General features: G+C 36.7%; 1 protein-coding gene across 2 annotated transcripts; it reads left to right on the forward strand.

Annotated features, from left to right (window-relative positions):
* Positions 1 to 4,727: 4,727 nt before the first annotated feature.
* On the forward strand, positions 4,728 to 236,746 carry AKAP6 (A-kinase anchoring protein 6; the record flags this gene model as incomplete). Of its 2 annotated transcripts, XM_080617230.1 has the most annotated exons (13): positions 4,752 to 5,075; positions 50,421 to 50,672; positions 56,645 to 58,429; positions 78,803 to 78,925; positions 94,703 to 94,799; positions 96,025 to 96,188; positions 150,614 to 150,762; positions 156,568 to 156,688; positions 189,461 to 189,607; positions 193,038 to 193,262; positions 209,566 to 209,781; positions 232,813 to 235,876; positions 235,991 to 236,746. In XM_080617230.1, 13 exons carry the CDS (start codon positions 4,752 to 4,754, stop codon positions 236,242 to 236,244), a joined length of 6,921 nt encoding a protein of 2,306 aa, XP_080473356.1. In that variant the 3' UTR covers positions 236,245 to 236,746. The 2 variants fall into 2 exon arrangements, with proteins under 2 accessions (XP_080473357.1, XP_080473356.1); XM_080617231.1 differs by having other exon boundaries at positions 4,728 to 5,075; positions 232,813 to 236,746.
* Between the last annotated feature and the right edge of the window lie 51,612 nt (positions 236,747 to 288,358).

The following is a 288,358-nucleotide window of genomic DNA, read 5'->3' on the forward strand; positions in this document are numbered from 1 at the left end:
CAGTAAGAAAAATTAGAACTCATTAACATTCACTCGGCCCAGTGTCTGCACCACTGATCAATGGTTGGACTACTGTATGGCTTAAAATGCTTAATGAAGCTTTGTTTGACAGGAACCAACTGCTGCTGAAGGAAAACGTGGATGATCCGATAGCTGGCAGAGTATATATGGCCCGCGCTTAATAGACAAGGCAAATGTGAATAATTGGGGAGCAGAATGATGGAGAGGAGTCTTGTGGTGATTGATGAACTATATTATGGTTGACACAGACATTCTGTGTTTTGCATAAAAGCGTTAGCATCTGATTGAGTGGAAAACTGGGGGAAAGTGAGATTGCTATGTGATTAGTGGAAGGTAATCAGCCATCTGTTAGGCATAATATACTTACTAAAGATGAAGATAGAGAGCATATGTGTGCATGTGCTTACACAGCAACTATCACCTTTTATAAAAGTATATATGAAAATATAGAACTGTATATAAAGACCTAGCATAAGGCAAATAAATACTATCAGTTCATCTATTTTTCTTCTCCCACCAAAAAGAGTAGAAAAAGTAAAGAAAGCTTGTAGCTATGTTTGTAATTCATAAACGTGTTGTCTTTCCAGCAGACTGAAACAGTAGCTTCAGAAGTAACAGAAGCAAATAATTTGAGGTGTATTTTTAAAAATAATGGCATCATAACTCTAACTTTGATTATGATGATGAAAATAAGGCCATGCCTGCAAAGTATTGAGAGATGAACTTTTTATTAATCAGGACATATGTATTTTCAGCTGTTCACCAGGAAATTTAATATAATCTGATTTATACAGCTATTTGAGGTACAAAAAGGATTTGGTTTAGAAGAAAGCTAGAGTCTGATATAATATTGCTTGCTTGCCGACCTAAAACTGTCAATGATGCTACCAGGATTTTGTGATGTAGACAGCAAGACTGAGCTTGGTTTTTCCTGTTTACAAAGACCTTTAGTGGTAGTAGAGGTCCTGCTTACAAGGAAATTAACCACTTCTTTACCTCTTTTCAAAAGTAATTTTTGCATAGCAGTGTATAAACAGCAACTCTAAAAAATGTATTGTTTTAATATGTGTTCTAACACTTATGATAGTGGTTTAAAATCCATTATCTGTACATCGCACAAAATCTGGAAAAACAAAATACTCCAGAAATATAACAAATTCTAAGGCCAGCATTTAAAATCAGTCACTTAAAATATCAAACACCACAATATATAACCCTAAAGTACTGTTGAACTTCAATTTAACATCTATTTGCATATTTTTTTAGCAACTGTTTTAATCCACTAGATGACAACTTGGAATACAGAATATTATTCTTCAACACACTTTTTCAAATTTCAAACTAAAATTGGTTTTGCTGAAATTTATCACATGCCACTGATGGTATATGATGCAAATACTGGAACTGCTGAAGAAGGACTTCTGTGTCCCATCTTGCTATTTCCACCTCCCCTCTTTCAGTATGAAAGTAATATTCTGAACATTGGAGGGGAAAGTGTATAACTATAGACAATAGATGCAAGTATCTGTCTGAGAATGGGGTGGAGAGCAGCTAATTTAGTCATCTCAGTAGCTGGTGTCTTAACACAACTTTATGAATGCAGTTCTCACAAGGCTGCTGACCTAGTTAGATATATAGAAGTCTGACTTGCACATGGTCAGTAAGCCACAAAGCAGAACATACTTCTGATCAAAAGTATTTTGGCAAGTTTTATAACTCCTAAATTGCTTAAAGTAGATATGTCTGTGAGTTTGCTGTTTCTGCTGGGCTTTGTTGTTTGCTATTTAGTGGTTCAACATTAGAATTTTCTGTAAAAACACCTCTGTGCCAGGGACTTTCCTCTTTTCCTTTCCTATCCAATGCATGGGAGTGACCGTATCCTGCACTCGGAATGCCTTGCCAGTGCAACTCATGGGTCTGTGCAGGCGTGAAAGGGGAATGATGTTGCCTTTGCCGCAGTTGTGGATGAGCTGGGGGAGGGATCGCAGGGTGGAGCTTACTGTTTCTCCAGTGATTTGTAGGAGCACCCCTGTGAATGCACGGCTCCAGTGTCAGCTTTCTCGGAGAACGCAGGAGGACCTTTCGGTTTTCCTTTCTCACAGCGTAGTTGGTGGTTGGTGCCTTTTTATTCTGCCAGGAAAGGATTTGATGAATCTCTGCCCTAGTGTTCAGATTCGGTCATTTCTAGCTGCGACAAGTAGCTCCTTTCAAGCATTTGTGAGCTTTTTTAAAGCTTTCCCAGAACTTGTTAATTTGTATCCACAGTGTGTTTTATTACCTTTGTAGTTTTTTTTTTTTTTTTTTTTTTTTTTTTTTTAAGAATGTGAAGAGAATGATGTATTTTAAAGTTTCCCCACATACTTGAAGTGTGGCAACTTGTGATCTGGCAGAAAGAAAAGGACTCAAAGGACTTGACTTTTAAGAGCAACTAGGATTAAGGAGGCATTAGCTGTAATGCGGGGGAGCCAGTTTATAGAGTCAAGCACATCGTAACAAAAAACAGGTCAGCAGGTTTCTAATGGTTGCTAATTGCAAACTCGGTGTATCAAAGCTAGAGCTAAGCTCTGCATGCAGCATGGACTAGCTTTTGTTTGCTTCTGCAGCAGCATGTTTTAATTTTTGTTCAGTAATTGCTTTAGTGTCCTTACTTGAGCTGAGTCATGTTGAAAAACTCTGCTAGAGTGCCAGGGTGGTTTTTTTTCAGTGGAAAACCTACTAAACAAGTGCTGCACTTCCAATGTTTCTGTATCATTTAGTGATTCAGGCATGTTTAATTTGCTAACAGTAGACATGTAGAAATAAGGACCACATGTGCTTCAGCAAAATTTTATTTTCAGGACTTAATAATGTGAAGAATATGCTTAAAGTAATATGATAGTTTTGGCTGTTAGAAGTTGATTTATACACTTTAAAGCTGGGGCTGTGATCAGCAGTGTCTAACAAAAATATTTTCAAAGTGAGTGATTTGTCTAACACTGTGTTTTGAATATGTGTGGCAACAGAATTTAAGTTGAAAAATGGGCAGTGAAAAGAGATGGACTTGAAAAATATACTCATCATCCTGAAATGCTAATTTCAGCCTTGCTGCAGAGCTTTTTATTTGTTAGCATTTAATTCTGAAGTCTTCAAAAATCAAACTAAGGGTTGGAAATTGTACAGCAAGTGCTGAGATCAACTGGAATCTTTTTTCATTCTCTTTCCTTGATTGCACAAATAGAAAATTTTGTTCTGAAGTGCCAAATTAATATTTACTAGCTTAGTATCTAGTTATAAATATTCTTTTGTGGGGGCAATGTGGAAACAGTATTTTACTACAGGACAGGAAATAAAATCAAAAATCAAATTAATATTAAATATAATCTTTTGTCCTTGCTGGCTATGATAAGTAGACTGGTGTTTGGCTACTTCCTTGGTACTCTCACTGCTTGCAGTAGTCATCTCTGGATGCTGAGACTCCACTTGAAATATTTAGCGATATAACTCAGTTGTCACAGTGTAGTTGATTTAATAGTGAAAGGCACTGGTTTCTCTTCTGCAATCTTACAGCTATTATGCTAAAAGCTAAAATGCAGTCTTTATAGAAAAGAGAGTAAACATGTAAAAATATGGAATACTCAAATTAGTAGTTGTATAACTGAGTTAATGGCAGTCTTTCTACTATGGAAAAGGAATGCAAGAAGAAGTTGTTAAAAATGTAATTGAAGTATTTCCAATATGCACTGGTTAAAGCAGTGAAAAGGACCCAATCTTCCTAATTCTCCTAATGTAGACTTACTGAATATAGCTTAGGTTTGCAAAGCATTGAAGATACTAAAGTTGTATGTCAAAGGCAGGCATGTGGCAAATTTGATTATCTCCAAAATTAGGTAAAACCCAGATCTCCTACTGAATTAAAGTTTACGTAATGTTTTAGATACTACTTAGCTCCAAACCAGGTGCATGCTGTTCTCTTCTGCATAGAAGCCTTCTATAAGTGTATACTGATGACACAGCTTTTGGGCTTTAGTAAAGCCACTCCTTCAGTAAATATTTTGACATTTGGAGTTCTTATTTCCAAATTTTGACAGAGATGTTGCTTATTGCAACAGTTTTTATCTAACAAAACTACAAGAATTTAAATGTCAAACTAAAAGCTGCCTACAATAAATCAACCAAGTGTTGTCCATATTTGCTTTAAATTTGTGTTCAAAACTTTTGTTGAACATGATCAGTAGTCAAGCGGACAGTTAGGAAGTCTGAATAAAACTAATGATAATTTGTCTTTCGTAAATTTCAGGCCATAGAATATGTTCTAATGCATGCTACTTTAAAATACTAGTCCTATATTAACTTGTGGAGTTGAGTAAATTTCTGCTAGCTTTATCAATGCTTAGTTTCTATTGCAGTTGTAGAAAATCAGCGTGTATTTTTCATCAGTGAAAACTGTCATTTCGAAAGTGATTTTCTACAATGAGAGAAATGCAGTATTTGTTGGTTTTCGCAAAAATAAACCCAACAAAACAAACTTGTTTGTTCAAATCAACACAGTTTGAAATATCTATTGATTCTTGATCTTCTGGTGTAGAAAAGCTAGCCTAGATAGAATAATTTGTATAAGATTACCATACCTCACAGACATTTCCATTTACTCTGTCTTGTGGGCATTTTTGTTGCAAAAATTTGTAACAGGCAGTCTCTTTTCCTTTTCTCTTTGCAGCTATTTTGGAATGAATTATGGTTTAGGCTTTCCCATGTTAGCAATGGATGTAGCGCTTTCTCCCATGACAACACAAGAACTGGATCCCATGCCATCTGACGCATCTCCTATGCTTATAAACATGACTCCAACAGTAGAACAAGATGGGGAACAGGATGTCATGAAGGAGCTTGATTCTGGTCAGCAGTATGAAAAGCCTCCTCCTCTGCACACTGGGGCCGATTGGAAGATTGTTCTCCACCTGCCAGAAATTGAGACCTGGCTTCGGATGACATCTGAAAGAGTCAGGGATCTGACATATTCTGTCCAGCAGGATTCGGATAGCAAGCATGTGGATGTGCACCTGGTACAGCTGAAGGTAGGATGAATTTCATATTGCAGACTTTTCAGTGAAGGTGATTCACTCAGATCTTCTACTTGCAAATTAAACAAAAGGGCTTTTCATAACTGCTGCAATATGACAGCCTATGTTAAGTGAATAAGTCCTTTTCAGGGAGATAATAGAAACTGTCATTCTCAGATCTTTTTGCAACATTCCTTACTCATCACTTAATTCAACAGTCACAAGCACATTAACAAACATGTCCACACTCCAAGAGCAGCTAATACAACCTGACCAGACAGATCAGAAATGCTCAGAAATGGTCGTATTTATTTTAACAGGATTTAGTACCTAAACCTCCCAAATTTGTGTCCCAATATGCATGGCTACTCATCTGAAGACTAAGCAAATTTCAGCGGCAGTAGGGTGGAAAGGTGATCTAATGTTTGGCCTTTTAGTCACATAAAGGCTATGCTCAAGATTGAACTCAGGTGGGACTACATACAAAATTGTATGTAAACATGTAGAATATTTTTTCAGGTCTGAGTCATGGTAAGAAATGTGAAGTGAAAGGAATTGAATAGTAACAAACAGTAAATCAACCTTCACCTCACACCAGCAAGAAAATGTACTAGCAAAACTGGACTTTGTCCCCCCAAATCTGTATCTTATGTAAGCTGAAAGAGCAACAATCTCCCCACATCCTGACAACTGAAGACAAGTACCTTTAAACAATTTTCTCTGTCTTGGTCCCAGATTTAAATTTTGATGATGAATCTTTAAAGATATTAAAGAAATTCCAGGTGAAATTCGAACAAATAGTGTTTAGGACTGTATTTTTATGTTTGTCTGCATTGCTTGGTTTGCTGCAGCAGATGAAGCATGCTTTTGAAGATGGCAATCTCCAAAAATAGCAGGCAAATATTATCTCTTCAGACTAAGCTGTCTTCAGCATTGCATTCTGAGGCCTGTTTATGTGAACATAGTCTTCCTTCATACTCAGCGCAATGGTATTTTATCTGTGTTTATTTTAGGACTGGAGCTGTAGTCTGTCTTAAAGTACAACTCTGTGTACTAGCGCTAACCACAGAGCAGTTGTACTGTAATCAGTTCTAACCAAGGAGAAAGCCAGTCCTGAGGTTTTTTTATGGTTCCGCTACTTTTCTGGAAAATTTGGGGTAGATATTGCTAGCCTTTGATGAGAGAAAGGACCATGTCCACAGCATGCAGTAGGGTTTAGCAAATATGCCTGAAACGTATTTCATAACAAAACTTGCTGGACTCATTGCCAGTTCTGATCTGGAATTGCTTGTGGCCATCTTAGTGCACTGCTGAGCTGAAACGAAAGGACTGAGGGGCTTGTGGACGGTATTTGCACACAGCTTTGTCCTGCCTTAGAGCACAGACAACTGATTTGTGTCAACTTACAGAATAAGAATATTCTGTACACATAACTCATCCTCATACATCCACTAAAATGTTTTATGTCCAAATGGAGGTCAGTGAATGAATAACATTCTCCTTTTTAGTATTTATTTGTGAAGCTGCAACTGTCAATGGTAGCTCATAAAATACTTTCCTAATGTTTTCTTCTATGTGAGTGGTTGCTGTAGCACCTAGGGATTGTTTGGATCTAAGAAGAAATCTTTTTGATGTAACTGTAAAAAAGGACAAAAGAATAACATGAATAAATCTCAATTATCTGGTCTGCCAGCCTGGGGGGGCTGTCATTGACGCTGTCAAATATTCTATGTACAGACTGGACTCACAGGGAATTGTTCTTTTCCTGTGTGTTTATACACATGTGTATCTGTGTGTGTGCACGATTATGAATTGTATTTGAAGATATTTTTAAAATATTTGATATATTTTTAATTTTTTCACAAGTAACATAAAAAAGCTTTCAGCAAGATCTGCAATAGTAAAAAATGCAGCAAAGTCTTAATAAATGCATTAGAGATGTGTACAGAATTTCTGCAACCTTTAAATCTGTATAAAGACAAAAACAAGACTGTAAAAGCAAGTGTTGTGGAAATGCTTTTGTTCAGACTTCAGCTATATTTTAAATTGTTTATCTTTGTATCCTTCTGCATTATATATCTTGATGAAAATCAGCTAAGCAAAAAACAACAAACAAAACCTCAGAGCCTCTTTTTATATTCCTTCTGTGCTCTGATAATTCCCCTGGAGAGGTTCCTCCAACTGATCTGGGTCCTTCTGGAATTGTTGTGCCCATGCTGGACACAATGCTCAATGTGAAGCTTCACCATTGCTGAGTAGGCTGGAGAAAGTATTTTATGTGTTTACCAAATAACACATGCCATCTTAGTGTATCTTTTATATTATTTGTTTTTCCCACAGCAGCAGGAGATGTTTGATTCATTTTCAGCTCGTGATTCACTCTAATGCCCAAACTTCTTTGCTGCACTATGGATTTTCATTTCTCTTATCCATTATATATGTGAAATATTACGTGTAAGATTTTGCCTTTGTCTGTTACTGAGTTTATTTTATCAGTTTGTTAGTGGTTTGTTTTTTTTTTTTCTTTTTTCGGTGTTCCGTTTCTCAAGCGCGTCCATGATTTTTTTCAGTTTCTTCTGGTGTGTTTGAAGTATCTCCCCCAAAGCACACACTGCTTATTTAAGAGGCCTTTTTTCCACTATTTTGTCAAAATCATAAAGATAAAAATGAATGTTACAGACTGAGGGACTCAGGAAGAAAATCTATAACGTAATAGTTTCTGAGTATAATTATTAGCCTGCAAATGCAATAGTAAGGCAAACAAGTTTTTATTTTGTCATAGTTTGTTTTCCTCAGCCAGGAGAGGTCCAGTTCCCTTTTTATGCAGCTTTCTATTCATTTTGGATGTTTAAAGTTTATTTTCTTCCTCTGGCTGTCAGTTGGCTCATGGTGATAGGGCTGATGTGAGGATGTAGGCCATAGCAGACCTTTCATATTATTCCTTGGAAAATTGCTCAAGAAACAGATCATCTCTTTCTCTGGTGAATATTTAGTCTGTATCTCAGTTGCAGATTGGTCTATGCTTCTGCTCTTTCTGTAATGAAGAACGTTGTTTCTGTGTTGTGGCTTGTTCCCTGAGGATTTTGGTGTTTGCTGCCAATCTCTTTTTGTGCTACATAACTTAGGGTTTTACTAGCCATCACTGATCCTTTGAAAAATACTTGTTTCTCTCACTTTTGCAATGCCCTTTCTTAGAACTAGCCATGCAGCATGAGTGGGAGGCTTGTCTTATGTTGTCCCTTGGGAAATTTCCTGGAAAGCTCAGCTTCACATGAGTGCTTCAGTAAGCTAGATGCATGAACCATAACTCTCAGGGTTTTGGAGTGCGCTATATTAGTCATTTATCTGGTCATCACTCTTAACGCAAGCTGTGCTAAGATACATTTACATCTCTAACACATCCAGTATAGCTGTTACCAATTGCAAATATTTGTAAAAGAGATGGAAAAAAATGCTTTTACTACAAGCAAATTTAGAGTGCTCTCTCTGTCCTTGTGTTGTGTGAACGTGCTGAGATGCTTTCATGATCCATTTAGCTTATTTTATGCTGAATAAAATATGCTTGCTTTCACAGTGAGTTCTTTCTTGGAATCCTCCTGATGTCCAACTTGGATTCAATTCCAACTCTTCTGCTTTACTTTATATCCCTTAACACTCTCAGGGAAGGATTTTGCAATTCAACTCATTGTTTGCTTCTTTCTATCTTTCTGGGGAAAAAAAGCCCATCAAACCTCAAACAAAAAAAAAAAACCAACCCCCCTGTCAATTTGGATGATCTAGCATAATCTTTTGTATTTAAGATGTCTGTTAACTTCTAACTTATTGTGGAGAGAATCACTACACCACCAATGCAAAAGGGTACTGTAAGACTGTAGGTGTCTTTCTCATCCTCTCCTCTTGAATTCAGTAGGCTTTTAATAATTAGCTAATATTAAATATTGCTGGGTTAATGAATAAATACTGAAGGCCGGGCCAAATAATTTTTCTGAGTACTTTTCAACTTTTTTTTTTTTTTTTTTTTTATTTCCCTGTATCAATTCCTTTTCAAGAGCAAAAATCAGTATTTCCTTCAGATGTTAAAATAACTCAAGGCTGAGTCTGGAAGATAAGTTCATAAGTTCAATTTCTTATAGTTTGAAACTCAGAACTGTCTTTATCATAACCTGTAAGTGGACTTACTCAATGCTAGCAGCACTGCTGGAGTACCTCATCTACTACATGTCTTTTTGTCACACTAGAAACAGGGCTTTTCTTTCTTCTCACTTTTGATTTGATGACTCTCAATGGTTCTATTATGTTAAGGCTTGTGACAACATACTTTGCTTCTGCAGTTGTACAGCTTTTCATCTGTGCTACCTAAACTACCTTTAAGTGCACAGGTAAAGTTTTCTCAGAGTCTGAATCTGTAAACTGTATTGACAACACTGTATCATAAGAGAAGTTGGAGAGCATTGAACTGTATTCTATATAGAGTGCAATCCTGGAGACATTGCACATGCTGTTTGCTCACCTACCAGGTCAGTGCCTTAAAGGATAAAACTAATGACCAAGTAAGTGTCAATTTTCCAGGTACTAATTACATTTGGAAATTCTATGCAAAGTTGCTCAGACTTGCCAGGACTGGTGGTAGTCTAAGTTCAGAAATGCAAAATTTTAGGCAGCTGGATACTTGTAATGGAATGAGCAACAGAGGTGTACCTGTGGTATTTAGATATTCACAAACTCAATGAGCAACATGATTCAAAAAAGGAGCCAGGAGACCAGCATGGTTAAACAAGGAACTGCTGGGCAAACTCATGTGGAAAAAGAGAATCTATGGATTATGGAAGGAGGGGCTGGCCACTTGGGAGGAATATAGGACAGTTGTTAGAGGATGTAGGGAGACAATTAGGACAGCTAAGGCCTCCTTGGAACTTAATCTTGCAAGTCGGGTTAAGGACAATAGAAAGGGCTTCTTCAAATACATAGTGGATAAAACTAACACAAGAGGCAATATAGGCCCACTGCTGAACGAGGTGGGTGCCCTGGAGACAGAGAATATAAAGAAGGCAGAGGTGCTGAATGCCTTCTTTGCCTCTGTCTTTACTCCTGCAGACTCTCCCCGGGGCCCCCAGATTCCTATAGCCCCAGAAGGAGTCAGGATAAAGGAGGAGTTTGCTTTGGTAGATGAGGATTGGGTTAGGGATCAGTTAAGCAATCTGGACATCTATAAATCGATGGGTCCGGATGGAATACACCCACGGGTGCTGAGGGAGCTGGCGGAGGTCATTGCTAGGCCACTCTCCATCATCTTTGGTAAGTCGTGGGAAACAGGAGAGGTGCCTGAGGATTGGAGGATGGCAAATGTCACACCAGTCTATAAGAAGGGCAAAAAGGAGGACCTGGGTAATTATAGACGGGTCAGCCTTACCTCCATCCCTGGAAAGGTGATGGAACAACTTATTCTTGACACCATCTCTAGACATATCAAGGATGAGGGGGTCATTAAGAGTAGCCAACATGATTTTACCAAGGGGAAGTCATGTTTGACCAACCTTATAGCCCTCTATGAGAAAGTAACTAGGTGGATGGATGATGGTAGAGCGGTAGATGTGGTTTGTCTTGATTTCAGTAAGGCATTTGATACTGTCTCCCACAGCATCCTCACAGATAAGCTAAGGAAGTGTGGGCTTGATGATCAGGTAGTGAGGTGGATCAAGAAGTGGTTGAAAGGAAGAAGGCAGAGAGTTGTGGTCAATGGGGCAGAATCTAGCTGGAGGTCTGTGACTAGTGGAGTCCCTCAGGGGTCGGTGCTGGGACCAGTGCTGTTTAATATTTTCATCAACGACTTGGATGAGGGAACTGAACGTACCCTCAGCAAGTTCACTGATGACACTAAACTGGGAGGAGTGGCTGACACACCAGAAGGCTGTGCTGCCATTCAGCAAGACCTGGACAGGTTGGAGAGTTGGGTGGGGAGAAACTTGATGAAATTCAACATGGGCAAGTGTAGAGTCTTGCATCTGGGGAGGAACAACCCCATGTACCAGTACAGGTTGGGGGTTGACCTGCTGGAAGGTAGTGAAGGGGAAAGGGACCTTGGGGTCCTGGTGGATAGGAGGATGACCATGAGCCAGTGATGTGCCCTTGTGGCCAAGAAGGCCAATGGCATCCTAGGGTGCATTAGAAAGGGTGTGGTCAGTACGTCAAGAGAGGTTCTCCTCCCCCTCTACTCTGCCTTGGTGAGGCCGCATCTGGAATATTGTGTCCAGTTCTGGGCCCCTCAGTTCAAGAAGGACAGGGACCTGCTGGAGAGAGTCCAGAGCAGAGCCACAAAGATGATTAAGGGAGTGGAACATCTCCCTTATGAGGAGAGGCTGAGGGAGCTGGGTCTCTTTAGCTTGGAGAAGAGGAGACTGAGGGGTGACCTCATCAATGTTTACAAATATGTAAAGGGTGAATGTCAGGATGATGGAGCTAGGCTTTTCTCAGTGATGTCCAGTGATAGGACAAGGGGTAATGGGTGTAAAGTGGAGCATAAGAGGTTCCATGTGAACATCAGGAAAAACTTCTTTACTGTGAGAGTGACAGAGCACTGGAACAGGTTGCCCAGGGGGGTTGTGGAGTCTCCTACGTTGGAGATACTCAAGGCCTGGCTGGACAAGTTCCTGTGTGATGTACTCTAGGTTACCCTGCTCTTGCAGGGGGGTTGGACTAGATGATCTTTTGAGGTCCCTTCCAACCCTTGGGATTCTGTGGTTCTGTGATTCAGGACTGCATTGCCGCCTACGTTCTGTCCTAATGTTTATTCTGCTCTGGTCATTAAAGTCTGTTAAGAATGCATTCCTGAAGGCCCAGTCTTAAGTTCCTAATGAAAAAAAAAAAATAAGTTGCTCTATTTGCTTATAACATTTTTCAACAAATGCATGAATTTATTGGGTTACTGCTAGTTATGAATTACTGTTAATGCTGAAACCATTTTTGGTGTTACAAATATTTTATACTAAGTAAGTACATGTTAAGCCTATGTAGGCTTTTAACATGGTTTTAAAACTTCAAATATCTGACTAGTGCAAGTGACAATATTGGTTTATTAATAATCAGACTGTTTTTCAACAGTAAGTTTAAAAAAAAATGTTTGTAAGCTAATTTTAAGTTATGCTCTAGTGTAGTTGTAGATAATGCTGACACTTCAAAATTAAATTTTATGCTTTTAATGTTTAGCTAATGCACATTAATAACTATTTTTTAAGCAAATAATGGCAGGTTAACACAATAATTTTTTAAAAATAGGTGGATTTAAACTGTGCCATGTAACCTAATAGGAAAACAGCTTCCGCCTTCTTCTGTCAGTATTGTTCAGTCTGCGCAGATACAGTGAAGTTAAACTGATTTTCATTCTCCTCTTAGAATTTAATAACTAAGTCTATTAATATAAACCATATTTGTGCAAACTCATTGCCCTCTGATCATCTGCTGGGGTGCTATAGGAGAAAGTATGAACACAGAAAGAGCTTACATACTTTACTGGAGATTCAGTTGCCTTTTAAAGAAAGCTGGTTTTGCTGGAAAAATGAGAACTACTTAGTTAGTCTGCTGTTATCTAAGTATCAAGGGAACGAAAGTAGCTAAGAGCAGGAAAGGGCTTAACTGGTAACCCCAGTGATAATGGAGGATCTGGTTTGCATAATTTATCAGGATAAATGAATAAATAATATATGTTGCAGGCAGTGTTCTGGACCCTTTTTAAGCTTGGACTTTCTATCTAGAAGAGCAGAGAAAGGATACCAGTAAGAAATTACTGGAATTACTGCTTTTGTGATGAAGTGACTTGATTATTCCTAGGAGTGGTAGAAGACATCAGCATTGGATATCCCTAGAGCAAAAAGATTTTTAGAAAAGGAAAAAAAAAAGGAATAAATCAATCAATCAATCAATAAAGGCATGGGTTACCTAATTGACTCAGTTGGGGTCTGTATGCATGGCCTTTGGAAACTAATAATGAAAAATTTGTGGAGCATTTAAGCTTCCACTTAATGCAAGGGTGCAATCTGAACATCTCCTTAAAACAACATGAGTTATTTCAAAACCAACCCAGTAAGGATACACCGAGCAAAATTACTGTAACCTGTGGAATTCCCTACAAGGGAGTGCTGTTCTTGCAAGGGTAGAGATGCATTCGTTAATTTGAGCACTACATTTGGTCATAGAAGAGTGATGTGTAGTTCAGGGAGTTGCAAATATAAGAGCAGAATAGCATCTGCAATGCTATGAAGGTCTTAAGGTTGTCCTAAAATAGACATTGGGATTATTCAGCAGTCAAGAGACTTTGGAGAAAAAAGTTGAACATTTGTTTGTGAAAAGGGAATTGGAGCTCTAAGATGAGGAGAAAAGTGGGTGTTGCACCACTCAATTTCTTCATCTAGTTCTAAAAATAAAAACTGTGAAATCGCTCTCATTTGGATATCTAAGCTTTAGAAATACGTACAGTTATACAATATATACGTGAATGCATGTAAGTGCACTTTGACAACATATATTGATTATTTCTCCCTCTTCTTACTTCACATTGCTCCTACATTAAAATATGCCAATAAAGGCTTTACAAAATGAGCTAATGTACTCTACCAATGGTCTCTGGAGAAATATAAAGGCAAATATCAAATTCCATCACAGATGGTACCTATTACCATCTTCTTTAGTCTGTATCCTAATCTGACTGGAACACAAACATTTACTAGATATAATGATGTAATGATATGAATCCTTTTCATAATTATGAGAAAATGTTAAGTCATTGTGCAAATTAATTACTCAAAATATGTGAACATAATAACACCTACTGATGTCCATATTTACTGGAAAAAACTAAATACTATTTCAATAGTGTAAGTAAAACTTAGTAATGTCAGCTTTTTAAATTAAAGGTCATTGATGCTACATAATTATTTATATTTGAAAGTAAGGATACCAGTGGGAATTTTTTGTTATGGTATCTGTGACTTGGTTGAAATAATTAATTGTATAAAAATATATGTATATTTGTAATTATCTATATGTGTATCTAAACAAAAGCATGTGCACAAAAAGAAGTGCCACATAAAATCTTCCTGGTACTTTTTTTCTTGAGGACTTGTTAAAGTCTATATGTGTTTTAGAAGGTAGGATATAATGATGTTTTATAACAGTCATCTATGAACGGTCATCTTCGTGAACTATTAAGTTTACAGATGCCTTCTTGCTTTGCCTATTTCAGTAGGCTTTGTGGATCTATTTCTTATTAGGCATTACACTGGTAGGGTTTGTTGCTTTTCCAATTTATAATTACGTGTCACTTATAATATATAAAAACTGTAATATGACATAAGGGAGTAGTCAAAGAACAAGCACAGAAAATTGCACAAAATGTAAGGAATTCTTTAGTTTGCTTCCTTATTGCCTGATGGGCTTTTATTATGAGAGAGTTGACAGAAGAAATTTCAGGTTATAGGATGATTGCTCTCTGAATACCAGAGATGCAGCATGAATATTTCAGTACCATCACATACTTGCATTTTAGTAAGAACAAGTTCCACAATTTCTGATTTTTTTTAAATAGCTTTTGTAATTTGCCTCTCAAATTATATGAATTCTTCCTCAGAATCAAATCCTTTTCTGTATAGTTAACCATTAAAAAGCCTTCTGTGAATTGCAATTGAAATCTCAGAACTAACAAGCAAGTAAGCAAGCAGAACAGTTTTGTGTATTTTCCTGTGGAGAATGTAATGACATGTCTGTATAGCTATGTTTATACTTTTGAGATGTTGCCCTATGCATAGTACCCATCCTGTGAGTGGGCTGTATGAGATGTGTTCTGAGGGACTGAGATGATGTTCATGTGGCCTTGCCACAGCTTGAGCTGTCACCGTAGGGTGGTCTGGGAATTGTACTGGACCTTTAGCTTTTCTCAAAGATTGCTCTGGAGCTTGACTTCATTGTTTGCAGCTAATAAATATAGCTGGGTGGCAAGCCTGGGCAAGAGCCTAGGTGCAGGCAAATGTCTCACTGACATTGTAGTTGTAGCAATGTCATCTTCAGAAAAGGTTATAAACACAGACTATGTATTTTTTCATGGATTGTCTTATGCTTCCATGAGTTGTGTAAAGAACTATTAGCAGTATTACATCCATCCATTCATCCAAAAGATTTGATCTGAAGATTTTAATGTGTTCCATGTATCCATCTCTAGTGATGTGCAGAATCAGAAATAGATGAACAAGCATCCTCTCTGAACAGGAGCTGAACCATTTACAGTGGACTGTGCAGAAACAGGGAGGAAAAGGAGAATTAATGCCTCCCAGTTCCATCTGTTAAAGCCTTATGAACGCTGTCTCCTCTTTCTCCCTGTTGTAAACGATTCCCTGGGGGAAGATAATAGCTTTTGTGGAGCCAGCTATAATTCTATGCCTGGCTTTTCAAAAGATGGTGCACTTTTTTTTTTTTTTTTTTTTTTTTAAATGTTTCCATTTTTTTTTGGAAAAAAACCCACATGTAATTTAGAAGGCAGAAAGCAGCACTGTGTTAGAAAATACAGCATTCTCAAATTCTGGCATTTCATAAGTTTTCACAAAAATATAAAATCTGCTGAATGTAATAATACATTGCAATTTCCCTTACCCATCTAGCAGCATGCTTTCTTTTCATAATCTATAGTAGCTGAGAAAATGCATCTCATAGATTTCAGTGAACTGTATTGCTTTTATTCTCCTCAGTTTGCCATGCAACCATCCCTGTCCTTAGCTGTGGTTACATGCTTCAAAAGGGACTTGAAACAAGTTACAATATACAGTCTTATCTTTTGATGTGGACATTCATCTCCTTGTGTTCTGATGGGTACATTTGCTTCTGATCACAAATTATGCAGGCATTCAAAAGGTGAAAAAGCAAGTAACATTTCTGCAGAATAGGTTCATAATTTATCTGGTAATGTTTAGGGAATAAATGATTTTATATGTGCATTTCCAATGTGATTGTGATCTGACATTCTGAAATATGCTCTTTTTAATTACTGAGATATGTATACGGGTATATATGCGTGTAAATATGTGTGTGTGTTTATATCATGTTTGCAATACCCTGAATGAAATTCGGTGCCGCTCCTATCTTGGTATTTGTATATCCAGTTATTCCTCATGCCTTTTGTTTGTTCGGTTGTTTTTTTTTTTTTCTTTTTTTATTTCACAATGCTTCCAAATTATCTGCCCTAAAATATTTGAGCTACTACACTACATTTCACTTCAGTACATCACTTCATTTGTGCATGTGTGTAAGATCTCGGAGTTTGCAGTTCACCTTGCTCTTCGTAGGAACCAAAGTAGCAATCATACTGAAAGATGGATGTTCTATTGTAAATGGTGCAAAGTATCCGTGCTTTTAGATACAATATACAAACAACCCCCAAATAATAGAATTGAATTTTAAAAGCTATTAGGTTATCTGGGATGAGCAAATGGCCTATAAACTGTTCAGCTAGCTTGTATGACAGGTATGGATGGAATTTGTTACTACATCCCAGCACTCTCCAGCAGCTAGAAGACAAAATCATCAAATGGAAGTCTGCAAAACCATTAGCCAACTATGCTCTAAAAATCATAGAGCTGAAATACTGAACTGAATACTCTCACTTGCTCTTCAGCAGTTATTTTTAAGGATGTTATTTTTAAGATGTAAGCAAGGCTAGAAACCTTTTAGTTAAATCCAGTATTTTGAGGTAATAAATAAATTTCACAATGTGTACACTTAGAATATTATCAGGTATCATGAGATTCATAATAAAATACAGGGAACAGGGATATTTCCAAGGGCAGTACAGTAGGATTTGTATCATCATGGTCCCTTTTAAGCTATTCTATGTTTTCTATGCTGAGGTAATCTGGACTTCTTTCATATGGCATTTTTACTTGAAATGGATGATTTTGATACATTGGATTCAAATAGCAAATGCTATGTGATGTATTACCTGTAAATGTGTGTAACTTCATATGGATTCTTGCATATGATGCACACAAATATAGTCTTCTGTTCAAAGCGTGGTTTAAGTGTCCACATTACTTACGAATATGGAGCATGTAAGCAAGTCCAGAGAAGAGCCATGAAGATGATCAGGAGGCTGGAGCACCTCTCCTATGAAGGCAGGCTGAGAGAGCTGGGCTTGTTTAACTTGGAGAAGAGAAGGTTCTGGGAAGATCTTACAGCAGCCTTACAGTACCTAAATGGGCCTAAAAGAAATCCGGAGAGGGACCTTTTACAAGCACAGGTAGTGAGAGAACAAGGGGGAATGGCTTTAAACTGAAAGAGGGTACATTGATATTAGACAGAAATCCTTTACTGTGAGGGTGGCGAGGTGCTGGTGCAGATTGCCCAGAGAAGTTGTGGCTGCCCCATCCTTTGCAGTGTTCAAGGCCAGTTTGGATGGGGCTTTGAGCAGCCTGGTCTAGTGGAAGTGGACCTTGCCCATGGCAGGGGGACTGGAACTAGATGATCTCAAAGTCCCTTCCAACTCAAATTATTCTATGGTTGTTTGAATCTAGGACAGCAGTTCAGTGTGAGGGATTAAGGCAGAAGTACATAGGAAAAGTATACATGGGAAAGGAGCCAGTCTCTTTTTTTCCGTAGGAATATTGTATCTCTAGTTACAAACAGCATTGTTTTCTTTCAAAGAAAAACAAAATACTGACAATGCTGCATTTGTTTTCCAAACTTAAGGTTTAATAAGTAAGGAATGCTGAAAACATGCTTTTTTACCACGTTACAATTTAAATTATATGCTTTTCATCTTCAGCTGAGCTCTGCAAGAATAGCTTCCTTGACTCAAATCTGTTCCAGATTCTTTCTTGATCTTAATTATGAATGAAATACGTATAATATCTGTCAGCATCTACCCCTGTTTTCCTTCTCTCTCTTTTTAACCCTAAGGAATAAATAAATACAACATCAAGCTAAGTGTTTGAGTGGCAAAGACTTTATGGTGATCTCCACTGCAATTTAAATCACTGTTCTCAGTTTTATAGTTACAGTATTTGGGATCAATTTGTGAAATTTGCATCTGTTCTTAACTGTTAGCTGGATTTTCTTTGCTACAGTGTTGTCTTACGTAGAGGATCTGTCAAAGATAGCAAGTCAGAATGACAGGGCCACACCTGTAAATTATTATAGAGGATGCTTGAGAAATTACCAAGGAAAAACCCACTTTGTATAGGTATCTCACTGCTGAAAAAGACAATTTCCCTATTCAAAAGAATGCAAGTATTGGTGTGGAGCTGCTCTGGAGTTTTATTTTGTTAGGCTGCAAACTGGTTTCTAGCTATCAGTTCCTAGTTTTATTGTCCAGCCTCTCTTCCCTATTTTATTTCCCTCTCTGCAATTCCCAGGTTCTCTCAAAATTTTTGTCAAAACTCCTGTCTTCCTGTTTGTCCTTCACCAAAGCACATTGCTGAGTCATCTGCTACCATGCTGAATTGCTACTTCAAAATGCAGTTCATTCTTTCTTAACCTGAACCAATGCCATGCTCTGTGGAGAGGGCAGGAGCCTGCCAAAGCACATTTTAAGGAGTACTTACTGCATAGAAATGGAGAGAAGTAGAAGACAGTGCTGGACATGGACCTTATTTCATTCTAGTGCCTTTTAAGTCTGGCTTTGTGTAATTTCTATAACCATAGAAGACTAAAGAAAAAGTTCAGTTCAAAATCTTTAATACCTTTTCTCATATATTCAAAACAATGAATACATAGGCTCTTACGGTGCAGGATTTGCTTCTGTTTCAAAGAGTTTCTAGTATGGTCATGGTAGGTTCATGCAGAAATTAACTATTCAACACCTGGCTCTGTTTGTTGACACTTGCATCCTGCATTACTGTACTCTGATCTCCCTGATGTTAAAAGAAGGTTTTATACTTAGTCTTGCATCTTCCATTATTAAAGACCAAACTTCAGTTGCTATGATTGAATTGATACAGGTTTTGTTGCCTTGCTGTTTGAATAATCCGGCCATGAATAAGACATACAGCTATTAGCATTTCTGGAAAGGAGGCAACTTAATTTTGGTAGTGAAAAATCATAATTGGGAAGAAACTGCAAATTAGACATCTACAAGAATTTCTAAGAATTATCCATTAAACTACAATTATTAAATGCTTCAAGTCTACTTTGAAAGCCTCACTTCATCAAGTAAACTTGGGGGTGTTGGTCGATGAGAAAATGAACATGAGCCAGCTTCAGTGTGCGCTCACAGCTCAGAAAGACAACCGTATCCTGGGCTGCATCAAAAGGAGCGTGACCAGCAGGTCCAAGGAGGTGATCCTGCCCCTCTACTCTGCTTTCGTGAGACCTCACTTGCAGTATTTTGTGCAGTTTCGGTGTCCTCAACATAAGAAGGACATGGAGCTGTTGGAACAAGTCCAGAGGAGGGCCACGAGGATGATCAGGGGACTGGAGCACCTCCTGTGTGAAGACAGGCTGAGAAAGGTGGGGCTGTTCAGCCTGGAGAAGAGCAGGCTGCGTGGAGACCTCATAGCAGCCTTCCAGTTTCTGAAGGGGGTCTACAAGGATGCTGGGGTGGACTCTTCATCAGGGACTGTAGTGACAGGACAAGGGGTAACAGGTTCAAACTTAAACAGGGGAAGTTTAGATTGGATATAACGAAGAAATTCTTTACTGAGAGGGTGGTGAGGCACTGGAATGGGTTACCCAGGGAGGTTGTGAATGCTCCATCCTTGGCGGTGTTCAAGGCCAGGTTGGATGAGGCCTTGGGTGGCATGGTTTAGTGTGGGGTGTCCCTGCCCATGGCAGGGGGGTTGGAACTAGATGATCTTGAGGTCCTTTCGAACCCTAACTATTCTATGATTCTATGATTCTATGGTTCTATAATCAAACTGTTCCAGGAAAGCAGACTTTGCTTTCTTGCAGAACCAGCTGCAACTGGGAAATTACTGCGTGCAGGGAAGTATACTTAACCAGGGCCAAAATCAACAAAAATTAAAAATGCTAACCAAAGTCAAAATCTCTGCATTCAGTAATATATAGAAAGCAGGGTAACTAATGTACATTTGTCGTGGTTTAAGCCCAAGCTGTAAATCAGAACCACGCAGTCTACTGCCCCCCCCACCTTTCTTCCCTCCGCTTCTGGAGGGACGGGGAGGAGAATCAAAAGAATGCAGCTCCCACGGGTTGAGATAAGAACAGTTTAATAACTAAGGTATAACACAAATCACCACTGCCGCCACCAACAATAACAACGACAAGAGAAATAACAAGGGAAGAGAATACGATACCGCTCCGCCGGAAAAGACAGCCCGACCCACCAGGGGACGTGCCCTTCTGGGTAGCTCCCAGTTCCATCCCCTGGCATGACGTGCTGTGGTATGGAACACCTCCTTGGCCAGTCTGGGTCAGGTGTCCTGTCCCCGCTTCCTCCCGGCCCCTCCTCCTCCCTGGCAGAGCATGAGACTCACAAAGTCCTTGGTCAGTCTAAACATCGGTGTTATCAGTTTTTTGTTCCCAAGCCAAAAGTCAAAAACACAGTGCTGCAACAGCTACTAAGAAGGAAAAAAAACCAAAACTGACTGCCACTGCTGAACCCAGGACAGTATCCACCCCTTGTTCCATACCATTCACGTCATGCTCAGATCCCACATTTTCCATATACCCTCACTCTCATCTTGGTGCACTGTTATCTTAGTGCACGGACCAATTCCTATAAAGCTACTGAGTCCATTCGGTTCATGATGTTGGGCTCCATCTCTTGGAACAGTCTTTCAGGGCAGAAGAAGCTGTATGCAGTGTTGGATCGTTGCCTGCTGATGCTGATCATTCCTTTACTGTAGAACTCGTCCGGTTCTATCAAAGTTCATTCTCTGTTGGGATGATGGTCGGAGGGAAGTCAGAGCCAGTCGCTGGTGCCCTGCAGACTTCTAGTTGATGGACTATAGCAGGCAACAGCGTACAATTGAGTTCATTGTCTGTTTTCCCCTAAAATCAAATCCCCTTGAGGTACGCATCGGACTTCCCCATCTTCCCGCATTACCCACCAAGTATATCCAGGTCCCTGAGCAAAAGCAATCCCACGAGTGGGTTTGCCTTTACCTGAAGCAGGAATAACCCAGACTGTCTTCCCCAGCAAATTCTTCATGTGCACCACAGGAACTTTGTCCCCCTCTACAATATGTAAAAGTTCTGACTGGGCTGGGCCAGCCCTGTTGGCAGATCCTCTGGTGTTGACCAACCAGGTGGCCTTTGGTAAGTGTGTATCCCAATGCTTGAAAGTTCCCCCACCCATTGCTCTCAGTGTAGTTTTTAACAGCCCATTGTACCGTTCGATTTTCCCAGAGGCTGGTGCATGGTAGGGGATGTGATATACCCACTCAATGCCATGCTCTTTGGCCCAAGTGTCTATAAGGTTATTCCGGAAATGAGTCCCATTGTCTGATTCAATTCTTTCTGGGGTGCCATGTCGCCACAAAATCTGGTTCTCAAGGCCCAGGATAGTGTTCCTGGCAGTGGCATGGGGCACAGCGTATGTTTCCAGCCATCCGGTGGTTGCTTCCACCATGGTAAGCACATGGCGCTTGCCTTGGCGGGTTGGTGGGAGTGTGATATAATCAATTTGCCAGGCCTCCCCATATTTATACTTCAGCCATCGTCCTCCATACCAAAGAGGCTTTAACCGTTTGGCTTGTTTAATTGCAGCACATGTTTCACACTCGTGAATAACCCGGGCAATAGTGTCCATTGTTAAGTCCACCCCTCGATCACAGGCCCATCTGTATGTTGCATCTCTGCCCTGATGGCCTGAAGTGTCATGGGCCCACCGGGCCAAAAATAATTCACCTTTATGTTGCCAATCTAAGTCCATCTGAGCCACTTCAATCTTAGCAGCTTTGTCCACTTGTTGGTTGTTCTGGTGTTTCTCAGTGGCCCGACTCTTGGGTACATGGGCGTCTACATGGCGTACCTTCACCACCAGGTTCTGCACCCGGGCAGCGATATCTTGCCACAGTGCAGCAGCCCAGATGGGTTTACCTCTGCGTTGCCAGTTGCTCTGCTTCCATTGCTGCAACCACCCCCACAGGGCATTTGCCACCATCCATGAGTCAGTATAGAGATAAAGTACTGGCCACTTTTCTCGTTCAGCAATGTCCAGGGCCAGCTGGATGGCTTTCACCTCGGCAAACTGACTCGATTCACCCTCTCCTTCAGCAGTTTCTGCAACTTGTCGTTGAGGACTCCATATTTCCCACAATACGGCAGGACCCATCAGTAAACAAGGCATACTGCTTTTCACTTTCTGACAGTTTATTATATGGTGGGGCCTCTTCAGCACGCATCACCTCCTCCTCTGGTGACATTCCAAAATCTTTGCCCTCTGGCCAGTCCATGATGACTTCTAGAATGCCTGGACGACTGGGATTTCCTATTCGAGCTCGTTGTGTAATTAGTGCAGCCCATTTACTCCATGTCGCATCGGTTGCATGATGTGTAGAGGAGACCCTGCCTTTGAACATCCAGCCCAGAACGGGCAACCGGGGTGCCAGGAGGAGCTGTGCTTCAGTGCCAATCACCTCCGAAGCAGCTCGAACCCCTTCATAGGCTGCCAGTATCTCTTTCTCAGTTGGGGTATAGCTGGCCTCAGATCCTTTGTATCCCCGACTCCAAAAGCCGAGGGGTCGACCTCGAGTCTCCCCTGGAGCTTTCTGCCAGAGGCTCCAGGTAGGACCATTCTCCCCAGCTGCGGTGTACAGTACATTTTTTACATCTGGCCCATTCCGGACTGGTCCAAGGGCTACTGCATGAACTATCTCACGTTTAATTTGCTCAAAGGCTTGTTGTTGCTCAGGGCCCCATTTAAAATCGTTCTTCTTCCGGGTTACATGATAGAGAGGGCTTACAATCGAACTGTAATTCGGGATGTGCATTCTCCAGAACCCCACAGCACCCAAGAAAGCTTGTGTTTCTTTCTTATTAGTTGGTGGAGACATTGCTATTATTTTGTTGATCACATCTGTAGGGATCTGGCGACGTCCATCTTGCCATTTTATTCCCAAAAATTGAATCTCCTGTGCAGGTCCCTTGACCTTACTCCGTTTTATGGCAAAACCAGCTTTCAGCAGGATTTGGATTATTTTCCTCCCTTTCTCAAAGACTTCTTCCGCTGTATCACCCCACACAATAATGTCATCAATGTACTGCAGGTGTTCTGGAGCTTGCCCCTGTTCCAGTGCATTCTGGATCAGTCCATGGCAGATGGTAGGGCTGTGTTTCCACCCCTGGGGCAGTCGGTTCCAAGTGTACTGGACGCCCCTCCAAGTAAAAGCAAACTGTGGCCTGCACTCTGCTGCCAAAGGAATTGAGAAGAATGCATTGGCAATATCAATCGTGGCATACCACTTGGCTGCCTTTGACTCCAGTTCATACTGAAGTTCTAGCATGTCCGGTACGGCAGCACTCAATGGTGGTGTGACTTCATTCAGGCCACGATAGTCTACTGTTAGTCTCCACTCTCCATTAGACTTTCGCACTGGCCATATGGGGCTATTAAAGGGTGAACGGGTCCTGCTGATCACTCCCTGACTGTCCAGACTACGGATCAGTTTATGGATGGGAATCAGGGAGTCTCGGTTGGTGCGATACTGCCGCCGATGCACTGTTGTGGTTGCGATTGGCACTTGTTGTTCTTCGACCTTCAGCAACCCCACAACAGAGGGATCCTCTGAGAGACCAGGCAAGGTGGACAGCTGTTCATTTTCCTCAGTCTCCAAAGCAGCAATACCAAAAGCCCATCGGTACCCTTTTGGGTCTTTGAAGTACCCTCTCCCGAGGTAATCTATGCCGAGGATGCATGGAGCCTCTGGACCAGTCACAATGGGGTGCTTTTGCCATTTCCTTCCAGTCAGGCTGATCTCAGCCTCCAGTACAGTCAACTCTTGGGATCCTCCTGTCACTCCAGAGATATAGATGGGTTCCACTCCTTGACAGCTTGACGGCATCAGGGTACACTGTGCACCGGTATCTACGAGAGCTTTATACTTCTGTGGGACTGATGTGCCAGGCCATCTGACCCACACAGTCCAGTAAATCCGATTGTCCCCTACCGCCACCTGGCTGGAGGCAGGGTCCCTCTAACAGTCATCACAACGTTGGACACCTAAGTCGTGTTGAAAGGGATTATTCTTCGTTATCACAGGAGCTGGAGTAAAATCAGCTCTTCCGCTCCATCTGGGAACCTGCTCACCAGAGACTGAAGCCGCAGCTCTCATGGGATGATTAGTCTTGACCCTTGTTCCTATTTTCAATTCATGCACCCGTTCCTCCAAAGCTGAAGTAGGTTTTCCATCCCACTTCGTCATGTCTTCTCCATGATCCCGCAGGTAAAACCATAGGGTGGCCCGTGGTGTTTGCCTTCTATATCTTCTGTCTTGAACAATAGGACGTCTTTTGTTAACAGCTGAGACGTATGTTGGTACACGTGAGGAGCTGGATAAATCAGATAGATCGTCCCTCAATTGTTTGACATCCTGGGACAGTTTTTCCACAGCTGAGATGATGGAAGGGGTGAGATTGTCTTCGAACTCTCAGAGTTTATGAATCATTTCATCCACTGTTGGTGTTACTATGTCACCCCAGGTTACCGTTGCCAATGAATGGGCATATGATGACGGTGCATTCCGTGTAAGTTTTCGCCACATGGGTCGTGTACATTCGACTTCATCTGGGTCTATGGGTATATCTCCGTTATTCGGTTTGGTGTGATAGATCATCTCTACGATGGCTGATTCCCTCAGAGACTGGATGCCCTTGTCTAAAGTAGTCCACTTGGCCGAACGACTCATAACATCATCCTTGTATGGAAACCTTTCTTTCACAGCTGCCAAGAGCCGCCTCCAAAGACTGAGGGACTTTTTCTGTCTTGCAATTGCTTTGTCAATTCCCCCTTCTCTAGCAAGTGATCCCAGCTGCTTGGCTTCTGTACCTCCTAGTTTGTGACCATCGGCCCCATTGTCCCAGCATCGTAGCAACCAGGTGATGATGTGCTCCCCTGGTTGACGGGTAAAATCTTTTCGCATATTCCGTAGCTCGGTTGAGGTCCGAGGTCGAGAAGTCACCTCTTCTTCTTCTTCTTCATCATGGGATGATGACTCCTGATCAGGTGGTGGCCCGGGTGGTGAATACATTGTTTCTTCATCTTGCTTCACCCTTCTTGCCTCTTTTTTGCTTTTTCTCTTGCATATGGGGGCAATCGATATTGGTACGAATTGGTCCTCTGGTTTAGCTGCAGTCATTATCACTGTGCTTTGAGTAGCAACTGTACTTGTCGCTGGGGGTGGTGTAGCTGCTGTGGTTGGGGCTGGGGTAGCTTCGCTATCTGTTGCAGTTGAAGTTTGAGTAGTGGCTGTACTTGTCGCTGGGAGTGGTGTAGCTGCTGTGGTTGGAGCTGGGGTAGCTTCGCTGTCTGTTGCAGTTGAAGTTTGAGTAGTGGCTGTACTTGTCGCTAGGGGTGGTGTAGCTGCTGTGCTCGGAGCTGGAGTAGCTGCGCTGTCTGTTGCTTCGCCCTCAGATCCAGGGACATTTCTTTCCTTTTGAAGGTGCTGGATAGCGTTGAACAAGGCCCGGTAAGCATAGGCCAAGCCCCAGCACGTTGACATGATTTGTCCCTCTCTGGTATGACCAGGATGACAACACACCTCATTTAAGTGTTTTACTAATTCTTCTGGATTTTGCACTTGTTCGGTGGTGAAGTTCCAAAACACTGGAGGGGCCCACTGACCTAGATACTTGCCCATACTATCCCACACACCCTGCCACTCATGGCTGTCCAGCCTCGGGGAAAATCTCTCGGTCCCCCTATTTTGTCGTCTAACCCCAGACAAGGCCCAAACCCGACTCTGCTTAACTCTTGAGATCAGACGTAATGGTTGTGGACAAAACACACTCTGTATGCGTGCCAACATGGTGACCCCCATCACAATCAGCAAACAGGTCTCAACAATATTAAAAGGCCACTCAAAAACTTCAAAACTCTCAAACGATGCTGTAAACGGTCTGGAAGGGGCACTGGGAGGGTAAAAGAATGTCTCCTTCATAGGTTGACCACCCAGGAAGGAGAAAAAAGATGTATAGTTGCTAAGCATTTGTATTATATACCTCCCAAAGTATAAAGGTGGTGACCACACTGGGAACATAAGCCAGATCAGTTTCATGATCAATTTTTCTATTGTATTACAAGTCATTACCATAAAATATAATGAGACAATAACCTTAGCCCAAGCCCCACACTTGAAAAACACTAACACAGCAAATACCGGCTCTAAGTAACCTACGGCATATTGAGACTGTGAGATCAAAACCAACAACTTTGAGAGCCAATAAATCAGCATTGTGACAAGTGACTATCAATCCAAAACACTGAATGCTTATCACAAATACGATTAGACACACTCCGGTCAGATCTGTCGTTATCTCAACCCTTCGAGCCCCACGTTGAGCGCCAAAATAGAACTGTCGTGGTTTAAGCCCAAGCTGTAAATCAGAACCACGCAGTCTACTGCCCCCCCCACCTTTCTTCCCTCCGCTTCTGGAGGGACGGGGAGGAGAATCAAAAGAATGCAGCTCCCACGGGTTGAGATAAGAACAGTTTAATAACTAAGGTATAACACAAATCACCACTGCCGCCACCAACAATAACAACGACAAGAGAAATAACAAGGGAAGAGAATACGATACCGCCCGCCGGAAAAGACAGCCCGACCCACCAGGGGACGTGCCCTTCCGGGTAGCTCCCAGTTCCATCCCCTGGCATGACGTGCTGTGGTATGGAACACCTCCTTGGCCAGTCTGGGTCAGGTGTCCTGTCCCCGCTTCCTCCCGGCCCCTCCTCCTCCCTGGCAGAGCATGAGACTCACAAAGTTCTTGGTCAGTCTAAACATCAGTGTTATCAGTTTTTTGTTCCCAAGCCAAAAGTCAAAAACACAGCGCTGCAACAGCTACTAAGAAGAAAAAAAAAAAAAAAACTGACTGCCACTGCTGAACCCAGGACAACATTTAAGACATAGTTTTGCAAGCCTGCACAATGGCAACTTTATGCTCCTGGGAAGTCCTTGAACTGTACAGAACCACTCGAATGTGGAGTTTAATAACACATCCGAGTTCTCTTTTAGCATGAAAATAACATGTTTACAATGTTGTACTTTGTTGAGTTATTTTTGGAAAGGATTAAGGTATCTTTATTGTGCTGTACCCCTGTTAGAGAAATTACTTCTACAAGGCACAGGATTTGTATCATGTAGTATTGTAGGAAAATCTTTGCAATTTATCTTCTTGGTTCATTGTATGAGAAGATAAAGATGATGAATTGTAAGTTTCAAAAATATTGGCTTTGCGTGTAATTAATTGCACTTACTATGTACATTAATTTCCTTTTTGCTATTTCTATTGATAAAGCATTTGTGAGAGGAACATGTAGTGTCCCAGAAAGCTAGATTATATTTTTAAAAAAAGGTGGGGGAGGACAGGGACGGGGACAGACAAAGGCGCCCATCATGAAAAACCAGAGACTGTGCAATTGTCTTCAATAATAATATTTAGCAACTTCAATATTGAAAAAGCAATGAGCATTTTGATGCAGTTTACAGCTGGCGGGTTTTGGTTGCACCTGTGCTGCAGCACCATCTAGTGATCCAGGGAGCTGGAGGAGTTTCCTTGCAGCTGCCGTAGCTGCTGGGGGATAAAAAAAAAGGAGAAAAATAATAATAAAAAGGATTATCATCACCTGCAAAGAGCTTTGGAGCATTGATAGTAATTTGCAAGGGTTTTTCATGTTTATCTGAAAAGAAGGTGCTACTAATGTGTCAAATTTAGCATAATAAAATTTACAAAATAAAACGCTTGATCTTGCAATGGTAAAGCTGATTTAAAACCCTTAGGGAAGCGTGTGTATGTTTATGTATATACTTCTATTTATAAATATTTATATTGGTGCTCTCTTAAAACATTCAATTTCTACAGTGCTTTATATGAGAGAAAAATATCAGCTTGCAGTCTTGCTAATGGGAGACAGTGTTTAACTAGAGGGTGTCACTGAAGAAAGAGACGCCTGTAACCCCAGAAATTTATCCTTGGGTTCAAAATTACAGCATCTCCAGGTCTGCATGGGTCACTGGATAAACTAATATTTTAGTCGATTTTACCCAAACAGTGTGATCGCGTAGCATGATCGCATCCCCTGCATATGCAGACCAGACAGACACAATGTGACTTGTGATGAAGTCCAAAATAAACTGGTAGCAAAATCAGGAGTAAGAACAAGTTATTTCAGTTTCACCAATCTATGAGACCGCTGCTGTTATTATTCCCACGCCTTCTCAGGCACTTCCTAAGGCAAGCAATCTTTCCGTAACAGCACGGTTCTTTTACTGTTTTGTTTTCACTTCACAATTTATTTTAATCAAAATGAGCTTTTATATTCTACAGTAAGCATTAATACAAAATAAGTTTTCTGGAAGAGGAACAGACATCAATGAAACAACATCCTAGAAATGTAATGTATCCAGCATGTTAAAATTTTACATGAGAAATTGCCTTATGCAATAAGTAGACTAATGGATTTTGTTTAACTTCCTCTGACAAATTAATAACCATCTAAATATCTAACATCTAGTTATGCTTCTAATTAGAAACATGATAGACTCCTTTTATCCAAATGTACTTATGCTTTCTTTTACTGAAAAAACCAACAAAAAACCAACCAAAAACCAAAACAAAACCAGTGAGATAGTCTGAACTTGAAACTCAGGAAGAGGCTGATTGTATTAGCTGGATGTGTCCTCAAAAGTATCTGTGCTCTGTCTTAAAAATCTCTCTGTGTTCTCTCCTTTTTTTTTCCTTCTATGAAGCCCTGTAAGGATTATTCACACATAACACATACAGCTGTGCACATCAAAGCAATAAGACAGCTGTAAGAAGCAGTGTGAAATATGCAACAAAATGCTGGACTGATTTTGTGTGTGGGATGAATAAGGGGCTGACAGTCCACTGAAGCAGTGATAAGAGCAAGATTTTTGTATGCTGCGTTTCCCCTAAACTCTGTTTTTTTCCTGTTGCCTTGGAACAATGTGTGTGTTCATGTAACTACGGAATAAAACTGGTCTTGCACAGTTTCATTTTGCTGCAACTCATATGGACTGAAAGAACAGCTGAATAACTTGATATGGAAAGCTTAAAGGTCATGAATATTGGATATAACAGCTGTTTCCATTAAAAAAAAAAATAATCGAGTGATGTAATCCCATTGCCTAGAAATGTCTGGAATGTGACAATCAGTCACTTGGAATAGGAGAAGGAAAACCAGTTTTAACCAGCCTTTCATTTCCTAGGAAAAACCATGTTTAGAGTTTTGCATGACTAAATCCTCCAGGGTAAAAACTACAACTCATTTGTCTAGCTATTTGTTCTCTATGAAATATTAGAAAAGCAATTTAGAAAAAGAATCCTTCTGCAATAACCTTACTCAGCTTTTGTTTTTTTCAGAAGTAGGATGAAATATTATAACACAGAAGTGTGGTTCCACTTAGAGTCTTTCAATTACAATATATATCTCTGAATATGTCAACTCATACGTTGCAATGATAATGCATTGAGAATTTTTTTTAATAGTATTCTAATTTTGAACAGTGTGAGTGAATTTTGCAGCTTCATCTGTTTTCAGTGCATTTGTTTGCTAGAATAAATAGAAAGCCAAAACTTCAAGCAGCCTTGTTTAATTCCTTATTTTCTGAAAGAAAGAATTTTAAAATGTAGGGAGGAACAGATTAACCCTTCAGTCTCTGCTGTGTGCAAATGGAAGATATGCTGTGACAAAGGCATACATAATAGGTATGCAGTGGAAAAAAAAGATTCTCAATGATTCTCAGTTTAAATGCCAGTAATGAAAACACCAAAGGCACTATTTACTGATGTTTTCCTTATCAGAAGGAGAGGTTAATGTCAATACTACTTCTCTGTGCCTCATAGGTGTGTTTCCTCAGACAGTTTTTCTGAAGACATTTAACAAATGCAAATATATGCAATGGGACCAGCACTTGGGACAGATTTCTTGTTAAAATTCCTATTTTAATTAAATTATGGTGATACCTAGACTGCAAAAACTGTCATGTCAAAATTCATCTGTTTTGTTCTCTATTGTTGTTTCTTAATGGATATGTTTTCATTTTCTTATTAGGATGACTTAGTGGGGTGCATAGGGAAAACTTTAGGGGAAATTATGAAAATGTTAGTTACTTGAAACTTCTTGAATTTTGATTATTCTCACTCTTGTATTTAGACTTGGTTATATTACTTGTAAGAGCATGAAACCATCCTATTCTGATACCTTCAAGCCCCCAAACTGAATTTTATCCCAAAGGTTGTAGAAAAACATATCACGCATCCGATACTTGTCTTGATACCCTTCTCGAATTATTGGGTGCAAGTCTTTGATGCACTCCATGTATAGCTGCACTTTTGTGAATTAGTAAATACCACATAGAAAAGGGATCTGAATTTTGGTCTCTTGCATTCCACTTGAGAACCTTAGAAACATATAATAGACTGTGAAACAGTTTTTTCACTCATGCACATTCAGTCACTTAAACCAACCGGTATCATGGAGAGAAAGCCTATTCTGCATTTGAGAAACTTTTCCAGTCAAATTGTGCACAAATTTTTTTGCAAAATTTTGACTTATGTTAATAGATATATTTTCCACTAATGGTTTATTTAACTGGAAAACTTGAAAATAGCTTAACACGTTATCCATCTCTGTTTGCCAAAAGCATAAGGTTGATTGTAGGTAAGAGCTGCATTCTTGGTCTGTTATGTGAAAAATTTAAGTTTGTAATATAAATTATGTAGGTTGTCTGGTTGGTAATGATAGCACAAGAGAAAAATCATACGAATTAAATGTAACAAAACGTTACAAACAGAAGTGTAATTGAAAAGAGTTACAGTGATATTGCAAGTTTGAAATAAGAAGCCTTTCATATCTTATTTCTGTTTTTCTTTTTTTTTTTTGTAAAAAACCCCCAAACAAACCAACCCAAAACCTCATTGACAAATAAAAAAAAAAACAAACAAAAAACCACAAAATGATTCTATTTTGAGTGCTTAAGTCAACCCACAAATGATGAAACTGGTCATGGGTATCACTTCATTAAATGTTTGCATTTTACCTAACCCTTCTAAAAGTATTTGTATTTCACGGAAAATGTGACTCACTCATTAAATCTACCCCTGATCTGTTTTCCTTACTGCCTTCATTCTTTCACATCTCTAGAATAATTTGCTGAAAGTGTGCCCCATTGCGCAGAGCTACTAGCAATAAACATCTTTGAAAATGTTTATGATCCAGCTCTGCTGAGTTATCCTCTGTGTAGTGTTTGATTATTAAAAAGTCAGCTCATGTACATTATTCTGCTTATATTTCTTTCATCATAGATTTATTCATGATTTTTGTAGTTTTTCTGATTAAGATGATGGTCCATTCCCAACTCATGTGTAGACTACACTCCTTTCTCACCCAACTTGACTCTCCTATAGCTCCTTCCTGGAACACGGAGTGCAGTAGAGCAAGTAAAATCCTAGCTAGTAATGCAAATGACATGCTGAGATGTGTTTCTTGGAGTTACCCAGCATTCAACAGGAAATGGATTTCCTGCTATTAGGCAGGCATGAATCAAGTTTCAAAGAGGGAACTGAGCCACAGATCCTCAGTTATACTTTCTCGGCATATTATAAGTTAAACTGCAAAACTGAGGAAGCCACTGCAGATTCATAGCATCTCCAGGCATTATGCCACTGTTGCATATAGATGAAATTCAGGTTTTAATTTACCTTGGAAAATCTATTTCATTCTAAAAAAGGGATATAAACCCAGTGCAGACTATGCTCTACCTGTTTAAGTACAAGCACTTGATGAAAACTGATATTTTTTCTATGAAAGATGTAATATTTCTGAACCATAATCATTTGAAACTGGAACTTAAATAATTTGCAACTGAAATAAATTGAAATAATTCTGATCTATGATTTTTAAAAAATTTGACCAGAGAACTTCATATGACATTGTTCTAAATGACTTGAGTAAAACCAGATAATGCAGTGTAGGGTATAGTCTTTAAGAGCAAAGCAAGCAACTGTGGCCAAACCTGGAAATGATTCTTCAGTCTAATTTTAATCTCCTCTACTCTGAAGTCAGTAGTCCTAATCTGCTGTTTTACTAAGCACTGAAACAAAACATTTGCCTTGCTGGTGTTTTTCCTGCATTTTTTGAATCAAATACTGTTACTTTTTTTAGTTGGTTTTTTTTGATTTATTTTTTTTTTTTTACTATTTTGTTTTTAATTACTGCTTATTCCTACAGAAGTCAACCTATTTGCATGCTCAGGAATTCATTTAAAATGGAAACCACATCTATTTAAACACAGATGTTGTGATTCCCAGGTTTTAAAAAAGAGGATGTCTGAGAGAGGAAAAATATTTTTTTATTAGCTTTCTGAAGAGTTTTTGATGGCTGAGGCTGTCCTGCATTAGGGAGCCAATGCTTTCATGATATCTTCAAATAGTTAGGTTATGATATTTTGTAAGAAATCTTCTCTTAAAGGTATTCTTCTGAAAATAAAAAAATAAAAAATGTAATGGTGTATCCATGACAGTAACATTTCTGTCATTACGCTTAGAGTTCAGAAGTGTGCGTGCATACAGATACTGTACTATTTGTGGTAACTGTAGTATCCTTTTGAGTGTTGACCATCTAAAGGTATATGAAGGATCAGTTCACTCAAAAACTCCATCTCTCCATCTTGTATTTGACGACTCTGCCTGGTGCAGATATTGCATTTTAAATTTTGCTATTTGGGATACCTCTAATTGTTGCTAATTGTTTTGAATGCCATCTCAAGTTTGAATGTGACTCAGGAAATACTTGACACTTTAAAATGGGGACAAAGTGAATTTACGTTGTTTTCACCATTGTTTTCTCGATGTTCTCAGTTCTGGGGAGTACATTTTGCCTCAGGTGAATTTTGCTGCAAGACTAAGGGAGCAGTTTCATTTCATTAGTGATGTGTAGAAGTTACTAAATAACTTAAAAAAACAACTTTTCTTGGTATGATTTCCCTCCCCCATCATTTACTGTCTCCTTTAAAACAAATGTCTTTTTATTTTTATTTATTTTTTTTTTTTTTATTAGTGTTTCTGATTGTGGTGCTTTCAGAAAAGCTTGTCTTGTGTGTGTACACACAGATGAGCTGACGGGCCATTATAGCTCTAATCTGGGGTCGTCAGAGGAGCTGCTACTATTGGAAGTATGAGGATGGGTGGGAACAAGAAAGCTGATCCACTAACAAAAAAGAAGAAAGGAGGGGGGAGGAATGAGAATGACCAACGAGTGAGGGTGTGGAGGTATGACTGAGCCTTTTGACATGTCTTTGGAATAGTTAGGCAGCCAGAGAATGCAGAAGGAATGCAGGACAAAAGAGGGTTACCAAAGGCCTGTACGGAAGAGGGAGCCCTATTCAAGATAACCAAGGAGAAATGAAAAAGCATTGTTACAGAGTCCAACTGTAATAAGTTCGACCTCACAAGTTATTTTCTCCTCCCATTCTGAATGAAAAAGGTAATTATTATAAATGTGAACATTACAAAAGTAACAGTCTCTGTTTTGTAAGTGATGAATCACTCCATTTTGGGGAAGTCATAACTTCCTATTAATAAACACATTTTCCAGGCATATGATCTACAGGTCCCAAAATAAAATCTAAGCTTCCTAATATTAACCCAGTAAATATTTCCATTTCATTCAAACTTAAAAAAAAAAAAAAAATCAAAGTGAATTGAAGATCAGATATTCACTTCTATGCTGTGAATTAGAGGGTCTTTCTGAGATCAGATTTATAGGGCTACCAAGTGACCAATATTATCCTAGATTCCTTCCTGTCATAATGCCAGAAGCATTCTGCTGGAACGTAGGTCAGCACTTAAAATAACCTTGCTAATTGCAAGCCTACAAGTGTTGGCTGAAATTTCAGTTAGCTGCCACACAGCAGATCTGGATGCTGAGAAATCTCTACTGTAGCTCAGAACGTGCAAGGGAAGAGCAGACAGGCCTGAACTTGATCTACACAGTAGCACAGGTAGCAGCAGCAGACTATTTGCTATATTCTGTGCAAAACAAAAGAAGTTGACTCTGCACTGAAGATGGATTGGGTTACAGATCGTCTGTGGCTTACTTGTCTGTCTTTTAAACAGACACTTATTTTCTGAATTGCTGGTTGCATGTAATTCCTTTAGCTGAGGAAAGGAAATGGGACAGTCTTTCTTTTTGAAAAGCTGATACCTGAAAACTCTTCTTCCAGTATAAATGAGGTAAGACACCATTAAAGTGAAATATCTTACAAAGTGCTAAAAATGTCTAAAGCAAGAAACTATCAGTGCTTGCAATTTTTTTTTTTAATCAATAAAAGCAAAATATTTTTATACAACTGGTTTTCAACTTTAGAAATATTGCATGACCTAAATGTGTTTGGTTTGAAATAATACATTACATTTCCTGTGCACTATAAATCTAACTTGCAAAATCGCCAGATCTTTTTTTGCTGTGGATGTAGGTTTCTGAATATTGAGAAAAGCTTGTTCAGTCTCTTTCACTAATATAAAATTTCTTCAGTCAGTATCTTAGGCTTTAGCAATTTAAATCTTTCACTTATGAAGGTAAAAAAGATGTTTATCATGTGTCAAGCTCTTAGTCCAGTGTTTTGATGGGGACATTATAGCTTTTTTATGTGAATCAGGGTGAAATTTAATGCTCAGTCTTCTCTAGTCCCTGAGACATTACTCAGATAGCTTTTTATAGGTCACAGTATAATTAGAAATAGACACTGTAAGTTTATAATAAATACATTATTTTGGCTAAAACTTTGACCTGTGTTGTGAAGGGATGTGTTTAGTAAAGACTCAGGAAACCAAGAGACTGAAAATAATGTTAGTAATAGAAAACATGGAACTTCATCATTATACCTAGATTTTACTATCTTTATTAGAAACTTAAATTCTGTAGGTCTTCATAGGGAGACTGAATGTGACAAGAGCATTCTGATGCTTATCACAGTTGCATTAGTTTAGGAGACCATTTAAAAATACTAAGACCTGTACCCTTTCCAAAGGTCCCTTGTTTTATTTTTGTTCTCAGCTCATAAAGTTGTGTGTGTTGTGCCATGTCCTGAGGAATATGCTCAGACTGCTCAAAAGCATCTGTTCTCTCTGCAAAATAATCCATTCTTTTGAAATTATACCTACAGGAAAAGTTCAGGAATTTTTGGTTATCCAAGAAAGTTTTCTTCAAAGATTTCATTGGATTAAGATGAAAAAGCCTTTTGACTTCCCTGAAACAGAAGTTGGATAGAAAATTGTTGACTGATGTATAGTTTGTACAAGGTGCCAAAAGAATGGGAAATCAACCACAGATTATGGCAGCAGTTACATCTGCTATTTGGGTAGGAATTTCTCACTGACTTTTAAAAGTTCTTTACCTTTGCTCTTCAGCTGTTCAAGCATCAGTGGCCAATTGCTCTCGTCTAGACTCTAATGGCTAAACCAGTTAGGAATGTAATCTCTGTAGTGGCAGTCATTGCAGTACTCAGGGAAGTTTCATTTAAAGCTTAGAAGCATCAAGAAGTGGAAAATTTTGCTAAAGCTATATGTGCTTAGCACTAGATTTAAGTGTAGTAATGCTTATTACATAAATATTATCGCTCTGTTTCATATCCTTTTCTGAATGCTGTTTCAGGTACTGAAATGTATCAGTAAAGTATGAGTCTGAATTCTTTGTCCTCCATGTAAGAACTAAAAAGATTTTGTTGCTCTTTCATGGATTTGTCTATATTACCATTTTAGTTTGGGTTGAGAGTGTGATTTTGAAATGATTCTGCTGTTTATCCCTGTTCAGCACTCTTGGGTTCATGCTGGAGAGCAGTTTATCTGTGTGCAAACTGCTTGCTATTATTCAGTCTCTTTGCCAACTAGGGGTTTCTTCTCTTTTTTTTTTTTTTTTAATTTTTTTTAATTTTTTTTTCTCAGCCTCTTTGCCCCTTTGTCTCTATTTATGTTTCATTTGTTGTCACATCTGTCGTCATATTTTCTTTTGCATTTCATCTAAGTTGATAATTTCGTGTGCAAGTAGGTTTTGCATGTAATGTACGCATGATTGCCTTGAATGAGTTAAGAAATAAACTATGAGCTGGTATAGTATTTGCCTTTCTCATATCTATTGCCTGTATTAAGTGAAGAAACTTTCTCAGAAATTACTTTTTTTGCTGGTTTATTTTGTTTTGCAGTATACTAACATCAGAGACAAAATCGGTATGTGTAGAGTCAAGCTCAGATGTGATTTAACCTAAGCTTTCTTTTAAGGCTGCGAAACAGTTTTCATACTGTATATTCTATAAATTCAAGTTGAAAATATCATCAAGATAGATTTTTTAATTATTTTGATGCTCCTAATTCCATTTGAAATTGTAAAAGCCAATGAAGTATAAGCATTAATGGTAGATTTTAGAAACTTCACACTGTGAGTTTCAAAAGAAGGTACTGTGAATGTTTTGGGAAAGGATCATTACAATGAGCAATGTTATCATCCTTTGTGCTCATCTCAAAGTGAGAGACTGCTCTATTCATCATGAACTGTGGCCTCTATTAAGAGTGTTAAACACTCTGTGTGGGTTTTAGGATGTCTTCTTGATGGAAGCTAATTTACAGTAATGGGTAAGAGTAGTCATAATGTTCTATTTAACATATTAATGTTTGGTTAATGTATTTTTGGAAGGCATGAGTGAGAGAGTTTTGGGGAGAATGGATGTAGAGGGGATGTATATATTGGGTTTGACAAACATGCTGTTATCAATACTGTTTCAAGAATTTCTCAGCTGACCAGGTTTCTTATTGGCTCAGTGTGACTCGGTTTATCAGAAAACTCTCCATGAACTGCTGACAAGGTCTCTGTGGAAAGACCCCATTATTCAAGAGTGTAATAGAAATAAAAAGATAATTTAAAAATACCAATAATCCTTCCATTTTCTTCAAGCTTGCCAGTTATTCCCAGGATCAGCTCATATCCTACTGTGGCTTGTAAAGAAAGAGAAAACAGATGCAGTTTTTCTTTTTTTCTACAGCTTAGTGGTTCTCCTGTTTTGGTAGAAGATGATGTGCATAGAAATATATTGTATAATTAAAATGTGTTGAAAATAAAGCTGCAGAATCCCCTAAGACTGTAGGCTTTTGGGGTGTATGGGTGGGAGGGGTTATTTCTTGTTACTAGTTCCAGACTAGAAATCACAGTTTTGTAGACAGGGTTGCTGCAAGTGATTTCTTTCCAAGGATGTCATACAGTAACGCTGTTTTTAGCCTACCCGAGTTAGTCCCTCATTGTCCGCTGACACTTCGTATCACCTATGCAAGAAGTGGAGACAATCCAGCTATGTCTGCTAGGCAGAGTGAGTCAGGCTTTGGCAGGGAAATTAGTTCAAGTGTGACACCATGAGAGTACAGTTACTGTATTTCCAGGGTCACATCCCGTACAGCCACTTTTATCACAGAGGAAAGCTTGTGAGCAAAGCTAGGTCTCTGCAGACCATAGCTCCGTTGTTCCAAGAAGAATATGGAAATATGAACACTTGCAATTTGATGTGCTGCTTACCTTTCCTTCTTCCCTGTCTATACTTTAGAATGCCACAATCCAGGGATCCTATGCCATTTCTTTAGTCTTGTTATCTGAGGAAGATAAAAGATTTGACTTTGTGTCAATTCAGGATTCAATTGGAGGCTAAATTGATGATTGTTTTTGCAGGAAATAAAAATATTTGCAAGTGAATAAAATACCCAAATATGCATTTGAAGCTTGAAGCTACTTCCACACAGACAAGTTCAGCTATTGGATTTCAAAGAGCTACTTTACAAGCCCAGGCATGGCAGCAACCTTTCTTTTTCTCATTGTGCCTGCAGAGTGGTAAGAGTTACACTCATCACTGAGAGCTACAGTCTAGACAAGGATAATTTGTAAGTTATCTCCATATAGCTAGAAAATAAAATGGCATATAAAGAAATGCAAGGCTGTTCATAGAGAAAACTGATCTTTATTCTGTCAGCATAAGAAACAATTTATGTCAACTGAAACCAAAGGTCATGCTGTCTTGCTTTCTTAAAGTGCTGAGAGACACTGACTAAGAAGTGCTTTATAAATCAAGGATCTTATTCCAGTTAGCAACATGCAATAAGTATATTTACCTGTATATACGTATGTGTACATATAAATAAATAAATATTTAAATAAACACTGCTCAGTTCCTGCTTTTTTCAAGGCACTTCAGTCTTACTGTATAGTGCATGAATGCTTTCTTAAGCAGTATCAACATCTTAACAGCCATTTAGTCTGTCAGTGCTTTACACTAGAAAAGTTCTCTTGTAAAGCCAACCTAGTGCTGTTAGGAGAATTATTCTGCCAGAGCACAAGCTGGCTTCTCAGAACCGTTGCATTGGAATATGCTATACATGAATATGCTGTTGCAATATTCTCTACAGTCCTATAACATGTTTCTAGGTTACAATTACAGTGCATTTGAGTAGTTCTAGCTATAATATTATCTCTAATTTTAAAATTAAATATTTAGTTTTAAATGCAGTATTAAAATACTAATGTCTGGCACTCGTAATCTTGTAAGCAGGCAGAACAAGCATCTGTTATTAATGACACTGAATTTTAGGTTCCTTAGGGCCAATTTAATTAGGAAGAAGTGCTTCATTGTGTCTATGGGATATGAGAATGTTGACTAGGTTCTTAGATTTAGTTGTGATTAAAGCACTGCAGAAATGGCATAAAATCTGAGTTTTGATAATTTTCTATTTATACAGTATCCTCTTTGCATCTAAATCAGAAAATCAATGATATGGGTATGATTTTGTTTGAAAAGAAGATACCGTATGCAAACCTTTAAATATACATTTGTATTAACTGAGAGGCACCTGTGGGATGACAGTGAGAGTTGGAAATAATCAGATAGTACAAGCTACTACATAATATATGTTAATTGTTTTTATGCATGAAGTCTCATTAAGCATTTTGATACGTGCCAAAAGCCAATTAAAGTACTTTGAATGATTCAATTAGATTTGGATGTCATGCCAGTCCGATAATTCCAGGTTTCCAATTTAGTCTCCATTCTATTCCTTCTCAAAAACGTCTGCAAAAACCCTATCATTTTCTTCCTTCTGTGGGTGTAAATTGAAGTTTTTTAAAATTTTGTGTTTATTACATTTGTGGTAAAAAGCCCACAGGAAGATTCTGTGACCTACGTTGTACCTATTACAAACTAATTAGGAATGATTTCTAACATATTGGGTATTAGGAATCATAATAAGGGGTTTGATTTACCTGCTAGAAGAGCTCTTCCCGTAAATAAAAAAATTCCATGTGCACTTTCGGTAGTGAAACTAGAATAAAAATCTTGTAAATTTTAGATGTCTTTAAGATTCAATATTCTAACTTTTCAAAATTTATTCTTCTTTTATTTCTTTCATTCACTTAAGACTTTTAAGTGTGTAAAATAGCTTCCTACCAATCTTTCAAATTCTGTTCTTCCTGGGTATAACAAAACTAGATGCGCGTGTGTGTGTTTGTTGCTGGGTATGGTTTGGTTTGGTTTGTTTCTTCACTAGCAGTGATATATATTCTAACCCTGACTGTTATAGACAGTGAGTGATATCCAGTGTGGAACAGGCCTCCTGGTACACAGGGTGGGTGATAGCTGTTTCAGACTACTGGAAGTGCCTCCACATGCTTGGAGTGCTTTGTAATTGTTACTAGCACATTGGAGGATCTACAAGAGCTTTCCAGCTGACTTGAACACTTGTTGTTGTGGAGAAAGGGCAGGAAGGTCATGAACAGTAAGAAGCATGCAAGATAGACTAAAAGGCTTCTGTTCCATGTTTCTGAACGAAACAAAGAAAATAAAATCTCAGTGATTCCCATGAGGGTTTGTGTATTAAATATTAGCTTTTGGTCTTTTTCAACATAAACAATTCTATGTTTCTATGATTCATTGAACAATAGAAAAGGGAACAACACTGCTAATAATGCAAAGCCTGGTAATAAAGAACAAGGGAGTTTGTGTCCTTTTAGCTGCCCTCAAATATGACTAATGGAAAGTATCTTCAACAGCATGTCGCCAAAGCTCTTGGAGGCTTAGCTGCACTGATGTAAAACGGCCATTTATCTTGAAAACTTCCTATAGTGCTAGCAATTTTCATTATCGAAAATTGGCACAGATGATAGTTCTTCCCTTCTGACCTGTTTCAGGAAGGAAAGGAGAGCACAGTCACCATATTGAGCATTGACATGAGAGTAAAGAGTCTCATCATCCTTCATCAAATTCTGCTATAGCCACTACACTGTAGTCAAATAGAGTGAATGAGCTTAGCATTCTTTGGCTTGAGGAAGCCATAATGTTTTGATTAAAATTTTTCTCTTCTGTTCTGCAGGTCTGTGCAGGACTAAATTTTATTCCTGTGTGAACTTGCATTTCTTTTATTTATTTATTTTGACATCTTACTTTTCAGTATTTTGTGTTTATGTGGGGTTACACTTTATTTGTTATTAAAAGATTCATTATTTCAAGAATAAGACTATTTTTTTCTCCAAAAAACTTTTCTTTTATCTAAACCCTTTAGGAGCAGCTGATCTCCACCAAAGACTCTAATTAAGTCTTTGAAGTTTAATAAGAATAAGAATCTTTCTGAAGAATTCCATAAACTGAAAATCTTTTCAAAGAAATGCACCAATTTCTTGTATACTCGGTAGAAAGAGATTGGCTCAGAAAATAGAGCTCAGATGAAGATCCTATGGCCCTGCAGCAGACTTAATGAATTCTTGAAATTTCCTTGTTCCATTGTCAAGAGTAATTCCAAATCTTTTTCAGACTAAAAATGAAGGTAGCACAAGAGTGGGACATATTCAAGCTCAGCTGTCAGTAATAGTTTGGCTGCATAAAACTTTGAAAACTCACTGCTTTCAAAAGGATAACCATTTTGCTGGAAAATTACTGAACTATTACTGTATTAGCATTGAATTCTGCTATTTATATTGTAGACCAAATAATGAAAGTTCTTATCAAATAATAGGAGTGGTCTTCTTTCTGCTTCTTCATGTAGCTGACATTTTTTTACTGCATTCAATTTTTGTATGTCTTGTATGAAATGATAGTAGGGGTTTCCTCATGGTCAGTTAACTCCTCTCTACATTGAGGTAAAAAACTGCCTAATCCTAGCCAGGCTACAAAATTGGTTGTGTTAGCTACAGCAGAGTGGGTATGTTCACCATGAGTAAAACATCCTTCCATTTGCATCCTCAGTTTTCATTTGCATGTGGTAATTTGAACTTGTTAGAAATGCCTTTAAATTCCATCCAGTATACATGCCTTCAGAATACAAGAAAGCGCTGAGTAAAGAGAGAAAATAAATAAATAATAATTAAAAAAGCGGCAAAAGTAGTTATCTAGACAGCTGCAAAGTATGTCCTACATACTTCCATTATTGCAGAAAAAGTATAGGTTTGTGAAGAAATTTGTATTTCAAGGATGTTTTAAGAAGTCTTCACTCTTCCATTTGAGTAGATGAATATATAATACATGACGAGCATGCTTAGTATAAAACTACCTCACCATTTTTTCTAATCTTTGTGATCTTAAATGATCCGTGCAAGATAAATATATATATATATTATGGTAATTGTCCAATTATCAGGCATTTGAGATTGTTTTATTGTTTTTCAAAACTTACCTCTACTACCAGTTGCTTGGTTTTCAGATGGGTTTGGGGTTTGGTATTTCTCTTTTTTTTTTTTCCCTTTAAGAAGTAGCTGGAATCAAAACTTGCTACACTGTTGTACAGTTCAGTACCGTCTTTCTTCTTGAATGATAAACTGCTCTAGAGTACCCGTGCGACACTGTCTTCCAGGCTGCAGTACCAAACCAGTTTTCAGTGAGCACAAATACTGCTTTTTCTATCAAGTTTTATTTGTTTTTGCATCTTTTTAAAAATTTAGAAAGTTAGGCCTTAATAAAAATCAGTATGCTTCAACATGCTTAAAGCAAGGTAAATGAAGAGTTGTATGATTACTCATTGAAGAAATGTTGTACAGTGGTAACTTTAAAGGGCAAAGTCTCTGAATGTTGTGGGCGTGGCTGATTATAGGGTGTACAAGAACATATTTCTTATTCTGAAGGTTTCAAAGGGTTTTCAGGTTGTAACTTTCGGGAGTGTTACCAGTGGAAGTTCAGGAATACGAAAGCAAAGCTGAACTGCAGATATCACATTAGTTCCCAAATTCAATTCATATATGGATTGTCTTACACAAATGAAATTCATGCATCAATTTTACTAATGTCAAGAATATCCCAGAAATGGCTAGCCCAGATTTGTTTACACAATACTTTTTCAGTAGTGTTCTGAGGTGCCTAACTTTACTGCCATAGCTTCTGCTGTCATTCTCCAGTTCCACCCCATCCCAGGCCTTATGGTTGAGTGTTTTTGTGCATGAGCTGTCTGAAGCTGATGCACACTGACTAAATACATCCTTGCATTTAAGATTCTGGCCTGTAGTGAGTGCTGTGAGTAGAAAGTCTTTTTACATTAAAATACTGATTTAAATTAATAGTGGAAATAAATGTTTGACTTTTCTGCAGCCATCCCCTCCTGCAGAAAAGGTACAGCCTGGCCTAGGTTTATAAAGCACTGCAGCTGGTCTGGGAAGTGAGCTGGAATAGCTTCCAACAGCAACTGCCCTGATTCTGGACAAAAGGATCTTTTTGCTTCTTCCCAGTGTATGTTTGAACCTTTGGCCACAGCAATGGCCCATATGTCAAAACAAATGCGAGTTGCCGGGATTCTGAAACAGGAGCTTCACAATTAACATTTTAAGCATTGTAACTTAGCCTGAAGTGCTTAGCAAGTCATATATCTTACTTGCTTCTTCCTTACTTCTTGCTCGTTTTTAACTTGCGGATCAATAGTCAACCAATGTACTTGCACAAGAAACATCCTAATAAAACATCATATAAAATACTAATAAATTATTACAGAGCAGCTCTGTGTCTGGTACAATCTCAGAAAAACCATTACTGTTTTAGAAGCTTTGTCAAAGAACTGGTGATTTAGCATCTATTTCACATTATTTTGAAGTACAGGGATATAAGAATGTAACTCATTGATTCCTGAGATAACAGAATACAGTAGAAACGTGCCTAGTTAGGGTTCACCAGGCTGGATATTAATTGTCAAAACTTTCCTGGGCATTTTGTAATAGCAACATTTGCTTTATAGAAAGTGGATCATCTTTTCATCTTTTCTTGTGATTGTACCAGGACAGCTAGGCCCCTGTGACACCTGAAATTTTCCAGTGAAGAAATCTGTTTGAAAACAGAGCTCTCCAAAAGGAGGAAAAAAAAAAAAGGGCAAAATATTTTTTTCTATAAGGAAAATGCTCTGTCACGTTAACAACTTTCCCGTGTTAAAACAAGTTTTTGAGTATTTTAGCAAAATGTAAAATCAAGATTACTTACTGGAATTTCGCAGTGATGAAAATGTTGCTCATTTATAATAATGAGAGCAAATTAATCAAAATAAAAGTCAAGCTGGGAAAGAGAATAATGTGCAGAAAAGGATGGTGCCCCAGAAAAGTTACTATCAGTATTATGTGGATTACCATGAGGGAAGAGCAAAGCAGCTTGCTCTGAGCACCAATGTTTTCCAAGCTGTTGGTGTCAGCAGAAGGCGACAGGGTCAGTGACCTTAGAGCCCTTCTGGTCACTGTTATCCTGCTGCACTTTGCATTCTTGACCTGATTAAATGTATTCATTTCCCCAAGCCACTGACTGCCACAGCCATACCAGCTACAGTACTTCAGGACTCCAACTCACTTTCTGACAAACTTGTGACTTAAAAGTAAGTGTAGAGCTTTCCCTGGCACTTGATTTTTTTTTAGCCAAACTGGATTTTTCATGTATGTTTTTTTAATTTGACTTGTTTACATAAAAGCAGCTACAAAAAAAGAAGTGAACAGCGTTTGCTCTTAAGGTTTCACCAATAATCCAAAATAGAAGAGAACACTGCTTGGATATACTAGAAGAGGGTATTTTAAAGGAAAAAAATATCTTTTTAAAGCCTGAAAATCTTTATTTTTTCAGCAATAAAACCGTTATGCTGTTATGAGCATAAAAGGGCAGTGCAGAGTGAGTTTAGTTCATAATTTTCAAGTACATTATAAAAAATGAATCCTAAAATTCTTTGGCAGGTATTCTGATTTTTTCTGAAGAGAAGAATTTGTACATTCTGATTGGAATATTTGTCTTTTGTGGAATTAAAATGCACTTAAAAGGAAAAACCAAAGAGAGACATTTTCCTAAATCACAGATTTTGTTTTGCATGTACTGTAGTTGTAAGACTCTATGACAGTCTGTTTTCCCTACTGAGGTTTTACAGTGAAATCAAAGAACAGAAATCTGCAGTATAGCTTCTGTCACTGATATTAACTATAGAGCAACATGCTGCAACCTTTCATCTTCCAGTAGCTTCATGTACATCTTAAGAGAATTTCTTGAAGAGCAAAAAAACCCGTATTTTTTAAGGCCAAGATCAAAGCTGTGTTTTCATTGACTCTTGAGGCTTTGTTTATGCATTTTTATTTGTCTACTGTAGTGTTTGCAGTTCAGGATATTTTAGTTGACATGGAGGGCTAGGAGCAGGCTGATGGATTTGGCAGCTGCAAATTACAGGATCAGCTGTCTGGAAGACTGAGTGAAGTGGACAGTTGGCAGCCAAATGGTTACAACCCCTGTAAACCTAAGAAATTCCACAATCAGTGCTACAGGATAGCCCACGAGAGGATGACAAAATCTTTATCTTTACATCACTACAAAGCTGTGTAAAAATAAAAATGCCTAGTGGATATGTGAGATTAATGTTGATTTAGACATGGTGATTGCTAAAAACAAGGCTATAATAACTTGTGAAATGACACTATATACTGATATAGTGAGGAAGGATTTCCATGCTTACATCATGTGTGACATGTGCGTCTTTATCTACCTGCCACTTCTGGAAAGAGCAATTAGTGCTCCTGACAGCACTTAGGTACTATCTTGTGATACTGCTGTTCTTTATTTATAAATACAAAATGTAAAAAAGGCACATGACAGTGTTCTGCTGGGTTTTCTCTATCTAATGCTAAATCACCTACAAGGACTTAGGAAGAATGAGGACAATGAGGCCATGTTGTACCAGGTCTTGATATTTAGCCTCAATAAAATCAGGAACTTACCTAATGTGACATTTTTGTGCTGTATTTGAACTACATCAATTATTACAGGAAATTATCAAATCCACAGCTGTACTAGATAAAATTATTTAATTTTGTGGAATTATATGTAAATCTAGATATCAGGTACAGGAGTAAGAAAATGTTGTACTGTGTGACGCAGTTGACACACTGAGAGAGGGGATGCCAGAGGGACCTTGACAGCCTTGAGAGATGGGCCAGTATGAATCCCATGAAGTTCAACAAGGCCAAGTGCAAGGTCCTGCACCTGGGTTGGGGAAATCACAACTACAGGCTGGATGGAGACTGGATTGAGAGCAGCCCTGCAGAGAAGGACTTGGGGGTGTTGGTTGATAAGAAACTGAACATGAGCTGACAGTGTGTGCTCACAATCCAGAAAGCCAACCATGTCCTGGACTGCATCAAAGGAAACGTGACCAGCAGGTTGACGGAGGTGATTCTGCTCCTCTACTCTGCTCTCGGAGTATTGTGTGCAGTTCTGGTGTCTTCAACATAAAAAGGACATGGAGCTGTTGGAGCAAGTCCACAGGACTTATCATGAGAATGATAAGGGGGCTCGAGTACCTCCTGTATGAAGACAGGCTGAGAGACTTGGTCTTGTTCAGCCTGGAGAAGATAAAGCTCCAGTGAGACCTTCTAGCAGCCTTCCAATATCTAAAGGGGGCCTACGAAAAAGGTGGAGAGGGACATTTTACAAGCATGTGCAGTGACAGGACAAAGGGGAATGGCTTTAAGCTGAAAGAGGGTAGCTTTGAATTAGATATCAGAAAAAAATTCTTTACTGTGAGGGCGTTGAGGCACTGGAACAGGTTGCCCAGAGAAGTTGTGGGTGTCCCATTCCTGGAAGTGCTCAAGGCAAGGCTGGACAGGGCTATGAGCAACCTGGTCTAATGGAAGGTGTTCCTGCCCTTGGCAGGCAGGGGTGTTGCAACTAGATGATCTTTAAGGTCCCTTCCGACCCAAACCATTTTGTGATTCCATGATAATGCCAACTGGATGTGACATTGTATTGTTTCCCCTCAAACAATTGTTGTGTGCCAGGCAAGTGTAAAGAAAAGATGCAAATAAATAGGCTGCAGCTTTATTAATGCTCTTTGGCTGAAGACTATTTGGCATTAACTTCTATGGCAAAAGTGATCATTTATTTGCAGTTATGTTCTCTTGTAACCTTTACACAGCTATCCTCCTATCCTTTGTGCAGCCTTCACCTTCCTATTGTCACATGACAGTTAAAAACCAAGGAAAAGGGATATCAATAGGGGTCTAAATTCTTTTTCCACACTTTATACAAGATGGGTTTCCTGAAAACCCAGATCTAATCCATTTTATCCAGGAACTTGGCCTATGGTGAAATGAAATCCTGTTTATTTGACAATGGCTACAGACTCATTCAAAGTGGAAGTCACCCATCAAAACAATGTCATGTGATGCAGGAATGTCACCTTATGGCTCCTAAGATTTGTTTCAAGATATACCCAGTAGACTGATATATGACTGTGTGCCATGCATGCAGAGCCTGACATATTTGGAACTGCTGATTAACTACTAGCTTTCACACAAGGGGTTAGTGTGTGTTCAGTAAGATTGTTGTATTGACACTACCACTCTTTAAGCACACAGTTAATCCAGCCTGCTCTTGTCTGTCTTCAGACTTATAGCACACGTGCAGGTGGACTGCTCAGCATATATGTAATACTGAACTGGACATATTGAACTTTTGCATGCACTGTAGACATGTGTCCAGGACTTCTGGACATTGAATAGCTGGAGTTATTAATAGGGGAGTTAAATAATTTTATATCTATGCTTGGCACTGTTGCAAATTAAATCATACATCCTGAATGATTCAACCAGATTTTCATCTAATAGGAAAGGAAGAAAAAACCAAAAAATTAACAAACCACTGGCCAAAAAGATCATGTCATGTCAAAATACTTATCAGCAAAGGAAAAAAATCTTTTCTTCCATGAAAGTAAAGACAAGACAACAGTGACAGTTCAATGCTATACTAATTCCAGGCCAGAAGGGAGATGAAGCTGATGATGAAGTCAGGAAACAAGAGCTTAGAGTTTATATATTATGAGAAGGTATGTAAGGACTTGATTTCCTTCCTGGCTCATTCAGCCACTCATCGAGTATCTTTGCATTCTGGACACCTACTCTTTCTAAAATTGAAATCCTTTAAGAGCTGGCACTTTGTCTCTGACTAAGACGGTAGTCTTATATGTTAAGATCAGAGTATGTGACCTTTACTTGGATATGGACAAGGTTGGCCTTAGGTTCTCTCCATGTTATAGAAACTGTCAAGAGTGGTTAATGATCCTGTTAGTACATAAAGCATTTGGCTGCTGCTACATTCACAGCAGTCTGGAAGTACTTCAGACTTTATTTTTGATGAAAATGAGCAACTTATAACAAGCCATGTAAAAAGTAACAGCATTTGTCCTTGATTATGTGCTTCTTTCAGTTCTTTGCATTTTGGCACAAAATTCTCCATGTTGTGAAAGTTTGTCTATTTCAGAAATTTTAGATGCTTTGCTAGCTAGTGTAGCAGTAGGTCAAGAGAAAACATGTTTGAAGTGTGGGTTTGAACTCTTGATTAAGAGTATTTTCTTGATTCGTTAGCCAGTATTTTCAGAGCATTATCTAATAATCATCAGGAGACTCTTGCTCATTGTTAATACTTTCTTCTTATGCCTTTGTGTTTTTAACCTCCCTGAGAATTCTTATGGCAGTTGAATTCAGCATGTAAATGTGTGTGTCAAGATGGAAAATATTGAAAATTTGTTTTATAAGTTGGCACAAATTTAAGCTCATTAACATAAGTAGTCTAACTGAAGATATATGAAATATTTTTCTATAGATTGAGTCTAATTTGCAAAGTTATAGTTACTGGGCAATAATCTGTCTTTTAATCTCTAAAATTAAAATTAAACTGCTTTATGGCCAAGAAGAATAAGACAGTGGAATAAGACTTCTCCACAACAGTGGAGAAGTGAATGCAAATTCAATCAAAGTAAGTAACTAAAAGCGTTCTTTAAAACATTTGAAACAACATAGAAATACAGCTGTGCTTTTCGGTCAAGTTTCAGTTGTAGTTGGATAAATGGATAGTAATAACCTTTTTCAAAGCTTGGAAAAGATTTGGCTCAGTTTTAGCTTTGTGTGTCTGTGGAATTAGATTAGCACACTAATCTGGTAACTAGAATGTCCATTTTCTCACCTGGAAGTGTGTGGATATTTGAAGCCCTGAGCATTTGCAGGCCGATGTGTTGCCAGGCAAGTCTGTGTGTTTTGTAATTGCAAATATAGAAGCTGGTTGTCACAACAAGAGGACTGAGGATAGAGGGGAAGAAATACTGCCTCTCCCTTAAGGCAGCCCCAAAACTCCGCTCACTGAAACTCCAGTGTTCTGTGCATTTCTGAGAGTTACTGCTGCAGGGGACCTGATTTAGCAGTCAGTGTTATATTAAAATGAGTAACTACTAATAGTACTCAACCAAAATAGTTTCTCAAGGGCTACCTGATGTACTAAAATGATTTAATATTATCGAGGGATTTGATTTTTGCTTAATTTGTCACTTACATACAGTTATATATTCAATAATTTGACTTTACTTTCAGACTGAATATGTCAAATCTGAACTGATAAAAATCACTGTACTGTATTATTAATTTAGAAAGAATCAGCTTTACTAATTTTCGTTATTCTACTGCTGTACAAAACCACAAGAGTATCATTAGAGACATATGCTTTCATTGTAATTGTCTGATAGAAATGTTTCAATGGCAAATCTGACATGAATCTATTTTTTTTTTCTGATTTTTGTTATACATGTACTACCCTTTACGTAAAAAGGATATTTCTGAAGGTTTAATTAAAATATGTTATGTTTTTTGAAAAGAAATAAGCCTTTGATTTAAAATATGCTATTAAGTCACCTTTAAATATATATGTCAGAGATAGTAGAGAGGAAAAACTTTCTAGGATCCAGTGATAACTTTTTTTTCAGTATTTTAATCACATTTCCTTACTTGTTTATAATATGCTTTGTACACATAGATTTCAGACAGAGTTGTTATAAAGCAGTGTTTTTCACTCAATAGTATACGTCTTTTGTCTTGTGATTTATTCCTTCACAAAGAAAATTAAGGCTAGATTGTAAAGATTTTACAATCTGTTTGCAGCACAGTTTAGAAATCTGTAACATTAATTGCTAAATTTGGAGGATACCATACCATCAAAACCTTAGGTTTTTAACCTGGTAATGTATATTTTCTTTTCTCCTTTCTCAACATAAATGTTCACAGCTTCTCTGCTTTCCCACTTTCTCCTCCACCCATCTTCTGTTCAATTCTGAATCCTGAACAAGGCTCGGCAAAAGTTAGTGCTCTCTTATCACTGCAGTCAGCAATGGAGCTCATAAATAACTCATCCGCATTGAGTCTATCCCAGACTTTTGCCCTATTTGGCTATAGAGGCTAGATTAAAAGATAAATTCTATCTGTTAGAATTTTGTTGATGATGGCACAGATCAGATTCTTTGCATTTTAACTGGGATGAGGGGGGAAGAGGAAGAGGAAGGGGGAGAAGCAGAGCAGAGAGGGCGACTGCTTGTGCCAATCTTATCACTTTCATTCCTATTGCTGTCTTCTAGGATGTCACTATACAGGGCTAGTTTCCTACTGATTCATGTGATCTTGTTGTGCCATCCTTCTTCATTGTATGATGTCTCTGCCAAACAGGACAGCTGCTGCTTCAGTTGCTGTAGCATTGCCATGAGAAAAAAAAAAAAAGCCTGGCTGTGTTAAATAGATTCTTTTTCCTCTCTGAAATAATCTATTCTGCAATTAATAAACACTACATGAATAGTGGAGCTGATCCATGAAAGGTCCATTTACATATAGATGTAAATATCTACATTATTTTTCCATTACAGGATATTTGTGAAGACATATCTGATCACGTTGAACAAATTCATGCTCTACTGGAGACGGAGTTTTCCCTGAAGCTCCTGTCTTACTCTGTCAGTGTGATAGTTGATATCCACACAGTCCAACTACTCTGGCACCAGCTACGTGTTTCTGTTCTGGTTCTGAGAGAGCGTATTCTCCAGGGACTACAAGACGCCAATGGAAACTACACGAGGCAGACTGATATTCTGCAAGCATTTTCTGAGGAGAATAAGGAGGTATAGTAACTAAATTCAATATTGAGAATTTCATCTGTATTTGAAGCACATTTAAAATTACTAGGAGGACAATTTTAGGGGTATCTTACATGTCTTCTAAATGTTTTGCTAGTTTTGTGTTTTAAATGTCTTTAGCTGATATCTGTTCTTATTAAACCAAACTAAAACAAATTAAGGTCAACTTTCAGAAGGGTCTTGCTACTTAGAGGTATATCTGGTCCAAAGTCCTTGGTCTGGTCACTCATGAATTTAAAGTTCCTATCCAATTCAAAACTAATTTTTTATGTGCGATTAATTTTTTAATGAAAAGCTTAGACATTTCCCTTCTTGTATACACAAACCTGAAGTTCTGCAATATGCCTCTTAAAAGTCACGTTTTGCCTGAGAAACAATAATGCATGAATCATTCATTTTGTACTCCAAAGGGGTGTCAAATTCACACACAAATGTTTTGGAAATCTGGATTCATTTAACTAAAATGCATTTTCCATTGAATTCTTAATTAGTAAATTAGCTTAGTTAGGAAACTACTGGCCTAACTTTTAAAACTAAAAGAATATGAACATTTTCAGTAGGGTTAACTCATGGTTAATAGAAGATACCTTGGCATGTAAAGGATTCTTCATTTGCTGAAAGTTCTAAGATTAGGACAAAATGCTTTTGTTAGGATTAGATATATTTGCAGAGGGAGACCTTTAGATCAATGCAGTGAGATTCTGCAACCTGTGTTACAGAGGAAGTCAGAAGTCCCTTAAACATATCCTGTATTTCAGATCACTCATGTTTAAAAAGAATGTGCGTATTTCTCTGCTGTAGTTTTATATTTGTATTTAGCACAACAGAGTGGGTGGTCCTGAAATCAATGCTCAGATATGGCCAGGCCCACCTTCCACACCCCCTCTTCCTGATGTATACGTACCTGATATTCAGATTCAGTTTCTGTTTTGCCATTGCTTGTAAACCTTCTCTGGCAAGTCTGATGGAAATCCACACCTGTCTGAATATCCAGAGTAGTGAATTAGAGTGAAGACATTATTTTATGATGTGAGCTTGGTGATTTCAAGACATAAGGAAGGAGCAGATTCAGATACTAAGAAACAGGAAATGTCCCATCTGGATCTGATTACAACTGCTATAAAAAACATCCTTCCAATACAAGGGAGGACTGACTGGGGAAGGATAGATTATTTTTCAGCAGGGAAAAAGCATGTTGCCAGATACGCTTACATGGTAATATAAAATATCCTGACGCAATTCTTTTGCTTTCCTCCACTCCAACTAAAGCATAAATAATACTTGATAAAATTAATGGCTAGCAATAGCAGGGATACAATATTAATATTAAGTTTCTGCTGTAATGCTTTGAATAGATTCCCAGAAATTGCTCTGCAGTTTTTAACCTTCAGATATTTGTTCAAGATTTTCACTGGGTATAGTGGTAGTGGCTTTATTTGATGAAAATAAAAAATTAAAACATAATGTAGAGACAATTGTATCTACTTACATCTACCTTTTATTTTTTTGTGTGTGTTTTCTCCATATCCTTTCCCAGACAGGAGCTACACTGTAGGACTAGTAAGTGCCTCATGATACAAGTATCATGGTAGAGATTTTCATGCATATGTGAATAGTGAACCTAGAAACCTTTGCCCATACATTTAACCCTTCCTTGGAAAATCATTTTCCTAATTTTCAGTACTCCTTGGGGAATATGAACTGGGAATGACAATATATTTTTTTATCCTAAGATTGAGAAGTCATCTGGTTTGAAATGAATTGAAGGAAACTTTCATAGACAACAAAGAATTCTATTTTGGAATTCACTGCTGTAGGACACTTAGAAGTGGAAAGAAGTTCAAATAATAAAGTGAAAACTAAGCGAAGTTCAGAGGAATTATAACCTCCTGATGAGGAAGTCCCTAGGCTGCTCACTGGTAGAAGCTGGGAGTGTGGGTAGAAATGTTGTGTGTGGAAGGGACATGTATGTGTACCCATGTCTTACAGCTCAGGTAGCAGAAAATGGTTAGAACTGATGTAGAAACAGGATACTGGGCTAGATGGAAATTTGATCTGAACTGGTAGAGCAAATACTATTCTGTAGTCCATAAACCTATGATTTCACAAAATGTTTGGCTTCCTCTTTAAGTCAGCTGTCTTCTGTGTAGTTCTGAAGAGCAGCTTTGGCTGCCAGTGTTAACTGAGGAGCTCTATGGAAGAAGTGATCTGCTAAGGTTTCTTTCGTGTTCAGTGAGATAGTCTGATCTTGTTAGTATTCACTACTCTCTCAGTTCATAGACTGCACAGTCAGTCACAGCTCAACAGTCCCACCTGGGCTATATTACACGCCAGAAGGCTGTGCTGCCATCCAGTGAGACCTGGACAGGCTGGAGAGTTGGGCAGGAAGAAACTTGATGAAATATAACAAGGGAAAGTGTAGAGTCCTGCATCTGGGCAGGAACAACCCCAGGTTCCAATATAGGTTGGGGAACAACCTGTTAGAGAGTAGTGTAGGGGAGAGGGACCTGGGGGTCCTAGTGGACGGCAGGATGACCATGAGCCAACACTGTGCCCTTGTGGCCAAGAAGGCCAATGGCATCCTGGGGTGTATTAGAAGGGGGGTGGTCAGTAGGTCGAGAGAGCTCCTCCTTCCCCTCTACTCTGCCCTGGTGAGACCGCATCTGGAATATTGTGTCCAGTTCTGGGCCCCTCAGTTCAAGAAGGACAGGGACCTGCTGGAGAGAGTCCAGCGCAGGGCAACTAAGATGATTAAGGGAGTGGAGCATCTCCCTTATGAGGAAAGGCTGAGGGAGCTGGGTCTCTGTAGTTTGGAGAAGAGGAGACTGCGGGGGGACCTTATTAGTGTATATAAATATATAAAGGGGGAGTGTCATGAGGATGGAGCCAGGCTCTTCTCAGTGGCAAACAATGATAGGACAAGGGGTAATGGGTATAAACTGGAACACAAGAGGTTCCACTTAAACTTGAGAAGAAACTTCTTCTCAGTGAGGGTGACAGAACACTGGAACAGGCTGCCCAGGGAGGTTGTGGAGTCTCCTTCTCTGGAGACATTCAAAACCCGCCTGGACACATTCCTGTGTAACCTTATCTAGATGTTCCTGCTCCGGCAGGGGGATTGGACTAGATGATCTTTTGAGGTCCCTTCCAATCTCTAACATACTGTGATACTGTGATACTGTGATATTTAGACTGTAGCCATAACACACAGCCATGTGTACAAGCTAGCTGCACCACAATCAAAGATCAAGATTATCACTAGTAAGGTAGCTACCAAAACTGGAAAGTGTACAGCTCAGGCTGTAGTGACTTGGTTAGAGACGCAGCCCATTAACTGATCAGGCAGTAGCTGTGCTTTTGGCTATCTCAGCAGTGCCATAGTGAATAAGATGCCAGCAGGAAAGGCCACAAAAAATTTTACAGCTTGGAGGAAATAGAGAAACCAGTAAGGCAAGCTGCCTGCCATAAAGGAGATGTTGAATTAAGAAAATACTTTTTAAAATACAAAACTTAGTAGAGTTAAGAACTTCAAGAACCATTTCTACTTCAGGAATTACCCAGAGACAGATAAGAGGGAAGGAAAAAAATAATTCTATGTAGCTAGAGTTCTGTGCAGCTGAACCTAACCTGTGAAATTTATTTCACAATTGATAGAGCCAGGAAATAGGGAAAGGATCAGTACAAGACTATGTTAAAGTACAGTGAATCATGATCTCAGACAGTTGGTAAAGTCAAAAAAGAAATATCTTATAAATTAGCTCATTTGAAGGAGTAAAAAATGCACAATCATGCAAGTTTAAATATAAATAAAAGAAGATATTAAAAAAAATAACCTACAGAGCTTTACAGGAAACATTACTGTGTGAAAAGGGACAAATTTTTTGAACTAAGGTATTCATATTGGAAGCCATGCAAATAACTAAATGTAGTATTTTTCTGAAATAAAAATAATAATAAAACTATGGTAATACTAGCATTAAATAATGCTTCTCCTAAGCACACATTTAAAAGGCTGTTTGGAAAATCACCAAGTAAGATGGTTTAATGCATGTGGTTGTAAAGTTTGTTAATGTTAATAAACTCTTTTTTAAGAGACAAAGGAATGGAGATTATTACTCAGGAGAAATTAAGGCCCTTAGGGCCTTGGAAAGGGTTTTGATTTATATACAGTTTTACTGTTTCTAATATTTTCCTGAGATTAGAGGGGAAATACAGCTGTACTACTGAACATTGTTTAGTCAGTATTTTCCTTAATAAATGCAGACCCAAAATATAAATTTGACAGATTTATAGAAACTTCCCCTCCTAATTCTAGAATATTGACAATGTATGATTTCTGGCATAGGTTCTACATCTGGATAGATTGGTGCTAAACAAAAGATATTTTCAATATCCAAGATTATGCTTGATAAATATTATTCTAATCAGTCTTTTCTATAAATAATATTTTTAGATGGAGGTTTTTTGTATTTTTACTTTGAGTAATGCAAGTAGCTTGGACATAGTACAGGGCTCAAACATTATGTGGTTACAGAAGATGTGAAACAATAGCCATCTTTATTGAAACTATTGTTCAGATCAAAATCCAGTTGGTTTCATGTGAGATGAAGAGATTATGAGGTTATTGACCTTTCTTCAGGCATGATGCTTAGGGTCCTCAAACTATAGATTTAGGCAGTGTAGTGATACATGTCGTTCCAGAGAATAATTCAGGCTAGAACCTATTGTGGATACTTCAGAGTTTGCTTTAAAAAACTCCTTTATGAAAATCAAACCTGGCAAGAAAGACCAGTATAGTGATTTAAGCATCTAAAGTTAGAATCGTGAAACATGAGTTTCTGTCCTTTATGATGTTTTTTATGTAGTTTTTGTAAGCATTTGGGCTAATGTTGACTTTTTTATTTTAAATTACGCCTTTCAGATTCTTTTGTCTGGTTGGCACACTATGCCAATTTTTCTTGTTCTAGATAGCTTCATGAAGTTACTTAAGATGAACAGTAGTGTAAATAAGAACAGAAATTGTTTCAGAATTATTTGATCCTATATTCAAGCTTCTAATTATGTGCCAGGATCATGAAATAGGTGTTAGAACATTAAATCAGCTACTAAAAATATGCTTATAAACTGTTGCCCGAACATAATATTGCTGTGATTGTTATATATCAGGCTGCTTTTGGATCTTAATGTAGTCAGATTTTTTTAGTGTCCTTCAAATAAGTCACCAAAATATTTATAAACAAATTCAGCTTTGATCTTAAAATCTCAACTGCCACCTGAGATGGTCTTCTCTGGCTATGTCTGTGTCTCTGAGACTGGAGGACTTCCATTGAGAAGGGTGCTGACAAGGAGACATGGCAGGAGAGGTTTAGGATTACCAGCTATAGTTTCTTTTCCTTGAGCTGTTCTCCATTTGTGCTCCAAATATCCAGCAGATAAATCCTTAGTTGATAATACCTGGAAAAAATACACTGGCAATCAACTGAAAGTTTGTAGAGAAGCACAGATTTCTGAGAACACAAGATTAACAAGGTGGTTGATTAACAAGGTGGACTCAGCAGTCCCCAAGATGTCCTCCCTCCTGTTTGAGAAAGTTAACACAGGAAATACTACGAGTCTTCTGTATGGAATTTCTAAGTCTCTCCTTCAGAGGGAGGGTAAGTAGAGCTGAGAGCAGAATTTGAGGAGGAGAATGTCAGTACAAAAGTAAGTTGCTATTTTTATGTAACTTGCTGTACAAAACTGAAACTAAACTTTTTTCAGTTTCCTGACGATTTTAATTCCCAAATACTTCAGAATTGTTTGCTCATCCACAAGGTACTGCAAAACCAGACAGGTCAGTGATGAATGCTTTTCTAGGTGTTAGGCAGTGAAACATAAAGCTGATAGTTCATTACTTTGTGTGTGCTGTATATGAAAATTAATCTTCTAAAAAAGCACCATTTTTTTGTGTGTTTCAGGACCGTCTTGACTCTTTAACTGAAGTTGATGATTCTGGACAGTTGACCATCAAATGTTCTCAAAATTATTTGTCACTGGATTGTGGTATTACTGCATTTGAACTATCTGACTACAGTCCTAGTGAGGATTTGCTTGGTGCTCTGGATGATATGACCTCCAGCCAAGGGAAAGCAAAATCATTTGAATCCTGGAACTACAGTGAGATGGATAAGGACTTTCCAGGACTTATCAGAAGTGTGGGTTTACTTGCAGTAGCAACTGATTCCATTGCTGCCCGGTGCAGTGAAGCATTAAATGAGAAAGAAACCCATGTACCTCTTTCAGCAGAAGATGGAGAAGAAAATAAAGACAGGAAAGCATCACATGAGCTTTCACTAGTATCGTCTTCTGTGAACTCCTCTCTTTCTGAACGACCTTGCTCTGAAGATGGTGTTTTACCTGCTGACAGCAAATCAGTTTCCACATTAAAGAAACCAGAATGTAATTTTCCACAACACACCAATGAAAAAGTCAAACATTCTCACTGTGAAAACTCAACTCCTAAGAGGTCCATAAGAGACTGCTTTAATTATAACGAAGACTCCCCTACACAGCCTACATTGCCAAAAAGAGGTCTATTTCTGAAGGATGATGTCTTTAAAGATTATATGGAAGCCAATGATTTAAAAAGGCAAATCTCTCAGATAGTTAAAAATGAAATGAGTAGAAGTACACCCTCATTGTTAGATCCACCAGACAGGTCCAAGCTTTGCCTAGCTTTACAGTCACCCTATACTAACAGTTCATCTGCAGTTAGTCAGTCATATGACTGCTTAAATACAATAGGTGTTAGAAACTTTGAGTACACAATAAATAATCACTTTAAGGACAGTCCCATAAGTCTAGGAAAGTCTGCTTTCTACAGCTGTAAAGAAAAATCAAAGCACAAGAAGTCTCATGATGCTCCAGATAAAGTGAAAACTGGTGGAGCACCTGGAGGTACATGTAAAACTGCTCCATCAATCGAAGTCAAAAAAAGAGGATGTTCTTCTCTACAGAATGGAATTACTTCTCATAACTCGCAGTCTCTGGAGGTGACAGAAACAGATTCTTCTTCGTCATCAGATTCTTGTAACCAGAGAGCCCCAAATGGACAATTACAAGGTAAAACTGAGCCTTTTAGTTCACCAACATGTAGCCAAAAGAGTTCTTCCTCAGCTGGTTCTGAGCTTGCCAATTCGCCACCTCTACTGAGAAAAAAGAATAATAAAAACTTCTCCTCAACACACATCTATACTCAAAAAAGCAGTAAAGATGGTGAGGTCTGGTATGGATCTGATGAATATTTAGCACTTCCTTCACATCTCAAACAGACTGAAGTATTAGCTTTAAAACTAGAAAATCTGACAAAGTTGCTTCCCCAAAAACCTAGAAGAGAAACCATTCAAAACATTGATGACTGGGAGCTGTCAGAAATGAATTCAGATTCAGAAATATATCCAACATACCAAACAAAAAAGCACAAAAAAGTGGGTAGAATTTCACCAAGCTCATCAAGTGATATAGTATCCTCCTTAGGTGACAGCATTGAATCTGGGCCTCTCAGTGATATTCTCTCTGATGAAGATCTTTGTATGCCTGTATCTTGCATTAAAAAATACATTGAAGAAAAGTCAGAAAGGACTGCTGTCACTGAGCCCACTGAGAATGAGACTTCTGCCTCAAATAAATCAGCTTTAATTCATCAACTGATGCAAGATATACAACATCAAGAGAATTATGAAAGCATATGGGAAAAAATAGAGGTAAGCCAATACTCCTGTGTTCTGATATGCTATTGATAAGCCTATATATGGAAATGGAGCTGAGGGCAAGGGTGTAGTTGCTTTCTTGTTTTCTTTTAATGATGAAAAAAGCTTCATCTAGTGGGTGCTAGAAGTGGAGAACAGCAGTGATCTCTGCAATTATAACAGACTGAAGTTATCTTTAACTATACAGAATTTGCCTACATTATTTTACTTACACCAATACCTTTAAACTTCACAAAACATTATTTTATCAGGAGAGCTTCTCTTTGCCAAGATCAGGTCCATGGTAAGTTATTTTTTGGATGAAGTGAAAAAAACGAAAAAGAAAGAAAATTAGGGATCTCTGTTGTATGATTGTGGAATAAGAACTAGCTGCAACAGCTGGCTGCAGCTGTGAACACCCACTTCCTCTCCATATCCATCCTCTTCTCGTCTCTTCTGAAGAGTGGATTAAGCTTGTGACAGCAATTAAAGGTAGTTAGCTGCTCTTTGGCCAGAGTAAACCCTTCTAGCTAGTGATTACAGCTGCTGCTCTTGGCCTGCAATTTCTCAGTGTTCCTCATTGTGAAGAATGTTTATGGAAACACTGATCATAGAGTTTGAAAATAATCTTATGAAGTATGTTGTGCAAGGGACTCAGAGTAAAGATGAGCTTTAAACAGAAAGAAGACCAGATGCAAAGCACACTGCTAGGAAGAGAGATAGGTCAGTGATCCATGCCCTTAAAAGAAGCACACAAGAAAGTTTCAGATTTATTTCATGCAAAAGATGCATGCTAGCTACATTTAATGGCTTGAAAATGTGCTTCTTGAATGGTGAATAAAAATAATCAAGAGAAATTTTTTGAAACGTTTTGCAAAGCAGTTATAATATTTTAAGGAAATATAAGGTTTTCCCAAACTGCTTGTTTACCAGAGTTTTTCCATTGCCACTAGTAGTTATATCTTCTGCTTGTAAGATTAGTAAAGAACCAATTTTTCAATACAAGAGTTCTTACTGAGGTAAATCCTGCCTCAGTAATGTTGTGGTGTCTTGCTGAGGTATTTTATTTGGACATATGTAATAGAAAAATAGAAAGTTCCCCCTTTATGTGGTGTTATGAATACTGTAAATGAAATCTAACTAAAAATGCCATCCCTGTGTCACAATTAAGTTCTTTCTTTTGCTAGATCTCCTGTTTCCAGTGGAGTATCAGAAGTGTATCATTACTTTAATTAGTGCCGTTTTGCATTTACATTAATTCTGGTTTTAGTAAGAATTCTCCAACTCAAAGAGGGCTTTCCTAATTGCAATAATACATGTGTTAGCAATGATTCAGTACTACTTTTGTTTAGTCGTAGCTTTGTTTTAAAGAAGTCAGTTTGAAATAAGAACTTAGTTAAGGACACAAAAGGCGTACTTATGCCTATTTGAAATCCTGCTGAAAATGTCTACCCTAACATATTTTATTTATTCAGATTGTAAAAAAACCCTAAAACAGCTCAAACTTTTATTTTGGGATAACAGCAGCCTAGAAAAAGCTGATTTTGAACAGCCTCAAAATCGTGGAGAGGCATGTTTTAGCTAGGTAGTACGGATTCAATATTTTGTTATGATGGGAATAATTTTGAATTAGTGTGCATCTGGTAATATATTGATAGTAAGAGTTTTTTTAATATATGCTAAAGCATTTCTTGGCAGCTTTATTCATTTCTCACTTATATAAAATGTACTTTTTCAGACTTAAAAAGTATGTGGATGTCTTTGCATGGGTATTATCATGTTGTCAATCTATCTGTCTACATACCAACACAATTCTGTTCGACTGGACCATTTGCTATTGGATAGGATCAGTTTTTTGCTTTGCAATAAATATTGCATATTCTTGCATGTTTTGCCTTGCACTGCAGCTAATTCTTTGGTACATGCTGCTTCTGCCTTTGATACTGGGCATCTCCATTCCAGGGTGCATAACAGTTTCTGTGGGAGTTCCTTGTATTTTTCAGAAGTTGCTTTTTGGAGTTAAATCTGAGAACAAGTGATACCAAAGTATGAATGTTCCACTTACTCTTAAAGTATAGTTCAGCTTTTAGTAGCTACCCAAAATGAATTTTTAGAATGCAGATTAAACTCTGTAGCTTCTATTATACTGACTGAAAGGGAAAAAGATGTAACAAAATCATTCTCACTGGTAAAGTCAATAGAGTTTTCTGCTGTAAAATGGCCTATTGCCACTTCTTGTATGTAACACTAGGACTCCATCAGTCTCAGAATGCTTTAAGGTTTATTTTCTGTAACAAAATTAAGTTTTCCTTAAACTCATACTAAAGATGGATCTCTCCCCCTCCCCCCCCCCCTTTTTATATGCAAACTGAGAAATTAGAATTAAAAACTGATCATGGGCTGATCTAATGAAAATGCATTTTCAATCATCTTAAGTGAATAAGTAATAATAATGAAACTTCATAATAATAATAATAAACCTTCTTCATGCAGTTTTATCTCCTTCTCTAGAAAGCAATACTAGATTGGCTATACTGGCCTCCTTGTGTTGTAATCTGTGGTCACTGATAATCCTGTCTACTTGATTTTTGAGGGCACTTTTACAAATGGTAGAAATGTGACCATTCACCAGACACGCCATTTAAATGAAGATGTGTTTGCTTGGCAGGTCTTACTTGTATGGAGAAAATTGCTGGGTTTTTTTCTGGTTATGCAGACTTACAGCTTGTTTTACAGCATGCTTCATTTCTATAAGAGGCAGCTGAATTTGTTTTGCAAGAAATAATTTGGTATCTACCGATCCCATCTTTCTAGCTCCTCACATTTCATGAATTTGCCCTCAACTCCAATGGCTTTGTATTTTGAGGAGCTCAGTCAGCCTTGGCACTGGATAGCCACCTTCTTGACATGTTAAGGAAATAAAATAATGCTGCTCGGCATGTTTTTATGCTGTGGGTTAGAGCATGCCCCAGGGATCCTACAGCAAAGAGCTGGGTAAAATATTTTGCTGCCTTCCAGGACCCAGTCAGGGACACTCTCACACTTGTGCAACCATTTATCCGCTCTGAACCCAAGATTCCTCAGTGGAGAAGAGGTTAAAGACAGCTTTTCCAAATTACTGGGGTAACGGAAACAATTTTCCTGTCAAGGAGGAACTGTAGATTGAAGCAGTCTACAAAGCAGAGTGAAGTATTAGAGCTAAACTTGTTAGTGTGATGAATAACTTGTGTGTTTGGGTGGTAAAGATTTGCATTTAGAGGGTATTCACAAAAGTTGACTAAAGGTGAGTAAACAGTAGGTTTCTGCAAATGGTTGATGGGCATGTTTGAGAAAGTTTATATTGGAGATGTCACTGGGAGTTCATTGGGCAGTGGAGAGCCAATTGGTTAGAAAATGTTTTCAGAACTGACACAAAGGGGAAAGAATTTGTGTTGTTTAGGTTGAAAGGAGAAACTGTTGCTCCTAGGCAGAGAATGGACTGATAACACACCAGTGCAGTTAAGGTAGAATCTGAATTGCTTTAGGGGAAGCAAAGTTTATTCGTGTTTGGAGGTCATTTTCATCACTGAGGGGAAAAGCATGCATAGAGGACAAATGAAGTTTGAGCTATGGAGCTAAGGTACTGAAAAATTAATATGAACTGATAATGCTGATGGGGCTTGCTAACAAATTAAAAACACAGAACTGAAATCGGTAATGATAGAACAGGTTGACAAAGCAAAGATGATTGACAGGGAACAGGACTAGTTTATTTTGGATTACCAGATTAAGGATTTTTAAAGTGGTGTAGTACTCCCCTCAGCCCTTTTATTTTCAGTAACTCAGTAACAGTGCTTGTAACTGACCCTTCTAAGATAAATGGATTGCATATTTTTCCTGGTAGAGTGCTTGCCAAAATTTGTTCATCTCTGAAGCTTACTTATATTACTTCATACAATTTAGATTGAAATACTGCTCTTGGTAGATGACCAGTTTGTAAAAAAAATAATCGAAAGAGGTATCAGATCCAGAAATTCCTTGGCAACTACAGTTTTCTCAGCAGTCTTGCTGCTTTGTAGAGCATAATTGAAATGCCACTTCACATTTTGTACTGAGAGTTGAGTTTGTGCTCTGTTGCTCTGAGTCTGATGATACTCCCCTGCTTTGAAAGGCCACCTCTCAGTGTTCAGGTTGGTTAAACTTAATAGCAGTAATGTATACATACGAACTCTCACTTTCACTCAGAAAAATACTTCTTTACTAGAAGATGATGTTGCAATACAGTGAACCCTCTATTCCTTCAAAACACTCAGTTCCTAACAGTTTGCTTTGAATTTTAAACAGCTCCTCCAAGTACAATCACTTTTCTTTGGCATTTGCTTTACCACAAGTTGTCTGAGCAAGTTTGTCACCAGCAGTCTTTGCAAAACCAGCAGCTTCTATGTAAGCTGTGCAAATTCTGAATTTGTAACTTTACATCTAAAACTCATTGCCTGAATTATGTTTCCTTAATGAAACACAACTATTCTGGAGCATACGCTTGTTCAGAATGGTTTGAATTTCCAGTGTTGAAGACCTCAGAATGATTTGGCAGTGAGCAGTTTTAGATCAGGGATTTTTTGAATTCAGTATTTGACAAGTCATTCCAAATAACTCGGGGGGGGGGGGGGGGGGGCGGGGGGAGAGGAGGGCGGGGAAGAGAGAGAGAAAGCAAAAATCTGCTCACAAACAATTTTAGTAGCATTGATTTGAGGGTATGCCTTTACTAGTATTTAGAACTGATTGCAAAGGATATGTCTATGTCCAATGTTTGACTCACATCTGATGTGATATCTCTGGCTGCAAAAAGCCTCACAATTTGTTCTTGGGTACATAGTTGGATGCCACATCTCCGCTCAGGGATAGCTAGTAACATCTTAGATGAACCAAGGAGCAGCTGCTTTTGCATACATGATTCTGTGAGCCCTCCTATTCTAATACTGTCACTCAGATCAGCTTTAAGTGACCATTGGCTTTAGAACCTAGAGTCATGTCTTAATCATCAGTATCACAGTTTAGCCACAAGCCTGCACCAGACCCATCCAGATTATTTATCTGTGAACTGGAAACTTTCTAGAAAATAGTCAACGATTATTTCTTACATTCTGGATCTGTGCTAATAGGCAAAAGAGTGCAACAGTGCTTAAGGTAGAGAAAGGAAACAATAAGACTGCAAAGAGGTGGACTTCTTGCTCTCAGTGTAACAAAGGACAGGCTCAAAGGTGAGCAGTGGGTGCCTGCTGACCTACCTGTAAAGCCAGTAGAAGCTCCAGATTTAAAAGGGACACAGTGATAACTTGGAGAACTAATCAGCATTGACTTCAAGATATTAGGATTTACTCCTTTCTATCAATGCAGAGACATTCTTTGTTGTCCAGGATAGTTCAGTGCTTTCATTTCTCTCAGAGGTAGAGAAAGGCACTCAGAAACCATTGCAATAGGTTTGGAAGCCTTCAGTGATGGCCCTAGCTTTCAAAACACAGACAGAAAAAGTCAAATTGTTATTGGGAATTTACTTCAGGGTGCGTGTGGTGGTTTAACAGGAATCTTCTTGGATTGTTCAGGACTGAATTCTTTATAACTGCTGCCTTATGGGGGCAGGTACTGTGGTGACGGTTGGTTGTTTGTGAAGAGTTTGAGGTAACTTCTGAGCTACCCTGTTAACTAGTTACTGTATTGATTTTAGGGCTCCTTGAAGTGCCATCATTATTAAAGAGAAAACTATTGAATTTAAAATTGTGGTTTCTAATATTCCTGTAAATAGGAAGGGATGAGAGACAATGCTCATTGCCTTATGCTTTCATATGTATATGCCTTTCCCAGTGTTTTAAGGTCTAGCTGTTCTGTTACACAATATACTTTGGCTCTTGGTTACTCATGTTTTATGTATTGTCTGTGAGGAAGTACAGGATATTCCAGAAAGATACAATATACAAAAATCACTATGTGCTATTCTAAATATTTAATTATTTAAATAATACATTGCTATGAATTTCCACCTAAGTCAAATTCCAGTCTATCTACTGTCGTTAATGCATCATTGCCTTAAAATGTGTACATGCTGGAGATGAGTCAGAGCAAGAGAAATGTTCAAGGGTCTAGAGAGGATTAACCTGAAAAAAAAAAATCAAGTCCACTTACGTAAGATTATTGCATAACTTCTCAAAATGTGTTCATATCTTTTTCTTCTTGTGTATCTTTATATATTTTGACAGCAACTGGTTTTTCATCCTTTATCCTTTCCAGTATGTTATAATCAGGAATGAAACATTAAGCCGTGTTGACTCTTAAATCATAGTTGTCATCATTAGGCATCATAATAAATATAATTTGTGATAAACATGGACAAGAATCTGTCTCTCACAGGCTTGTTTCAGGCTGCCTATATGCTTACGCAGGCATTTGAAAGTTATCTTGAAAGCAACCAGAAAGGCAAAAAATGGTTTTCTCATTCTTGCTTTAGGTTTTGGAGCAGAAATTATAACCTGAACAAACAGCTGAGCTGTCCTTAGCAAATCAAACTGGAATCTTGGCTGACTATTCCTTTATTGTTAACAAAGACTTATTTTTGAATACTGATTCTCATGTGGGTCAAGTAAGGTTACCCGAGCGAGAACTAGATTTTCCTCTGGTTTGCTTTGGACAGTGATTGGAATCTCTCCAGGATGGCAGAGGGAGAACCAGCAAGCAGATTTTAGGTAGCAGACAGTGTAGATGTTCAAGTCACAGTAACTTAACATTACTAATTGATTTTTCCCCACTGATGCCAGTGTCTGACTTAATTAATATTTTTTCATTGTGCTGTAAAAGATTAAAGACACACAGGGTACTGCAAAATGCAAATACTTCTGCACTATTAGCCACTAAACTATAGCAGCTACAATAAAATTGGCTCAGGTAGATCCAAACTAGGGCCAACCTCATCTATAGGCATTGCAGTCAGATCTTCTACAGCACCACTGAGGTACAGAAAATCAGAAAAAAATAGTAGATATGTTAGAAATAGTGAAGCTTCAGGGGTTAAAAATAAAGAATAAGAAGACAAAAGAAAAACACTCACCACAGATTGCTTTTATTTTATTCTGGAAGCATATCTAAATTTTGGCGTGAAAAATTAAGTCAGAATTAGGGTCTAAAGAGGGTGTAAAGGAGTGTTCACTAGAGACCACTGAAAAAAGGAACTATCTAAAAGGAAGGGAGATGAATTAGGAAGCAAAAGAAAATCAGGTAATGGAGGAAATAATAGTGACAGAGTTTCTTTGGAGACTGCAGGTAAACAAGAACAGAGTGCATAGCAGGAGGTTAAGTTAGGAAAGTAGAGGAATAATAATGGAGTAAAGAGGTGATGTATTTTAATCTCTCCTTGCTGCTGCCATATTTAGTGAATAGTGGCAATCATCATTTCCCCTGTTTTTAAACTTAGAAATCTTAGCTGCAAAACAAGTTCATAGGTCAACGAATTACGGTATCTCCTGTGAGGTGACAGGCTTAACCTCTTCTAGCCAATTAGCCTTGAAAAATAGGAAATGCTGAATTAAACTTTCTGATTTTGAGGGGCAATTGTGGTTATTATATCTTAAGTCATGTCAATGATATAGCAGAGGTCAATATATTTAGCAGTTACCCATAAGGAAGCATCTGCTCTGTTTCAGTATAAAGGGGTTTTTTCCTGCCTTTTGGAAAACTTTTAGATATGGTAATGTATCGCCCTCTTGAGGTCAAAACTTGTTACTGCACCTATTTTACAGAGATTTTCATTTTCTTCTCAAATGAACGAGACTTACGTAACTTTATAAATGTAGTTGTTAGAAATTCAGAGATTAAATAAAACATAGCTATAATCTTTCCTCCCTATGAAGAGATTTTTGCTTTAGTGCAGTCTCCACAACTTTTTGTGGCTATGTATTTTATTCCAACAAATTTAATGTTGAAATACTGTTCTAAGTTCAAAAAGTAAAAGCAAGTGTATACTAATTATTAAACTTTAAAAGTATAACCTGTCCGTGCACTTCTACAGATTTTGTGACATATTAAAAAAACCCAAAGCCTATCCTCCACAAAAAAATCTAGTGGCTATCTCTCTGCAAATATTACTGTGATTTTTATTATTGTTTAGAGAAGTATAGTTGTGTTATTTAAATAAGCAGTGTTTAATCCTGCTTTGTGACCGTCAGGCCAAGAATATAGTGGCTTTCTTCCTTTATCTTAGCTTTACTGGCTAACTTACTGAATAGATTATGTAAAGAATAATGAATTTAGTTTTTAATTAAAAGGCACTGAAATCCTGTGTAATGAATTTTGTGCTATTGGGTAAAGGTATACAATTTGGCTGTTTTCATTCTTTTAACAGAATTTTTTTCTCTGTTTGGGAAAAGGTAAATTTTTTGGAAGTGCAAAAATCTCTGTTCAGTTGACGTCATGGCACAGGGCCATTCTTGTCAGGCTACAGGAGCAACCAAGGTGCATCTTTTCAAGGAATTCAGTGCTGGGGAAGGAGGTTCATTTCTATCAATTATGAGATCAAAGAGTAAATAAATGCTGGGAACAGTTAGGGAAGGTGCCAGCATGGCTCCCATTGAGTGTCCCCCAGTGCTGCCCAGCATGTGTGCAAGGTGGCAGCTGACCGTCGGCTGGAAATAACAACTGCACAAGGGCGTTCCACCTCCTTTCTGCTGCCTGAAGCCCAAATACTCAGGATATGCAAACCAAGGAATGATGGCCAGCCATAGCTGTCTTTTTCAGAGCAGAATAAAGCTGTATACTAATATATTGCAGAGGCCATTATATGGAAAAAATGCAAATGAAGATTAGTTTATCTTTTTGTTGCCATTCAGCTAATTATGAATACATATATTAGCTGTAAAACAATCTGAAAATAAGGTGTGTTGCCAACTCAACATTTAAAATAATTACATGAAGAGGCAGTGCAGTACTTCCAAGTACCCTTACATTACTGTAAGTTGCTTCAACATCAGTAGTTACATTGGCAGCATTTTTAGAAAAAGGGCATCAGAAAACCAGCATCACTGAAAATTAAGACACTGATTACAGACTCACATTATCCACAGAGCGCGGATCAAGGTTGATTAATAACAAACATTTTGTACTGAAAGAAGGGGGACAGCTCTGAACAGCTGATTTGATTTTAGGCTTATTTGTAGAATAAAAACTGAATTTGCACTTAGGAGCAACAGGTCCTGACCTGACGTCTACATTTTCTATTCTAGCTTAGAGCTGTTCAGAATGGACAAAAAAAAAGAGAAATTTGGGACTGTGAAACAGATGTGAATATATTGCAGCATCATACCACAGGACATAGCAACTCATTTTGGTGCCTGGGATTTCTACCAAAAGACAGGCCTCCCCCCTGTGTTGTGCTCAGGGTACCTCCAGAATCCAGACACTCCTTCCAGCTGCTGCTGAAAAGTTAACGTCCCCCTTTCTGGGAGTTACTGGCAGCATTTTTCCCAGCTCAGGCAGATTTATTTGCTGTTCTTGTTTTTCCCTGGCTACAAATTTCTGGAGACATTGCATTCATAGCTCAGTCACTGGTTTACCAGCTGAGTGAAATGACTATGTGACTTAAAAACATTCACGCCTTTTAGCTGATCTTTAGATATGGCAAGTCTTTGACTTAGCATCATATGAGGGCAAAACCTAAAAGGCCTCAAGTTAGGATATATTATGCCATGTTACATAAAAGAAATTTTAAACTTATCCTGATGTTTTGGGCACCTATATGTATTCTCCAGCTGCTGCTTAGGCCTCTTGGCTTTTATGTATAGAAGAAATGACTCAGAAAAAAAGTTATTTTAAGAATAGTGAGAGTTTCTGTGAGACATGACCAATAACAAGCATTGCTTTTTGAGAATAGATATATTTTCAGAAACAGCATGTTCAATCGTAGTAGTACAATGAACTTCAAAGACCAGACTTGGATGATCATTCAGAAGTTTGTCCATTGCACAGCTCACTCACAACGTGACAGTTGCTGACTGTTCTGCTATTAACTCCAAGATCTTTTGCCTGCCTGTTTTATTCCCAATGACCCAAAGAACTTTTTTTTTTTTTAAATTAACAAAAAGAACTGTCTTGTCCTTTGCTTGTATTTCTTCCTCCTCTATTTTCCTCCCTATTTATGCCCATTTCTTTATTGTCTGTTCTTCCTGTCTGTGTCGTTTTTTGAAGCTATTGGTAACCTTTAACTCCTGTGTTTTCCATTTCTACTGGTTATACTCTTCACTCCATAGATTCAATGCTGTTTCCTTGGACACTTTTTCCCAGTAACCTTAAAATTTTACGCAGAGTAGGGAGGAGTGCTAGAAACTTGTGAATACAGGTTTACACTGAAGAGGTTTTCTGACAAAAGCCTGTAAGTAAATACCTACTTCTAGCCATCACTTCTGATTAGAACATCTGAAAATACTTCTTTAACCAATGTATCTCTGTCTGCATAACCCAGTGGCAATAGAACTTACTCGTGTAGGAGTGGTGGGGTTTTTGTCAATATTGTTTTCATTTGTTAGCCAGGATGCTTTAGCTGGCTTGCACAGTGGTGTACTTCAGGCAGTATAAATTGCTTCCACGAGAGGGCTTGCGCAGGCTGTGCTCCAGCAAGTGTGTTCTCTCCAAGGCCAGGCTGCAGCTCTGTCTTTGCCACTGCTGAATGGCACTGTAGTCTGACAAGGAATGTGAACAATTTGAAATAGCACCTCAAACCCCCTAATATTCAAATTAGTACACATGATAACTGAGGAGGCAGATAAGAAAAATAGTTTTGTCATCTAAAATGTGAAGGCATATGTAACAGTTTTCCATACAAAGAAGGATATGCTGATTTTTTTTACTTACTTGGTTCCCAGGAGTGCTTTGAATATCACACGACTTTTGAGATACGGCACTGGCCCCCCGTATTTTCTGAGCCTGAACTCTGTACTCACCTGAATGAATGCAGGAGGCCTAAACATTTATCTGTCTTTGCTCGTTTTAGCATTACATCTCCAGTAGGAAACATGGCCTCCTAAGTATAAGAAGAGATCAGCAGCCATTTTGTATGCCTGGGCACTATTGTCATTGCTGTTAAGTTCATACCAGATGATTCTTTAAATGATGGATGAGTCAGTCTTTCCTTTGCCCTCTCTTCTCTCGACTAGTCCCCTCTACTCTTGAACCCATGCAAAGTCACAGCGTCACTGGCCTTTGTGCTATGCTGCTGTGTGACATTCATATGCTTAGCTGCCTTGGCCTCAGGGCTACATGGATCTTTTTTCCCCAGCAGCCCATAGATTTTGCTTCTGTGGGTCTAGGTGTTCAGTGATTCTTAAAAAGGCTGGGGGAAATGTTAGCTAGTGGTGTTGGAAGCTTGTCTGCTAAGAATATAAGTCTCAGCAACATGGTTTAGGAAGCATTTGGCATACTTTTCCTGTATCCATCTTTGCCCCACAATCTGCTGATACTAAGAATATCCTTTTTAGATCCTGTACATTTCAAATAGCAGTGGAGGCCTTGCTGTAGTTGTTTTAAATAGAAAGTAGACCTTCACCTTGAGCACAAGGTGAGAAAAGGCATAGGGTAAAGAAAGAATTACGTTTGTGGCCTCACAGAAAGTCTTAAGTCAACTACAGAGATACATTTAGGAATTATTTCTTAATATTCAGATGAGCGTAACCTGTTCTTTGTCTAGAAGCAGAAACAAAGTCAACAGTCACATGGAGGCAGTGAGCTTTTTATTGCACAATCAGGTTTACTGTCTTTAAACATAGTTGTTTTTAATGGATTGAAAAGGAATGCTTTGCATGTTTCTCTGTATCATGCTGTTTAAGCCTATCCTACCTCTAATGTTCTGGCTCTTTTATCTAGAAGGCTTTAGGAAGCTGAGAACTTCTCACAAATCTTGTCTTCCAGTCCTGCTGTAGTCAGAACACAGTATGGAAAAGTGCTTAGAAATGTTAGCAAATCTGTTTAGTAGTGGACCAAAAGGTCCACAAAAATTAAGACTACCCTATCACCAGCTTTTAGGGATAAAGCTAGAACTGAGTGAATTTATAGTGTTTCCCAAGGCTTCTAAGAACTGTGCTCTGCTGTTCTCACTGTTTCAAGGCTAGAAGTACTCTCAGCTCTCCAGTGAAATGTCCCTGAGAATTTGAGATATGTCTGACTGACTTTGCTTGAAATAACTTTATATTTCTATATATTAATCCTTCTTGTTTTCCAGCATCAGAATGCATCCTGGGGACTTCAAAACCAGGAAAAGTCATGAGCCAGTGACCATCCTGTGCTACCACTTTCTATTCTGTAACTATATAAATCATGAACAATTATATAGATGTCCATTAGGCAAAATATATTCAGGAGTCATTTCTAATTGTGTGTGTGGTAGGTAGTTGGGTACAAAGCCTAAAGGGGCACTCATGAAGGACTTGTTTAATTTAGCAGACTTAAAAATGCTTAACTAGACATTATATAGCAGAAGATGAAGATGTGGCTTTACATGCATGTCCACTAAGAAAAGTGTTTAATTATCTTTTCCCTGTTTGGAGGGAACATTGAAGTTGCACGTTTTCATAGGTTGGGGTTATTGAGTATATGTGGTACTTATGTAGCAGAAAGCTGCTAAGTTATATTTCTGAAGTGTTTTGTAAATGAATGTATCCTAAACTGCATATTAAGTATTGCCATCCTACTGGTGTGTTTGGTCAGTTGCATGTTTCTGTGAGGTCACTGCCACAGAATCTTGGCAATATCACATAAATAATATTTTCTATTGTGGCATCTTGGTTCCTTGGGGATCCCCAACATCTGTACTGCTAATGGTTTTATTGTTGCCTCTGGGTCTAACTTCAATGAAATTGACCGTGACAGTTTGTTGCAGCCTCATCCTCTTGAGTACCTGTATTCTTTGACTTACCTTTGCCTGTGAAGAAAGCACACTTTTATCCTTTTGAAAATAAAGTCCATGGGCAGGAATGTGTTCCTCCTGAGACTAATATGCAAGTCCTTTTGTGGTTAGACAAAGGGTTTTCTTAATGCATTCTGTGATAGAAGTGCCCTTAGAGCCAGCCCATCCTTGTACACAGACCCCTCTGTGAACTCAGTCTTTTTGTAAATTGGGAACAAACTTTACAACACTGTCTGCTTGCAACAAAATTGGACATTCATTTTTAAGCACACAGCCTCATAACCAATTCTTTTAAGAAGAGAACTCCCTTTGTGTAATAAAAGGGAAGGTGGAGAGAAAAAAGTTCAAGGGTAGTGATTTAACAAGCACTGTTGTGTTGTGTTTCCACGCCAAGGTTTGTGGAATACAGTAGACTTTCCACTGTCACTCTTAGCTACCATTGCAGATGATTTTTAATACATTTGAATGTAATAGTTTGGCGTGTGTTTTTTATTCAAATTTTAATCTTAGTCCATGCCATTAGAAGGGCTTTGTACTTTTGCAAGTGCAACAACCTGAAGTTCCTTTAAGTATAATCCAGCATACATGTTAAATTAACATGTTAGACTAATAACTGAGTGATGTTAACACTGCACAGTTTAAAATTACAAGCCAGAAAGGTATTAAAATGATTTTGCTACTTGTGTGATGTAGGCACAGTAAATCTGGGATTTTTTTCAGAAAAAATAAAACCCAAAATTTGGTCTAGGGTGAGTGTCATAAAACTGTCCATAATGGTGTTAATTGGGTTCGGTAGCATCCTCTGTGTTTTATGGCATAATTTTGGCAATGTTAATGCAAGTTTCAGTGCAAATATCCAAATTCCCCATCTAAAGGAATCTCACACCAAAAATATACTAAAACAGTCTAAGATACTGCTTATTTTAGTGTACCAAAAAAAAGTTGTGTCTGTTAATATAGTAAAAATTCCATGGATTTTTTTTTGTTTGTTTTTTTGTTTGTTTTTTTTTTTTTTGTTTGTTTTTTGGTTTTTTTTGCTTCATTTTTTTAAATTTGGTAACCACAAATGTACTATCTCTTAGACTAAAACTTAAATTGCAGAACTGGGCTTTAGTCTGTTGCCATTCTAAATGTGGTCTAATGAAAGCTGGATTTGCAAAGTGATAGCTGCAACTGAGATGGAAACTTCCTCCTTTCCTGTTCCATTCAATTAATGAAAGCTGAACTTCAAAGTTTAAATGAGATCATTTGAAGTGCTAAAATTATTGACCACCAGAACTGTTTACTTCCCTGTGTGACCAAAAAAAAAAAAAAAAAGAGAGTTTGTAAGGTAAAAGTAAAATTAAACCTAAACCACTGAAATGAAGTTAGGAAACTTTAAAAGTTCCAGTGCAAGAAGTGGTGTTAGCTTAGTTGAGAGTTATTTATGCATAATTTTAAGTGACTCGCTTGATAGTCAGGCATTTTTTTCATGACTGTGACGGTAAAAGCTTTTCTGGGAGGTCTTAATCGTGTGCTGCTCAGAAAATTGCAATCCAATAAGAATATGTCTGACCAACACCCCTGACAGTCAAAGAGAATAATACACAGATATCATCAGGGACTGGAGCCTTTCTACAGTATCACAAGCACTTATGTTGTTTTCATGAGTTTTGTAGCTATTATCAGAAGTTTTAAGTTGGTCACCTTCTTGTTATTTTGCTGACAGCCCATGTATCTCCTCGGCTCTACTTTGTCCTTTATTGACCATGCGAAATTGGCTGTGCCACCAACCCTAGGGGACCATGTAGCTAGGGTCAGGGATACTAAAATTTCTTTGATTGACTCATTTGGTGGCAGTAAGCATCAGCCTCAGGTCTGCTGCTCCAAACTAGGAAGTGAGAAGTTAATTGATGTCTATTTCTAAAGGAGGTTGGCCTTTGGCCAGAGATGGAGTGAGCCTCTGAAGTTCAAAGGGAAAGCGCAGGAGGAGACTGTGGAAGCTGGAGACACACAGGGAGTGATGGGTGACACAGGCTCATCTTGGGCTGTGCCAAAGAGCAGTAGTGGGGTGCAGGTAGTTAGCAGTGAGGTATGCTGAATAGGTGTCATTACTAGGGAGGAATATACAAATAGAATCCAGCCAAACAGGAAAAGGAATCGACTCAGACACAAAATGCGTGGGATGCCTAAGACTGCCTATTTCTGTGTTCATTTTAAGTATTTAAATTTTCTGACACACACTTGGGACAGGCAGAACACACACAGTCCTGTTAAATGTCATGAACTGTATGTGAGACTTGTTCATCTGACCACATCTGCAGGCCTTGCCGCCATGCTCCAGGGTTTCTTGTACTGGCAGCATACCACCACAGCTGTTGTCCTGCTCTGTTATCCCACATACCAAAAAATGACCAGACTGCTTAACCCAAGAGGCTTTCATCAGATGTACTGGGTGTAGGGAGCCCTGCAGCCGTGTGCAGCAGCTGGGGATCTGTATCTTTTGTATGCCCTTATATTTAACAGAACAAAGGTGGGAGGCAAACTTCCAGGTACATCCTTCTGCAGCCTGATACCCATGCATGCCTTTGGCCTCTGAGCTGATTCATCCCTGCCCTTTTTAGGTGACTCATTAAAGAATTCTTATGTTTTATGATTCAAAAAATTTTAGTGTTCTGGTCATTAATGAAGAAGTCTTGGGTTATTTAATTAAATACCATCAAATTTACTTTTAATTCTTCAGTTAATTAATTCATTCCTTAGTTCTCTAGAACAATTGAATGAAGTATATTTTCATTCTAGAAGACACCAAAGCAGACACACTGAGTTACAACTTTCCCCCCTCTCCATTACTTGCCTTTTTCATTCTTATCCATTCAGAGCAAATAGAATTAGGCTGCAAAAATTACTTTGTACATGCCAAATTTCAAATGAAGTCATTTTTGCTCTAGCGTTGTTCAGGGATATGAGATTAGAACTGCCTTCTTCCTCCGAGGAAAAATCTGTAGAGTTGCCATGAAACAAAATGGAAAGCTGAAATCTTCAAAAGGGAATCTTTAAAAATGTTCTGTGTGGGGTATGGGAACAGCTTTACCATTATTTACAAACTTTACCACAGAAGTTGCTACAAATCATCCAACAAAAATCCAGAAGCATTTGTTTCTGTACTAAGCAGCATAGAATAAGAGTAGCTTTATGCTGTGTCATTTAGGGGCTTGAGTTTCTTAGTAACAGCTAGCTTGCTAGCACAATACAAAGTTATTGCATCTGTAAAACTGAACCCAGCTGGTCAAAAAACTGGATTGTACTGGTGTTTCTTTTTAATTCTGCTCCCTTTTTTTCTCTCTGAGGAATTCTTGTACAGTAACTTCTAGCTTCAATGTGGCTGACTATGGATTTTCAACTTCCAAGAAGTTTTGATAAAAAATACAATAGTTTAGTTACCCATTACCAAGGCATGAGTTGGGTAGATTTTACACTATTTTCATTATAAGTCCAGTACAGTCTAGAACAGATCCTTACCTAGTGTCAACCAGCATACTTCCACTGAAGTTTATACCTGTTGAAACTTTCCTACTTTAAGAATGGAAAAGAAAAATAACAATCTAGAGGATGAAAATTACAAGTTCAAACTAAAAAAGCAGAAAGGTAAGAAGTGTCTAGAAAGGGATGTAAAGTGGTTACATGGGGATTTTATAAAGTTAAGAAAAAAACTGGAAAATATCCTTTATTGCTTAAAATTTGTCATCCTGTGAATTTATTTCTTTCACTAAGTTCTGGATTTGGATTTAGGATTGCATTTTAAGCCTGTTCCTTGGTATTGATATAATTTATGTTGTAATCTGGTTTTGCAAAGCACAGTTTAATGCCCTGTCAGAGTCTCACAATAGATTTGTGTGAGATTTTTTTCCTTATTTTTTAGAACTTATTTTGTCTAAAGCTTTTATTTGGAATGTGTATTCTTGGAAATATGCTAGATGGTGAGAAAAGCAACTAGTAATGCTATTTGTGTCCCTGAGTACATGAACATCATTAATTATGTTCTGTTCCAACTAAATCTGCCGTCTTGATTACACAGAAATGGCTTAGTGTTGGTCAATCTGCAGAAGGGCAGCAGCCCCTCAGTCAGAGATAGGTTATGTTTTGACTTGCCCTCTGTTATGAGACTTAAAGAGATTAAGGACGTGGATTTATATTTGTGACAGGGCTACATGGACCATGGATACTGCAGATGCTCCTTCTCTAAGCACAACAGAACAGGCAGAAAGATCAGCAGAGTGGAACTGTTTGTACCAGGTCTTGGTTACAGCTGGTGGTGAGAGCTGGCCAGGATCTAAAAGCCTGTAGATAACTATGCCTTGATAAAAAGTCAAAGGCAAATAGGGAGAGTTCAGCATCAAGAGCAAAGACTATCGCTTGTTTGTAACTCCCTAGCCACTGTGGGGGGTTATGTCTGTACAGGTTTCAATTCCCAACCTGGAGCTGCCTCCAGAGCAGGGATGAGTCATGAAGGTCGTGGCTGGGCAATAAAGGTGGTTCCTTCCTGCTCACTGGCATCAGGCCTGTAAGTCTATCCTAAAATAAACAGGGTGGGCTCATAGGCATTGTTGAGACAGAACCGCACCAAGCACGAGGCGTTGTTCTCATCACTAGGTGGTAACGAATGAATCAGGAACCGCGCTGCTATAACGGAATCTTACGCAGAATTGGAGGTAACCGCGGTTTTCCTTTGAGCGCGGCTCCGGACGCTGCGGAGCGTCCCACCGGCGGTTCGGCGGCGCCGGGCTCCGCTGTCCTTGTCCTCGCACCGACAACCGCCTGACCCGCGGGTGCGGCGCCGGCAGGTGGCGCTGTGGGCCCAGCCACGGCGCGCTGGCGGGCGGGCGGCGCTCCCTCCGCCGGCGGCCCTATGCTGCCCCGTCTTCCCATCCCATCCTTTCCTTTCCTTTTCTCTCCGCTGTTTTCGGTTTCTACAGATGTGCGCTTTTGAATGGTTTCAATAAAATTTTATTGCCGTCATTTGAAAAATACGAGGGTAATTGAGATTTGTGCGCCTGGCGGGAGGAAACCCACCGGGGCTGTCTGCGACCAGTGCTCCCTTCCGCCATAGGGCTCCCCTTGGCCACCGTGTCCCCAGCCCAGATCCTGAGGTGTTGTGGCACTAGTGCTGTAAGCATTACCTCTTTTATCTCAAATAACTTGTCTCATCACCGTTCCGTAGGACGCTGTATCTATTTATCTTTTTCCCAGGTCCCCAACCTAGCCCCCAGGTGTTGCCTGTGCCCCGCTGGGGCCTGCTATGCCCACAGCCCACCTCATCAGTGAGGCTAGACGTGAGTGCTAGGCTGCTGCAGCCTGCTGAGTTTCTAAGCACCAGTGTGAAGTAAGACTTTAAAACACAGACACGTTATGTGAGAGGTCAAAGTAACTCACTTGCTAGTAGTTGCTTTTTATACTGGTGCAAGCCTTTTGAAGGCATACAGACAGCAAGTACTGTAGGCAGATGTTATACATGTCTGTCTCAGTAAAATACATGACGCATATACAAGAGAGAGCCTTTCTTCATTTTTTTTGTGCTTACCATGTCACCTTGTCTCTCAAGGACAGCACGTTGCTAAAATGCAGGCAGAGATTTATTGGAGGGGCTAGAACTTTACTCCTCCTGCTCCTCTCCCCCTCAGCTTATGTCTACCACTCGTCTGCCAGTCTGGCATCTTTTATGCTCTAGTGCGAGCTTGAAGAAAGTAAGCAACTGAGCCAGGAGAACATCTTGCCCCTGCTCTGTTCCATGGCTTGATGTGGGAAACATAGCCCTTGTGGCATGGTCTGCTGGGGGAGAGGGGTTGTAGCTACCTTCACTACTTGCCCAGGGTGGAGGCACGTCATCTCAGTTACCATGCTTCCTGGGTTGTTTTTCCTATCTTTCTTCCCTTTTTCTGGAATGTTCTGATAAACAGTCTACAACAAAACATGCAAATTAGAGTTTTCTTCCTTGTAATGCTTTGAGATACAGTGAATTCCATGAACAGAGATGGAAAATAGCTTCCTCATCCTGAGGACTCATGAGGACTGATGTAAAAATAGTAAAAATAATTAAAACAAAGTCTTCAGAGTGCCTCAGTTAGTGCTGTCACGCCTGCAGTATGCACTGGAGTATCCTGCCAGAGGCTAGCTTTGGTTCAAAGGCACCTGGAAGCCAGGAATTGATTATTCGACCCTGCTTCATGGCACGGTGTTGGGCCATAATGATGACTCCGCTACCATGAATTTTGAAGGAAAGGTGGCTCTGCTTCGTCTGGATTATCACCATTGCACTTTGCGCAACATAGCTGTACGCCAGCTTCTCAAAATCCTGATTCTGTCTTGTTCAGAATTTCAGTTTCATGTGTCACTTTGGAGAAGGAGATTTAGGCTCCCAAGTCACTTAGGAATCTTTAAAAGTTTTATGCTTAGCTTGCTTTTAGCTATCTGAATGGATTAATAATTAGCAAAAATAATTCCATAAATGTAGCAATGAGAGTAAGATACCGAGTGGGTATATACTGAGTTGTTGTCCAACTGGAAATTAAAATTCTTGCCATGCTGTGAAGTTCATAGTTAATAACTAGTAATATAACAAGTATTAGACCTAACTTAATCTAGTCTTATGATACTTGTAATAGATGGACATTCCTCTTCAGAGATAATTTTCAGGGTGCTTATAAACATCACGGTCAGTTTATTCCATTTACTCTTTTGCTTTGCAGTGGATAAGACCTTGGTAAAATTATCTGTACTCAGTATGTATCTATAGTACCATTCAATCATGTAAATTCAGGGGCACTATTTTTAATCAGACAATATAATTGGTACTAATCTTGAAATAAATGGTGCTCCTGAGAAGCAGGAGCTCCTGTCTTCTCAGGAACACCATCTGTGTGGCTCATATGCAATCAGCAATATTTTTATTAAATGCTATATATTCTGCCTCACGTACTGTTTGATTTCTTCTCTCTGAGTCTCATCCTATGAACCAAAACAGGATTCACAAGACCTGAGTTCTAGCAAGTATTTTCTTCCCTCAGTTTACCAATGTATGCCTTGTTCATGCAGCATTATTCAGCACTTCTTCAACCAATGGTGCTTGTGCTATACCCAGTCTGCCCAGTGCAAGGTCTTCAGCTCAATTTTTATTGTAATCTCTACAGAGCTTTTTACATATCTTCCTCATATCTTCTAAAACTTTATAGTTTTCTACATTTCATCACAGTCGAATGGATGTCTCATGTTCCTGTCCCAAAATACCGCCTTAAATTATCCCCAGAAATACCATGCTGCCTAGAAAGCCACTTGCTGTTTGTTTTTTTGATTTGCATGCTTGTAAAAGGCAGAATTTTACTGTACAGTACTCTCCTGGCTTTAAAAAAAAAAAAAAAAAGAGCATACATTTTTCAGATTTCCATTTTGCTAACAAATATGCTTTTCTTGTTCTTTCTTTTTTCTTATCTGGTAAGGAGTTTGTAAGCAAGCTGGATGAATTCATTCACTGGTTAAATGAAGCCATGGAAACAACAGAGAATTGGACTCCTCCTAAAGCAGAGACAGACAGCCTTAAACTGTACCTGGAGACACACTTGGTAGGATGAGATTATTTGATGATTACTATAAATAATTGAAGTGTTCTGGTGTGCTTTTTATTTGATTATTATTTTTTAATTACTAGTGTGCATCTGTATTTTAATGTAAGTTCTGCAGCATTGCAGTTTATTTTAATGAAAATACCAGCAAAATGTTTTCTGTATTTGAAATCAATAGTGGTAGCTTTATAAAAACAATATTAAAAGCCAGAATTACATTGCAATTCAGAAATAATCTCCAAAACTGCAAGAAAATGACAATAGCAAAAAGAGAAAGGATAACACTTTTAATGCTGATCATCCTGGGATTTTTACTACATTGTAACATTAACAAAACTCTTACTGGTAAGAAATCATCATATCTCTCCCACAGGTTTAGCATAGTACAGAGTCATTTAAAGTATTTCAAATAAATATTTCAATCATTTTACTTGATGTGCATTTCTATTGTATAATTAATACAACTGTTACTAACCTTGTCTTTGTGCAAAAAGTGAAAACATTGGGTGGAAGTAGAAAACTCCTGAGTATTTTAGAGGCTATTGAGATTGAGAAATGCTTGATAAACCTTTTGAGACTTTCACCGAGTTCTTCAGAGAGCTGTTCCTGTTTATGAGGAAGTGAAACAAAGACCTGAATTAAACCGGGCATTAACTTCTTAAAAGCAAAATTTTACGCTATAGGTAGAAAATAGAGATCAATGTAAACAGTTTGATGGGTGGGTATCTTCGTAGGTAAGCTATCTGGTAAAAAGGAAAAACAAGAATGGAAAACTAATCTAGGAAATTCCCTCTCTCTGCCAAATTCTTAGGTTCTTGCCAGTATCAATTAGAAGAAAACCTAGTGATAACACTATTCCGAACTAATGACCTGGACAATCCAGCCAGATAAGACAGTGCATTACCTGAACCTACACAGAGCGTCAACCCTCAAAGCTCAGTCTCATTTCCAAGTCTCTGATAATCTGATGGTGGGAAATTATTCGACAGTCCCAGGAAGTCACATGATGCATTACAGGAAATAATGGCATCACAATCCCTACCGTAATACTGGAGTGACTGTTAATAAATTAATTAAGTATACATTAACAACATATACAATTAGAGACAAACTGAAAACTGTCTTCAGAATTTCAGTTATACAGAAAACTCTTCCATGTCTTTTGTTCTTAAATGTTTCTGTTGTGGTAGTGCCTGCGAACAGCCACTAGATTAAGAGCCCATTGTGGTAGTCTATCAAATGCAGTACAAAGATGAAGACCCTGCATTTTCATTTTATTTTACAGATTTTGGATGTTGTGACAGAGTTTGGATTTTTGCCTTGTACTGCAAACATTTGGTCCCATGAATCCCATTATGTTTGCAGGTGCTCTGAAGACACAGAGCACGTTGTAAGATCAGACCTCAGAAAAGGCACTGGTCATCTCAATTTGTTTTCCTTTTACTCTGCAACATGAAACTTTTGGAGAGATAAGTTTGTATGAGTAGGATTGCGTTTTTCACTCTTGACTGGATGAAATGTATTGCAGGAACAGGGCAATCATGAGGCTGAGTCTTTGTCACAGTCAGTTTCTTTTTTCCCTTCCTCTTTGGGAAGGAGCAGAGTAGCTGTTTTGCAGGCAAATGACTTCCAACTTTGCCTTGTGGTTCTTGTGGTTCTGTGGGAGGTGAAGCCAAAAGCGTCTGTCAGGCTGGAACGTGGAGTAGTAGCCCAGAGGCAACTGCTTCATTGCTAGAGGTGGTCAGAATAAATGAGTATGTAGGCACCTGTACAACTTCACTTTCTCTTGTAAGTACTTTGGCTCCCAGCTGTATTCTGTTTATCTGCCTATCTTTGGGGCAAGAAAATCTTTGTATGTTTCAGGATGTCTGTGTTATGAAACAAGATGGGGTTTTTTTTTAGTTTTGTAAAGAAGTAAAATGTCTAAAGAACAGTTCATTTTCCATTTGATGATATTATAATAATTTTTATGGCATATATTGCCAGTGAAAAAATGATTGTACAACCTGAAAAAAAGTAACTGTGACTTTTCTTTTTGGATTTCACAAAGCATATGCTATCATATTCACATCTATTCAGCAGAATTGAACTATTAAAATACAAAGCGTTTTTTATAGTGGGGAAGATAGTTACTTGTATTAATTAGATTGTCAGCTTTTCAGTGGCATTTGTCTGTCAGAAATCCTAATCTGTGTTTAAACAGAAGGATATGAACTTCAATTCACATTAAGCTCAATGTTAAGATTTCTTTTGGTTGAGCATTGCAAGACAGTGGCAATCAAAGTCTTTGTGAGGGTACTTACAGTACTCATTTTCTTCTTTTGCCAGTCAGGTTATATATGCTGTCAGGCTTACCTGAGATTTGTTGAAGTAAAGGAGTCTTAGTACTTTGCAAGTTTAGATTCCAGACTTACGTGTTCATAGTAGAGATACAGGTAGGAAACTAACCTGTAAAACAAAGAAAATGTGTTGGTTCTTTTTGATATTCTGCATCTATGCTAGCAAACCTGATAACTATGATTCTTCACTGGTGCAGATTTTCTGGTCATAGAAGGAGTGAAAACTCAGTGTAGATTAGTATTTTTATTAGTAAAGACAAGACCTTAGCCTTTGGCACAAATTATCAATTTCACCACCTGTGATATTGTTTTCTTGGAAATATGTTTGTTGCAATAACAAAATTAGTGCCATAAAGAGAGAATATTTTGCATTCATGAATTAAATCTCTGATGTCAGAATCTAAGAAAAGAAAATATGGGAACAGGAAAACAGAAAAATATATTTGTTCCCTTAATTATTGCCTGGGAAAAGTATTGCAGAGGAGACAAGGACAAAGTTGTGAACATGCTCCAAATTTTTCAGTATGTAAAATTCTTGACTGTCATTTTAAGGTCCCAATGTAAATTTTTGATAAAGGAATTTTAAAGGCTCCTCATTCAGCCTTGCTTTTCTACATTTGTGACATCTTGAGAAATGGTGTCACACAGATACTGAAAAAGTTTATTACAAATAATAATAAAAAACCCAAAATGCCACAAGAAACCTACGTCATGAACTTACTAGATTGTTTGCATAAGGTAATACTTCCATGAGGATATCTTGGACAGGACAATAATACAAGTTTCTATTACAAGCATCCTTGTCTGGCATCTTCAGCTTAAACTGGTAGAACTCCCCAAACTCTTGTTCTAGTTAATTCTGATACCTGGTATGACAATATTGTCCACTCAGGAAATCAGTCAGCACTTTGAAGTGTACAGTAATGTCTGTCTATTGCTCTTAGCTCAGCAACAGCTGCCTGCTGACATCTCTGTGACCATCGGAAGGTCTCACACCCCCTGGAATAATTAGTGAAGCAATTTGTTGTGAAGGTGGAAGGCAGCCTCTCCTCAAGTTGGTCTGTTGTTCCCAATTAGGCTATTTTCTCTTCTGTGCAGAGACTAGCTGGGGAGTTCCTGGGCCACCCAGGAATGTTGCGACTAAGTGCACTGTGTGTCACACAGGCACAGCCCTGATATGCAAATAGACTTTATTTTACAATTATTAACTGTAGGCCAAATTGGAATTTCATTCTTAAATCACGGTTAAAACTCCATAGATTTTGCCATAAGTAACCATATGGTTTGGTAAAGAGAATGATTCATTTTTTCTACAATTTGAAAGATAGTCTTCATCTGGAATGTGCCAAAATAGTCTTCAGCTTGGAGGACAGTTTTCTTGCAAACTTTAAAACCCAGTTCCCTGATTTTCTGCAGAACAAAAGTTGCTATATGCTTAATTTTGGATAACACCAAAGCACAATGTAATAGTGCTGGAATGTAATATTCACTGGAGTAGTGACTGAAATTATTCTTTTTAATTTTATGGGTCTTCACAGTTGAGTGACATTGGTGAAACTGATTTGGGAGCTGTGTGCTTCCCATTCAGATGGGAGGGCTGCTATCACTTGGACTTCTGGCACCCTGCAGACAGCCACCCAAGCCAGCAGATGTTGATAGCACTAATATGTTTTCATGAAGCAGGTGTTTTTCAGAAGTCACCCCTACTAGAGAAAAAGGTGAGGTAGATTGTAAATTTTGTGAATGATTAGGCTCAAATCACTTCCTAATGAAAAGATAGCTCATTGACCTTATGTCGTGGTTTAAGCCCCGGCTGTAAATTAGAACCACGCAGTCTACTTCCCCCCCCACCTTTCTTCCCTCCGCTTCTGGAGGGACGGGGAGGAGAATCGAAAGAATGCAACTCCCACGGGTTGAGATAAGAACAGTTTAATAACTAAGGTATAACACAAACCACTACTGCTACCACCAATAATAATAATGATAAAGGAAATAACAAGGGAAGAGAATACAACCGTTCACCGACTGGTACCTTGCCCCCACCCCGTCGTGATCCAGCCCTTCCGGGCACTCTCCGTTCTACCTCCTGGGCATGACGTCCTGTGGTATGGAATACCTCTTTGGCTAGTTTGGGTCAGGTGTCCTGTCCCTGCTTCCTCCCGGCTTCTCCTCCTCCCTGGCAGAGCATGAGACTCACAAAGTCCTTGGTCAGTCTAAACATCGGTGTTATCAGCTCCGTTCCCAGGCCGAAAGTCAAAAACACAGTGCTGCAGCAGCTACTAAGAAGAAGAAAAAATGACTGCTGCTGCTGAACCCAGGACACCTTACCAAAAAGGAACTTCTGAAAATGGTTTCTGATTCATTTTATCTTTTGTAGCTCTTCTTTTCTGTTATGCTGATTCTTGCCCATTGGCACCCTGATCAAAATCAGCTACTAGCAGACTCCAAGGATAGAGTTGGTGGTATGCAAATCAGTTCTCATCAAAAACAGTATCCCAAAGGCAGCTTATGAGCTAAAAGCATCTGTCTAGATGGTATTACTGTGCTTGTGAAGCCAAACAGGCTTTCTTAGCAGCTTCACAAATAAGAATTCACTATGTTGATCTTGACCATTTTTGTTTGCTAAAATAGACATTTTACTGCTTTTTATCCCTGACCCAAAACCACATTATTTTGCAATGGACATGTGCAGTAAAGGAGCAAGCTAGCAAATTAGGAAATATGAAGAACCACTCAGGAAAAGGTTTACATGAAAGGCACTCTTATTTGCTGAGGCCTGGGACTTTGAAGTTTGTAGTTTTAACTTTTCCCTTTGTTAACACAGTACTCTGTTTTCTTGTTGCTGAACAGCAAGCAATGTTGTGCACATTACTGTAGTGTGCTCTTAGGTCTTTTGGCCAAAGCCATTTGTGTCTAGTGTCATACTTAGAACTAGATAATACCAGACTTTTAAATGGAAACCTACACATGAAGAATACCTTATTTTAAACTTATTTGATGGAACTTTTTTAGTCATTCTTGCATTCATTAGTAGATGTTGGCAAACAGTGTTTTTCAGTGGAGATAAAATTAATTAAGAAAGATTCTTATTAGAAATATAGAACTAGCGGTCATGCATTTTTGTCCTAAACGCTCTTCAGATTTTCCAGAAGATTAAAATTTTGGAATCTTGAGTACAGGGAATGTTTGGGTGATAGAGAGAGAAATTAGATTTTGCAGTTTTTCTTCAAAACCAGAAGGGTCCAGAGGTTTCAAGGATGATGCACTTCCTTCCAGTGTGGCAGTTGCCTTTTGCCATTTTGAGTAACCTGCCTTACATGTAAGTTTGCAGTTTGCAGGAGAGCAAATTATAGAATCATAGAACTGGATAGGAAGGGACCTTTAAAGGCCAAACCTCCTGCAGTGCACAGGGACATCTTTAAATAGATCAGGTTGCTCAGAGCCCCGTTCACCCTGACCTTGAATGTTTCCAGGGATGGGACATCAACACCTCTCCAGGCAACCTGTTCCATACCCTCATCCTAAAAAATTTCTTCCTTGTATCTAGTCTGAATTTTACCTCTTTTAGTTTAAACCCATTGCCCCTTGTCTTACTACACCAGGCCCTGCTAAAAAGTCTGTGCCCATCTCCCTTATAAGTCCCCTTTAGGTACTGAAAGGCCACAATAGGGCCTCACCAGAGTCTGCTCTTCTGCAGGCTGAACAATCCCAACTCTTAGCTTTTCCTCAGAGGTGCTCCATCCCTCTGGATCCTCTCCAACAGGTCCATGTCTTTCCTGTACTGAGCACTGGAACAGGTTGCCCAGGGGGGTTGTGGAGTCTCCTACTTTAGAGATATTCAAGGCCCGGCTGGACAAGTTCCTGTGTGATGTACTCTAGGTTACCCTGCTCTTGCAGGGGGGTTGGACTAGATGATCTTTTGAGGTCCTTTCCAACCCTTGGGATTCTGTGATTCTGTGACTCCAGACCTGGACGTCCTCCAAGTGGGGTCTCACCAGAGCAGAAAAAAGATGGAGAATCAACTCCCTTGACCTGCTGGCCACGCTTCTTTTCATGCAGCCCAGGATGCAGTTGGCTTTCAGGGCTGCATGCACACATTGCTGGCTCATGTCCAGCTTTTCATTCACCAGTACTCCCAAGTCCTTCTCAGCAGGGCTGTTCTCAAGTTTCACTTTAGTCTTATTGCAACTGTGGATATAAGATACCCTTAGAAAAGATTTCAACTGCTGGTTTCCTGTTTCTCCAGATAGCGCAAAGAGGAATTGTTTGTAATTTTTGGAAGGAATGGAGGAGGATGGCTTCCTTGAAAATAATTAATTGTTCACACCATGGTTATTTGTTTGGGATTTTTTAGGCAAAAGTATATGTTCCGTTTAGTTGAAAGTAGAATAGCAAAGATTGTTCTATGGATAGTACAAGTTGCTAGTCATATCAGTACAAAGTGTTGTTTGGATAAGCTAAATGATCATTTCCATGAATCAGAATTTCTTGGTTTTTCTTTCCTAATAAATTTTGTGGTCCCTGTCTGTAATTTTTACCTCAATTTAGTCACAAGTATTGTGTCACATTTAAGTGCATTTTAGCCCAGAATCATTCCATTATATTAACCTTCCCAGTCACCATATTTACTTTACATGCTACAGCATTAAAAATATCATACAGCAAGTATCACTAGTATTTCAAAACAAATTATACAAGATGATTTACACTAGCATTTACTTCTCTTCTGTATAGAAAGTTTAGATGTCATCTCTTTTCCAAAATCAAATTCTTCTTGAGTTATGGGAGTTTTGAGAGTTTTATTACCTAAAGAGAAATGAAATAAGAATTTTCTTTTGTCCAGTATAAATGTTTCTGGGCACATCATGGCTCAGCACTTTCTTAGCTGCAAACAGCAAATGCTTTCATACAGAAAATAGATTGTATTTTAACTTTTAAGAAATTGTATTGGTGAAGTAATGATACTTCTGTGGTATCCCATGATAACTGATCGTCTGTAACAAGTCTGCTATGTCTGGGAAAAAATATCATTCTTATCTCCCTGGAAAATCTAATTTTCTGAAAAATGTCATTTTGGACAAGTATTAAATACCTGTTCTTGTTGAAAGTAAGGTTAAATACACCTGCCGTGGGCTAATCTATTGGCTGCCTTTGTGGTAGTGGTGGTAACAGTAATTTTATTAAAGGTATTAAAGCCTTTGAAATGTCCAGGTTCTGTATTGTGCATTCGTTGTATGGCCATTTCCAATGTCCATGGCAGCCAGTTTTGATTTTTTCCTCAAAATACACAACTGTATCTGCAGTATGATGGTGGTACTGAGCACCATAAATGAACTAATTTCTTCCTGCTCTAAGGACTCTGGTATGAATCTGTTTAGCCTATGGTTAGTTTGAATTTCTGAATTTTATGCTGTTTTCTTGAAGGTATTTTGGGCATGGGTTCCCTAATATATGTCCTTTGTATAGGAAGCAGTCTGCAGAACATGCTAGTCAGAGATATTGCCCTGGCCCAGGTCCTACACCTGGGTCGGGGCAATCACAGGCACATCTACAGGTTGGGCAGAGAATTGATTCAGAGCAGCTCTGTGGAGAAGGACTTGGGGGTGTTGGTTGATGAGAAAATGAACATGAGCCAGCTTCAGTGTGCGCTCGCAGCCCAGAAAGCCAACCATATTCTGGGCTGCATCAAAAGAAGCATGACCAGCATGTCGAAGGAGATGATCCTGCCCCTCTACTCTGCTCTTGTGAGACCTCACTTGGAGTATTGTGTGCAGTTCTGGTGTCCTCAACATAAAAAGGACATGGAACTGTTGGAAGAAGTCCAGAGGAGGGCCACGGGGATGATCGGGGGACTGGAGCACCTCCCGTATGAAGACAGGCTGAGAAAGTTGGCGCTGTTCAGCCTGGAGAAGAGAAAGCTGCGTGAAGACCTCATAGCAGCCTTCCAGTATCTGAGGGGGGCCTATAAGAATGCTGGTGATGCACTCTTCATTAAGGACTGTAGTGATAGGACAAGTTAAACAGGGGAAGTTTAGATTGGATCTAAGGAAGAAATTCTTTACTGAGAGGGTGGTGAGGCACTGGAATGGGTTGCCCAGGGAAGTTGTGGATGCTCCATTCCTGGCGGTGTTCAAGGCCAGGTTGGACAGAGCTTTGGGTGACATGGTTTAGTGTGGGGTGTCCCTGCCCATGGCATGGGGATTGGAACTAGATGATCTTAAGGTCCTTTCCAACCCTAACTATTCTGAGATTCTATGATAGTAAACTCGGTAGATTTCAAATGACACAGGCAAGTAAAAGGACTTAATAGGTAGTAAGACATCAACCTTAAATAAAGGGAATGCATGTATATTGTCAGGTGAGACTGTTATTAAGTTTTAAAAATCTGTAAATCCAATAACCTCTATGTAAGTTTTTCTGTTTATTGAGGTAAGTGCCTGAGAAAATCAAAGGAAAATGCTGCTGTCATTGAATACATTTGGATGTACCTGTGTTATAGTTTTGGGTTTTTTTTTTGTGACTAAATACGAGAAAGATCAGGTCTATAAGAGAAAATTCAAGTATAAATCCTACTAATTACAATACTGTTGTCCTGACCAATACAGAAATACTACACTTGATCTACAGTCATTTCCTATAATGTCATGCAATGAAGAGCTGACACATATCTTTTCCTTGTAAGGAGGAGGAGTGGGCTATGTTTATACTCCCAACATCACAGAATTAGAAGATCTGTTGTGATGGAGACCTGTTATCACTATGTATGTTTTTACTGAAAGAAGGGACTGGCCATTTACTGCCCTCCCATACTGTTGCTACCAGCTACTACCACTGAGGAGGTTTATTCTGTGCAAGCCTGTAGGATAACCAATAATTTCGTAATAATTTTCCCCGAGACTGAATGGCTTGAATAGTCTTAAGAGTAATATTTTTTCCTAAACCCGTCTTCCAAATTTCTAGATGCCTAACCCTGTGTAGGTACTTTGTACAGCTGTGAAGGAGAAAAAAACACCCAACAGATATTACATTTATTTTGTTAGGGCTTTTAATTTTTTTTTTTTTTTTTTTTTGGTGTCAAACCTTCCCAGGACTCCTTTTCTTTTCTTTGCTACCACCTGAAATTTACAGAGATGTGTATAGGAAGGGTTATAATTAAAGTTAACACTGCTGGGCCTGCCTGTAACTTATTAGTTGTTAACTAGGTCCACAGAAGGCTGTCCCAGCTTTTCTACTTCTGCTATTTCTGGACAGTGGAGGCATTAAACCAGTGGCAAAGCACATTAGGATGTCATCCTAAGGTAGCTCTGCTCCTTCTACTGAAGGAGAAGAGAAAATTTAATGTCCAAAATCTAAATGCTATCACTTATGAGGATTTTGAAGTCTTTTGATCTAAGTGTTTGGAAATATAATGTATAAACAAGTTTGATCTGTGTCTCAAGAACAATTATATTGCTCTGTTTGGTTTTGATTATGCTTTGGGGGTATTTTTTGCCCTTTTTCTTTAGTTTTTTTTTTAGGTTTTTTTTTTTTTTTTTTGATTTATTTGTTTGAATTCAGACTTTGGGAAATGTCTTCATTCATTTGCACTTGTGGGTGAAGCTGAACAAGGCAGGGTAATGTGATTTGACAGTATTAAAAATATATCCCCTGTTCAAGTTTCACTACCCAAAACTGCAAAACTCTTGGTTGCTGAGGTATCCCAAAACACAGATACTGTAAGTTTGAGCAGTGAAATTAAGGATTCCTCTGGGTCCGTTTTGTCCCTGGCCTGCAGAAGAAATTGTTTACATGCAGGGGATTCAGTGCCTATAATAATACAATGAAACCAAACTGCCATTATGTTTAAACCAACTTTGGAACTAACTTGATCAGCAAAATGCAGTGAAAAAGTATTTCACATAAGTTCTGACTTAGAAGCATTATAGCAATTGCAGAATAATTACTTTTTGAATGACAACGTAGTCATGCCCTTTACATTAATTTATCTTTGCAACAACTTCAGAAACACCTTTAAAAATTTGATTTGAAAGTAATGTTTATTTTATTAATAAATTGCATAATGCTTATGGCAGAACTCTGCAAATTGTAATTTTTATGTTGATTAAAATGTAAGACGTTGCCTGAAATTTTAGTATGCCGGTATAATCAATATAGATCTAGTCTATAACTTAGGTTTGAAAGTAAAATTAAATATATTTTTAAAAAATTCTGGGATTGGAAATCATTAATATAATGCTGGGATCTCAAGGGACAACCAAGCACACTTTCAGCACCACTTAAACTATATTTCTTTTACTTTACCTGCCAAGAGTTGTGGTGCACTCCCATGAGTTCTGTGCTATGTCTCTCAGAGGCATAATATCATTCACACTTTAAGTACTAGAAGTAATGCAATTGCTCTATGTGTTTTAGAGTTTGCAATAACCAAGATTTCATCAGAAATATAGAAAATTTAAGGCATGAATGGAGGTCTTGATTGCTAAATGTTTTTCTTTGCATCTGCCATGTTTTGGTTTTTGGTTTTTTTTTTTTTTTTTCCATTTCTTAATTCTGCAAATGAACTGGGTTAATAATTTGGGACCAGGGTTAATAATTTGGCCATCATTGTTATAGGGAGGGTATGTTCTCAGTCTCAAAGAGAGAAGAAAAAGACCCTTAGTGAGTGCTGCAGCTTCAGAGGATGATTCACCATGTTCTCCTTTAAAAATAAAGGTAGATTCCCTGCCATTGTGGCAAAAATTAACCTTAACTATGGAACTGCAACAAGCATTTACATAGTGCTTACGTTCTGTTTAACAGGTGGAGTGTCATTCAGATAAAAATACAGCTTAAAAGCAAAGAATTGAATAAAAAATTCTTTATAGTCATCTAAGTTTTATGAAAACCTGAACAAAGGAGAATTGACTTGAACCTGAATTTCAAATTCAGATTCTGACCTGAACTTGAACTTCAAATTGACTTGATCCATTTCATATATAACATTTAATTCCCAGGAAAAAAATATCCTAGTGATTTCTAATATTAAATAGGCTTTATATCCCCAATGAAAAATGTGAGGCTTCCATAAATAAGATATTTAATTGTTAAAAAGTCAAATAATTGCATGATATATTTGTAAACATAATGTGTGAAATGCACTATTTCATAGAAGATAAGATCTTTCATGTACAAATTGCATATTAATATCCATTTTATATAACAATTGACCAATTAATCAGGTATTTAGTATTATGTCATTAGAATGCTAAATATATATTACCATTTCCATGTTAATATAAGAGCAGCATACATGGTTGTTATTTTCTTGATTTACTAAATGGCATTGGTAGGTAGTGTTCAGGAGTATGAAAATACCACTACATTATTACACGGATCATTAGGTTATTAACTCGTGCACGTAAATACTAGGCATTGAACAAACAGAAACTTTTTGTGTGGTTAGAAGTCCTCCACGAAGAAATAAAACAAAAAAACCCCCCTATCTTTCTGTAACCATAAGTTGAATTCAGTTACTTAATATCTTGGGATTTTTTTATAGCAAGCTATTGGGAAGTAACTGTGCCATGACCAATACAGTTGCAAAAGTAACTGTATATTAAGAATATAAGAATAAATTTTCAGGAACTGTTTTAAGTCATATTCCCTTTATGATGAATGTAAAATTAAACTAAATTAAAAAAATAGTAAATTAAAAAGAAATTTTAAATGAAATTTTCAACTTATTTTTTTTTTCTGGAGATTATTGGTATATCTCATAGGTTTAATAAATGACATGTTTGTTCCATCACTGTATTAGGATTTTACTGTGTGTTGAACCTATGTCTCTATCAAAACACACATTGCTGATGATACTTGTGGGAATTTGGTTATCTTTCCAGATTCTCAGTCACTGAATCCCATTTCTTTTGTACCAGAAACTGTTCCCATCACTCTAAACTTCAAAATTGAATTATATCTGTCACAGTGAGTATTATAAGTGATACATTCTTAGTCAAAATTCAAGTGTGCCTAAATATAGAAATGCAAGCGACTATTAGGAAATTTTAATTCTCTTTCAGACTTAAAATCATAGGTCACTTAAATAATTTCAATATTTTGTATCATTGCTCTAAAAAATAAGTGCCCTGAAAGCAGTGATATTTTTCTCAAAGGTATTTAAACACATCAAAAATGAACCTGAGAAAAATCAGGTGTCAGGGGCAACCCATACACCACACATGGTAATAGTATGATTGACTGAGAAAATTAAAATGTTTCTTTTAATACAGTGTCTTAATCTGGCAATAGGTGTAAACTGCTGTGTCATTTAAACTAACCTATATTTATATGTGTGTGATACCTAGTTGCTTATTTGTGTTTCAGCAACACAAAATACACTGAAAGTAATTAGTTGGACACATCATGACTTAAAAAAAAGGCATGCTTATACCAAGTCTGTCTGCCTCTGGAAACAACCATATTTAATAGCTGACTATCCTTAGTGCAGATATGAATAGGTCAAGACCCAAATTGTGTTTTACCAAATTACAAGGATTTGCCAAGATCAGCGGGATGCAAAACAGTGAAAGATTGCATATCAGAGTCCGATATGCACATACTGCAGGATACTCACTCTACAGAAGTTTCCTGAATTTAAGTATCTACAGCCATAAAAAAAAATCCTATGGGGAACTTCAAATAAATATTTTTTCAAATATTTTTCTCATCCCCAGTTGTCCAGACAAATAAGATAAGAGGGAGAGATTATTATCTGCTGGAAAAATTGTTTCATTTTCAGTGTGTTCAGAGCCCAGTACAGATCAGGAGGTGCTGCTTTTTCCCCCATGGAGCTTCTGCAGTATAATTTTCTTTATAGGAGCTAATATAGGGCTGTGGTTTGGATTTGTGAAGTATTGATAATTCGGTGATGTTTTAGTTATTCCTGAGCAGTGCTTACACAGAGTCAGGACCTTTTCTGCTCCTCATGTCACCCCACCAGCAGTAGGCTGAGGGTGCACAGTAAGTTTGGAGGGGACACAGCAAGGACAGCTGACCTCATCTGACCAAAGGGATATCCCATACCATATGGTGTCATGGTCATATGAAGCTGGGGGAAGAAGGAAGAAGGGGGAGATGTTTGGAGTGATGCCACTTGTCTTCCCAAGTAATGGTTAGGCATGATGGAGCCCTGCTTTCCTGAAGATGGCTGACACCTGCTTGCCAAATGGGAAGTGGAATTGCTTGTTTTGCTTTGCTTGCATGTGCAGCTTTGCTTTCCTTATTTAACTGCCTTTGTCTCAACCCATGAGTTTTTTCAGTTTTCAAATTCTCTCCACAAACCACCAGAGGGGAGTGAGCAAGTGGCTGTGTAGTGCTTAGTTGCTGGCTGGAGTTAAACCAAGACATGGTGTCTATGTACTAATAAGAGTTTATTTCTGCTAAATTTCGTGTATGTTCACAGTCTTTGTGCCTTGCATAATTTATCCATAAAATAAGAATTTTGCACAAGGAGAATGTTGCTAGTCAAAATCCAAAAGTTTGGCCCCATCTTTATTCATCATATTTTGCTTCTTCAGTTTAACATTATTACTGGTTAATAGGTGCACCTGAAAATCAAGCTGTATTGTAGTATCTCGTGTGTTATGTTAAATGAATCTTTTTTTTTTACTAATGAAGAAGAATACCTCATCTTTTCCAATTTTCCTATCAAACACATCCATATCATCTTGAGACATTGCCACATCCAGCTGCATCTATACTCAACTTCAATTATGTGAAATTACACAACCTACTCTCAGGTCCTTTAGGTTCTCTTTTGCTGTGTAAGGCACACACATAGTGCATTTCCTGTGAAGTGCATGATTACAAACTATTCAGTACAAGCCTGTTTTAAGTAAACAGTAAATTAAATATTGTCAGTGCTTGTTCAGACATGCTCTTATGAAAGAAAAAGAGCTTCTAGATTTGGGGTCATAAAACTCTAGATTTAAGAAAGGGCCAGATATAAACTAGGCATCCTTTTTCCTTTTTAACTTCTCTTGGCTGACCCATTTGTTAGGTGGTACAAACCAATATTTTCAGGTGCCCATGCAAGGAAAATTAGGCTAGACAAAATGCTGAAGGTAGCAAAGTTTCTGTTTAATGCCCTTTATTTGAATGGAGAATTCTCAAAAACATTCTGTCACTGTCAGGTACATTGCTGCCTGAAAGACTGTTAAGAGTCTGTCTGAGCAACATGCCTCTTTCAACCATGACAAATACAGTAAAAGAACATCATTTTGTTACAGTTCTGGCAATATTGTTTTCTGCTATGCCAATCAGCCTGACTACAGCAGTTAGGAAGGAAAGGAAATGTTCGCTTCCCTAAGAAATGAGGGCTTTTGAATATTTTGTGGTGTCTGCTACTTCAGTACTAGCATGGTCATTGGCATTTGGGGAAGTATAAATAAGTTTTATAAAAACCAGAAGCCCCAAATGTGCACTTGCAAAGTCTCCTTTAATCTCTGCCAGTTACCTCATTCCCAGGAGAAGGCAAAACTCTTACTCCAAGTGGTCAAACACTGTTTTCATTCATCCTGTAGATTTTTCAAAGAGGGTAAGAGTTGCATGTGTGTTCAGGGCTGCACATATGATTAAATACAGCAAGTACTACTTTCTTCTATTTTGTTGCTCTTCCTCACACGCAAGTATAAGTGTAAAATTTCACAAATTTATCCAAGGTATCAGTGGTGTATACAATGGCATAACATATAGTAGATCATGTTTCCAGTTCCTGTCTTTATTACTAGATTTTAATGCATTTTGTAAATATAAACAATAAACTGAAAAAGAAACAAAATATTTTGATTAGTTTTAAAGCAGAGGTCCTTTGTAAACTAGTAAAAATATTAGTGAAAAAAGGAGGAAAAATAGTTGCTTTGCAAATTAAGAATGCAGAGATCTAAAGCAGTCTGATTTGTTCTTTGAAAACGGATATGAGGGTTAACTCAGAAACACAATATTAATAGATTTGTATGAGTGCACATAAGGCCAATATATTCAATGCTGTAATTTTTTTATGGTTTCATAAATACTGCTATCACCAACATTTCAAAGAAATCTGAAAAAAACAGAGCTCATATGTGGTGGCATAAATTTAGTGTATTTTATAGAACACTGTTACTCCAGATATAGCCTACGGGTTGTGACTTTTCATAAAACCTAATGAATTTCTAGATTTGTCAGCTGTTTCAACACAAATGCACTTTGCTGATCTAATGGAAACATTTTGAGCCCAGATCCAAAATATCAATAGCTTTTAGTATTGCAAATGAGTTTGGCTATTGGGTAAATGGGGATGTGGTTCTTGATAAAAAGCAGCAAGTAATTTTGTACGTGTGTTTTATGATAACTGCCTCTCCAATGTCTGATACTGAGTTTTTTTCTCTTTCTCCCCTCCTCCTTTTTTTTTGTTTCCCAGAGTTTTAAGTTGAATGTAGATAGCCACTGTGCTTTAAAAGAAGCAGTGGTAGAAGAAGGACGTCGACTTCTTGAGCTTATTGTATCTCACAAATCAGGTAAATCCTCTGAAATATTGCAAGTCTTTATGTCTCCAGACTATTAAAGAATGAAGAAGCATTGCTGTAAATTGCTGCATATATTCACTTCCTTATGTATTATTAATATTTACATTATCAGATTGACCTTCAAAATTTATAAATGTTTCATATACTGCATACAATGCAGTGATACTTATAAAATGAAATACTGCCTGCAAATAGTCTGTTCATTTTATTTTGGTCTTGCTGCTCAGCTGAGTTTCAATTGAAATCACATCATTGAAAACTTCACACTGACACATTCTATGATGTAGGTGCTATGGAAATAACATTAAGATAATGAATTAGGAATTCAAATGCATATATATATATTTACCTACTCTGAATGGGTAATTGCATTGGTAAAGCTTTATTTTGCCACTTAAACTAATTCTTACATTGATTTTAATATATTTATGAAGAACAGATTAAAATTAAAAATACCATTTTTCCTTTGGTTAGGCTTGTCTTTTTCTGCAGAGATGAGGGGAAGAGAAATACTTATTTTCCTTTATCCCCACAACCACCTATATTGTTAGGTGATTGTGTGACTTGTATGATAATAGAGTTTTAATCAGCCTATATTGCTACGTAATACCATTTTAATTTTGGCCTACTTAGCATAGTTTTCATCCAGGTTGAATTTATTCTTTGGTCTACTGTTTTCTGATCATGTTATACATTGTGCCTCTATTGTTTCACAGCATCAGACAGATCTGTGTGTAATGTGAAAGCTAAAGGAAGTGAATGACTTCTGTGTATAGTTCCCAAAAGGTATAGAAGCCATAGCAGAGAATGATGGTACATATCATTATATTCTTAGAAATAGTAATGTGTAAACTACAGAAAATATTTCCAGGAGTTGGAGGTAAGAAAAACGTTTTTGGAAGATTATGAAATATTTTAAGATAAAGACCAGATATTAGAGGTTAAGAATAACTTAGCGTTCCTTATTGCATTGAAATCACAGTTTGTGTGGTATTTTCCTCTTCTTGAAACATAATCAAAATTTAACAAGATGGCTAAAAGACAAGTTTTGACCTTATAGCATTGTTTTGCAGTATGAACTATAGTAATGCTTGGATTTATTGCTGAGAAAATATATTTGAATTCATATTGCTTTTATTCTTTAAAGAATAAACATTTAAAAATGCAGTTGAGTTTACAGCCTTTACTTTTTTTTTTCTCCTTCATTTTGGAGAAGGACTGAAGGACATGCTGCAGATGATTGCAAGTCAATGGAAGGAACTACAGAGGCAAATCAAACGGCAACACAGCTGGATTCTTAGGGCTCTGGATATCATCAAAGCAGAGATACTGGCTACTGATGTATCTGCAGAGAATGAGGAAGGGACTGGGAGCCCTAAGGTAAGTGGCTTGAAGTTTGCCTTATTTCCTCTTATTTCCGTCTTCTTTTGAACTAGGCACCACTGAAGTTTTCTTTCCACCCTAAGGCTTTTTATTTCCACTGGGTAAACTTTTTTTTTTCTCATAAACAAAATGAAATGCCTTACTCTGAAACAATGAAAAAATCTTAGAACTTTCAAGTTTTCCAGGAAGACCTGTCTCATTTTGTGTAGAGGGGCATGGGGGAACATAAAACATTTAGTAAACAAAACATAAAGTGTCTTTAACATGAATAATCAGAATGGTTTTAAATTGTTTTGTTGTGACTATAAATCACTATAATCAGTGCAATCACTCAGCTCTGACATCCATTAGCCGCTTGGTTACAGCAAATTAACAAAGAAGAGAGAAAGTGATTCATTATCTCATTCCTGTTAATGACTATCAGATGCATTGCTTAATTAGGGGATGGCCATTGCAACGGAAAGAAGGTCATATGCCTTTTCACAAATCTTTTTGCTCTAAGTCCTCCATGTGTTGAATACAAGTACTTTAAGAATAAGGTATTGACACCTATCATCATTTTGTGAATATTAATTATTAAAGAGGGTTATAGTACTTACCAGTTGCCAAACTTTATATTTGTAACAGCATTTTAAACACAAAACATGCTTATTCAAATTGGTGCAAGCAGTGTAGGGGCACTACACACAGTAGAAACTTCTGGCATATGGTTCATGACCTTTCTTGCAATCATTAGTAAGCAAAGGTGTTTGGGAGAGATTGCATAGGAAAGTGTTGATTTTTCCAATGCAAAGAATATGCAACAGAGGAATCCAATAAATCTTAGTATCTTGGCATGCAGCAGGTTAAAATTTATAGAAAAACTCATGGTTCCTATTTCTATAAATAACAGGGATGGCTGTGCTAAGTACATTTTCAGATTCTGATGCTAGACAGTTCTTCACGTGGATAGTGCTTTCTAGACAGTAGTTTGCACAGTGACTCCTAGGATGACATGAAATGTTCTGGTGGTTTTTTACCATAATTCTACATAGCAAGAATGATCTTATGGATGGTGGAGGAGGAGCCAAGGATAACAGTAAAACAGAAATATAGGAAAAGACATTTGTGCAGAAGACACAATTTGAAATTATATTCCTCCTCACTCGCATGGTAGAAAATGAGCCTGTGTCACATAGCTCTTAGTTTAGGAATTAGGCAAGGGAGCAACACTTGATTTCATAGTTAGGTCTATTAAAGTAAAACAGACTAGCTCAGAGTTAATATGATCTTACATCTCTGAAAAGCTTGATTCATCCATGGCCAATGTCTAACTGCATAGTCAAAATTATCACCAAAAAATGTTGTATAATCCAGCTTGATTTTGCTGTGGAAATTGTGGAATCCCTAGCTTGAAATAATTATATTTAAATATTTGCTTGAAAAGGGAGAAATAAAGGCATGGTTTATGTTGCAGTAAATTTTTCATATAGAGGTGTGGTAACTCCTTCCCCTGTGCTTTTTATCTTTGAGAGGAACCTGAAGCAATGCTTTTTTTTTTTTTTTTGAGCCTACCATTAAAACCAGAAGTATAAAAAAAAAAAGACCAAACAAAAAGTATTTTCAGGTTATTTCAATTTCATTTATTAAATCACATCCGTATATAATTCAAAAATCATCTACTACTTCATGATGAAAGATTAACTAAAATTAAAATACAGTCAACAGCATAACTGTAAGTTTTAGTTTGCATTTATTTCAAAAGCCAAAAGGAACTTGAGAAGTATAATAGGAATTCTAAAGATTATATCTAGAGGGTATTTTTCTTTTTGCCTTCAAGAAGCTGCAGGAATAATGTTGGTGTCAAAAATCTGTAAAGAAATAAGAAGAGGAGGAATTTCAAAGACCCTAGGAAACTTTTCCCTTCAGATTTATTAAACATGTTATCATACTGCTTTGGCATCTTTTATGCAAACAATGCAGAGTGGGAGAGAGGAACATCCTGCACTCTAGAAATACATTGTCAATGTTTGTATTCAAGAATCCAGATTATGCATATAAAATTTTTCATTTTCTTGTGTATAAGTTTCCTAGTGGTTTATAGTGATTGCTACAGGAGACTTAAAGGGTTTTAAATATTTCTGATGCATAAACTCTTCTAATGTGTTGCATTCTCTGTACAAATTTACAAAACCACTGATATCTCTTCAAGTATTTACTAGAACTGTTCTGTCATTTTTATAAATAAACAAATGATGACTGTATTCAGATTAAATTGCAGGATGTAAGGTTTTGCTTTCTTATCCCATTGAGAAGTACTTTTAAAAATAAATCTCAGAATTACCATGACACACACCAACAAGTACTGATCTAATATTGTGAGTAATAAACATGACATGGAATACATCTGACAGTGTTAAGATGCTTAGCTATCAGTAGGGTTTTTTTCCTGGTGGAATTAGTAAGTAATATTCTAAATATCTGGAAAATTGGAGGAATTCTTACATATATGTGTGTATCTCGTGTTTTTTCACTTTCTGGAGATGTATGGGAACGCTTGTTTTATAACTGATCTCTCAATTAATTGGGCCACTTCTTGTCCATCAGGGGAGGCCTACTGGAACAGTATTGCTTTCACTAAACAGTAGAGTGGTGTTGAAAAATAACATGAAGTACTTGCTTATCTAGTGTTACTGCCTGGTTTATTTAACTTCCTGTTTTGTGGAAAAGTTCATTGTTATCTGAGGAGATTGTAAGTGTAACTAATGTCCTTGAAAAGTATACACATCTTTAATAGCATTTGCCCATAGCAGATATTCTTCTTCACTGAAAATTGTATGGAATAGTATTGTTAGGGTCAGTTGTAAGTTCTGCTCCCAGTATGCATTTGGACAATTAGTTCATGACTACAGTTTTTGGATCTGGATAGTTCTGTTCTTCAGGTAAATATTTGAATTAAATTTTGAGTGGTTCGTTGGTGTTGTTTGGGGTTTTTTTTTGTTGGGGTTTTTTTTGTTTGTTTGTTTGTTTGTTTGTTTTTGTAACATTTCAGAGCATAACATCAGTATTTAAAATGTGGCTATGTAGAAGATGGAAAATCCCTTTTTACAAGAAGTCATATGGAAAGGACAAAGGGGTAATGGGTACAAGTTACTCCTGGGGAGATTCCAGTTGTACACAAAAGAAAAATTTTTCAAAATGTGATCAATCAACCATTGGAATAATCTCCCCAGGGAAGTGGTGGATTCCCCAACACTGAATACTTTCAAGATTCATCTGTACAGGGTGCTGAGCCATCTTCTCTAGACTGTGGTTTTGCCAAGAAAGGTTGGACCGGATGATCCTTGATGTCCCTTTCAACCTGGTGTTCTATGATCAGAACCTAAAGGCTGGTAGGTTAAGAGAATAATGGTGTACTCCAGAAATAAATATGTACTCCTGTACTTCTGGACATGTTCCTTTCCATAATAATTGCTGTATTACTGAAAAACATTTCTACTTCTCCATCCCAGCTTCAGAGAAATAAGCATGAAACTGGTTAAGGCATTTGGCCTAATGTTTATAACATTGAAATCTGACTTAGTTGTCTCAAGTAAAAAGCACTCAGATTATTTTAGCTCTCTAGTGGACTTGTCTATCAGTGGGTTAATGGTAAAAGCAGTAAGTATTTGAAAAATATTAGAAGAAGAGGTAAAAGTATGTACAATAAAGTTAACCTAAAATCACAGAAATACTACGATAACAGGGTTTGAAGTGGTTAAACAAACCTTTGTATAAATTGAAAAAGAAAACCAGTGTGATTTTCTCTTGATACGTAATTAAGCATCCCACATTTTCAGGATCATCATTTACTCAGTTGGACATAATTTCACAGTTTTTACAGCCATTCTAAATAAGCAGTGTTCAATATACAGAAAGGTGATTTTCATGAAGAAAACCTAAAACTTGGTTAAGCTGTTTAGTATCTACCAGTTTGGGATTCTGGAAATTCTTCTTGACAATTTTATGATTGCACTCGTCTCAGACCTAGTGGGTGGCCTAAACACTGCAGTCCGAACAATTGTGTCCTGCTCTGTGTTTTAATATGAGGATAAATTTGAGAAATGGACAAGATGACAGGGCAAATGTTAGAGAATGGTAAAAGTCTTTTCTTTATTACTTCAGGCTTGTAGCTTGTTCTGGCCATTTAATCACACTGCTATGACTACAACATTTAGATTAATTCTTTGATACAAAAGGAATGTACAAATGAAGTGGTTTGGCATTTTTGTGATCAATGCAGAGAAATATAACATTTGTGAGCAGATATTATGCTTTTTCTCAGTGTCTTTTATCAGCCCTAGATTTCTAATCTGCAGGCATCAGTATGATGCATGTACTGTAATATTAAAGCCAGCACACTGGTATTTTTTCTGATATCTTCCATTATTTAAAAACAGGGAAAGTCTATTATTGGGAGAGTCTGAAACATTCTCAACAGAGCATGATTTCAGAATCTATTAGTTTTACTTACGTAACCACTTTGGAAACTGGATTTCTAGATTTGAGTGTACGCAACTGGGCTACTACATATGTTGTCATAGTGGTCAGTGCTTTGAAGTTGTCAAATGGTATGAGTTACTGGCCTTCATTCTCTTCTCATTGAGTTTGTTGCTTCTACTGAAAGGGCAGGAATAGCATATGCTAGAGGGATTACTTTATTTGTGTTGTTGGAGTTAAGTTACAGGGGACTTTTAAAACTTCACATCTCAAACTGAATTAATTTAACTTGCAGCCTCTCTCTGTCTTTCATATGCACAAACTCAAGATCAGATGTACACATTCAGTCTTGTGCCTCATGTTCTTAACATTGTGGAACAAAATGTCAACTAAACAGCCATTGCTTCATCAGTAACAATTTCAAAGATGATGAAATGGAGCTCAGACTTCCACCTCTGACATTGCATAGATATATGGAAAGGGTACTTCATCTGGTGATACACATGCTCTTCTGGTCTATGGTTGCCTCATGGCTATATCAAGTCTTTCCTTGGGGAATAAATGTACAAGAAAAGTTGCTATTTATGCTTTAGAAGAAGTATTCTATTTCTCTGATGTATTTATAATGAGGCATATTCCCATCTAGATACAAGACAGTTTTATGCAGTGAATGAAACACCTTATAGATCAGACATTAAACTGAAGTTCCAACCACCTCTATCCAGGCTTATTTCCAGTATTAGTAATTGCCATCTGCCACCTTAATTCTTTGCAGTTTCAGCTGAACTTATTAGTATCTTCTCTTCAGAACAACTGGATAGTCTTGGGCATAGTTATTTACTACTTTTCACTGATTAATAAAACACCTTATAATACCTCAGAAAGTATTTCAGTGCTGAAAAGTATTACAGCAAGTCTGTGGCTCACCATTCACGACTTCAAGAGATGGTAACAGGGGAAGTGATTTCCTGTAATTGGAACAGAAGGTTCTGCTATGTTGCCATTGAGGCATAGACTTAAATAGTTGAATATTTAAAATGCTGTCTGTACATAAATAGTAGTTTTGTGCCGAACAGCTGAACAGTTTAAATTCATTCATGTGACGTTTCAATTCTGAATCTTTTGAAACTTGGAAGTCTAAGCTAAAGGTACTTGTGATCTCACTCTTAAGTACAAACAATGCTGTTGATGCTGCTCTACCATGAAAAAATGCATCTACATTTATTATTTTACTTGCCTTTAGGTATTTTAGTATGTGACATTACAGTATTCTTGATCTATCAGCTTCTATGGTGAGGGTTTGAACCAAAGATGTGTTGATCAAGTAGATAGAAAGGGTGGTGATATTTACAAAATCCTTCTGTAAATCAGTAGACAAAAGTTTGGTTTTGCAAGGAATAAGCCTGTCTTTTAGAGTTTTTACTGGAGTATGTGAAACACAACTGAATTATTTTTGTATTAGTTGTTGTCCAAATATAGGATTGGAAACATCCATTGAGAATTTACAAGCTAATCAAAACAAGCCATGTTGATATAACAATGAAAAGAACCTAAAAAAGAAGCAAGAAGAAGGAATATCTGTGTCTTTAAGCGCAACTAGGCACTTCAAGTTCCTCAGTTTGCTAGTTTTTAATACCTTAATTTTTAACACCTTGCTTTTTGTATTTTTGATGTTACAGACATCACCTATAATTTGCACAGACCTAACCATCAATTTAACAAAAAGTATGTTCAAGAAGGATTTGAGAGGCGAAAACATCATTTTACACACCATATTAGAATGGACGAAAGAAAGGAAACAGAAAGTGTTTTAAAGTAAGTGTAGTAGCAGAAGATGGCATAGGTAAAAGGACAGCCTGGATATGTAAAATTCAATGGGGCTGACTTATAGTGAGTCTTAATTGTAGAAACAAGAAATATAGATAAATGGGCTCTGCTGAAGGATATCAAAGATGTGATCATAGCAACTGGGCAGAAAAATCTTTCATGAAAGTACAGTAGACTGAGAATTAGTTGGAAAATTTTACATGAGAATTTTAGTGTAGCTAGAAAGAAAGATTTTTGGTACCTTTTGGTACCTTTCTGGTGCAGATTTTGAAAATATTTCTTTTTTTTAAATAGTTGTAGATTTTTTTTTTCCTTGAATGATTGAAAGCAAAACATCAGAGGTGCCCCCAAAAAGATTTAGGGCTGTTGGATGTGCAGTCAGCTTCTGCACGGTAGTTTCACTGCTATTTGCTAGATGCTGTTTCTTCTGACTTGTTAGTTGTGTGCCTTTTAGTGAGCAGGAGAAATAATTTTGTGTTGAATTCAGAACCTCCCTTTACACAGAAAAGAATGAAGCTAAGCAGGCAGTATTTGGACTTCAATAGAAGACAAGTGTATATGAGCTCCTTCGTAAACCTCTTCTTTCAGGTTACATGAGCCCTGTTAAAACTTCTCTATATCACAAGTTAACTAAATATTTTGCTAGTTTTTAATGCAATTATGTCCCTAAAGTCATAGTTAAGCAGTTGTGCATCCCATTTTAGCCCCAGAGATTGCTTACTTATCAACTTCCTTCCTTTTGTTTCAAATTCTGTATGATAGTATTGTTTTCATGGTAGCTAAAATAATTTTAATAATCTTTTAATAAGCCAAATTTGTAAAATGTAGCAGAATCCCTATTTTTTCCCATTGAATCTTAAAGTATCTCTGGTTTATTAAGCTCACTATCAAGTATAATGTGTAGAGAGCTAAAGCATATTTTTGTAGCTAAATTGCATTTATTGTTAAGCGTAATATTCAATCTGGTTATAAGATACAACTACATTTTTAAACCAATACGTTCTAATTTTATTGCAAAAATATCAGAAGTCTTATTTTAATTGAAGGTGTGAAGGAGGACTCCAAGGTATCTGTGGTATTTATAGTATGCTTCTGTAATTTTTACACCTTGTTATTTCTAGATACTGTATATTGGTTACTTTTAGCAACTATTGGCTCTTATACAGCCATCACTGTTAATAGCAACAGATAAGCTTAAAAAGTTTGCAAAAAAATTATGATTTTTTTAACTCTAAGAATAAGGAAATTTACTTTCTATTAAAACATAGATCAAGTTCAGTTTGAAAGATGTCTAAATCACTCCACTGAGTACAAGCGCAGACTGAGAACGTAATGAGAACAGGTATTTAAACTGACATACGCCCAAGGGGCAAATTTTTTCATAATGCTATTTGAATCTTTGAACACTATCATCTGAAACTCTGAAAGTATGTTAGGCTATTGTAACTTCACATGCATAACTGGACTGACTCTGACAAGCTTTATTTAGGAAAAACTCCCAGTTGGGTTTGGCCTGTATTTGAAAATATAGGAACACAAGTGTATTTGTGCATGTGTTCATATGGACACATTTATCTTAAGTGACTTAAAACTGCATATTAACCACTCACACACCTTAATTTTCTATTTTGCCAGTATTTGTTCATTCTGCTTTCTCTATACAACCATACTGATGCAGTTTTGTTGTGTTATTTCTGATAGAATGTATCTTCAGCAGTGAGTATTGGTGGAAGGCTTTTCTTATTCATGTCTGCCTATTGTTTCACAAGATTCTCAGATTTCCAGAGAAATAAGATTTTAGTAACATGCACGTACAAATATCCAGATTCGTTTGAGTGAAAACTGAACATCTCTCACTCTAGGATAGCTGGTCAAAGCTATTTCTTTTCTGTGTGGGCTCAGAATCCTGTGTGCCCATTTGTTGTGGTTTAAGCCCAGGCTGCAAACTAGAACCATGCAGTCCACTTCCCCCCCTCGCCCCCCCCCCCCCCCCCCGGTTCCTGGAGGGACGGGGAGGAGAATCAAAAGAATGCAACTCCCACGGTTGAGACAAGAACAGTTCAACAACTAAGGTATAACACAAATCACCACTGCCACCACCAACAATAACAATGACAAAGGAAACAACAGGGGAAGAGAACACAACACCTCACCGACCGACACCTCGCCCCCACCCCACAGCGTTCCAACCCTTCCGGGAACTCTCAGTTCTACATCCTGGGCATGACGTGCTGTGGTATGGAATACCTCTTTGGCTAGTTTGGGTCAGGTGTCCTGTCTCTGCTTCCTCCCAGCTTCCCCTCCTCCTTAGCAGAGCATGAGACTCACAAAGTCCTTGGTCAGAGTAAACATTCTGACCAGCAACTGAAAACATCAGTTTTATCAGTATATTATTCCCAGGCCGAAAGTCAAAAACACAGCACTGCACCAGCTACTAGGAAGGAGAAAAAACGACTGCTACTGCTAAACCAGAACACCATGCAAGTTTTTACAGCCACTGGAGAAACAGAGCTTTTTTCTTTATTTAGTTCTTGAGTTTCAATTTAGAAGTTGGTGGAACACACTAAAATAAATCCATAAATAAGCAAGTGAAATGAAGGAATACTAGCTGACTGAAAATGTCTTGGTGGAACAATTTTGTAGTTAGCTTTATAGTTAGTGACCACTAACGAAGCAAATTATTTTAAATTCATATCTTTTCAGTTAACTTTCCTTCCTCGTTTCTTATTCCTGCTTCCTCACTGTCGTGGTTTAAGCCCAGGCCGTAAATCAGAACCATGAAGTCCACTTCCCCCCCCCCCACCTTTCTTCCCTCCACTCCTGGAGGGACGGGGAGGAGAATCAAAAGAATGCAGCTCCCACGGGTTGAGATAAGAACAGTTTAATAACTAAGGTATAACACAAATCACCACTGCCGCCACCAACAATAACAACGACAAGAGAAATAACAAGGGAAGAGAATACGATACCACCCGCCGGAAAAGACAGCCCGACCGAAAAGGGGACGTGCCCTTCCGGGTAGCTCCCAGTTACATCCCCTGGCATGACGTGCTGTGGTATGGAACACCTCCTTGGCCAGTCTGGGTCAGGTGTCCCGTCCCCGCTTCCTCCCGCCCCCTCCCCCCCCGGCAGAGCATGAGACTCACAAAGTCCCTGGTCAGTCTAAACATCGCTGTTATCAGTTTTTTTTGTTCCCAGGCCAAAAGTCAAAAACACAGTGCTGCAACAGCTACTAAGAAGGAAAAAAAAACCTGACTGCCACTGCTGAACCCAGGACACTCACCCTCTATGTCATCTGTTGCTCTTTAAAATAATTCAGGATTTCTTCAGAATCACAAGTGAAACAAAATACTGGTGTGTGTGGGGAGACACTTCTCACAAGCTTCACTGCCTGGTCAGACTCAGGTGAAAGTGCAGGAGGACTGAAAGCTAGTGCTCTATAGATATCATAGCTGATTTGCAGATGAAATTGGTGCTGGTCAGCTCAAACAATAAAGTTTGAATGTGTGTTCTACCCATTTGTTTTTTACCAGTCACCATAATGGTAAATATTTTTGATTGTTCAGTTAATGTGGCATAAGAGCTAGAGGTCTGGCTTGTAAGGTCATCTTCTGGTTTCTTCACTAGACTATTTTGCTTTTTCTAGCTCTGATAGTAGCAATGCAGTATCACCTCATGCTTTTCGTCCTGATTACCTCTGGTAGTGCAGGCTTTAAAAAAAAAAAACATGTTTAAAAAGCTAGGTTTTCCCTTTTGATATAGCCCTTTAAAAATCCTGTACTTTAAAAATGGTAGCTTAGTATGTATGCTATTGCCAATTGTCATTACTGAAGATTATTGCTTCTGTAAATAGCATTTTCTTTGTCATTTTATTAAAATTATATTACTGCTCTGAAAACAAAATATTACTGCTTTATTCAATTGAAAAGTGACTGGCATAGCACTCCTCTGATCTTTAAAAAGCAATTTTACTTTCATTGCATTTGTGCATTAAATTAAGTGTTCATATCTACAGAATAAACTAACATCTTATAAATATTACTGTGCTTAATTATCAGTTCGGTGTCTGAGTTTTTGCTGTTATGGTTGATCTCCAAGAGTGATTAAATATGTAATAGAGAACAAAAGGAACATTGATGTGAACAAAGATACTATTAGATAAAGCTAAATTTTATCTTCTGCATGTTTTTATTCATTTTAAAGTATTTTAATTACTTTTATATTCAGTGTGATTGGGTAACATTTCCTTTTTCTTTTTTTTATTTTTAATTCAGTTCCTGTTTTAGACTTTTGTAACATCTTCTAGCAACAGTTTAATCTATAGAAACTTTCAGCTCTAGTCTCAGTTGTGTACTTAAAGCAGCTATTCTTCACTGGGGTGGTCCCAAAAGGGAAGTCAGGTAAAACAGTGTTTGAAAGAAAAATTCTACTTGGACATCCTGCATTTTAAATCTTACTTATTCTTGCATAGTATGCTTTGCTACATTTAAGCTTCAGGTCCAGAATCATGACAGATTTTGCTATTTTTTTAAGATAATCTATGAGAAGGCAACAGAATACACTGGTGAGCATTGTATGACCTTACTTTATATGTATTTTCATTATGAAAAAAAACCTCAGACAATGTTTTCAGTAGAGTACTTGATGAAACATAAACTTACATATTAAAAGACTCTAAAACTACATGCAAGTTTGGATGTCAGGTTTAGTAGTTTGTGGATAGGTTTTTTTGTGTGTGTGCATATATATGTATATATATATATATATTTTAAGTATTTCCCTGGGACTTTTGATTAAGCCTTTCCTATAATATCTCAGATTATTCTTATTAATTGATAATTATACTTACCTAGGGTAGTGTAACTAATATGGCAGGTACAATAGGGACTGTATTGCATTTAGAAATTTAGACTTGTTCCTTAAGCACCTGGAATTAAGTGCAGAAAAATATGGGTGGTAGTAGTGTACTTAGTCACATCCCGTGGGCAGCTGTAAACATTAATGACAGTTAACCTAAGATGGCTTTAAATGTAAAATGGGATTTCTGACCAGGAGACAGGTGGTAAGCCATATTCTTTTATAATTGCCCCATAGCATGCTTTATGAACCATCATCAGGCCAGAGAGAAAGAATAGCTCATCTGGGCATGTACACTTCATTTCTTCATCCTCTTTTTCCTCTTTGCAGTCATGTTATAGAAAAGGGCCAGCATTTACCTCAGAATGCTTTAATCCTTGAGTTTATGAGCCTTAAGAACACCACAAGTATAGTTCATGCTGACAGGTCACATCATCCCTTATGAAATGGAGAAAAATAGCGAGAAAGGAGAAAATTGCAAAGGAAAAAGTTCAGATCCACTTTAGAGTATGGCACCATGTGTTCTGAAATACTGTGATTTAAAGCTATGACACGCAACAGAAGTCTAGAATGGTGCATTTATTATTGCTTACATTTTAGGACCATCATTTCAGTTCAGAGGAAGGGGGGCAAGGAGTTGAGGTCAGCTTATCTTTTCTGTCCTTGCTGTTTGTTTGGCAAATTTTCCTGGAGACTGCAAGGGTGTTAACTATTAACTTTAACTGGCTGCCTTTGCTATCTTAGATTTGAGGTGCAAGAGTTTAGAGCATTGTATAATAACCGAGTACTACTAGAACAGCAAAATATAAAGAGGAATGCAAAAAAATAGGATCATTTTACAAATTCTGGGTGTGGTAAGATGAAGCAGCCCTGAAACAAGGGATGGAAGTATATGCCCATCTTATTTCTGGATATGGCAATTAATGGGTTATTTTGCAAATGTGTTATTTTTGTTATTAACTAGTAAACAACAATAAGGTTTAAAAGTTACTTTCATAGATTTTGAATCTAATAAAAAGTTTTAAAAATAGGTTGTTTATCTGTTGGACAGGAAAGATATTAAGGAAATAAATGGCATATATTTATGTTCATGTTTTGCTAGTTTGTTCATTTGGGCCTTGATTCTTACTCTTTAGGACAGACACCCTATGAAGCCCCATATTTATCTAAGTGGACTTATTCCTGACATGTATTGCTACAAAGACTTTTGTTCGTAGAGTATCAGCTAATTAAAATAAATCTAAAACGGAACCTGGAAAGATGTTGATTTCCAATTCAGTAAATCCTAGCAATATCACAATAAGTTTGTTTTTAATTCTTAAAAAAGCATATTAAAATTAACTTTTTTCCCATTTATGTAATGCATATAACTAAACTTCCTTCCTACTGTGAGACAGTTTCATTTATTGTTGTTTGTAAACAGCTTAGTAAAGATGCATAGTGGATTGGTGTAGAAACTCCTTGAACAGTTTCTTTTGAAATAACACTACATACGTTAAGCTCAATTACACATCCAAACAGCCACAACACACTTTTGGTAATTTATTCATTGATTTAACATAGTACCCAGAAGAGTCATGCCTGCTGTCAATTTTGTAATATATTATGTTTTAAATATACTCATGCTCACCCATGCACGCCATTAAGGTGTGCATAAACCTGTGTTTTTCTCTCTTGACAGCTATAAATGTTTGTTATTATTACACAAAACATATGTTCATGTTGTTTTTGTCTAAATTATTCTATCTGGGGCTATAAAGTTTTAATGTTATTAGTTGCCCTTAGAATTTTAATGTTTCACTGCTGTAACCTTCTTAGGATTTCTCTGCAATTAAATAGAAACTATTTCACTACAGCCTGGAAGAACAATATATTTTATACAAATAATAAAAAAAAAAAAAAAATACTTCTTGCTCCGTTTTCTTCCAGTGTAGTAAACTGCGTACCTGACAAGGTTCTATATGCAGCAATCCAATCTGTAGTATTTTCTATAACTGAATAGAATATTACACTTTCCTACAGTCTTCTCATTAAGAAAAAAATCTAGCTTAATCCCTTTGAGATAGGCTGTATGTCATAGGCAGTTTGCTTTGAAGGCCTTCTCCCTGTTGTGCTCTGTTGTCCCCTTACTCAGTAAGCTCCATTACAGAAGAAACCTCAATCAACATAACAGATATACTATGAAAAAAGCTGGGGTTTTAGGAGACAGCATATTAGAGTAGAAAAATAATTTGAAGAAATGTCTCCTGCGTTGTCTTCTAAATAGCAGTAGTGTTGGCAATAGGAAAATGTGTTACTCTCCCTGCCCCCTTCAGTTTTCAAGGCCTTTTTCTAAGGAAAGAGAGCAGATGGGAATTCATCCAAGACATTAAAAGATATTTACTGCTTTTAAATGAGCAAAGGACTCATTTAGGACATTCTTTTCCACTGGATTAACGCATTATATGGATCTTTTTTTCATGCATTTTGTGCCAAAATACCCTCACATAGAATAACAGTGTCATGCAGATTTTAAGTATCTGACTTTTATTATCTTATTTCTAAGTATAGCAGACTGGTATTTCTATGAGATTCATCACTCATATTTGTATTCCAACAGTCATATATGTATTTCTATGAGATTCATCACATCACTTTTGTTCCACAATCTGAGTAAAACTCCTATCATATGTTGAGGAGCAAGAGGGAACAACTGTGGTCAGAACATTCAAAATAAACTGATTAGAATATGTTTTCTCTCTTAAAATTATTAGGCCAGATTTCTTTCTGGAAAAAAAAAAAGCGATTTCTAACTAAATTTGTGTAAAATGCTTGTGATACTTCAACATGAGCATTTGAATTCGAAGGTTGTTTCATGAAGCTTCTATTAAAAACTCAAAATCAAAATAACCTGCCTAACACCTTTAAGAAATATATGAGGAAAAGGACATAGTTAATGTCATTAGTAGCTACTAATGCCTGGTGTTTTTGAACACAGCATACATAAAACTTCAGAATGCTTTTTGAAAAAAGATATTTTGTAAATTTTACAGAGAAAGAAACTGAGGCAGATGAGGGAAGAGCCCTCCCCACAGTTATAAGCAGAGTCATTAGGCCAGCTGGAATTAAAATTCAGGAGTTTTGTCTTCCAGCCTCATGTTGAGCTCACTGCACCAGTAATTCTCATACTCCTACAGCAACAAAGATCTTTCAACATTTAATGTTTCCAGGACTTTGCCAAACGATTTCCTTCTTTATGAAAATGAATTCTATCCACCCAAATTTAATTTGTCTCCCCTACTGTCCTTGCTTTTCTTTATTTGTTCTTTCATTCATTTTTTCCTTTCACCTCCTTTATGCTCCAGAATCTTTCGTTTTCTTAATTCATTTTTATTTTTCCTCCGTTTGTCCACATGCTGTTAGAGAATTCTGTCTTTTCATCCCCAACAATATTTCCTTTTTTTTTTTCCCTCATTTTTCCTAGGTATCTCAAACCTGCCCTCAGAACTGCTGTGTCTTACAGGGCCACAGTTGCTGCTCACAGTGTTTCATAGCACCCTAATTTTCAAGATTTTAATTATATCTGAAGCTTTGCCAATTACATGGTGAACTTCTGCATTGGGAAGAATAAGACCACAACCTTTATCCTCAGAACTGAAAAGCTTACAATAGAAAAAAATGTACCATTTGTTGAGAATAGAGATAACAGGGGAAAAGCAGCGTGTCAAGGTACTTGGTTAAACAATAATCTCTTACAGAGCACTCATTACTGCTAAATAATTGACTGTGTTGGGAGAAAGGTTTCTATGTGGGGAGAGGTTCAAGAAGGTCAGTTATCTAGTGGTAATGACCATAGCGGTCATTAGAGGGTATTAATGCTATTAAGAACAGAACTTTAACTTTTTATTGAAGTTTTTATTTAAATTATATTAACTTTGATTCAACTTTTAATTGAGGTGCAACCATCCAAATTCTATAGTCAGGAACCAAGAAGTAATGAACATAAAATTACATGTTCTTCTGATAGGCTGATGGGTCTTTAATATATTATAATTTTAAGAGTCTCTACAGAGCAGTTATTAGTATAAAACTATTCAGAGGTATTCTATTAGAATTAGGGTTGGGTGAGTGATTCAGGAACAAGTTCCAGCTTGACCCATAGCAATGCAGATGGTATATTTTCCTAGCCAAAAAGAACTTGTTTTTATAAATACAGTTGCATGTGATCTTAAAACTTTAACTTGCTAAGTTAAAGGAAAAATCCTTTGATGCCTAAATTGATCTGTCTTATAAACCTGATGCATGGTGGCAGCAGCACTGACTTTATTCTGAATTGAATTTTTAGTTCTATACTAAGTTCAGTGTTTATTTATAGAGAATTTCATGCTGAAAGTAAGTAGGGACAGCATTACTGTCGCTCTTCCAGCTGCTACATGGACCATAGGGTGTGGCTGGCGCTCCCAGTAACCTAACATGTGAGTTACTAGGTGGAAGGATGGAGATAATACATCAGTAGCCCTCCTGCTCCATCTTTCTATGTTGTCTTTTTCTCTAGGGCACTTCAGAAATAGGCTGCTGAGTAAGTCTAAAGTGCTGGAGGGATAAAGAGGTATGAGACTGTAAAGTGAGCTCTCAGGGGACCAGAGGAATATCACATGTCATGCCACCTTCTAGTTTTCTTGTGACAGAAGTTTTTTGTCCTTGCCTTTCTACCCTGAGGACATAGTAACATGCTTTAAAATAACAGCAGCAAACCCAACATGCTGGTGGTACAAAATGCTAAACACTATTTCATTCACACAGAGGAATGATGAGCAAAGAATGGCTATTATGTGATAGGAGTTAATCACATTGCCAAGTGCATGTCTGGGCAGATGCTAAGAGATTTGGTAAGAAAGGAGCAGCATAGCATACAGAGGATTGCAAGCTGAACAGAATCCTCCATGCTGTCATGGCAACTTTTCAAGGTACAATTTGAGAGCCAAAAGCTATACTGTTTATGAAAAACTGTGACATTAAAAGAGATCTAGCAGTCTTACAAAAGTTGCAAGTGGAAAAGAATCTCGAAGTGAGTTACTTGTAACTAAGGAGAACATGGTGTCTGAAAGATGTTTGCTGATTTTATATTAATGTGTCAAATAAAAACAATAAGGTTAAATAGTAATTACTTACTTATCTGACTTGCCTTTAATTGCAGTGAGGAAAAGCTGGCTACTAATACTCTTAGTGCCAATTGACCTTACTACATAAAAAGTATTCTGGGTTTTGGAACTGTTTGGGATGTTTCCAAAACTTCTAGGGTGGTGTTCAATTTGCAGTTCTGTTGTTCATTATGTATTTCTATAGTTTTATTGTATGGAATGATACACTGTTCTGTGAAAGCATCTTCTTCTTCTAAAATCCTTTGAAATTTTTTGTGTTCTCAAAATTACAGACTTGGGGAATTCTTTGTATTAAATTGGTGTGCTGCTATTTTTATTTTTCATTTTTTTTTCAGGGAAATTTGTTATATGAACTGATCAAGGATTTTCTCCTGTGGGGAAAAAAAAAAAAAAAAAAACCAACAAAACCACAACAAAAAAACAAACTGCTTTACATTTCTGGTAGGAAGCCAAGTTTACAATGTCATATCATTATGAAAACATCATGCATCATAACACAACATAACAATGTGATTTGCTGAGATGTTGACTCCTTTTGAAAAATTGTAAAGTGATGTGTGCGTCTTTCCAGGCACAGAACTACTTGAGTATTTTTGAGCATTTTCCTAGGGCTGCCTGGTGTGGTGGTCTAATTTATTAGCCTTGTTATGGGGAGAAGATAGGTTCTAATAAGTGATGTGCAAGTCTTTGTATTTCTACTTCATAGCTACATGACCTTTTCATAAAATACTAGTACAAAGTCCTAAAAGAAATTCCAGGAGGTCATTTAAGTCTTTTGCTATGCCCAGTGCACAAAAAGTTAAAAATCACATCTGAGCTGTTTCTGCTGTCTTTTTTCTTAAAAACATCCAGTAGTGGATATTCTGTGACACCCAAAACAATTCCAGTTCTTAGCAAACTTGAAAGCTTTTTCCTACTGTTTTGCCTAAATTTACCTCACAGCAGTTTATGCACAGTTGCTCTTGTTCTATCCCCAGAAGACACACAGAATCGTTACTTTATTCTCTGTGGCAAGATTTAACGTATTTGAAGATCACCATCAATTTGCTATTCTGTTTCACATTGCATGGGCTTGTTCTGTCAAATTGTAAACCAAGTGTAAAACTAAAAATAAAGTCAAGATAAATGAGTTCCTTGATAAACACAAACAAACAAAAGAAGTGACATTCTCTTCTCTGTGCCTCTTGGGATTTAAACATTATCCCAATATTCTGCACTGTGGCAGAGAGCCTTCACTGTATCAAGTCCCAGGAGGACACTTCCATCTCCCCTGGTCATTTGGTGCCATCTTTGTACATAGCTGGTTTCTCACAATAAGATCAGTTCCAGAATCCCTTAAATACAGTGGAATATGAGCCTGGAAGCTGAGCACTACATGAGTGTCTAAAGATGATGACATTTGGTTATCTGCCACTCTTTATGTCAGGAGTGTTTTGTTGTTAAACTACTTACCTGATATGACATTTAAACTAGACTAAAGTAAAAATGTAATAAAAAATATTCAAGAGAGACGAAATAGTTAAGATATGTAGAGAGTGCATAAATGAAGTAATATAAGAAATTATGCCCCTAATGTTTAAACTGACATCAAAAATTCTCTCTCACATTTAGCTGTGTCAAGGTGGAACACAGGGCCTTGTGCATGCTCTGCATCTTCCATTCAGATCTTCTAGAGGGTCTAGGCTGCTTTAATCATAGAATCGTAGAATAGTTAGGGTTAGAAAGGACCTTAAGATCATCTAGTTCCAACCCCCCTGCCATGGGCAGGGACACCTCAAACTAAACCATGTCACCCAAGGCTCTGTCCAACCTGGCCTTTAACACTGCCAGGAATGGAGCATCCACAACTTCCCTGGGCAACCCATTCCAGTGCCTCACCACCCTTATGGTAAAGAACTTCCTCCTTATATCCAATCTAAACTTCCCCTGTGTAAGTTTGAACCTGTTACCCCTTGTCCTATCACTACAGTCCTTAATGAAGAGTCCCTCCCCAGCATCCCTATAGGCCTCCCTCAGCTACTGGAAGGCTGCCATGAGGTCTCCACGCAGCCTTCTCTTCTCCAGGCTGAACAGCCCCAACTTTCTCAGCCTGTCTTCATACGGGAGGTGCTCCAGTCCCCTGGCCATCCTCGTGGCCCTCCTCTGGACTTGTTCCAGCAGTTCCATGTCCTTTTTATGTTGAGGACACCAGAACTGCACACAACACTCCAAGTGAGGTCTCACAAGAGCAGAGTAGAAGGGCAGGATCACCTCCTTCGACCTGCTGGTCATGCTCCTCTTGATGCAGCCCAGGATACGGTTGGCTTTCTGGGCTGCGAGCACACACTGAATCCAGATCATGTTAAGTTTCTCATCGATCAACACCCCAAAGTCCTTCTCTGCAGGGCTGCTCTGAATCTCTTCTCTGCCCAACTGGTAGCTGTGCCTGGGATTGCCCCGACCCTGGTGTAGGACCTTGCACTTGGCATGGCTAAACTTCATATGGTTGGCATCAGCCCATCTCACAAGCAGGTCAGGGTCCCTCTGGATGGCACTGCTGAGATCAGAGGTGCTCAGTACCACCTGTCATGAATGAGTATTCTTGTTTTTCAGAGGCGGTAAAACAATGGGGAACAAGAATGACATGCCAAATGATGATACTGAATGATATGAATGATACTGAAGATGCACATGGAGAAGTTACACTTATGAAACTACGAGTAGGGGTGAACAGGCTAGGCAGACCTAAAACTTATTTCCTTTGCTTTTGGTGCAAGCTAATGATGAGTTCAGAGCTCCTCTGGAAAAGCTCAGCTGTTTCAGGAACTTTTCCTAAAGGAGAGGTAGACATAGAGGCTGTTTATGCAGTCTGAAATGAGGGTGGTAGTACCAGGGCATATGGTGCATTCCCTGTTTCTCAAGGAGCGCATTTAAAGTATGCAATCCAAACTGAAATAAAGCTGGTTTTCAGGCTGTCCAGTTAATTTTGGGGAATTTGTGCATGATAACTTAAGTGGAGTTCCTTCTTTATGAGAGTGCTAATATTACTATCCCCAAAAGAATAGGAAAAAACCCTTTAAAAATCGTTGACTATATGAATAAACATGAATCATCTTTTGACAACTCTCATATGAATTGCACTATTAGTCTCACGTGTGCTATGTGAGCAACATTTTGTCAGGAAAGTCAAATGACCACGTGTATTGATTTTTAACTGTAATTGAAATAGCTTAGTGTCGCATGGTATCTGGTTCCAATTTGTGACTTTGATTTGTAGGGATTGTGAACTAATCTTGCCATCACATGTTACATTTGTGAAGTAAAGTTTTAAATTGTGCTGATCAGACATATGTAGAAAATTACAGCTGCACTGCAGGCTTGCACCTGTGCCTGGATTTCATCTTTTCTAGTCTCTACTCAGGGCACATGTCTAAGGTCTGAGAAAATTTATGATGTGGGAAACCTGTATTAGTAGTATGTGTACCAGAAACAAGTGGATAGGAAGTAAGATGTTTGGTTTATAGTTAAGGAATCAGAGGCAGAGATGGAAGCATTATTAAGTTCATATAGTAGGTTAGAAAAATGGCAAAACCAGAATCCATATGTCCCTACTTTCAGTACCTCTCTATATAGACTCTGTAAGTCCAGCCTGCTTCATTTTTTGGTCCATAGGTTACTACTTAAACATGGCAGAACATAATGCCATAATGTCTTCAGTTAGGGAGTAGTGGAAGAGATTTCACACAGAGTGGTCAACAGTGGTACTATTTCCTTTGCATCTAAAAGCTTGTCTGCATGGTGATCATCTAGGAAATCTTAGTAAATCAATGACGTTATTGTGCAAAAGTTAGAGCATTAAACTCCCATATGGATGTTCTTACTCAGAAGTAAAGTCCCTATATTTTGCTCTAGCTCCTTTGAGAAGGATTAAGCTACAGCAAATTAAGGCCACTGTAGTCCTAAATGAGTGTCCGCATGGGGTATTAGTGCACTTCAGCTCATGCGCATTAGTTTTGAAGCATTAGTTAATTAATCTTAGAAGTCTTGTCCTTGTGCTAACAAGTGCACAGAGAACTTCCAGAGGTGATTCCAAAAGCTCTAGTGAGCTAGTGTTTTTTGCATCTCTCTTCATATGAAATTTTCTGAAGGACCACATTCTTATATTTTTTTGAATTCAGTATTCAAAAAAATAATTTCTAAACGTGCAGTTCTATTCATTTGCTCATTGAAATTTCAAAAACACCATCTCAAATAGATGATATATGTTGACATCATAATGGTGCCAGAATTGCAATCATCTTTAAGGGGAAATATCACATTAAAAATAAACAGGGTTAGGTATATATTTTCCACACTATATTATGATTTCAAATAAGTATAAGAGCTATTAAAATTGTATTTGCCAAGTTAGGCTGTATCAATGAAAAGCAGAGCATGTGGAAATATGTATGTGGAAATATCCCTCAAATTTTTTAGTTTCTCCTGGCAATGCTGTTGAATTTGATTAAAGTATTTATTTTCCAGAACATTTTTATTAACTTCTGAAACAGACTGTTTAAAAGATAATGCACAAGATGTATCTTGTATTTAGAACAAATAAGGAATAGTACTAGTAGGTAGTATTGTTATTTCCCCAAATAAAAATAATTCCTCTAAAACTGTTCAGAAGTTGGATGTTGAAAAATAGCCAAATGGACATTACTTTGAATGGAGGCACTTCAAGAAGAAAAAGATGACAGAAGCTACTGGTCTGAGTTCATTAAGTTGCCACTATTTTATTAAATGTTCATCTTGATTGCAGCTATTTGAATAGGAAACTGTCCAGCTATAAATAGGGAACATGGCAAATTCTCTGGTATTTTTTCCCTATTGCCTAACCTTACATTATGTAATTGATAAAAGTAACCCTCAGATAAAACTGCTTGTTTTATGCCATCCCAGGCCAAGACATATCCAAAACCGTACTTCAAAAAACCTATTTATGTTATTAAGCAGATATTAATTTATCACCTTGAATACTTTGTTGCTCAGATTGTGGATCATGCAAAAAAATAAAACCAATGGAAAAAAACCCCAAAACAAAACCAAGATAAAATCTGAAAGAGAAAAAGATATTTCTTTATTCATCATGCATGCTGAGTTGTCAGTTCATTAAAGTATACCTATAATTAAAAACTTAAGTTAATTAAGTTTTTAGTTTTTTAAATTCTCGTTATCGTAAAAGAGAAAAAAGAACAGTCTGGAGGGAACTTAATGTCTCATAACTATTGCTGGTTGGAAAACATCCCATCTTCTTGTCTCTCCATGAAATACTCTTACTGAAAAAAAAAAAAAAGCACAGTTTTTCAAGATGAAAACTAAGATGTTTTAGGCTGTAATTTATACTAAAAAAAAGAGTGTTATAAAATTCATTGTAAAGTATTTTTTGTAAAAGGAAAAAAAATGTTAAAAAATATAAACCGGAAAATTAGTACTTAGTATGATATCTTGCTTTGCAGGTTTGCCTTCTGGATACTTTTGTGTCCTAACTGATTTCTTCCAGCCCTAACTGATTGCTTTCTGCAAAGGAATAAATCAATTACTGCTAGTGACCATAGTTTGACATATGAAAAAATGAATCTTTTCATCTCTAGGATTTAATCTCAATGATGAACGCAATATATTTGATTCTCTGAATGTCTTTCAAAATATATTGTGAAACAACACTCTGAAAAAATGGTAGTGCTGGAAAATTGTCAACATGCTTTACTCAGCACAGTAAAATTTTGCATTTAATTCGTTTGAGGATGCAAGCCTTATTGGCTTTTGCAATAACTGCTATTGGCAGGTTTGTATTTATCACTAGTAGCAGATTTTGTTGTCTTTTTGCAGTAAGCTTCTGCATCTGAAGTCTCATCAAAAAAATGTTTTTAATGAATTTGTGAGCTCAGAGAAACTCATTAGGAAGGGACTCATGCCAGGCCAGGTTCTGCAGATTATGCACGAAAGACAAGTGTTGAAAGGAAGTCTTAGTTTTACCAGATCTTGTTTGGGTATTTTGCATCGATATTCAAATTGTGATAAATCAAGAAAGACACCTAATTTTAAGTTCGTATTCACTTTGGATTTTGTATCTGAATGTAATCTTTACTTTTGTTTCATGTGTTAGCTGTTCTTGTCTTTCTGGTTTCCAAAAAGAAAAGAAAAAAATCTATTACACATTGCAGAGTTTAAGAGTTCTCAAATTATTTCAAACCAAAATAGGGATAGCTGGAGAAGTTTGTTCTATTGGGTCATTTTGTTGTCTTCTTTTAAGTATAACTCACAGCTTTTCTGAGGACAAGTCATTCACCAGAAAAGTGAAAGTAAAATTTAAAGTGAACTGTTGGACATGTGCCCTATTTTCTGTTCTTCTTCTTCTTTTTTTTTTTTTTCTTTCAGTTTCTAAAATGAATCTTCAGTTTTTCCTAGAAATTGTTAGCACAAACACTGAAAACATGGTTAAAAGAAAACAACAGTACCCCTCACCCCCTTTTAATTGGGTTTTTGGAATAGGTTGAGGAATCAAATTTCTCAAACAAGAGGACCAGTCATTTTTCCAAGTACCAATGGGCAGCATTTCTGCAATGATGGCTTCAGCTGGTCCATATGAATCTCCCCAAAGTGCTGTTCTGCTGAATTCTTATAATTAGCTGCTCCACGGTCTTATATGGCCAGGACAGCATGTGAAGGATCCATTGCTACCAATGATTAACAATTAGTTACTAAACATCAATTTATTGTCTTAATTAGGTACAAAGGAATGTCCTGCATAAGTATTTCTACATCTGCAGGGACAGTTTGTACTATTTAAAAGTACATTATCCATGTCCAGTTTGGTCAGTTCTGTAGCAGGAACTGCCAGGTTGCCTACTCAGGATGTTAATCAGTACATTGAAGCATACAAGTAGTGTCGTGTCTGTCAGTTGGTCTAGGCACAGCAGGAGCTGCCTGCAGGAATCTCCAGGACTGAGAGTCCCACCTGGAGAGCTCCTGAAACAATTAGTGAGGCACTTTGTTGTGAAGGTGCAAGGTAGTGAGGCAGATGCCTCATATTGGTCCATTGTCTCCAATCAGCCCATTACCTCTGTTCAGAGAGTAGCGAAGTGTTCCTGGGCCATCCAGGGAATTAATGACCAAGTGCACTGAATGGACACACAGGCACAGGATATCCTTGACTTCCAGCTGTACCACAATTACAACTTTAGCACAAACCTGAATTACATCTTCATGTTACACCTATAACTTGAATTCCGTCAGCCTTGGCACAGATCTCTGTGAGAGAGTCGAAGGTAAGAAGAAATGGAATATCTCTTGCAAAGCCTTGTAACCATGAAAAAAAAGAATTACAGAGGTCTTAGTATGTAAGATACAAAATTTTCTGTTTTGGCATATTAAAATATAAGCATGAAAGAGAGAGGATTTGTATTTGTGTATTTCATTGTCTTTTTCTATTTGTGTATCTGTCACTCCAAAATCTGGACTGAGCGCACAATAGAGATTAATTAAAATCAGAGTTACTTCAAAAAGCAATTCCTATAATAGAGCTGTATTAGTAAATTAGTTGTGACTAATAGTCTTTTGTAGATGGATTAGAGGAATGAATTAAAATGTAATCTGAAATAACATTGATAGAAATTGTGTCTGATAAATCCAAGGTAACTTCTATCCTTGACTGGAAATAGAATGCCATTATGCTATTGTGTGCTCCTACAGCAACAGAGTTCAAAAAGTAGCTGTGCTCTAGGCTTTCCACTTTCAAAAAAATTCATTAGCAAGAATATCAAAAGCACAAATAATGGCCACTTATCATTTAGCTCGGCCTGTTATTGGATTCTACTCACCTAATGCCCTCTGCTTGTGTATTTCTACCAAGGCATAAATTATACTATTTTAAGTTTATACTTGTATGCATGTATTTTCTATATATAACACAATTTTTTATAGGTATCTAAGGGGTTGGTATCATTTAATTTATTACTGTGACAATTTACTACTAATCTAGTCAGAAATTTGTGTACCAAGTAATTTATTAAAAAGTTCTGTTTTTTCAGGTTTCAGATACACTCAGAGGCAGATGAGGTGTCCCTCTCAAAAGTTACTAGTATAGGCTATTATCCACAGGTTATTTTTCCAGATTAATTGACACATAAGAACTAATGCATAACATAGTTTTATAAATATTTTGTCAGAATATAATAATCCAAAGCAATATTAATACATACCTCAAGCTGTTGCATTCCAGAAATTCTTCTAAATTAAGGTACATTTCTGTACGAGCAAACATGACTAATAAAAATATTCAGAACTCACAGGTCAAGTTTCTGAAAGACCTTTCACAAATTAGCATTGTTTTGGAATTCTCAAATTTAATTTCCAAGCTTTCATAGCCTATTTTGAAAAAGCATAGTGAAAGTAGTAAGGTAAAAGCAGCTCACATCATTAATTCACTATTTGAACACCAAAACCAGAGTTTATTTTGGGGCACATACAAAGTTTAGCAACGCTTCATTTTTTCCATAGAAAGCTTTGGGTTTGTATTTTTTTTTTTTTGTGTTACACTGAGCACTTTTCAAGTCCCCAAAGCATCATGTGTTTAGACATTGGAAGAAAGGGTGATTTTTTGAAAGAAATAGGTTTAAAGAGAGATTTGTATGAGGATTCAGCTGTTGCTTGACACATAGGATTTGGGAAGCTGATGAAAGCGTTAAGAAGTAATATGAAGAAAGTATAAAGCTGGGAGTGGGACTAGATAGAAGATAAAACTCACTGCTATGCAAAAGGCCAACACAAAATCTATACATCACTTAGATCTCACTTAATCCCTCAACATAGGGGTTTATATAGCTATGAGCTGTTTGAAGAAATTATGGTGGAGCTTAAGTTGGACTCATGCAGAACAGTGATCTTGTGCCAACTCATTGCAAAATGAGGATTTGCCATATGGAGGAGGATTGTGGTGAGTTTTAGGAGTCATATGGAATATATAAAGGAAATGACAGTACAGGTATAGAAGAGGTCAAATGATGAAGACTTTGAAAGTATAATAGGATGAAAGGAAAAATTATTAGGAGGTATAAAGAAATTAATATTTCCAGATGTACCTCCTTTAAGTAAATGGCAAGTGATGACTCTCCTCAGACTAAGATAAAAAATGAAATGAAAAGAAAAGAAAAATAAGGTCTCTAACACCTATCTTGTTTATACTAATCAGGCTTAGCTTTATCCTAATCAACAATCTTAGATTCAATCTGAATAATATTTCATTAGCTTTTCAGATCTACCTTTCCTGTCTAGGTCTAATTATATCTAATGGAATGTAGCTCAACTCACTATATTAAATCATTAAAAAAACCCTCATCATTTTAAATGATTATGGAGCCTTGGGAAAGAATAGTCCTTCCTTCTCCTAAGACCTAAACGGCTTGCCCCAGATACTTGTCATCATTTTTCTCCAGCCTGTTGTATGCTTGAAAAGAAACTTAATATACCCATTTTCATTTGTAACCATCTATAAACAGCTACATAAGCACAAACATAAACATCTGTTCTAATCAATTCTTATAGAAGGTTACTTATTCATAGAAGTCTGCATTCTCTTAGAGGGACATATTCTTACAATTATAATGGTTTTGTATTATACTTCTTTGTTCAGTGTCTTGCATATTCTATTACTTATAAAAGGGTTAAAGCATGTATTAAAATGTATTTGAAGGGGCTATGTGTGGAAGTGCTAAAATAGTCAGTACCATTCACGTCTCAAATATTAGAAATACAGATGTGTGTCATTTCAAGGATGTTTGCCAGAGCAAGCCATATTAAAAAAATAAGCTCAAGGAAGAAATTCAAGTTATTTTAGAAATAATTACATTCTATAGACTGGTAAGAAGCCTTTACTGGAGAATCCACAGAGGAGCATAGTGTGTTCAGGGATTGCTTAGATCCTGGATTTTTAGAGGAGCAGTGGGGGCAGAAGTTTGTGAATGGTGTGAGGTGCTTGAACATAAGATAGACTTGAGAAAATGTTACGTCCGTATTTAATCTTTTTGTGTTTTGAGTAGCTATGTCTCACTTTTTAAGGGCTAAAAATACACTTCAAGAATTCCCAAGAATTTAAGAAATTCTGGGAAATAGCTATAGTAATGATATTGCAGGTTTTATCACTGCTTATTTATCTTGCTGGAAACTATAGTCCTGTATGTGCATGACTCTAGTATCATGAGTCTGAAAGAATAAAGCAGTAAAACATATTGATTCTCTGTTTTATGTAGTTAAGTTGGAGATCAGATGCAAATATCTTAAGGAGGAAGGGAAAGACCCTACTGGGAAATTCTGGGGAATCTTGACTTGAGTTTAGACATTATATCTACTTATGTGAAGAGGCACAGCAGTCATGTTAAGGTACTTATGCTGAAAAATGTCTTTCCAGCTCTCTGACGATTGGAGAATCCACCTCTATCATTAAAAAAAAAAGTGGTTAACATTAGATTTCTTGAAATGTGCTGTCATTTGTAGAGAAAAGCAAGAGATCATTAATATAGTGGTTTTGTTTGAGGGAAACTATTCCACAAGATAAAAGGCTGTTAAGCTAATTAACTAGGTATCAGTATTCTTTTGTTTGCTTTTTTCATGTTTGCAAAATAACTTTATTACTATTTTGTTCTTGTTGTTGTACTTGGCTATATACTCATGATAAGAGTACATAGTTAACATGAAAAATTATACAGCAGTGACTGGGTCTATATTTTGTAAATTTAGCATTGCCCTTTTTGGAATCTCAGTTATTTCTGACTTGCATTCAGTAATGGGCTTGCAGTCAAGAACATTGTGTTTGGACAGTTTTATCAAACCAGTTTTATCTTTAAAAGATTTTTATCTTCATTGGTGGAAAAGTTCTGTTTCTGTTTCAAATGTTAATGCAATTTCTTGCCTTTCTATTTCATACAATAGTAGATTTTTTTTTTTTTTTCACTAATACTTCCTTGGTAACAGTTTATTTTTCTCATAGATTGTAGATTTTATTTAATCAAATAGAAATAAATAAACTTTGAAATTAAATATTTTCTGTTTAAATGGATTGTCCAAATAGCAGCAATTGGAAAAACATGCATGTATAAAATTGTGGAGGTTACTGTTATGTTATACTACATAAAACCTATGTCCTGGCTACACATACAAGTGAATTGTTAAAAAAACTTTAAATGAGCCAAATAAATTTATCCACATAGCAATATGTTCTTACCATGATTCAGTAAGATTTATTTTCATTACTTTCCTATATAAGGATGTTATATTTTAGAACAAATGTCAGTACTTGTATAAATGAAGCCATAAGAGTGTACTAATAGAGTATATCTGTATGTACATTTCCACAGGTAAATGTTAGTACAATACATTGGCAAAATGTTCACACTATAGAAATCTCAGCTTATGTTGGCAGTCTTCATTATTTTATTGTTTGTTTTTTTTTTTTTTTAAACAGCCACAGCCTGGTGCAGAATTACTGTACATACAAAATTGCCAATACAGTTAATATTTACATCTATATAACATGCATAGCAGTATATAAAGAAAGGAAGGAGAAATAGTAGAGAGAAATAATATCCTTTTACTCTTAGAAAAGAAAAATTCTGAGCTTTTATTTCTGTTCACAATATGTTTATATATTTTATCCAGTAATTCTTTACTGAAAAATTAGTATCAGTCTCTAGGTTAGGGCCAGGAACACAGGCTTTCCTTTCTTCTCTTTTAATTTACTCAGAAGATTGTCCTTCTCACTGGGTGATAGACAGGATCCCTCTTGCTTCTTCCCTGGCAGGAGGAATCTTGCATTTCTGACTCTCATTGCCAAGCTTCCGCAGGAAGAGCAGACAATACCTTGCAAACAGTCTAGCTGTCTGAGCAGTTACTATGAGAAATCAAATCTCTATTTTCAACATCCCAAGAGAATGCTCTAATTAGCAAGCTATCAAGAAACAGATTAATCATAGCAGCTCAAGCCCCCAGATTTTTTTTACAAAACAGTGATCTACCTTTCCTGTAGAACTAACCTATAGGGATATCTTATGTGCATTTTGTACTTTCAGGAGACATTTTTATGGTCTGAATTTCAGGTTTCCATGATATCTATTTTAGGGTTATAGCTGACAGTGTGGAATTTGGCCTTTCTTCATCATTTCCTATTGGTTCCTTATACAACATTCTGCTCAGTTCAGTAAGCAGAATGTCAGAAATCCAAGTCTTACTACCCAGCTATCTCCATGCCTATAAAAAGAAGTTGGCTACTTTTGCCTGGACTGTGAATTCTGTTTTTAAATTCCCTCCCATGTGTATGTCTTGATCTGGATCCCACATATCTCTCTAATTTTATACACCTTTTAGGTACATACCATTCAGCATGTGAAAAAGTCATGGCAAATTCAGGATCTTAGTTACAACTTTCATATTGAAAAAAAGATGGATTAAGCAGCAGGGAGCCTAGTATTAAAGAGCTGAATTGAGTAGGTGTAAGTCAACAGAGAATTATGAATAGAATTTTTCCTGACCTTGGAAAGGTCACTTAAGTAAAAATATTCAAACCCAAGTGTTTAAGACTACCTATTTAAATCAACACTTCAATGCCTGAGTATCTTAGGTTTTCTTGCCAACTATTGGGGCTGTGAGGCACCATTTCTGACAAGCAGACTATATTGTAATGTTCACGTAATAGTGAAGCTATATAATTGTATGCATGAATGTTTTTGCCTTATTACCTGATACCAGATTGTCCCCTCAAAAAAAGATTTCCGCTTCAAGGTTCTCCAGACCATTTCAGCACTTGCTGGTCAGAAATTTCCTTTCAGCTCATTAAAGAGCAAAAGCAGTTAAAGAAGATGAATCTTAAGGATTCAAACAATATATAGGAACAACTGTATCGGCTATGTATGTGCATATTATCTACAGCCTTCTTAACTGTTATTAGCATGGGCTTTTCCTGTTAGCCACTGTAAGAATAACACATGGCTATTTAAACTAATTCACCCTTAAAGTTTATCCATTTTTTATTAGGTAGTTCTGGGTGCTATGGTAAGAAAATGCCCCTGAAGGTAGCCTTCCATATCCTAATTTGTAGCTGATAATTTTAAATTTCACTCCTGTTGCCTCACCAAGTTGAAAAATTCAGTACATATAAACCACAGTACCTGCTTTCAAGGTAATGCTCATTGCATATCCATACCTTATCCCGATCACAAGTAAGAATTACTTGTTTTCAGCTACATGCCATCTGGCCATTTAGAAAGAGAGAATATCCTTCCTACAGTGATCTGGTCCTTAGGAGATCAGTAGTTCAATTTTATATTCTCTTTTCCTGTAGGAATATTCAAATGTGTACTAAGCAAGATGGTGATCTTCACTTCTTTTTTAATATACTTTTCACATCCTCCTCAGAATTCCATTTTCCCTGATTTACTTAATTTTACCTTCACTCTCCTCTTTCTCATAATCTTATGATGACATTTTCTTTGACAAGGGGCTGGATACTGCTTCTCTTAGAGACCAGCAGAGAATGTCTAATGACAGAAAAGGTTTTCTGAGAGTTCTTAAAAGGCTGCCAGCACTGAAGGGATGGTTAGCATAAGCACCACTGTATTCAGCTGAAGAAGTCACAAAACAACCATCTCTGTTAAAGATTCATTTTTTGTGGTGACTACTGAAGCTAAATCCATTGTTACTATCTTGATCATAAAATGTTCATGGGCACATTACTTAGTTTACATGGTTCCTCTATAAAAGAAGAATACATGCTTTCCTAAAAAGTCTTCCTTCTTTCTAAAGGTCAAAAGGAGTTACTACCATTCTGACACTCTGTACTGAAAAGGCACATAGGAAAAAGCTGTTATTAGTTTTATGCATAAGTCTGTGCACATTTTAAAAAGTGCTAGTGGCTAAAGCTTATTTGCAGCAACAGCCACAGCCATGTAAATGCTGAAAAAGTACCTTTCATAAAAATCACAGAAGGCAATCAAGAATATTGTTTATTTACCCTTTTGAAACAGTGCAAATGCCAAACTGCCAGTCTGAATCCAGGCAGCCCTACATTCTGGAATGAGCTCTGTTTGGCAGTTCAGTCTTGCCATACTTCTGTAAAAGACTGCAGGAGATCTCAGCATTCAACATCATTATTTTTTTCTTTTCTCTTCTCTTTACATAGATATTTTTAAAATTATGCTTCTCCTTAGTTCTGATCTCGTGGTTCCCAAATTGTGATGGAATTGCATAATCCTATGTATTTGACATTACAGTAGTTTTTGGGAAGATGAACTGTCTTGCAACAATAAGATGTAATGTAACAGAAGAATCTGGTAGGCATAGTAGTTTCCTTAAAAGAATAGTTACTTATGCCATATTTACAGGTATATATTGTAATTAGCAAGCATAAAAGAGGAATTCAGATAGTCAAAGAACATATTATTTTCATACTTCAAAAAAATACCATAGTGTCACAGTCACTTTAAAGAGGCATTCGTTGAGATACTTTGGTGCCCAAACTTCTCAGGGATACAAATTAGGCATTGATGTCCCCCAGAAAGTAATGGGAATTTAGATGCATGCATATATACTTTTGAATTGAACTACCTGGTTGAATTGCTGAGCCCTACAAATAGCTTGCAAATTGGCCATTTTGAGCCTTCTCTGTATTTGTTTGGTAAAATCTTTATCTAGCAACCAAGATATCTACTGATTTCAGTGGAGCTTTCTACACTGGCAACCATAAGGGTCAACCATTTTAAAAGGTATTAAATCAACATGGAGGAATAATAAATAAATGGTGAGAATTATGTTCTTATCTGGTTTATAAAAGTTAGTACGGGTATAATTAGTAAAAAGAATTTTTTTCAGTGTAGAGAGCTCATCAGAATAGATGTAGAAACGCCTAGGGAAACTTGACTGAGCAAAAGAGATTTTATTCATCCCCCGCCAATGAACAGGTAACTTTAACTGACACATTTTCTCCTAATTCTTGCATAAATGCTCGAAAAAAGACCGTGGTATGAATTCAGTGAAATGCTGAAACATGCATTAAAACTTAAACATTTATGTTGCCTCATTGACCTTGCTGAAGCTGCTCATAAGTCTAAAGTTCCTTTCTCTGTTGGGGCCAGCAAACACTGTAGTTGAAGGGCAGATTAAAGATAAAGGTTTTGGGAAGTGCAGTCTTCAGTTCTGGGGGTAGTGAAGATAACTATATTTATCAATGGTGGTTAAGCTCCTGGATGTTCCAGTTTCTCCAAGCTTCTTTTTTTCTCAGAACAAGAAATATTTAAGTCCCAGGAGGATAGCCAGAAGTGTATGTAAGGCCAGTATTTCAATATTTTTTTTTTTCTTTAAAACCTTTGCTAGGAATATTAAAAAAAAAAAGAAAAGAATGTTAATGTACCACCAAAATTATAAATAGAATAAATTATGAGATATAACTGTTGTAAGCATTAAATCCTCTTTGATATTATGCTCACATCTGTGTCTGATCATGAAACTGTTAAAATTAAACACAATTATCTGTAAGACAGCTAGGTTACTTTATAAAATTTAACCTCATTAGTATATGCTTTTTGAATTGTATGTCTCTACATCTGCATTATGGACTGTCTGTAAATTCCTTGTGGGTGTGTGGTTCAGCAAGGACTATGAAGTATTGAGGTATTCTTGTTTGTAAAAAAAGCCAAAACCAGAAGTATCACAACATTTTCCAGTGTTCTTTTGGATGATGAAGTAAATTTTAAAGCTTTTCATTAACATTATGCTCTATTAACAACAATGTAATACGTTTTCCCGTAGTTGAAATAACAAAGTCTTAAAATCTTCTAGCATGCAATCCCTGAACACAAGTAGCCTAAAGATCCCTCCTGAAGGGAGCTTCTGTGTGTTGGTTTCTGAGGAACAAAAGGTAGCCTTTATTGCCTTGATAAGAAATTGACTACTCAATGTTGGATTTTTACACATCTGTTATGGAATGTGGCTAAGCCACTGTTTTGGTAAGACACCCTTTTGCCATTCTTACAACTACTGTGGTTTTATTTCAGTACCTTTTAAAAGAGAGGGTACAGTCCTCTTTCGGATTTGAAAGGAAGCTACTCCTTCTTCAAAGGAGTAGTGAGTGTAAATTTTAATTTTCTCCTAATCCTATCTGCTTTTGAAATGTTTGTACACTGAAATCCAGAGCTTCAGCGCACATATATTGTAAGCAATACCTAAGAAAACCAGTCTTTTAACATTTTTTTAAATTAGGTGTCTTTTATTTCTGAAAAGCTAATACCCAAACTAGCAACAGTAAAGATGTCCAGGTTTCAATGAAATATATTTCATAAATTAGCTTATCATTGCACTGATTTAGCATGCCTAGCAGGTGAAAGACAAAAACATGTGTTATCTTCCCTAGGGAACCTTCAATGAATGTCATTCTAGTTTCATATGTCTTTCTTCTCTCCCCTTCTTGAACTGATATAAAATTCTAATGTGTGCCCTCTGGTTCCATCTTCATTGAAATCTAGCAAAACCGCTGAAGGTAAGATAGTGGCAATGGTGCATGAAAAAAGGGAAAAGGAACACAGTGATTCATAGCATACTTGAAGAAAGTTGCAGTTGTTAACAGCACTACTTTTGTGTATAGACAGGTTAAAATGTGTCATACATCAGTGTTAAAAAAAGTTATTCATCTTTGCTATTTTCTCAAAGTTCAGGAAAAAGGGCAGTAAAATCTTTGCCATGTGTATCTTTAAGAATTATTTCACATGTGTCTGAAAACAAACCAATTCAATAGCTCCCAATGGCAGCAAGAGAAATGCAGCATTTTTACATGCTTTTGCTTGTGGAATTTCTGTAGTTTTGAATAGTGATTGCTCTTTGTTGAAAAGCTTCCACATGTTTTCAATCCTCTTTTGTCCATGGACATCCGAGTTACTTACGTACAGTGACTTTTTTATTTAGCATTTCCCTTGGAAATCATCATTGAAAGTAGACATGGAAAACACCCAGTAGATCATTGCTGTCAGAATTTTATTTATAGACACCACATGGTCAAAGGTTCTTCAGTAATTTAATAAATTTGCACAATAAAATAGAAAATTTAACCAAAAAGGCAAAATGATCCTGTTAAATACTGAGCAAATCAATAGCAGAAAATCAAATGAAAACATAATATTCTGTTTCCCCACATTCACAATAAGGAAAAGGAAAGCAGCAATAAAAGAGCAACTCAGAAATAAAATACTCTGACCAAGTTCTTCAGTTCTTCTCTGAAAGGTGACACGAATATGGCATTGGGATGTCAAAGAAGCAGAAGCTTGACCAAAAGTTTTGGCAGGCCTTGGTGCTTTGACTGTACATAGTCTGTGAAAGTTGGTCAGTTGAACTTTACCATTCCCTTTCACAGCCGGAGTGAAAAGCATTAACAACCTTACCCTGCAAACCTGTACGTGTGGAATTGAGTAATCACTGAAGTACCTGCTGTGAACTCAGAAAGAGCTCTGTATGAATAAAGTGCCTGCATGAGTACGTTTGTGGGAAGGAGTCTGACTTGGTGTGCTGGCTACTGGACTCACACTGACGTCATGGAAAGCTGCATGAGTAAAACCACGTGCAAGTGCTTTGAAAATGTAACAATGAGCACATCAGGGGAATAGAACATCCACTGACTTCAGATGGCCAGCATCATGCTACATAATTTGTCTTTTTCAACTCTTCAACTTAAATCTTCTGTAGCTCACAAATGCACAAGCAGGTTTTGGGTTTTGTTGCAATTATTTGTTAAAAGGCAAGAATGAGTTTTAGATAGTAAATCATTGGAAAGACATTTAAACCACCCCATTCTTAAAGGACTCATGAGTATACACAAGGCTCTGTCGCCTAACTGTTTTCAGGCTCACATGAAGTTTGAAATAACTAAAGAAGTGGAGTTCTGGAGACAAATATTTTGATTCAGGATGTTTTCACGTTTTCATTGATTCATTGGCTTGAAGAAAGGCTGTGAAGTTTTTCTTCATTAAACACATGTAGAAAGAGGGGGGGAAATGTAACTTATACTGACTGCATAAAATAGATCATTAATGTGTTTTTGACAAGCCAGAGAGTCTAGCGTCATGACTATTTCCAGAGGAGAGCTTTCTTCTTTTTCAGACTAGAGATGAAATGACGTACTGCAATTAGTCTTTCCTTTTTCTTAGGTTTTTGACCCCATTTTTATGTTGCATTCAATGCACAAGTAAATAACACAAAAGGAACAAATATGTATGTGTGGAGATCTCAAGTCACCAAAAACTTTAAGCAAATCCATAATTTGTACTGGTAACTGTGGGAGTAATCCTATTGCCCTTCAATGGGATGGATTATGTGCTTGAAGTTAAGCATGTGCTTTACAGAATTAGGGCTTTCATTATTAGTTTTGCATTTTAATTATCAAAATACTGTCAATTTCCATATAGAATATTCTAGATAAAATGTTTTAGAGCTACCAAGTGGTAACAAAATGTGTTCTTTATAGGACTGCAACATATCCTCATTTGGTATTGAAAAGATGCAAACCAGTTTAACTTTAATCTCCTTCAAACTTAAGAAAAAAGTTGCTTCTTCAGTGGATTAATGGCTCATGCAGAAAGCAAGTTTTAGATAGTTAAGACAATGGGTATGAAAACAGTGAAATACTTGCACATGTTTGTGTGAGCAAAACTAAGTAGATAAATTTTCAATTAATATTTAAAAAAGGTGTTGTACTTTAATATTTGTTTCTTGATTATAAATGGAACTAAATGCTTCTTTCAATACTATATACTGTGTATTAAATAATTTGTAAAAGGATCCCAGCCCATACTGAAAGCATTTCTGGACACATTGCAGAGAGTTTGGTTAATGTCAGAAACAATGAATGCAACATATTTGGAGGCACATACTCCATGTTTGTTAGATTAGAGATTCTAAATGACTGGTAATGGATTCAAGTGTAGAGCCAAATAAAGCTGCATTACTCATAAGCATATGTATCCTCATATTCAAATGTGGAAAATCCAGTTAATCTTCAGCCCTTCTTAGTTCTTCATTCATGAGATGATACCTTTACAGCAAAAGCAAATAAGTAAAAAGGTTCTTTTACCACAAATTAGAAAAAAAAAAACAAACCCACAACATTTTTAAAATATAAGTTTGAAGTTAGTCTTCCACAGATAGCCAATTAAATTATGCTAAAAATGACATTTTTAATTAAACACCAAGGTAAGCATAAATGGATTTCAAAATAATTAATCAAACATCAAAAAATTGAAACCTTTTTCTGCTTGAGCAGCAGAAATGAAAGAACCAGTCTTCAGGTCTCATAGAGATTCAATCTAATTTAATTCTCTGTCTTCTCTAAATAAACATTCCTAAAACCTTTTTTTCATCTGGGGGAATAAGGATGAGAGGGGTAATCAATATTTCTAGCATTTTAATTAAAACCGTTAGTGGAATAAATCCATTTAATTATCAGTTAATGAAATACAAGGTCATTTACCTGACAGGAACTTTGAAGGTGGATTACTAGCTGGAATAAAGTAGAAGAACCCAATGTCACAGCCATTTAGCTTCTGTCAAATTTAAGGTTAAAATCCTTTTAGACTGTTTAACCTATTCTCTACCATTTTTTACCATGTATGTCAATTGGGAAGAAGAAATACATGATCAAAACTTACCTACCTTTAATTTTTCTCCAGAGTTTCTGCTAAGTTTCAGTAATTCTTTTTTTTTTCATTTTTTGTCTAGATAGATACAAAATGCAAATTAATCCTGAGGTATATCCACTTTTTGCAGGTCTCCTTGAATGAAGTTAGCATATTGTGCTTGAACTTAGGAACTTATTAACAATTAAACAAACTACATGCAAATGTAGCTAATAAATACATTTGTTGACAAGAAATACTGAGCTTCTCTATTTTTCATATGTACTGAAGAGAATTATATAAATTGCTTACAGAGGATTTTTAAGGCTGATGTTCTCATTACATGTGTAAGAAGGAAAATGGAAACAGAAAGGGTTCTCTGTGAGTATGGCAGTAAACTTCCCATGCTTCCGGTAATGTCTCAATAGGACAGCAAATCAAGCAGTGAACAAAAGTTCTGCCAGATACACAAACAGTGAATGTCAGTATTGGCAAGCAGCAAGATCAACAGAGAAAGAAATAGTCGTAGTAGGATTCTGGGAAAACCAGGCAAGCACAGGAAGAAAAAAAAATAAATCAACATTTAAGTGTACTGCTGCTACTTTGTGGTAGGATTTTAAGTTCAGGGTTGATTTTATGTAATTAGAATAGTTTATATCAAATTAAAATGAATGCTAATTGGAATTCTAAGCTCACACTAAAAGTATACGCTACCAATTGGGAATGTTATGGTGTTATGGTGCACTGCTCTTTAAAAATAGTGGCTCTGTAAATGATGTGCCATATAATATAATACTTATCAGAATGACTATTTCTAATGTTCCAGTGTCTTTTATATTACGGCATTTTGAATACAGAAAAATAAAATGTAGGTTTTCAAAATTGGTTTAGTGAGTTAACTTCAAAGTTGCATTCTCTTGTTCATTGTGGCTTTTGTAAGTGTAAAGTCACATTTGGCAAATTACTCATAAGCATCCATAAGGCAAAAATAATAGTTATCATTCCAGTTCATAAAGGAGGTTAGCTATGTTTCTTCATAGCCTAAGAAAAGTCGTTCTTAAAAAAAAGGACATTGGATGTTGTGTATCACGCACATTTTGCTTTTAGTAATTACACAAGCGTTCTAGGCATGTTTGAAGTAGTGCTTCAGAACATGTCAGACTCTGTGGTGCAAGACTGCCTAAAACATACTTTAGTGTGTAAGCACAAGTTATGAACTATAGATAAGGGTATGCAAAGTTTAATATCTTTTACTAGACCATGTGTTAAGGTCAGAAAAAGAACAGAAAGCTGAAGGGATGGCTCTCAGCACAATGCAAGGTAGCTGGTTGTCAATGGTTGCTATGACCTTACTGTCTGCAGTTGTCTGTGTCTAAATCATGGGAAACTTACAGCTTCGAATGAAGAAGCTGGTATAGGAGGAGTGGCAGCTACTACAGGAAGGCAAAATCTACTTCCCACAGTGAGCAAAAAAGATTTGATGTCCCCAGCCCTTCCTTCCTGCAGCGGTATAGGAGAAACAAGGTTGACTCTTGAAGTTTCAGTCCAAGTTGCTAACTGAACCCTATATTGTCCTGTTTTCCTCATGGTAAAAGGAAGCTACATTATTTTTAGAGGTAAAATTAAATTTTTCTTATAACTGAGAAGCATTGACTCCTCTTCCCTTGCCTTCAAACTCTTCTTTGCTTGCAACCCCATATCATGATACTTGTGCTAGAGTATGCATTGCCCTTCTTAAAAATATGTTGAATACTGCTGTCAGGAATCCATAGCTTTGAAATTATGAGTTTATATATTTTTTTTTTTGTCACATGATTTGTGAGAGCATATTTTGCTTTTTTGAAATAATAAGAAAATTGCTATTGACTTTGACAGAATGCAACCGATTCTTCACTTTCTAGGTTTAGCCTTTAAAGACCTCAGTTGAGGGGGGAGGGGGCTGGAGGAAAGAAAACTTTCAAAATATCATGAATGCAATGTACTTCGTCCCCTATATGTTTATAATTCTTGTATTACTAGAAGTCCCAAAACTTTTACCCAGTTGTTTACTGAAGAAAAACACTGCACTGACCTGTCTGAGAATTTGATTTTCATATTTTAAAACTAATGCTTTTAGCAGATTTGGAAGTTGCTTATTTATAATATTGTATGACATGTATGTTTTTACTATTTTAGGACTCTCTAAAGCTGCTTATTTTTAATAAGGGTCTGAACAAGTTTACATAAAGAAATTCAGAAATGGTGGCACAGAAGAATGAATAACCAATTTTAATAGAATTTCTGAGCCAGTTATTCACAACTTTTGGTTTGGTATTAAAAGGAAAGCATGTCTGTTTTAACTCTGCGGTACTGGGACTAATGAAGAATACAACTTTTTTAAAATCCATCACCCTAACTTCAGGCTCATGTAGGTACTACAGCCAGCTGGGAAAGCAACTAGAAACTCTTTGCACCCAAACCCAGCAACATCTGCAGAAGATTACTGCAATCAAAACTGAAATGTCTCATTGAATCCTTCTGTTGTCCCCGTTGCCCAACAATAGGGAGGAATCCTCTGAAGCAGTGAATGAGCCAGTTCTTTTATTATGTTGCAATGATGACCTGAGGATGATTTTCTGATGGGGCTACAGTGGAGCTGGCCTTTTGCAGAGTTATTGCATGTTCTACAGAGGAACAGGGGTTTCTCTGGCTCTGTGATCATTGTGTGGTCAATACACTGTGGGATCTTCACCTCAGGACAAGGCTACCTTAATTCTCAAAATGCTTCTTCAAATTTTTTTAAGCACTTCCTTTACATATTTTATTCTTGTTTTGTTGTTATTTCCCATGAAAAGAAAATACATAGTTAAATTCAACCAAGTAAGTAAGACCAAAGGAAAAAAAGAAAAATGTGTGGATTCATTTAGTATTACATGTAAATCTGAATATACGTAGACCGCAAGGAAATCTGTATTGTAAAAATCACTGTTTTAAAAGCATTGTCACATTGCTTTACAGAAAACAGTAGCTTACTGATCTCTATGGGTTACTCAAATGCAAGTCAGGACAGATTTTGACTATTTATGTTGATTTCAGTCTAGCTGTGGTTTTGCAGGGTATAAAATATGGTGAGTTCAGCAGCATGCCATGAGAAGTGCTCAGCAAAGTATTCTTTTAGCTGTAATGCTGTCTTAATTTCAAGGAGAACTATCAAAATTCCACAGTATGGCCTGCAGAACCCCGCAAAATCTGGCAAATTGAACCAAAGAGATCTAGCTTTTTTTTTGTGTGTGTGTTTTTTTTTTTGTTGTTTTGTTTTGTTTTGTTATTGTTGTTTAGGCTGGAAGCATTGTAGATTCAGTATCTGGAAAGTCTTGCATTCGAGATATGTGTGTTATGAATAGAAAAGACATTGTAGGATTTACTCCTATGGAAAAAAAGTGCTTAAAATTAAGTGAATCTTTCCAGTTTTAAAGTTGTTGGGTTTTTTGTTTGTTTTTGTTTTGTGTTTTTTTTTTGTCTTCATGTTTCTCTCAAGAAAATTCTTTCCCTTTTAACAAAAAGAAACAAACAGAACACTGATGTGACATTGATGTGGTACTTCTAGGAGCTTCAGAAAGGACATACTCTTTCCTCTGCATATGTACATGCTGTCTTTGAGATCTGCAGATATTTGGATGCAATATGAATAGAGTATATAGCCCTTTAACACTGTCCATTCTTTTCACTGCCAAATGTAGCGGAGATTCAGAACGTGCAGAAATTGTAGAAGCAGATCTGGGCTTTGGCTGACTGTATTGTGCAAGCCAACACATCCAGCAATTTATTATGAATTGTATAACAATAATTAATACACGTTCCTTCTGTATGTATTAAGAAAGAAAATCCAGGAAATAAAGTGAGTGTATCAGAACTCATCTGTCTAGTAATAATGAGGTTGTAGAAATGGAACTTAACATGTTTATCGCAAAGCTATCAGAATCATATGGGTACATAATAGAAGGAAAGGGTTAGGAAGATGAAGGTATCTTTGCAATGTTTGGAAATGTAGTTTGAAAGATATTGATATTAAATTTTTTTTAAAGAAGGATAATTAAGCTGGAGCTCTGCCCCATTTAATATCATAGGCTTGGATGGAGTTCCCTATGTTAGATATGTCTGGGAACATACTATGCTTCTAAATAACAATTTTGATTTCAGATGCAAAATAAACCAGTCCAGAGTCATAAAGACCTGTCTGTATCAAAGAAATATTCCTGTATTTGGTTTGAAAGGATAAGTGTAACTGCATTTAAGTTCCCTTGCTTATAGAGCTTATAGAACTGTAAATGGGACCTGCTGTGCAGAAAGGCTGATCTTGAACCTGCTCAGTTATACCACTACAGCTCCCCAAATGATTTGATCTCCAGGGATGATGATCCTCAGCAGTGGGCTTTGGGACATAATAGGACAAAAAGTTTTGGAGCAACAGGTTCTTTCTTGAGGTTGTTTAAGGCTCGGAGCAAACTCAGGAAGACATTCAGTTGATGTTTGCAAACATGTTTGCAGTTGTAGGCTTACTTACTCTGGGGAGCAGCATGATGTTAAAATGTTGTGTTACAGCAACCATGATGGGAAGCAAAGCTAGCACTGTTGACAGGACATTTATTTTTTAAATACCAGCTCTGGAAAATATGTACTTGGCCTCTGCCATAGAATTAACAGTGAGCAGTGGATCTGATTACAGAATTATTTTCCTTTATAAAGTGACTATTTAGATATACACACACATATGCATAATATACATATTTATAAATTTTAGACTGAAGTTTTGAAGCATTATGTGAGCTTTCTTTGTATCTTAGATATTCTTAAGGAATCTTTGCCACCATTTTAAATGTTCAGTTAAACAAGGATGTATATTTTAAACTTAAATATTTCTCTTTTTAAAATACCGTGATGTATTTAAATAAAAAAGGAATAGATATGTTGTATGATTTACAGTCTTGGAAAAAAATAACATAGTCATAACTTTGCAGTTTTTGTGATGCATGAAGATCAGATTTTTAATGTTGGTTAATGCTTTACTAATTAAAGTGTGCATGTTAATTAAAGCAGAGGCTAATGTTAATTACCTATATTAATGGAATCTCATGTAGCACCTGCCTGAAGCAATGGGTTCAATTTTCAAAATATCTCAATTAAGGCTGAAACTTTTGATTTGCATCTAGTAGGGTTTCAATTAACTGCATTGCAAACTTAAATAACACACTTAAAGTGATAATATCACCAATCACATGCAGCACAGTGGAATTGGTCGGTTCAATTATTGACTACAGCTATGAGAGCTTTCACAGTTGGTAAGTGAGTACTGTGGTATTGGCAAGTGATTATTGTCTAGGGCTGTCATCACTTCTGTGGCCGTTGCAAGAGAGATGTTAAATTGCTGTGCTTTGGTCTCACTGCAATTCCATTGTTGAGGGAGACAAAAATAGAATGATGTTTGCTCACACCCAGTGTAAGGTTCAGCTTGTTCCTCTGAAATAAATGACCGCTGTTCCATGACATGGTAAGGCATTTTATCAAATGGAAAAACAGCATTTGTGATAAAGTGTGCAATGTTGCGGTGTACTTCTCAGCCAAGCCAAGAGATGTGGTTGTATTCCCAATCTGTTTCAGCCACCACAGCATTACGTGTTGACATAGGAGCTTTAATGAGCAGCTTCAGGAAGCGATTAACAAAGCACTAGAAATAGATGCAATCATGCTGATTGGAAATTCTACCTAAGCTCCATAAACAAGGCCATAATGTCCTGCTACCATACAACTTTCTATGGTAATTATTGTTGATAGCTCCAGGACTTGAACTTTTAATCTGAGCCTACTCCAATAAGACATTGATGGTTCAGTTATAATGAAACCAAGACCCAGACAAAAGCATGCTAACTTTTGTTGGTTTGTACACACAGTTGAAGAATGGATGTAGGATTCTGTGGTAGGATCCAAGTTTTGTTTGTACATGTAATGCAGAAGTATCTTTGAGCATAATTCCTATATATCCTCTATGGAAACAGACCTCTAGAGAGTCAGTTTTCAACCATGCTTAGCAAAGAGAACCTGCAGAAAAAGGTGGCTGTATTATTAGGATCCCTCACCTGTACATATTTTCCTGGTAAAAATATCCTTAGGCCTTAGACCATCCCAGTACAGTGGGTGCTGATTAGCTGTATAATAGATTGCCTGTGTCTATTAATAAAAGCTGTAACATTCTATTGTAATACTCAGACTTAATGCCTCCATTTTAATTAATGATATGACAAAAGTAAAAGTATCTTTACAGTATCAATCAATCTGGTTAAGGAATTTGTGTGATGAGAATAAAACCCTTTTACCAAACTGCATTTTAAATATTTGTTTTAAAATACTGTAATTACCCTTGACTTATGAGTTATTACTTTCTGACCTCTCTTGAGTCTAGATTAATCAGTGTGTAATTTTTTTGGTTGCTGTTTTCACATTTTAGGAGCCTGTATTCCACGTCATGTTGTAAGGTCAATAGATGGCTTAGAGTTCACACTTTTTTTTTCGTACCTAGAAACAGATTTATGTCTATCATAATCTGCATGCCCAGAATCCCTATGAAGTGATACTCAACTTCTTTAGCAGTATAATCTTTTCTACATGTACTTACTGGCCACAAAGTATCAATTTTCTTTATGGTTACTGGAAATGTGCATCTTAATTAAAGTTTTACCTTGACAGATATTTTCTGTAGTAATTGCAGTTCAGATTCTTTGAGTCAATATACATCTTATTTTAGCTGCAGAAAAGTCACATTTTCATAGATTAGGATAAAATAAAAAGATGCAACAGATAAGCATATACTGTGATATGTTATTGTCATCTCAGTTATATGTCCTAATATTGTTTCTGAGGAAAAGGATTAAATTATGCAATTGTATAATCATATGAACATTTGTTACAGACATATGTCATCTTGAACATCTACATATTGAGAATGGTGATTTTGATATTCTCAGTCTGTTTTGGACCTGGCTCCTTTCCCTTGTGAAATTAAAATGTTTTTTCAGATCCATTTAAATATCTGTCTAAACTTAAGTAAAAATAGCCAACTGTCTCCTGTTTGTTGGACTCTTGGTAGCACAGAATACTGTAACAATAAATCTTGTATTAATTTGGCAAGTTTAACTACATTCTGAATGAGAAGTATTACCAAGCAGGCAGTATCTTGTGTAATGGTCATGTCTTTGATGAAAATCTGTTGAAATCATTGTATTTACAAGATTATTCAGTTTAGGTCTCTCTGGATATTAGTTGGCCCAAAGGCACTTAGCCAATTAAGGCTATTGGAAAAAATGAAAGCAATCCAACCTGAAGCTTTCTGAAAGGAATCTTTAACATCATTTACTTCTCTTGCTGTATAGGGACTATAATATCTTGGTATACATCCAGTATCTTTGGTATACTTGTTTATTTTTATTTCACTGAGGTGTTTTTGTTAGGTTTGAGGCAGAGAAAAAGGTTTAATTAATTGTTCAAATTGCAAAATAATATTATATACAAAACATCCTGAACAAATAGTTTTACAGTATCATTTTGTTAGGGAACAAGGAAGAAGGTGGCCATGCAAATTTGGATGGATTTTTGTCAATGGTGATTTGAAAGGCATACCTGTAAATTTTTTAATCTCACTTTTGAGCATATGAACTCCTCCAAGAATATTTGCTTTATGAGTAAGTGAAGACCTTAGGTGCTTCAGCCAAATAACCGTGCAGGTCTGGGCCTGGAGTCATGTCAAGTTTTTACTGGAAGTCTTGGGAAAGAGTAAAATAACTACATGTACATAGAATTAGTCTGTAATACTGTGGTGTTTTCAACAAAAATGGAAAGAGCAAATAGGTTGAGTCACATTAGACAGTCATGGGCTAGAATATGTGGTATATTTTTAAAGGTTTCACATAAGACACAATTGTGCAGTCTTTACTCTGGCAAAATTCCCTTTAACACTGTGGAAAGCTTTTCTAAATACTATATCTAAAGAATTTAAGTGCTAGATGTTGGCTTTTCTTTTAAAGTTATTCTTAGAGCTTTGACACATATAACAGAATCTACCTTAAAGTGCTGTGATAAAAGCATTCCACTGAATTTTGTCTTGGTAATGCAATAAGATGTTATCACATCAGAATCCTTGTTGAAGTAAGGTGTCTACCATGTTTCTGAAAAGGCAGCACATGCAAAAAAGTTTTATTGTTAAAAAAGAGATGTAATTTTTGTTATATTTTAGGACTTTAATTGTTCTATTACTTTGTCTTGACCTTGAGCAGTCTCTATTTGAGTGGATCATATCCTAATATTTTATATGTATATATAAACAAAGGTTTTTTAAAATAATTTTATATCACATCTGGTTTTGCTGCATGTCTCTGGAGGCATACAGCATTTTTATTTTCAAGTAAATCTATATTAGTTACAGTCTCCAGCTGTTTCAGATATAGAATCATTTCCTGTTGGTACAGTTTCCAGGACAATTCCCTTTGTTTCTTCTTGGAAGAATAAGAAATTTAATTTAACAAAGACATCCTATAATTGCCTTTTGTATCTAGTAAGGTATCTAGCAATCTAAATATTTTATTTTATTTAAAACATCTGTCTACATAATATCATATGACTGTACAAGTCTATATCAGCCTTCTGAAAGACAGCTGCTGCCACTTTTATTTAATTTATAAGAGACCAGCAAAATTGCTTCTTAAGATAAAGCCCGTCTGCCACTGAGTCATATATAAAAAATTTTGCAAGATGAAAATTGCTTGCACTTACAGTTCTTGTTAAACTAATCTAGGTCTTTTTCAAATTTAGAAGCATCAACTTTCCTTTTCCTTCTGTCCCCACCCCTACACCCCCCAATCACTATGGAAACATTGGAGCTTTACATACACATTTTTTAGAAGCCCATTTTTTTAAGATTGAAGGTACATTTCTTTGTAAGATGAAATGCAAACTAGAATTGCATCTTAATTGCTCACTTGTGGGATCTATTTATCTCCTGCTATCTTCATTTTCACAAACATTTGGTGTAAATTATACTGGTGAGAATTTTCATGCTTTTTTTTTTCAGAATATATAGGGGAAGTGATAATGTCAATATAGACCTTTATCTGTCTTGTGTTACTAAGCTTTGTTTGCAGTGATTGTAAACTGTTTTTTTTGTATGAAGCAACTCATACTGATAAGAAAATGCTTAATAGATAATGTCAATTTATGCATAACAACCATCCTAGAAAGATACACATAGGCATTCCACAGTATTTCTAAATAAGACAACCTTACTTTTTCCAGGGAAGTAATCAAAATATTCCTTTTTGGAGAACTAAGAGTATGAAAGGAAAATGTTTATGGTTCCCTACTGGCACATAGTTATGATTGACAGAGAAAACCAACATGTATGCCACATGAGACATTTTGTTCAGAAACTTTCAGGAGGGTAGTAAATTGGTGTTGGCACAAACACAAAAAAAATAAAATGACTTGATTCAGCAGTTTTCAATTCTAAATCCCTAGGCTCCAAAGAAAGAAGTAAATATTCATCAAATGATCAAAATTTATATTGATTTTTATTCTGCATTAGCAGCTCAAAGTCAAGATTCTTGACAGGGTTGATGTCAGTTTGAATGATTCTCTTTGAAATAAGGATACAGGCACTGGGCTGAGTGCAACTGTGCATTTCTCAGCCACAGGAAAAGACTATTAGAACTAGTCTTTTCCTATTAGAACTAGTTTTTATCTGTTAGAACTAGAACTAGGAAGCTGAATTTTTTAAAGAATAGTATAAAGGCAGGCTTGTTCTGTACTGTTTTGACAACTAAATTGTTGTTATTGGTATGTAAAGTAATTCTTGTTGTTCCTGCTTTACTCCATCCTTTTCATTGTCATCTGACAACTTTTCTATAGTACTTCAGAGGGGAGCAGTAGTTCACATATGATAGTAGCCGAGTTAATATCAGTACTTCCCAAAGTAAGTGTATTTTAGAGTGAAGAACTAGTCTGGCAGAGCAAAGGAAGCAAAGATTGTATCTGCACATTATACATCTTTAATTTTGCAGTTTCTGCCAGGGAGTAAATAAAGATCTTAGGGGAGGGAGTGGGGGAAGGAGGATGGAAATCCGGGGGAAGAGAATGTGAGTATGAATGCAGCACAGAAACACAAATCTGATGACTGTGATTACTGAGCTGTGAGATTTAATGAGAAAGCCTGTATTAGAGTGAAGTAGAAAATCATAACCATCACCTCTAGTCTATAGGAGTATAATTGGATCTCAGCCCCCAGCAAAAAGTAAATAAATTAGTGACATTTTTAACAAACTTAAATATATTGAGATTAAAAAGGGAAGTTATCTCCATTACTGTACTGTTGCAGTATACTTGAGGGGTTTTAAGTACCTCAGCTTGCATTAAAATGAGATTCATTGTTGTAAATGGAAGAGAATAGTGTATGTTTGTGGGGGGATTAAATAAAAAGCAAAGTGAGGCAGAAATACAGTAACTATCAAAGTGCTAACAAATTTCCCAAATGTCCTAGGTGCTTACAATTCAGCAAACATCTTTAACTGCATAGCTTTAAAATTAAATTTTACAAACATTATGGGTAATGCTTTAATAGTATGCAAATTGCAATGAAGTCAGCAGCGGCAAAAGTGACCTCTCAGCAATACAAATTTTTTATGTTTAAAACAGTTATCTTTTTACATTTCCTTCTACCTCAGTAGGTGTTAGGTGCTTCAAGAGAGTCCTCATCTGAGAATCATAAATAAAAGAGAAGCAGTCTATGCCTGCTTTTTATACATGGTGAGGCAGTAGTACAAATCAGTATATTAAGCTATGTATTTTGCTGTTGCTACAATAATTGCTAATTTTTTTTTATTTCTTCAAAACTCTTTTTTGGATTTTCTGTTTCTAATTTTCCTCAAAACCCACACACACACAGATATATATCTCTCACATATATATAGATAGGAAAATTAATGTATAGAAAAAAATACTTAACCCGCATTTCTCTGCTATTAAATAAATTAATTTCTCCCTGCAAGAGAAGAAAAAAGTGATCTTAATTAAAAAAAACCCAAAACACAAAAGCCAACAAAACCAAAACCAAACCACTTACATTGTATAGTAAGAAAACTTTGCCATCTATAGTGGCAATATAATGTCAAATAGACAATCTAGGCATGGGAAGAATCTTTCCATTTCATAGGAAATAAAATAAGCATTCAATAAGAGTCTTTGAGGTACACTCAGTGTAAGAGTTTGGAATTGAAAATGTTTTACACTATTGAGCCTCTCAAAATAATTGTCTCGAAATATTGAATCAAAGGAGACTTTAACTTGAAACTTCTGCAGCTTTGTGAGTTGGTATGTCTAGGAAATCATGGAACTAGTTATTGAACACATATATGTTTGTAATAATAAATATGAAGCATTTCTCAAGCATATAGAATTTTTAAATAGAGCTTCTTGGAGAAAAAAATGAAACTGTTTATGCACTAAAAATAATTACTCTGTAGCATGCACACAATGATGTATTATTTCGCAGAAGGATTTAATATTTTTTCTGCAATATGGCATCACCTTACTAGTAATTTCTCAATTTTATGTAGGTTCCTTTCAGCATAAATTACAGAGTTATACAAAAATCTCTGTTCATGAAAAGATATCAAAACGTAGAGCAGGAATATTATTACAATATGGTAAAATTAATAAAAAGTCAAAGTGAATTACCAAAGTAATGTCAGATTCATACACTGCAAGTTTAAAGAAGTAAATAATTGCCTTATATTTGATTCCAAATGTGATTTTTCAATATAATAAATTCAGATAACTTGGAAGACACTTTCTACAAATAAGTTATCAGGTTTCACTTCACTGTAAAGCAATACAGCTCCTAGTGACGAGAAAAGAGATTTTCTCCAAAATATGTGTCAAGTAACTCTCTGAGCAAAATTTCCAGGGAAAAGGCATAACATTTTTACATTAGCTCAGTCATGCTTTCCTGGGATGTGTTAGGTAGTTTTCCCTAAGAGGCATTGGTTTTGCAAAACCTACCATCCCTCATTATTTTTAAATAGAAATACACATATCAATCTGCTGCAGAGGTGGGGCTGGAGGAATGTGCACCATCATTCTGGAATTTTACTTGCACAAGTGTGCTGTCCTGAATTCTGAACATTGGTACCTTTAACCTTAAGGGCATGGCTGTTTTGAGTGCCCAGCCCTACAGATCATCCTAGATGCATTACCTGTCCATTCGGTTTGGTACGCAAGCCTTTTAGAGGAGTATGACTGTTAGAAATATCAGTGGTTTAGATGGTAGACTCTTTAAGAATCTCTTTTTAAGCTACTTCATTGCTCTAAAAATGCAAACAGAGGGAATACTAGGAGCAATCAGAACTGTGCAAATAGTGGAGATTTTAATTAAGTAAGATTAAATTTAAAATTTTAGCACATTGAGGAAAGAATTTCTGTGTCTGACTAGTCTTTCCTCTTCTTGGCTACTTGGGGCTCTTGAGGCAGGCCCAGAAAGTTATTCAACCTTGCATTTCAATACAACATATGTGTGTTGTGACCTCCTATAACAAATTTTTTCTCTGCTGGATAGGGAAAAAAACAAGACAAAAGGTTGTACTGATGAATTACTACTTTCATAGGACAAATTCTTCTGGGTTTGTAAGAATGGGACTGTTTGGGCATGCAACAGTTCTTGAGGCGTGTGAAAAGGTGTCACTTGAAGGAACTGGAAGGCATGTGGCAGTTTTGATGGAATACGCTCTGTTATGTTGATGGGTTCGGCTGGATCTGCATCCTTGTTAATTTGTGTGTTCTGCCTGGTTTTAGCAATCACTATCTGTCAATCTAGCCCTTTCTGTTGTCAGAGCAAGCCTGTTCCCCATCTGGCCCCCAATAATTACAAACCCTTCTTTTGCATCCCACCTGTCAGTCTCTTGCTCTGCAGGCTGGAGAAGCAAACCTGCAAAACAAGAGAAGTAGCAAAAGATACTGGCCACTGTTCAGTTCCCATTCTTACAAGGACTTTTTTAATTTCACAATTTTGGGATGCTATTGTCAGAAGCTATTGTCTTGTAAGTCTCTGGAGAGGTTAATCCTTTCGTACTTTTCTTCAGTGCTTTTTTTTCTGTGGGTACATAGCTGGGATCTGTTTGATGCACAGGGCATGCCACACTCTTATGTTGTATTTAATCTTGCACTGAGCAGAACCAAAGGCAGGGGGACAGTCAGGAATTAGACACCAAAAGTCCAGACTTTAAATTAAGAGCATAGTTGGGGCACCTGCGTAGACTTGGTCAGACAGTGCTGCTGAGGCCACGCTACTGATTGCATTTGCACTCCAGTCATGAAGCCACAGATCATGTTCCTAATCTTTATGAAAAAACAGCCAAAAACCTATATATTTCTGAAAGCCAAGGGAAACCCTGCAAAAAGATACTGCTGATGTTTACTGGTGTGTTTTGTTCTGTTGGTTTGTTTGGGTTTGGTTTTTTTTTTTCATTTATTCCCTCTGTTATTTCTTATGGCTCTGGGAACTGCCTGAAGTTCTGGTTGCTATAACAAGCACTCCTCTATCTAAACTTTCATTTTATGGCTCCTATGGACAGGCTTAAAATTCATTGTGCTGTTACTTCTGCTACTTAAACTCTATGATGAGTTTAAGTAACTTGAATGTTGTTGCCTTGTAATTTTGCTCATTCTATGTGAAGGTTTCACATTGTTATGATGTTTTTAGTACACTGAAAAACAAAATGATAACATTATTACTCATAAAAGCATTTCTGAGATTTATGATGATAAAAACACTTTGCTAAGATTTTAACAGGTAACAAGCATGCCCTGATTAACAGAATTAATTTCCTGCATGATCAAAAACCAGCATGTGCTTTGTAACAGGACTATCAAATATGCAACTCTCAGTAAACACATTTTATGTTATAGGATTATTTTTTAATCCGATTCAGTTCTGAAGAGAGTATGCAATATGAGGGATGGAAGAGGCAGGGAAGCCAAAAGCAAAGAGGGTAACAGACTGAAAAAGAAGTCAACTGCAGCCAGGTCCCCATTTTAGTTGTGCAAAGTGAGCAGGGAAAAACAGAAAAGAAAGGGGAAGGGGAAACACCCAAAGAACCCCCCCAAAACAAACAGAACATCACAAAAGATAAGAGTTACAATCTTGCTTCAACAACAAAAGCAAATGCCTACACTTGCAGTAGAAGCAGTGCTTCCAAGAAGCCACTTGAATTCCAAGAAGCCTAAAACTGCCAACTGGTGGATTAAATGATCTTAAAGGTCTTTTCCAACCTAAATGATTCTATGATTCTGTTACACACTGCCATTTAAAATGCCAGTATGAATTCTTGGAAGTACTACGTCTACCCTAAATGTTTTCAGCAGCAGAAGACCTGTTGGCTGGCTATGGGGATGGAGTGGTGGATGATCAAGTCTGTATGTGTGGCCTCTTGACTGCCAAAGAACACTTTCTGTCAGCTACATCTCCATGGAAGGTATTTTGAGCTGTGTGCTCCTCAACGTAATTTTATTCAGTGGCTGCATCTGTGACAGAGTCAGCATCTCTTTCATGTGCTATAATGAAGCCTTCTCCACAGCTACATATATGGAGAGGTATACCTATAATGTGAAAAATTAGACAGAATATTACGGCAGAAAACAACAAAAAATGTTTGAGGGCAAAGATATGACCACATAAATGCTACTGTGATCAACTTAATTTTGGTAAGGAATTAATCCCAATTTTTTCTCTCAAGAAATTTACCAATTACAAAGATACAAGGACTGCCAAGCTGGGATATACGTCCTTTTATAATGATGCAAGTGAGTTTGCGCTTCTATACAATATGCATATAGGTGAGCCTTTAAGTCTATATGCTGCATAGTGCCATCTGACCACTTCCTTGTTTGGTGGAAACTGGAATTTGTGCTTCAATTTAAGAAACAATATTTTTATCCAGCTTAAGTTTACATAATGGCAGAGGAATTGAACTATGTCTGTATTTTATATGTAATTCTATAGTAGTTACAGTCTAGTGTGACAGTGTATAGCTTTTCTACAGTACTGTAGAGAAAGGATAATAGACAGGGTACTTTCATAATTCAAATCCAACTGAATGTATCATAATTTGTATATTTAAAACACAGAATAGTTTGCTTACGGTAACATAGTTCATAACAAAAGACTTGTGCTCCCTAGGAAACAGTGTCTGAAAATACTTTCCTTTCAACACTAATTCAGTGATATTTATTCTAGTATATTCCAATATAAAATTTTGTTTCAGCAGAACAACATTAGCTCTGAGTTCTCATCTCCAATTTATATCGGTGTAAATTTTGAGTCCGTCATTTGACACTCTCTATACAAAATAACCTTTCAATCTCCTTCCACACACACTAACATCCATTATCCCTTGTCTTGTCTTTCTCCAGTTCAGAATAAAGTCATTCTAACATGTACATGTAACAAGAAATACAATGTATTTTCATTGATTTGTATTGTCACTGATTACTCTTTCATGTTATATAGTGTTCTGTATAGTAAAGGACATTCCGTGTTGTCATGCAAAGCCAGTCTTAAGGAACAGATTCTGCACCCCAGGCTCCCACGGTTTATTTATAAGTTCTTGCTTTTTAGAAATTAGCTTTCTGACAGTAGCCTTGAAAATACTTACCATTATTAATTGATCACTAGAACGGAATATTTGGCACAAGTATAAAATTTTTTTCACTGTTTTCCCCCAGGACTACTGTTTTTTCATAGTCTTGTTCAGAGATTGGATCCCCTAGGCTGAGGAAAATGAGAGCATTTTGTCATTTGATTATTGGCAATAACTCAGTTTAATTTACAACAGAATATTGTAAACTTATTCCATCCTGGTAGGTAGAGAATATGTGCAAGTGTGTACCCAGACCATCACCAGCATTTTTATTGTTCTTTTACTGCAAAAATAGTCACTTAAAAGAGGACCATGAAGTTGAAAACAACTGCTGAGTATTATTCCTTGGCATTTTTTTTTTTTTTTCCATGTTCAGTTTTCCACTAATTCTGAATTTCTGCATCCTCTTAAAAATGAGAAACTGAATTCCACTTCTGGGATGAAGCACTGAAAGTAAATAAATGACAGCCTCCCACCCAGTTTCTATTACATATATTTGGGATGATGCATATCTCAGTAGACTTTCACAGGATTTGCTGGATATCCATGTGCATAGACGTGTTTTTGTGATAAAGCTCTTATAGTTGTGTTAAGTAACAAAAAAGTATATGTAGGGCAATCTGAAAATGCACACTCAAAATAAGTTAGGAGGTAAAGCAAGCATCTTTTCTATATTTGATTAGCAATTCATAAATTTGTTACTTCATTTTGCCAGAATACTGCAAAACTAGTCCTTCATTAGCACTAAAAATTTTAAACTGAGAATAAACTGCAATAGATTTATTGCATAACTGTGCTGCGTACTGTTTTCTAGGTAGTGCCTTATCCCTGCTAGTTCAGCTTCCGGAGAATGTAGTTTTTCGAGACTTAAACTGATCATTGCCTACTCGAGGTCTTCACAGCCTCTTTGGATTTGCAATTGATATCAGTAGAACAAGGACAAAAACCATTTAAATACAACAGTGAGATAGATTAATTCATACAGAGAAGAAATCAGAGAGATCCATCTGAAACTCTGTGCTGCCTGAATTTGAGTTGCTGTAGGTATTTGAAATTGTTGAAAGCAGAAATTCAGTTTAAAATGAAACATAGTTGACTTATAGAGGGATCATATTTCTGAGCCACAAGAAGTGGGACACAATTGCTTGTATTCAGGATTCATAGAGTATAATATTGGTGGAGTTCATAATCCTCAGTACAAGAGGACCTTACAGCCGTGAGGAAGAAATAGTGGATTCTTAGTCAACCCTCTCTATATATTTACTTACCCTTTCCACAGTGTTTTCCTTTTCTCCCACTATTCTGTTTCTCCCTTTTTCCATATACATTAATGATTTGCCTATTTACAACTATTTTTGTGAGTTAACAGAGAATGAAAGATGTGAAAAGCTCCTTTATTTATTTTCTCTAAACATAACAAATTTCCCTGTAAGAAGCAACTGAGACAGAAAACTGCAAATGTTTGAATGAGAAATTTTAAAAGGAAATGTAATTTCCAAATCAGCTACATTATTACTCAGGAAAAATTGCGCCAAGGCAAGGTATAAGTAAATATACCCAGCTACTATTATGGCAAGCTTACAAAAACATTCCAGCCTTCCTTCAGACTTCCCCTACTGGCATTCTTCAGTACCTGTTTCCCTTCACTTGTGTGCATTTTTGGTAGATTTTGCAGATTTCCCTTCTTGTCTCTTGCCTTCTTGCTGCTTTCTCTTTACAGCTGCTGTTATTCCATAGATTGGTAACTCTGTTGTGCTGTCAGCAGCCAAGCAAAGTCTTCCCTCCTCCTGCAGTAGAAAATCTGAGAGTCCTTATACAAAATTTCCTCCATGCTTCTTGCATTTACTTGCCATAGCATCAAACAGTTAAGCAGGCATTCCACTCCTGGTGGAAATAAGAGTATGTAGTTACACAGAAGTAGCAGGTTTTGAAAGATTATCAGAATTTGTAATATGTTTCTCTTTCAGTGAAGCATATTAAAAGAAAACAATAGCGTATTGGTCCCAAAGTGCTTTTGAACTTACTCTACCTCTGTTATTTGTCCTGTTCCTAGGAGCGAGTATGGTGAACAGCAGATTTTATCCTTTTATCACCTGGTTCTCTGAGCCTCAGAACCAAACTGATCACCACAGCTGCAATAAATAAAGTGTCTATTCAATAAGTTGTGATGCTAAATATCATTCAACATTCTTCTGTCCAGGCAGAGTCTGATGGAAAACAGCACATCTCACTTACTGCCTTTTTCCTTGCAATTAAAATTGCTGAGTAATCAATGGATGCCAGATATGGGAAAGCAGAATGTGAATAATGCCTATTTGCTTGGTTTTCCTTAAACTTAGTATTTAAAACAAAAATACCTATAGCAGTTTGCCTTTCATTAATTATGAGACACAGGCAATGTGTTAACAATTTCAGTCTTGAAGCCTGTAAGAAATGTAATGTTATGTAGCTGCCTGTTCTGTCATAATGCATGATTTCTAATGTCTTTTTGGTTCATGTCCGACATTTTAATGAAGCATTTGATTTGATATCCATCTCATGGAATATATAGCACATTCTCCTACAGAAACCTAAATAGTTCAGTTTTAATATTTGGCAATACACAGTACTTTTTAACTATCACTGAAGGAGAAAAATGATGGTGTGAATCATTCGGTTAAAATTGTTGCAGTCCAAAAGTATTTGCTTTAAATGCATTCTTTCTGAATTTTTCAGGGAAAAAAAAAAATTGTGTTTTTTTTTCCTTTCTCTTTGTTTTCTTTTTCTAGGCTGAGGTTCAGCTATGCTATCTGGAAGCACAAAGAGATGCTGTTGAACAGATGTCCTTAAAGCTGTACAGTGAACAGTACAACAGCAGTAGCAAGCGAAAGGAAGAGTTTGCTGATATGTCAAAAGTTCACACAGTGGGAAGTAATGGGTAGGGAACTATTCTTTTTGTTGTTTTATTCTCACTGATCTGTTTTTTTTTTTTTTTTTTTTTATATGACATACTTTTTCTTACTTCTAGTTAACCAGGTTGTTTCTTCCTAGGCCAAGAGGCAGGGAAAACTCTATGTATCAATTTTTTTTCCATATATGAATGCAAAAAATAATGGGTCCTGGATATTTTATCAAAATCATGGTTTGTTCATAGGATTACCTAACCTTATTTAATAGCAATCAATTATTTTGAATTAAAAAAATTAATGTATCTTTTTTCTTCAGGCTTTTCTCCTCCAGTGGCTTCATATCTTTTTATTTCTTAGCATCTTCCAAGGAAGCATCTTTATAATGTATTAATACCTTTGCAAAACAATTCTCTACCATCATTATTCTGCTGGTGACTAGGAAATATGAATGTGAAGCCAAATTCTCTTACAATTCACCAGTTCAAACATCTCAGTTTTCTACTTCTAGAAATCTTTGTATATGTATATTAACTGTTTTCCTTTGACTTGCTCTTCTCTGTTTTTTAATAAATCTTAACACACACACCCACACACACACACCCCCACACCCACACAAATATATGTTAAATATGTATGTACATATATAAAAGCAGCTTTTCATAATAGTTTGAGCAAAGAATTTGGACAAATTAATCACTCGACTATGATAAAATGGAATCTTGCTGCCCCTCTATTTTTCACAACCAAGAAAACTTGTAGTTCTGGTTTAAGACTTTTTCTTGAAGGTCTTTTGAAAACCCTGTTTTCCAACTGCTAACTCCCCTAACTGAATATAAGAACATGCTTGTGAGTTCATAATAGTGTGGGGCTAAAGCAGTTCAAAGGAGCCAGCTAGTGCTCATTGTTTGGGTACACCCTTATACTGATAGAAGTTTTCTTGTAACCAGTAAGTACAGTACAACTTGTGCCTACAGTTTCCTGTGCAAGCAATGTCATTGACCAAGGTGTTCATGAGTTCTTTATCTCCAAAACTTCCTTTTTCCAATCATTAATGCTGAGGTCTTGGAAACACGGTTTTATTAAATTACCAACTGTAAAGATAAATGAGCCTTGTAAACATCCCCTCTTATTATACAAAAAGATGACTGTTTTAGAAAAGTTGATGTGGGCTAATTATGTAGGATTACTGAGATCTTGATTACATATGCAGAAATCTGTCAGATTCTCAAACATGCCAGTGCAGCTAGTGCCAACCATAAAAATAATTTGTTCAGAATTGGTGTGTATATGTATATAAATGTGCACTGGGGGCTACATGTTAAAAAACAGCTTCTAATTTTGCAGCCACAATGCAAGACTTATGATTGGAATTTGTGTGAGACATAAGACAGTAAGAGATCAAGAGACATTTGATTTTATTGAGGATAGAGGATATAAAGCTTAAGCCTCATGGAAAAATCCAGTCTGTAACTCTACACACCCTATGTGATTAGCAAATAAGCTCTTAAATGCCTTGTCTGTGCTCGTAATCACATGCTTATTACTGGGAACAGTAATCTGTTAGTGTTCCCTACCTTTTCAGTGCTGTGGTCACCTTTCTGGGCCCTTACAGCCATCCCATGTTCAGTCTTAGAGGCTCAACAGTGGCTAAAGGGGCCAAAAGACTGGAGGAAGACAAATACATATAATGTATTCAGCCAGATATCATACCATATCATGTATTCAGCCCTAACAGAAATGAAGGTGTGCTGAATTCAGATTGAAAACTTCCAGTTGAACCAGTCTGAGATATTGTATTTAACACAATGGAAATGCCTTTCAACTATTTGAAAATACAGTTGATACAACATTTCACTAATGAATAAAAACCATGGACACAAAAACTGTGGACAGACATTCCATAGTAGGATGACCTGGCTAGAGACTGAGCTCTTTACAAAGAAGAGGCCGGTTAGGAAAATTAGAGTACCTATCCATTAGCTATAGTGGAGATTTGACCTAGGAGAAAGAAGAGTTTACAGGGAGAACAAAATTTATTATAGATGGAGAATGGTTTGTTTAGTGGGAAAAAAGATTTGAGAAGTGGTTTTGTGTATGAAATAACTAAATTAAGATAGGTAACGTAGTGTCTGCAGCATAGGGTGATGCTAGCAGGTGTGAAAACAGGAGGTTTCCTGTAGAACAGCGATCTAGTTACATCAGTGATAGAGGGGGTTAACATGCATCTGCATGGGATAAATGGCTGAAGCGACAATGAAGAGAACTGGACTAATACCCACTGCAGGAGAACACCAGCTAGAGGCAACCAAAAGTAGTTGAGAGCAGCAGTAAAATGTTGTAGCAAATCTGCCTGGAAATATTGTATTCCTCTCAAAACTGGGGAGGAATTTAAACAGGTACTGTTTGACGATATGGATATGATATTTACAGTACCACTGCACAACATCAAGGCCAGATCCTGGGATTCTGTCATCACCTCTTATTGGGCCATCATGGATGAGGCTCTGAGATAAACGCATTAGAGGAGTCTTCAAGTGTGCACAGAATATAACGCAATTTAAAGCTGTTAAGGTCAGAGTTCCTATATCCTTTTAATAAACACACGTGAAAGGAGTTCCAAAAATTGATAACCCAGAAACATGGAAGAACTTTTTCTGGCTGAATTTTTTTGGTAGGCATACCATAATGTATACAGTACTCTTAAATACCATCTGATTTGTACCAGCAAAGAAATAATACAAACTGGAAGTGTGTGTTAAACATAGGGAAAAAGACTGATGGAAATAGCTTCACATTCCTTTTTATTTATTAATGCCACAGACGAACTGGTTTTCTCATGAGAAAGGTGCTCATGAATTTTCATTCAAAATAATAAATTGATGTCCACATTTTAAGAAATATGTTTAGGGTTCAAGGGATTAGATGTGCAATTCTGCATATCTGATTCCCTGTTTACCAAGATAAAATATACTTCTTAATGTCATTTTAGTTATTATGCAGCTAATGGTTTTAGTTTATTAACCAACAAACCTATATTAAGGAAGTTTTTGTTACTTGCCCTTTAACTAATATTATAGCATTCTTGTTGGCAGTGTTTGGGTGCTTATAGTGGAGGAATATTTATTTGTAATAAACCAATGACCTGATTTATTCCTTTTTTAGCAATTGATGGATTTGGATAATCAACCAGAATTATATTTTTTCTATAGTTCTTGCATCTGTAAAACATTTCAGTATTTCAGAAGTTATGTTTTCCCTGATTCTGCTTGTGGAAATATAAAAAAAAATTAACCTGCTAAATCCAGAAAATATAGATTCTGAATAAAAGAGAAAAAAAATTCAATATACCACAGAAGTACTGACAGGTACATTTTAATCTTAACCTGTCACTGATTCTATAGCTTCCGGATTTTCTGAATGTCTTTTTAGCGGTTTAGTAACTTACCTCCTTTTCCAAATAATAATTTAAGAGTAGATCCATCCATTTAGATGTGAGGCATTCATTTTTTTTAAAAAGATACTTTTTTTTTTTTTTAAAAAGATACTTTTTTTTTTTTTAATATCAGAGTTATTTTAGAGCTATTAAAATATTGCATTCAAATTTAAAAAAATTGATAATCCTTTGTAGGCTGACATTACTATCTTCATGCTCATGGAAATAACTGCCATAGACAGTTTGCTTAAAAATGCTCCCAGATGACTTTATTTTACAGCAGAAACCTGAAAAAGAGAATAGGCACAGTATGTAAACTTTGGGGGAGGCAGGGGTGGGGGAGCACACAAATCCCCATTACATCTTGCATACCTTCCTGGGCTTTTCCCAATGAATCCTGTGTCTCTCACTCTTCATTTTGGGTGGAGTATACTGTGTTTGGATAGAAATCAAAACGTTCAGTTTTTAAAGGACCAATTTTAAATGTACCAATTTGGACTGTAATTAAGATGTGGTTCTATAGACACAAAGAAGATGTTTGGATCCAGCACACCTTCTGTTATAGTAAAATCCTAGTCCAGTACCTGGTGCTGTTTCCAAAGGCATCCAATCCCATTCTGGTAGCAGCAGGTCATGAACATTGGTTGTAGGCTTTGTTTCCTGACATCTTCATATCTTAATTTAGATTTTTCACAGGTACCATCATCCAAGCCCAACTGAATCTGTACTTATCTATATGAGATGAAATCTAATCATCTTGTATATGATAAAACATATGTTTTAATAACTGTATGTCAGTTTTATGACTTTGGATAATGTTTGGATAAGATGAAAGGGGAAAAAAGGAGCAATAGATGCTCAAGATGCAGTATGGTTATACCACTTTCTGAAGAAGGGATAAAGATTCAGTATCACTGCAAATGTACCATTCAAAAGAATTAGTTTTAGTTTAGTTTCAAAATGATATCTGAGTCAAATACTTCCTGAAACAGGAGAAAAGCCCTGAACGCCAAATGAAACTATTATATTTCGACAATAGTAACTTGCACTTTTACGCTTGCTCTTCTTTGTAATAGCATTATGCTTACTTTCTCAGGGCAGCAGGCAATTTTAAGTAAATGCACCTCATAAATTATTGAGTAAAAGTATACTAAGTACAGTGGATTAAACTAGAGAGTTACTTCAGAAGCAGGAATCAACACTTGTGCATTATACAAGACTTCCTTTGTTGTCAACTCATTGAAAATAATACCACAGAAGGCAAATGCTTTCTTCTCTCTTGCTTTCTTGCAGAAAGACTGTTCTGCTTGTCACAACTTTATCTATAAGCTTTCAAAATTACTATGCATATGGTACTCTAGTTAATAACAAATGAAATGTGATAGCATTAATAACATTAAAAACATATTTAGTTTATTGTTTCTCTGTTGAAACACTGCTGATTTTTTTAATTTTGCTGGAAAACTTGTTAATAATTGGAGAAATCAGCTTTAGTGAAACATGCACTATTGTTTGATCAATATGGGAGGTTTTTGATACTACTGGCAAGGCTTTTGTTAGTTTCAATTTTGCAAGTTTGAAGATCCTTCTTCAAGGGGTATCTTTCCCAGGAATGTGCAGTTTTTCAGCATGTACCTTCTGCCTTGTATCACAGTGTTTTAGCAGAATCTATGCTTTACTTATTCACTAGGCTTTCAATAGAGAATCACATTAATCCTTTTAAGCTCCTTATTCTAATGATTTATTTTGTTGAAAACCGTAGTGATCCTCTTTGAATGTTAATGATTGCTGGCTATTCAAGGATTCATTGTTTTGACTTCCTGTCTTTACCTTTGTTTCTTACATGTCTGTAGGGAACACCTGTCTAATACTGTATCTGGCCTTAGTTCTCACTGGCTTACCATATTCACTCAAGCCTATCTTAAGGCGTTAAGTTGAAATGCTAGCTACTCATCCATGAAAATAAATGTAGGATATTTACAGAGAGAGGCTGATAGACAGCAGAGGGATGGCTGAACGGATTGAGTCATTTTTTGAAGAAAATAAAATTTTTATATGAATTATATCAAGATGATTGTTGCAAAGTTTGCTCAATATAAAGTCAGCACTTAGAAAAACATTAAGCAACAGCATCTATGAGGGATTTCTATTTCAAAATTTTTTAAGCAAATGCAGTATGCCAACAGTTGTCAGGATTTGGCATCAGCCACTGAATTTAGGTCGTGGCACTGGCTTAAATTGGATTTCAGTTTTCATTTTCATCCACTCTGTATAAATACAGAATGTCTCTTTAGAAATATACCTAGGAACATCATGAGTTTTCAAGCATATATTATTCTAATACAAGATTTTAACAACTACACAGTATTTATGCATAATACATTTCGTTCCTTATCTACAGCCTTTTGGACTTTGATTCAGAATACCAGGAGCTCTGGGATTGGCTGATTGACATGGAATCCATTGTGATGGACAGCCACGACCTGATGATGTCAGAGGAGCAGCAGCAGCATCTTTACAAGGTTAGTGCTACCGTTACCGCCTTTACCTAGCTGTAGAAGATCTGATTAGCTTGACAAGTCTTTCTCTCACAGGATATCGCTGCGTTCATTGTATGTATCATGGTGTCTATTAGAATTCCCTTCCCTGTCCCCAACCTCATTTCCATCCCCTTTGCGCTGACAGTCTGCACCGACATCATAATTGCAAGAAAGTTCCCTTTATCACATTCTATTTGGTGTAATTCTATAGAAGGACAAAGATTTGTCTTCAAAATGAATAGAAATAAATGAAACTGCATTAATAAATAGACTGAAACAAAATGAAGGAAAAAAATGAAATGGTAGCATTTAACAAAATGTGTTTTGATTGGAGCTTTCAGCTGGATTTTTATCCACCTTTCAGACCTCATCTGGAAAGAAAGAAATCTGCCTTGATTTTGGTTTGCTGCTGCCAGGATACAGGACTCTTCCAATTTAATTTTTATTAGTTATACATAACGCAGACATTGTCATGTTAAGTCATCATGCTTATGATTTCAGAAAAATGATTTTGAACTTGCTTATTGATTATAGGGTCTTCATCTAACATATATGTATATCTTTCTGCACACATACACACGATTTCTCTTATTTGTCATAGCAGTCTTAGCTCAGAAGCTTTATCGCTTCTTTTAGATAGACAGTACTTTTAAGAAGTTCCCAAAAATGTGTGATTTGATCCTAAAATTGTTTCAGAGTTCACTGTGTGTCTGAGAAGCTGTAGTCTATGGGTCTGAGGGGTGGTGGGGGAAAGAAAGGAGGGGTTTTGACAGAAATATCAGGCTGCGGTAAATCTTCCTCATTTAGGCAATTTTTATTGGAGTAATTCTGACAGTTGTCATCCTTGAATTGCTTTGAGCATATGGCATATTTCAATGAGCAGATTGTGAATCATAAAAAATAAAATTAATAACTAACCACAGAACCAGCAACAATATAATGACAAGAAACAACTACCCTCTAGCTTTTTTTTTTATTTCTTATCAAATAAATAGTACATTCAAGGTCAAATAGAAGTTGTTTTCTTTCTTCTATGATTGCATGAGTTGATAATTTCTTAAATATAATTTATTTTTTCTTTATTTGGCATCTTAATTTCTTGATAGACTTCTTTCATTCTGGTTTTCCTAATTTTAGACCTTTTATTTAAAATACCTAGTGAGAAAGGGTTCTCACATGAATTAAAATATGTCTGTAAATTGAAATATAGTTCAGATGCAAAGTGGTTTAGGCTGCAAGTATGTTTAATTTAGTGACCTCCATTTCTTGCTTTCACAATGATTTCTTATTTTTTTCTAATGTCTTTTTCCTAACATTCTAAATACTTAATCAGACTTAACCACACATTAACTGTCTAGGCTCAGAAATAAACAATGTCGGAATGGGTAAAAAGTTTCTTGCAAATCTAAAATAGTGTTTTGGTAGTGCCTGTCCGTATAAGACCAGCTTGTACTATGTCTGATCTAACCAGTATTTAGTCCTATACTAAAAAAATCAATAAACAGAAATCTTAAGGAAACAATTCGTCCCTCAATATGAAAAGGAACAAAGTTTAAGCAGTCACCGTAAGTATTTTAGGTACTATTTAGGCTACTTCCTTTTCCGCTATCCAAATGTAACCATTAAGAATAATTACAGATGGTAAGGCTGGGTTAATAATGCACAGTGAGAAGAATAAAAGAGGGAAATAATTTAAGAATTGGTTTGCAGTACAGTATGATGGCAAAATGAAGAATATTGTATATTCAAAATGGGAGGTAATAGCTTCTTAATATTAAGAAATTCTTTATTATAATAGGCATGACACTTCCAAAAGCAGAAAGTTTGTGCCAGGGAGAGTAGTTGAGTCTGTAGTCTGTGCAGCACAGACAAACCAGGACTGCTTCCAAGCACAGGCAGCTTATTTGTTCTGCAGCTTCCACAGAGAGGTCATGTAAATCAAAAGTACCTATCTGGTCACTGCAAAACCACTTGAAGAAGGGTAGAAACAGACTGCAGGCCCTCCCACAATGAATATTCTCTCCATATACCTTTCTAGTGAAAGCAGCAAGCAAATTGTTAAGGTTTGGAGGAAAGACTTAACTAGGAATGTGGAGTTTGGTTATGAAATGACTGAGGAGTGTCCATAAAGCAGAAGGAGTATTTGCAGGTAATGTAAATAGCTTGAGTGCATAGCATTAAGATCTATTGGCCTTTAAAATAAAACAAAGCAACAACAAAACCACAAAAAACCACCATGACCAAAAAACACCCCACAAAAAAAAAACCCACCAAAAAAAAAAAAAAAAAAAATCAACAAAAAACCTCCCAAAGAAGTGCTGTTGAAAGCCCCATAATTTCAGACATTCAAAAGTAGACAAAAGAAAACATTAGCAAATGTAACTGGAGGAACAGTTGTGCACTAGCAAGGACAGATCAGATAAATCACTAAGGTCTTTGTCATCCTCAGTTTCAGAAATTTGTGTAGGGATGTATCATGCCTTCAAAACCAGTATTTGTAGTTTTATAAAACTAGCCTAGTAAACCTCTCTTCTAATCAATAGTGACACCTCTTTTTATTTTAGAGGCTCTTACACAGAGCCATGGATGGGGCAGGAGCACTGCCTACGCTTCACAGTGAACACAGCCATTCTGGTCTGTAGGGAGAGAAATCTGTAAAGAGAAATTGAGGCAGTGATTCTCAGAATTCCTCAATGACGTGGGGTGTTATGAAAACACAGGTCCTGCTTTAGTTATTCTTTATCAGTTACAGCTTCAAATGTGAACCTGCTAATTGCACTCTGCGTTTTGGTGAATTCTCCTAAACCCACAGATCCCTCTTCTCAGTTATTGAGCTGACAAGTAATTGCACCTCTGAGCCAGCTCAGCATGGCGCCTCTGCCAGGGAGCCTGCTGTGGTATCACTATTACCAGCAGTAATCATTGTCCCTAAGGAGTCTATGTATGGGAAGGAGCAATGATAAAACAGGTAAATCGGAAGAGAAAAGCATACATTAAAGCAGCATAACATAATATATAAATGCTAAAATTGCATATGGGAAAATAAAATACATTTTCATGGTTAGACTATTTTCCCAGTACTCTATTTTCAGATTTAATATAGATTTAAGTCAACTCTCAGCTTAATTTTGCTTTGCAATATTCCAGGAGCTTCATAGTTTTTTTATTAGAATACTTATTACCTCGCTTTAACTAGGTTTTATTTTGCCCTTAATATAATAGGAGGAGCACAGCCATATTTTTTTGAATATCTGAATATGTATATATGACTTTCTATAGATATCGTAGATTTCAATGCAAAGATTTACAAAAAGAGAAAACTGTTCTTTCTTGCTATGCTACCCCATAGCCCTAAATGATTTCAGCTTTACAGTCTCAAACTAGCTAATGTTTTAGAAAATCAAGTAGTATTTGATAAAATGGCAGTCACAGAATGAATTGCTGATGGTTTATTTGTCCTCTGGTGCTTTATCTAAGAAAGAAAAAAAAAAAAAATAAAAAGAGCATTTCCAAGGTTTTGGACTCGGGCTTTTTTGTACCACTGTAATAGTTCAGTTTAATGCCAAATGTATCATGTTTATTTCATTTTAATCTACTGCATGTGAGTCTGATCTCATAAGCTCTAAGTACACAGAACTTGCATTGACTTCAGTTGTATTCATACACTGTTACTGGAGGATCAAACCCAAAGAATTTAAACTCTGCTAATTAGCCCTTTAGTGAGAACTTGAGTAATTCTGTACCTTGAATGTTCAAAAATGAAGCAAATCAGTATTTACTAGAACTGTGGAGATTAGAAATGAGTATACTAGGCAGAAAAGTTAATGATAATTCTTTCCATTTTCCTCAGAAGATTAATTGCAGAACTTAATTGTGTTAGATTAAAACCCCATTTAAATAAGTACAATATGATTGTTAAAATTGTTAGTATGTTCAGAATAAAATTAACTAAACATTTTTAAATATCAAATAAATTATATTTTTCTGCCTGATTACAAGTAATGTACAGTGGGTTTAATACAAACTGTGTAAGCTGTGAGTCTTTCCCTAGTAAGTCTTCAGCAACAAAGGTCATGATAGATGGAAAAAGACCCTTATATAGTAGTGCAGACATTTTGAAAACAAACCAGTGGACACAGCTTTAAAAAAGGTTAACTGCTGAACTATTTCATCAAAGGGAAGTGGCTCACTGTATTAAATAACACGAAAACGCACAGCAAAAGCTAAGGATACCTTTCAAAAAAAGTTGAGGGAAAAAGAAAAAAAAATCTCCTAGCAGTTTTTGTTTCCCTACTGGAAGCTATCCCTCCTCGGAAGGTGCAGTTAATTTTCTCCTCTGGGTGTGCTGCTGCTCCATTGTGCCTTTCTCCTGGCTCAGTGTGCTGTGGCCTTGAGTGGATCAAACAAACCGTGGTGAAAGTTTCCCTCATTTGCATCACTTCTAGACAGCCCCGTCGTACTCTTTGCTGACAGGAAATCACTGTCTTTGTCACCTTTCTTCAGTGATCTCCTTTTGGCAGAGATTGGCCATGTGACCAGGATTAATCACAACAACAGTTCTGGCTCAGAACTCAATGACATGTTTTCCTCAGCACTTCAGTAATGGTGTAGAGGAGTCAGTAGGAAATGACTGCATTAATTTCAGAGTGAAAAGATAATTAACATTTAAGGACTTAGTGCTATAACCTATGGAGCTATTATTCAAATTAAAACTAATTTATTGAAAACTTGTGGAAAAAAAAAAAAAGGAAAAAAACCCCCTCAAACCCAAACAACCAAAATTGTCCTTTAATGCAACTTAAAATAATCTTATAAGAGTCACAGAGTTTAAAAAGAAGCCCAAACTATATTTAATGTGATAATATAAATGCATAAAAACTTACACATTTGAAACTGGAGGCTAAAGTATGTAAAGTGCTTACTTAGATGATATGAATAGGATACTGGCAAACAAAAGCAGCAGTGTGCTCCTAGAATGCTGTGCTTCAAGGAGTTTCCTTGGCAACAGAAATGCAGTTCCAAAAGTAGACAGAACTTTCCTCAGAAAACATACTATTAATAACAACCTTCCGGAACAACTTGGAACAATTTGACTACTTGGCAATAAAATGCCAAGTGTTCTGCAAATTAATCTAACACATAACAGTTATATGTTTCTCTTGCCCATAATTCTCCTGAACTGGGGAACTGAGTTCTCTGCTGTTAGAGGATACAAATGTGCAAAGCGGTTCCAAATGCTATGCAGAGAGAGGGCTCAAATAGCAGCAGCCTATAAGGATCAATTAATGTCCTTCGTATCATTTTAACTTGTAAAACAGATTAGTTTAATTGGATTACCTTGTTCCAGTTAAAACGAGTTCTGTGTACCTACTGAAGCCACATTGTAGTTCAGTTTTTATTTCAAGCAGATTTTCCATATAAAGAAAACTTATTAAAAGATTAACAGCCTGTAGAGTGATATATTTGGACAATATGCTTAGGGGATTGGTTATAAACTAGAAAACGTGAAGAATTTTGCTCCTACACTGCATATTCTGCGTGACACAGGATAGCTTCTGTCTGTCTGGTAATCTGTCAGTGCTTGCATGGAGCTGCTAGAATAGTCACTGGTAGAAAATGGTGATTGTCACTTTGAAGGAACCTCTCAGCATACTGCAGGATTGAGCCCCTTGTAGGTAGTAACTACAAATATTCTATGCATGCAGTATTTTTAGATATGTCATCATTTCTGTATGAGACAAGAGAATAAACTAATTTCAGATTCGCCTTGCTAACAGGAATCATTAGAATTCCACTAAAGGCCATAAGTTTACCAGACAGAAAAGGTAGGCTGTGCTACTACCTTGACTTTTCCTGAATTCTCAGATCTAAAGGTTAAAAGTAATCAATATCTCATTGTGCAGCCTGATAATAAGTAATAACCATGATGTTAAAATCTAAATGACTGCAGATAGCACTTAGGTGTGTTGACCCATTTGGAAAGGCTTTTTAATTGCAACCAGAATAGTCATAGTTTGCTAATAAACTTTTAGGCTACCTTGCAAAAATCAACACATTTTTGAAATATTACTTTAATGCTATTAGCAAATCATGTCCCAAGTTATGTCCCAAAATCAAAGCTTTTATCTGACACGTGTAACACTTTAAAAAAAAAAAAAATTATTCTGATAAATAAGATCAGTGGCAATATTAATTACCAATAGTAATTGCAGCCCTCTACATGCATGGATTGATACATGCCTTAATGGAAGTTATGCCTTTGATATTGTAGTATGTTTTTAACTGTCATAGATAGTAAAATAATTGAGCTGAGTTTTGCACAGAACTCTGACATCAGTTACTGTTCTCCACAAAGTTCAGTAATTTCCATGTGCTAGGCTGCTTGGTTTTTTTTCCCCAACAGATTAATCATAGAATCATAAAATCATAGAATCAGCTACATTGGAAAAGACCTTTAAGATCATCAAGTCCAACCATTACCCCAGGACTGCCAAGACCACCACTAAACCATGTCCCTGAGGGCCTCATCTACAGGGTTTTTGAACACTTCCAGGGACGGTGATTCCACCACTCCCCTGGACAGCCTGTTCCAATGCTTGATCACCCTCTCAGTGAAGAAATTTTTCCTAATGTCCAATCTAAACCTCCCCTGGTGCAACCCGTTATCTCATGTGCTATCACTTGTTACCTGGGAGAAGAGACCGACTCTCACCTCTCTATCCTCCTTTCAGGTAGTTGTATAGAGCAGCAAGGTCCCCCCTTAGCCTTTTCTTCTCCAGACTAAACAACCCTGGTTCCCTCAGCCATTCCTCCTAAGACTTGTGCTCCAGACCCTTCACCAGCTTTGTTGCCCCTCTCTGGACCTGCTCCAGCACCTCAATGTCTATCTTGTCGTGAGGGGTGCAGAACTGAACACAACATTCAAGGCGCGGCCACACCAGGGGGATGGTCACTTCCCTGGCCCTTCTGGCTGCACTCTTTCTGATACAGGCCAGGATGCCATTGGCCTCCTTGGCTGCCTGGGCTCAGGCTGGCTCATGGTCAGTGGCGTCAATCAGCACCCCAGGTCCTTTTTCACTAAGCAGCTTTCCAGCCACTCTTCCCCAAGCCTGTAGCGTTGCATACAGTTGTTGTGGCTCAAATGCAGGACCCAACACTTTGACTTGTTGAACCTCATACCATTGGCCACAGCCTATCAATCCAGCCTGTCCAGATACCTCTGCAGAGCCTTACTATCCTTCAGCAGATCAGCACTCCCACCCAACTTGGTTTCATCTGCAAATTTACTGAGAGTGCACTCAATCCCCTCATCCAGATCATCAATGGAGATATTAACACTGGCCCTAACACCAAGACCTGAGGGACACCACTAGTGACTGGTTGCCTGTCCTGGGTTCAGCTGTAACGGTTATTTTTCTCCTTCCTAGTAGCTGGTGCAGTGCTGTGTTTCAGCTTCAGTCTGAGAACAATGCTGATAACACACCACTGTTTCAGTTGCTCAGCAGCGCTTACCCTGATCAAGGACTTTTCAGTCTCTCATGCTCTGCCAGTGAGGAGGGGCACAAGAAGCCAGGAGGGAGCAGAGACAGGACACCTGACCCAAACTAGCCAAAGGGGTATTCCATACCACAGCACGTCATGCCCATTAGATAAACTGGGCCAGATCACTGTTCAGGTAGGCTGGGTATCGCTCGGTGGGTGGTGAGCGGTTGTATTCTCTCCCCTCGTTATTTCCCTTACCATTATTATTTGGTTGTAGCAGTAGTAGGTTTGTGTTATACCTTAGTTATTGGACTGTTCTTGTCTCAACCCATGGGGTTTATATTCTTTTGATTCTCCTCCCCATCCCACCAGGAGCATGAGGGAAGAAGTGGGGGGAATAAGCGAGTGGCTGCATGGTTCTGAGTTGCCAGCTGGGCTTAAACCATGACATCGCCAACTAGATGTGATATCATTAAGAACTTCAATGACTTTCCATGCTAGGAAAACCCAGTGTTTTGATTGAGAGGTCTCAGAAATGCCTTATACCCCAAGCAGTAAAAATCTGACTGCTATCAGAACATCAACTAAATAGGTTCAGGACCTGACACAGCAAAGTTTCCTAGTCTGTTATTGCAGGGAGTGATGAAATTGGTTAACTTTTTCTACGCAGAGTATTTTCACTTCAGTTGCACTAACGAACAGAGTGAAAACTCCTTTGTGACACATCCTATAACAACCAGCTCATTTTTTCAGTGGTCCGTATGTTTAATTTCCTTCCTACTTCTGGCAAATTTTGCATTTTAAAAAACAGAAGAGAAAATAATTTCTACTGAAAATTTTACTTGAAGCACTGAAATATTAAGTTTTGATGTCTGTGCATAACTACAACCGGAAGACACTGATTACCATGTCTACAGAATTACAAAGTCAGTCTAGAGAATGGATAAAAAAAGAATATTTTTACATCTTCTTGGTTAATTCCGTAATATATTTCAAATGTAAACATGCATTTGTAAAGGCAGTGTCTGCTCTGTGGAGCAGACTCCCTGTATTTCCGCAAGAAGCGGCTTCATGCATTTCACAAAAGTAGGTTTCTCCCATTTCTTCCCAGCATGACATGGAAGACGAACTTCACATTTTAGCAAAGCCGTATTTACTGAGCTTGTAGCAAAAGCCAGCACAGCTTTTTGGAGATTAAAGCAGTGTGTCTAGAATGAAAGAGGCATTCGGCTTCAAACAAAAGTAGATGTGTACCACATAGCTGTCATCACCATTCCTTACTACAGCTGCAAAATGTGGACAATTTGCAGTTATCACGTCAAGCATCTTAGTCAACTCCACATGCTCTGTCTTTGTGCCCTTGCTGGTATAAAATGGTAGGATAAGGTCCCAAGCAGTGAGACCTTAAAGCATTGTCAGATATTCAGCACTGAAGCACTAATAATCTGACATGCTCAGCTGTGGTGGTTTGAGTGCATATGTCCAGCAGGAAATTACCCAAAGCCATTTTCTGTTCATCAAGCATTTTTAGCTTTTAAAAAATGGATACAGCACCTTAATTCATCCCAAAAGATGATGAAAATTACAATCTTCATTGTTTTGTATATGATAGGACTGCTTAGTGTCTAAACAAGGTAGAAGGAGCACAAGTTTAGTTTCAGATATACTAGATTATTCACATTCTGTGAAGTACAAGTAAGAATAACCAAAGCATAGCAGCACTTTAACTTAATCATTGGACTAAGAGTCCCTAAGAAAAGGTGTTATACTTGTGCTGTTACGTATGCAATCAAACGCCAGGGATGCCAATACCAGTGCTTCAATGTTCTTCAGTACTCTGAATGGAGTAAAGAGGCCATATGATGCTCAAGAGCTTGGGCATATTCTGGTTTACATTGTTCTTAGCACAAACTTTCGAAATGTATCCTTTGGTCTAAAGGAGTTGAATTTATCTGTATTTTCTCATTTTCTCGCACCCTGGATCACGTGCAGACCACATGTAAGCAAGTGCAGAGGCTTGCAGCTGCCTACTGTGAATCTAGTATTTAATGTATTACGGCAGATTTTGTGAAAGTTCATATGAATCAGCTGACTAAGAGCTTCTCAAGAAGTGATTTGTGAATTTGCACTCAAAATTCACTCATAAAGTCCCATATACAGTAATGGCAAATAAGAGATATCAACCCTCTATAAAAATGAAGAAGTTCAAAGAAGCCAGGACTGGTTTCCCTTTATCACACTGCATCTCAGAATCTTTAGTCTAATATTTCACAGCCTTTGTTCTGGATTGTGAAACCATGTGCTACCTTTAAGATCTTTCACAATAACTGTAACACGAAAATGGCTCCATCAGGTCAGAGAATAGTGTGTCCTGGGCAGTTCTCCAGATATTTCAGTTCCATGAGGTTGTCCAGTAAATCTGAGCCCACATCATAGAATTGTAGAATACCAGGTTGGAAGGGACCTTAAGGATTATCTGGTCCAGCTTTTCTGGGCAAGCATGACTTAGACTAGATATAGTCTAGACATAAACCTTACAGAAGCCACAACATCCCACCTCAAGGAATCCCATAGGTTTAGCCCATTGCTGTGACAAACCACCCTCTGTACAGTGTCTGTGCATGTGCTGCTCTAAAGCTTTCTGCCACTGGTCTCACCAAATAATATATTGATATAAGATAAAATTAGGAGTGTTAATAATACACTGACAACATAATTTTGAAGTTATGTCTGGACATGTTCTTCTTGGTTTTTAGCAGCTTGGTGGGTTAGGCTGGTTTAGAGGAATGCAGACAAAAAAATTTGCTAGCAAAAATATGCTTGGCAATAGCAACCTTATTCCTAAAGTTATTTGCCAATTTCTAATTCACTTTACAATTTCTTCAGCTCATACTCCATGAGAAAATATATTTTTTCTGAACATGTAGGAATTATGTGCTTTATACATGATATTTTACTTCATAAACATAATGCAGGAAATACTATTTTGCTTCCCAATTATTCCTCATCAGTATACCTCATAAATAATCAATACTATAATTAAAAAAAAAAAAAAAAAAAGACCACAGAAAACCTTTTTTAGGAAGTTTTCTACATGAAACCCAAATTCACTAAATCTCAATAAACTTGCACTGACAGCGCATTCAATGCATACCCATTTAAATAATAAAAAATAAGTTGCACTGACATATACCAGTTTATAATTTCCTGAATCTGTATTTGCATGTGTATTTTATTTGTATTTTTATTTTTATAAATATATACTATATTTTTATATTGAAAATACGTAACATGTCTATATAAAATATTTTTAAAAGATATTTGTAAACTTTTCACTAATTAAGCTTAGGTGAAGTTTTTACATTATGCATATATTTTTTAATACATTGTACCAAAAATAGCTGCACCATTTGTGTGAACTTCTCCTTCTAATAAGGTAAAATAAGTGATCACTATAATAGCATTCGTAGTTGTTGCAGTTGTGGTTGTATCAGGTCCAATGGGATCCTAGGGTAGGCTCCAGGCAACTCCTGTGCCCAGTGAGAAATGCCTGTGGTTGTTCTTAACTTCTTGTGGGTGCTGATATTTTAGCATTGCTGAAAACATAGTTGCTATAGAATTTCAGTGATCGTGAACTGTAAATGTTGAAGTTGGCTCTATGGAGAGATGCTTTTGAGGGAAGACAGCAGTTGTAGCTTTCACATCCGGTTGTTGCAGAATGACGGATGCTATTCCAGATGTGCGTGACATACTCCATTTATGGCACTGAGCAAATCAGCAGCACAGTGTCACATGCTGCAGGGAAGGCGATGGAGAAGATGTAGTTCCCCCAGTAATGCACGGAGAGAAGGGGTCATCTGTGAAGGCTGATTTAGACTACTTGAGGAGGTTCCTCTGACAGGTGATTTAGAGCAGGAGCTTAAGTTAAGCACTCTGAAATAGTTTCAGAAGAAACTTTTTCTCTTATTTTTCTCACCACTGATTGTATAAAGAGGTTATGAAGATCAGCCTCACTCAGCGTTACCTCTCACTGACTTTCAGTTATCATGAAAAGAGGGGTTTTTAGTACCATTGTGCCATGTCTATGCAATATTCCAGTTTGAAACCCTGCTGTGGTACATCCAGATTTTGACAGGAATCACACTGGAGTTTGATCATCTCTGCTTTACCCATTGATTTTTCTTAGAAATGGGAAATAATAGATACTTGCCATTTTTCAGGTGTTAACTTTCTGAAGGTGAACATTAGCCTTTTTGAATGATGTATTGAGACATATATATGGAGTTTTGCTGTCCTTTATCAAGGAGAACTATGTGCCTGCTATGTAGGCAGAAAAAGAATAATTCCCAAGATATCTTAGTTTGTTCTATGTGGAGAGATCAGATAAACACCATCTGAGGTGAGACATAGTTAATCATGTGATCCCACTTTGCTCTCTCAAAAAGTTCATTTCTATTGGGTTTTTTTCCAGTAAGCATATGTAATTTATAGTCAGATTTCATTTTTGTCCAGCCAGTTAGTAGTCAAATGCCTCATAGTGCCAGTATGGAAGATGGTCCCAGGAAAAAAAAAAAAAGGAGAAAAGGCAGAGCTTGCTTTTTGAAAATATTTTGTTTCTTTATTGCTTCAGTTTTGATCAAAGAAAAATTCTACTCTTGGAACTTCTGCCTGATTTAATCTTCAGTTATAGGGTTTAGGTGTCTCTTTTTTGTTATCTCTCCACTAGAACATGTAAGGTGTTTATCCCAGAGGCTGAAACATGTAATAGTCTAAATAAATAAATAAATAAAAAGAAAGAGAATAAAGCAGGTCATGAAAATCACTTCTCTTTTCCACCTTTGCTTCTTTCTGTCCATTCCTCTTCCTATCAGTTATGGTTAAATGCTATGGCCATGGTGCTGTATGAGCCTTATAGTGCCTTTGTGCAGTTAGTTTCCTTGTTAAGTAGAGAGAAAAATTTCTGAGATGACTACTAAAGATTAGAACGGGTATGAAGATACATATTTGATTCAGTTTTAATAAACATGCAGGATGATTTTCTGGTAAATAAGGCCAAACAATCTTTCTTCAGCTCATGAATACACATAGTAGATTGGTAGCTGACTCAGTGCCCAGAGGATTAGACACAAGGAAACAGGTTTCATTGCCAATAAAGACTATTGGTCTGGGCTCCCTCACCCTGCCTAAGTTCAAGAATCAATCAAGGGAGTGATTAAAGAGCTAGTTTAAGATTGAAAATATTAAATTCTTCCATCTTATTTCTCCAAATGAGATCTGAGACAACAGTCACATTAGAAAGGAAGGAAATATCTGTGATTACCCAGGTAAAATCACTGAAAATCACAGGACATAGGTGGCAATGACTATGAGCACCAGAGTTTTGTCTGGAACTCCAAACAAACAAACAAAAAAAGACTTTTTTTTGGGGTGATAGAAACAATGCTTTAGTCTCTAAAAAGAATTGATCAGAATGATGTAAATAGCTCTAAGTAAATTTAAAGCTATAAAAAGGTTTTCTTAACCAATAGCAGAAACAGAAAAGAGGATATGGTATGGTGCCAGGAACTAGAGCACCCATGTGTAACTGGAGACATAAAACATTTCTTAATTGTATCTCTTCCCCAGGATCACTTGTAAAATACACAGTTCCTATTCACAGGGAAGACATTAGAGTAAAGCCAATCTAATATATGCCTCCGAAGAGTGGCCAAGCTATCCAGAGAAGTGCCAAAATAGAAACAGCAGAACACACACATAGATGTAAGTCAAAAGAACCCATGAAGCAGGGCAGATGCAGACTAGCTGAAAATGTAGGCTTTTTAGTGCAACATATGTAGTGTAACAGGCAACAGGAAAAGTAGAAGGAAAAATGCTCTTGAAAAAAAGAGCCAGGCAGACAGATTAAATATTGCAGTTACCTTTGAAATTAAAATATAGTGTCTGAAACCAATGAGGATTTAAGGTTTTAATGAAGAAGTAGATATGTGTAATATGATTTAAACAAATCTAAAGATTCTCAGTGTTCTGGCAATGCAGAAGGCTGCAGGCATTCAATTGCTATATTTGCAACTATGCTATTAGATCAATGACTAATTTGATACCAGCTGGATTGTGGAGCCAGCTGCAGTGCAACACTGATAAGGAGCAAAATTAGACTGGAGAGATGCAACCAAGCACTGCAGATGTGCAATGAAATCATTATGGGACCAGTGTATAAATGCAGTCAGTCAGCGAGGAACCCCTGAAATAAGAGATGTCATCACTTAAAGTTTACTATTGTTTTGCAAGAATTCTACACACTGTGGCCACTGGTCTGTACAAGCTCTGGTTTCAATTGGAAAGCAATATTCAAAACGGTACCTGAAAGGAACAGGAAGGTCACTGTGATTGCTCCCTAGCATTCTAGCTGAATAAACATATTTGAAGAAGATTCTAAGAGCACTTAGAGGTTAAATTGAAGTTAGCACAAAACCCCACAATTCACCCTAAAGACAGAATTCTGTTAGTCTTCAGTAAAACTACTGAAAAAGGCGATGTGGCAAAGCAGAGACCATGCACCCCCAGAAAGTAATGCGGAGTGGATAAATTATCTACTATTGGCCAGAAAATCTTGGAGTAAACTGATCACAAAAATGTTGAACAAAATGCTGAGAGCCTGGGAAATGTTACAAATTTTTTTCAGGGCATCAGTGTTCACTGTGATGTCAAAACTATGTTTTGGCATATTGATCTGAATGAACAACACAGCCTCTGTTTTGCTACATATTTATTTTGCCAACTATGTGTAGGCTTTTATTCTCATCACTCTCAGCTTCTAGAGCTATTCCAGTATAATATGGACAGGCACTCTTAGTCTAGTGAGTAGCTGATGGCAATCTAAACATAGGAAACAAAAATGTCAAAGATGTAATCCATAACTAACTCCCAAATGAAAACCTGGACAGGAGTATTAATCTAAATGCGGAAAACTTGAAAACATTTGAGTCACCTGTGGGTGGCATGTGTTGATTTTTGAAGGACTTTTCTGCTGGCCATGAGAAAACAGGAGCCACTCAGGAAACAGGCAGAACCCTTGATAGAAGGACAGGCCAGTCTTTCACAGACATGAACAGTAGTTTTTACCAATTTTTTGCACATTTAGCAAAAGCCCATGGATTTTTGCAATGGTTAATATAGAGTGACTAAAACAAAACACAAACAAACAAACTAACTAACTAACTAAAGTTAGAGGACCAAGAGCAAATAAAATGTTGAGAGGGGGAGAAAGGAAGCAAGATGCCTGTCCTTAAATGGTATTTCAAAGGTCTGAGCTTTAGGAGAATCTCCTGGTGATATAGAGCTCCTGTAGCGGTTCCTCTCTTATTTTCTGCACACTATGCTAGAAGTAGTGAGTGAGTGTAGGGCTTAAACCACGACAGTAAGTTAGAGTTAAAATAGCATTCCTTCTAACAGAAAGCCCTGGTTTCTGAAATCAGTGAAACTAGGGGTTTCTGTCTTGCCCAGAAGCAGCAGCACAACTTTCTCCCTTCACATGCACAATGCACTTGTGTTCCAGGAGAGGTAATGTACCATGAGTTACTTGATGGGCAATATCTCACCTTTAAGACACCGTGTGCTGCCTCTAGCTGTAAGTGGACCCGCAGCCCACTTGTTTTGTCTTTTTTTTAAAATCTTACTTCAAGTGCTGGATGTATCCTTACAAATTAATGAACAGTACTGAGTCTCCCAAAAAGGCAGATTAACATAGTGAGGAACTTAGTATAGATGCAAATCAAAGAGAAGATAGTTATATAAAGACACATATCTTCATTTAGTTCAGTTGTATGTAAGATACATATCTATATACATGTTTTTTGTCTAACAGCACAAATGCTAAATAAGTAAGCTTTGCTATTCCTGGCACATTTCAAAGTTACTCAGAGTATTAAAATGTTAAGCAATATAATGTGTATTTCATGGAAAATGTTTCTGTTTGGCTCACATTAATTAAAATTCAACTCTTCCTGTTATAAGCCAGATTAAAAGAGAGGTAGAATATTGCTGGCCAACTGCAGCAGGCAACAGCAAGCAGAAATGCTTATTGTGGGAGATAGGTTGAATGCATGTGAGGGGCTTTTTGTATCTCCTTTCAAAACCGCATGTCTCACAAGTTATTTCCTGACAGAATAACAGGGTATTCTCTCTCTGTGAACTAACCATTTCCACAGACAGTGCTCTTCATTGCCATGGTAAACCAGCAGGTAGGAAATTCTGACCTTGGTGCTGATGCATGCTTAAATGATAGCTAAAATTTTCTGGTTTGCCCGTGTGTGTTTAAACAGTGAGGAAATATATTTCCTGCGCTTCACCCAAATGAATTCATGACAGAAAATGAATCTTCTACCAATTTTCCTGTTTCCTTCCCTTCAATCCAGTCACTGCACTACTATAATAACTTGCACATCATTTGAAAGCTGTTATGCTTATGGGTGCCTGTATCTGTTCCGAACATCTCTTTACTGTCTGGGTAACCTCCAAACTGGGAGACCTAAAGTGATGGCAGATCTGGTGGTTTAGGCAGTTGGTTCCATTGAAATCGGCATAGACCCTCTGGGTCATGCATATGATTTGCTTGTGAATTTGATGCAGAGGTCTTATGAGAAAAGGCTTTTATATTGATGTGATTTTACAAGGCTAAAAATAGCACTGAACAACCACTGTTTCCAGTTGCATGCTTACTTCTTTCCTCTCTGATGCTTTCTAAATTCTACCCTCCTGAAATATATGGTGCCTTTTCCAGGCTGCGTCTTTGAATTCTCTTTGTAGCTATATTCTATGATTCTATATCTTTTAGCTTGCTGACTTAATCTGGCAGGGCCAGAATTTGCTACCTGAGCACTACAGATTTTAACACCAGTAGATTCTGATTGATTAAATCTCAAAACCAGCCATTCTCCCATGTTCTGATCCCTAGTTATCAGGTCGTCCAATAGTTGAGAATCTTTCTTGAAGTTTTGACCTTAACTCATCTATTAGGGCATCTCAGCTACTTGTCAGTAGTCGGCAGTGACCTTACATTTTACATCCACTTCTTTTGTGAGTCTGAATGTACAACGCTAACAATGGATTGCACTGATGCCTATTGTCATTGCTTTGTATAGCTGTGAGATGTTTGGACCCAGATCTGTGGGCATAGTAGTCTTTGTTCCTACATCCTTTGAAGTAGTGATGCTGGCCAACATAATTTTGTGTAGCCTGTATTCAGGCTTCCCAGGAAAGCTCCTGGAAAACAATTATGTTTTGGTTTTTTTTAATCCAGATTCTTTTCTGGTCTTTCCTAGGGAGCAGAGGGGTATGTTGTGATACACTGACGTGTTATGGCACTTTATTTTATAAGGTGGCATGCAAAAGCCTAGAAATTTAGCTACTGACCATTTTTAACATGAGAAGATATTAGTCAACCTTGGTATCCTGCCTCAAGCAGCAGCCAGTCCCAGAAAACCTAAAATAAGATTAAGAAAATAATCTCTTTTCTATATATTTAAATTAGTTCCAATGGTCTTTAGTTGATGGGGTTTATTCATTTCTTTAATGTTTAACTTTTCTTTGTATGGTCATCTCATTTTTTGTTAGATTAAAATGGATAATTAGCGGATTTGACCACCAGGTGGCCTACTACACTGTGTTGTTAGCATACGCCCTAACTCCTTAAGAAGGGTGTACAATCATATTTATTAAAACTTCCGTTGTTAGATGGCGTTATTCTGTGAGTGCAAGTGTGGCATTTGCAATCTTAACTTTGTCTTTTTTGTTGTACCAATCAAATGTAAGCGTATTCATACCAGTGGGACTTTTTCAGGCTGATGAAAGGTTGCAAAATTAAAAACATGCATAATGTACTTAAAGATTTTTGCATGGTTAAAATAGTCAAACCTTTTTCTTAAGTGCTTAATGGCTTTACCAAAGGACGGTTAATTTCTGTTTCTGCCATTTCTTCCACATTTTATTAAGGAGGGAAAGAATAAAATCAATGCAATGGCAATTCTTCAAGCATCAGTAGCAAATGCCAATCACCAATGAGCTTGAAAAATTACCTTTAATAGGGTTAATGTAGTGCTAGTGTAGTTGCTTAATGTACAAAAGCTCTATGGCCTGTTCTAAAATATGTATTCATTAATTTCTTTAAACTTCAGTTCTATGGCAACACATTATACCTCTAGTATAATAGCTACCTAAATGACCTAAAAGTTGACTCAGATGTAGATCTGAAAAATGTAACCTAGTACTGTTAGGAACATGGAGTATTCAACAAGGTATACTTTTTTATTTTTAGAATTGTCACTAATTAGAAAGTTATTGTTAAGATAGGAAGTACAGCCACTTAAACTAAGAGGTGAAACCACTTTATTTATGTCAATGAAGTGCAGGTACCATTCACAAAAGTTCTGTCACCATAAAAATCAGTCACCTTTGCCAATATTCTCAATAGAATATATTCCTAAAAAAATTTGAAAAACCAAATAAGCAATGGGCTTCTTTTCTTTACCCCTCATCCTTCTCTCTCTTTTTTTTTCTTGAATTTTTCCTTCTTTGTTTGGAATTGCTAAATTCCCCTACATAGTGTAACAAACACCTATTAACCAGGCAAACAGTTAAATTTGAAGACATCACTGCAGATTGCTCTAAGCATATGTCTTAATGGGCACAGATCTTTCCAATTTGTATTTGAACAGCCAGATAGCTATCATGACATGCATGATTACCAGGATAGGCTTTCCACAAAGCAGGACCAGAAGGTCTTGAGAGAATGCCAGAAAGACAAAAGTTCATGTCTTCCCTAGTGTTTGCTGTAGCTGAAGTCGATTCAAAATATCCTGAATTTGCTTCATCTTACTTCACTACTGGTTTTGTGTCCTGATATTTCCTGCTGCTGCAGTCCTTTGAAGCATTGCTTTCCTTCTCAGATATATGCCTATCTTTTCCAATTTTCAAGATATGCCTTTTCCATCTTCTTTAAGTAGAATTCAGGCATTAAAACAACACTAAGTTGCCAATCTCTAAATCCACTGACATTGCAAGTGTTAGATATACATTTGGATATCGATACTATAGTCACCAGTTTACCAGTTTGCTTAGGGCACAGAGATTAGAATTTCCATGAGGCTACACAAGTCGCCATGAACTTGTGGGGATTTTTCCTGAAATCAGTTTTACTGCACAATCTTTACAGAACTATTATTTATTTTAATTGCTGGTTCTATTAATTTACTGGTGTTATGCTGTGTGCTGATTTCAGAGAAGCTCATTACAAAATACTAAGCACAAAGAGGCAGATTCCCTGGTCTGTCGAGATCACTTCACATTCAACTTTACAATTTCCAGAGTGAATCTAGAGCAGTTGATAGCGTGCACTAGAAAATACTCTCCTTGTGGGTGAACATCTCATTTTTCTCCTGTTCCCCATTCTCCTTTACAGCATGAATAGATGCAGAAAAAAGATCCTAAAGTGACCCAGAGAACCTAACATGTCAACCCCAAAATGTACAGGCAGTATTGTCCATAAACACAAATTAAATTCAAACCCATTCTTTTTCATTTATGCCAGGGCCAAGTTATTGAAAATTTGTTTTCTGACAGCCCTAGGAAGAATCAAGAATGCCGAGTGTGTGTGCGTTTGAGTTCACCAGCCTCTGCAGAAATTGTTCAACTTCTCTATGTTTTGGTGCTAGAAACTGTAATCTCAGAAACACTGAACAGTTAACCCAAGATCACTGCACGTTATCTGGTTTCGTGTTTGATTCTTTTAGTAATGTCATGCTTTCACAGACATTCAAACTATTGACAAAGGTATAAGAAGATAAAACAGCTAAAACAGTTAAAATTAAACAAATTCAAACTAGAAACAAGTCAAACCATTTCTAACAGTGAAGGAATCATAAATCATAGAACGGATAGGGTTGGAAAGGACCTTAAGGTCACGTAATTCCAACCCCCCTGCCATGGACAGGGACGCCTCACCCTGGATCATATCGTGCAAGACTCCATCCAACATGGCCTTGAGCGCTGTGAGGGATGGAGCATTCACCACTTTCCTGGGCAACCCATTCCAGTGCCTCAGCACCCTCACAGTAAAGAACTTCCTCCTTATATCCAATCTGAACTTCCTCTGTTTAAGTTTGAACCCATTACCCCTTGTGCTATCGCTACAGTCCCTGATGATGTGTCCCTCTGCGGCATCCTTGTTGGCTCCCTTCAGATACTGGAAGGCTGCTATGAGGTCTCCACGCAGCCTTCTCTTCTCCAGGCTGAACAGCCCCACCTTTCTCAGCCTCTCTTCATACGGGAGGTGCTCCAACCCCTTATCATCCCTGTGGCCCTTCTCTGGACTTACTCCAACAGCTCCATGTCCTTTTTATGTTGAGGACACCAGAACTGGACACACACACACACACAAAACCCTAGTTATTTATCATCTTACCAAGGAATGCTGTGAAGTTTTCATCATTTGCATCTTTAAATCAAGTCTGAATACGATGCCAGAAGATCTTCTCCAAGCCAGAAATTTGAGAGCCTAATATATGTAGAGAATGTAAGAGTAGGGCACATTTTATACAAATGGTAAGGTTAGATTATGACAATTTCTTGAACTTCAGATCTGTGAATCAGCCCAAGTTTTGTCAGAGGATATTTTGGCAGAATGCCATTAGAGATGAGAAGCTTTCAGCTTTTACCATGCCAGGAAATAGTAGTTCACCTTCAGCAGCAGCACAAATCCTTGAAAACAGACACCTGAAATCAGGGAAATAGAAAGAAACATAGAAAAGTTTCTGTCAAGAAAAACAAGTTTCTTTTGTTTCTGTCTTACTACTTGTTCAGTAGGCAAAGTGAGTTCAGTGTCACTGTGTTCGTGTATTCTTTTAAGGTAACTATTAGTGTTAGTTCCTACATGTTTGTAGAAATAGATTTATTGAGTTTAGAGCTGAGGTATTTTATAAAATGACTAAAATGTTTCATAAGTGCATTATTTTCAATCTATTGTGAAGCAAACAACATTAAGTAGTTCTGAGCTCAGACAATATATTCTGTTTGACAGGATGCTGAAGTGAATCTCGAAAGACTTGCATTCCCACATCAGAGATCATCCCTGAGACTGGGCACAGCATCCATCTCTATTTCAGTTTCCCATTTTAAATTAAGAATAGTATTTCTTCACCTCACATGAGTGTTGGAAGTCTGCAACTATTTGAAGCATAGGAATGACAAGCTTGAACCTTCCTGTAAAAGGCTGCATTAGGCAAACCCTTGCTGGCTGCCTTTTGGAAAGAGGCTTAGTATCTCTTCTGGTCACAGCAGCTGTTGGAGATACAGACTGGCTTTCAGCATGTCCTGGATTATCTAGTTTCCAGCATTTCTGGACAGAACTGAAATTTACAGTAACATCTCACTCACAAATCACAACATTGCAGTGTAACAGAGTACATATTTCTGTTCCTGGTGGTTCATGATCACGCTTCATATACTCTTCAGAAGTTACAAGGGTCTTACATAATAAGCCCAATGCCACATGCAGGTGGTCTTTTTACTTTTCCCATTATGTGGTTCCCCCTCATTTTTAATGTTGTTTTGTCTGTCTTAAATTATTTAAAAAATAAAAATGTTATTACATTCAGAAAGTCCATTTTTAGAAATGAACCCAGAGTCTGATTTTCTAAGACTCCAAAGGTGAAAAAAAAATAAAAATAAATCATATGATTTATCATGTATGTTAGTTTGTAGAAGCAATGGCCACACTTATATAGTCCTTTAAATATCATTCAGCAAACATGGTGGTGGTGTTAAGTGTCCTAGAATTGAAATACGTCTTGGAAAAACATCTTCCACCTTCAAGGTAGTCTGACTCTTGCCAGAGGAAGCTGCTTGGGCATAGCATTGTCCTGTTTCAATCACCAGTGAGGAAAAGAAAAAGCATCTGTGTTAAATACACATAGGTCAGTCAGAGTGCTATCAGTCTCAGATATTCTGAAGAAGGCTAGTTGTTAGTTCTTGCTGTTTAGTCATCTTTAAATGCTTAGTTTGTTTCAGAGACTATTGAACTTCCTATCAATAAGGCAAAAAATGATCACTGCTGCTGTACATTTGCCATTGAAGCTGTTAATACCATAAAAAAGGAAATATTTTCTTCCATGTTAAAATAATTCAATGACATTTGTGAGGTGCACAACTTCTTGCCAACTCTTCTAATTTAAAACATTATCTGTTTGAGGAAAACATATGTTAGAAATTTTTAATTCAGTGATAGGAAAGGCACTAATGAAATATGCATGTATGAATTTTGTATTGCATAAGTTTCCTCTTTCTTGAAATGTGATTAAAAGCCTAACATCTGGATTATGTTTAAAAGCTTGAATTTCCAGTTTTCAGAGAGATTCAATCTATTTTGACACTGTACACTTAGCCTTAACATTTTCAGCATGCTGTTAACATTACTTGCTATTTAAAAAAAATAAGTTCAGGTTTAAACAAAGTTGGACTTTTCCTAATGCTAAAAATGTTTTCTGAAATAGCTGTTTCTGCAGCAATCATACAGCCTTAGTTTAGGAACTGTCAACAGTTCCATTATAAATTTGCTTTTGAAAGTGGTTTGTAGTTTATCATAAAAATATCTTTTCTACTTGAGAGTATTTTTTCTTTTATTAAAATAGTACTATGTTTTTCCTAGAATAATACTAAAAATTAAATACCGAGTTCTTAAGAATTTATAAAATTCAGTATAAAAGGAGACTTGCCCATTGTTAACACAGATAATGGCATTGGGATGCCAGCTTTTTGTTTTAATAACATCAATGTGTATTGGAAAAGTGAAAACCTATTATCTGCTGTGTCTCTTTAAGGGTTCAGGATATGTCTGTCTAGAAATGATAATAAATAGTTAACTATTTAACTTTTTTTTTAACATGTTTTAACAATAGTTTTGATGCGGTAAGTTGTAATGATATAGCTGTAAGAGGAATTACAGTGATTGTCAGTGTTTTAGATAGTCAGTGGAGATATTTTAGCCCTCCTAGTGGACCTGCTGTGTGTGCCAACTTTGACATAACTCAAGGGAAATTATAAGGAACAAATCAAATAGCACATTATAAAAACTATTAGCTTTCACTTAATACAGTACAGGATGTGCATTTAAAATAAAAATGACATTTTTTATTATAACTTTGGGTCAATTTAGAAATCTGCTGTCAACACCCTTTCTAATCAGTACCTAGATGGGCCCTCAAACAAGTATAAGTTCTGTCATGAATTAAAAAAGTTCAAATACTTTAAAGATCATATTGTTAGCCTAGATACTACATGTAATAAGAACTCAGATCCACATGTGCTGAGGTTAGAGACTGAAAAAGCTAGACACAGTCTGTGTGGTCTTGACTTAAGGTCACTCACCAGCCTGCTAAGATTGCAGGGGTATCACCACAGGCCAGGGATGATTTTCTTTTTCTCACAGTTGAAAAAGTCTAGCAATTCGGATTACTAAAGCCACTGTGCTTTAAATGGTGGGTGTCCTGTTCTTTGTGGATTTTCCTGTAGAGACTGGTGGAGACTTAGAGTTCTGCCCCTGTTGGTCTGAGGAACTTAAGTTTCCATTTGGCTCTTTCTGCAGTGGCAAACCTCTTCTCCCATGAAACAGTATAGCAAATAGGTAAGAAGATCCAAAGATATTCTAACCGTAAACATATCCCAGTAGGTTTTTCTAGAAAAGAGGGTAATTTATTTGTTGATTTTCAGTCAAACTTCGCTTATGGAAGGCTACTACTGACCGTCATTAGCATTCTGGCTGAGTAACAATGGAGTTAAGGACTTCAGAAGAGCCAGTCTGTGAAAGATAGATGTGCAAGAACATCCGTTTCAAAATAGAATGATGCGTATAACACACAGCCTGACAATAGTCAGTGCGTTTGGAATTAAATCTTTGTGTGGAGGAGTTTCAATTTTATGTTTCATGCATACTGCAAAAGTAGGCACAGCTTAGCAGAAGGGAGGATAACAGGTTGTAAATTACTTTCTTTGATTATCTTCTTCAAAAATCTCCATAATCTTACATTGTTGTATTTTATTTTGTAAAAATTTACATGTAAAAATGTAACTATATGAGATTTCAGAATATCCAGCAAAGGATGGAGCTGCAACTCCACTTTTTTTTTTCCAGGCTAGTTTCCATACATCAGATACGTTTTCTGCTCACTAATAGGCTAACAGCAGTCTACATCAGTATTTTTGGAATCTCCCTTACTCTGTAATTTTTTCCTCAATAAATATACCTGAGCACTAATCCAAAGGTATAGTGGTTATTAATTCTGAAAGAGCACCATTTTAAAGTTATTTAATATCAATTATTCTCCAGGCAACTAAATAAATGTAAATTAAGCTAAATTCATGTTTAATATGTTAAGCATGTCCATTGGTTACATTTATATTGGTCTGTACTAAAAGTCACACACCACACACACTGGTGGTGCAAGGGTATGAAAAATACCTCAGAGCTCTAACAGCATTGTAGCAAGCAGTGTAAGATGAATCTCAGCAATTCCTTCATATATCAGCCATAGATCCCAGTAAAACACATAGTTTATAAGATCGATAGATTGTTATGCTGTGAAATACACCAACTCTGTGGCCTTACCTGAAATGTGCTCTCCTGTATGGTGGGACTGTGTTCCACCATCATCTGCCAGGAGTTGTCTTTGTAGATGGGTGGCAGTTTCTAGATCTATGGAATCACATGTGCCTAATACTGGATAACCCTTGCTATAGGATTTCAAACTGCTGTATTTTGGTTATATGTTCTTAGCAATTTCATTACATTTAAAATCTGGTTAATAGTGTAGTAAATAACTGGTATTGCTACAAAATTGCATTCTGAAGGCAATGGGACTGAATTTCAACACAAGTTGACACTCAATTAAAATTTCCATATATCTAGTGAATTAGCCAGTTCTTGGCTGCTATATTAAGGTGGATGTCTTCCTGCTTAACTGAGCACTGAGCAAGACAGGCAAAATGCGTAATAAAGCCAAATCAAGACTTAATATACCCACTCAATTTTTTATTGTTTGTATCAAGTAGTAAGCTTGCAGCAGAACAAACTCAGGGATGTGGATTAAAAAAATTTAAATAATCATTATTTAAAAAAAAAAATCCTCCATTTTTAGAGTAACAAAGCTTAAAAAAAAAAAAAAAAAAAAAAGAGAGAGAGAGAGAAGCCCTTAAAACTTTGAACTGAATTACTGCCATCAGCCAGTAGATCCATGGGGCTTGTTCGGCTAAAAGCCACAACAGACTTTGTAATGCAATGATGTAATCTTGGCTTTGTGTCATTTATATTCAACCTAAAAAAAACAATTTTCCTGAATAGACAGGCTGACAACAATATTGTTCAGTGTTGGTTTTTATTTGGATTGTTTCCAAATGGTTCATATGCCTCCACAGCAACACCCTATGCCCGCCTAAGTTTTTACTCCAAATTCCAAAGTTTCCCCTTTTTCCTTGCATTTTATTTTGCTTTTAAAGTCCCAGTTATGTTTGTGAAACTAACCAGCTCGGGCACAAAATTAGGATGTATCTTGCAGAGTGCATTCATTTTACTTTTTGCATATTTTTCCCGAGGTCATGTCAAGGTTAGTTTGAATTCCATCCTACATTAAGACTTCTTTCACAGCTATTTAGCTCTGCAGCCTACTCCCCGCTGGGGTCTGCCCCTTGGGCACGTCAAAGCTTCAGACCTGACAAATCACACACAGATGAAGCTGTACAGTTTTTTAAACAGTTTCATCAGTAACGTGGGGTTTTTTTTAATTCCTTTACACTATACTTTTTTTTTTTTTTTTTCTTTCCACTGGAGTTTATTCTCTGAATTGCAATATCCTGAAGACTGATTTCCATATGGAAAATTCCCTTGCTCAGGCGAGTTGTAAAATAGAAATGGCGTTGTACAGTACGTGCCACTCACAGCCTCCCTGAAACTGAAAGTACTGCAGATCCTCTTAATTAGTAACAAGCTATAGCTCCTTGTCTAATAACTGTAATCGTATTTTTAACATCTATTTGCACAGAAAAGCCTAAAACTATAAGCGCTGATAAATATTCAAAATTTTTCGTCCATATTGTGAACCCGTTAGTTATCCAGGAGACCTGTTAGTTGTTCACAGGAATAAACTGTCATTCTTTGGATTACTCAGATGAGTAAATGTTCATTGGTGTCAAAAAATGATGCTGTGTTTCAGCAGCAATCCTTATGGGATTTGGAAAATTTTAAGAAGGTGTATATCTGTACATCTTTAATTAGCTTCACAACTATGTGCAGGGCTTTCACCACCTACATTCATGTGCATATACACCCCCCCCCCCCCGATGGCTGCACAAAACCCCTTTGGGAGCGTATAATGCAGCTTGCAGGTGAAAATACATTTTCTAAAATTCTTAGCTGTAGACTGCTATCGTTATTTTAGCATTTGGTGAAACTAATGGTGCAACACCATTTCCCCTTTAATTGATGAAGTTAAAATGCTTGGCTGCTAATGAGTGTATTAGCAAACAATATACCCTTAACAAGCTTAAGCAGCTCAGGATTTTAAAAAGCAGCTTACTGTCCTCCTCATTTTTATAAGACAAAATGTACTGCCTTCTACAAATTGCTTGATCGACTGATGAAGTACTATAATTATAGTTGTATTGCAGTTTTGACAAAGCCACAATAACAGATTGTAGTTTAGTCCGCACTCTAGGCACACAACTCTTTGCATTACAAAACCCAGTTTTACTGGTCTAATTCTTACTGAGAACAAAAGGCACCTGGAGATGTTAACTATATACTAAAAGAAAACTTAGAATCTAGGAAATAATAATATTGAAGCATGACTTTTCTTCTCGCAGTTAGTTCATTGGGAATGGTATCTAATGAAGAGTTGTCTAAAGGCTTGCTTGTTTGGAACTAATTAAAGACAGATATCCTAAATAGAAAAAGGATCATGGGAATTACATTAGGTGTCTGGAGACTTGTTATTCTTTTGGTACTCTGAGCAGATTGTGGAAGTTGTTAGGAATTCAAGAAATAAGGCAAGCTAATAAAAAGTTCTATTTTTCTGGTTATTGGCCAACTATTGTATTTTTGTTTGCAATAAGATTTGTGCCAACAGGCTAGGGGCTTGAATAAAACATTTAAACATTTGTGCATTAACACATTATGGTGAAAAGAGAGTCTTGTGCTTTCACTCAGTGAATTTCAGCCTTCAATTAATGTGAAAGCACTACAATGCCTATGCAACTTCTCTTGCCTAGTGGTGCACCATTTATCATTGCAGTTTTACATTGACCTTGACACCCACTTCATTAGAATAAAGATTGTCTACCATTTAGGTTACATTGTTCCTCTGCACAGAGACCCCATGCAAATTTCTGTTCAGATAGAAGAGCTGTGAGCCTGTCAGAGGTCATCTGCATTAAATGATTGCAGCTATTTTCCAACTGCTTCTTTTCATTCTACTCAATTCAGGCTAGGAGGATCAATCAAGCCCTCTGCCTGAAACAGTGGGACTGCTGGGAATATAACTGGTTTTGGTAGTAGTGGATATGCCCTAAACAGTATTAAATATTTAATATAAATTCATTAAAGGACATACAAAGTCTTCAAAAAGATATTACGTTTATAGTGAAATTTAGAGGGTTGGGATCACCCTCCTAAAAAAAAAAAAAAAAAAAAAAAGCAGAACAATGGGTACCGACTGCATAATTTTTTAATGTAGGCAAAATTTAGTCATGAAGTTACGTAATATTTCTTTCAATGTGTTTATTTCTCTAGCTGCCACAGAAAGGAATGCATAGCAGAAGTGTAATCCGCATTTGCTACTTTCTGAGACAAAAACCCAAGGTGTCTGCAGGGGCTTAAAACAAAAGTGCCAAGATTTGTTTTGTTTTACAGGCATGCACCCATACACACATGCACTCACACAAATACATATTGTACTATTGTGCTTATTTGTAGGGGAAAAAAGCAAATGGAAATAAGTTAGCACTCTCCTTGAGTTTTCTGAGTGATATAATTGGAATTAAATTATTAATGGGAGATACTTAAAAAAGATTGTTTTATGATCTTCTATTAGAGAATTTGCAATTCATTTTAATATTTGTAGTTTGATTTATATCAAAGATAATGCAATCTATGTCCAATTAACAATACATAGCCAATGTAATGTGATTTCCAGATCATGCAAATGGAATAAACTAGAAGAGGAAAAACTGATTCTTAACCTCAGATGTAATTTGCTGTGTGAGTTCTGGCAATTTTAAATGACATTGCACTTTTTAATTTTTCCGAAGGCTCAGCAGCAAATTTATCCCAATCAAGAAAGCATATTATTAATTTACAAGGACAATTGTAGGAGTCTTTATAATTTCCCTGTGCAATTATTTGCCATAAATTGCTAATAGTGAAATACATAAAGTTTGTAAGAAACAGCAACTGCTATTTATCTGGACAGACCAGTCAGCCCAGACCTTGAGTGTTGTCCAGAGGTTCTAGTGCTATTGACAGTGCAAGAAATATAACCAAGTTTCTGGATGGTTTCTAAAATGTTTCACACTGATAACACCAAAAAGGTAGAAGCATTAAGAGCTATTGTGAAGTATAGGCTGGCCTCTAGCAGATTCCTTCACTTTGCTTGTATACAGCTGAGCTTTGGACCCTGGACTTTGGAATAAAAAGACTCTTTGTTCATCACTGAATGGCATTAGGCATGGGCTTCCTAAGGGGCCACCATGAAGCCTAGCATGAGGAGTGCAAACATTATCCAGAAAGCAAAGTGAGAATGTGTGTGAAGGCATGGTGGACAAATATTGCTATATGTGCATTGCTATATGTTTATGTATATTTATGTTGAATATTTGGTGAATTGCTTGCAGAGTGTTCTTTACTCAATTTTATGCATGCAATTAGTGTATTTTGCAAATGTGTTCCAACGCTGGTGATGCATGCACATACAGACACTGAACATGTGTGTGCATGTATTCATGACTGCAGCACTGGAAAAACCCCGAAAGGCAAGTTTTTAAAATTTAAAAATCCAATCCAGGTAAAACTCAAATTGCTGGTCACTGAGTCCTGATCTCAGTTGTATGTTATACAGTGCTATTTGACTGAAGATACTTTGCTAGTGTGTGAATGATGGAATGCAGAACATCTACAAATAGCACACCCTTATTCCAATAATGGAGAAAGTTCACTGGCTTAATTCTGTACTTTGTAGCCATAGCTCCACTGTGTGTTCAGTATGTCTAGTCTCTTTTCACTATAACCAACAGAAGCACCATACAAAAGTCTTACAATGGATGTCTTAATCTCTCTGTGTGCTTTTAGAGAATTATTTTGAATTCCATCATGCAGGCTTTTTTTTTTTTTTTTTTTTCCTTTTCTGAAGTTTTATTACAACAACAGAATTCCCAGGGAGCTTTAGGGGCAAGGTTCGCATAATATTGCCCTAAAGTTTTGCTCAAGGGGTGGAATCCGCAACCCAATCCCGATCATCTTTCTGTGATGTTTCTCTTTCTGAAAGATGCAGTGCGCAGTCTTAGAGTTGTTAACTGTGTACAGATTTTTTTATTGTTTACCAGACAGTGTACATCTACAAACCTTTCATGATGATTTCTTTCTCTGACCTCTCAGTGACTAGGCATCTTGTTCCTTAACACTGAGGGAGGCTGAAAAATGCTTGAGTTGCTCAATGTGTGCCTTCTATACCAGTTTCAAAATGGCTTATTCTTCTGGTTTCCATGGTGACAATTAACACTGTTACAAGGCATTGTTCCAGTCTCCATTTGGGCAGAATTTTCGGGTGTGATTTTTCACACAAAAAATGTTTTATATAATTTTTTTAAAGAAAAAAAAAAAGAAAAAAAAAGGGAAAAAAAAAGCACAGTTTACTATAAAGTGTCAAAAAAAAAATGTGTCTCAATCAAGCATGCATGGATTTCTTGGAATATTTTTATCAGGGGAAGTAAGGTTTTAACTTGCTTTGTTTTGGAATTCAACTTCTCATGGTTTGGATATTTTTGCCAAACTCATTCACAGCTAAATGCTACTCCCTTTTTTTTTTTTTTTTTTTAAATTCCACTATTTGTCCTTTGGGAAATATTGATTGCTGGTATTGAATGCGAAGTAATAAAGAGCCAAAATTCTTTAACTTACATAACAATGTTTTAGATTTCTTTTAAGTGGCTTCAGGAACACAAAATCAGCCATGCATGCCCACAGCTAATCATGCTGTAAATATTTTGCAGGATTTTCCAGTATGTTGTTGTTGTTTGGGGGTTTCCCCCAGTTTTTTAATATGACAGGTGTTGTGAGAAATTACATATTAGTCATTTATTTCCTTTTGTGGCTGTCATGAGAAACCTGTGACTAACTTCCTTAATCTCATTTTTGGCTATTAAACAGCAATATGTATCATAGCATCCACAGGCTGTCACAATGGAGCAGCCTTTGCTCACTTAAAGCTGAGGAAATAATGAATCTGAAGGTTAAATTATCTTCTCACCATAGGATTAAATAGTCCTGCCAGACTAGGGTTGTGCAGTACTGATAGAGCTGGTAGCTAATTTTTGCTTGCAACTGCTTAGAGTGTAGGTGTTTAATGGATTAAAAAATAGCATTAGCAATAGCATCTCTTGCTATCAGTTCTCAAACTGTGCCTCCTGTACATTAAGCTCTTCCCTTAACTTAAAATACACACTGCATGTTAAATATCCAGGAGTGAAACAATACTGACTCTCAATCACATACCAATACATCTAGTAATGAACTGAATTCTTTCATCTTTTACAGTTACAGTATAATGCATTTTCTATCAATCAGCACTTTCATCATGCTTGTTTATACAGTAGGGTACATGGTGACAAAGACAGAGCATGTGCATAAAATCTAGTTTATTTATTTTTTAATGTAATAACCTTTTATAACATCTGTCACACTATTTGGATTATGCTGCACTGAATTGTTTTATCTAGTCCAAAATTAAATGAAACATCTTCTGTTTCTATGTTAACAAGAGAATTGTAGTTAGAAACATGCACTGTGTTTCATTTCTTCAGCAGTCCTGCAGTGTCCAGGAATATTCCCAGCTGCCAGTCCAGAATAGGTGATGAGTGTTAACTAGCTGTGCCTGCACCAGTGTCACACAGCTAGAGGACTCCCTCAGTCTATTAATTCACTTGACAAAAGAAAGGGAGTCACACGAACTGGATTTCAGTGCCTAGCAAATTGGACTCTGGATTCGCCTTGATATTACATGTACTTATGGAAATAATTATGCAAATCCTTTTCAGCTATATCATCTTTAAATAGAAATCAGATTACATAAAGAAGATTGTAATCTCCTCCAGTAACCATTCTAGCTGAAAAGGCAATAATACAGCACCAAGAAGCATACTTGTTGAACATTTTAGTCCAATAAAATGGTGCTGCCTCTTGGCGGATCCAGTTCCCTAGTGCCAAGCCTGGTTGATAGCTACTGTTGTACATTTCTAAAATGTTAGCCGCAGCACACCAACTAGCAAAAGGCAAGTTCTTTATAAACAATTCCTTGTGTTTTACCATGCATATTCATGCAATTTTGGATACGCAGACACCTGATCAGTGTTCATTAATAATGAGAAATGGTTTAAATCACCTCATTTAAAACATTTGCTCTATGATCCACAAATGACTAATATTTGCTGAAGTTTACATAATACAAATGATGTGCATGTGTTGTGTAAATGAGAGATTAAAATATGAAACTAACAATATGCAAACATATGCATGGAAATGCTGAGGACCTGTTAGCTGAAACAGTGATTTCACACCTTTATTATTTTCTTTAAGCTGTCTCCAATTGTATTTTTGCTTTGTTTTCCTGCAGAGCATGTTCTTGGATCTGGCAAAGGCACCCATGTTTTAAACATTCATTATTCTAGTTTAATTTTTTATACTTATATACTTAATATTTTCAGTATGAGCTGCTATTGCAATTTTCTTGGCTGAATTTAAAGCAAAGAAAGCTTAATATTTAGGATGCAATTTGCTAATAGCTATGCATAATTTATGTATGTCTTGTAAACACCTTTTTAAGAATATGTGTTGAACTCTCTTCTTTCAGTAAAAAGTATGTTTTTGGCCATATCAGAAATTGTAACACTATGAGTGTTTTATACATAAGGAGAAGGAATTAGCTTAACTATATGTAGGTTATGTATATAAGTGGATGCCTCTGTTAAATTTTATTTTTTTATATGCTGTACCAGTTAGTAAAATATAATTCATCATTATAGTAACTATTATATTTAATACTTATACCAGTTTTCAGAGAATGCAGGTTTTAAAGAGATTTATCTATTGATGTGTCTGTAGATTAGAATACGTTTTTATAGAGTATATAAGTAATATACAGCTGAAATGTTTAGAAAGTTGTATTATAGTCATTTTGAAAGAAGCTTCTGGTTTTATTCCTGTTTTCTCTGTCCCCCCCCCTTTTTTTTTTAACAATAAATAACAGTGCAGGAAATAAAAGGTAATTTAAGCTTGAAGAAACTATTGGACTGTATGAGCATTGTGGCTGTTCTTGTTTGTGTGCTATTTCACTGTTCCTGTTGGTTGATGCAATAAAAATCAAGTTATTGATATTGTGTTGTAAAGAAGTTGTGTCTAGTTGTTTTTCTAAGGCGGAACTCTCACATTTTTGTGTGTAATAGCATTTCAGGCCACTATATGAGACAGAATCCACAATGAGAGAGAGAAGAAATAAACTGTACAGGAAACATAATTATGAAACTATTTCCTTGATTTTTTGGGAAGGTGCTTGTGGGGTTTTTTGTTTTGGTTTGGGGTTTTCTTTTTTCTTTTAATGGAGACACTCAGTGTTGTTTGCTGAAGTAGCGTATTTGAAAAATAAGATACCTCTGACTTGAATGAGACAAAGGCAGATCAAGCTTCAGAGTGTTAGTGAATACTACTGCACAAGCGAGTATTGTGAGTGAATATTACTATATGTAATCAATTGCTAACTGCCTGCATAGATACGTCACCCAGAAGGCTACGTGCTTGGTACCTAAATCTCTTAAGATGTGTCATGAGAAGGTTTATGCTTAAAAAAAATAAATTAAAAAATTACATAGTGAGCATGATCATAACTGGGCACATAGAATTAAAGTTTATTTTTTATATAAAGAAAACACTTTACAGTAGCTAATATTATCTATTTCTTTTCATTTTAGAGATACAATGTAGAAATGTCAATCAGGCACCCGAAAAAGATGGAACTGCTTAGTAAGGTTGAAGCTCTGAAGAAAAGTGGTGTTTTACTACCAAGTGATCTCCTTGAAAAAGTGGATTCAATTAATGAAAAATGGGAACTGCTTGGGGTATTTGCATTTTTATTACTGTTTGTAGGTTATATGTACATTTTTGTGTGTTGAAGTACGCTGTCTGTCTGATTTCTAATTTGAGGCACAAATATCTCTCTCTTTCAATTCACCACGTACATTTCAAACAAGCTACTCATGCTATTATAAGAACTCCATAGTATTTTTCTCTTCTGTTGATTTTTCTCTTATTCCATGCTTGTCTCCTGTCTGACTGTAATAATTTTAGTTCTTTAATACATAAAAAATGTAAGTAAAATATGCCATGTATTACGGGTATGAACCAAGTCAACTATAATGCAGTATATCTGATATACACTGACTGTCATGCTTGAATGAATGTTAATAGAATTTATTCTGAAGTTACATGTTAAAGACATCTACTGTTTAACTATTTACTATACCTTTAAGATGAAAAGTGGGGTTGTCACTGCATATTTCAGTTCACACTGATGGCTTAAAAACAAATATACAGATTCACAACAAATCTGAATACCTGAAGCTAAGAATACAGGTTATGTTTCATGCTGCTGTATTCAGCTCACTTTTGACAAAAGCCAAAAAAGTTTCATGTAATTCATTTCATGCTATGATAGGCTGGGTCTCAGCCAAAGAGGGAGATACAAGAATCTGGCAAAAAAAGCAATATAGTGATTCTGTTACCCAGAGACCAGTGATGGCACTGTGCAGGAGACACTATTGTCCTATTGTTGTAAAACAGCTGAGAGAGAGAGAGGTCAAACTATATATTTTTCCATCCACTTCTCACTTTAATTGCCTTCACTTCAAATCAAGGGTAAGATAAATTTATAAATTACTTTAAATGATTAATTATAGATGTGTGATATTAGCAATAGAGTTACATTGCATAATTTTGCATGTTATTATCTTAGTTTAAAAAAAAATTCTAATATATTACAAGTAAGCTATACATGCAACCTGCCAACAGCATTTTAAATGCTGACGTGTGTCACTTTAGTTTACTTGGTAGTGCATTAGCCTTTTTAGAAGGTGGGGCTTTTTTTGTTCAGCATGGTTATTTCTAATCACTAGATTCTCTAAATATGCAAATTGTAGCAAAGTTGCCTTATTATTAGTGAGCTTATTACTTTTTAATTTTAATATTCAGCATCACCACAAACATTTTAAAACTATTGAAACATTAATAAATTTACTGATAAAATGGAAGTTATTAACCTATTCTTCTACATCTGGTCATGACAACTTGTATTTTAAAAGTAATTTCAGTTTTAGGCCTTACATTTGTGATTTGCAGTGTATTTAATCAGGTTAAGGCAGTGGCACTGATTAGAGCTGGTGGGACATAAAACTATGAGATAAGTAACTGATCATAAGTCTAAAAATCTAGAAATAGTCTGTCTCAAAAAAAAAATAAGCCCTCCACTTCTCAGTATGTTAAAATGAAAACATACCTCTGGATTAAATTTTGCCATTAATTTCAGCGTTTACAGAAAAATAAAATATAAGGGTTTTCCTGCTAAATGCAATTTCATGAATAATAAGCAATTTGATAGAGTTTTGTTTAATTTAATAAAAACCTCTGCAGAAACTAACAGCACCAGGCATACTGTTTTAATTGGCATGATTACATTTTAATTGGCATGAAAAAAATTAAAGACAAGGATTTTAACTTCTAACAATGGTAAAATAGAGGGATATGGTTTTTAATATTACTTTCATCTAAGGTGAACAGTGTGGAATGGAAATACATTAGAATGAAATGTCAGTGGTGCGTACAGTTTAATCTGTGAAATTTTGTCCCCTGTGCTGAATATTACTCTGTCTCAATTGCATATTAAACAACCCTATCAAGGCAGGCATTGGCATCTGCTGTGCTGACACAAATTGTGAATTAAATGAAATTGATGTCCTCTGTCGTATATTTATGAAGACGGACCATTCTCTGAAGTATTCTGTTTATGAAGAATTTATGATTGCAAACTGTTCCAGAACAAAAAAGTGGCAATAAATTCTTTTTTGTGACCCTACCCTCCAAGGGCATTGATTTCACCTCCTGCTGCTACTTTTGTTACAGCATAAAAACAATAGCTAGCTCTGGATTCCACCGAGGGTCTTCAAATTATCAATATTTGCACCATGAAAATAGAAGGGTGTTGCCAAGAAAGCATGCCTGTTATGATCTCCTAAAGATGTTATTTACAGAATAGCACATAGTAGATTAATGCCTGCTGGTCTATATTTTTTTCTGTTTTAAAGCTTATTTTTTGGAAGTTAACTTCATTGTTATAAATTATATTCCAGTAACATTCTAAAGCATGTATTTTCATCAGACAGCCATACTAGGTCACCTAAAACTGTATCTTCGTGTTACAACAATTAACCACTGCTAATTATCAGTTTAAAAGGTTATTGGATGTGATTGTCAGTGTATATTCAATATTCTGCAATCAGTAACACAGATCTAGTGCTTATAATAAGTGTCAGTCTGACAGCCTCTTATAGGTCAGATAAAATACTGCTTGGCATAGAAAAAGCAGGCAGCAGCATATCTCCCTTGTGATGTTAAAAGATTGCCTTTCAAAATACTGAAAAGGAAAGTAACTTTCTATCCCTAGCCTCTTCAGAATATTCATTATGCTCACAGTGTCCACTATCAAAGTGTTATTCAGTGGTTCTTTTATTAGAAATACTACTTTGAAAAGCTGTAGTAAATTAGTTTCATTAGCGATCAGAGGTGAATGTTTATTTTGGTCTATTATTTTTAAAGTGGATGCTTAACATGGAGAACTTAAATCTGAATTTAGTTGCCTAAATAACTGGCCTGATGTTCAGGCACATTGAGGCTTTGCAATTTCTAGCTTATTGGCTTCTGAATGAGTGAGTTCACCCACTTTTAAAAGCAAACCAGCTGCTTTGTGATGTAACTGCTCCTGTATACAACCTCAGGGCTGCAAGTCTGGAAACTATGACTTGACAGTTCATACCTCAAAAAAATAAAGCAGTATTTCAGTGATTCCCAAAAAAATTTAAATGGTACCTTGGATAACAGTTTGGTGAACTCAGTGCTTGTCATAGTTTCTGTTGCTTGCTAGAAACAACTAACTCTCATGGTCATAAGCATATGAAGTTACCGACAAATTCTAGAGAGTGGCTGCCTTACAAAGTTATGTACCATTTTGTCTCCTCTGTCCATAGTTGCTCTTAATAAACATTGATTTATCATGCTCCCATCAAAGTCAGTGACCCAGAGAGAACAGCATGAGTCAGAAACAAGGGTACAAAAATGAAATTGATTGAAACAAGGAAACAAAGAATGAAATTGATATTAATAGTAATTATTAAAAACCCCACATCTCTAGTCATCTAACAGATGCTTCTTGTTGCACATTAACCTGTATATGTTTTGGTGCATAAGACTAATCTATGTTTTCTTTATCTGATGCATTAGAAAACCCTAGGAGAGAAGATCCAAGACACAATGGTAGGGCACAGTGGGTTAGGTCCACGTGACCTGCTCTCGCCTGAAAGCGGCAGCCTGGTAAGGCAGCTGGAGGTCAGGATCAAAGAGCTGAAAGGGTGGCTGAGAGATACAGAGCTTTTCATCTTCAATTCCTGTATGAGACAAGAAAATGAAGGAACAATGAATGCTGAGAAACAACTGCGATATTTTAAGGTAATAAAACCCCCATAGTTTTCTTAGAGAGACTCCTCTTTATGGAAGGATAAAATATCTTATACATAATATAATGCAATGCCTGTACATATGTAATCACATTCATATGTTTGCCTTCATTTATGTGCTATGTGTTCATTTGTGTAGATTTTATTGAATCTTTGAAATAATGTTTATTCCTAATACTTCGAGCAGAAAAGTGCGTTAGAGGACTAATCACACCATAATTGAAAAGCAATAGTATTCTTTCATTCTAGTTCACTATAAAGCTGAGTTTCGTAATGAAAACCTTCACTCTGAATTTCACTCCCTACATCAGCTAAATTAATTAATGTGCTGTGTGACCATGAGTTTAATAGCCACTTTCTTTGCACATATGAGTCAAGAATAGCCTATTTGAGGTTCACTTTTAGAGATATAAATTTAGCATACATGAGAAAACATTCAAAGTTGTGGTGAATAGATATGTGGAAAAAGACACATACACTGTGAGATTTGCATTAATCTAGGCCACATCTTAAGCCTAAGCCTGAAGATTTATGGAAAAGAGGGAAAAGAATTGTAGTCACAATACTAATATTCAGATGGATAAGCACCTTCAACTGAAGGCCAGCATTCAGATTTGCAACTGAATTAGTGGAGGTTATATGTTTTGTTCCATTCCCCGAAAGTAGCGGGGCCATTTAGGAAAGAGGGCTATTAAGTTAGCAAACAAACCTGGTAAAACCCTGTGATTTTCTTCTGTTCATAGCTATCACTTCTAAATAAACTCTCACCTGAGTCATCATTACAGGTCACTTTACTCTGCAAGTGACCTTTGACCAAAGAATAAGAATCTTAGTAATTGTTGAGCTTTAGAGGTATAAAGAGGTTTTTCTCTTCTACTAGTATACCAGGGTGCCTAGGGCAGCAGCACTCTTAAGTGGATGGACTGTTTATTAAATACTCACCTCAAAGGGCGCGTTACAAGCACTTCTAAGCATGCTTTTTTATACAAGCATTCAACAAAACAACTGTAGAAAAATTACTGTCTTCCCAATTTGTCATTCCTTAACTCTTTCCTCTCAAATCATGAGGATTTGAGAGAAAGTTGTGTCAATGTAGATAAAGTTGGTGTGTTTTTTTTAGGTTCCTGAGCATGTCTATTTGACTGCAATTTTAAATTATGACATCTGGGTGTGGTTTTGGGGCTTTTTTTTTTTTTTGATGATTTGTGGTCTTCTGCTAATGGAGAAACAATCATGCTGATTCCATTTTTTTCTGTAAACATACTTCAAAGCTAATGATATTAAAGTACTGTTGATAGACCTGAAGAACTTCACAGCTGTAGATCCACGTTTTCCATAGGAAATGCTGGATGCTTTTTACTTATGTGGAAAATTATGGCATTTATTTAAGTGCATAACTGTGGATTAAAAAATCTAATTTCAGACAAACTTGTTTTTAAATATATGTTTATGTATATATGAATATAAATACTATAGAAATGTTACTTACATATTTGGAACGTGCATAAATATCTCAAATGAAATCTATTTATATATATATGACATGATATCATGCCAAGAGCTCTTGAGAAGTTAAACTGCATAGTACCACCCACCATGATGTAACCAGAGTACTTCATTACTCGGTTGATTATCTATTAATTACATAAATAATACATTAATTATTTTCAAAATGGTAACCATTAGAGTATAAAAAATAATTACCTATCAAATATGGTGAGAGCACATCACTTTGTCGTATATATTAAACCATCTTTGTCTCATTAAATCTGAAATCCACTATAAGTAAGTTTTCCATTCTTCACTGATCTCCTGGGGAAGTGTATAAAAGAGAAAATGGATATAATTAACAATACTGCAATGTATAATACATATATTTGAGAAAGAACATTTAGAACATTTTGAAAAACATTAGCTATGCCACTAGTAGGAAACCTGCTGGGGTTTAGTTTGACTTACTTTCCACTTAACTTAAGAGTTTAATCTTATTACTGCTTTCACTGTGGTAAGTGAATCGTTGTTTCTTAATGGAAGTGTATTGTGCTGCACTATTCCAATTATACACATAGCCACTGTACACAGAGAAACATTTTTTAATAAAATAAACTCAATAGTGCCATTGATGTTCATACCATAATATTATGTTTTAAATTACGCTTATGCCTTAGGAAAAACAGTTATTCCATTTTTCAGGTGCTTTCCTTTCATTTTGCAATTGGAGGATGAATTGAATGTATAGTTCGCATGCAGTCGGGACCCATGATGAGAACAATGTGGTGAGAGGAGGGATTGTTAAATTCATGAGTAGGAAATTATTTTGAATTCTTTGTTTTCTTTCATAAAAGAAATCATACTGTATTAATTTGAGTGTTCTTTTTATTAAAGAATGTGCTAATGCATTGCCTTTCTTTTGGGATATTGCTGTGTAATAATAATACTTAGCATTTCTATAGTACTATCCAGTCAATGAGCTGTACATGCTGTACAAACATTAATGAACTAAGCCCCACTTTAAGGTAGGTATTATTATCCCTTTTTAAAAATAGAGGAAATAAAATGCACAGAGATTAAGTGACTTTTCCAGTTTTTCATGGAAGGTCAATGGTGTGTTAGTTTAGAACCCTGCTACAGTGACCCTAATCTTTGTCACTATCCACAAGGCAGCCCTTCCTTCCTTTGTCTAAGTTACTTCTCAGTGTATTCCATTTTCATATGTGATTAAAAGAGATTGCTTCCTTGCGTTTACCATTGTTTCTTGTTTATATTCAAAATTCAAATCCTGCTGACTATGTGTGGCTGAGGTTTTTTCCATTATTATTATCATATTTAGATATTAGAATTACTAGAATATTTTTAGTTAAGGTCATTACCCAGCTTATGTAAGGTCAAATTTTTCTTGGTTTTGTGGAAACTATGTGATATGCTTTGGTCAGCCCAGTGATCTCTGGGCAGCACAACATGCACCTCATCTGCAGAGCCAATTTTTTACTCATTCCATCAGTATTTAGTACCCCTGGCTGCCTCAAATATTTTCATGTTTAGTTATGAAGGAGAGGCACAAAGTTTGCTCCAGTCTGTAGTGACACTTGCTGGCCATTCCCCAGCAGCATTAAGTGAGCTTCCAAGTGTAGCCTAACCTGGGCTCCTGTCTAGAAGGGGAAAGAGTGAATACGTGTTGCTCAGCTGGAAAGGAGGCAGTGTGAGTCTCTTACCCCTGATTTGTTTTCTTCTGTTGCAAGACAAAAAAAACCCACCATGAATCTGAACTAAGAAAATCAAGAGATTTACTTTAATGAGATCTTCATAACTACAAATATACGTTTATTTTATTTATTCAACCTTTTTATTTCTGTTCTGCGTTTTGGGTCCCTCGAGTTCATATTTTCTAGCTTTTCACAAAAACAATGAGGACCAGGACTAGAAACATACTTTTTAAATGAAATACAAGATTCTCAGGTAAACACATAATTCTATCAGCTGAGGGACCTGATGTCATGGGACTAATAATAGGCACAACTGATTTCCTAATCTAATGATGTATGGCAATTTTGTGGGTCAGGAGAGATTTGGAGCAGGAAAGAACAAGGGGCAACAATAAAAAGAATTCACATTCTTTCATGAAAGTTTTAGTAAATTTCAGTTGAATAAGGTTTAGCCAGAAATTTGTGTGCCTGTTGGCTTGTAAGTAGAAGCGTTCTGCCACTTTTGCTTTTATGTCTCTGGGACTTCAAAAAGCAAGCTTTTTTCTCAGCCAAATGCCCTGCGAAAGACTGCAAGGGAGCTTAAATAATTAGTTATATATTGCTGTCACTTGCAATAAAACTTATGACTTTGTGTTCAATATTAAGAAATGACCTAACAACATCAAAAAAGTTATTAGTTATGGCTTTGGCTCACAGACCCGCTGCTCAAGAACAAGCTTAGACTTTTAAGTATCTGTCCATCTCAGAATCCCTTCTCAATCATGTAGAAGTGGGACCATCTCTGTTGCTTTCAGTAACAAGATTTATAAAGGATCTTCTTCCCCTTCAAACTTGGAGAGGGAACAGGATTTTCCTGTACAGAACAGGATTTTAGCAGAGGTGTTCTGCTAAATGGAGTTCTTTGGCAACAAAGAAATGGCATTTCACGTACTTTTTCTGATCTGTTTTTATATGAAGTAATAAGCAACATGTTATATATATTGTCATACCTGTTTCCTGAATCTATGTATGGGCCTTTAAAACAGAGAGACCTGAGTTTCAGCAGTACTGAAAGCTTGTGGTTCTCATTGACTTCAGTCAGTGTATTCATTAAAGAAATCAGACTGCTTATTTGTACCAAGAAATGTTGAAAATGTTTTCTCATTTAATATTTCTGAAAGTCAATGGTCTATCGAATTCCATAGCTAGTAGTATTTGTAGCCATTTGTTTGCCTGTAAACAGTATAAATTATCTGATGCTTGTAACTATTTCTAATGACTAGACTCAGAAGTGTGTGCTTTCAACTTCCACTGAATTTGTGACTGAGCCTACTAGATGATGCAATGTCATTTAAAAAAAAGTCTTTTTCATCTCTATATTTCTCCAACAGCCAAAGCAACTGAATTTTCTGATTAAGCCGTATAGGTTGCATTGTTAATTAATAATCAGTTGATCAGTGCTTATGATGCTTTTCATTTTAACTGAAAAGTTTGCATAAGAGTCAGCACTGTACACCTTGCAAACAATTCAGTTAAATTTAATTCTATCAAATAAAACAAAAATCAGTTTGGGAGCATATAAGATTATGGCTAAACTGAAATCAAAGAAAAGTGTTAATTTTGAGTAATGGTTTGGAGACTTATAGATTTGAGAAAAGTTCTGGCTGTTTCTACAGGTGCCAGGAATCGCTTTCACTACTGTATTTTGGATCCTTTACAATTTTTGGAATGATGTTCATGGCAGAGCTGCAATCAAAGAATTACAGAAAGTCAATATGCATGTAACAAAAGTATGCAAAAGAGTTTCCAATAGAAAGTCCAAAAGAACTCAAGCAGGTTTTAATCCTTCTTATACCCCTAGGATTATACAGAAAAAAGTAATCATTTTAATAGATTTCTCAAAAAAAGAGAGCCCTAAATTTTTTCACAGATGAAGTAATGTTTACCTAATTTTTGTTTGGATTAAATTTTAACAAACAGGAAGGCATACAGTATTAAATCTTATGAAAAAAGAGGTAGGATTCCAAGTCAAATGTAGCCTGATGACACAATGGTTTGAAGAAAACACAGACTGAATTTACATGACCCACCAATCTAAAGCAGCAGTTCTGTAGACCGCTTAAATAAGAAGCCACCTCTCTACCAGCAATACATACTTTTTTTCCAAAAATATGAGGGTTTGGCCCTAGTACAATATATGGTTTTATAGCTGTAATTTGATTTTAATATACTCAAATATCAATGCTCAGTGCTACATATACATACACAGAAAGAATACGCAAATACTTACTATATTCAAATGTATTTCAAATTTTAATTTAATGTGCTTATTGCTTACTGAAAGAAAGTTCAGTTTGATTTTCAATAAGCTCCCTCTTTTTAAGGCAACACTAATACAATTTATAGTTCTCATTTATAGAATCATACAATAGTTAGGGTTGGAAAGGACCTTAAGATCATCTAGTTCCAACCCCCCTGCCATGGGCAGGGACACCTCACACTAAACCATGCCACCCAAGGCTTCGTCCAACCCGGCCTTGAACACTGCCAGGGATGGAGCATTCACAACTGCCCTGGGCAACCCATTCCAGTGCCTCACCACCCTCTCAGTAAAGAATTTCTTCCTTATATCCAATCTAAACTTCCCCTGTGTAAGTTTGAACCCGTTACCCCTTGTCCTATCACTACAGTCCCTGATGAAGAGCCCATCCCCAGCATCCTTGTAGGCCCCCTTCAGATACTGGAAGGCTGCTATGAGGTCTCCACGCAGCCTTCTCTTCTCCAGGCTGAACAGCGCCAACTTTCTCAGCCTCTCTTCATATGGGAGGTGCTCCAGTCCCCTGATCATCCTTGTGGCCCTCTTCTGGACTTTTATTATTTAGAACTAAATATCCCTATTATTAAATATCCCTATTATTTAGGACTAAATATCCCATCTGAGATAGCAACTTTCATTCCATCATCCCATTTGGACTGTGAAGCTTGAACTCTGAATTCTCTGAGGGTTCTTTACCTTGATTCTTAGTTTTTAATTAAAATTAAAATTTAAATTTAAATCTCAAAATTAATCATAAACACTATCTGGTTGTCTAAAACCATTTTGCCCCACAAGTGTTCCCTTTACTGAGGAAAGAAAGAGACACATGATTTGGCCACCAGGGATTGTTAGATCTGACATGCTGCAGAGCTCCACAGAGGTATCATAAACGACTTGCAGGCACTCCTGATTCAGCAGTGGCAATGGGCTCCTGAACTAAGGCAGGGGTTTGGCGTGGTGGTTACTGTAGTAAGCAGATGAACCTTTTGTTCAGCAGAGGTCAGATGCAGCAGAACACTGTACACCATCTTTTGGTGGAGAATAGCCTAGTAGCTATTTTTAGGCTGCAGTGTGGACTGCAAATGTAAGAGATTTAACAAAATTCACTGTCCTGTCTCCATTAAGGTCTACTTTGTACTACTGCATGTGATTGTACAATTTACTTGATTGTCTATAACTGCCTCTTTGGAGCAATAGTATTGCATTTTCAGTTGCAAATCTCTCCAGTATTAGTGGATTATTGATTGAATGGTGTTCTCTGGAGCCATTAAATCCTACTAACAAGGTTTTTCTTTAATTGGTGGATCGTTGGCCTAGTAGACCATTGCCTAATTTTGGTTTCAGTTCTGGACAGGTTTCCCAAATTTCATCTTTGCAAGTAAGTTAATAGATCATAGTCCCAATACTGAATAATATTATGGACTGTATTAGTACCTTTACTCACACTAAAAATAGTTTCATACTGCCAGGAAACCCATTGATTTTAGTAGAATTATTTGCAGGATAAAGTATTATTCAGTATGAGGAAGAATATGAGTGTAAAAGGAACAGGCCTTCAGTATACATTCTGAAGTGTTATTGCAATCCTTGTCACGTATATTAGGTATCACAAGTATGATATGTCAGTCAGGGATGGGATTTACAGGCTGGCAACATATTACTGGAGACAGCAGAGCATCTTAGATTATGCTTACTGCAGAAAGTCAGTGAAAAAAAAAAACCAAAAATGATGTATGTGGATTCCTGTCCTTTGCAGGAGGATTCCCTTCCTGGTCTGTTAGGAGAGTGATGAATTTCCTCACCTCAGAATAAAACTGAACGCCTGGCCTCTAATCTGGTGGGCTTTCTGTGCATTTTGCCAATGACTGATGATGCAAGGTCATTTGTAATGCACTGCCTCTCTTTTTATCACGGTGATGCTTATTTCCATGGTTTAGGCACAATTAGAGGAACCTCAGTATATTAGTTACTCTAAGCTTTAGTGAAGGAAAGACAGTCTGTTTCGTGCTCTCTTTGCTTTCATCCTACCTAGGCTTCTTACCCCAATACTGTTATCTAGACAGTGGAAGAAAGACAGTTGAAAGTGTGATAATATGAGTAATGCTGAGCCTCTAAGACCATTATACACAAACAGCCACCTCAGCCAGATACTGAGCTTTTGACAACCCTTAGCTTTTTGACTGCTGTTCACAGTTCATCTTGACCACATTACCTGCTTCTGCCCTCACTCTAACGCCAGCCTTCGCATAGCCCTGGGACTAAACTGTGCATGTCAAATGCATGTCTGCCTCACCTGTTCAGGGAGCAAGTTAATGTTAATTTAAAATTTAACATATTTATGGAAACATTTGCCTAAAACTTATTTATGCAATTAAGATACTGAGGTAGGCTAGCTTACTTCAGATATGAGTGAACCTACCTCATCACAGTGCTGCCTGGCTCTGGTTGATTCTGCTGCAAGTAACTTCCCTTGTTGAGGACTTTTAGTTGAACTGAAACCAAAAAGTGTGTGTCTGTGTGTATATTTATCATTAAGATATGTCAAAACAAAGAAAATAGTGATTTTAAGTTTTAATGACATACCTATTATCAGGATATGTTGGCTTTATGAAATAAGATGAGGAAAACCATTTATAGAAAGGCCTGCTTGTTGTCCTTGTGTTTATATAGATACAAATGAAAGCATCATAATATATTTTCCTCTGTTTAGCCTGGAGCAGCCCAAGCTGTACATTTTTGAATCCAGGCTAAATTTGCTTCAGTGACACAAGAAAAAAGCCAAAGGAAATCTTTTTTTCGTTACTCATTAGATGTGTTTATTTTCTCTTTCCTATCACTTTGCCTGTCCTGAAGACTCTAAAAGATTAGTCTAATTTATATCATGTTAGCTGCTTTCCCATAAAAGGTAATACTAATGCACTATTGGATGTCTTTTTTCCTGTAATTCAGAATAAATTCTCACTATATTTTGGAATATACCAGGCCTATTGCACAGGGACAGCAAAAATGCATGTCTACCATCTGTGGGAGAATTAGATTAAGGAAGGCAGTAAATACAATATTTAACATCTGAACCTCAGCCTGAGGGTTACAGGTATTGATGTACATCCATGCAAGGAAGTTCTTCCTTTAAAGATTCTTAAAGATTAACTGTTCATTAAAGATGGCTGAAATTCTGATACCTAAAGTGTTTAGGCAATTGGAGGGTGTTTCTTGCCATCTAGTGCGTGATGTATGTTGAGAAACATTTTTATTTCTTTCAAGCTGTAGTTCTAAGTGAATTCCCAACAAGTGGAAATAAAGTTGAACCTAACTAATGCCTTACTTTATTTTGTAAAGTTTCCACCTGTACCTTAATTTAATCTCTTGAATTTCCATACACATTCGAAACTCTGCCCAGTGTGGTGTTCTGGCAAAAAAATTCAATTGTGTAATGTCCACTACAGGCAAATGAGTTTTTTGGGTAGTGCGGTTCAGAATTTGTTACAAAAGCACAACAGTACTGATATTTATCCTGCTTTTCTGATTCCCTACTTTTATTTTAGCATTTTCTGTGGGCAAAAAAGAAACCTTAGCGAATTGTGTCACTTCTTTCAGTATTTTTCCTCTGGATCTTATTCACTGGAAAGAGAACTTCTCAAACTGAATGAAAAGAAGGCATAAACCAAAAGCACTTCTAAACACAAACAGTGCCAGACCAGAAAAATGAATCCTACTGCTGTCATGTCTGGCTCTTCTGTCTGAATGACTTGGCTTATTCCCTGGAACCAAGTTAACCCCAACTTTGCAAGGTGTAGTAGATAGCTCTAAAATATTTCAGTGTGAAAATTAATGCAATTAATCCTCTGTATGAAACACAAGAAAAATAAGGCTTTGAAAATCTATGTTGTATTTCAGTAGGAAACTCTGACACAGTTTTTCTTTTATTTTAAAAGTTACCTTCCTGTAATTGCACACTAGTTTAGAGCTAAGATAGGCGCATCTTAACAATAATGGGCACTTTTTTAACAAATTATTGCCAAAAGTGCATTCTTTATTCCAGGGAGACACTGTAATAGATACCAGTGCTTTAGTAATGATACAAGCAATCTGTAAGCTATTATAGTTTCTTTTATAGTAACTTAATCTTCATATTGTTTTATACGTCTGGAATTTTAATAGTGTTTTTAATTTATGAAGAGAAGTATATTGCATATTACTAGTTACATGGGAACATGAGCTAAATAACAGACCATTGAACTATATTCTTCCAAACAAATATTTTGAAGTACTTAAACGAGCATAAGGAATAGAACAAAGGAATTAAAGAATGTCATACAGATATAATAGCAGCTTTTATGGAATGAGCCCACAAGTATCTATTCTGGATTGTTACTGGTTTTAATGCATACATTGTACTTCTAAAGAAAAAATGGAAAAGAACACGGATACTTTTAGAATGCTATTTTAAAATAAATATTTAATTTAAAATAAACGTATTTACCTTATTAATAAATATATTTGCATTATTGATTGTAAATATACACAAATTCCCACAATTTTTTTAATGCTAGTGAAATGAATGAATTAATATGAGCACTTGTTTAGATGTAGAATATAAGCGCCTACATAGATTTTTGGAGCCACTGCAAAAAATGAAGTATTTTTTCCTATTTGTTCATTGTCAATTTTAGTATGTGTAGAAACAGACGCAGTTCACAAGGAATATCTGTAAGAGAGATATTGTAACACTTTGCTAAGAAATGAGTTACAGAGAGATAATCAATGTAGAAATTTAGTGGTTGTAATGCTTTGAAAGTAGGACTTTTAAATAAAAAGAACCAGTTCACTGTTTTGAAAGAAGTCATATTCTACTTTAAACTGTCATTCTGTATTTCTGCCTTGCAATTAGATGATATTTCTAAAATGTCAGTCCCAGATTCTGTTGTGACCATCATTGTAATAAAATGTGACAGCAAAGATATTATATCAATACTTTTTCCATAATTAACATTAAAGATGTCTCAAGGGTTAAGTACAAAGGTTTTCCACTGAATGGTCTGCAAGCCTTGTGCCTTTAAAATCTTTTAATATAGCAAAGACTGGTGACAACCAGGAGACAAATCTATGAACAAACCTGTTTGGAGAGAATAGTTTTGTGATACGTGATGTATGTTACGTAAATGAGCTTATTAGGACTCTCATCTATTTTATTATTGGTGCCCAATTTAATAGAGGCATTTAAAAAACAATATTTCTGCCTGACTCCTTGAAATGAAGAAGATACATTGATATAATTGAGAGCAAATGATTGCATGTTGTGCCATTTAATCATGTCATTTTTCAATTGCTGCTTTTTGCACTTCACTGCATACTTATAGAATATTTAGCTTCAGTATAGATTAAGTCCCACAGTACGCAACTGAGTAGAGTTCCCATATGAGGTGACATTTTCTTTTAACCTTGAAATCAGCAGAAGCACACAGGTTTGGCAGTATTTTTCTAAAAGATGACAAGTCATCATTCATTTCCTATCTTTGTCATTTAGCTTTTTTATTTTGAGGAATTACTTTCTTACTAACATTTTTGCAGGAATTACTGTGTTTCTTTGTCATTCAGAAGCAGAAATTCTTATTTTTACCTGTAAGACTGTCCTGTAAGAATGGAATTTGAAGCATAGGGATGCATCACCGAGGCAAGAGAATTTCCAGCAGGTACTGCCGTTTCACACAAAACACTGAAAACTACATTCTACCCAACTTTTGTGAGAATATTGTTTCCTCCTTTCCTTTCATTGATATGTTAATGCTGTTAGCCATGATACTTAAAAGTTTTTCATTAGCACTTTAGGAAACTGAAGTGCTTCACTAGCCAGAAATCAGAAGACAAATTACAGTTTTTTAAAAGTTGCAATTTGATTGTTGTACTCATAAGGATAGTTTCCATTCTCAGATTTTGCTTTAATTTCTGCATATGGTTGTTCTGCTAAATAACAACGGCTCCATCTTCATTTTGTCTTCCATCAAGCACCAACTATTGCAAGGGAGGGAAGGGTATCATTCCCTCCCTCACATACTCACATCTCCCTCACATAGCCACATCCTGTAACAAGGAGAAAAAGTAAGCCTTTAATGGACCAAGGTTAGACAGAAAGTTCGTTTTAGATCTGTTCATTCAAGAGTTATCTGAAGTCAATCTTATTTCATTTTCCTAAAAGCACCCAGTATTGCCCATACACAGAAACACAAAATAAGCCTAGAAATAGCATTTGTCTCAGTATACCTTGGCATTTCTTCTGCACCTGAAAGCACAAAAAAAAATCCATCTGTATAAGTTACTATTTTCCATCTTCCAGCTATTTTCAAAGCTTTATTTTCAAAGCATTTCTACATGGACCTTTATTACTCCTAATTGTAAAGTGAAAACAGGAAAGATGGAAATGCTTGAAATACCTTCAGATCCCATAAAAATTAATTCCCCAAACAGTACATAATAAATGATGCTACATAAATCATATATCAACATTTCATGTAATGATTATATGTGGTTTATGTGGATTTGAATGAACTAAGCTAATCTTAAACTGACTTTTAATCTATTTTTAAGCATAAGTAGTGCTACAGAAGTTGCTGAGAACCTTAGTACTTTTAAATGGTTAATATTAAACACTTGTTCAAGAACCTCAATGAAGCTGTGCTTCAGTAGCCAACACATTGCATTATTTGGGAAAGCCAACTTCCCATCCGTGTTCTTCAGTCTTACAGACTAGGTGGTGCAGCACAGCTCGGGCATTGATACACTGCAGGAAGTATCACATAGGGATAGAGGAGGTTTTGGGGCTTGAGGGGTCTAGTATTCCTCAACTTCCCATCTTTATATGCCTCCCATATGCTCTGGCTTTGCCTAAGGCTGCACACAGGTTTCTGGTCATGTGCCATTCACTTAGGAGTCACACAGCTATGCAGAGCACCTTCTGTTCAGTTCACGGCCATGTCCATCCCTATAGATAGTGTCATTAGCCCATGGCTCGGAAGGACTGTTTGATGTCATTCAACTCAGCAGGAGCTTTTCCAGATGATTTAAGGCATGGTATTAACAAGCTGTGAAAGTAGTTTCAGCCAGCCCTTTTTAGCTATGCAGGTGATAACTTCAAAGCACTGAAAATAGGAGTAGGCAGAGGAAAGAAAAATCTTCCAAGATTCTAGCACTGTGGACAGGAATTCTCAGCATGGGAAACTGTGACTTGTAATAACATTATAACAAATAACACCTCAACGTTATCAGGGTATCTGTTGCGAAGCAAAGGACTCTGACACAAAGTCAAGTTCAGCAGCTGCGGTTACTGTGTTTAGCCTGCAGCAAAAACGTCAAGTATATTAATTTGAGTCTCACTGTAAATGATTTAAGTGAAAGTGTTTTTCTCATGTTTGTAAAGGCTTGAATTGTATTTACAGTTACGGCAGCTCAACGGACACATGATATTGTGAGGACCCACAATCGAAAGTGTCAGATCTCTTAATCTGTACTTCAGCAAATCTTTTTCACACACAGACTAAGCGAGCCTAGGTGATGCTCCTCAGTCTACTGTTAGATCATATCCTAATTTTCTGAACTGTCAAGTACCCAGTAGCTTATTATAGCAGATGTAGACAATCAGGCCCAAGCCTCAGTATATATACTCATAATTTCTTTTTTCTTTTATTTTTTTTTTTGTAATTAATCCTGAATGATAGCTGTTAATTCGCAATGTAGAATGCACCTTGCAAATAATTAAAGTAACCATGGTCCTGGAAGCATAGTTTGCGTGTACAATTGACATATTGAAAGGTTTTTATACAAGCGTGCCATTTTAACAATAACAGAACATGGGTGGATATGCAACGCTGGGAGATACCATGTCATAGGATACAGCAGTTATGGTGTTCCTTTAGAACACTGTATACCAGACCCTAATACTGCTTTAATTTCATAATTGTTAGTGCTATTATATAGGGCTTAAAGATACCTTTACGTGATTAAGTTCCCTGGCTTTTAAAGTATTGTTGCTATAGCCAACTCTTTCAACACAGTTGGATACAAGCACTTCATACTTCTCCAGTTTACTATTAACCATAATATCATGTAATAAAATTGAAACAGAAATGTCATAGGCCTGACTGTACTGTCACAGCCATGTAAATCAGAAATAGCTTCAGTAAAGCTACTGTTATTATGCTGGTGTAATATTGATGTAAATTAGAAATGAGTTGGATACTGCAGCTCTGCTTTCAAGGCAGCGCAATGTAAAGGCCTCACTTATAAAGGCTTATGAATTAAATACTCCTTACCTCATCATCTTATATGGTATTGCATCAAAAAAGAGCAATATTTATAAAAGATGACATAGTCAGATAGTTCAAGGTAAGTTAATGTTGCGGGCCAGATTCTGTATTGACTTCCATGAATTATTGCATATCTACATAGATTTGACTGCCGTCAGTGTATAACTTACATCACTTCCATAAAACTGAATTGCTTAGCAGTTATAAAATGTAAAATAAGAACTGTGGCTTTATCTTTGGGTAGATATTTTGGCTTGGCTTGGTTTTTTTCTGTCTAAAGAACAGCATCAGAAAGGAAATGTGCCAGACATGGTGGTTACATCAAGAACTGTGAAGGAAGCTAGTAATGAACTCTAGGAAAATAAATAAGGGCAAGTTCAGGAAACATAAGTGAAAATGCAGCTCTGGTATAAATTGAATAATAAAATTCCTGGTCATATTTTGCCATAAATAGTGGTTTGGGAATTTATCATTCACCTTATTTAAAATTCAGAAATATTAAAGGTATGGGGTTCTCTCATTATAGAAGTAATAGAATTCTAGCTATTACAGAGTTAGGGTAATTTAAATAGCTATAGAATGCATTATATCAATAAGTAGAACATCTGTATGAAATGTCCACCTGTTAATATACTACTCAGTGTACTTTACAATGAAATGGACTTAATCATTTTAAGGCATCTTCTAATGAAGCCTTATCGGGATTAACATTTTGAACACTAATACTTTCAGGCATTAAAACTTCCGCTTTAAATGAGATTGCATTGTCTTGTTTACCCTTGTTGATTAATAAGCAATCTGTTAACTGTTAGAGTGGCCCAATTGCGCCAGTGAAAGTAAATTAGTAATTCAGCTGTGTTTGTGGGTTTAATCATCATTTCTCTTGAAGGCTTTGAATAAAAAAAATTGCTTGCACACTATCCATAGGAAAATTAAAGATGTATTTTTAGATGTATATACTGATGTTTCGCTTCAGACTTTCAGCTTAGTATTATTGATCAAGCACATCTAACATCAAAATACTTCTTTGAGGTACACTATTTCTAAGTATAAATACCAAACTTTAAAGAAAAAGTGATATTAAAATCTGGAACTTGAATTCACTTTCTATAGAATGTTATTGATTAACTAATAGCATTCAGGAGGGCAGGTCCTGATTTTTATCAGTTAACACTTGTGAGCAGCTTTGAGAGGTGTGGTGGCTTTTTTTTGTTTTCTTGTTATGATTAACTGGAAGCTTAGAAGCAAATACCCAGTCTTCAAAAAAAAAAAAAAAAAAAAGAAAATCAAGATTGAAAGATAGTTCAGATTTTCTCATGGGGTCATGCACTTTCATCTGTAGCATCCCACAGAGAGAAACAGATGTTGGCAAGTTACAATTTAAATTATCTGGAAAGCTCCCATGTGTGGAGCACAGTTGCATTAAATTCAGGAGTAGCACAGACCTGTGATAATAGTCGAAATCTTGAACCATGCAATGCTGCAGAAGTATACGGTTCTGAAAGTGGGCCAAAGCAGTCATCCTCACATGCGTTTGTACCACTGATTCATAGATATTATTATTATTAAAATACATTATGAGTTAATAAAATCCCTATTTGATGTTGAATGGTGGTAGAGTGTGACTCTGGATAAAACCATGCTCAAAATCACCCCATACCATTAACTGCTTCCAGGAGGTAGATCTCTCTTTAGTTTTGTCATGTAGGGTGCATTATTTATACTGCTGTTCAATAAGATTCTCAGTGTAGTTACTTGGGTTTCTGGCATAGAACCAACATATCTTGTCTCCCATCAATATCCAGCAGTATTAGTGCTTAGCGATTGTCTCCCATCATGCAGTTCAAGTCAGCCTGCATTCTTGGTAGCAGTATGATGAAATAAATGATGCAGTGAATTAATAATCCTTAAGAAAGATACAGTTATCATAGTATTGCTACATTTAATTGAACATAGAACTACCCTGGAAATACTTTATGAAAACTTGTAAAGAACTTTATACTGAATTTTATCCTTCCTTAAGGCTTCTTCTCTGAAAGGGTACATATGACCCATAATTTCTATTGTTGTTTTCTGAAAATACATATATTCTTATTGCATGACTACATTTCACACACATATCCCAGATTTTTCCTAAGGAATTTCTGAATCCGATTACTGTCTGGGTAACTCATTTCAGATGTGTCTCAGTTTAATGCAAAAAAAGGAAGAATAAACCAGTCTACAGCATAAAACTTTCAATGTTAATAAGAGTTAGATATGTACAGCATTTGTTTTAAGAAGACTGAAAGTAGCTTTACTCCTGTAGTATTAAGATTATGACTGTTTATCTGGAGATAAAACTCTAAGCTTTGCCACTAAATATGGGAATTTATGGAAGAGCTGAAAAAAACTATTGCAAAACAGAGATTGGGCACCATTAAATATTAGATAATAGTAAATGTTTTAATCTCCACAGTATTCCACACTGACATCTGTTGTTTGTCTATCCTGCAGTCTTTATGCTGTGAGATCAAACAGAGACGTCGTGGGGTAGCCTCTGTGCTGCGATTATGCCAGCACCTCCTGGATGAGCAGGAGACCTGTAACTTAAATGCAGATCACCAGTCTATGCAGCTGATAATCGTAAACCTTGAGAGGAGGTGGGAAGCCATTGTCATGCAAGCTGTCCAGTGGCAGACTAGGCTACAGAAGAGATTGGAAAAAGACTCGGTGAGTGGTATTTGCTTTAAAAATGATCTCGTGGTTTCATTCTTCGCAAAACAAACTTTTTCACTGTGCTTTCTGCAGACTGAAGATGCTAGTCCTAGTCTTTACTGCCAACAGTTGAAGCTTTAGTTTTTCACAAAGCATCGTATTCTATGGACAAAACTGCTTACTGAGATAAAATCACAATATATACTTTCTGTTTGCTTGATATTTAATCTCATTACATCTGATCTTGTCAAATAATGAAAATAATCCTCTGTTGCCAAGTTGCTCAGTACCTAACAGAACTGGGCCCAGAGACATATTTCACTGATTGTAAATATATTTCAGAAAAATCATTTTCTGTGTAAGTAAGACTTGTTTTAATTAGCATCCCAGCAGTAGAAGTGTATTTCACATAGAATGCCATGGATATGTGATTAATATACAATTCTGTGTTATTTGAATGTAAGTAAAATGCATTAATTTGCTTTTATCTCAGGGAAATGATTCCTACAAGGCAAAATAGCACTCTGCTTAAACCATCCATTAAGTGGCATAAATTAGACAGATTTTCTACAGCATAAAACTACATTACAAAGCAGTACCTACATTTAAACAATAAATCATAGGGGGAACAAAATAATCCCTACTGTAAGATCATTGGCTGCAATGGATGAATTGGCTCAGCGTGTGTTGTGCTACTGTCATAATGCTGAAGTCTCTATACTGCAGCTACATTGACAGCAATGATAACTCTATGTAGTTCATATACTGAAGAACCTAGATGAAATCTGAGAATGTGACATATTTAGCTAACATTATTTTTTAAGTTTATATCAGGCAAATAAAAGGAAAATAATGGTTGACACATATATGCTCCCTAAAATTATCTAACAGTGAAATACTAGTTTTAACTTCTTTTTGCTACATTTCCTTTACAAAAACAACAGAAGCTGTATTTCTCTAGTGCCGTTAGGGTAGTGTGGTATGAAGATACACAAGACATTGTTCAGAAATGCTGTCAATTCCTAAATGAAAATAGTGTTAGTCTAAATAGGCCAAGAAATGGTGAGTTAGTGAGAAGGATGCTGTGAATGAGTGAACTATTTGAAGGTAGAAGTAATCTGTTGCTGTCCTACCTTTACCAAATGTTATAAAGTAGGAGTGCACCTTGCCCGTTTGTTTTATTGGCTGCTTTGCTTCAGGTATTGAGACAGAAATGGGACTTGAAGAAAGAATGGGTTTGAACAAGCTTTCAGAATGGGTCAAACAAGGTGTGTTGTATGAGGTAGCGCAGAAAGAAGACATCATAGAAAAGCAGATGGAGTGTCAATGCTGGTTTTGTAAGCATAGTAGTTTATTGATTGTCGTGGTTTAAGCCCTGTCGGCAAGTCAGCCATGCAGTTTCTACTCCCGCCCCCTCCCCCCCACCCCCAGAGGGATGGGGAGGAGAATAAAAAGAATGTAACTCCCACAGGTTGAGATAAGAACAGTCCAGTAACTAAGGTATAGCACAAATCACTGCTGCTACCAACAATAATAATGATAACAGAAATAACAAGGGAAGAGAATACAATACCACCCGCCAAAACGAGCCCAACCGAGCAGAGAGTGCCCTTCCGGGTAACTCCCAGTTACATCCCGGGCATGATGTGCTGTGGTATGGAATATCTCTTTGGCTAGTTTGGGTCAGGTGTCCTGTCCCTGCTTCCTCCTGGCTTCACCTCCTCCCTGGCAGAGCATGAGACTCACAAAGTCCTTGGTCAGACCAAACATCGGTGTTATCAGCTCTGTTCCCAGGCCGAAAGTCAAAAACACAGTGCTGCAGCAGCTACTAAGAAGGAGAAAAAATGACTGCTGCTGCTGAACCCAGGACATTGATAAAAGATTATTTTTCAGCCTTTACTTATACATCTATATGCAGAGAGGGAAATACTGATTAATGAGGAGTGCTGTTGAAAACGATCAAGAGCAGCTAGGAGCTTTTACTATACAACAAGCAGAAAAATGTCAAATCTTAATGATGGTAATGAAACTACTTTGGGGATGGGTTTGATGAAAGAGACAACAATGTATGCAGAGGAAGGCATAAAGTCCATATCCTGCTTGACATTACATATCACACTGTCTATAACTACCCAAAAGGAGGATGGAAAATGGAGGTGGCTGGTTTCTTCTCCCAAGTAACAACTGATAGAACAAGAGGTAATGGCCTCAAGCTGTGCAAGGGGAGGTTTAGATTGGATGTTATGATAAGTTTCTTCACTGAGAGGGTGATCAGTCATTGGAACAGGCTGCCCAGGGTGGTGGTGGAATCACCATCCCTGGAAGTATTCAAAAACCGTGCAGATCAGGCCCTTAGTGACATGGTTTAGTGACATGGCAGTGCTGGGATAAAGGTTGGACTTGATGATCTGAAAGGTCTTTTCCAACCCAGATGATTCCGTGATTCTGTGATTCCTGTCATAGAGGTAGTGAGAGCTGTAGATGTCACAACTGATGCAAATTACCAGAAGGAGAACAGTCATACTAACAGGTCATGAAGAAAAGCGGATGTATGAGGAGGACAGGACAAAAGTTCCATTTTGTCTGTATTTATTTCATATTAATAGACTCTAAGAAGGAGATCTCTAAAACACAGGCAGAAGAGCAGTGTTAGATGCAATGGAGTTTACTTGAGCTTCAGTCCAGACACTGGGCCTGCAGGTATCTGATTTATCTTATCCATCTACAAAGGAGAAATGGAAGCAGGTAAGGAAAAAGACTTGTTCGTGTCTAGTGAAAAGGATAGAAATGGGGTAAATATGAGACAGAGGAATAGAAAAAATTTGTAAAGAAACTATGACAGTAAAGTTTTTTAATTCTTTTGAGAAAGGCTGGTTATATTTTTGTGATAGGTCCATCTTCAAAACATTTTTGGTCACATTACTACTATATTACATCAATAGCTCTAGCAAATGGTTGATGGTATACAAAATGTTTAATGAGCTGACCAGTAGTAATAAAAACAATTGAGTTTTGGAGCTTCAAAACCAAGTGTGTGCAATATTAAACAAGCAAACTAAATATTAATTCTCAGAATCCTGAATTTTAGTTGCTAGAAGCTGAGTGTCTGTTGGATCTATAACTGCCCAACAGAGACTGAACTGAGTTTCTACTGTGTTTCTCTAAAAGGTAAAGTACCACAAAGATTATGAACTGACTTTTTCATTTACAAAACTTATAATTTTGTTGTAGTACATACATCTCTTTTACTGAACTTGGAACAGAAACAAGTTGTATTTGTGATAGCTTAGAGGTGCTGAACAGAGGTCTAAGTTACTGTAGTGAATGCGCGTTACCTTCTTTTGCATGTGGGCAGCTGCCGTGTGGAAGCTTTTGCTGTTTGTACCTGCAGTTACTCTAAATAAACAGCTATGAGCTAATAAGAGCATGTTGCTGCTCTTGAAACAGAAAGAAGTCTTGTGTTTCTGTTTGGGACTGCAGTTGATCAGGAGTTGAGGCATGGTGAGGGTATGGCACCTTGCTTGATGTGTGGATGTTTGGAACTTTACAAGGGGCATGCTGCTTTGTTCCCACTTTGCCTAATGTAGTCTGGAGTTATTTGCTGGGCTTAGTTGACTTTCACCAGGCAAGTGTATCATTCTGCTGAGAAATGGCAGCCGTTTAGAGCTACCATGATGCTCATCTAAATTTCACTGTGGGCTGTTTTGTTTTGGAACCTCTCAGCCTAGGCTTGTTTATAATAATAAGATCCTATAAAGTATGTCAGCATCTACAAGTTTCTCATGTTGATAAAGCTATCTGTATTCTCAGCATTTAAAGATGTCTCAGCCACTGCAGGATTCAGGTTTCTTTGTCTTCCCTTGCTTGAGTTGGCATGTCCTAAACTCCTTTTCATGCAGTTCCTGTGTAGTCATTTCTTGGGTAGGTACCAGAACTGTTTCTTCTTCTTCCCTATCTCTTTGTATTTGATGGTGTGCCAGTCCTGGCACACAAACAGTATCCCTTGGTAGCAAGTCTTTATTTGTAGTTGTCCACAGAATACTGTAATTTATGAAAACAAATGAGATGGTTTTATACCCTGGTGGCATCTGACTCATTCATGGCATCTGAGTTGCTGACAGCAAATAAGATAGCCCAAATGATTATATTGCCTCGTATAAGACAAGAGTCACTTGTGTCTTCTAATGTCATCTTAATTTGTGTTACTGGGATCTTCCTTTGTCCTATTTCTGCCCTTTTTATATTCAGTCACTTATCTGGGCACTTATAGCATTACAAAGCTATGCTGGAATTAGCCACAAAAGGCTTTTATGTTTCTTTTGAATTGTTTATCTTCATTGATGGTTTTCAATGTTTAATTTTGCTCAACTTTTGCAATAGTGGGCACCATAAGTTTACGAATAACAAGAAGATATTAATGTGTACAAGCACCTCAAGTCTGGCAAAATATGTCCTCCTTACAAACCAAAAGTTATATCTAGCTTGTGAAATTATCAATAAGAATCACTCCAGAAGGCTGAAATGTGCTTAGATTCAGTAGGTTAATCTAGCCATAAAGAAAGAAATATTCATACAATGGAAAAAACAATGACTTAAAAAAACAGTAGGACACTTTGTTACTGGAAGCAGTCCTAATCTGTTTTAGCAAAAGAGGTTTTTATTTCCTCCATCTGTTTTTTTTTTTTTGTGGTAAATTCTTTCCCCCCAGATTTATCATTCTATAGTTTGCTGATATAATGTTATATGTCACCTAAATTTTAGCTCAGAATTACACAGATGCCTTATAGTTTGCCTAACAAGACTCTTCTAGCAATCATCTTACAAGAAAAAGAAGCCTGTCTGGCAATTGCAACAGCAATAGCAACAATCCTTAGTCAACTAAATACAAAATTGCCATCTAAAATTCCTGCTCAACAGCTGGAGAAGCTTTAACTCGCTATGCACTTTCCTTTAGACAGTCTAATCGACTTGGAAGACTGAACAGTTCATAAAAGATTTGAAGCAGACTCAGTCATGGTCATGGCCATAAGTTTACAGCAGTTAAAGTGGGAATATATTCAATTGTTTTACACAATTTTTTTTTAATCTTTTGCTCAGCCACTGGTATAACCAGTGTCAGTTGTGTTTAGCCTCACTGGATTATTCCAGCTGCTAGAGATATTCACAGTTTGGGGATGTGCTGTCCAAGTCAGATATGCCTCTTTAGAAAGCTACAATGAGGTGACTGTGGGAATTCACTCTTCTGGGACCGTTCTACCAATACCATCATATGTAGAAGTGTTGTACAGCTGTGGCTAGGAGAGAGACAAAAGTGTGGTTTCTAATGGATTTTATGTCTTCAGTTGCAGTTCAATATTCCTGCCTTTTTGGTGACTGGTGAAACTGCTTTTTCTCCAGACTGCTCATTCATTGAATGAGAAGCATATCTGTTTTATGGAGCAGTCTCTTTTCTTATTCAATTATCCTAATTATTGAAGGGACAGTATTAATCATGCTTTTAAAATGGAGATTTTGAGCTAAGGAGATTTGAGCTAAAGTGCTGTAATTCTCACTTTGTCCTGAAAATATCTGAAATATTCATTTGCCTGATCAGTAAGTTCATTACTATGCTTATGAAAAAAAAGTATCTTTATTTCTCTTGTTCTCCTGAGTCATACCATGTGTACCCTGCGCTGTATGTCCAGCAAAACCCCCATTTGTATCAGCTTGAAAGTATGCTGCACATCCAGTCACATAATTGAAAATAATAAGGCCACAATAAATGGGAAGGCCTTGGGGTATAACACCCAAGGGATTCAATTGGTGTCGCTTTGCATCAATGTCCATGCATCATGGTAATTGAGGTAACATAACCAATTACCACATTTTAATTAGAGTTGTAAGGACTTGGGAAAATCTGCAATGGTGAGACAGCTCACTTTGAAAAAAAAAAAAAAAGGCACCTCTCTCTTTTCCACAGGCTTGTTTCTGAGAACTGGAAGAGCCTGCTTAAAGCTCTGTTTAGGATTTTTTCTAGCTTCCTCTGCATTTCATTCTTTATAATGCACTTTGAAAAACAAGTTGTTTAAAAATACTATGTTCCTTCTGATCTGGTATCTTTGTCCTTTTTCTCTATTTCTCTGTTTCTGTGATGCTGTCTGTAAAAGAAAACAGTTTGTAATAGCACTAGCCGTGGTGTCTCCTCTTCACTTCTCTATATTTAATTCACTGGCAATATTTTTTTAAGCGATGTGTGATGGGTTGACCCTGGCTGGATGCCAAGTGCCCACCAAAGCAGCTCTATTGCTGCCCTTCCTCAGCTGGACAGGGAAGAAAAAGTATACTGAAAGACTCGTGAGTTGAGATAAGGACAGAGAGATCACTCAGCAATTACTGTCACAGGCAAAACAGACACGACTTGGAGAAATCAGTTTAATTTATTGCAATCAAATCAGAGTAGGGTAATGAGAAATAAAACTAACTCTTAAAAAAACCTTTTCCTCACTCCTCCTTTCTTCCTAGGCTAAAGTTACCTCCCAGTTTTCCTTCCTTCTCCTCTCCAGAGATGCAGGGGGAGGGGGAATGGGGATTGTGATAATTCATCAAATACTGTATCTCTGCTGCTCCTTCCTCCTCAGTGGAAGGACTCTTCACACTCTTCCTCTGCGCCAGCGTGAGGTTCCTCCTGCAGCAGACAGTCCTCCAATGTGAGTCCTTCCCATGCTTCAGTGTGAGTCCTGATGGGGTCACAAGTCCTGCAGCAAACATGCTTCAGTGTGTGCTCCTTTCTCTATGGGGCCACAGGTCCTCTGCTGGACACAGAAGAGGCTTCTGAGCAGCTTCTCACAGAAGCCAGCCTGGTAGCCTCCCCTGCTACCTAAACCTTGCAACATATGCCCAATACATCATGGAATGACACTTGTTCTGGGCTTAAAGAGAAAAAAAAGAGCACAAACCCCTTCTGTCAGAGTAAAAAATGAAGTTGTCGTTACTTTTTAGATAGCTCCACTAAACAAAGCATTAGTTTCTAAAGTATTTTTATCACAAGCTATTATTTTGTAAGGTTAGATCTAGCTAAAAATCTTGCATAAAATTTAGAAGTACCTAACACAGAAAAGTACTGACTGATGATTAACTTAATTGGCTGAGGAGGTCACACTACATGTTGTAAAGTGCTGAACACCTATTATATGATCTAGCCATCACAAATAAATTATTTAATGATTCGTTTGAACCTTTACAAATTGTTTTTTCATTATCTGTCACAGGTAATTTTTGCTTTGGTATTAGACCTCTTCATATAACATATGACAGTACAATGTTGCTTGTATTTGTTTCTGTCATCTTGTTTTACTTATATTTCAATACTGAAGACTGCTCACTTTGGTCTTCCTTAAAATACGTATTTTTAAAGTGAATGGATAGTTAATTGTCGAGTCTGTGATGTGATGCACTATTCTCCTACTTGAGGTGTGTATGTTTTTGAGCTTCTGAGTTTCATTGCATGCCTGATTTGTGACATGGAATAATTATCTGTGGTATTTAAAATGAAGCTACATAAATGGCAAACATAGGCCTAGATTTTTTTCAGACTTTAACTGAAGATAGGAGACATGCCTCACGTTTGTACAAGAAATTATGTATTTCTCATCATTTTCTGGAGGACCAGCAACAGTTATGATGGCAGCCACCATGGCAGTATGCAGAGTCTGGATGATGTGGCAAAACTGAAGCTGATAAAATCCTTCTTGTTGTGCATATCTTGTTAAAAAAAATTGTAAAGCAATTGGAGTTCAATCAAAATTAAATAAGAATTCAGGTAAATATTGTGTTATATTCCTGAGGATATCTCTTGAGTGGTCACTGCAGTGGTAGGGTTTTAGAGTAAATAGAAAGAAAAAGGTAATACATTTAATACAGAGGACTTCATCCTCAGAGACTTCAAAACTTTCTGTCACAACTAGCTAACAGTATAAGATAACAATCCAAAGGTGAAATACTTCATGCAGTGTACCCAATCTGCTAAATTATTTAACTGTTTCACTCACTCTGACAGATGTAATGTCTTAGCATGACTTTTTAAAAATGATAGGAATCCCCAGGTTTATATTCAGACTCATAACCCCATCCAAACCAGAGTAAATTCCAGTCCTGTGAGAGAGCAAACACTCAGAAGTGGTCATGTGGGTTCACTGCCACCAAGTCAGACTTTTAGCTGCTGCTAGGATTTTAATCATGTTATGGACTATTTAGTTATTGGTTGGATTGGGCTAATGGTTAATCCAGACTCCAGAGACTATTTCATTATTTCATCATCTCTGTTAAACCATGGGAAGCCTGAACTCTTCCCATGAAGGGGGTGTAAAGGTACTTAATCCTAACTTTCTCTAGAGTCCCAGAAGATGACTTGGGAGTAGGCTAAATTGTTTAGGTTGGGAGAGCAAATGTACTCACTAATTCTACTTTGTTGCTCGTGTGACCTTTGTTATTTTCTGTTGATGAAAAAGGAGCACTGAATAGAAAGTCTTCACGTGCAGCACAGTTTCAGTGTGGACAATGCGAAGAACAGGCTTTGCTGTAGAGCCTCTTCCAGTGCAGTTTAGCTTTGCTCCATAAGGTGAACCACCTAGAGGAGAAAGGGTAGTTCAGCTTTCTCACTTTTTCAATCCTTTCCTCTGCATTGAAATTTCTAGACATACATTTCTGGCTAATGCTGGTGGGGTTGATTACATTTGAAATTTTAGTTTGGAAGATAATGAAACCTACAAGAACATTTCTTGTAGCTTGTTCTACCACAATCCTACAATAACAAGTTTCAATCACCATCAACCTCAGCTGGACTCATATACTTCTTTGAGATGCGTACTTCTCTTCTGTCACTCCTTGCTAATTCTGCAGACACGTTTAGTGTCTTTGCCTTCTCCAAAGTACCCAGCAAACTTTGTAACATGAGAAGTAAAAGTTACTTTTTTGCTGTTGGCATGAACACAGGAAGATAAATGAAATTACTTTAAAAGTAAAGAGTAATTTTAATGATAAAATCAATTGCTGCAATACTTAATTACTCTAAGCCCCCTTTGATTTTAATTTTTTTTTTTTCTTGATGAGGCACACAACATTTCTTTGCAGTATTTGAAATTCACTTGCTTTTTTTAGAAAACAGGTTTCTTTATGAGACTGGAAATGCATCATAATGGCTGATAATGGTTTTAAACAAAAAAGCTAAAAAAGCAAAATAAACTAAGCATAAAAGAAGTTTCTCAGTATTATTTTAAAACTAAACATGGTTGCTTGATCATGTGTAAGTACTGCCCACAGGTCATACTACAATGAAAAACCCACTTTGGATAGTCAAGGCAGAAAATATCGTGATCACAGTGTTACAAGACCTGGGTTCCTGGTGTTATAATTAGCTCAGAGCATAGTGTCTGAACTAGGTGTAAAATACCGCATCTGTAATAATGTTTTTTAGTAGCATCCTGTGAGCAGTCTGTTTCAGTGACTGGCAAGTCTTTAAGTCACAGATACTTCGATTTTTTTTCTCTATTATGTTTTATTGTATTAGAGGAAGAATTACATCAACTTGCTAGCTCAGTGCCACAAGGTTTTGTAGATACATCTACATATATATTTATATTTTATAAGGATTATAAATTCTTTGGATTTCTTCTCTATTCCTTTTCTGACTAATTCAGATTTTTGTCTGTTCAAATGTATAAATTCAGAGAGTGAAAAATTACATATTTTAAAGTTGCTTAAACGCTTTAAACTGTTCTATCTCAGCAACTTTCAAGGCTGTCAGTGGTGCTGTGTTACCCAATAAGAAGCTGCAAATCTTTTGTTTTAATGTTATGAAAAGCTGCTGCATTTATCCATGCAGCTCACAGATATTTCTGTTTCTCAGCTATCTACTGTCAACTGTGTTTCAGACTGGATCTGGTTTGGAGTTGAATGAGAGAATCTCATAGCTGGTAGCAAGTTGCTAATACTTCTCTGCTGATATGACTTTTTTAAGTGGGCGATCTTCACAAAACCTCAAGAGATTTCAAATGCCAGTGAGGCCTTCAAAAGTGCCAGTTTATCACATAGCTTTATAATTAAACATATAATCATGAAAACACCATCATATCTCTCATAGGTAATAGCATTTGACCCTCATTGGTGGTGTATCTAGCATTGTTAATTTCCTTGCATTAATAGCTAAAATTTATTTAGTAAATCAACTTACCACAATTTTTTAAAAACGCCAAATATTCCTGAAGTAATTAGAAAAATTCAGGTTTTGTGACAGCAGAATTCAATCCTATGGAATCTGTAAATGTGAGCTTTAGAACTTTATAATGAGAAAAGTCAACATCACAGTAACAGGTTTAGGGCTTTATAGCATGATGGCAAAAATTATACCAACAGTTTCTCAATCTATTAATCTTTTTTTCCATGCTACAAATTAAATAGTGGTTGGAACAGTGTGGGTAAAGCACTTTCCAAAGCTTTGATAAAAACACATTCCCTGGGCCTGAAACGTTCATTAAAACTGTAAGATGTGTAAAATATTCAAGTGAATTCTTAGGAATAATCGATTATAGTAGGAAAATATCTAATATTTAGGAATTGGAAATCTGGTACTTCCAATGCATGCTGATGATGAAAGAACTGTCAAACACCATTTATATGGGGGAAAAAAATCATACAAAAGAAAAAAAAATGGCTAGGTTTTTATTTTGAAGAACAGAGGTCTTATTTCAAAAGAACTCACTTCCTATTTAAGCACTTAAATATAGGGACAGATATTTAAAAGTGCTTAGCTGATTCTGACTTTCATTACCGTGCATTGTGTTCCAATTACAGGATGAAGTAAGTGTTTAATTTAGATGCCTAATATTCACTAATCATAAGATCATGACCGAGGTCAGCATTGTTTAAAAGATTAGAGTTAAGGGAAATGCAAAAGTCACAAACTTGTGATTTTTTAATTATTTTAATGACTGTTGCACTCTATCTCTAATGACCCCAGCTCTGCAAGGAGTGGTGTGTGAGTGTAATTGAATCTAATTTTCTGATGTTCTGTTTCAAGAGTTATCAAACAAAATAGTTTTTAGAAAGAGAGAAAGAAACCTTATTTTCTGACAGGTTGTACAGCAGTTATTTCCATCTTACATGGCTGTTCCATACTGGAAGATAAGGCACCAATCCTCTGGCCATTATGGAAATGTATTTGCAGGATCTTCAGTAAGTATATGCATAATCAGTGTTTCATTGTTCAATATTACAGGATGTTCAAGGAGCTGTATCCGCCATAAGCAGACAGAAATACAGTGAAAAACTATTTAAAAAATGCATGAAAATAAATAAGGTACAATTATTCACTCTTTTTCATAACACAAAAAGTAAAAGGTACCAAATGAAATTATAAGGCAGGAGATTTAAAATAATCAAAAGGGAATGTCAATTTCATACAGTGTATAATAAAAATTAAACTTGTTCCTACAGGATATTGTGGACAGCAAAAATACAAATTAGTTCAGGAAGTGATTAGACAAATTGATAAAGGAGACATCAGTTAATGTATATTGAATTCCAACTTTGTAGTCCCCACAGGCTGACTTCTCAAATTTGGGATGGCAGCTTCTATGCCATTCTATGTGTTTGAGGGTTTTTAACTTTTGCATAAACATTCACTACTGGCCACTGCAGGAGATGGACTCAGCTGACTGGCTGTTGATCTCACCCAAAGTTACAAATTTTTTTTGATAGCACATGAGCTTGCAGATTTGGAGGCCTACCTATACTTTATTTTTATGTACAGCAAAAAAGTTTTAAGGAATGCCTAAAGGGTTTTCATTGTATTTGGTTGGTTTTTTTTCTATTTTCAAAAACCAGGATGTGGCCATTTAGGTAATCTGTTCTCACCAGAAGAAAACTTTGAAAAATGTATCCACTTAACAATTTTTCAAGATATTTCTAGTATCTTTTTCTGTAAAATATACCAAAAAATATATAATACATACATTTACTTATTTCTTAAATATGTACATACATTTATGTCAGAGATACTATAATATGCATTAAATAACAAAATGTAAATTGTTAGCAACGATGATCTGAATTTCATTTCTCCTTACATGTAAGACATTTGTGTTATCGTTGTAGCTCTAATCCATATTCAGGTCTTCATGTTTGCTGTGCAGTAATATGTAAATTACCTAGCCAGCTGCATTAAGCAGTGTTTGTTTATTCTATTTCTTTTGGCATAGCATATAACTGAATTTCTGCCAAAAATGTGGCTGCTTCAGGGAACACTGTTTGGGTAGAAGGAAGTTTTGAAAGGAAACACACATCATAAGTCTTTACTCTGTGAAACAGTAAAATCAAAACAAACTTTCTGTTCATAAAAATATCTGTATTAATGTAAAATAATGGGCTTGTAAAATGCAGGGAGCAAGCTGAATCTTTTCAGAATGCTCTGTGTACATTGGCTTTGTAAACAAGAATACAATATTAAGAGGCAGGAATTTTTTCATACATGGCAAGGGTGACTAAAACTGGTGAAATGTGAAAATGGAAAGTTTAAGAGAAATTATTTTAAAATGGCATATTAATCTCCCCTAACACATAGCATTTAAATGCATTTAAATTTAGAAAAGCAGTGAAGTTTATGTGTTAAAAAAATTGCATTAATGATGCGTAGAGCTTCTACTTATTCTTGCAGTCCTTTCAGTCTTCCAGTCTGACACTTCCTTTTTTATCCAGCCAGCTAATTTCCCCTCTTTTGTGAGGAGTAACTGTTTTCACACAAGTGCTTACCCAGCAAGCTTCCTTATTGTTTCATGGTTAATTATCTTCTTGAGCTTCACCTTCTTGAGTGAAGAGAGAAAGACTGGGCCTCCCCACAGCTCTAATGAAAGCTAGGTTTTAGAGATGCACTGTGTGCGTAAATGCAGTGTCTGATCTCCCAACATAATAAATGAGTTCTTAAACTTTATGGAGTCACAGCTCATCCAGCAGGTTTACTGAACAATGCAGGAAGATGCTTTATTTTAAGAAATCTTTTTTTATTTTTATAAGGGGGGAGGGATATTGCTTCACTGTGAAACCAGATACCATAAACTGTTTCAAAATCTCTGCACGTTACACAAAAGGTGCATGTCAAACATTCAGATTCAGTACAAACCTGTGCTGATGCATGCAAGTCTTTGGGCTTTATACTTTAAAGTTGTATCTTAACTACACTTATACTAATAATGCTAACACTAGTAGCCCTTTGCCCCTCAGATATTATACCACTTTGTAAACTCTTCATACTTATTGGACTGTTTGTACCTCACCAGCACTGAAAATAGTCATTATGGATAGACTTAAATCTTCAGTTTATGTTCCAATTGTAACCCAAGTTTAAACTGTGTAACATTTAAAATAAACTCTCCTGTAACAGGAGAAAATTGAACAATAGCTTTAGTGGGTTTCTAATAATGAGGTACTCCCCATTTGTACTCAGCCAGACTAAGGTAGTCAAATATAAGCCTTTCACCAGAAGATAGAGCTGGCCATTACTTCATCTACTTCTAAGTGAATTTCTACAAAATATGTAATTTTTCAAGTGAATAAACCAAAATGTGCGTATAATAGTTGAGATATTGCACAGGTTCTATTAGATATACTAGATTAATCCTTTTTTTCAAGACAGCTCCAGGGCTGTGTTGGCATGCACTATGTACAGAGAAACTACAAACATCATCACTTATCAGTGATGAGGACAAGAAAAAAGTATGGAAGTTCAAGGATGTGATGATCTTAGTGAAAGAGCTCTGCCTAGTGACTTATACTTGGAGATAAGGCTGATGTTTCTGTTTTGCACATTTGAAAAGTAGCTCTTCTTAGATATAGGTTGTGTAATGGCAAGGAGCAGTTGCAAGTTTGCCGATGACACCAAGCTGTGTGGTTCGGTTGATACGCCAGAGGGAAGGGATGCCATCCAGAGGGACCTCGACACGCTTGTGAGGTGGGCTGATGCCAACCTGATGAAGTTTAACCATGCCAAGTGCAAGGTCCTACACCTGGGTCGGAGCAATCCCAGGCACAGCTACAGGTTGGGCAGAGAAGAGATTCAGAGCAGCCCTGCAGAGAAGGACTTGGGGGTGTTGGTCGATGAAAAAATGAACATGAGCCGGCTTCAGTGTGTGCTCGCAGCCCAGAAAGCCAACTGTATCCTGGGCTGCATCAAGAGGAGCGTGACCAGCAGGTCAAAGGAGGTGATCCTGCCCCTCTACTCTGCTCTCGTGAGACCTCACTTGGAGTATTGTGTGCAGTTCTGGTGTCCTCAACATAAAAAGGACATGGAACTGTTGGAACAAGTCCAGAGGAGGGCCACGAGGATGATCAGGGGACTGGAGCACCTCCCGTATGAAGATAGGCTGAGAAAGTTGGGGCTGTTCAGCCTGGAGAAGAGAAGGCTGCGTGGAGACCTCATAGCAGCCTTCCAGTATCTGAAGGGGGCCTACAAGGATGCTGGGGATGGGCTCTTCATCAGGGACTGTAGTGACAGGACAAGGGGTAACGGGTTCAAACTTAAACAGGGGAAGTTTAGATTGGATATAAGGAAGAAATTCTTTACTGAGAGGGTGGTGAGGCACTGGAATGGGTTGCCCAGGGAGGTTGTGAATGCTCCGTCCTTGGCAGTGTTCAAGACCAGGTTGGATGAGGCCTTGGGTGGCATGGTTTAGTGTGGGGTGTCCCTGCCCATGGCAGGGGGGTTGGAACTAGATGATCTTAAGGTCCTTTCCAACCCTAACTATTGTATGATTCTATGATTCTATTGTAGATTCAAGGTGCTTACCATTGTAATTTTGATTCCTTGCTAGGACAACTCTCTGCCACTTACTGACAACTGTGGTGTTTAACTTCACACTTGGAAATCCATAGGTTGGCAGACTCTGCAAGTACTATAAGCATGCAGTACTCTTCTAGCCTTTGACTTCACAATACTTGCTTGTTGACTCCACCCTAGTCAATATCCCGAATTTACAGATGATGAATCAATGACTTCAGGAAGCGCCTCAACTAAGATTACAAAGAAATTGTGTTGAAAATTTAAATAGGGAGAAAAAAAAGTCTGTTCTTTTTGATGACATGAATTAAGCTAAATTTGGTAGTCTCTCAACTGCTTCATGAGAAGAAACTGATGATAGAGCCAGATATTTTTCATGCAGTCGTGTTCTTCATAAATAATAAAGCCTCCCTTTCCAGTATACAGGAAGAATTTTTATTTAGAAATTTAAGCCTCTCTCCTCCAGATTTCAGTGAGAAAACTTTCTAGGTATCTTCTAAGGTCAAGCTCCCAAGGGCTGATGTCCTATTCTTTTGTACCTTACATCTATCTGTTTCTATGGTGATTCTCAGTCTTTAGTGTTTCTCACAAACACTTATTTCTGCTGAAACAAATCTCTTAAAAACTCTGTGATTTCAGGTGTCCTGATGTGCCTGTTATAGGCTGGAGATGCCTGTTGTGTCTACTGAGTCCATTCACAGTGTCCACTGAGTTGTTCTGGTTTAACTGAGAATACACCATGAAAGGAGTACCAGTTCCAATGTAAATTATACTAAATTGAAAGTATTCTTAACCAGTAAACAAACTTCTTAACTTGTACAAAGACAAAACAATAGTGGAAAGATATGAAAACAATTATGCCACTGTAGCTTTGCTAGTACAACTTTGTTCATCAGCATTTGAATGCAGAATGCAAATGATTTTCCATCAATACGGACATACAAGTGAAAAATTGTGCTGAAGTTCTGCTGTGTAGACAAGCAGTAGTTAAACCTGTTTAAGCATGCTTGGTTTCACAGATTTCCTGGGTTTGGTGGATTTTTTTTGTCTTAATGATAAAGACTGATCCTTGATTGAGTCAAATTCTGAGATTTGGCATGGAGGAACTCCCACCAACTTGCATGGGCATGTATCTGAGGTACAGTGCCAGGACTTGCTCTTTTTTGAACCAGGTGTTCATGGCAACATTTGCATTTGGGTAAAGCTAGGAATGTTTTTCTAAGTTTCATAAAGGGCTTGTGTTGGATTCTTGCACAAAGAAAATCATATATTCCTCTGAAGTAAAGGTGAGACTGAAATGACATTCAAGGGCAACAAATCCTGTCATGTAACCTCTTGACAGAATAAAAGAAAACTGCAAAACAGCAAAACCAACAGCCAGTAAAATATGCCATGTAGTCAGGTTTTATCATCACAAAAAGGGAAAAAAAAACCAAAACCAAACCAAACACACAACTTGGAATATAGGTCTGGGATTGTAAACAATATGACAATATGATTTGATATAAAAATGTTATAGATGTTTTTCTGCTCTCTGGTGGCATTCAGAGGTCTTCTTCAGTAAATAAGAACCAGAGATGTTAGAAAACCACATGAGGATATGGTGGCAAGAAAGCAGAGGCTAGAAAACGTATAATGGGCAGTGTGTTAGCAGTGATTCTGTGGGCACGGGACAGGTGCTAAACTTCTTGAGCCCCTGCTTTTGCCATGATCTGTGATAGTTCCCAAAGTTAGTTCCTGCAAGCCTTCTTCTAACACAGATTACCTTCTCTTCCAGCCTGGCTTGTCTGCACCAGCTGGTGAGTGGTGGAAAGGCTGGAGGCTTTCACTCTTTCTTTTGGTCATCTGGGGGCAGCTTACCAAGAACATTAAAGACCCTCATAGAACCCACGTGCAGGCACAACTGACCCCAGCGTATTACCTAGCATCATCAAATGATATTTAAATAGCAAAAGTATGGTTAGAGAATAGCCAATTTCTCTGACTTTTTAAACACTTCTACTTCACTAGTAGTAGGGAATAATAGCTTTCCTTTTAAAATGTCACTGCAATTATTTCATCTGTTGCTTAGAAGATGTGCCACAAGATGTTTATCATGATAAAGAAAATGATCAGTTTTAAAACCTGGATATGACAATCTCCTATACTCTAGACTTCAGTTTCTGAGCATTATGAAAGAACTTCAAACATCATCATAAAGACAGGGGGCTGAGCAGTGGTAAAGCCTCAGTTGTTACTATAAGACCCAGCCTGCATTGAGACCCTTGCAGGTGATGTCTGTGACTACAGAGCAGAGATGACATCACTGTCCTTCTTTCAGTACAGAAATCTGTACATACAACTGCCTATGTAGTACTCTGGCAATACCTGTAGGCATCCATAACGCCTAACAGAAAAGCACAAGTTCAGCATGAGCAGGATAGAGCATATTATATCATATATTTCAGTATATTCATACATGTTTTGTGTTATATACGTGTATTATATATTCATATATTATATATTATATGAATATATTAGATATATATTATACATGGATAATATATATTTGTATATTTCATGTATTTCAATATTATTTCATTGAGGGAGGCAGTAATAGTTGCAAAATAAAGCAAAAGAAAGTATGAACCACAGTTTTGGATCTTATTTTCTCAGGAAATAAATGTGCTGCCTTCTTTTAACTTTAATTATCTCAAATACGTATGTTCATGATAGTTTCATTAGTGATCTGTAATAAAGCATACTGCTTCCATACATTTTGAGACTGTGTTGCAATGTGCAAGTATGAGGCACATGGGATATTATGCATATGCTTACATATATTAAAACACTGCTGTTTGGAAATGGGGACATCTTGTTAGCTACAGTACAGGGAACCCCATTTGGAAGATGAGCTTAAGTAAAGCAGAGGTGAAATGAGTACTGTACACAAGTATTTCCCTCAGCAGAAGTACTTGGCATGCTTGCATTTTTCAAAAGACAAAATCATGTTTGTCTTCCTTGAATGTGCACACATTCCTGGAGATGGGGGATGGTTTTCTTCCTTTTTCTTTTTCTCCTGGCCCCTAAGTGCATTTGAGTTTGGATAATTTGTCCACAGCAACTGAAGGATATGTTGCAGAGGAGGGAGGAACAGAGTTTTTATTTATTATTGTAATGGCTCTTTTTTTCATGTTAATTCCTTTAAAAAAATATAATGGTACGTAGGGGTTACATTACAGGCCTGTTTCACCAACACAAAGTATCTGTACTGGAGTAGCACATGCAAATGAAGCCGAAACAGAGAATCATTGTTTAATATAATTTGCTGCAGAAAAAGAAAAACTATCCTTGTTTTAGTAAAGGAAACCAATTAAAAAATGTATTTTTAAGACTTTTATTTGAAGATGCATTGGGTTTGAGGAAATGTCTTTATTTGGCTTAATAATCTTCTTTCCTGCCATTAACATTTGCAGCAGATTAACTGTTTAACAGCAGCCCTGCAAGCATTTAAGTGCACACCTAACTTTGCTACATGAGTTATACCACTGAAACAGTAATACTGTCCTGAACAAAATAGTTCAAGTTTAAATTAGGAACAGCCAAACTCCTTAAAGCAGCATTTTCAAATACTTCGGAATTAATTCAACCTTTCACTCTTCTGAGTCTGTAATTTAATTGCTTCTTGGCTTAATTATATTTAAAACTTTTAATGCAATGGTAAATGCTTCCTAAGTCTTGTTTACCTAGTGATAATTTAAAAATAGGATTATGCATAAAGTTGTGCATCTTTTGTTCATATTGCATTGGTTTTTTCACTTGCTTGATCAAAACTATTACCCTTCTTTTACTGTGAACCGTGTGACTTTCAAGATCTGCTCTAGGTGTAGCAGCATTTAGTGACTACATTGATAAAGTCACTCTGACCTACTTTAAAGATCCCCATTTTAGAAAGATGACATATGCACACACGTGTATGTGCGTGTGTTTATACACTCTCACTCTTGCACATATAAAAAAGAAGTTTTTAAGTTCTGGGAAATTTAGTGCAGTCAGTTACACCAGCTGGTATACAAAGAATTTTTGCCAGACAGAATGGTACCTTTGCAGCATGTTTTGTCACAAGCTTCAGCAAAGCCAGAACTTACAAGTGAACATCCAGGGCTCACTCTATTCAAATCTGAAGCTCTGTAGCACACTCAAAGCTTCTCTTTAGTTGTAGTCTGTCTTAAATGTGGAGATCAGCATGTTTGTCTGTGACAGACCTCTTTCATATTGGAGCAATACCTTGAATGAGGCTAGGTAGAACATCCTTTGCAGTGTGTAAGGCTCTATAAGAAATCCACATTCATCATTAACTGAAAGAGGATGAAAAATGTGATGCAGCTCTCATGTGAATAAAGTTTTCCCAATTGGAAATAGCAATAGAAGATTTGTCTGCTTTGTGTAAATGATGCGTTGTGTAATACGATACAGTTCTTTGGATAAAAAAAAGTCACGCAGAAGAAACAACAGCATTTTTTTTCCCCAGTAATCTGAGCAATCAGTATTTAGTTCTAACACCAGCTGACACTTACAATGGTATACCTCCCATCCTCTGTATAACACCAAGTAAAGGATCAATCTGGGGAATTTGAAATATTATGTTGGCAAGACCTAATAATCTATTACTGTCCTGCCAATCCTAATCCTCCAGCAACCTACCTAGGCATTGGCCAGCCTGGTAAGGAGACCTCTAACATGGTAAAAATAGTTTGGAGATTCCTGTTTTTTACTTTGCTACTGCTGTCTGTGCAAACAGGCTGGAGTGATGCTGCCTTCCATTTTTGACTCCGGAGATTTATTCAGAAGTCTGTATGGTGCTGCTCTCTCCAGCAACTACCTCAGTGTCTAAAGTCTCTTTCTTGTTTGAGCTGCTTGCTGAATTTTGTAATAAGGGAATATATATATATACCCGTGCTAAAAATGCCAAATACAAAATGTTTGTGACTTAAGCCGAGTGGTTTGTTTCAAAGTTAAAACTTGGTCTGTACTTAGGAACAGCTGCCAATGTAGCCGATAATCGCTGAAGTTGTACTTCAAGTGAGATGATGCTTATAAAGTGAAAAAAAAAGTAGTAATTCACTAATATTAATTCAGTCAATTCCTTGGACAGAGAAAGCTATGCTGGTAAAATACCCATATCCACATAAGAGCCTTTGCAAGTATAGTTGTGACAATCACAAGGGTAAAAAAAAATAATAAAATCAAATGCTGAAATCCATCATAGCTTTGCTGCAAAATTTCTGAGTATATTCCAGGCCTCGGAAAAGCATGTGCATTTGAAGAACAAAAAAACAGGCTTTGAAGCGAGGAGCACTCAGTGAAGATGAATGGGCTGAGGTCACAACTCTACATGTTTTATTGTTTTAGTCCATCTGACTTGCAGAACAAACAAGGCAGCCAAGTGCTGATTTACAGGGGGAAGGTTATCTTCCTGACCAATAAGGACCAAATGTTTTGGTTTTGAGAAACAAAATCAGATTCTATGGAACATAAAATCCTTGGAACCTGCTGCTGATTTCCTGCCTTCAGGAATTTCTTTTTGCAGCTGGCAGCAACTTAAAACAATAAAAATGTGCAGTTTAGGAAGCTTTTCACAGTTATGTCTTCCTAATGCTAAGCACGACAGAGTCGTAAAACATGCCACAGAAAAAATAAGTAATTGTAGCTGATTTCTTGATTCATCTAACAGGTTTTCAAGCTAAATTAAATTATTGTCATTCTCTCGCATTTTACTTGTAGGATAGTTAAGGGTCAGCTACAGGTAGGTAACTGGGTGATGGCTGGACTTGATCTTGAAGGTCTTTTCCAACCTATTTTATTCTATGGCTCTATGAACTAATTACTAGCTAAGTACCAACCAGGAGTCATTATAATATATGGTAAACTGGCAAATCTAAATATGGATTTCTGAACTCTGCAATGCACAGAACTGCTCTGATAGCTGTACTTGTCTAGCAAACTGGTGTTTTCATGGGAAATTAGCATTTAAGGTATCACCAGCCAATATCCCTCAGGGGAAAAAAAAAAAAAAAATGGCAAAAGACTCTAATAAATTTACTCTATAAAGCTTTGGGGTGGGTAGATCCACAAACACACTCTAGCCTTCAACATTAGACTTCACAGATTCTCAAACTCCCGAAAGCCCCCTAACCTCCCAGGGAAGAAAAAATTCTTTGGCACAAATATTTCTGCCTATGATTATGTGCAATTTCTGAACACAGCTGCCGTAGTCAGGGACCTATCTTACATCTAAGCCAAATGAAGCATGAGGACACAGATTGATCTTACATGGAGAGTGCCTTGGTTTGTCAAATATAATAATCATATCACCCTGCTGTATGGTGGATAGCTACTCTGCCCAGTTTGGAGAAAATAAGTCAGATGAGTGTTTTAGCCATTGGTCTACTGGACATAAAGTGATGAGATAGCCTTGTGCTTTGCACAGAAACTGTGTACCTATATCCATAATTAGACACTGGAGCAGGGGTTTGGGCTTATCTGTTCCTATTGCCAGTCAAATGTGCTGAACAGTACACTGCAGGATAAAATTCCCCTCCTCTATCTCTGACCCCATTAATATTTAATTGTTTTATGCAAAATGAAACAGGAGACGCAGGTTTCTTTTCAGAACACCATATAGGTAGGGCTTCTCCTAAGAGAATGAGAACCTGGTTCATGTCATGAGCCCAGTGTCCCACACCAGAAATCAGTCCTCTAACTGTTGAGCTGACGGAGAACATCCCATGATTTCTCACGAAAGGGCTGAGCAGCTTTAGTTCCTACTTCAAAGAGAGAGTTCCTAGCTCAAAGCCAGAGATATATGCCTGCCCCTGCACAATTAACCTTGTCTGGGTCTTGACGAATCTAAGTAAGGAGCTAAGCTGTGTATAACTTCCCTTCTTTGGACTACAGCCTCATTTTATCTGCTTGTATTTCAGTAACTTCTTAAGTTTGTTGTGATTTAGATTCCTGTTTGGCATGTGATCAGTGCTGTATTTGAAAAACAAAACTTGTTCCAAGAAAGCTCAAGAGAGTGAGAGATCATAGTTGAAAGCTTTTTTTTGGAAAAAGTTCTTGTTTTTCTGGGTACAGTGATCATTGTTCAGCTGTTAGGATTATTTAAACTAAACAATTCTACATTAGTTAACAGTTCTATTACAAGACTTATTGTATAAGCAAAGGCTTCCCTAAAATGGAGGCCTCTCAATAAATGGAAAAATAAAGTAAAATTAATTTGTGCTCAGAGAACCAGCCTCAAAATCAGGGACCGCTTTTGTCTTATTTTGAGTAGTTTAAGGTGAGTCAGTACTCTTGGCCACTTGACACATCACATTTGAGTGAGTAAAGTTGTCAAGGTGTTCTTCCTCTCCCATGTGTGTTTCTAGAAGGATTAATTCTTGGTACTGTATGTTCTGAATCATAATAGCAAATATTACTGGAAAGTTACAAAAGTCTTAAACAAATCAAACTAATTTCAGCTCAATTATTTATCAGTTCTTCCTCAGAAAAAGGTGTCAGCACAGACAGTATTTGAAATTCATGTAGTATTTGATTAGACTGATTGATTGTTCTTATAGCTGAAGATATTAACACTCATTAGGTCTTACTTACTGGTCATTAGCGCTGCCTTTATTATCAAGTAAAGAATAAATATAAATTCAAATAAAAAGTCATCAAGTCTTGTGATTTCCAGTGTATTACATCTGTTGTTTTAAGATTCACAACACAAAAGTTTATTATAAACATTTTGAAAATCCTTTAATAAGTCCTTTATACCTTAACTCTTTTAAACTTAAGCAGGCTACAAGAGTTTCTCCTACATTCAATAATAAGCTGTTAATGATATCATTTTTACTAACACACTCATATGTGATTCTGCAGACTGGTTAACAATTGTTACATATGAAGTGACTAACCACAATTAATCTCTATTAAAAAAAAGCCAAATTTCTGTATTACATTTTGACAGAAAATTTAAAAAAAACTCCAACAACCTGGGAAGACTAAGAAATTATGCAAAATTTAATGTTTTATTTTAATTGATTATTTTAATTTCATACAAGACATAACAAAATGAAAAGCCTATTAGTGACCATTGTTCCAAAAATGCGCTTTACTCCTATTAATGTACTTATATAATTTCAGTGGAAGCACGTTCAAAGTGCAGCTGTAAATATTTTTTAAATTTTGACTTTGATTTTTTTTTTTTTTTTTTACAGGAGCCTCTGAATGTTATTGATGCCAGTGTGATGGATCTGAATGGTTCAAGTGAAGATGCACTAGAATGGGATGAAACTGACATAAGCAATAAACTGATCAGTATTCATGAAGACTTAAGTGATCCTGATCAGGAACTCAAGAAGGATGAGCTAAGACAGAAACCTTCTTCAGGAGAAAGTGGTTTTAACGATGTGAATGAAGATGAAAGTATTGGTGGTTGTGGAAGTCCTCTTTATTGTCCCAGCATTACTTCCCTTCCAAATCCTCACATCTATCAGGTCTACAGTCTTCATAATATTGAATTATCAGAAAAAAACCACATGCCTTTCTTGAAAAAAACATCTACACTCTCCAGTGTAACACAGTCTAACATTTTAAATGAAAGTCTTAGTAAAGACTCATCATTTTCATCTACCAAATCCCTGCCTGAGCTAATAGGGGGGAATACATTGGCAAAACCATATAGCTATATGTATCAGAGTGGAAACATAAGCAGGCACTCTGAGAGTGAGAGTGGGATAGTGAGTGAATGTGATACAGAAACTACAAATAATTCAGAGATTTTTTTGCTAAATGATATTGAAAGCACTCAGAGTAATCCTGAAATTGGGCATGCAGAAACTCGAGTGGATGATATAGTTGATGTGATAAAACAAAAAATACAGCAAGATGAAGACCATGCTAGTCTCTCAGATGATTTCCAGTTGTTACCTTCTGCATGTTGTGGAAGTGAAAATGATGAGGATTTGGACAGCATTACTATGTGTAACCGTGTTTGTCTAGAAGAATTGAAAGGAAAGCATGACGTGTTTACTTTTTATGATTACTCATATCTTCAAGGCTCCAAATTCAACTTACCAGTGCTAATGAAACAATCACAAATTGAAAAAACACATCCAGAGGGCAGTTTGTTTCAGGGCTTTTGTTTTGATAAAATACCTGGTAAATCTGAACATAAGCCTGGAGAGTCTCAACCAGATGGGTTTATTCATGACCATACTCTGGCAAGGGTCCCTGGAGAATCAGATCCCAATTCCTGTAAATCTGGAGAAACTGTAACAAAATTAACTGCTACAGAGAATACAAGACAGGTTTCAATTTTATCTCGTAGTTCTTCATTAGAATCTCTGTCTGTAGCAGGTGATTTGTTCAGCTCAGGTATTTTTAAAAGTGGAGATGGTCTTCAGCGAAGCACCTCATTGGAGAGCTGGCTGACTTCCTACAAAAGCAATGAAGATCTTTTTAGTCATCATGGCTCAGGTGACATAAGTGCAAGCAGTGACTCTGTTGGAGAGCTCAGCAAAAGGACACTAGATCTTTTGAATCGCTTGGAGAATATCCAGAGTCCTTTAGATCAAAAGATTAAGCGCAGCATCTCTGATATAACACTCCAAAGTGGCTCTCAAAAGATGTCTTTTACTGGACAGCTGTCTCTAGATATTGCATCCTCAATCAATGAAGACTCAGCAGCTTCTCTGACTGAACTCAGCAGCAGTGAGGATCTTTCTCTCTGCTCTGAAGACATTGTACTGCACAGAAATAAAATACCAGATTCAAATGCGTCATTTAGAAAACATCTTAATAGATCTGTAGCTGATGAGAGCGATGTCAATGTCAGCATGATTGTTAATGTCTCCTGTACTTCTGCTTGTACTGATGATGAAGATGACAGTGATTTGCTTTCAAGTTCCACCCTTACCTTAACTGAGGAAGAGCTAGGTATCAAAGATGAAGATGATGACTCTAGTATAGCAACTGATGAGGATATTTATGAAGAATGCAATTTAATTTCAGGACTTGATTATATAAAAAATGAACTCCAAACTTGGATTAGACCAAAATTTTCTTTGACAAGGGAGAAGAGAAAAAGTAACCTTGGTGATGAAATTCAGCGCAGTAAAGTTAGTAATGAGACATCAAAAGCCACAGATACATTAAGCATTGAAACACTATTGAATGGTTCAGTACAGAAAATACCAGAAAATAATGGCAATAGTAAGAACGTACCAAGTGATCATGAAAAAGGGACAAAGAGTCACCTGATGAAAGATATCTCTCAGGTTGTGAAGGATCAGCTTGTGGATGATATGGAAAATGGCAATGTTGAAAATACTCTTGGCAGTCAAAAGGAAAGTCTTGTTAGAACATCAGCAACTCCCAAAACTCATGCATCACTTGATGTCAGAGAAGCTGAAAATGAATGTTGTGTCTGTGAAGCTTTTACAGACAGTTCAGATGATTCACACATGGATGGAAAAGAGAATGTATTGTTGTCAGATGAATCCAGAAACCCTCTAAAAGAATGTCAAAGTCATCTTCAGCTTGATCACTCTGTTGCTTCCTCTCCTGCTAAAAAGCCTTGTCTTGAATCTTCCTCAGAAATGAATTGTGGAGACATAGAAGATGCAGCTTTACAAGCATCCTTACCTAATGGTCAACAACAAAAAATAAGCATTACTGAAAAATCTACTGATTGCTGTACAGCCTTGAAATCCAGTGAAGAAGAATGTGACTCCTCAGCCAACGGTCTTGCTTCATGCTGTAACTGTGAATCTGCTGCTTTTGATAAAAGAAACATGGAAGATGGCTCAGTACACAACTTTGTGAGGGAGATAATAGACATGGCATCAACAGCTCTGAAAAGTAAGTCACAACCAGAATGTGAGTCATCTGCTCCAGCTTCATTAGCACAGATCAAGGAAAAAGTGTTAGAACACTCTCACAGACCCATTCAGCTAAGAAAAGGGGACTTCTATTCTTATCTTTCACTTTCTTCTCATGATAGTGACTGTGGAGAGGTAATAAAATACATAGAGGAAAAGAGCAGCACTCCTGTGCCATTGGATTTCACAGATGAGAGGGAAAATATTGAATGCTTTTTTGAAGCCTGTCCTGAGGAAGAACGGGTTGAGCAGCAGCAATCTGTTTGTAATGGTACTCCTGAAGCACGAGTTCAGCAGCAGCAACAGCAACCTATTTCTAAGACTATTTCTGAAGCATCTCCAGAGTCAGTAGGTGAAGTGACTCAAGAATCATTAAGAGAAGTTAAAACTTCATCTGAAGGTAGGGATTTATCTTTCTTCTGTGATGATGAGAATGGTATAAACGTCCCTAATCCTTACAAACAAAGCGCATCAAATAATTTGAAAAATGCTGATGGTGATTTGTTGATTTCAGATGGGCAAACTGAAGGTTTGGAAAAGAATCCTCCAGGTCTTTGCACTGAAAAGAGTACTACAGGAAAATCACCTGGACCTGAAGATTCCAAAGGATGTGTTGCAGCTTCTGAGAAGGCTTCAGCTATAGAGTTTCAATTAAAGCCTGGCCATTCACAGAAAAAGGATGTTTTGCATCAGAACAGTAAAACTCTTGCTTGTGAAGAAAATCTCCTAAATCTTCATAAGGAAAGACATATAAATATGCACAGATAGAATGTAACCCTCTCCAGGCACGTACATTGTCCTAAAACCAGGTATGTACTCTACAAGTTGCACATTCTTTTTTTTTTTTTTTACACATTTTTTCCTTTTTTTTTTTTTTTTATTTTTGTAAAAATGAAAGGAAATGAATCGCCATTCACCACCTAGGGCTTCTGTTTGATGATAGTGCTATATTATTTGTTTTGATTACACTGTAATCCAAATTTACATGCCACTGGTCAACAAATGCAGTAAACACTAACTGCTTCTTGCCCTTTGGCTTTGCACTGACTGGAACTGGTCTCTTCTGGAACAAATCTGCTATCTTACAGAACTTGGGAATTCTTCAGAAGTAGTATTTCTATATCAGCCTTCTCTTCCCTCCTCAACTGAGCTGTGGAACCAGACACCAGCCCTACTCATTGATCCCCTTCTCCACAGTCAGCTGGCCTTATGAGGTGTTCAAAAGCACTTGATGAAACTGAACTTCTGGTTTTACAAGAATTTTGTGTGACTAGTGAGTTGGAGTTCTACAGTATTTCCAGACAAGCCATGAAGAATGGCTAAGCAGATTGTAAAATAAGTAGTGAGATAATAAGTAATCTCTTGATATCAGTTTACCATGACTTAAGTTCAATAAGCCATTAATAAGAAAAAAATTATTACAACACAGTGTTAGACCAAAAGTGGAGGTTACCAAAACAAGAAATCTTTGCAAATCATTAAAGATTATAATGTGAAGGTAATGTAGAATAAAGACCTGAATACCAAAGCAGGTGGAAACTGATAGCCGAGCAGCAGTACTGGAAGCTTTGGTTTTATTTTGTGATGAGCATTTTGAAACATAAGTAAGAGGATGCAACCTAAAGTGGAAAAGTGTATCTGATCTCTTCCGAAGTCTGAAAGTGATTCAGATCTGGAGTTTCTGACTTCACACAAATGTCCAACAATAACTGCACATTTAACAACAAAAGAAGATCTACAAAGCAACTTCTGAATAAGATCCTAACAAGCAGCACTGCTGCTTTGAGTCTCACTAGTTGTTGGTGACCCAAAAGCCAGCATAGCTGTGTAGAATGCTGTTAGTCTTTGGAAACACTCCTCCAGTAGACCAGAGAGAGCATGGCAACTCCAAATGCCACTCCAATTCCAAATGCTGCTGCTTGCCAGAAGCTATAGCAAGGAAATTTCCAATAAAACACAAGGCTAAGCACAGAACCAGGTTTTCCTGGGAGGTTCTGGAATCTCCGTCCTTGGAGATGTTCAAAATTCAAGTGGACGTGCCCTGAGTGATCTGATCTACCTTTGAAAATAGCCTTCCTTTGAGCAGAAGGTTTTACCAGATGATGTTCAATTTCCTTCTAACCTAGCTTCTGCTATGATTCCATGATGTTGCTAGGAGAAAAGACTGCTATTCATCACTGCCTGTGAAAACCACTAGTACTTTCCAATTGCAAACTATGTAGCTGTAGCAGAGGATCTGGGCCTATTTATATGTAATAGAGTGCTTTCTTTTGCATTTCCTGATTTTGCTATATTATATTACTGTGCTTTGGGCTTTTCTTTTGCACATATTGGTGGCTAACCCAGCATTCACACTTTCACATTTGTATAAATATGTCTAGCAAAGTCTTTAGGTTATGACAGCAACAGTGTACAACTTGCCACTATCTCTTTGAACATGTATCTATTTGAATAATTCATTATCTTGGAACCATCATAGCAAAGAGGATATTTCTTGAATGGCTCTGAAATAGGCTGTCATGACCTGTTGATTACCAATTAGGTTAATACTTGGACACATCCAAACAACTGGAGTAGCCATGGAAATCAATTGGCAATTACAAAACTCATAGATGATATTACATATTCTGGAATTACGTTACAAGGATAATTTGTATATGGAGGACTATTCGGAAATTGAGATGACAAAAGTTTGAGGTTGATAAGTGGTCAATATGTAAATGTAAGTTTTTCTTTAATTACTATTTTATTACTTTTCTCATTTTTCCACTCATTTTTATAACATTAATTTGAGGAAGAATGCTTACTATAGTGACTGTGATTTTATTCTTCTTCTCGTTCTTTCATTAATGAAGATAATAATACGTCTTTTCAATTCATTAGTACTTTTCCTCTGAGGATCTCAAAATACCGTATAAAATTTCACTCAGTCTTTAAAACTTCATAGTTCCTTACTAGTAGCCAGCTAGGTTTTTCCTAAGACTGGGATATGACAATATGCAGTTGATGTAAGGACTAAGATTGGACATAGAGGATGAAGGTAGTAGTAAATCCCCCCCGATGCAATAAAATGTAATGCAGAGTCTGTAGGTAACAATTTAGTAGGTTTGTGTTACAGCGATTTTTTTCTCCCAGGAGCTGACAAAAATTTTTAAGGTAACAAAGCCCTTCAAACTACATCCCAGTTTTTACATTTAGGAGGATACACTGGTTCTTAACTGATGCGTATAGCATTGCTTCCATGGAAATTATGTACTGTATTATTCCAAGTAGTAAAGCCCTAGGATACATATAGTTTATCTCTGGCACATCAAAAAATGAAAATATGAGCTGCTACATTTGGTATCACTAAAGTCTGAGCTCCCTTCCCCCATTCAGAAGCTTGATGCTTTAACTTCATCTCTCATGCTATGGGGAATGAATTACAGAAGCAATCTATCCTAATTTGTTAACTTATTCAAATAACAGTTATTATACTTAACTATGCTAAAGATTATCTTTTTGGTGGCAGATTGTTTATTTTTTGATGAGGCTAATTACTGATTTTCCAAAGGTAATTTACATTTATTACTAATACATCTTTTAAAATGTGACAGATAAATGTTGTTCCCATAAGTGTATTATGAAAAAAGTTACTATTTAAAAACACATTATTTAATTTGAAAGATAAATGGCAAACACCATTATTTTTCCTGTAGCACCTGTGCTGTAAGCTCATTTAAATGTGTAATTCCATGTGTAGCTGAAATACTTAGAGAAAAATAATCTATAGTATATGTGTACCTTAAAAGCATACTGTGAATTCAAAGTTGAAAAAGGCATAGTTTCAAATGTACTTTGATTTTTATACTGTTTTACTATTTACCTTGGCTGTACAGAAGAATAAACAATAGGGAAGAAAATATTTTTTGCCAAATGTTACAATCCTTTTATTTATCAGTGTGCTACAAAAAATTACTATTATGGGAAAATAGTAACAATTCTATAAGCAGGCTTAAAAATATCTCTGTCAGTATTGACTAGTCCCTGATATGAGCCAACATCCAGTTCTTCAATAGAAGTTCTCATAGTTCTCATAGAAGTTCTTCTCAGAAGTTCTATGCTGATTTTATTCTCAAGTAGGGGACAGCTTGAAAGAACTGTCTTTCTGTATATGAGATCATGCAGTTTTCTGCTGTCACTGTGACCCATGACTCACCAGTGGAATGGGAATTTTTAGTCCCATATTCAATATGCATAGAGATCAATACATTAAGAAGGTTTATTTGATGTGTCCAAAGACTTTTCTAGAGGATACATTAGAATTCTGTATGTAATCTGTTAATTCTTACAAATGAGATCAAAAGCTATTTCCTTTTGTGAAGAATTTGTAATTTAAACTTATGTTGTAACAATTTAGGGAAACAATTATCAGACATAAGAAAACTACATTGGTTTCATCTGACAGTGCTGCAATGTTAGCCAGAATATCCTGCCACTTACTATAACCAGGAGAAACACAGGACTGGTACTCAGAAAGCCTGACTGTTATTTCCTCCTCAGCAATAGATTTTTTTATGACTTATTCGTTCCTTTCCTTAGTTTCTTTAATAAAGAATAATGAGAATAATGACCAATGAGACATTTGAAGCATGACTTGTTCACTGAAAAGTGTTTTGAGATCCACAGCTAAAAGATGATACATAAATGCAAAGGACTGTTAGTTAATTATTCATTACAGGAAAAATAATATACAGGTTTACACAACAATTTACTTTTAGCAACTGGAACTACAAGAATAATCTCTTTGCTTACCCTTTCTTTTCCTAGAGGTTTTTATAGGGCGATAAGTGCTGTAATGTTCCTTCATAGAGTTTGAAACAGTCTGACTTTTTAGCTCCTTACAGTAGCTGACTTTAAAAAAAAAATAAATAGAATAAGCAGCTAATCTTTTATTGCCTGTGAATTACATAATTTTTGAAAAACTTGACATAATCCATCAGTGAGACTTTTCTTATTATAGATACGTGAAACTTGTGCCAGAGTTGTAGAAACTTTTTGATACAATCTTCCCCTTTACTCTAATCAGTTCTTCATTAATTTCTAAACAAAGCATTGAGCTTTTCACTATTTTCATGTAAGTATGTTTCTTCTATAAATGAGGGACAGGGTCAGTTTCAGCAAATAAGATCAAAGCAAAAGGTAACTGGATAGATCCAGATATTCCTGCTTAATTTGGAAGGCACATAATGCATGTCTAGAGTGCCTCCTAGGAAATGCCTAAGAGATGTACTTTGCACTAATCTTTGAGCTGTATTCTGACAGTTATTTCTTCATAATCCCCATCATAAGCCTGTGCTCTTTGATGAATAGTTTAACTCTAAACTCCGAGCTGGGTAGTTCTACAGTATGAAAATTTAACTCATTGATGGTACTACAAGTCTTTCAATAGCTATTTACAATTTTAAAATACAATGAAGACACTGACAATCCTATTCACGGAACACTTCTGTGATTCTGTGATTCCTCTCCTTTGAAATCTCTCATTCTGTATGTTTACATAAATATTAAAATAAGTGATGGGTAGATCTTTTTGTTAGTTGGCTTTTGAAAATTCCTATGTTTTCATAGATCAGTGCACTTTTGAGTGTGCTAAAGGTAAGTTTGCAGGTAAGGATGAGGACAGCATCCAGGGAAAAGGTCAGATTTGATGAATTCTCTTGTTTCTTTAGAAGTGAAGTCTTTACAAAAGTCAATGAGCTTTCTACATCAATACAATTTTTTACAGTAACTTGTACCTCAGGCTGTTAAAAGTCATTGTTTGCCTACTGTATGCTTCTGCATTAAAGGCTCTGGCATGTGATCATTTAATGAGTATCTATGGTTGTTCTGCAAGAGCTATGTTTTGCAAATAAAACTTCATTTTCTGTAACCTACTATTACTTTTTTGTTTCCTTTTAGAATCTTGGCTGCAATTCAGGTGCAGGTTCATCCTGTAAACCCTGGGATGACCTCCAATTCCATTGTATCACTGCCTTTCATTACACTGACTCCCAAGATAAATTTTCTTTCCAAATGTGATTTGTCCATGTTGGCTTTGTGATCAGGCTGCATATGCTAGTCCTGTTTCAGTGATCATTTTGTATTGTAGCAAGGCCATTTGCTTTCATGTGGATTCCTCTCCCAAGCTACCTCTAATGACCTCCCCTTCCTAAATTGCTTGCCTCTGTACTACTTATCACTGATTCTGTTCTCTGAAGTTTTGAAGATCTACAGAATTCATGATTAGTCTGGTTCATTTTTTCACAGCTGTACCTGCCAGTACTCTTCTATTTTATGTATCTAATTTAATATTTATGTGTATAATGCATAAGTTTATTGAAAATATTTTACTTTTAAAGTGACAATTTTGTTGGATTGCAGTAAAAAGAAGTCATTAGCCCTCCTGATTCAATACATCTAAAAATTAGGTAATTAAAATAAATGGCATTTTATTTATTTAATTTTAAAATTTAATCTATGCAACACTTCAAGAACAACTACATGGTGTTGTATATTAGGAACTGTTGACATTCTACTGAATTAAGTACAACATTTTGGTTTTTTATGCTTCTTGAGGTGGTAATTAGAAGAAAAATTTTTTAAAAATGTGTGCCTTGCTGTATTTCTTAAACCATTTATTAAAAAGCTGCTTTCACAGTAAAATTTTGTTGGCTTGAAAGGAGGAAATAGCAAGGTTAAGATGTGTGAATAATTTCTGTATATATGTATAACCAAGTGCAAACATTGATGTATAATGACAGTATAAAATGCTTTCATGTTTGTGATGTCCAGTGATGTGGAAAATATAAGCCTTAAAACCATTAGATTGCATGGTAATTAGAATTGGCATAATAAACATAGTTCATTGGGGAAAGAAAAAAGAACAACTGGTGATCTGTTTTACCTGTGTAGCAAGAATAGAAAGTTTTATCAAAGTACAGAACTATATGTTTTTGTTTGCAAATATTCCCTATATATATGTGATTCCATAACTAGTGGAGATTTGTATTACCTGGCTCATAGGTAAAGAATTTATTCATTAAAGATTCTGCACATCTTTTGGGCCAAAGAGACACAAGTATTAAGTAGTTTAGTACACTGCCAATTGCAGTGGTGGCACACTCTTATAGCAGATCTTTTCTTGGTTTTTTTCAGTACGAGTTTGTTGTCTGATTCTTAAAATTTCATTTATTTACATAATTATATTGAGTAAGCTTTATATGTGTTAATGCAGATACTTTTTCAATTGGCCGTTTCAATGACTGAGACTGTGCATTTTAAATGTTTTTGTCTTGTTCTTGAAGTATATTGGGTAGCCAAAACAAGCCCAATGCCTTTATAACCTTTCTCTGCAAACATGGCATTCATCAGCTAAAAGCACTATTGGGAATGGATGTCAGGAAAGTTAAAAGGCAAGGAATGCTTTCCCATGCCACCTTTAATCATTATTTTCACAATTATATGAATGTTTTCACAAAAAGCCTCAACATCCTACTTCCTTTAGAAAATGTGCAACAGTTTGAGGAATGATACTGATCAGATAATATATTCATTCAACATGGAAGGAACAGGTATTGCAAAAAAGCCTCATGTTTTCTAAATCATTAAAAGCTTCTTATTTCTACAAGAGGCAAATTATCTCTCAATTTAAGTTTCCACTGCATAGCCTTGGGTAGGCTATGATGTGGGTAGGGCAGCAGAAACAACTCTTAGCTTAAAGAAAAGTGTAAATAAGAAGCAGCAATTAAGAGAGCCTTTTGAATCTATAAAGTTCTGCTCTCGCATATGTTGTATCATGTACACAGTAGAGTAACCTGTAATTACATAAAAAGTGTAACTATATAGCCAAAGATCACTTTAATGTATCTTAAATATTTTTAAAGATATATAAAATAATTTGGAATATAAATCCTAATTTTAGTAAGAAAATATCTTACTTACCGTAAATAACAGTGAAAATTATGCTAATTTATAAATTATTTGAACGTTATTTTTAAAATTGTCTTGACATGGGAACTGAATTTAGAATCATTCTTTCTTTCCCCTTAGCTTTTTCTAGTTTATGTTGCATTTTTTGAACTTACTTTGACTATAGTCATACCTTACACTATGACAACAGGAAATCTAATAAGTCAAAGGCTTTGCAGATCTGTCACCTCACCCAACAGACTGTGCAGAACTCCATCAATTACTTGTACCATTCTATTAGGCTTTTTGCCACAAATTCACTTTTTCCTGAGGGAAAATAACAGTACTTGTCAAATCAATAAACCACATATTCATCATACACTATCTGGAATATTATATAGTCACAGCTCAAATTTCTATGGTTCCTTCCTAAAAGATGCTGAACATTTTAATTTAACTAGTGTTTCCAAATCTATATTATTTGGTCTCATGAAATAAAGTCATCATGACTGTGATGCAAAACCCATCATTATCAGCTATTCCTTTTTTTTGCATGGTCAGTAGCTTTACCCTCTTTTATTTTTCTTCTTAGAATATACTGGAGTTTATTGTCAATAAAAGTTGATTTCTAAAGGAAATCTCTGATATATACTTACGGATTTGTTAATGTTTTAGTGTAAGTCGTGAGCTTATGCCCAAATTTTGCCTAGAACATCCAATAAGTCCTATTGCTAACTCCCTAAAGGAAATTATTGGCAAAGTATAAAATTAACATTGATGTACCAATGTTACTCTTAAGATCAGCCCATATGTAGATTCCTGCATAGATCCTGTTCCCTGCTGATGAAATTCTGTTGTGGTGTAGAAGCATGCTGCAAGCTTTCTGCAGCATTTATTTCCACCTAAAGTTCCATAGTCTGCTTTTTATTCCACACACTCCCTAGCTCATGCTTGAACATCTGCAATGTGTGAGGTGGCCATTTGGCAGCAATGACCCTGACATGTGGATCTCCCTTTCCTGTCTGCTTCACATTCCTTCCACAGAAAGCCAGAGCTCTCCAGCTGTAAGCGAAGGGAATGTACACTGATGTTGGTGGTAAAACACATGCCTACGACTACAATTTTAAAGGTGTTTTGTGATCAGCATAGATTTATATATGGATAGTCTTGTAAACCATGTCCCCAGTATTTCTCAATGGTTTGTCTTTTTCCCAAGGTAAGTTGAAGACTTTGAATGGAACAGTGGCTCTGCACCTTTGTTACAGTAAGAGAAATGCAGGTTCCTGTTTGTTTCACAGTAAACTCAAATAAATATGGTTTTAAGCTAAAAGAGGGGAAATTCAGGCTGGATGTGAGGAAAAAATCTTTACAGTGAGGGTGGTAAATTACTGGCACAGGTTGCCCAAAAAGGAGGTAGATGCACCATCCTTGGAGACATTTAAGGCCAAGCTGGACATGGTTCTGGGCAACTTGATCTAGATGAAGATGTCCCTGCTCATTGCAGGGGGTTGTATACTAGATGGCTTTTGAAAATACCTTCCAATCCATACTGTTCTGTGATTTTATGAAAGAATCACTGTCAGTTAGACAGCATCTCAACCTTCCTCCTTGGTGACAGGATCCACAGATGACATAGCCTCCCACATCACATAATTTAGAATTTTATTTCAATTTTCCCTGTGTTGAGGAAAACAAACTGTTTTGACTAAAACATACCTGGTAAAAGGGCTGCTTTACGGGAGGGGTGGAGGGGACTTGGAGACACCAGTAACAATGTAAAGGTTCTTGTGCTGCAGTGCACAGAAAAGGGGTTATTAATGTTTAGGCCTGACCATAACAATACGTGGCTCAAGAGGATTAACGGGGTTGACAAGTTCTTAGCCAAGTCAATATCCTTCACTGACAAGTTTCTACAAACTTATTCCTAATATTAGCATCACTTTGAGGGGGATTTCAGCCAACAAATGATGTCTGATCTGTTGCCTTTAGTGCTGTACTTCCAATTTGTCAGACTCGCCTTGTCTCTTACACCTTTTCTACCAACCTGAATCACTTTTATTTTTCATGTAACTATTGTTTGCCCAGTAAATACATGCTCATCATTGATTTTAGAAATGTTTCTAAGGACTAGACTATAAATGAACTTGGCAGCACATAATTCTGTGCACTGAATGAATTCTAAGTGCCTCGATGCTATAAAAAATGGAATTTCTTAAGCAGTATCAAGTAGTATTACTTTATTTCTGGGAAGTGGGGAAATAACTAAGTTAAAAGTGAAGTTAGAATTGTATAACTCAGTAATGTAGTGTACAAATATTACTGTGATATTGTAGTTCTTGTCAAACTAATTCTTAAAAATTACAAGAAGTACAGAATTACATCATGCTTAAAATGAAGTGATATGGTATGAAAAGAACAGACAAGTAAATGTTTTTACCTCTCCTTATGTTGAGCTCACGTCTCTGTGGCTCTGGGTTTGCAAATGGAAGTGAAAATAATTTTAAAAATGTGCAATCTTTTAAAGATTTTTCTCTTGTAATTACTGTGAGGATGTTTTAAACGCAGCAAGGATCCAGTTGTAGCATTTTCTAAAGGAACATTAGGAGAGTGACAGGGAAAGGGAAACATATTTGACAAGATTTCAAGCAATAGTAGAAAAACACGAGCCATTCTTGATACACTTCATTTACAGAATGAAAAATTCGGACTCTACAAGAACTGATGCTGAGAATCAACCACCTACCCCAAATCTATCCATTTTTTTCAGGAGGAGATAAATGCTATAGGAAATTACATGCCCTCAGGCAAGATGGCACGGCAGTTTCTGATACAGGCTAATGTGCATATATACCTGAATCTCTGATCTGTAGCTCATGAATCCAAAGCCTGATCCCAGAATTGTCTTTAGAGGGTGTGGGTTTTGTTGTTTCTTCATAATGAACAGGACCAAATTTGAGATGAGAAACATTTGCCTCTAACAAGCTTGAAAATGAAGTTGTAGCAAGCAAATCTTAAATAATATACAATGGTAAAAAAAAAAAAGAAACCCACAAAAAAAGGAAAAGAAAACAAAAAAGCAATCTTTCTGTAAACCCTGGTGGTACCTGTCAGCATTTTAATCAAGAATATTCTAAGCTGTGTGGGATTATGAGTTATATTGACTGATCATTATTTATCCTGACATACTGATGCCAGACAGAACTATGCCTCTCTGTAGTTTTTGCTTTACTTACCTCTAAATAAGGCCATTCAAAGTGCTGAAAAGATTATGAAAATATCTTTTCAATGGTTAAAATTGTGGCATGAATCAAAAAAAAAACCCCACCCCAACCCAACAGCTCTGCTGGGTTGCTGAGCGTCTGTGCCAGCCCAGCTCATCAGTGATGCTTTTGGCCATATTTTGTGGAGGCAAAGTCCTTCAAAATCTTTTCATGCATTTAGACCTCTATTTTGTGCTATTAATATGACTACTAAGGAAAGCTTCCTCTGTAAGGGGAGTTTGCTTTAAACGAGAATATAAATGTTTCTCAAATCAGTTACTCTTCATTTTACATATTCCATCTCTCATCCTCTGGTCTTCCAAGCTGCAGTTCTCCACTTGTACTTCTTTCAGCAACGAAATGAAGGGTTTGCAACTTATGTTTGTAACACACAATTTACAGGTAACATTTTGAAAAGTGGGCAAGCAGAACAGAAGGAGCTTGGAGTGAAGAAAAGGTGGCTGATAGATGCATAATGCTGCAGCTGTGCCAGCTAGGCTGGAGGGCAGGTTCAGATCTACAAATGCCAGGCTGGCTGATTACTGAAAAAGAAGAGAGAAGCAGAGAAGGAGGTGGAGCTTCAAGGATGGTTGATGGGATCTAGCTGTGGTTAAAATATTTGTAGAATGATGGGAACAGAAACTGTATTAAAACAGATATATATCTCTATTGCTAGACTTGTTATTGCAAACTGTAAAGTGATGATATTCATGAATACTCATTTTTCTGAATCTGCCGTTCACTATGCCAAGCATATCAATCAGATGTACCATTGTCAGTTAATTAACATCTGATTGCATTAAACATAGGGTGTTGAAGAGGAGGTTTTTTTCTTGGAGGGGGAGGGGTATCTATGTGTGAGTTCTTTGGAGGAGGAGGGATGTGTTCTTAATAATTATCATCAATTGTGAGTGAAGTCAAATTTTAATCTGTGTGTACATATTTCTGTGCCACTAACCACTCTTATAGCCACAGCAAAAGTGGAAGACAAATGTAGTAAGTGTGTCAGCACCTTAGCCACATATCCTGCACACTGGACTTTCATAAGTAGAACAACATCCAGAAATATAAAGGTCACAATATTAGGCAAGTGTAGAAGTAAGATATGTGAGACAGAGAAAAGAGAAGAGAAAAAGAGAGTAAAAGAGAAGAAGGAAAAAAAAAAGCAGAAAGAAAAAAAAAAGAGAGGATAAAAAGATTAATAAAATGGGAAAAGGAAGGGGAAAAGGAAGGAGAAAGGGGAGGAGAGGGGAGGGGAGGGGAAGGGAGGGGAGAGAAGAGAAGGAAAGGAGAAAGAGAAGGAAAGGAGAAAGAGAAGAAAGGAAAGGAAAGGAAAGGAAAGGAAAGGAAAGGAAAGGAAAGGAAAGGAAAGGAAAGGAAAGGAAAGGAAAGGAAAGGAAAGGAAAGGAAAGGAAAGGAAAGGAAAGGAAAGGAAAGGAAAGGAAAGGAGAAAACAAAAAGGAAAAGGGGGAAGTGAGGAAGGAATTGAGGAAGGAATGCAGGAAGGGGGAGAGGGAAAGTTGAGTTATGCCTAGAGCATATATCTATAACTATTTGATAGCATTTTGTAATAAAACAGACATGATAATATTCAAAATAACGAATGGTTTGGTTAAGACAAATCTGCCTTTCTTCTTCTCCCAGACACATAATACCAAGTCACTCATGGAAATGGATTTGTAGTGAATTTAGACATGATGGAAGGAGGTACTGTACTCCTTTCCATGATATATAATTAATCTGTGGAATTTCATTTCTACAAGAAATTACCGAGTCAAATTGCTTAGTGAGATTGTAAAGGAGTCTAAATATGGAAGAGTCAGCTGTACCAAGCAGGTTAGCTCAAACTAATGGCAGTGGAGAACAAACTTCATTCTCCATGGTGAAAGCTGTTGTCCACTGAAAGAACAGGTGAAATTTCCCAAACCTGAAGAAAAATGGCCAAAGCAAGATGGAAGATTTCTGCCTTTCTCTGAGGCAATCAGAAATGGGCCTCTGAAAGACATGAGACACAAAAAGCATTGAAAATGCCCATATTTCTTTACTTTCCTCTTCATTCCCCTGTTGAGAATGAAGATGTGGTGTCAGAAACAAATTATTTCAACTACTTGACAAGCTATTGTGCTGCAGGATAAGAAATTATCTTAAATATGATTTTATGGATAACTAGCCAGCTTTCCATATGCCATATGTAACATATACATGGTTACCTAGAAGAAGTTAACTGTGATAAATTATATTTTGATAAAGAAAACACACATATTTCAGGCCAGTTGGGTAACAATATTTCAGAATAACCCTTCCTTAATCATATACTTTGATGGAGGAATGCTGATAAGCACATCAGCACAAGTCAATTCTTTCCGCAAGGACTGACATCTTAAACTGCTCTACACAATGAATCACCTTGTCAAATAAAGTGCAAAATGGAAAACGTGTTTTCAAACTCATCTGATATAATGACATTTACAACAACATGTTTGAGGTGATAAACCGACAATAATAATTATATTTCTCTGAGACTTCCATTGTACTTTGAAAGTTTTATGCAATCATATGCTTTTTTCTTTTTTTTTTTCCCAAGAAAATTTTATACCAGGACTTTTACTTTATGGATCTTTGAAACAAACGAGGAGGGAAACTACATTTTGCATACAACTGGAATTCTTAATTTTAGCATTTTCTTAGAAGAAACTGTATAGTTTCAATTACAAGACAACTTATATTACCCTCATACAAAGATTCAGGTGGTTCTTTTAGAATATGATATACATTAAAATTATTTATTAGGTTTTTCAATGTGATGAATAATATTTATCTTTCCTGATCCTTATCATAACAGTAAACACACTAATGAAGTATCTCTGAGTATATGTCTTAAGCTTAGTAAAACTAAAAAGATTACGTGAAGAAAGTTCCTGTTGATCTTAGAAATGTACATTCTAAAAATAATATTTTATCATATGCTTATGAAGTTTGTGAAAGGTTATAAAAGAAAGCAGCTCCAGGAACATCCTTCCAGTCACTCTTGCCACTACCAGATCAATGTTGTCGGCTTGCCCTGTCTCACCTACTACAGCTGGCATCTCTGAACAGAGGCTGAGATCATCAAAAAAGGTCTGCAGCTGAACCCTGGCATCTGTGAACAGGGGCTGAGATTTCATCCAGCTCTCCTAAAAAGAAGGTTTGACATGACATTTTTAGAGGTATTAGAACTGCAGTTATTTAGTATCTGCAACAAACACATCTAGATCTGGTGCTGTAGAAAAATGGGCCTCTGGAGAAAAGCTTGACTTTCAGCACTGAATATGTGTGTTGAGCTGGAAAACAAAGGCTTAAGAATGTGGGATAAACTTCCCAGACACTCTGGTGAACAGCAGCTGACAGTCTTTAATAGCAAAGAATGAAAAGACAGATCAGGTGCTTGGAAAGTAGAATTTGATAAGTGATGCATATGAGCCAGCACATGGAGAAAAAAGGATTTGGTGAGGCTTCTGCACAACTGAGAAAAATATTTTTCCATGTAGGTGTGGGCTACCAACAGGATTAGCATAATGGCTACAGTTATATACTTGAATCTAAAACGTAACAAGTAAATATATCATCTTTACAACATTATTTGCAGAAACATTAGTTTGGATAAAAATGTCCTTTACTTATGTTTCATTACCAATGGGACCTCATAATAAAATGTTTAAGTGAGCATCTCATTTAAGTTATTTTCCCCAATGCTGCTTCTTTTGTTATTTTTGCCTTGCACTAAAGGTAACAATAGAGTAGGTTTTGGAAGAGTGTTTGTTATTAAAAGCAAAATACAAACAGCAACCCACCAACACTTCCTCTCTACTCCTACTCACAAATAGACACATGAAACAATTCTCATCAGCCAAATTTTAAAAAACAAGCAAACTTTCACAGTATACATAAGATACAGTGGTATATTGTATAACAATATATAATATGTATGTAATAGTATACATAATAGTTCTTAAATTTATGCCCATCCACATTTAAAACCAGGTCTGAAGTCCTTAAACTTAATTTCATTGTGATGTTAGTGAGCAGAAGCCAAGCTGTTCCTACACAAGGATCCATAAATAGTGGTTCTGAAAAGAGAGCTCTTGCTATTTCGTTTACTAGTAATGCCTGTGCCATAGAACAGGCTACAGATTCTCATTGTCTGTTTTGCTTATCAGGAAATTCTGTTCTCAGCACAGAGGACAAGATTGGAATGAAAGGGGGGAAAGATCCCTAAGTATTTCTTCCTTTGCAGTGTTGGATAGTGGAGTTGGATAGTTTGCCTAGTATTCACTAGGGCAAAGCAGTGTCTACATAAAAAAGTAAGTGGTGATACAAGTGTGGGAAACTGAATGAGACTAGGAAGTAGTCACTTAAAAAGGCAATATTGTTATGTAAAAAAATGTCACAATGGTCCCATAAATAGCCAGTCTTTATGCAAGTTAATTTTCCATGATACAGATGGAAACCAGGAGCAACTAATATGAACTCATTAAAGTGCTAATAGTGCTCATTAAAGTGGGATGAATCTGCCTATGGAATCAGAGGCTCAGCACTTCTTTGAAGTGTCACAAATGACTGAAAAAAGTTACACCACCTTTCCTTAGCCCAAATCCATAAACATGTTTATATACTGTATGCTCAAAACAGGCATAGTTATTTCTCCGTGCCATAGCAGTTTCATCCAGACTGTATTTCATCACATGCACCTACTTTTGGTTAAGTAGCAATCTGGCATTTTAAACATGGTAAATTTGTTATTGTACTGTGTATTACTTAATACTTCTATCCTGGGCTGGTTTTTTTTCATGATCTTATTCTGGGTATAGAAATCTGTTACAAGGTCCAGTCAGAAGTAGAAGGTTTTAAACATAATTTATTTCATAACCAAATCTTTATATTTTGCTGTTGTAAATATCTTTGGAAAAAACAAATAATATTTGTTTTGAATTTGAGTACTGAATTCGATAACAAAATGCACACTTAAAAGAAATACAAATGCCCCTGTTCTAAAGAAATTCTACCAGTTTAATAGTACATTGATGAGCTATATTTTAAAAATTGCATTGCAATTTGTGATTATTGCTGCCAGCACAAGATATTGCAGAACTTATATGCTTTTTACAATTAAAGTTGCTAAATGCACAGTGTCACAGGATATGACAACTTGCCCTTTAGCTCTGGCTAAGGACAGAGACTTGCTTATTTGCAGCATACCATGTGTACTAGAATATAAACATGAAAAAAAGGAAGCAATGATGGGAAAAGACCTTTAAATGGATCATTCAGATAAGCCTCCTAGATTAAGTGATGGAATATTGCCTGGGTTTGAATTCCTGGCCACTTCTGTGAGACTAAGTTTTTAATATTTTTAAAACAAAAATGGAATAGGTATTGCACTATTAATTTATTTTACAATCTATGAGTTAAGAGTATTTACATAAGGCTTAGTTTTTATTAGTGTAAAAACAAAAGCTTTAATACTTTTGCATGTTTAATGCTCTGCCTTTCTAATGCTCATATGTTCAGGGCAGCTGAATAATTTAGTTATTCCAAAAACAGTGCACTTACTTTTACTGTCCAAACCAGTACCAGCCTTTTTGCTCTCACCATAGGTAGACAAATCGTACTTTTGCATAGAAGAGGAAACTCTTCTGCCCCTCCCTTTCTGAAGTCACAGAAAGCTGATCATAAACACACTGGAGAAAGCGTAAAGAAAATTGTGTCTCAAAAACGGTACTAGTATGGGGGCTCCACAGCAATAGCAGAAAAATGACTGTCTTTGCTCAGACTGAAACAACCTCGAATTTTCTTAAAATCAAGTCAAATAAGGCCAATATCCAAGTTCTGAGATTGCCCAGAGGAAAAGGTTTGTCAGACTATAATCTTTGTGGAAAAGTTGTTCCTTGACCTTTTTTGCCACTGTATGTCTACTGCAGCACAGGGAGGTCAAAAGTGCACTAGTTGTTAGCACCAAAGATGAAGCTTAACCAGACACTGAGAGCAATGATTGTCAAATGGCTCCATTTGCAAGACAAGAAGTGTATCCTTAGCAAAGCAAGGGAAATGAAAGAGATTATTTTCTAAGGGTCACATTTGTTCTTCCTTTCTGACCTCTCTCAAGATTGCAAAAGAAATGGTAAGTTTTCTATAGGAAAGAGGTGTACAAAGAAAATGGTACTGTGCTTTCCTCCTCTCTCTCTGCTAGTCTTCCAGCCACAGTTAAACTCTGTTCTGCCTTTCTTTCTCTTTCATAAAAGCTTAGTGAAAGTGTGATAATTGAATAATTAAATTAAAAGGACAGTTTCAAGTTCCCATAATTTTACATTTTATAGCCCTTCCTAGAACCTAGAAATGAGTTTGAGTGATTGTTTAGAGCTTTTGTTTCTTGTCCTCCTTCCCCCTGTTTCTGTCATTAGTACCTATATGGTGGCAGCACCTAGAGCCTTAGCCATGGGTCTGTGAGGTACTGGAAGTAAATGAGCTGTTTCTGTTTTGCATTTCCCACACCCCTCTGTTTTTTACTGGCTATAGCTAGAAATGAACTTATCTGATATTCCATTCAAGATGTCAGAATGTTTCAGGGAACACGTGGATTGCAAAACCATCCTTATTCCATCCTTTGGTTGACAGGCCCAACTCCAAGGTACAAATATGAAATCTTGCACGAAGAGAGACTCTTAATAGGTACTCAAAGTTTTGAAGATACTGCAGTGATAGTATAGCAATTTATGTATCTTACCTGATTTTAAACTACTTTGCTTCACTTAGAAGCAGGCAAAACACTTCCAGAAGCTATTCTATCTCTAGTATGTTGAGGTTTTGAATTTGAAATAGAAACCAAATTTTTGACTATCACGGGAGTTTTTAGGTTATCCTATATTGATAAGATGATTTATTTGTCACTCAAAATGATGGGCCTTTTTTTTTTGTAAGTAGTGAATATGAAACTCATCACTTCCCAACTCTTTGACAGGATGGTGGATAAATAAAAGGGTTATTATGAGGCACAGTGTGAAGTAGTTACAGATTTTTGTACTTCTCTACTATGACCTAAAAATCAAGTTTGACCTAATTTTTCAAGATCAAGGAGGAGGGAAAAGAGAAACTCTATGCAGAAGTAGCTTGGAAATATGTTTCAAAGCAATTGACTGAAACTGTGGGATAAAACCCCCTAAGTTACCACCAAAAAATAGTTATTGATCACATTTTTGAATATCCCTACCTTGACAGAGTAATTAACAACTCAGATGTCACTTGATAAACACCCCCATAGTGGGAAGCTCAAATGTTATGCAAAAATTTTTGTAAGTAAGGCGGTAGGATATAAGGGTAAGAGAAAAAAATCTGACAGTAACAGGGTACATTGTTTAGATTCAAATGGGATTTCATGTACCTTTGCAAAGCTCACTATCTAGCAATGTATTCTGTGATTATTTTTCTTATGACTTTAATTTATGTTTTAATGTCAGTCATCAATGTTTGTTTAACACGTGGAAAAGTTCTATTTAAATATTCCTTCAAGCTACTTGGCTAAACTTGCTATCCATTGGGTGCCTCAGAGGACAAATTATTGAAATCTAAGCAGATTAATACCTCATGCTTATTCCCATAGCTAATGCACAATTTTGCAGTTGGAATGAGTTTTAAGCCAAAACTTTAAGCGATGGAAAATTTTGCATGCCTTATAAAGTAAATGGATTAAAGTTGCCTTTTCAGTTTGGGAGGAGCCCTTAATGTGGGAGGCATGGGCACATTGAGCACCTTTTCAATAACTAAAACTCAAGCAGACAGCTCCCTAGTTAAAGGGATAGCCCAGTGTGCTGGTTTTGGCTGGGATAGTGTTAATCTTCTTCATGGTAGCTTCATGAGGCTGTGTTTTGGATTTGTGCTGGAACCACTGTTGATAATTCAGGGATACTTACTGCTGAGCAGGACCTTTTCTGCTCCTCACACTGCCCTGCCAATGAGTAGACTTGGGGTGCACAAAGAGTTGTGAGGGGACACAGCCAGGACAGGTGAGCCCAGCTGACCAAAGGGATATTCCATACCATATGGTGTCCTGCTCAACATGTAAATCTGGGGGAAGAAGAAGGAGGCATGGGGGGATGTTCAGAGTGATGATGTTTGACTTCCCAAGTAACATTACGCATGATGGAGTCCTGCTACCTGGAGATGGCTGAACACCTGTCTGCAGATGGGAAGTAGTGAATTAATTCTTGTTTTGACTTGCTTGTGCATGTGGCTTTTGCTTTATTTATTAAACTGTCTTTATCTCAACCTATGAGTTTTCTCACTTTTACCCTCCCGGTTCTCTCCCCCATCCCACTGGGGGGAAGTGAGCAAGTGGATGTGTAGTGCTTAGTTGCTGGCTGGGGTTAAACCACAACACCTAGGAATGGAGAAGACCTTTAAAGAGATTTCATCTTGATCTTGAATATCTTCATATCAGGTAATGATCTTCTGAAGTGAAAAAAAACCATCATCTTTGATGGGACAAAACTGTCACTAGTTTATTCCAATGTCTGGGCTGCTTTTTGGAAACTTTCTTCTAATATATTTTATCTTCTATGAACAAGAATCTTCATCAAAAAGACACTGATGACAGTTATTACGTATAAAATATTTTATAGCTAAGATACAACATCTTTCTGTCTAGTTTAATCAAAGATACTAAATGGATGTTAAAAGTCTTCAGTCCTGAATGTGCCACATTTCCTTGATTCTATTAACCCTTGCTCTATATAACAATTATGCCCTACTTCTTTCTGGCAACAGCAGCTATTTGTTTCACTGCTTACAATTCATATTAAAAGCTCTTAAGTTATGGCATTTGATACTAAAGCTGATGAAAGACCACACTTTTTTCCCCCTTGCCCTAGATAGGTATCTTCTCAGAAGTTTTAGATTTTCACAGTACACCCCAGATGTCTTAAAAGCCCCTTACGTATATTCTTTCATTGCACTTCGAGGAAACAAGGGGGGAAATGACAAACTAATCCATTCTTACAAAACCAAGATCTGCATAGAAAAATACCTCTGCAGTACTGCCACAGGCACTGTTGGTTCCCTCACCACTCACTGCAGCCCTAAAAGCAAAAAATAACATTGTGATCTAGTGCAAATAACTTAATGTAGGTCTTAAAATTTAGGGATCTCAATCCATATCTGAATCCTGAAACAAAAGAGTTGTTTTTAGGAAATTCTTATTAGTCCCTATTTAAAACACAGCTTTCAAATTAGGCCATGTAGATTGAATTTGGGCTTGTAAACCTGAAATACCTAATTTAGGTGCCCAAAGTCATTAAATCTGATGATCTGAATGCTTTCTAGAGCTGTCACAAAACTTTTAAGTATCAAGGGCAATATTAAATATAGCTTTCCACAGAAAAAATAGTTCATAGCCCTATCTCTCCTGTTCTCTCTCTCTTTTTCCACACTTTTTAACCCAAAGATCATGCTTCAATTTAGCAATGGCATATTAAGCAAAACTCAACATGTAGCTGAACAGTACTGTAATATAAAGTGACCGTTGTGATATGAACTCTGCTTACAGCAATGAGCACAAAATACAAAATAGTTGGGGTTTTGTTTGGTTTGGTGTTTTTGTTTTTTTTTTTGTCTCTCCTCCCTTAAATCTTCTGCAAAGCACATTTTATAGAGCAGGCATGACCTGGCTCATTGTGCTTAGCATCTTTCATAAACTCAACAGAGCTGTGGAGAACAAGTGCAAAAAACCATGCCTCTGCCTTGATGTATCAGAAAGAAACAACAATGCCACAGTGATTGACCTGAGCATTATGAATGTATGTTATGGACCAGAGCCAGGCTGTGTGTTAGGTTAATTACCTCAGAAAGAGTTGAGTGACAAATAGCAATCATTAATGTAATAGAACAAAAGTTATGTGAAATGTATCAAACCTAATGAAGATCCTACTGCATTTATTTCCTTGTGCTTGTTAAATCTTTCAAGATCCAGATGCTCTCCCAATAATTAATTGCATAACTTACCACACTTGTCTGATTTGACTTTCAATTATTTGCTTTGGAGAAAGGAAATACTCCAGTTTGTTTGGGTTTTGAAGTGCAACAGTAGTTTTTCAAATACAGAGGTTACAACTTACATTATCTTTTAATTCTACATTACTTTCTAGAAAGTAATTCATTCCACAGTTGGCCATTCTGGACCCAGGAGGGCTACTGATGGAATGACTGGCATGCAATAGGCTAGAACTGAAGTATTTGCCCAAGTAATATAGACTTCATGCAAAGAACATACTCCTACAGAAATAAAAGCATAATATGATATTAGGAATGAAACTAATAAGGTCTGCTCATTATGAAAGATAATAATAGTAAGTGACTTTGATACAATATATAATGTCCTGACTACACATAATCAAACTGTGTGTTTATAACCATTTACATATGGCCTATACTTACAGGAAAGGCTAAGAAAACGGAAAGAACATGCGTTGTCTGCATAGATACAGGTGTCATTCAAATTTCTGAGTCACCACTTGATACCAAGTGATGATGCTGTAGTTAAAACATGCTTAGAGCTAACTTAAATACTCAAGGTGTTTTTGTTTCAAATTCAGTAGTGGATAAAATTTCAGCTTTAAAATCCAGCAAAAATGTCTGCTTCCATTGCACTCCTAATGCAAAAGGCTGAGGTTTTTAAACCAGGTCTTTTGTACTACATCCCCATACAGCTCAGTAAGCGTCTTAACTGGTGCAAGCCTATGCTCACAGTCTCTGTCTTTGTGAATATTTAATAATTCAACAGGAAGGAGTAACAAGGATTTCCCTTCCAAAAGCTTTGCAGACTTCTGGCTATAGCAGTAGACAAACAGTTAAAAATTAAGGTTGAAATCTCTCAAGGCAGAATAACTTGGACTGCCTCCCATATTTGGGGAATGCTCTTATCACAAAAATATTGAAGATAGAATGTTATTTTCTTTTGAAAAAAGACCAGTCACTACAATGGCTGTTGAGTCTTCAGGGAAAGAAGTGGTTTCCCAACATATCATAAAACATCTTCAGATTATCAGGATAGTGTATAAAAAACTCTCCCTTATTTTGGGAAGACTTTATTTGAAAGGTATTTCCTCAGTTCTGTGGCCAGGTTATTAGCTGATATATTGCTGACTTTTTCTTCGAAATTCTGAATGTGTTGCCTGTCACTGTGATAATTCTTTCATTGTAACTTTACCAAAATTGATACCTACATATTATATCCATATGAAATAAACTATTTTGGGTGGACAAGTAAAACAAATAATTGTTTCCTTTTCTAGTAAAGTGGCAGTGAGATTTGGTTTGGGTTGTTTGATTTGGTGTGGTGGTGTTGACTTTTTTAAATTAATTACTTGTTCTGACAAGTGCTAAGAGAATGCAATCTGTCTGTTTAGAATATTCAGGAAACACTCTATAAAAGATTTTTAGATTGTTTTGAAATTCCTATCCAGAGCACAAGCTCATATGCAATGGTACAGTATCACAGTGTCCAAGAAAACCCACTGCACATGGAAAGATCTTGCAGCTTAAAGAAACCATCAGAAGTTAATAATTTGATTAAGCTGGTGGCCTGCCTAGATATGAAAGCTTCTCATGGAATTTCTATATAAATTCCATATTCTCAGTACCAGAAGAATAATATATACTTCACTGCAGTTAGGCCTCTTTAAATGAAGGGGAAGTAAAGCACAAAAAAACTGGCATTGGAGAATGAATACATTAAGCAGTTGTACTGAATCTATATGAGGTAAGCACTGACAGAACAGCTATAAACAACCTTCAGTAATAAGAAGAGAGTTTTACGTTAATGTTTCTTGGCCTGCTTTTGAGGAAGGCTATGTCAATGATCCTAATGGCAGATTTAGTCTCTGCTCTTGTAAATCACTCTGGCTGTAAATAAGAATCTGTCTATGTGGATGTCTTCTCTAGACTGGGACCACTAAGTGTTGTATTTTTGCTGGAAAGACTATGAGACACTTCAAATTGTAAATGTGAATACATTTGGATACCAATCAGGCAGTTCTACCACCAGCAAAGTTCTCACTGACTTGAAGGGAGTTTTGTCTGTATAGGGAACAGGATTAGCCACTCGCAGTTATTTCCTCAGAGCAAATATTAGTGGAATGAGACATGACGCATTTCTTCTGAATTTAACATTATTTGCTCAAATTAGTTTCCTCCTATTTGTAATTTTCACATCTATATAAACTGTTTGTGTTATCACATACACCTGAAGTCCATTGACTTGAGGATCTTCATTCTGCCTTTAAATCTACATCATACAAAGCAGACGTTGGCTTCTGAACTATCTTGACACTATTTCACAGATTTTTTTATCATGTTATTAATTTATCATTAATGAGAATAGCCCACATCAGAACAGTTTTGTGGCACAGCTACGGAGAACCACGTGCCAACAATACTCTATGTTCAGTTGGTGGGAAGCTCCACAGGTTCTGTAAACTAGTGCATTTACAAATGATAGGTGTAGCTCTGCTTCCTAGCTGATGTATTACAAAAGACAATGAAACAAATGAAAAGAACTAGTATCTTCCTTGGTAGTCTTAATCAACAGAGCCCTTTTTTAGATTGAGGAAATTAAAGCCATGATAGAAAATATCTGGTAAGACAGGTTAACAGCTACTGTATTTGAGTCTTGTGTAGATATTCAGTGGACTGAACTAATACCATAGGAAAGAAGAGTTTTGAACTCCAGCAATAATCTTCATTTCATAAATATATGAGGAATTTAGAGTTAATTCCATGGCTTTTATTCAAAACTAGAAAGGACAGAATAAGCATTGCAGAGGTCTCCAATCTGAATGCTAGTTTTGCTCTTAAAAACAGTCAATTTATTCAGTGAACTGGACAAGTAGTAATGGGTAAAATTGGACAATTGCCACTAATTCTGCTATGTAGATCAAGAGAGGATTTCAGCCTCCAAATTACCTTTCAAAACTACTACTTTAACATGAGAACAAAAGATTTGATTCATGCTATGCTTTGAGAAGAGTAGGTAGTGGGAAAGCTGTAGAAATTAGGAAGCAAAAGTTTTTGAATGTCTTGAATATGCACTGGCTTTCCTACACTATGGCGTATGTCTACATGCACACTCAAAACATGACTGGCAAACTAAAAATTAGCAGAAAACTTTAATGAGTGGTTGCTGTGCACCAGACTCCAATGCTGTAGTATTTATTCTTGCCTATCCACCAAACTCCCATGCTTAGCTTACTATATCAAAGATGTTTCCTAAAGCAAAATTAAGTGAAATTAAATGAAAATACTGCATTATGTGTACAGGATGAAGAATAACTTCCCTGTAAATCCCTCTCTCTTTAAGAGGTTTTTCAGTATCTGCCAGAAATGCTTATAACAAATCCCTGCTTGTTTCCTTTCCAGGCTTTCTGAAAATCTTAGTTGGAGGCCCTCTGATTTCACAGGAGAAAAGCTGTTCTCTGAGAGGAGGCCCAGAAAGAATATTAGAGCTTTGCATCATCTTGCTGCAGCAGATGCAATGTATATAATTGTGTAATAAGGTTTACTCAGTTTCATCATTTCTTTTGTTGATTTTCTAATACCATTAATTCTAGAGTCCTTTTTCTTTTCTCCATGTAGAAAAAAAATAAAATTACATCATTCAAACATTGTTCTTGTGGTGCTAGGCCATAAATTTCTGTTGGAATTTCAAAAGAAGCTGTGTAAACATCAGCCACAATTATTGGAAATATTTCCCTATACTAAAATTGCTTAAAATAGTCAGTTTTCAGATGCTTTGTACAAGAGTTAGACTAACTTGCATGAGATGCCTGTCTTGGCATAATCTAGCAAATGCTATTTGCTGAAGAGTTTTGTGAGAAAAGCAAGCTGTTGCTAAAAAAGCCAACACTTACTCTGATTTAAAATATATATGTTTATTGATTCCCTTTTGGTTGTGGCAAGAATATTCCACTCTTGACATCAAGAGACTAATGGGATCTGTGCAGCACATTCTCTCCTGCAATAAAATTTGTGGATGGGTATTAAGGCAATTATGTCCCCCAAAATTGCTGGACCAATTCTCTATATAGACATGTAGGCTTATGTCAGCCTTTTTGGTACTTCCCACCTTTCCAAAATCTAACCGATCTTAAGGTCCTTTCCAACCCTAACTATTCTATGATTCTATGTTGTGAGGAGTATTTTGGTGTACATGGGGTAACATGGGAATTCTGGAAATAATATCATGTAAATGGAGACCTTTCTTCACCTGTTTCTCTCGTAGCTCGAAGAGAAATCTTTGTGTCCTCGACATATAGAAGAATCTTTCATGTAAATGAGGTGGGAAAGTGAGGAAAGAGAGAGACATGGTGAAAAACACCAAGAAGAGGTACAAAAGTTACAACTGGTCAGGAGTAATATACACGTTAGTACTTTATATTTACACATTCCTCTGGCTTCATTTCCTTGGGGTCTCAGAGTTACTCCCTGAATTCAGATCCACAGGTGTTTTATTGCAGTAATCAGTACTGCTTCCTCATGAAAACATCAGCAAATATTTCATACAATACTCTTGATTGGCAATTTAGAAATTGAGACATACCATTCCATGTCCTAAACAGGTTTCTAATTAATTAAAGTGCTAGACTAGTTGGCGTTTCACCATAGTACAGAACACAATCTAAATGGAATCTCAATTAAACCAATTTTACACCAAATCCATCAACTTCCACATTTCAAATAAAAGGAGAAATATATGACAAAGACAAAAAGGAGGGACTGGAAAGAATGCTAATACAGGAAATGTAAAATGAGAGGTTGCAATAACATAAATAATTTTCTATAATCACTCCCCTATGGCAGACTCCTATTGACTTGAAAAGACACCAAATCTGCATGTAGTAGTGCTTCTATTACACTGAGCAGTATTTCAGAGACATGATTTTATGGTTGCATCACTTAACAAAGAGTTTTCTTTTGTTACGCTTATCTTTGTGGATACAAGTGAGGGACTAGTACCACAGTTTCCTATGCTCTTACTTACACATTTCCTGGTCAAAAATTAGCAGCCATATCTCTCTCAGTTGCTGAGCATATTCTTACAGAGGTTCTCCTACAACTTTTATAGCCTACTTTGTTGCAGACCATTTATATTTAAAATTATTTATACCTATACTAGCATTTTAATTTGGATTCAAAGCATGCTTTTGAACAGTAGGTCACAATGATTTCCACTTACCAGGCTTTGGTTCGCATTGCAGGTGGTGTGAAAGCATGCAATCTGGATTGCTTTCAGGTAACACATTTTAAAAGTTATGCCCAATGCTCTAATGTACAGGAACTCTAATGCAGAGCTCTGATGTAGAGGGCCAGAACAAAGCTAGTTTGAAAGAACCTTTTCCCACCCTCCAGGTGGGTATACACTAGAAAATGTATGTTATGGATGGTGGATCCTCGGCACCAGCTGTTCTCCTCTAGAGATCTGACTTAGGCTGTGTTCACATGGTAAAGTGGTGCAGCCAAGAGAAGCAGGTTTGTAGAAGAAAACAGATCAAAACAGAGCAAAGAAACTTCCAATTTGTAAGATGCTTTGGTGGATGATTTGACTTCTACTGAAATAATACCAGTCTCCCCACTGATTTGAGAGCTGATTCTCTGTGTCTAATGAGCTGTAATTAAAAATAACAAACACTCTCCTTCCACAAAAACATGCCTGTTGCTTGTTTAAAAGCTCGCTCTTCTCAGTTTGATAATTATCCCTACCATATCTCATGTTTACTTTTTTCCTGACAGGACCAGTGCCAAAAATTAGTTGCCTGTATCAGTCTCAGTGGCAAAGTATTCAAAGGCTGCTTAACCTGCTTTGTAATTCCTAGGGACAGTTGTCTTCACCTGCCCTGGCAGTCATACATAAGACTCTAAAATTAATTTAATGTTTGAGCTCTTCCTGATGGGACAAGAACTCAAGAACAGAGTCCTGATATTCCACACAGTAGTGTGTGACCATAAGAAATCAGCTAGAAATGGTGTCCTGAGCAGAAGCATGTGCTGATGGTGGGGAGTCAGCCAAACTGCCTGTCAGAACATCAGTCACAGACTGAACATTAAATTATTTGTGAGGAGAACTCACTTTCTACAATAGTTTGTTGACTAATGCTACTTTCCTAAAGGCTTATTATTTTAATGCATCATATATATTTTTTTATGTCTCCTATGTTACAAAGAAAGAAAGAAAAGAGCCACACTAGAACTAGCCAACCAGTTACATCAGAGTGCAAGATCGCTTGCCAGCATAGGTAAAGTTTAGACACTTATTTGTGATCCCTGATTCCAGAGCTCAAGTTCAGTCACTCAAAAGGCTGCCCATGCAGATGTGGCTGATGTTTGTAAGTCAGCTTTTAACACTAAAATGAACCTGGTAGAAACAGATTACTTGTAATCCTCTGAGGTTTTGCGTTCTTGTTTGTTTTGCAGATCCAAAATCAGTCTTTTCCATTTCTGTTTTGGTTTCTGGTTTGGATTTTTTTTTCCTGAAATTTATTCACCAAGGTTTCTTGAGTTTATTTCAGTTATTCCTTCAGCTAAGATACTAGGGTTTTTTTTGTTTTTTTTTTTTTTTAACAAAAAAGAGTCTATTTCTACTCAATTGCAGGTGGGTTTCCTAATATTAGTGGGAGCTCAGTGTGTAAAATAAGAGAAGATTGAGTTATTCTGAGGAAAACACCCCAACCAAACCAAACAAACAAACACAAATGAAAGCAGCTTTTTTCCAATATAAAGCAAACACGGTGCAAAGATAGCCCCCATCTTTATCACTCAGGTAAAATTTTGTAATGAAAAACCACCAAAGAGAACTGAAACTACAGTCTTGATTCAGAGAAAGTGCTCTTTGAATCCAGTGAAAATTTTAGTTGGGGAATCTGATTAGTAGGATCTAATGAGTAAGACACAAAAGAAGACTTAAAGCTCACCAGTTCAGAAGAAGCCTACAATGCCAAAATGATACTTTTATCAAAATATGCTAGTTCAATTGTTACAGAAAAATAAAAAAAAAAGCAGCGCATGAAGTTCAGAAGGAAGCCTTGTGGCTTCATGATGAATGATGGAATAAGACTTTAACAACAATCAACATGTTGCTGTGGAAATTGCACAAAACAAAAAAAAAAAAAAACCAACCCAAAACCCGGTTAAAGTTAGAAGGTGGAATGCATTTCAGCTAAGTGATGTAATGCTAACAAATAGATCATCAAGAGAAAGTTGTCTCTGTAATACCAAAGCTCAAGTCAGTCTAACAGGTAAGGTCTATGTCATGTGTGCTCATCAAAAGTATTTTCAGATGTGTTACAACTTCTTTCTTGGGATCTCTTTAAACGGGAAACAAGTTGAGTAGTGGGGTGATTCCTGGCTTGGTCTCACTCTCGCACAGAGGTGGGCTACGTACACAGCACATAGCAAGACTTGTAAGCTTGGTAGTATAACTCAGCCTTCCAAATATACCATTCACAATCCTATTTACTCTAGAAGAAGCTAGACCAACTTAAGTGCTTAGTCATAAATTATAAGTGAAATTAAAGTGATGCCTTAAACCTGTGTAAAATATAGTACCAAAAATTTAAAAATAATTCCTTCAAAGCAAGAAAAAGAAGATGTCAAAACTTAAGATGAAAAATTAAGGCAGGCAGACCCAGTAAAATTTATATTGGGTAATACTGAAAAAAGGAATACTTGAAATACATGAGCACATGCAGGCACATGCAGGTTGCCTATTTAAGATGACTGAAACCCTAACAGTGCCAAATGAGTTAAACTGTGAACTTGTACCACTGGCATATTTATCAGTTTTAATTCCTGATAAAGACAGACATATGGGACTGCAAGAACTGGAAAAGAAGGAGAGGAGAGGAGAGGAGAGGAGAGGAGAGGAGAGGAGAGGAGAGGAGAGGAGAGGAGAGGAGAGGAGAGGAGAGGAGAGGAGAGGAGAGGAGAGGGGAAGGAAAAGGGAAAGGGGAAAGGGGAAGGAAAAGGGAAAAGAAATGAAAGGTTAAAGGAAACAAATAGGAGATCCTGGATGACTGTATAAAAAGGGTATTGACAAACAGCATTACAGTCAATGGGAAAGAGAATCCTAGATTACCAAAGGAATCTGTATTTTACCAGGCCTTTTTTAACTTCATTAATGATCCCAGAAAGGCAATAAACAAAGCTCCTAATTTTCATAAATGGTATTGAATTGAGAGGATCAGCCATTACTTTTGAGGAACACAGAAGTAATAGCAGAGGAAATCTAGAAAAATTACATTTGTGAATAGAAAGTAATCAAATCATATTTAATTCCAAAAAATAAAAATGTAACATGATTAGTACATTAATCCTAAATGCCCTAAAGCTAAGAAGGTAACCTAAACCAGTTCTTTGAATAAGACAGTAAGTTACGGTGAAAGCAAACTCAATATGAAGATGCAGTTTGATAGAGTACAGAAAAAAGAGTACTTTAAATATGGCCTCTTTGTGCGTGTCTACCGCATCAGGAAGCCAGGAGGCAACGTCCTTATAAAATAGCTGATTCAAAGCTCACTGAAGCAAATGGAAGGACTCCAGCCCCTGTCAATAGGCTTGGATCAGGCCCTAAGCATGTCTGTGTGAAGTCACTTGGAACATTGCATTCCCTTTTTAGGCACAACCATTACCACAAAGACACTGAGAAACTGAAAGAAGGCCAGAAAACTCTACTACCACAAGCGTAGGGACTGGAAAGACTGAATTCAGGGTGGACTGATTTAAATAAGCACACAGGAAGCTTGGATTCATACAATTAAATATTGTCTTATTGTGCATTTGTGCTTTATTTTCTTTAAAGAAAGGTTTATTCTTTCCAGTAAATGAGCAGTAAAACATGTTGATACATATTTTTTGTGATCCCTCAAATTTAAAGGCTTTTTTATTTTTTTAATTTATCTGACAATTAAATATCTTCTATATAAATATGGTTTTAATTTAAAACAGTTTTTACTGAAGACAGAAGGTAGAACTGATTCTTTCTGGCTACTATGTCTAAGATTTTTATGAATAATCTCATTCTTTTCCCCTCGTTGTTATTCACAGACTAGAAGAGGGAAAGAAATTTTCCTGCTTTTTAAAAATTCAATCAGTTTTCCAGTTTTGAAAGATGTAGCTTATGAATGGAATCTGTTAGGAAATGGAAATGGAGAAGATATTTTCTCTTGATCTGCGGGCAAGGATGCCATCAGAAGATGGTTTAGCTTCTAATAAACTCTGGCTTTAGGTATGTGGCTACTGACACAGCAAGTTCAAAATGCTTTCTGTCTTTTGAACTTCCACAGCAGATACATATTGTGTTTTTAAAATTATAAATTCCTGAATCTTGATCTTGTGGGCATGTTTAGGCCACTAGCATACAAGGGAATTGTTAAACAGCTGTGTAGAAGCACATACAGGAATACCATAGACTTGGGAACAGATCTTCTCTACAATGATGTGGGCTGAATGGCACATCATGAAAAGAAGGGAGACCTACCAGAGCAACTGTCCTTCAAAGAAGTAGACACCGTAACACTTTCAACCAAACATTTATACCAAGTGAACTAACGGAAAGATTTGAATGATTCAATGCATTTAGGCCAGTAAGTCTCAAAACCAGTCATAGTTTTCAGGTACTTATCCTGTGACACCATGCAACTGGTTTGATGCAGTGATTTTATCACAGGCTGTTCACACTGACTTCAAATGCATTCACAATGTTTCATAGCTTTGGGAAGTTGGCACAAGTAATTTTTAATTGCATATGAAAAAAATTAGCAAACACTGTTAGTCCATGCTGGACCAGAGCTTTTATTTTTAATTATTTTTCTATAGTCACACTTCTGAAAATCATGTTGTTGTAAAACATTTTGGTTTTAGTCTGCTTTGTAAACCTGTTTCGGAGAGCAAAGTCATGGCAAAAAGGGCTAATATAAATGAGAAAATAGATAAGGAGAAAAGAGCTATCATTAATTCTGGAGACACTTTTAGTGACATAATTCCTGATTATTTCCCCGAAACCAAAAAAGACATCGGAAATATTTGAAAAGACTCAGAAAACAAACTGTTTCCTGCTCTTTACATATATATCACTTGACAAAATAATCATATTTGAGTACCTATATAGAATGTCTATAGCTAATCATAAAGATCTATTTACTCAAACAGACAAGGCATAAAATGAGCCATCGACTGAAAACTACAACTAGAAAACTTCAAACTGGAAATAGGATGCATTTTTTGACAGTAAGAAAGACACCTTACATCAGGAAGTGTTACATTTTTGTTAAAATTAAGGTGGAATCCTTGGACTTCTTCTTGTTATCACAGAAATGGGGCAAATGAAGACTTCTAACTCAATTGGTTCTGTGGTCTACTGCTTGCTTAAGGTGGCCTTCATCACACAATTTTAGGTACCTAAGACTTTGGGATGTCTATCTTACATGTGGTTGCTATCCTCTAAACCAGGGTGCATTAAGCCTAGGTTCAAGATGGGATGTCTTTCTAAAATTTATTTTCTAGCTCAGTTAAAATTTATTGTCTCTGTTATGAAGTCATTAGCCCAGTTAGCCAGAACAGCTCCTTCAGACCTTGTCATTTTATTATGAAAAACACTGAATGGAATAAAATTTTGCTATTTAATTCCTTTCTTTAAATTAAAGAAAAATGAAAATAGTGAATAGTCTACAGTGCAAACACTGAAGGAAAAAAATATAAAAATTACTCCTTCAGTGCTTACTGTAAACCATGACTCAGGAAGAGAAATATCTGTGGCATCCCTTACCTCTGTGCTGAAAAAGAAAGATCAGGCAACTTGAGTGTATTGGCTGAAGTACTCTATAGCCTTTTTACTTCTGTCTGTGATGAGAGAGAGAACTGAAGAATCTGTGTAATGATGGATCATCTCTTAAAATTACTGTTGCTCTGCACCTGCTCTCAAGCAGTCATGCCATAAGTGTCTTCAAAGTGAGCTTCTGCAGCATTTAAAACATACACCCATCCCAGGAAAGCTTTCTTCAGCATGGTCTGCATATTCAGGGGCTACTTACAGGCCATAACAACACTGCTGGTATTTTGTTTGACAATAAAGGCAAACTTCTGATCTAGTCACAGGATTTTTTTCAGGCATAGTCCTGGATCCTCAAGAAAGAAACACTAAATGTACCTTTTATCTACATAATTAGATTTTCATGAGGGTGTGAAATTTACTCATGAGCTGAGGACCTGAGCCAGGTTCTGTGAACCTGTTTGCTGTCTGATGAACTTCAAAAGAGAGATTAAAAGCTTTGGGTTTAATGGCTAGTGCCCTGCTGTCTTCAGTAGTACTGGATGAAATTATATTACAGTAAGTCTTGTGCAGCATTTTATTGCCAGGAGAAGCATCATGCAAAGTGACAGAGATAAAGAGATGATGTTGTGATTAAAAGTTTGTGTTGCTCTTGTTGAAAACATTACACTTAAGTGTCAATAGTTACATAAAAAGCATTTTATCTCATATTGAACTTTTAAGATAGCTGTTTTCATCTTGTCCTCCAGGATATCTCATCAGAAGGGCATGTAACCACATAGGCTGTGGTCTTGTCCAAAATTACTCAACATTTGGATCTTTGTGTTTCAAAGTATTAACCAGATTACAGGCCATAATCTGTAAAAGCTCCCCTGCCATTGCTCTGTTTGACTCCATTCCAGATGAAATCTCTTCAAATAAATCCTGGATCACAGTGATACTGTTTTGTGTGTCTACAGCCAAAAAGAAGAGAGCAGAAAGAAAGGGAGGAAGGGAAGAAATTGTACATGTAGACGGAGACATTTCCTTCAAGGGTAAAGACCTAAATTAATGAAGGTCTTAATTTATCATCTCTGGAATTCCAAAGTATTTGTTCCTGTAAGAGAGTCCAATTACAATATTTAGGCTAAAGTAATTCATCTAGTGATCTTTTCCATTTGAAACTTCATAATTTCTTACACAGTTTCTGTGGATTCACAATGTGAACATACCTAGGCATGCATCTGTGAGTTACAGCAATTTAGAGCAATTAATTAATTATGACATATGGGTTTGTATTACATTGTGGGTATTAGAACTGTTTTAACATGAGAAAAGAAAGGCTAGATGCAGACAATACACATGAAAGGAATTAATTTTGTTGGTGGCACCGCATTAGGTCATTTACTGTTTACTATTCAAGACAGCCAGGGATCCAACTATCTGTTTCTAACAGCTGAGCAAATTAGTTTTTACTCAACTGTTTCCATTTACGGCAAAGACAATACTGAGTGCACAAGACAGGGCAGACTACACTTTCACTCAGGGACATAATTCAAGTAAAATGTATTTATGGACTTCTCTATAGTATGACTCCCCCCACTATGTGACCACTCCATACAGACTTATCCTTACACAAGGTGAAATTTAACATCACTAGTTCCCATACAAAAAGAGCAAAGAACTACAGTGGAAAGAGGAAGTAAACAGTTTCTTCATGATTACTCAAGAATTCTGTGCAACAAAGATTATCTGAGATCTCTTCATCTTAAGCACTAGCCCACTGCATCTAAAATCTAATTGTTACCATTCAAAGAAGTGGAAGAAACAAGAAAGCAGTTGGCAGTTTTATCTAGACTTATATATGTAAAAGTAAAAATCCATTGCAATGTTTGTAAATAGTAGAGTTGTTGGTTTTATGCTCAGAAATAGTGTTTCAATCCCACTGATTTTCTTCCAGTGGCTTTTAAATGTCACTTTGGGAAGCAAAACTCAAGAGCCGAAGTCCCCAGTAACCTTCAAAAAGCTTGATGTATAGCAAGACAAAGAACAGCCAATTTGAAACTAAATGAACTTTTTGTTAGTCATTAAAGGATAAACAATGGCTCTGATCAGATGTCATATTCACATGAACAAAAGTCCAGAATTTGTGATCTAATCCAGCAATGTCTCCGCCATTGACTGAGTTTACTCTCAGCATCTTCCACCATTTTACCTTATCAAATGTGACAGCAGAAAGAACCCACCAGTATGGCCAATAGTATACAAAGTATTTTATAGCATATCTTAGCTGGGTCACAAACAGCAGATCTGGGTTTGTTTTCTTTGCTACACCCAGGATGTTAGAGGTCTTAGAAAGAAAAGTTAAGCTTTCTTGGGTTTGTGTCTGTGTGGTTTGCTGCTTCCCCTCCCCTGCCCACCTTGTGAATATTTTTTGCAGGGATAAACTCTGCTCCATAGGAGCCATCATGCAGGGCAAGGAACAGCTGATTTCAAACTGTATTTCACAGATATTTTACAAATTCTCTTTATAGATTTGTGACAGTGGCATCTAGAAGTTCATTATGAAAATTATTGATTCTAGCTACTGACTTAACGTATTTATGCTGCAGTAAACCCTAGCTGTCCTATATGTAGAATGGGGATCTTCATCACCTTCTAGGAAACAAGTCCTGGGAGTCTGGATAAACTTTGGTAAGGCAGCAGAACTTTGAGAAAAACATTGACTGCTGATAGTGTATACCGAAAAAGTATTATTCTACATGTGACTGATACTGTTTTCTCAGCATTCATTTTTGCAGTATCCAACTGCATGGGTCTGCATACCAGAACTGCAAGTCTTAATCTTTGATGATAAAGGGGGTAGTAGCAGCAATAATAGTAGCAGTAGTAGTAATACCCAAGATTGCTTACTGTACAGGAGAAACATGCATATTGATGCTTCTTACACTAAAATCAGTTTCTACACTATCTTGTAGATTTTTTTTCAGAGTTAATGTGTTAAGAAAAGTCTTTTATGCAAGATGCCATTACTCAGACTGCTAATGGGCTGGTATATTTATCATTGTCTTGCAATGAACACTCCAGAAGTTAGCATACCAAACTCTCATTAGTCTGAGGGTCTCCCAAGAAAGTTATATTAGTATACATAAAGGATAAAGGAGGGTACTAAAATGTCATTGGTATTCTAACATGAGTTAAAATGAGGAAAAAAGAAAGAATAAGGTATTTGTCTGAGGTGGAGATTGGAATGACTGTGCCCATTTTGTCTAATAACCAAGCACCCAAGGATGCTGGAAGGAAAAAACACACCAATTAGATAACCTGAAAGCCACAGACTCGTGAAGAAGTTTCCAGTTCTCCTGACTGGCACAGGCCATGGAAGGCCACCCACAAGGGTTCGGCTGCTTACCTTGTTAAGCACTGCTTTGTGTCACCTGGCATGATCTATAAGGCTGTAAAGTAGTCACATTTCAACTGCCTTTCATGTACACTTCAAATTCTTTTTTCTTATGAGATGTTCTTCACTAACAGGATTTTCCACTTTAAAAGAGAAGACTGTTTCAAAACATGACAGAACCTCTCAAAACCACAGCAAAAATGAAAAAAAAAAGAAAAAACCCACCAAAAAAACAGGTAAACCCAAAACAATGGTTTGGCATAGTTCTGAAAGGTAACGTTAGATAGGAAGATTTTTATTTTCACCTTTATTGAACAGGCTTATTTCCTGATATGATTTTTGACTTTAGGATTTTTTAAATGCATTTTTTCCTGCAATATATACTTATGGAACAAATTACATGACAGAATAAACGCGTCTGAAAGAGTCCTTGCATCCTTACCATTTGCATTTTGAACTGCCCATGTGGGTGTGCACGTAGCATATGGCTTGTTGCCAAGGCATTCAGCTACAACACAAAATGCTTCTAAGTTCAAAGCTTGTATCATTGTTCACCTCATTCTTATATTTTACCCTCACTTTTGTTATATCACTAAAAAATGTTTCCCTTGCATCAATAAAATCCTTAATTATTTGCTCACTTTTAAATGTGCAAGCCATGAATAAAATAATAATAAAAAACCCTCAATACATAAAAGACACCAGCTTTGTGCAGCTGCTTTATTCAGCTATTTTTAAACAGTCAGCGTATAAGGATCCAGAAAGTCCAATTAACCCATCCTTAGAGATATTGTTGCTCTTTTAGCAACTTTGCCTCCCACCCCAGAGAACATCTGTGGACCCTGTTGCCAGGATGGATCCACGCAGGCCTGGGACTTCAACGAGAAGTCTCCACTTGCAAGACCAGACGCTTTGTGCTGGCAGCCACTGACAGAATAAATATAGATTTCAAAATGCAGGTCAAGTTACCTGAGTATGCTGTACTTGCATATAGTATCAGTGGTCATCTTTCTTTTGTATGTTTCCTGGTATTAAATTATTCCCTTTCTCAGCAAAGCTCTTTAAAAATAAATAAATATATAAATAAAACATGATAGAGCTGCTTTTCCCCTCTCAACAGTCAGGTTTTCTCTCCTGAGTGGTAATTGGGGAAGGGGAGTACAAATCTTGCTTTGAATTTCTTGATTGCATTTTTGTGCTTGTTGCAGAGGTTTTTCTTTATGTATGCAGAGTAACAACAGAGACTGAGAATAAATTCCACTTGGAAAATACTTTTTAGATGCCCTGAAAGTGTCTTCAAATCAGGCTTATGATTGAGTGGAATATAAGAGCAGAAGACAAAATATCTTTATGGGACCTAGAAATTCTCAGGGGTTTCTGATCTTTCTTTAGTCAGCAATATGCGCTGGACTTCATTGCACATCATAACCTATGGCATCTGTGATGATTTACAAAGGTTAAGGATTACATCTGCATACTCTCCGCTCTCTTGTGTTGCACACCTTTTTCCTTTTTTGTTCCTCTATTCACTATTTTTCAAGAAGCACCTACCTCACTGTTGTTTCTACTAATAACAGATTGTTGGATCCATATGGTCAGAAAGATCACATTAGGATACCTGTTTCTGCCTGAGTATATTGTATCTCACTTGAAATGATGACATGGTACAAATACAAATCAACAAAACCACACACAACAGTTTGTGTTATGCTTTAAGAACAGATTGCTGTGGTGATTTCAGGAATGCGTCAAAGAACAAGCGCTGTCACAGGCTAAAGGATGTTATGATTAGACTTCAGTACTCAAACCTATCCAGATTCTGTCTTGAATTTTAAAAAATCCAAGCTATTTTATTAATTTGAGGTAAATTACTGGTATCACAGTATGAGCCTTTCTGTAAAAGAAATAAATAAAGGTTTAACATGGGGAAATGGGGAAAAGAAATAATTTTCCATTGGGTGAAAGTCTGTGTTTCAGGAAGACTGTCTTCAACCACTCTGTTCATACTGCATGTACAATTATACTTGCATATAACTTAATGTGTTTATCTAAAAGGAAAAGAAATGCTTCTACAGCTACTCCAAACACAAGGAAACAGCACAGAGCATGTGGCGTTATAAACCTGGTCTTTTTACTTTTTAGTGAACTGGAATGCTATGCAGAATGTTCTCTGAAGCACATGTCTAATTATTTCAGTTTATGTGTATTTTTTAATGAATGTGTCAAGTTATGCATGGGCTCAAGTTACCATGTGGAATCAGAGCCTATGAATGTGTTGGAAACAGAAGGTTCCCTGAAATTCTGGAACTGACAGTTTAAATTACATACGAAAAGGAAAGGAAAAATGCTGACAAATAGGTCAAAACAACTGCAACAGAGGCTCTTCATTAAGAGCAGGAAAAGGGAAAGTTGATGAGGAAGAGTGTATCCGAAGAGTGTGAAGTGCTGGCAAAAGAAATCACTTGGCAGAAGAAAAATCAGTTGGTGGCAGGAGAGAAATGCAGGAATTAATGGGACAAAGCTATGCGTATAATGGGAGAAACTTGAGGCTGCGAAACTGCACTCCCTTTCTCCTGGCCTTCCCTTTCTGTCCGTCCTCCCCTCTTCCCTATAAGATGTTTGTGAATATGCTTTTCAAAAGAAATTGTAGTCCAGTTAAGCGAAATGGACCTACGGCACAACTTTTAACTGAAGCTTCTTGACTCCTGCCTGGATAAGAGGAAGATGAGTTGACCATGATCAAATACTTAGGACAACTCAGTGCCCAGATGTAATTGGGTAGTGTCACTTTTCCTACTCAAGGATATCCCACCTTGGCTATAGTTGCCACTCCAGGAGTGCATTGGTCTCCTGCAGGACCTGCCAGCTCCATGTCACTGGCTTAGGTACCCCAGGATGATTCAGGGACCTACAAGCCCATGATAAAGCATCCAAACTGCTCCCTAAATTCACTCATCATGTATTTGTCCAGGATATTGGAGCTATTGACAACTACAGTTTCAATGAATGGTCGAAATCTGTATGCAGAGAATAATCATGCATTTGTGCTACAAGGTCACCAGTAGGAAAATGTATAGCTAAAATGTTAATTTTTTTACCATGTCTACATAGTAAAATTTAGCAGATCTACATACACTGGTCTATTCAGTACAATTTAATGCTGCTTCAATTAATATTATACATGGTCCTTATGCCCAATATCTTCAATTTCAACTTAAGGACTTTGCAAGTGGAGAATGTCTCTTTTTACTAACAATAAGAAGATACTTAGAACTGAGGATAATCACAGAAATTTTCAAGTTACCAGATTGTTTGGGTCAGTGTCAAATGTTAAATCTGGTTGTACAGAGAGCTGTAATCCACACACTAGTGTGTTATTAAATTTCTGGAAAGTAATGAACTGGCACTGGAAGTGAAAAGGAAAAAAAGTTGTAATGTGGAATGGCCCCTTATTCAGGAAACTTTGAAAATATGGAGCCATAATAGCTGTGGTGAAGTTCCTTTAAATGAGACCTTGGTATGCTCTGGAATAAAGTCAAAATAGGAGATTGTGGCATTCCAAGTCATACTGAATAAATGCATATATTGGGCCAAATTGTGGTCTTATTCACAAGGGAACATATTTTTTCCCTTTTCAATAAAAAAAAAAAAAAAAAAAAGAAAAAAAAAAAGAGCAGAGAACACTTTAAGATACAGGGCACAAATGCGTAATTATTCTTGGCTAACATGGTAGCTGTTGATCATTTAATGAAACCATAATTACCATATAATGGCAGGGTATTTATATGATAGATCACTACATTATTACAGGGTAAGTGCGTGATTATTTCTGTCCTCAAAACCAGAATAAAAAACACATGGAAGTGGAAAAATAAGTTGAAAAAAGAGGGGTGGGGAAATCTGAATTTCCCAGTGCTACTCCCATATTGTTGCTCCATCCCCACCTCAATCACACAGTGATGGCAATGGCCACCAGCATTCATGATGAAGCCAAATCTCTGCAGGAAACCCGTGCCACAGTACAACAGATCATAAGGCTCTTTGCCAAATGGCTAGAGCTCTAGGCTTCATTGTACTTATAGTTCAACTAATTCAATAGCAATTTGGTCACTGGTCTCTTGTCCTCAGAAGACACTATACTCCTGCTTGCTTAGAGAGATAGTATGTACAATAGATGTAAAATGTGCACTGAGAGGAACTTAACCCCCACTCCTATGCCTTTAGTGGAGAACAGTGAACTAGTGTGGTTTTCAGAGTAATATTAGTTTTGCACTGAAATACAAATGAAATTTAATTCAGCAGGACTACTTATGAGCTGAGCACTGTTTGGTACTGTTTGATTTCAGTGAAATTTTGACTACATAGTAAGGATTGATCTAAATTATGAGAAAATACTTAAATGAGTCCTTGTATGGCAACCTTTGTATGTGAAAAAATGCATTGACAAGTTGTGAGTTTACAAAGTTTCGCAGAGAGTTTTCTATGCTGAATAGAGTCCATCTTGAGCTTTATGAACAGGATGGCAACTTTCCATATGGGAGGCAAAATCTAATTGCAAACCCAGCTGAATCACTGATTACCCAAGTCCTGCATGGGTGTTGAAAGAGCTATGTAATCATCTGCTCCACCTGAAATTTGCCTTCCTGGTGCCACTTCAGCTGAGTTGGGGATGGCAGCTAGTACTCCCTGCTTCCAGAATGCACTCACGGAGCCAGTATTCTAAGTTACAAGGTATTGTAAGTACAAGAGTTTGGCTCTGAATAACAACTTCTGAAATTGGTGGGATTTTTACCTCTGCTTTTCCTAGATTCGCATCCAGGAAGCAGCACTGTAGTAGCTATTTTCAAACTTTGGTAATTTTTTCTTTCTTGTATTTTTTTACAGGGAAGGAAAATATACTTGGGTAAAAGCCACATGCTGTTGTTTTTCCTCAGGACTTATCCTATATCTTAGTAAAAGAAATACAAATTGCAAGAGGAAAGACTTTGGAGGCACTAAGAAATCAGTCTGGATATACTTAGAAGGCAGCTGTAATTGCAGTACCTTTGTAAACAGCTCCCTTAATAAACCAGTTATTACTCTGAATGGTCAATGATTGCTCATAATAATTGCTAGGTTACTTTCCTCTGGAGAGAAATCTATCTATCTATCTGTCTATCTATCTATCTTTGGTCCTTAAAGGCCTTAAAGGGTAGTGCACCTGTGATGCTGGTGGGAATTTAGTTATGTTTGAGTCTAATCCTGCCTTCCCTGAAGTCAAATGGAGCCTCAGCACATTCCCACAGCAGCGGCATTCATTCATGAAAAGCAACAGGTAGGAAGTGGACTATACTTGTTGTCTGATAGAGTAATGACTTCCTTAAACTATTTCCCTGATACACTTTATTCAATGCGATGCGTTTTGTGAGCCCACCTCCCCCTTGTTTACTCTAGATGAAATTTAATGAATGAAATAAATTTTGTGAACTGAACCCTCTGCTCCTGGTATCTCGTCATTACAGGTTTCTTTTGCCTCTTCCATGTTTTTAAGAATTATAAATTATTCCAATATATTGTCCAAATACCATTAAAGGAGCTCTTACAGACAAAATGGAAAATAAAGTCTATATTATGAAGCTCTAAATTCAGGAGATTAAAACGTTAATGAATTTTTTCCTATTTGGTGTTCTTTGCAAAGTTTATTCTTATAAAGCTAAACATAGCTAGAATCTGAGTTATTTTAATGTTTTACAGACTAAGGTAGTTCTGGTTCTAGTGGAAATCCACAAAAATTAAGACATTCAGCACCAGAATAAGAATAATCCTACTCTTCTTTTTTGGGGATAATCATGCTTTGATTATTAGCATTTCCATTAGGAAAGAAATCAAAAGAATTTTATCAAATCTATTTTTGAAAAAAATTTTGATCACTCAGCAGGTTATCAGGAAACATTTGCCCTATCACCTCCCCATCTCACCCAATACTCCTTTGAAAAAGAAAAACCTTCAAGTAAGCAAATACTCTTTTACCCTGCAAATCCTTTACAGCCATTATAATGCGGATCCAATCTTTCTGGCACAGTGAAATTTCACTGACTTTAAACTAACATGGTAGGATTTCAAGCAAATCTCATGAGGAAAGGCATTAAAATGAAGTCCAAACCAATTTGTTATTATTTTTTAGAAATTAGTTCTTTTTTTCAGGTATTGTTATCTGTACCTTTCCTCTTCTATCTGTTTCGAAGCAAAGGTCATATATTAGTATTTTTATATTCAGATTCTCTTAGCAAAAAGTCAGACTAGGGAAATTTTCCCCTAAGCTAAAATAAGTCAATTTCCAGGGTTTCAAATTCTGGCAAACAAACTTCTCTAAGGTCTCGTAAAAATTCTGGGCTATTATCTCCATATATCTGATAGACTTTTTTTGTGACCATAATTAAAACCGTCTGTCCTTTCTCTGTGACTTCAGGAGAATGGCAATGAGTCACAAGAGCTCTGAAAAGCTAGAAGGATAGAGGCTGAGGTTAGCAGCTTAGAATCACTTAATCTGCTATATTGCATCCACAGAAATGTGGATCCAAAGCACTGCTGCCTGCCTCTTAATTCAGGTAACTTCAGAACAAGTCACCATGAAGACAGAGGTTGTCCTGGTTTGGATTGAACCATAAAGAGATGTAAAATAAATTAATTAACTTGACATGGAACATCATTATCCTTCTAAAACTAATTTTTACTCTTCTTGTATAATCTGTTAGAACTTCACAGTAATATGTTTTCAACAGTTTCTGGGTAATACATATATTTTGAAATACAAGAGTATGTGAACAGTGAAATGATGAATACATGAGGCACATGATGCTGAAACCATTATAGGAGTATTATTCAGGGGAGAAATACTTAACCTATCAAAATATAATTTATAAAATTAAATCACTGTGTTGTTATTATATAGCATTTGTTACTGCTCTGCATTTCTCTATATTCTCCTAAATTAATTGATTTCCTGTCTTTTTTGAGCAGTCTTCAGTTTTGAGGCTTTTTTGCAACTTAGGGGAAGCTTGCTCATCAGGTGGGTCACTTCCCCAGCTCTCCCCCTCTTAAAAGGTCTCCTCCCCTTTTAAAATTAGAATTAATTTGGGCAACAAATTGATCTCATGTTAGAATAGCAGATGCTGCAAGAAATAATCTTAATGAAAGCCTTAATAAACTAATTGTGTTCCTGAGGATCTTCTGCACTGGTAATCTGACACTCAGGGAAGTTTGACATGGTCCTCCCTGACGAGTCAATTAGTTATGTAAGCCTAAGCAAGCATCCATATGCCTTGGTCCCATCCCTCTCACACTAAATATTATCACCAGCTTTGGCTCTGAAACTCAGGGGAAGAAGTTGAATGTTATGTGAGAATGACAGCATATGTCTGAAGCATTGATATGCTGGCTGCTTCCTGAGACTTGATGACCTCAGCACTTGCTGGAGTTCAGAAAACCAAGTATCTCTGAAGATCTGGATCTTAGGTAGTATCACTTTATTTTCAGAAAGAGTTGGGTACTTGAAACTATTTGAGGACCTGGAGACAAGCTCTGCACAAGGTCAAGCTTTTCAAGTAGAATAAGGTTTGCTGATCAGACGCTGAATCTCTATGAAACAGTGTGCAGGGTTGCCCTAATAAAGCAAAACATGTATCGGTCATGAAAAAAATACTTTAAAAAGAACAAATTAATTCCTGGTATAATTCTCCTGAAATCAGCACAAGAGATGAAATTAAAAGCAACATTCTTAGGGAAAATACTTTTATTTTAATGAAGAAAATTTCTTTGGCATATATAGTAATTTTAAAAGGTTCTCTTTTATAAAATTTATTTTGATTTCATGAAAGCATGTACAGCTATTCCTATAAGCAAGCCTATCAGGTCAATTTCCTACAGAAGGTTCTTTTTGTTAGTTTTCTTTATTTTCTTTTTAGTTTCCTGCTTTATCATTCAGAAGGTTTGCACTGTATTCCTGTACATATTTGGTTTGGTGCCCAGAAATGTATTATTTTAACAGGGCTAGTTCATTAAAAGTTATTACTTTAGAGGGGTTCTACCATGCATACATAATTACATCTATGCCCTTCTACAATGAACAGTGTGGTAAAGTTAACCATAAAAATTATGCTTTTTAAGGTTTATCATCTCTGCCATTTCAAATCACATTGATTTGACTAATCCCGGCATCTAACTTACTTCAGTTATTTTTTTTTAAAGTTATTAAACTGTCAAAATGTGATTTTCATTTTTCAGTAATATTAGTCCTTCAGAAACTATAGGGACTGTGAATTGTCCTCCCTTTGGGCTGCTCAAGAAAGAAAGCAAGCATAGCTGCTAACACACTAAACTCATCTCAGCCAAAACCAGTAAGCCAGTTTTCAGTGTCCTGCACAAGGATCGACTGTGATGGTCTCAAAATCTTTTAAATTACTGTATTTTTCAGTAACTCCATGTCAATCTATGAAGAGAGTTTTTTGAGAATATCTCCAGATATACAATTTTTTTTTTCTTTTTTAAGACTTGGAGAAAGATTTGAATGACCAATTTCATAATGACAAGAAGCTAAGTGAATTTCTGAGATAAACAAGTCGAGAGACATTTCCTTGCAACTATTTCTATGAAGCTGCATCACAAGGCTACATAAGGGTATAAAAAAAGTCTGTACAACATTTGCTGAGAGTTGGCATTAAAAGACTGAGTATCAGTGTGAGCAGTGTAACAGAGCATTGTACTAGTGTAGCTGGTCAGCACCCAACATTTCCAAGCTGAAAAGTGTGTTATGTGCTGGTGCACCTTTGAAGTTACATAAATGTCTTCTGTACTGAGATACCTGATTTGCTCCTATTACACTTGAAGGAGACAAGACATTCAGCATTTTACTGCTTTGTTCATCGCTGCCTATCTGGAGGATAGGTTTGAGATTACTTAAACTAGTCTACATTGGCTGGTTTAGACTTTTTAAGTCCTACATTGACTGGGTTGCATATACTTTGTTTATCTTTTGTTACCCTATATGCATCATCTAAGTTGGCTTACCTCCTTTGTCCCAGTGTTGATGGGGCATTAAGTAATGCTTTTGCTCTGGGGGTTTCACAGTTACAGAATTATACTGAACTGCAAAGACACACATGAATATAAAAAATTAAGTAATAGAATTTGCAATCAATGTATTTATACTTCAAAGTTAAATGTTTACAGTATCATTTTTGATCATTGAGAAATATATCCAGAGCACAGAGAACATTTTAGAGTTGGGGGGTGGGGGGGGTGTGCACACAAAAATTACATATCAATTTTACAATCTGTAATCACTTTGCACTATATTATGTACTTCTACATAGGTAATTCATGTTTGCATACCATGTTAGTCCACTGACATTGTTTTCTATCGTAATGCAATTATACAGTGGTGTTTGGGGAATGACTTCATGCAGGAAATGGTAAAGCAAACAAAATCTCTCACTCTGAACACACACAAAACACAGTAGAACCTAGTTGTGCATCTATTGGTTTTACATGAGTTCCTCTAAATGTCTTAGGAAGTAATTAATATTGAAGATTCTTTTTCCTGTTGAATAAATTTATTCTCCATTGGTCAAATGTTGCAAACCCTGTAAGTGTTCACTAAAGTGAGGGTACCTGTGCCCTCATAGTAGGTTTGTTTCTTTCATTTTTGAGAGAGAAATGCAGTGAATGTGCTTTTGACAATTGCTATCTTTTGCATGAGACATTGGACTGGTTGGGTCTGATTTTCATGGCTATTTAGCAAAAACAAGAGCTTGACGCACTGTTAAAAGAGTATTTTGCCTAACATTTCTCTCTTGAAAACATGCTATAGTATTATGTGAGCTGTGCTGTTAAATGGTATTTTACAATTATCCTATAAGCTTAGCTGCAACATCTGTTTACAGTCACCCCATGAGCCTCTGTGATATTACTGGTGGGTTTTTTTTAATACACTGTGTGAAAGTAATAATACACAAATCTCGTCCTTAATAAAGTCTTTCTTTCTTTTTTTTTTTCCACAAGATGAGGGTGTATTGAATGTAATTGCACTGTGTGGGGATAACTTTCTGTAGCCTGCTCCCTTTGACTTCAATGGCTTGAAATCAAAAATTAATCTCCACAACTTCAATGAAACTCACTTCTGATAATGTTGGCCCATTGACTTCAATGAAACATTATTAAAAATTACTCTCAATTCACTTTAATACTAATTTGCATCAGACCACTGATTCTGCTAGCATGCTTTCAAGACAAGTGTTCCAACTCTTCATAAAGACAAAAGCAAACTTCAAAATATTTCAGCAAAAACTTGTTTTTTGTGGTTGTTGTTTGTTGACTTCTGATAAGCAGGACTGAATATTATTGACTCGTATGAAAGAAAGAAACATCTTGCAGACTTTTTTGCTAATACCCTTTTATAAACCTTTTTTATTGAGGGGGTGAGGGAAAGATGAAAAAGGCAGGATGCCATTTTCAAAAACAAATGGCTCAGAACTCCTCCTTATCGTTCCTGAAATTCATATGAAAAATCCATATGTTATTATACTCAATATGGTGGTTTTGGGGGATGTTTTGTGTGGTGAGTAGTTGGTTGTTTTGGGTTAGGTTCTCTTGGTGGATTTTTTGTTTCCTTAGGGTTTTTTTTTTTTTTGTTTCTTGTGGGGTTTTTGGTTTGGTTTTTTGGGGGGTTTTTTGTTGGTTTTTTTTTTTTTTTGAAAACTACAGAATTCTTGCAAGAAATTAAGATGACAGTGCAGATAAATGAGGGAAGATGAGCATGTTTGCTTGCTTGAATTAGACTACAACTCATTTAGTACTCAAATTCATGGTTGAATAAGGTGTATTGCAGTTCTAACCACTACACCTTTTCGAAATGCTCTTTTTATTCTTTTTGGTTTCTCAGAGGGAAAGCATAATTTGAAACTTCTGGTTTTAGTGGTTTTTTTTTTGTTTGTTTGTTTTTTTTATCCATCCAGATTTCAGGTTTCTTTTCTGTTCAAGACAAGCCCTCTGATATTTGTGTATTACAATTTGCCTTGTTTGAGCTCTTCAGAGTTTGCATTCATTTAGATTTTTTTGTTGTAACCACTGAATTAACTTGAAATCTATCCCCCTACATGCAAGACAATTTTGCCATTTTCCTTCAGAAGCCAGACAATTTATAGATAAGCTCAGACCAAATAAGTCAGGCAAGATATATTTATAGGTCTAATATACCATATATATTAATATATATTTTTAATCACCATCATACTGTCACTCTGCAGAAATAATTAGCTGTGAGCAGGGCATACACATCTGCTATCCAAGCAGATCCTATTGCTGGTATCCAGGCTAGGACACTTCAGAACAGCCAGTGTTTAGAGTCAGTCACTGCATACTGCTTGTGTCCATTAGTGATGAGGTGAGCTACCTTCATTTCCCTGCACTAATTCACCTGAATGACTGTGTAACTATAATTATCTTTAGACCGAGCAATTTCTCCATGACAGAACATTTACAGTAATTCTGAACAAAGTAATATAGATTCACACTCATATTAACTTCAATACTTTACACTGGAAAAAGGCACTGATTCATCTTCAGCGTCTTTTCTCAAGGCATGAAGCCTCGGGAGACCCTCAGTTTTGTTTTCCAAAAAAGGGCTGTGCCTCAGATAGTGATTTCCATTTTGGGTCAGCTAGATTTCTGAATATTCATGTATGAAAACCAGTAGCTTAACATTCAAAGATATTGTTCCCCAACTGTAAGCAAAGTAAATGGGAGAATCAAATTCTGGTTTCTCTACACGATAGTGAGGATTAAACCCTGGACCTGTCTTGAAAGTTTAGTAGTAATTTTATCTTCCTGCAGCATCATAACTGAGCCTAATAATAAATCTTTAGGCATCTGTATGTTATTTTTTAAGATTATGGAATAATGTATGTATGATAAAATGAACCATATCAAAATGCAGTCCATAGCTGAAGAAATATTTTTGGTAGTTATAAAGGTACATCCAGGTTAGCATGTTTTGCATGTGTATGGTATTTGTTTCTTTTTTCTTCTTTCATTTTTTTTTCCCAAATGCTTATTTTCCCTGAAAACCTTATTAATGGATATTCATTCAGTTTTTAAAGATCTCGCTAACAAACAGTAAAGATAACAGATATTTTAAACCTGATAAATTAAATAATTTAAGTCCAGCCATGTGTGTTCTACTAACCAAACAGCATCATATGAATATATGTACACAGTCTACAGATACCAGTACTTGCAAAGAAGACAGAATGATTTGCAATGTCAAATATCATCTGCTATAACAATAGGTTCGAAGAGCTTACAGTATCCAAAAAGTAAAATTATTTTGCATTATTCTCACTCATGGACTCTTCACCTAAAAAACAAATGCAAAAGCGTAATGACAGTAGAAGTAGCAAGGACCCATAATAATATTCTGAAAGCTAAGAATATTATTGCTATTTAAACTGAATATTTCTTCTTCCTATCTTTAGATATGCAAACTTTGAAGTATTATCAATGTATATTATAAAAAGTGTAAGGTGTACAATGAGTTCAAAAAAATCTTAACCTTGTTTTTTCTACTTCAGGTGTTTGATATATTAGCTTTAGTAATTTTATTAATTCAATTTTTTTTGCATACATCTTCTTTATTATGCAGATCTTCACCCCTTGTACTGCTCCATAAGCTGACAACAACTGAGTAAAACTGATTAGAATCAAAAGTTCAGCTTCAGAAAGCTGATTATACTTTTATACTATTATACTAATAGATTATAATATAGTCTAGCTAAATCTAGTTGCTGTACTTGGTTGGCATACAGTGAAGGACTGGATACACAGAAAAGCTGTTGTTGACTGATGGCAAAAAAAATACCATGGACTGATGGCAAAAAAAAAAATACCGTGGACTGATAATAACATTCTTCAAGACAAAATTATAACTTGTTAATGAATTTAGTGACTGCATTTGAATATCGGAAGAATTACTGCTATATGATCTGGATGTCCCCCAAAAGATTAAAAATTACTTGTACCTGTAAGATAGTTTTTATCTGCATATGGTATAATTATTTTAGGGAGAAATACTGATTTAGTCCAGTTAAAGGAAATAATTTTTCCTCTTAATTTTTTAATGATGAAACTTCCAATGATGATACAGTCTGCAAGCCATTTGTCCAGAAATCTGTTGCAGAAATTTAGAGGCTGAGGCAGCAAATAGTGATTATTACAAGTTGCAACTAAAAATAGCCTCTGTCATTGTGCAGATGTTGTTGCTGTTGTTATAACATCTACTTGTATGAGCTCTCTGATATTTCTTCTTGTTCCAGACTGAAAAGGCCAAATCTATTTTGTAGGAGGTTTTCTCCGTAATAAAGGACCCATGTCAAAAGAAATGATAGTTTGGCTGGAGGATTTCCCTTGATTTTTCTTCTGTATTATGTGTGGAGAAGTAAAAGGTGACACCCTTAGCTAGCAGTAACTTTCACCAACCAGTCCTATCAAGGGACTAGTAAAATGCAGTCAATATTAGCTGTCAATTTATTAACGATGAATGAGTATCCATCTTGGGACAAAAATAAGAAAGGTGTAATATAGCCTCTTTAATGAATTTTGAACTAAGACAAATTATAATTTTCTTCTTATAGACATCTAAGCAAACTATATATACTCTATAGCCAAATACATGTTCCCTCACATTTTTAATCAAGAGAATAATGGCTAAATTCCATAATATTTAATCCTGATATAGTGATGATCAAACAATTACATTATGAGTTTCCTTTAAAAAGTTCAGAAGTTCTCCATCCAATATGTGACCAACACCTAATAGAGCAAGTCCCTTAGGTAAAGTCACAAAGACTTTCTATGTTGTCCACTCATGCATATAAAAACTAAATAATGTGATCCATCAGTAGTAAAAGGAGAAGAATGTTAGGTAGCTTTTTTGAGTAACTTTCAGTGAATGAAGCATTCAACTTTATTTAGACAGAAACTACAATCCAGACCACTTTCTGATAATGAAAATACACTCTGAAGTGGTGAGACTTCCAACCAAATGACAAAAAAGAAATTCACTCATGGAGTTCTGCACATTCTGCATTTGGTTCAATTTATGGCCAGTTTGTGAGCTACCCTATCTGTGAAAATGAAAATTAAGATAAAGGTCTAGCACTGGACTAAAAACATCTTATCTTCTGGTTTTGTCAAAATTAAACTCCCCAGGCAAGGAATTCTGAAGAGTGAAATGTAAGGACACTTGCTTTAGTGCAGCACATTTGTTAGTTCTCTCAATTGTTACTACAATATGGACAGCAATGACAGAAATGCTAGTAACATGGATGGAGGTCTAACTCTTAAATGAATAAAGCTTTAAAGTTTCTGATAGATCATGTATAAATACTAGAAAGGTTTGTTTGGTTTTTTTACCCAAGAGAAGTTTGAAATTGAATGAATAAGATTTGAGAGGTGTTTAAACTTTGAAGGCCTCCTGTGAGTATACTCAATACTTGAAATTCTTGATTAAGAAAAAAAAGGAAGGAAAGAATTTGGACAATCAACAGTGAGAACTGAAACTGCAGAATAATAAATAGTTGTAAATAAGAAGGGTACTCTGTTAGAGATTCCTGTGCCAGGACAAGGATGCATTTTCAGACAGGCTAGCCTGCCTTCAAGTCTTTGACATGTATTTTCTTGTAAGTTTTGATTATTTTTGTAAAAACACTAGGACCAAAGCTCAAAGTATTTATTTCTGACTCTTATCTATGCTTGAAGTTTCAAAAACTGTTCACAGAGTCCCAGATTTACATGGCTGCCAACCTGGGAAAAATAGTGCTGCTGTTGTAAAACATAACAAAAAATAAATAAACCACAACTGCCAAGAAGCATGGTTTTGAAGACCTAGCACAGCTTTAAACTGCACTGGATGCTTACAACCTCTGCTGCTGAGAGATCCGAGCTCCTACTTGCATGCTGTTGGTTTTGGTGTTGACTGGGGCTTCCAGCTTGGATGGTAAGGGGGGAAACACTGGCATGGGTAGTCTTGTGAATATTCTTGTTTCATGTTTACTGTTGCATGACTCGGGGAAGCACTGACAGTAGCTACCAAAACAGAAAGGCTACCTTGGGCTGTGCTAGGCTTGCCTGAAAGAGCTCTGAGTGAAAGCTCAATGTTTGTTTTTTGTTTTGTTTTGTTTTTGTTTTTGTTTTTTCTGCATCTGTAATTAACTCGTATTTGAAGATATGAAAAGAATTAGGAGAAAGACAGCATTTTTAGTTGCTGTTTCTTCCAAATTAGAAGGGGATGACTATTTCTGAGAAAAGAAATAGAATCCTCCACTAAGTACAGTCAAAAACCTTGTGCTTTCCATTGATGCTGCCTTTCCAAGGCACACCAACAGCTGCTTCCGCGAACTATTTTAGTTTAGGAACTGAAGAGGCTAAAAATTAAGGTAAATAAATAAATAAAGGGGAAAAGTGTGCTGACTTAGCCCCATGTCCTTTATAAATTTTACTTATCTTATGGATAAGCAGGACCAAAGAGAACTACTGGACCAAAAATCTGAATGCAGAGAGAACACAGGGTAATCTGGTATCACTTAGAAGCCCTGCAGATAAAAAGCATCTGCATGATTTTCTTTTCCACTTTCCTGAATTAAGCTTCTTATCAGGCTGTATGCTATGGATAGGGATTTTGTGGGGGTAGAAGCATCACAATTTAATTGTGGTCTCTATGACCCCAATTTGATGTCAATGAAGTAGCAGATTACTCTACTTTGGAGGTGTAACAGTGATATTGAAGACAAGGGAAATAGATACACAGGTGCTAAAACTGACTAGAGGAATATCACAGATTACATACTCTCTGCAGAAGCAGGTAATCTCTGGAAACACTAACTGGCTGCCCCTTAATCTTCTGCTGGAGCTGCTAGAAAATTTGTGGGGGATCAACACTGCAGAAAATCTCTGGTGCCAAGATATAACTCTTTCACTAAAATCGGGGGCCAGGGCAAAGTGTGCAACACAAGACAAATTGACTTTAATACTGATGTTTCAGCCTTGGAGAATTAGCTGTCCTTTGTCATTACACAGTAGGCCAGAAGCACTGCTTCGCTTTCATGCAGAGAGCGAATTAGGCTAGCGAACGATAGCAAAAACCCAATTCTCCTTCCTGAGACAGCTTCAGTGGTCAAAATAGAGCTTGGGTACTTACCTGTGGGCTTGTGAGCAATGTATCAGTCTTTCTCCACTGCAGACTCACCATCTTTGCAAGGCTGTCAGCTGCCAGTACCAATGAGTGAGATCCTAAGATTAGCCTCAAACCTTAGCTGCATTTTCCCAGTGGCAGTGCAGTGTGCTAATCGCTGAGCCATTGGGATAGCCCTGTACGGCATTCTTCTAATAGTTTTTCTAGCTCTTCCACTGATGTCCTTATACATCTTTTATGATTTCAGTAGTGATGCTACTTTCCCCAGGCACTTTCCTTCTATCTTACTCTTTGCTTGCTTTTCTTTTGAATACAGGGGGGAGGGGGGTACCTTAATCTTGCCCTTCACTCCCAGCACAACCTTTCAGAAAAGACATTTCCCTCATCTGCTTTTCCAACCCTGAGTATGTGTCAAGGAATTGTGAAGATGGAAGATATTTGAACACTTCCCATTTAAGTTTTGATGGTCTTTTTCCCAACTTTGTGTTCTATTTAGAAGTTCTTCTTCCAAACAGACGTTTAAAATTAAACTCCAAATATTTTCTTTAAACTTCACTCATTTCTTTTACAAAGAAATGAAAATAAAATGCAGCACATGACGTCACTTGAAGGAGCAAATTATGTTATCGTATATAGTTCTAGAAAGAAAATGTATTTTTTTTAACTGCAGCTCTTCCCTAATGTGTACTGCTGACAAAGAGTAAAAAGGAAATCTTTCCTAACTATATATTTCTCTCATATTATACATATATAAATTCATTTGGGAATAACTTTAGCAATATAACTTGAGATAGGAGGTAGCTGATATACGTGAGGTATTAATATGAAAAATATTTTCACTGCATGTATGTTATAAAGCTCTTGGAATATTACAGGCAACAAAAGTATAGGTCAAAGAGTTTCCTCATCCCTATTCTGCTCGTAAATTTTTTCCTGCAGGTCCATCTTCTCTTATTTTCTTCTCCTCTGTTATTTTCATTTCCCTTCTCATCTTCCATTCACAGTTATGCAGGTGCCTTTTGAGGAGATTCTTTTGCTTCACACTGACAATACATATTGGTAGCAACAACTATCAATAGAAGCAACAGTCAGCGGACACTTGTAGAGATTGCAAGTTGTAAAATAATGAATCAAATATTTAATACTGAGACAGAAGACTTTATCTACACTTAATGGGTGGGGAGGCTGATTACTCATTCATAGCTACGCCACTTGTGAATGATGAGGTCACCCCTATCTCAGAAAGATAA

This window comes from Psittacula echo, assembly GCF_963264785.1.
Source record: "Psittacula echo genome assembly, chromosome: 5".
In the NCBI taxonomy this organism is placed as follows: Eukaryota; Metazoa; Chordata; class Aves; order Psittaciformes; family Psittacidae; genus Psittacula; species Psittacula echo.